Below are 243,793 nucleotides of genomic sequence, written 5' to 3' on the forward strand. Positions count from 1 at the left end.
AAGAAACCAAGTCTTTTCCATTCAATTAACCCTAGCGGGCTTACTGTGTTTAGTTTACTTTAACAACAAAAGGAATCCAAATTTCTAATTCCAAACAACTGTATGACAGCCATGCTGACACCTTAGGAATCCTTACACAGCTACTTCAATTATGATGAGATAGCCTTGGTGCTTATTTCCCATTGCAGTTGCTGTAATTTGGGAACAGGTGGTTTAAATCTTAAAGGCTGAGCCAATTACATGATCTGCACTGGAACCTATACCTAAAGCATAAAAAGTAGAGCACCGTGACTCAAATGGGGTTTTCAAAATAAAATTCAGCACGGTATCACCTTTGCTTCTAGGTTAAAATAGTGCAGATTTTACACAGCATTTATTGCTCCTTATAAAATTATTGTTTTATATAAAAGTACTGTTTTCTATCAGATGCTGTGCTGTGTACTCTCTAGCATGTTTAATTAGTGGCTGGTCGTATTCTCTGAATTGCTCACCTCCTAATGTCAGCTTTTTTCAGTTCCTGTTTCCTGTTGAATTCAAAACTAATAGAGGCTTTGCCCTGAATGAGTTTATCATGTATCTAATATTAGTTGTAATTTTACCCTATACCTGTTCATATTAGGATTGCTTATCAATCAAGTCTAGTATCTTACATTAAAATCTTGTGGATAGAGAAGAAAAAGGACAAACTGGGAGTTGGGAGATCGGAGTTCTGAATCTATTTTTACCACTGATTCACTCTTTGTCACTTGGGTGTCACTTATTTCTATGGGCCTATGTTTCTTATTAACTAGAGGATGCAAATTACTGAGCCTAACAATACAGTCTACCTGGGACAACTGAACACGACCTTGGCTTGTTGAATTCTAACCCACTGGAATAGCCACAATGACTAGCCTGAACTAGTATGTACTGCCAGTAAGTCTTATTTCTATCATAGCTGTATTGGACTGGATGTGTTAATGTGTCTTTTAAGTAGATTGAGAATGAAATTTTGTGTTCACTGCACACTTACCATTTGATGGAGGAAAACAATCAAAAATATCAGAACACCAAGGTTGTTTGTTTTTCAAAGACTAGTGTGAATTCACTTAGCTCTTTCCTCCTACTGCCTGGAGGGGTCTCTTTAAAAAAGCCAGGTGAAGAGAGAGACCTTTGTGAACTCTTCCAATGTTTGATGTGTAACAAGTACCTTACAGAAGAGAGGAATGTTTGATTATCCGTGTTGCAGCACCGTCTCACTTCCAGTGCAGAGACCTAACAATCACATTCCATTGGATTTGTGCATTTATCTTTGATGCCTTGGGATAATGCAGTGGCGGTGTTACAAATCTAGCTACACAGAATAGTCCCCTTCCATTACAACCACCAGCATCTGCCACGCCCGGCCTGACTCTTGGTGCTGCTGCAGTAGGGTGAGTGTGGTGGGGTGCTAGGTCCTGGGCTCCTGGTTCAAACTCCTGTCCAAGCCTGTTTCATCACACTCAGATTAAACTGCAAACTTGGATCCATATTTGCCTGTGTGCTTGGACTCTGCTTCCACCCGACCTTACCACTCCCACACCAACCTAACGTGAACCTCTGAGATGACTTCCACTGCCAAGTGAGACATTGAACCTTGCATAGTCTTTAAGCACACATGCTACACAATCGGATCCAAACTAGTTTACGACTGTGTTCTACTTACCAGCCTTGTATAGGTTATTCAGTTGCTCTGGTTTTGCTCATTTGTAAAATAGGGCTATGACACCTTATTCATGCAGCTGTTGTAAGAATTAAATGAGATACTCACACAAAGCCTTTTAGCATAATTCCTGGTATTTTAAAAATTAACACTACTTGGCTCCTGTTTGAATTACTGCCATTGTCTCCCAAATTGCATTGAAACTCTGACCATGACTTTGTTTTCAGTATTGCATGCCCTTATCTAAGTATCTTCATTCTGGCCTTGACCTACAATGGCTTCCTGTTCTAGCCATAGTGCTCATCAGCTCTGCCCAACTCCTGGCTCCAATTTTTGGTCCTTCCTGCAGCCCATCCCCTTGCCTGAAGTGCTTCAGCCGAGGCAGCTCTCAGATCCCTAAAGACTTCATTGCCTTACCCCCACCCCAAACAAGCATCTTCATTTGGGATCCGAAAGCCTGGGATTCAGCTTGTACTCCTTGCTCTGAAAACCCACATCCAATCCTTCAGTGAATCCTGTGGCAATATCCAGAATCTGGCCACTTCTTACCATCTTTCCCACTGCTGCATGATCTAACCCACCACTATATATATGCTGAACTATGGCAATAGCTTCCTAACTGGCACCCTGGCCATATTCTCCATATGGCAGCCAGAGTGATTCTTTTAAATCAAGTCAGGTATCACTCCTCTAGTTACTCAAAATCTGAATGACTTCCTTACAGTAAATGTTAAAGTCCTTACTGAGGCCTATAGGGTATCCCTCCTCCACTCTTTACCAAGCTCACATGGCTCCAGCCGCCAGTGTGGCTTTCACCTCAGGGCACTTACTAGCTCCTCCATCTGGCTGGAAAGCCCTTGGCTTTCTGAGAGAGTCTGAGAAGTCTGTTCAAATGTCATCACAGAGGCTGTGCCTGACCAGTGTATATAAAATAACATACATCTATCACTCCTACACACCTGCCCTGCTTGACTTTTCTTTCCATCACATACACTGACATGTTATATCCTTATTTTATATTGTCCCTCTCCCTCCACGTGGAATATAAGGTCCTCGAGGTAGGGACTTCATCAGCTTTGTTCACTGCTGTATCCTCAGCCCCTAACACACTGCTTGGCACATAGTGAGTCCTCAATATTTGTTGAGGAGGGCATGAAGGAAGCTAATAATAACTGCCTTTTAAAAAATTCCTTCTGGATTGATGGGGCTCATGAGCAGTGAGGCTTTATGGATAGTTCTGGGGTTTGGCTATTAGTTTTGAGTTTAAGTTATAGTCTTCATAGTTCTCCAACTTTCTATGATTTGCAGCAGGAGTCTATAAATTTTGGATTCCTTAGGTGTGACTCTCCCAAACCGGCAAGCTCTAAGTTGAGGTCCCAAGAGCAGTTAGAAATTCTCACAAAATGTAGTCTGGTCTGGCAGGTTTATTATCCTGAATCGTGTTGTGAATTGTGGGTGCAGTTTAGGATAATGACTGTATTGCTCCTGACTCAGCTGCTTGCCTGTGTTCCTGTTCTCTTTGTTGGAATGACTATACCTGTCCGGCTTGCACAATATGTTCATGACCCAGTTAAGATAGTCCAAGGTGGTTTGTTTCTTAACTGCCTCTGTACTATTCCTGTTCATCGTAACCCTTCTAAATGAGCCAGGCCTAGATTATATATTAAGGATCTTTGGCAACAGAAGCCTTCTCATGCTAGTCTTTGAAAAAAGGGGAAATTTATCAGAATCCAAAGGTGATTCAGGGAACCCAAGAACTAGGCCTTAGGAAGAACCAGAACCAGGCCACAAGGCACCAGCAGTCTAAAGAAGGTTGGGTTGTTTCTCATCTCCACCACATTCTGGACCAACTGGGCTTCCTCATCCAAAGATGGCTGCTCATAACTCCAAATTCAAGTGCAACTGTTCTGGCTGTATAGAATTCTTCTGTCTGACTGTCTATCCCTCTATTTCTCTCTTCTTGTTCAGAGTTTTTCCAGAAGGAAATCATATCGGCCCACCCCTAATCCAGTCAACCATGGGCAGGTAATAGAGTGGTACTGAGGAAACATTACTGCCAGAATCAACTTTTTGATGGAGAATGGGAGGCAGGGAGGAGAGTTGTATTTAGATGGCTGTCCCCAAATGCCTCTGAAATACATGGTAATCAACTATCTCATTCTTCGCATTTTTTATTCACCTTTCAACCATTCTGAAGGGTGCTGCTTGTCCAACTGGACCCACTGGGGTCCTCCAGGCATAAGTTCCACCAGCTTGTCTCTTGTTGAGCTCATCAAGACAATCTATATGTCTACTCCATCATCACAATTCTCTGACTTGTGTATAGTATTTACTGATTTTTAGAACATACTTCTATAGCTTGTGAGTTTCATAACAACTGTATAAAGTCAAGTAGAGTAGATTTATTATCCCCATCCTCAAATGAAGGATACCTAAGGAGAGAAAATAAGTAACTTGCCCAAATTTCAGCAGTGTTTTGCAGATCACTCCTGGATACCAAATTGCCTTCCAAAAGGCCTCACCAATGTTCACTCACTGTGAAATTTCTCCATACAAGTGCCCCTTTCCCCTCACTCTGTCCAGTGCTGCATATTATTGGGAGGTTCATCATTTTCATAATGATTTTAAAGACCATTCTCTAAATATATTATACATGTTGCAAAAGTTTTTCCTGGTTTATATACATTTATATCGTATATATATATATTTAAAATTTATAGTCTCTTTTTTCATTGAAGGTTGTTTTTCAATGTATTCAATCTGTTAACATTGTCCTTTATTTATTTAAAACAAAGATTTGGGGGGCGCCTGGGTGGCTCAGTAGGTTAAGCATCCAACTCTTGACTTCGGCTCAGGTCATGACCTCATGGTTCGTGGGTTCTGGCCCCTATATCAGGCTCTGCGCTGACAATACGGAGACTGTGATTCTCTGTCTCTCCCCCTCTCTTTGCCCTGCTACCACGCTCTCCCTCTCAAAACAAAACAAAACAAAAATGGGGAAAAAAACCCCAACATTTTAAGTCTTCTATATTTAAGTAATCTCTATGCCCAATGTGGGGCTCAAACTCATGACCCCGAGATCAAGAGTCGCATGTTCCACATGCTCCACTGACTGAGCCAGCAGGCGCTGCAACATTGTCCTTTATATATTCTGAGTTTTGTATCAGACTTGAAATGGCCTTCCTTGCACCAAGATTATTGAACCGGTCTTCTTTATTTTCTTTAATTTTTAAGGCTTATTTTACATTTGTATATTTGACCTACCTCAGATTTATTTATCTGTTCAGTAGCTTAATAGAATTTACATACCATACAATTCACCCTTTTTAAAATATACCATGAAATGCTTTTTACTGTATTCACAGGGTTTGCAACCATCGCCACCCTCTTAATTCCAGAACATTTCATTTCCCCTAAAGAAACCAGGTTCCTGTTAGCAGTCACTCCCCAGTGTCCACCCCTTCTCCATTCCCCTGCAAACACTAATCTATGCCTGTCTGTCTAGATTTGCCTATTTGGCACATTTCATATAATGGATTCACGCAATATGTCATCTTTTGTGAATGATTTCTTTCATTTAGCATAATGTTTTACGTTATGTTTCATTTAACAACATGGTTTTTTTTTTTTAAGCTTATTTATATATTTTGAGAGAGACAGTGAGGGAGGGTCAGAGAGAGAATCCTAGGCAGGCTCCCCACTGTCAGCACAGAGCCCCACGGTGGGACTTGAACCCACAAAGCATGAGGTCATGACCTGGGCAGAAATCAAGAATCAGATGCTTAACCAACAGAAACACTTAGGTACCCCTCATTTAACAAAATGTTTTAACATGGTGTAGCAGGTAGAGTACCTCATTTTCTTCTTTTCTTGAATAAGAAGATATACTACAATTTGTTTATCCTTTGATCACTTGGTAGGCATTTGGTTTGTTTTCACTTTTGGCTATTTGGAATGATGCTGCATACTGTTTTGGTGTGGAAGTATGTTTTCAGTTCTCTTGGATATCTACAGAGGAGTAGAACTTCTGGATCATATGGTAACTCTCTGTGTAACTTTTTGAGGAACTGCTAAATTCTTTTCCACAGTGGCTCCACCATTTTGCACTACCACCAACAATGTATGATGGTTCCAATTTCTCCACATCCTTGATGATACTTAGTATTGCCTGTTTTTAAAAATAATTATTATAACCATCCTAGTAAGTATGAAGTGGTATCTCCTTGTGATTTTGATTTTTAATTTTCTAACAAGTAATGATATTGAGAAATTTTCGTGTCTATCTTGGCTATTTGTACATCTTCACTGGACAAATGTCTACCTAAATCCTTTGCCTTTTTTTTTTTTTTTGAGAGAGAGAGAGAGAGAGAGAGAGATAGGGGACAAGTGAGTGAAGGGCAAAGAGAGAGAAAGAGAGAGTGAATCCCATGAGGGGCAGAGAAAGAGAGAGGAAGAGGGAGAGAGACAGAGAAAGAGAGAGAGAAAGAGAGAGAAGCGAGGCTCACCCAAAGCAGGGCTCAAGCTCACCTGATGTGGGACTCAAACTCATGAACTGTGAGATCATGACCTGAGCCAAAGTTAAATGCTTAACTGACTGAGCCACCCACACGCCCAATCCTTGGCCTATTTTTAAGTTGTGTTTATTATTATTATTATTATTATTATTATTATTATTGAGTTGTAAAAGTTCTTTACATATTCTAGATACAACTCCCTTAAGATAGATTATTTGCAAATAATTTCTCCCATTTTGTGGATTGTCTTTTCGTAAATTTACTTGGAAAATATTCTTTCCTCTTCTATTTTTTGGAAGAGTTTGGAAAGGATTGGTATTTGTTCTTTGAGTGTTTGGTGGAGTCTATGGCCATACCACCTTGAACGTGCCTGATCTTGTCTGAATGTTTGGTAGAATTAATCAGTTAAGTCATTTGGGCCTAAGCTTTTTGTTGTGGAAAGTTTTAAAATAAATGACTGGGGCACCTGGGTGACTCAGTTGGTTGAGAGTCAGACTCTAGATTTTGGCTCAGGTCACGATCTCACAGTTCATGGGACCGAGCCCCGGGACCTAGCCCTGTGTCAGGCTCTGCAGTGATCACAGAGCCTGCTTAGGATTCTCTCTCTCCTTCTTTCTCTGTCCCTCCCTCCCCCCCAAATAAATAAATACACTTTAAAATTAATTATTAATTATCAGATTTATTTTTGTGTGTGATGTTAAGGTGGGACTCTGACTTAATTTTTTCTAAATAGAAAGCCAATTGCTCTAACACCATTTACTGAATATTCTACCCAATTGTAAATGCCACAAAAACTTCTTTAGAACATTTTGGATCTCAATTGCAACTTTAGTCTTGATGAAGCATGAAACAAATTTACTTTATCAGTGGCTGTAATGTCGGAGCTTTGAGAAATTCTCTGTCCTATGGGCATGTGAGGTTGGAAAACAGAAGGGACCAGGAATAGCTTATGACTTCCCTGCCTCACCATGAATGTGTCACTGTGGTCTGGAATGCACACAGGGCCCACCAACACCCTTGAGCCTTTGTCCCCAAGGCTGAGAGCACGCCCTTGGATGCCTGCCTGCCCACAAGGCAGCAGCGATCCATGCTAGGCCAGAGGCCACCACTTAATATGATAGTCTTGCTCTTGTGGCCTAGATCCCAGTCTCCAGTGACTTCCTGGACTTTGGAGTCAGCTAGCCCTGTTGGGCCTACGCATCTTTGCTGCATCTCCCTGCATTCACATTCTTCTCAGAACCCCTACTTGGTCTTTTATTGCACATCAGTGTCCACCACTCCCTCAACACTTGGGATAGTGAGAGCCCTGTTCTCTGCTTTCTTTCAGATCCAGGACACTGCCTATACGAATCAGCACCTCTCCTTCTCTACTACATGCCTCTGCTTATTCCCGAACTCCCCATTCTGACCTCTCCGCCCTGACTCATCCCACAATTGCTCATGACTCAGCAGGAACATGCTCACTGAGCTAGGACAGCAGGGGCTATGACCCTGGACTCTGGATCCTCCCCTCTCTCCTGATAGTATCATGTAGGTGTATGTGATGCCATGGGAATAATGGGGTGGCTGAAAGCAAGAGCGGATGGGGAGAAGGAAGTAAGCAGGGCCTTGAAGAACACCTCTCAGAGGCCCGGCAGGGGAGAAACAGCCAGCCTGGGAGCTGGAAAAAGTGACTAGAGAGGCAAATGGAAAAATCAGGAGAACTTGGTGACTGAGAAGACATGAGATTGCTCCAGGGTGGAGGGAGAAGGCAGCGGTACCCAATACTAGCGGGAGAGTGTTCTCCTAAGGTGTGGGCTGAAATGCGCACAGGGGACTTGGCAACACAAAGCACATCAGTGACTTCTGCCAACTGTCGATGATCAGGTAGCTCCACGGTTTAAAGCCCTCAAGGCTTCCCAGCGCCCTCCAAATAAAGCAGCCTCTGCTCCAGCATTGCCTCTCACCAGTTTCACCTGTTCGTGCCCAGCTGCTCCCACGGACACAGGCCACGTGCTCTCTCATCCCTGCAGTTCCCTCGGCCTGCAACCCTTTCCTCCTCTCAAACTCCCCTATGTCCTTCCCCACTCGTTCTAGTATCATCTCAGCCAGAAAGCCTTCCCTGACCCCCAGGTTGGGCTGCGTGGGCCTCTTTTTTTTCCCATCCCATCACATGCTGGGATGAGTAAGGCATATTTCCTCTTTGTCTGCTTCTGGCCGGACGTGCAGCGCTATGTTTCTGAGCAAGCTGGAAAGGAAGCCTTGGTGATGGAAGCGGGGGCGCATCCAGCTTCTCCCCTGACCAGGTAAGTAAACAGCTGCAAGCCAAACTGGCAGGCAGCAACAGACCCAGTGCGTCAGCGCCTTGAGCTACAGATGATCTCTTTGCTCTTTGGTTTCATGGAGGTCAGGTTTGCTAAGAGATTGAGGTCAGGAATACACTTTCTGATAACTCAGGGGTCATTAGGTTGCAAAATCCCCAGCACCCTCCAGGTCAGAGGCTTTTCACAGCGTTACCCGTGCCTCTGCCTCTCTTGCCCTCTCCACCTTTTGGGGGGGGGGGGGGGCTTCTTCCTCCCTGGGGACCTTTCCCGTCTCTCTCTGCACTTCTATTTCCAGCATGGGAGAGCACCCCGCTGATTCACATTTGCTTCTGCGTTGATTGATCTCAGCCACATTCTCCCTTGCTCTCCAGTCAGTCCTCCTTTTCTCTCCCAGCGATTACTCCCGTGAAAATGTGACGGAGTTCGTTCTCTGGGGTTTGGTGTCAGAAGGCGGAGGAGGTCAGTAAAGTACCCTCAACTGAGAAGACACTTTGAGACTGAAAAACAATACAAGCCACTCCATGCCATTTACACAGAGTTTTAGGGTAATTTACTGACAATGGCAGGCGCAGGATCCAGGACACGATGCAGCTATTCTTTCCCCGCTAATCCCTCAACGGACCTTAATCCCCAGTTGTTACGGAGTGAGGGGCAGGGTGGTGCGGTTACTGGGTAGTTATCTAAAGTGGCACCATCTGTGCGCCAGCCGTCTCTACTGGTTATCTAAAGTGGAGCCTTCTGTGGGCCACTCGGCCAGAGCAGAGCAAGCCTTTCCTCACTCGGATCAGGGCATACGTTAACCTCCCCCCGGCCGGAACATGTAGCCCCCGAGGTAGGTCACTGTGCGGGCCGGGAGAGCCACTGATGGAGTCAGAGACGTCAGCACTCTAAGGTTTGGTTAGTAACACCCCCAGGGCAAGGAGCGTGCTCTTCCGACTTGCACTTGCACGAGCCCGGGTCTTGCGAACCTGTATGTACTGATTTCGGGGAAAGCAGACTTTAAGTTATTAGTGACCAAGGAGGCAGGCCTTAGAGTGCCAGAAGCTTTTGAGGCACTCTGTGCGTGGTTCCTAGGCGTGGAGGTGGATATATGCAAGATTTACGCTTTCCGTTTGCCTTCCTTAAAATCCGACCCCAAACTCAGGACTCCGCTTGCTCCTTCCTTGAAGGTCCGGCGCCCTCTTGTGGAAGAACGCTGTGTCTTCAGAAAGGTCAGACCCCTCAACACCTTTAAACCTTGCTCCCTTCAGAAAACCCTTCTTGGGGTGAATGGGTAGAGGAGCTGTGCTTTTTAAAACATGTAATATCGGGGCGCCTGGGTGGCTCAGTCGGTTAAGCAGCCGACTTCGGCTCAGGTCATGATCTCGCGGTCCGTGAGTTCGAGCCCCGCGTTGGGCTCTGTGCTGACAGCTCAGAGCCTGGAGCCTGTTTCAGATTCTGTGTCTCCCTCTCTCTGACCCTCCCCCATTCATGCTCTGTCTCTCTCTGTCTCAAAAATAAATAAAAACGTAAAAAAAAAAAAAAAATTAAAAAAAAAAAAAAAACATGTAATATCATGTATTGTTTTATTCCTGATGATGAAACTGGGCCTACTCATGTTAGCAAATACAGGAAACTATAAAAAGAGATAATATAAAAAACTATCACCACAATCCCATCCTCCACAGATAGCCCCTGTTGACGTTTTCTTTGTTTTTTTCTTTTTGATATATGAGCTATGTAAAGAATCTACATAAGGATAGATATATCATATGGGTGTTAGAATATAAATTTAACAGGTGAGATCATAGATATACTCCTGTCTTTTGTACATAGATGTATTATTCCTCTTGCTATCAGTGTGGCTAAACCCTAGGCCTTCTTTGTGTCTCTCTTAGCCTGCTCTTATTTTGTTTTTCAACACATCCCCTTTAACCTCTTAAGAAATTTTATTATTTCTTTTTTTAAGTTTATTTTTGATAGAGAGAGAGAGAGCGAGCGCAAGCAGGGGAGGGGCAGAGAGGTGGCGGGGGGGAGATAAGCAATCTAAAGCAGGGTCAGTGGTATCAGCACAGAGCCTGATGCCGGGCTCAAACTCACGAACTGTGAAATCATGACCTGAGCCAAAGTCCTCGAAGCTCAACCGACTGAGCCACCCAGGTGCTCAGGGATTTGGTTTTTTATTGAACCATATGAGCACTTTGTATTTAATATTGATGATAATATTTATGTCTTTAGGTATCACTCTTTATTATATTTGTCACTCATAATTTGCCCAGATTGTTGTTTTACTTTTAATTACAGCTTTAAAAAAATCTAGGAGTTAAAAAGTTCTTTTTGTACTTAGATCTATCAGCACTTTTCTTTGGTATGTATTGCACTGCTTTTATGCTCAGAAAGTTGTAAATGAAGAGAAAGGTTTTTTTTGTGATCACAGTTTAAAAATTCTTAAATTGATCTTAGTGTATAATATAAGGTGGATACCTCAGCTGATTCCCCCCCACAAAGATTAAGTTTCCAATAACATTTCTCAAAAAATTAATGCCTTTCTAATTGATTAATTTCATTATCATTTATAAAGTATTTAAGTATATTAGGATTTATTCTTGGGGTAGCCATTGGTTTGTTAGTTTGTTACAGCATTAGTACTATACTGTTTTGATTATTGTCGCCTTAAAATACTTTTAATCTTTGTTTTTTCAAATTTCTTTTTATCTTTCAAAAAAATGGTATCTACTCTCTATATCCCAATTTTAATGAGATACCACAGAGGTGATTCAGTTCAATTATTTTAACACACACTTTAGAACTGTTCAGGCTTGATGACACTTCCCATGTGCATTGCCCTTTGTAGATTACAGCTCAGTGCCACTGTCATTGACTTTATTCTCTCCTTTGTAAAAATGAGAAAGCAAAGTAAAGTCGCATCAGGCTGTAGCTCCAGGAGTGTCCTCTTAAGCTATTGAAGACTGAATGGTGGGTAGGCAGGTGGGAGAATCCGCCTTCCTAAGCCACTGGTGTGCTTCTGGTTGTGGGAGGGGCCATGAACTTGGACACACCCTCATGGGTTTGCTGAGTCAAATCCTCAGTTGGGTCAGTTCCCTTAATTTTCTGTTTTTACAGAGAGGTTTGGATACAACATCCAAACATATTTGTAAAGCTTGGGAACAAATCAGAAAATTTCATATAAAAATCTCGATTTCCAACTTTTCTTGAAAACAACAACAGAGGATATAGGTGTTCCCACCTGGCAAAAATGGGGGGCGGAGGGACTGCCCCTTTTAAATAAAGTTTTTTTTAATGTTTATTTATTTTTGAGACAGAGAGAGACAGAGCATGAACAGGGGAGGGGCAGAGAGAGAGGGAGAAACAATCTGAAACAGGCTCCAGGCTCTGAGCAGTTGGCACAGAGCCCGACGCGGGGCTCGAACTCGCAGACCTGCCCCTTTTAAATAATTCATGCATTTCCTGGCTCACATCACTTACTTAATTTCTTGCCTGGCCTTGTCAGCATCTGAGGGGACAATCCCAGAGTCTTGGGGATCAGGGAGAGAGCTACAGGCCAGCCCCCTCTTGATTGACTCTATCATCAAGGGAATGTGCTAGGCTGTCACATCACTGGCTCTCCTTCCCTGGGTGATGCTCATTCTGTTTTTTTCCGGGCGTCTTACCCTGCCTTTGCCATGTCTGCTAGACAACAGTGAGCTTGCCTTTCCTGGGCTCAGTGGGTGCCAGTGCCAGAAAACACCCACTTTCGAGGTCGGGGCTCTGTCTAAAGGAAAGCAGTGGGGATTGCCACCAATATTCCACAGACCTTTGGATATTTGCACAAAAGCAAGTATCTGCTCCTCAGGGGAAGGAGTGAAGGTGTGACAACTGTCCCTGACCTTAAACTCATGGGATTCCTTAGCATAAAAATGCTCCCATTGATTCTGTGGAAATAAATAAAGACTCCCCAAATGAGAACAAATGAAGGTTATATAGTCAGAGCTTGCCATAGAAAGGAGTCACCATTAAGGCCCCCAGAACCCCAAAGAATGCTAATGTCATTCTTCCTGGATCAGAGATCTTTGAAGCTCAAAGGCTCCTTAACAGCTACTGAGGTCAACCCATTTATTGTCATTGTATAGGTGAGGAAACTTGAGGACTTAGCAAGGCATAAATCAGCTTTCTGTTGCCCCCCAGAGAGATGTAAGCATGAAAGATTTTTGCACTACTATTTATAAAAGAGTAGAAACAAAAAAAAAGAGAAGAACCATATGATCCTGTCAATCGATGCAGAAAAGGCCTTTGACAAAATCCAGCACCCTTTCTTAATAAAAACTCTTGAGAAAGTCGGGATAGAAGGAACATACTTAAAGATCATAAAAGCCATTTATGAAAAGCCCACAGCTAACATCATCCTCAACGGGGAAAAACTGAGAGCTTTTTCCCTGAGATCAGGAACACGACAGGGATGCCCACTCTCACCGCTGTTGTTTAACATAGTGCTGGAAGTTCTAGCATCAGCAATCAGACAACAGAAGGAAATCAAAGGCGTCAAAATTGGCAAAGATGAAGTCAAGCTTTCGCTCTTTGCAGATGACATGATATTATACATGGAAAATCCGATAGACTCCACCAAAAGTCTGCTAGAACTGATACATGAATTCAGCAAAGTTGCAGGATACAAAATCAATGTACAGAAATCAGTTGCATTCTTATACACTAACAATGAAGCAACAGAAAGACAAATAAAGAAACTGATCCCATTCACAATTGCACCAAGAAGCATAAAATACCTAGGAATCAATCTAACCAAAGATGTAAAGGATCTGTATGCTGAAAACTATAGAAAGCTTATGAAGGTAATTGAAGAAGATTTAAAGAAATGGAAAGACATTCCCTGCTCATGGATTGGAAGAATAAATATTGTCAAAATGTCAATACTACCCAAAGCTATCTACACATTCAATGCAATCCCAATCAAAATTGCACCAGCATTCTTCTCGAAACTAGAACAAGCAATCCTAAAATTCATATGGAACCACAAAAGGCCCCGAATAGCCAAAGTAATTTTGAAGAAGAAGACCAAAGCAGGAGGCATCACAATCCCAGACTTTAGCCTCTACTACAAAGCTGTCATCATCAAGACAGCATGGTATTGGCACCAAAACAGACACATAGACCAATGGAATAGAATAGAAACCCCAGAACTAGACCCACAAACGTACGGCCAACTCATCTTTGACAAAGCAGGAAAGAACATCCAATGGAAAAAAGACAGTCTCTTTAACAAATGGTGCTGGGAGAACTGGACAGCAACATGCAGAAGGTTGAAACTAGACCACTTTCTCACACCATTCACAAAAATAAACTCAAAATGGATAAAGGACCTGAATGTGAGACAGGAAACCATCAAAACCTTAGAGGAGAAAGCAGGAAAAGACCTCTCTGACCTCAGCCGTAGCAATGTCTTACTCGACACATCCCCAAAGGCAAGGGAATTAAAAGCAAAAGTGAATTCCTGGGACCTTATGAAGATAAAAAGCTTCTGCACAGCAAAGGAAACAACCAACAAAACTAAAAGGCAACCAACGGAATGGGAAAAGATATTTGCAAATGACATATCGGACAAAGGGCTAGTATCCAAAATCTATAAAGAGCTCACCAAACTCCACACCCGAAAAGCAAATAACCCAGTGAAGAAATGGGCAGAAAACATGAATAGACACTTCTCTAAAGAAGACATCCGGATGGCCAACAGGCACATGAAAAGATGTTCAGCGTCGCTCCTTATCAGGGAAATACAAATCAAAACCACACTCAGATATCACCTCACGCCAGTCAGAGTGGCCAAAATGAACAAATCAGGAGACTATAGATGCTGGAGAGGATGTGGAGAAACGGGAACCCTCTTGCACTGTTGGTGGGAATGCAAATTGGTGCAGCCGCTCTGGAAAGCAGTGTGGAGGTTCCTCAGAAAATTAAAAATAGACCTACCCTATGACCCAGCAATAGCACTGCTAGGAATTTATCCAAGGGACACAGGAGTACTGATGCATAGGGGCACTTGTACCCCAATGTTCATAGCAGCACTCTCAACAATAGCCAAATTATGGAAAGAGCCTAAATGTCCATCAACTGATGAATGGATAAAGAAATTGTGGTTTATATACACAATGGAGTACTACGTGGCAATGAGAAAAAATGAAATATGGCCTTTTGTAGCAACGTGGATGGAACTGGAGAGTGTGATGCTAAGTGAAATAAGCCATACAGAGAAAGACAGATACCATATGGTTTCACTCTTATGTGGATCCTGAGAAACTTAAGAGAAACCCATGGGGGAGGGGAACAAAAAAAAAAAAAAAAAAAAAAAAAAAGAGGTTAGAGTGGGAGAGAGCCAAAGCATAAGAGACTGTTGAGAACTGAGAACAAACTAAGGGTTGATGGGGGGTGGGAGGGAGGAGAGGGTGGGTGATGGGTACTGAGGAGGGCACCTTTTGGGATGAGCACTGGGTGTTGTATGGAAACCAATTTGACAATAAATTTCATATATAAATAAAAAAAAAAAAAAAAAAAAAAAAAAAATAAAAGAGTAGAGACAACTCACATATCCATCAATAGAGGACTTACTGAATAAACTATGGCAATTCTGCACCAAGAGTGTGCTAATGATAAATAAATAACTTGGTTTAATACCATAGAGCGATCTCCAGAATATATTAAATGGAAAAAGCAAGGTAAAGGGGATAAAGTGTGGTATATTCCTATAATGGAGTATTACTCAGCAACAAAAAGAAATGAAATACTCATATATGCTACATTATGGATAAACCTTGAAAATATTATGCTAGGTAAAAGAGGCCAGACACAAAAGGTCACATACTGTATGACTTCATTTATACGAAATATCTACAGCGGACAATTTCAAAGAGAGAGGAAGTAGATTAGTGGTTGTTTAGAGCTGGGGTTGAGAAGTTGGGGAAAATGGAGAGTGACAGCTAATGAATACATGGTTTCTTTTTGGAGGAATGAAAATGTTCTAAAATTAATTGTGGTTGTACAACTCTCTGAATATACTAAATAATAATTGAGTTGTACACTTGAAATGGGTGAATGGTGAACTATATCTCAATAAAGCTGTAATACTAGAAATCAAATTTGAAAAAAAAAAAACGAAGTAGAGAATTCTATAATATACCACTCTTTTCCTAAGAGGGGGACCAAAACTATAGTAAACAATCACAAGGTAAACTGTTAAGTAAAAGTAAATGTTTACCTATGGGAAAAGAAAGAGATAGGGCCAAAGGGTCAGGGATAGAAGCTAGAATTCTCTGAACAAACTTTGTAGATTTTTTTTTTTTTTAATTTTTTTTTCAACGTTTATTTATTTTTGGGACAGAGAGAGACAGAGCATGAATGGGGGAGGGGCAGAGAGAGAGGGAGACACAGAATCGGAAACAGGCTCCAGGCTCTGAGCCATGAGCCCAGAGCCTGACGCGGGGCTCGAACTCACGGACCGCGAGATCGTGACCTGGCTGAAGTCGGACGCTTAACCGACTGCGCCACCCAGGCGCCCCCAAACTTTGTAGATTTGACTTGAGAGTGATGGAAATGTTTATATATGTATAGAACACTAAAAAAAAAAATCCTTAAATAAATAAAAACAACATGAACTTTGTATCAGTCATAGTTCTTATAACCATATAAAGAAGATCTCTTTCTAGTGACTTAAAACAGTTATTTGAGGGGCTCCTGGGTGGCTCAATTCGTTGAGCGTCCAACTTCAGCTCAGATCATGATGTCACAGTTCGTGAGTTTGAGCCCTGGGTCAGGCTCTGTGCTGATAGGTCAAAGTCTGGAGCCTGCTTCTGATGCTGTTTCCCTCTCTGCCCCTCCCATGCTTGTGCTCTGGCACTCTCTCTCTCTCAAAAATAAATAAACAATAAAAAAATAAATAGTTATTTGATTGTATATCTCTAAGAACAAAAAGAACTGCAAGAAAATCCTACACTGTTTTCAGTAATCATATTGGTAGTAATAGCATTGGTACTCTTATCTCAAGACTGTTGGGTATATATTGTGTGAAAGAGTAAAATGAATATTTGTGTGTTGAGAACTGGGGTTTTTAGCATGAGAGAAAGGCAGAAGTAAAGAATATAGTTAAATAACCGCCTTATAATCCTGTATTGGAGTTGGAAGTATCAATATGAACCCATAATGTGTTTTATTTATCCATATTTATTCATATCAATCTCTATTTACAAATTCTCTCTCTCTCTCTCTCTCTCTCTCTCTCTCTCTCTCTCTGCTATTGTGATTTATAAGAAATATCTGTTTGGTCTTCATCCCCATTTCTGTCAAAGAGCTCCTTGAGCCCTTGAGATTTCCTAAATGGTAAGAGGGATAAAGGTGTCTTTTAATGTTGTGTTAGGTTAATGTAGTGACTTTTGGACTCCACCAAAGGATGGGGCCCAGGGTAACCAACTGTGATAAGGGGGTTGGAACTTTTAGGCCCACTCCCCTGACTTTAGGAGAGGGGAGAGGAGCTGGGGGTCGAATTAATCACAATGACCAATGATTTAATCAATGATGCCTGTGCAAGGAAGCCTCCATAAAACCCCAAAAGAATGGGGATCTCCACCATGTGGAGAGGTGGGGCGATGGAGCATTCCAAGAGGACACAGAAACTCCCCACCCCTTCCCCATTACAGCATTAGTATCTCTTCCATCTGGCTGTGCCCGAGTTATATCCTTTCATAATAAACTGGTGATCTAGCAAGTAAAATGTTTCTCTGAGATGCTGTAGCACATTAACTGAATCTAAGGAGGAGGTCATTGGAACCTATAATCTATAGCTTATTGAAACCAACCCTGACGTTGGTCAGGAGGTGATAACCAACCTGGGCTTGTGACTGGCATTAAAGTGTGTGTGCATATGTGTATGGGGTGGGAAGACAATCTTATGGGACTGAGCCCTTAACCTGTAGGATCTGACACTATCATCAGGTAGATAGTGTCAGAATTGAGTTGAATTGTGTGACACCCAGTTGGTGTTGCAAAGAATTGCATGGTATGGGGAAATGGCAGGAGTGAAGTGTTTTGTATGAGTAATAAAGAAGACTTAAGGAGAGAAAGATATAGTAAGGAAGAACTGGGCTTTCTCTCCACAGGGGGAAAACTGAGTCTTTCCTTTACACTATCATCCATCATCTATTACCTGTCTATCTGTACATTGTCCTAGCTCTGTATATATAAAGGGCTAAAAAAAAAAAATTATTTCTTGGGGCGCCTGGCTGGCTGAGTCGATACAGCATGCAACTCTTGATCTTGGGGGTTGTAAGTTCAAGAACCACATTAGGTGTAGAGATTACTTTATAAAATCTTTAAAAAATTTATTTCCAATTCTCCATGGAGTTTATTTTCTATAGCTCTGTTCTCCTGGGAATCTGCTAAGGGTGAGATGTCAGCTGTGTTAGGCAACATTGCTTGTGGTAAAACTGGCCCAATGTATCTGGATAGTGAGGACAGTGAGTGAATTAGAAAGACCTGGTGAGAAGCTATGGTTTGGTAGTTTCCTGAGAATTATGACTTGGAGCCGGACAAGTCCACTGTGGGGACGTGGAAGCAAGCTAGTCCCATAACATTGTTACTAGAGATATTGGCTCTCGATTGGAATAGGAGGTTTTATTCATTGTTTATCTGAAATTGAGGCTTAACTGGGCCTCCTGCATTTTAGCTGTCAACCCCACGGTGGGAATGGGGATGGGGATGGGGGTGTTGGTTTGCAATCTGGACCCTGTACATGGAGGGCAAGGAGAGACTGAAGAAAGAGGCAAATCACTCCAGGTCAGTAGGCGGCAAGTTTAATAAGCAAGGGAACTTACTTAACGAGGCCTGTCTTGTGTGGCTGCAAGATGAGCACATCCCTGCCAGCCAGAATCTTAAAAGTTTGTACAGTGGCCTTAATTGGGTTCAGTTACATGCACAGTCCAGATGGTCTCCATAACACCTTGCTCTCTCAAGGGTACATCCTTGGAATCACTCCCATTGTGGGAAAGGTAGGCAGAGTGTACATTCCAAGGACTGGGGTGAGGTGGGGGAATGGGGGAGGTGGATGAAGGGGATGGGTGGTGGTGAGGAACGTCTGATTTCCCCAGTCTAGCTCATGGGTCAGCCAGCAGTCCACACCCTCTCGATGACCTCCTCCAATGGGGGCAGAGAGTGTAGTGCCTAGAGAGATTGCTGCCACTGCCTGGCTGGTATGCTGGGTTTCCTGTGCTTCAATTCTTATTCTAGGTGAAGTCAATGCCAAGTGCGGGCTAGTGTACTTATGTGAGTCCACATATTTAAAAGAGCCTGCAAAGAACGCCAAAGTAGGCATTGTAATCTAGAAACAGTGACCAGCTCAGGAGCAATAGCAACCTGAGAGCCCAGATTGGGGTCTCTAAATACTATCTATGTATTTAAAAGTTTTAATGTGTATTTATTTTTGAGAGAGAGAGAGAATGAGAATGAGCGGGGGAGGGGCAGAAAGATAGGGAGACAAGAATCCAAAACAGGCTCCAGGCTCTGAGCTGTCAGCACACAGCCTGACGTGGGGCTCAAACTTATGGACTGTGAGATCAGGACCTGACCTGAAGTCGGATGCTCAACTGACTGAGCCAGCCAGGTGCCCCTAAATACTATTTATTTAAAGGAAATGGCTGATTCCATTGGGACAGCAAAAGTACAGGACGAACCTGGGACCTTTTGTCATACAAGAAAGCAAGACCATGTAAAGACCACTATGGCATATTCGTGTCAAAGAACTGAGGAGCTTGTATGGAGAGGCTGGGATTTACTTATGTGAAGAGATAGGATATAAGGGTATTGGGTATGTGACGATTTATTATGTCATTTCCTCTAAATTTGTATTTTTGGAATTGTCCATAAGAAAAATCTAAAAATAATAAAAAGTGACTGTGCCAGTTTCTATCCAGGAGTTGTAGAATCATAATTATAATGTGAAACGGCTACACAGAGCTGCAGTAGTATAAACTACTCACATATCCTTCTATTATTGTAAATATATTTTAAAGACAAGTTGTTATTTAGGGTGGGAGTTTGAAAACTTTGAGTATAAAAAGGACCAAGTTGTAAAAAAATTGCAGAGACCTGGGGCGCCTGGGTGGCGCAGTCGGTTAAGCGTCCGACTTCAGCCAGGTCACGATCTTGCGGTCCGTGAGTTCGAGCCCCGCGTCAGGCTCTGGGCTGATGGCTCAGAGCCTGGAGCCTGTTTCCGACTCTCTGTCTCCCTCTCTCTCTGACCCTCCCCCATTCATGCTCTGTCTCTCCCTGTCCCAAAAATAAACAAACGTTGAAAAAAAAAAATTAAAAAAAAAAATTGCAGACACCTAATTGTACGTAGAGTTAAATGCATAAATAGTCGAAAAACTAGCTTTAACAAGTTAAAGAGCAACGATTGAGAGAGAACGGTTCAACAGAAAAAGCCAGAGGAACCATACTGGCAATCGTGGGACATGTGCACCTCTGAACTCCCTATTCTCTCCTCTGGGAGCAGACGCGGGGTAAACCGACCACCTTGGGCCCCAGAAGACCAATTCTGTGAGTCTAGAGGTAAGGCAATCTTCCTGCCTCTGCATATACAGGGATCCTAGGGCAGGTCATTACCCTGCCTCACCGCAAGGGGGCCCTCGGAAACAGCAGCCTAGGGGAGCTAAGTGACCCGGATGAAGGAGGGTACTTCTTCATCCAAGGAGCCAGGGCTACTAAGAGTTACTGTTCTCCAAACTCATCTGTTCAGTGCCCGTGAGGGAGGTGTGCTGGGACACAGGTGGAGAGCAGCATTTTATCAGAGTGCCCGCAGCAGGCAGTGTAGATGTTGGCAAGCCCCATGCTGTGTCTCAGCCGGCTCCAGGTCACCTGGCTGCCCTGAGCTCACGAGGAACCCACCCTCTCCCTCCCTACAATGTTATTTGCCATCCTTTGTCCCCCTCTTTTATCCATCCCACCCTCCACCTTCCATCTCCTTGTGGAGCAGGCCCTGGGCCTCAGCGGAAGGGACTCTGGTCGAAAACCTCCTAGACAGCTGCCAGCTTTGAGGTCTACTCACAGTTACTGGAAAGCAGCTTTAAAAATAAAAATAGCTGTGGTAAAAACTGTGGTCAGAGCTGTCAAACCACAGTAAAGCCAACTTCTTTCTCCTGAAGACTCATTTCTGAGAAATGGTCTGTCTCCAGTGGGGGAAACACTCCAGTTCTTAAAGGTACAGGAGAATCCTGTGGCAGATGACGGCCCTGCTCTCTCTGACCCCTGACTGACTTGTCAGCAGGAAACAATTTCATAGCCAAACTGGGCCTTTTCTGGGCCCATACATATCTTTTAAATCAAATTTACTCTTGCTTTAGCTCTTTGATATCTTGGGTAATGGAAACATACAATCATGCTGAAAAACATTTGTTTCTAGAATACTTTAATGTCTGGTTTTTAGAATGAAATAAGGTTTATTTTTTTCTGCCATTCTTTTTCTCTCTGCTAAAACACTGGATGGCATACCTTGGGAGCACAGATTACAGACTAATTATTTTGGTTCAACACATATAACAGGCAAAAAGCACAAATGGATAGGACTGCATTTTAGATAAAGTGTTCCTCTGGAAGACCTTTTAGGTCTTTTTCCTCCTTGCTGCTTAACAAATGCCATCCCTATTATCCAAATACTGTGACTCTCTAAGTCTGTGAAGAGAAAATATGGTTTTGGGTGCGGTGGGGTTTTACATGCTCTTTCCCTGCCATGACATTGATCTCTTGTCATTGTTCCCAAACTCCTCTGGTATCTTTCTCTGCTCCTTTTTAAAAATTTTTTGAGAGGGAGAGGGCATAAGTGAGCAAGGGGCAGAGAGAGAGAGAGAGAGAGAGAGAGAGAGAGCGCACGCGAGAGCAAGGGAGAAGCAGGGTCACTGCAAGTGCGGCTCCAGCTCACCTGAAGCAGGGCTCGAACTTACATATGTGAGATTATGACCTGAGCCGAACTCACATGCTTAACCGAATGAGCCACCCAGATGCCCCTCTCTGCCTACTTTGAGGAAAAGTTCTTCCTGGTTCTCCTAACCTTTTTCTATAGATGTTCTGAAGACATTGAGACCTGGATGCTTTCCTTTTTTTTGTTTTGTTTTGTTTTTTTTTTTTTTTTTTTTTTTTTTTTTTTTTTAGTTTTGTCCATTGGAGAGGAGAGAATTTTACATCTGACATCCACAGGCTCAAATCTCTCATACTTTCTATAAAATTGATCCAGACAAATATTTATCAAGCATCTACAGTGAGCAGGAATCTATCAGGAATAAATTTGTCTGCAAGTAACAGAAAAACTAACTTCTAGAAGCTTAAAAAGTAGAGATTAATTTTTCTCATGTAACAAAAATTCATGAGACATACATCTGGAATTGGTTCAGTGACAACATAAAAATATTATGGATAACATCTATAATTGTTTTGCCATTTTGTCATGAGTTCTAGATAACTATTTACAGCTCCATATTCATCCATATGAACTCATATTCAAGTCAGGGAGAAGGAAGAAAGGGCCATGTTAGCATTGTATGTGCCTTAATAGGAATGCACAGGGGGCGCCTGGGTGGCTCAGTCCGTTGAGCGTCCGACTTTGGCTCGGGTCATGATCTCGTGGTCTGTGAGTTGGAGCCCCATGTCAGGCTCTGTGCCGACAGCTCGGAGCCTGGAGCCTGTTTCGGATTCTGTGTCTCCCTCTCTCTCTGACCCTTCCCCGTTCATGCTCTGTCTCTGTCTCAAAAAAATAAACATTTAAAAAAAAAAAAAAAAAGGAATGCACAAGATTTTCCAGACCATCCTACAGACTTTTGGTAACATCCCATTGGCCAGAACTCTGTCACATGGCCACTTCCAGCTGTAAGGGTACCTGGGAAAGCAACTATTTAGCTTCTCTAATTCCAAATGTGGAGTCCAGGGAAGAAGGAATTTGGGAGCGGGCATTGGGTTAGTCATACTGCAGTGTCTACAATCAATATCTGTCCTTACATGTAACTATGAATCTAGAGGGGACATGGGGCAGGGGAGGTGGGGGATTTCAGTAGTAAGGATCATCTGTCCTCTGGGTGAAGGAGTCAAGGACTTCTTGCATATATCTGGACAATAGGAAAAAAGTGAAAGAACACATTGGATTATTACAATGAAAATAAAAGCGATGAGAAGACCCTTTAGCGTAGACCATAGTCCACCCCTGCCCAGAACTGTAACCAATCATTGACAATGTAGGCTCTGTAAGAGCACCAATTTGATTATTCATATCAGTAAGTAGCCCTGTTTTACATATATATATTTTAAAGTATATTTATTTTGAGAGAGAATACACGTGCATGTATGTGTGGGAGGGGCAGAGAAAAGGAGAGTGAGAATCCAAAACAGGTTCCATGTCATTAGCCTGGAGCCCAGTGCCCAATGCAGAGCTTGATCTCACAAACTGAGAGATCATGACCTGTGCCAAAATCAAGAGTCGGATGCTTAACCAACTGAGCCACTCAGTCATCCCACCCTATTATATTTTTGTTATAACCTGGAATGTAGACACAGCATTGTTTTAATAATGGCACATGTTCCTCCTTGTGCTACTATTAACACATTCTTGGGGTGCCTGCGTGGCTCAGTTGGTTGAGTGTCCAACTCTTGATTTCAGCTCAAGTGATGATCCCAGGGTAGTAGGATCCAGGCTGCAAAGGCCTCAGTGCTGGGCATGGAGTCTGCTTAATATTCTCTCTCTCTTCCTCTGCCCCTCTTCCCCACTCATGTTCTCTCTCAAGAAAAAAAAAAACCACACCTAATGCCATTCTATTTTGTAGAACTACTTTATGCATATGGGTCATTTCAGTGTTTGATACTGTACTGCTTAGACAGTCATTTAAGGCCTTAACTGTGTATTTATCAAGGACTTCCATGTGCCATGGCATTTTGTAAACCTACTGATGGAAGAAAAATAGATGTTAGATGCTCACACTAATGGAACACGGATCTTGTCTGTGATTGCTGTGAGCCCAAGTGTGGCTTGGCATATTCAGTTAAAATTTTGATAGTTTGAGGATAAGACAAAGGCCTTTTACAGCCTGGGGAGTCCCATCTAACATTTTCCATTACACCAGCAAGAAAATATCCCTGTATGTGCTGGTATTGGGTGATGTATTATATCAGTTATGTACTGATACTAATAATGCTAGTCTGTATCTTGTAATGGAGAAACCCACCAAGGGAGGCCTGAAATGCTTGATGTGGACAGTAAGCCACAAATTCATCATGAAGGTTGGTTTTGTAGCTCAGTGTAATGTGCCTATTGTAAAAAACAGTTACCATTTAGGTATGGTGTGCATATATGCTAAAACATTAGCAGAGTTATCTGGGATATATATGCAACATTTAGTCTCAACTTTAGCACAATAATTTCCTCTGTCACTTGCAGTCAGGATATCAATGGCCATTAGATTTTGGAGGATCACTTATCAAATTTGTGCATCACTTCATGTTGGGTGTGGTTGGAAGTGGCCCCAGTATGTTTGGCTAAAGTCTCTACCTGTAATTTTACGTCGATAGAGGTAGCTCCTAGGATAAATATGGGTAAGGGATAAAACCATCAAGAAGCCCTCTTTGCCTTATGTCTAGCCTTAAGAATATCCTAATAATGAGGATTGCTGGCAAGTGGGAGAGGACTTGTCTAGGGAGAGAAGGGCATCCTTTCGCATGGATTCTCCACTCCAGTTATATGGAAAGTGTGACCATCCATCATCTCCACAATTTCATAGTTCGCCCCGTGGATTAGGGTACACTCTGACTTCTGAGTGATTTTGTTTTCCTAGCCATATAGAATTAATCAAGGTGAGAGTGGAGTTACACTACTGTTGAGGAGTCCATCCGATTGTCCAACTATTTAAATAATCATATGCCAATAGGGTCCTTTTTATTACCCCCACAGAGTAACAAGCAGAGCTATTGTGGCAATCTCTCTGAAGTTTACCTCAAGTTGTACAGCTTAAGCCAGCAACAAAAATTTAAGGATAATCAAAACTAGAATCTAACACCCATGAGGATGTGTTATTGAAACATAATTTTTCTCTCTAAATTCACCCTTATTTCCAGAAATAGCAAGCCAAATCAAAACGAATTTGTTTGTAAAAAAGTCCAATTTTAACAAACTTGGTCTAATTGTTTACATAAGCTTAGCAAGAATGGTGATTGATCATATAGATCCTTTAAAATCTGCTTTGTTGTAACTTTTAATAAGGAATCTCTAGATTGAACTTTTAATAGCCTCTTGAGGTTGAAAGCCAAGTCAAATTCTTGTCATCAGACTTACCTGAATTACTGTTGATTTGGGTAAATTACTCTTCTCTGGATCCCCCAAATATCCTGAGGTTCCTGTACCTTCTGAAGTGATATTATTTTTTTTTTATTCTTATTTATTTTTAAATTTACATCCAAGTTAGTTAGCATAGTGCTATAATGATTTCAGTAGATTCCACTGATTCATCCCCTATGTATAACACCTAGTGCTCATCCCAACAAGTGTCCTCCCTTATGCCCCTTACGCATTTAGCCCATCCCCCCACCCACAACCCCCTCCAGCAACCCTCAGTTCTCAGTATTTAAGAGTCTCTTATTTTTATCCCTTTCCTTGTTTTTATATTATTTTTGCTTCCCTTCCCTTATGTTCATCTGTTTTGTATCTTATACTCCTCATTTGAGTGGAGTCATATGATATTTGTCTTTCTCTAATTTCGCTTAGCATAATACCCTCAGGTTCCATCCACGTAGTTGCAAATGGCAAGCTTTCATTCTTTGTGATTGCCGAGTAATACTCCATTGTATATATATACCACATTTTCTTTATCCATTCATCTATCGATGGGCATTTGGGCTGTTTCCATACTTTGGCTATTGTTGATAGTGCTGCTATAAACATTGGGCTGCACGTGCCCCTTTGAAACAGCACAGCTGTATCCCTTGGATAAATACCTAGTAGTGCAGTTGCTGGGTCATAGGGTAGTTCTATTTTTTTTTTTTTTTTTTTTTTTTTTTTTTTTTTTTTTTTGAGGAACCTCCATACTGTTTTCCAGAGTGGCTGTACCAGTTTGCATTCCCACCAGCAGTGCAAAAGAGCTCCTCTTTCTCTGCATCCTCGCTAACATCTGTTTTTGCCTGAGTTATTTATTTTAGCCATTCAGACAGGTATGAGGTGGTATCTCATTGTGGTTTTGATTTGTATTTCCCTGATGGTGAGTGATGTGGAGCATTTTTTCATGTGTCAGTTGGCCATCTGGATGCCTTCTTTGGAGAAGTGTCTATTCATGTCTTTTGCCCATTTCTTCAATGGATTATTTGGTTTTTGGGTGTTGAGTTTGATAAGTTCTTTATAGATCTTTGGATACTAACCCTTTATCTGATATGTCATTTGCAAATATCTTCTGCCATTCCATCGGTTACCTGTTTTGTTGATTGTTTGCTTCACTGTGCAGAAGCTTTTTATTTTGATGAAGTCCCAATAGTTCATTTTTGCTTTTGCTTCCCTTGCCTCTGGAGACGTGTTGAGTAAGAAGTTGCTGTGGCCAAAGTTGAAGGGGTTTTTGCCTGCTTTCTCTAGGATTTTGATGGCTTCCTGTCTTACATTGAGGTCTTTGATCCATTTTGAGTTTATTTTTGTGTATGGTGTAAGAGAGTAGGCCAGGTTCATTTTTCTGCATGTCACTGTCCAGTTTTCCCAGCACCACTTGCTGAAGAGATTGCGTTTATTCCATTGGATATTCTTTCCTGCTTTGTCAAAGATTAGTTGGCCATACGTTTGTGGGTCCATTTCTGGGTTGTCTATTCTGTTCCATTGATCTAAGTGTCTGTTTTTGTGCCAGTACCATACTGTCTTGGTGATTATAGCTTTGTAATACATCTTGAAGTCTGGGATTGTGATGGCTCCAGCTTTGGTTTTCTTTTTCAGGATTGCTTTGGCTATTCAGGGTCTTTTCTAATTCCATACACATTTTAGGATTGTTTGTTCTGGCTCTGTGGAGAATGCTGGTGTTATTTTGATAGGCATTGCATTGGATATGTAGATTGCTTTGGGTAGTGTTGACATTTTAACAATATTTGTTCTTCCTATCCATGAGCATGGAATATTTTTCCTTTTTTGTGTGTCTTCTTCAGTTTCTTTGATAAACTTTCTATAGTTTTCAGTGTATAGATTTTTCACCTCTTTGGTTAGGTTTATTCCTAGGTATTTTATGGTTTTTGATACATAATAATGGGATTTTCCTTGATTTTTCTTTCTGTTGCTTTATTATTGGTGTAAAGGAATGCAACCAATTTCTGTGCATTGATATTATATCCTGTGACTTTGTTGAATTCATGGAACAGTTCTAGCAGTTGTTGGTGGCATCTTTTGGGTTTTCCATATAAAGTATCACGTAGTCTGAGAAGAGTTAAAGTATGACTTCCTCCTTGCCAATTTGTATGCCTTTTATTCCTTTGTGTTGTCAGATTGCTGAGGCTAGGATTTCCAATACTATGTTGAATAACAGTGGCTAGAGTGGACATGCCTGTCATGTTCCTGGTCTTAGGGGGAAAGCTCTCAGTTTTTCCCCATTGAGGATGATATTAGCAGTGGATCTTTTATATATGGCTTTTATGATCTTGAGGTATGATCCTTCTATCCCTACTTTCTTGAGGGTTTTTGTCATGAAAGGATGCTGTATTTTGTCAAATGCTTTTTCTGCAGCTATTGAGAGGATCATGTGGTTCTTGTCTTTTATTGATGTGATATATCACTTTGATGGTTTTGTGGATATTGAACCAACCCTGTATCTGAGGTATAAATCCCACTTGGTCTTGGTGAATAATTCTTTTAATGTATTGTTGAATCCAGTTGGCTAATACCTTGTTGAGGATTTTTACATCCATGTTCATGAGGGAAATTGGTCTGTAGTTCTCCTTTTTAGTGGGGTCTGTGTCTGGTTTTGGAATCAAAGTGATGCTGGCTTCATACAATGAGTTTGAAAGTTTTCCTTCCATTTCTATTTTTTAGAAAAGCTTCAAAAGAATAGATGTTAACTTTTCTTTAAATGTTTGGTAGAATTCCCCCGGAAAGCCATCTGGCCCTGGGCTCTTGTTTTTGGGAGATTTTTGATTACTAATTTGATTTCTTTACTGGTTATGGGTCTGTTCAAATTTTTTATTTCTTCTTAGTTGAGTTTTGGTAGTTTATATGTTTCTAGGAATTTGTCCATTTGTTCCAGATTGCCCATTTTACTGGTGAATAATTGCTCATACTATTCTCTTATTGTTTTATTTCTGCAGTGTTGTCTGTGATCTCTCCTCTTTCATTCTTGATTTTATGTATTTGGTCCTTTCCTTTTTCTTTTTAATCAAACTGGCTAGTGGTTTATCAATTTTGCTAATTCTTTCAAAGAACCAGCTCCTGGTTTCATTGATCTGTTTTTTTGGTTACGATACCATGGATTTCTGCTCTTATCTTTGTTATTTCCTGTCTTCTGATGTTTTGGATTTTATTTGCTGTTCTTTTTCCAGTTCTTTAAGGTGTAAGGTTAGGTTGCCTTTCTTCCTTCTTTAGGAAGGCCTGAATTGCTATATACTTTCCTGCTTTTGCTGTATCCCAGAGGTTTCAGGCTGTGGTGTTATTTTCACTGGCTTACATGTACTTTTTAATTTCCTCTAACTTCTTGGTTTGCCCATTTATTCTTTAGTAGGATGTTCTTTAGTCTCTGAGTATTTGTTACCTTTCCAAATTTCTTGTGGTTGATTTCGAGTTTCATAGTGTTGTGGTCTGAAAATATGCATGGTATGATCTCGATCTTTTTGTACTTGTTGAGGGCTGTTTGTGTCCCAGTACATGATTTATTCTGAAGAACGTTCCATGTGCCCTGGAGAAGAAGATATATTCTGCTGCTTTAGGATGAAATGTTCTGAATATATCTCTTAAGTCCATCTGGTCCAGTGTGTCATTCAAAGCCATTGTTTCCTTGTTGATTTTCTGATTAGATGATCTGTCCATTGCTTTAAGTGGGGTTTGATGTCCCCTACTATGATGGTATTGTTATCAATGAGTTTATGTTTGTGGTTAACTGACTTATATATTTGTTTGCTCCACATTTGGAGCATAAATGTTTACAATTGTTAGGGTTTCTTGGTGGATAGACCCCTTATTTATGGTATAATGCCCTTCATCTCTTGTTACAGTATTTTAAAATCTAGATTGTCTGATATAAGTATGGCTACTCTGGCTTTCTTTTGTTGACCATTACCATGATATATGGATCTCCATCTCCTTACTTTCAATCTGAAGGTGTCTTTAGGTCTAAAGTCTGTCTCTTGTAAACAGCATATAGATAGATGTTGTTTTCTTATCCATTCTGTTACCCTGTATTTTTTGATTGGAGCATTTAGTCCATTGACATTTAGAGTGAGTACTGAACGATACGAATTTACTGCCATTATGTTGCTTGTAGAGTTGGAGTTTCTGGTGGTGTTCTCTGGTCCTTTCTAGTCGTTGTTGCTTTTGGTATTCATTTATTGATTGACTGATTGTCTTTTCTCCCCTCAGAGGGTCCCTCTTAAAATTTCTTGCAGGGTTGGTTTAGTGGTCACAAACTCATTTAGTTTTTGTCTGGGAAAATTTTAAATCTCTCCTATTTTGTTTTTTTACTTTGCTTTTTTTTTAAATATGAAATTTATTGTCTTTTAAAAATTTATTTTTTAATGTGAAATTTATTGTCAAATTGGTTTCCATACAACACCCAGTGCTCATCCCAACAGGTGCCCTCCTCAATGCCCATCACCCACCCTCCCCTTCCTCCCACCCCCCCATCAACCCTCAGTTTATTCTCAGTTTTTAAGAGTCTCTTATGGTTTGGCTCCCTCCCTTTTTTTTTTTTCCCTTCCCCTCTCCCATGGTCTTCTGTTAAGTTTCTTAGGATCCACATAAGAGTGAAAACATATGGTATCTGTCTTTCGCTGCATGACTTACTTCACTTAGCATAACACTCTCCACTTCCATCCACATTGCTACAAAAGGCCATATTTCATTCTTTCTCATTGCCAAGTAGTATTCCATTGTATATATAAACCACAACTTCTTTATCCATTCATCAGTTGATGGACATTTAGGCTGTTTCCATAATTTGGCTATTGTTGAAAGTGCTGCTATAAACATTGGGGTACAAATGGCCCTATGCACCAGCATTCCTGTATCCCTTGGGTAAATTCCTAGCAGTGCTATTGCTGGGTCATAGGGTAGGTCTATTTTTAATTTTTTGAGGAACCTCCACACTGTTTTCCAGAGTGGCTGCACCAGTTTGCATTCCCACCAGCAGTGCAAGAGGGTTCCCATTTCTCCACATCCTGTCTAGCATCTATAGTCTCATTTGTTCATTTTAGCCACTCTGACTGGCGTGAGGTGACATCTCAGTGTGGTTTTGATGTGTATTTCCCTGATGAGGAGTGATGTTGAGCATCTTTTCATGTGCCTGTTGGCCACCTGGATATCTTCTTTAGTGAAGTGTCTATTCATGTCTTCTGCCTATTTCTTCACTGGATTGTTTTTTGGGTATGGAGTTTGGTGAGTTCTTTATAAGTTTTGGATACTAGCCCTTTGTCTGATATGCCATTTGCAAATATCTTTTCCCATTCCATTGGTTGCCTTTTAGTTTTGTTGATTGTTTCTTTTGCAGTGCAGAAGGTTTTTATCTTGATGAGGTCCCAATAGTTCATTTTTGCTTTTAATTCCCTTGTCTTTGGAGATATGTCAAGTAAGAAATTGCTGCTGCTGAAGTCAGAGAGGTTTTTTCCCCTCTCTTTCTCCCCTAGGGTTTTGATGGTTTCCTGTCTCACATTAGGTCCTTCATCCATTTTGACTTTATTTTTGTGAATGGTGTAAGAAAGTGGTCTAGCTTCATCCTTCTTCATCTTGCTGTCCGGTTCTCTCGGCACAATTTGTTGAAGAGACTGTCTTTTTTTCCACTGGATATTCTTTCCTGCTTTGTCAAAGATTAGTTGGCCATACATTTGTGGGTCCAATTCTGGAGTCTCTATTCTATTCCATTGGGCTATGTGTCTGTTTTTGTGCCAATACCATGCTGTCTTGATGATTACAGATTTTTAGTAGAGGCTCAAGTCTGGGATTGTGATGCCTCCTGCTTTGGTTTTTTTCTTCAATATTACTTTGGCTATTTGAGGTCTTTTGTGGTTCCATACAAATGTTCTATTTTGAATCACAGCCTTACTGGATAAAGAATTCTTGCCTGCATATTTTTCTGATTCAGCACATGGAATATATCCTGCCACTCCTTTCTGGCCTGCCAAGTTTCTGTGGATAGGTCTGCTGCAAACCTGATCTGTCTTCCCTTGTAGGTTAAGGATTTCCCCCCATTTTCCTGATTCTTTCCTTGCCTATTTTGTGAATTTGATTATGATATGCCTTGTTGATGGTCAGCTTTTGTTGAATCTAATGGGATTTCTCTGTGCTTCCTGGATTTTGATGTCTATGTCTTTCCCCAGGTTAGTAAAGTTTTCTGCTATGATTTGCTCACATAACCCTTCTACCCCCTTTTCTCTCTATCCATCTTCTGGGACCCCTATGATTCATGATTCAGATGTTATTCCTTTTTAATGAGTCACTGAGTTCTCTAATTCTTAAATTGTGCTCTTTTGCCTTAGTTTCCCTCTTTTTTCTGCTTCATTATTCTCCATTGGTTTGTTGTCTATATCACTCATTCACTGCTCTGCTTCATCCATCCTTGCCACCAAAGCATCCTTGAGATCGCAACTCAGTTATAGCATTTTTAATTTTGTCCTGACTTGTACTTCTTTTATCTCCTCAGAAAGGGATTCTGTGCTTTTTTCAACTCCATCTAGTATCGTTATTATCACGATTCTAAATTCTGGTTCAGACATCTTGGTTATATTTGTGTTAAGTCCCTGGCTGTCATTTCTTCCTGTTCTTTATTTTGGGGTGAATTCCTTCATTTTGTCATTTTAGAAGGAAGAAAAAGAGTAAATATAAAAAAAATTTAAAAACCAAAAACAACACAAAAAGTCAAATGAAGGATGCCAGCTCCTCGGTGCATTTTGGTCTGGTTTTTAAAGAAGCTTGATAGAGAAAAAAAGGGCAAGAAAAAAAAAATGAAAATTTAAAAAAATGAATGCAATAACAAAATAGTTTACTTTCATTATTTCATTTTAGAGTTTTAAAAATTTATAAGTAAAAAATGTAGAAAAAGTCAAAGCTTTTTATAAAAATGGAAAATAAATTTTTTCTTTAAGAAAAAAAATTGAATAGATGAACCAGCAAACAGAATGAAATACGATTGAAATTACATCCACTTTCCCCTAGAAGTCAGACTAAGAAGCAGTTTATAGTCCGTAAACAGACACACAGATTTGTGGTGTTCCTCTAGATCAAGGTGGCCCAACTGGGTGGGGCTTGGTGTAGCATCTGTTCTCCACTAGATGGCGCTTAGTTTATTGGGGTGGATCCTTGCAGTGCATGTAGGTGTGTATGCACATGTGGGGAAAGGGTCAAAGTGGCCCCACCCACCTACCCAGTCTCAAGTATCAGAACTCTGTGCTCTCGCCAATTGGCAATTAAGCACCACTCTTCTGTCTCTAGCTTCTGCCCACTCCCAGCTTCTACACTGTCTATAACCAAGCCGTCAGCTTGCCAGGTGGCACCTTCCTCCCGAGTTTTATCTAAGATGGGCCTGTGTTTCCAAACCCCTCACTTCTGAGGGCACTGCAGCTTTGATCTGTTCAGACCCTCTGGGGGGAGGGTCTCCCTGAACAATGCCCTGGTGCCAGCCTGCCCCCTGGAACGTTTGTAAGACTGTGTTGCTGCAGATGCCCAGAGACTGCAGCTGGGTGCCAGCCTACCCCAGAAAAAGTTCATGTGATCATGTAGCAGCAGTGTTTCAGGGACTATGGTAAATCACAACACACATCTGGCAGCAGGCTTCATCCTTAAAACCCTTGTTCCAACACCAGCGAATGTGGCTGTTCTCCAGGGTCCACTAGGACCTTTGCCTGTGAGGAGGCTGCACAGCCTCTACTCAGTGTACTGGAAGCAGGGAAGCCACCTCTCCTCATGTGGCCTAAGGACTTCTTGTACCTTGCTGTTTCTGGGGATTCACCCTTCCCACCGGAGCTATGCCCGGTATCAAGGTGCAGAGTTTCAGACTCTGAGCTCCCCTATCTATAGCATCTTAAGGGAAATTAAACCCTGTCTTTTCTCCTTACTCCCTTTTTTGTTCAGTCCACTCTTTCTCTGTCTTCAGCCGCTTTCAGCAGGGGACGGGAGGAGTGCTTTTCCTGTATTCTCCCCCTTGTCTCCTTCCTCTCTCTGCAAGCAAAAACAGCTCCCAACCCTCCGTGGCTTCTCTCTCCCTCAGTTCACCTTTCCCCACTGAGTACTTGCCAAGTTCTGTGGTTCAAGTTGTGCAGATTTTTCTGTCAATCCTCAAAGCAGTTTTCTAGGTTTGCAAGATTGTTTGGTGTTGATCTGTTTTTCAGGGATGAGAGAGGCAAAAAATGTTTCATGCTGTTCTGCCCTCTTGGTCCCTCCAGGAGATGCCTGTGATGTAACATTCTTAAATCACCCGGTAAGGCTGCTGGGAACTCTGTAAGCAAGGTATCAAGCCAACATTTCCAAGAGGCTCCATTGGCTCCATAAAGTCAACCTTAATTCCTTAAAACTGTCGGTCATATCTAAGTCTTTGCATCTCTCTCTCAAATATGACATTCCCATCAAAGCCTCGGTAATATAACCAAGGTTTCCAAATGGTGTCCCTTATGAGAACAGATTCTTATTGAACTTAAAGCAATAACTGTGGTTGCCATGGAAGAAAGAATACTCACTGAGAGCTTCTAGATTCTGAAGGGTTCAGGTAGAGAAGAAAGTTAAATGTTTCAATTTGTTCACAAAGGAATATTTTATCCTCTTCATTCAGTCCTATGCTATTAATTTGTTCTGTTTGTGTCTTTCCCATTATTTCTGGAAATTCTTACCTAGTTTAGTTTTGATTTTAAACATACCAAAAACCTTTATTTGTCAGAAGTCCTTTTTACGAAACTTCTTGAAGATCAAACACATTTTGCATGAGTATCAGAACAGTAACTATAAAGGACAAAAAACTCAGAAATGGACATGGTTAGGGGAGCCTGGGTGGCTCAGTCGGTTGAGCGACCAACTTTGGCTCAGGTCATGATCTCACAACTTGTGGGTTCAAGCCCCGCTTCAGGCTCTGTGCTGACAGCTCGGAGCCTGGAGCCTGCTTCAGATTCTGTGTCTCCCTCTCTCTCTGCCCCTAACCCACTTGCATTCTGTGTCTGTCCTCTCAAAAATAAATAAACATAAAAAAATTAAAAGAAATGGACATGGTTAAAGATCTGAGAATTCATTATAATGTAATTGTCAAGGAAATCTGGTTATTTATGGTATATTTCAATACTTTAATGGCCATATGCTAGGATGTATTAAAACTTCAGGAATTTCATTTATTTTTCTCCAATAGTTATAGCATTTACCCATAAAATACAACCTAAGGCTTACGGTTGGTTTGACAGTGCTTTCCAAGTAACTTAATACACAAAATAAGCCTAATTAGTCACAAAGATGTCATTTATCATTTGAAATCTCAAGGGAGTCTGTTAAACACCTCAGCAAGTTTTAAAGCTCATGCCTAAATAGGATTATAGATTATAAATTTAATAATTATCTACTTACCCACTTGGCAGTAACAGATTCTACACAAGGTTATATATACAATTGTTAGCAAAACTTACCTCCTTTAATAGAGAATTTCAGTTCTCTTGTCTTTATCAGGTCTTTGAGTACATAAAACATAGAAACGTTTTGTGGTTTTTTTTTTTTTTTGGCACATAAACTTTGTTTGGATTTTTAAAAAGTTTATTTACTTTTGTGAGAGAGAGCGAGTGAGCGAGTGAGCGAGAGAGCGCAAGCACACGCACAGAGGAGGGGCACAGAGAGAAGAAGACAAAGAATCCCAAGCAGGCTCCATGCTGCCAGTACATAGCCTGTTGTGGGACTCAGTTTCACAAACCGTGAGATCATGACCTGAGCTGAAACCAAGAGTCTGACACTTAACCACCTGAGCCACCCAGGCCCCTATATTTTCTTATTAAGAGCAGACCAGCAATCCAAGAAAACTTTGTCTTCTAAAGAGTGAGAGAGCAGAATTTCAATCTTATACCAGTGTGCTTTAAAAAAAAATTTTTTTTTAATGTTTACTTTTGAGAGAGAGAGAGGGAGAGAAAGAGAGCAATTGAGATCAAGTGCAAGTTGGGGAGGGGCAGAGAGAGAGGGAGAAAGAAAATCCGAAGCAGGCTCCAGGCTCTGAGCTGTCAGAGCAGAGCCTGACACCATACTCAAACTCACAAACTGCTAGATCATGACCTGAGCTGAAGTTGGGCACTTAATCGACTGAGCCACCTACGTACCCCTATACCAGTGTACTTTTAATTTTTTAACAAACTTTTGTATTTAATTTATTATATTTTGAGAGAGAGAGAAAGCATGTGAGCAGAGAAGGGACAGAGAGAAGTGGGGAGAGAGGATCCAAAGCAGCTTCTGTACTGACCACAGAGAACCCAATGTGGGGCTCTAACTCACAGCAGAGAGCTGACGCAGGGCTTGAACTCATGAACCATGAGATCATGATCTGGACCAAAAATGGATGCTTAACCAACTGAGCCACCCAGGGGCCCCTACCAGTGTACTTTTAAGATCCATCCATTTCAATCTTTACCTGTCCTGACCACACATAAAATTTTCTAAAACTTTCCCTTCACAAACCTACAAATTTCCTCTGCATTCAGATTTTGTCCTAAGGCTTTTTTCCCCAAACAACCAGCCTCATTTCAGGACAAAATTATCTTTTTTTTCCTCAAGAAACTACAGTCTTACTTACATTTATTGGAATTTTAACTCTTAGAAACCTTAGTCTCTAATGAAAATTGTTAACCCTTTTACATCAGAATTCTTTAGATCAGCAAATTTACAAATACATTTCACAACTTCTAAAAATGTTTTTCCATGCCACTATATTTCAGTCATCTGACTTAGCAAAGCCTCAAAGTTTCAGGTTACCAAAGATCTTGAAAGCTAGCTTAACAATTACCCATGAGAATGTTGAGACAGAATTAGCTATCATTTTAAGCCATCTTTTTGCTGACTAATTGCAACAGAGATAATATGAGCTTATTTGATTTTTAGTAAAACTTGGCAGAATAAAAGTATGTATTAAAATTTTAATATTTATTTCTGGGAGAGTGCAAACAGGGGAGGGGCAGAGAGGGGGACAGAGGATGTGAATGAGGCTCTGTGCTGGCAGGCTGACAGCAAGCCTGATGTGTGGCTTGAACTCAGGAACCGTGAGATTATGACCTGAGCTGAAGTCGGGCATTCAACCAACTGGGCCACTCTGGTGCCCAGAATAAAAGTATATTTAATGCTAATAACTCTAAAGACAGGTTATTTAAGCTAACTTAAATTAGCTTAAATGCCAATTATGTTGCACCTTGGTCCCTCCTCCTAATAGAGGCAGGTTACTCTTGTTGTATGTGGGGACTTCTCCCTCATTCATTTCTTGTTCCCCATTGTCAATTTTTACTTGGGGCATCAGTAGGGAAATCTGAAATGGATGGTTCCAGGCCAGGGAGGGGTGCTCTTTGATAGCTAGGGTAGGAGCAGGAGGACCAGAGGATGGTGCTGATGGTGCTGGAGGCCCAGAGAATGGTATAGGAGCTGGTGATGCAGGCTGCACCCATCGTGGTGCAGAAACGGGAGGAGGGGAAGGTGCCACCACCAAGGCTGGAGGATGATAAAAGTCCAGAGGGCAGAGAAAGGGGGCTCCCTGCCTGAAAAAACAGACACATTTGTTTTTTGCCACCAACCAGAAGTGAAACTAGGCAGTCCACGTCATGCCAGAAAAGACTGGGAACTTCCCGGAAACAAAAGGAGTTTCAGCAGCTGCTTTGGAATAACCTTAAGGTCCCTGTCCAGAGGTAGACTAACCACATACGATTAGCTCTAATTATCATAGCTATTAACCCAAGAAATGAATGAGGGAGACGTCCCCACATACAACAAGAATAACCTGAGTCTATTAGAAGGAGGGACAGTGAGAGAGCCAGCATCCCCTCCATTGAATAATCATCATCCAGTATGTCAGGAGAGGGTTTATCGAACATGTTCTTCAAGAGTCCCTGAGGTCAGGGTCCTGATTTAAGGCCATGAAGGCCTCAGTCCATTTGCCCTATTTCTGCAGAAGAGATCTGATAGATTGTATTCAAATTTAATGTCCCATTAATGGGTCATTTTTCCTCATCTCTTAAGGAGTACTGAGGCCATGTCATGTTAGAGAAGATCAGTCTTTTCTTTATTAAATCTTACAATCTGAATTGTTGCCACTGGATTAGAGGGCATTCCAAGGGAGAGTCCATGGGGACTGAGAGAAGGCTCATTACCAAGGAAATCTCTCCCATGACATGGGTGGTCTCCCATGCTGGGTATGTCAGAGGTTCCTTGTGTCTAAGTGACTGAAGGCATCCCTCAACTGAAAAGGACTGTGGACACAGCCTTACCCTGTAGGAGGGATGCTGGTGTCCCCCCCACTTCCCCGTTGCATCCTAGGCTACAAATGGGTGCTGGTGAAGTTACCAAAATTGCATGCCATGAAGAACCCACTATTTTTAACCCATGGAAAACCCTAGAAAAATTTTACATGGGGAAATTACCCAATGTTGTAATTTTAGTTGGGAGGGGACACTGATGAAAAAACAGTAAAGATAGAAATCCATCATGATCTAAGTGACATTCCAATACATAGAGTCTTTAAAGCTGACTTCTCTAGAAAATGGTCCCAGTTTTTTTTAAAAATATGTTAGAGAGAGAGAACAAGTGGGGGAGGGGCAGAGAGAGAAGGGGACAGAATCCAGACAGAATCCAGCCCTGTGCTGACAGAAGAGAGCCCAATGCAGGGCTCGAACTCAGCAACAGTGAGATCATGACCTGAGTTGGTCGAACACTTAACTGACTGAACCACCCAGGTGCCTCCTCCCTGCTACTCGCCCCCCAATCCCCACCCTTTCAATTTGGTATTGATTGCTGCTGACTCCAAGCAGGGCCATGGCCAGAAGTGGCTAGACTAGGGATGTGGAAGGGATCACATTAGAACAATGAGGAGGAACTCTAACACGGAACTCTTAATATTTGCAGCTGTCCCAGTGACTTAAGTGGCTGTCCTGTGTGTAAGACAGTTTTGTGTAAGGATAGGAATAAAGAGAGGGTATCCAGTTTCTAGGTCTCATCATCATTCTGGCCGGGGTACTAGCTTCCAGTCAAAAGGTAGGCTTTCTCTTCCCCATAGAGCAGCCACAGGCTAGAGGATTACAGCCTGAGCAACTGACATGAAAGTAAGTGTTCCAGTAAGACCTTATTCCTTGAAAAACCCCTGAAATGAAAGGAAAAGAAGAGGAAGTACTCACCAACTTTACACCAAAGCTCTGAGTCCAGATGAGAAGACAGGCCCCACATTGGGCGCCAAAATAACGTGGGGTCAGGAACAAATGGTAAGAAAGAATTCTTGAGACATTCTCAGTGGAGTAAGGTACTTGTATTTTAGCACAGGGATAAGACCCATGGGCAGAAAAAGCTCTACTTTTGCTGTGTTAAACTGGTCGTTTTATGCTTAGTTGCTCAAGAGGGAGGAGACATGCAGGGAGTATTAGATCATAAATGTCTTTTTCAAATTTCTACTCATAAAAATACTTTTCAAAACGTGTGTTTTTGAGAGAGAGGGAGAGAGAAAGAAGCAGGGGGGAGGGGCAGAGACAGGGGGACTGAGGATCTGAAGCAGGCTGTATGCTGACAGACAGCCTGATGTGGGGCCCAAACTCACAAACCGTGAGATCATGACCTGGACCGAAATAAGTTGGATGCTTAACTGACTGAGTCATCCAGGCACCCCTCGTAAAACTACTTTTGCAAGATTTCTTTGGTGCCTATCATTCAGCTCGATATTAACTGTTGGTGAGATGTAAAGGCAGTCATGAGACCCTTTAAGAATGTAGCAGCCAGCATCTATTTGATCCTTATGGGAACTATGGAGGCTATAGGTCAGCCTTTGGGGCTAAAGGCGAGTATTTTTTTTTGCTTCTGTCCCTCATCAGCAAGGACACAGAAGATGGCCATCAGCTGCCAGCCAAGAAGAGAGGTCTTGGGAGAAATCATGCTGCTGACACCTTGACCCTCCAGCACTGTCAGAAAGAAATACCTGTTGTTTACACCCCTGCGCTTTACTCCCTGGTTTGTGGTATTTTGTTATGGCAGCCCTGGCAGTGTTGAAATGCAACACTTTTGATTCCGAGTTTTAGACGTTGTGGACAGTGATCCTGGACATAGGTTGCAGGTCACGAAGGCTGAGCCCACTAAGCAGGTCAATGTTAGGTAACTGACATATTGAAAAATGTGCACAATCATCTGCTGCATTAGCATTATGTAGGGACTGTCAGAAGCCAACTTAGATGTAATAGTCAAATCTATTTATACCTTTTTATTTTGTAGTTTTCCGTAGCTATCTGCATGGAGTCTTGTTGGTTGTAAGATGCTTCATCTTCACCTACCACTTTGTGTGTGTATGTATGTATATATACATACACACACATACACACATACATATACATACATACATATGCACACACACGCATACATATACATACACACATACATATACATACACACATATATACACACACACATACATACACACATACACACACACATACATATATGCACACATACATATATACATACACACACATAGACACACATATACACACATACATACATACATATACATACGCACACACACATACATACACACGTACACATACATACACACACATATACATACACACAGATACACACATACACATATACATACATACACACACATACACACACATAGATACATACACACATAGATACATACACACACATACATAGATACATACATACATAGATACAGACACACACATATATACATAGACATACACACACATACACACATATATACACACACATACACACACATACACACATACATACGCACACACCTAAACATATGCACACACACATACACACACACATACATACACACACATACACACATACATATACACACATACACATATACGTACATACATATACATATATACATACATATACATACACATACACACATACATACATACACACATACATATACATACACATATACATACACACACATACATATATACATACATACACATACACACACACACATATATACATACACACACATACATAGACACACATATACACACATACACATACATACGCACACACATACATACACACGTACACATACATACACACACATATACATACACACAGATACACACATACACATATACATACATACACACACATACACACACATAGATACATACACACATAGATACATACACACACATACATAGATACATACATACATAGATACATAGACACACACATATATACATAGACATACACACACATACACACATATATACACACACATACACACACATACATACGCACACACCTAAACATATGCACACACACATACACACACACATACATACACACACATACACACATACGTACATACATATACATATATACATACATATACATACACATACACGCATACATACATACACATACATATACATACACACACATACACACACATACACACACACATACACACACATATACACATACATACACACACACATATATACATACACACACATATACACACATACATACACATATACATACATACACATACATACGCACACACATACATACACACGTACACATACATACACACACATATACATACACACAGATACACACATACACATATACATAAATACACATACATATACACACACATACACACACATTCACACACATAGATACATACACACATAGATACATACACACACATACATAGATACATAGACACACACATAGATACATAGACACACACACATACATACATACACACATATACACACATATACACACACATACACACATATACATACGCACACACCTATACATATGCACACACACACATACATACACACATACATACACACACACATACACACATAGATACACACACATGTACACACATATACAGATACATACACACATAGATACACATACATAGATACATACACACATACATACATACACATAGATACATACACACACATAGACACACACACACATATATACATAGACACACACATACACATACATACACACATACATATATACATACATACACACACACACACATATATGTGTAATAAATAAATCACTGGGCCCACTAAGGGCTCCTTTCTCCTGCCCATCACCTCCCCACCCACCTGAAGTCTAGTATATTGGTTAAGATTCTTTCAGTTGCAAATAGAGACACATCTGCTATATTGGAAGGGACGAAATCTTCTTGGTAAAATCCTGGCGTGACTCAGTGACTCTACAGTAGTGCCAATAACTAAACCTTGGGAGAGGTTCTGGCACTAGGCAAGAACACATCTTATTTGTTCTTGGCAGGCACATCATGCCACAGAGTTTCTATTCGGTACTGCCACCTGCAACAATTGACGGTTCTGCAGTACACCATGCCCCATTAAATCCAAACTGTCACACTCACTCCTGATGCCATGTGTCCATCAAAAGCAATTCAGCTCTAAATTATGCCTGCAGTTTCTGTCACATTGATGGTAAGGAGTTCTGACTTTTTTTTTAAAGTAGACTTCACACCCAGTGTGGAGCCCAATGCAGGGCTTGTACCCAGAACCCTGAGATCAAGACCTGAGCTGAGGGGCACCTGGGTGGCTCATTCAGTTAAGCATCTGACTCTTGATGTTGGCTCAGGTCATGGTGTCACGGTTCAAGGGTTTGAGCCCTGCATAGGGCTCTCCACAGATAGCATGGGGTCTGCTTGGGATGCTCTCTCTCAGCCAGTCTTCCACTCACACAAACACACTCTCTCAAAATAAATAAACATTAACAAGAAAAAGACCTGGGGCACCTGGGGGGTTCAGTCGGTTAAGTGTCAGACTCTTGGTTTTGGCTTAGGTAATGATCTCACAGTTCATGAATTCGAGTCCCCCATCAGGCTCTGCCCTGATAGTGCAAAGCCTGCGTGGGATTCTCTGTCTCCCTCTCTCTCTCTGCCTCTCCCCTGCTTGCTTGTGCATGCTCTGAAAAAAAAAAAAAAAAAAAAAAAAAAAACCTGAGCTGAGATCAAGAGTCAGATACTTACCCAACTGAGCCACCCAGGTTCTCCTTTGGAATTCTGTCACACTCCTGGTTTTCTCTTCTTCACTCAGGTTTCTACATTCCTCCTAGGACTCAAACATCACCTCCACATGAAGACCCTCTTGGAGTCTAAAGTCTAGGATAGTCCAGATGGTCACACTCTCCAAGCATAGCACTACATTTTGTAGAATTGCTCAAAGAAGGAAAGAAAAGCTAGGTATGTTTTCTTCAAGGTCCCAGCTTTTATACTGTGTGGTGGGTTCAGGGTTCTTATTTCAATGTTTCATTAAAAGTATGTCAATGTAGGCATAGATCAATGATGAGTCAGTAACTAATGATTATGACTTAAGTGATTCTGTGCACCTAAGGGCTGTTAAAAGGCTAATGAAAAAGAAAGCTTAAATAAATAAAATCAGAAATGAAAGACTTTACAACTGATACCATAGGAATAAAGAATCCTAAGAGTAAACTATGAACAATTACATCCAACAAATTGGACAACCTAGAGGAAATGGGTAATTCCTATGAACAGATAAACTTCTGATATTGTATCAAGAAGAAATAAAATGTCAGAACAGACTGATTACTGATTCAATCTCCTTCCTAGTAAACTCTCTACTAGCAAAAGTCTCTTCCCAGATGGCTTCACTAATGAATGCTACCAAACATTCAAAGAAGGGTTAATATCAATCTTTCTCAAACTTTTCCCAAAAACATAGAGGAGGGAACAATTCCCAACTTATTTTAACAAGTCCAGCATTACCACAATACCAAAACTAGGTAAGATATTGTACGACAAAAAAATCACAGGCCAGTATCCCTGATGAACACTGATGCAAAAATCCTCAATAACATATTAGCAAACCATATTCAACAATACATTAGAAGGATCATACACCATGATCCAGTGGGATTTACTTCAGGGATGCAGAGATAACTCCATATCTGCTGATCAATGTGATATACCACACTAACAAAATGAAAATAAAAATCATGATTATCTCATTAGATACAGAAAAAGAATTTGACACATTCCCTCTAGACCTATGTTGAGAGTTTATTAAATGGATGTTGAATTGTACCTCAACATAATAAAGGCCGTATATGGCATGGCCACAGCTAACATCACACTCAATGGTGAAAAGCTAAAAGCTTTTCTTCTATGATCAGGACAAGACAAAGATGCCCACTCTTGAGACTTTTATTCAACATAATATTACAAGTTCTAGCCAGAGCAATTAGGCAAGAAATAAAAGCCTTCCCCAATGGGAAAATAATAAGTAAAATGGTCACTATTTGCAGGTAACACGATACTATACATAGGAAATCCTAAAGACTCCACCAAAAAAGTACTAGAACTGATAAATGAAGTAAAGTCGTAGGATACAAAATCAATGTACACAAATCGGTTGCATTTCTATATACTAATAATGAAGCAGCAGAAAGTGAAATTTAGAAAACAATCCCCTTTACAATTCCAGCAAAACAATAAAATATCTAGGAATAAACTTAAGCAAAGAGGTGAATGCCTGTACTCTGAAAACTATAGAACACTGAAGAAAGAAGTTTAAGACAATGCCAAGAAATGTAAAGACATACTATGCTCATCGATTAGAACAAATACAGTTTATACTTCCCAAAGCAATCTACAGATTTAATGCACTTCCTATTAAAATGCCAACAGCGTTTTTAAATGTTTTTTAAAAAAATTTTTAATGTTTCGTTTATTTTTGAGGGAGTGGGGGAAAGACAGAATATCAATGAGTGGGGGAGGTGCAGAGAGAAAAGGAGACAGAATCTGAAGCAGGCTCCAGGCTCTGAGCTGTCAGCACAAAACCTGACACAGGGCTTGAACTCATGAACCACGAAATCATGACCTGAGCTGAAGTGGACCCTTAACCAACTGAGCCACTGAGATGCCCCATCAGCAGTGTTTTTTTCACAGAACTAGAACAAGCCTAAAATTTGTATGAGACCACAAAAGACCTCGAATACTCAAAGCAGACTTGAAAAACAAAACTAGAGGTATCACAATTCCAAACTTCGAGTTATATTACAAAGTGGTAGTAATTAAAACAGCATGACATTGGCATAAAAAAAGACATGTGGATCAGGGTGCCTGGGTGACTCAGTTGGTTAAGTGTCTGACTTTGGCTCAGGTTGTGATCTTGCAGTTCATGGGATCAAGCCCTGCAATCAGGCTCTGTGCTGATGGTGTGGAGCTTGCTTGGGATTCTCTCTCCCTCTCTGTCCCTTCCTGACTCATGCCTTCTGTCTCTCAAAATAAATGGATAACCTAAAAAAAAAAAAAAAAAAAAAAAAAGACACATGGATCAATGGCATAGAATAGACAGCCCAAAAATAAACCCACGATTATATAGTCATTTAATCTTTGACAGAGGAGGAATGAATATACAATAGGAAAAAGACAGTCCTTTCAACAAATGGCGTTGGGAAAACTGGACGGCTACATGCAAAAGAATAAAACTGGACCATTTTCTATCACCATACACAAAAGTAAACTAAAACTATATTAAAGATGTAAATGTGAGATCTGAAACCATAAAACTCCTAGAAGAGAGCACAGTCATTTCTCTGACATTGGCAATAGCAATATTTTTCTAGATAGGTCTCCTGAGGCAAGGGAAACAAAATCAAAAATAGACTATTCAGACTACATCAAAGGAAAAGTTTCCACACAGCAAAGCAAAGCAATCAACAAAACTAAAAGGCAGCCAACTGAATGGCAGAAGATATTTGCAAATGACATCCAATAAAGGGTTAGTATCTGAAATATATGAAGAACTGATACAGGGGCATCTGGGTGGCTCAGTTGGTTAAGTATCTGACTCTTGATTTTGGCTCAGGTCATGATCCCATGTTTCCTGAGTTCGAACCCCATGTCGGGCTCTGTGCTGACAGTGCTGAGCCTGCTTGGGATTCTCTCTCTCCCCATCTCTCTCTGCCCCTCCCCAGCTTCTGCATGCACTCTTATAAACAAACTTAAAAAAAAAAAAAAAAAAGAACTGATACAACTCAACACCCAAAAACAAATTATTAAAAAATGGGCAGAATACATGGACATTTTCCAAAAAAGATATACAGCTGGCCAACAGACACATAAAAAGATGCTCCAAAACACTCAAGGAGATATAAATCAAAAACTACTATGAGTTGTCACCTTATACCTGGTAGAATGGCTAAAATCAAAAACACAAGAAACAAGTGTTGGTGAGGATATGGAGAAAAAGAAACCCTCTTGTACTGTTGGTGGGAATGCCAACTGGTGCAGCCACTGTGGAAAACAGTATGGAGGTTCCTCAAAAAATAAAAAACACAACTATCCTATGATCCACTAATTGCACTATTGGTATTTACCCAAAGAATACAAAAACACAAATTCAAAGGGATACATGTACCTCTGTGTTTACTGCAGCATCATTTACTATAGCCAAACTATGGAAGCAGCTCAAGCATCCATCGATAGATGAATGGATCAAGAAGATGTGGTATATATGTACAATGGAATATTATCTAGCCATAAAAAATTCAATCTTGACATTTGCAAAAACATGGATAGAGCTATAGAATATAATGCTAAAAGATGTCAGCCAGAGAAAGACAAATACCATGTGATTTCACTCATGTGGAATTTAAGAAACAAATGAGCAAAGGGAAAACAGCAAAACTGACACACCTTTGCCAGATTCATCAACAAAAAAAAAAGACAAAGGATCCAGATAAAATTGGAAAAGACAGAACTCACCCTAGAGATATACAAGCAATTATGCAAAATTGTATGCCAACAATTGGACAGCCTATAAGAGATGGATAAATTCCTAGAAAAATACAATCTTCCAAAAATGAACTAGGAAGAAATAGACAATCTGAATAAATCAGTTACTGGTAGTGAAATTTAATTGGTAATAAAAAAAACTACCAAAAAATAAAAGTCACAGGCCAAATAGATTCACAGGTGAATTTTACTACTCATTTAATCAAGAATACCTATTATCTTCAAACTATTGAAAAAAGAGAAAGGAATGCTTCCAAATTCATTCCATGAAGCCAGCATTACTCGGATATCAAAACCAAACACCTCACAAAAGAAAAATACAGTCCAATATCCCTGAAGAACATAGATGGAAAAATCATTCACCATGATCATGTGGGATTTATTCCAGGGATGCATAAATGGTTCACTATTTGCAAAAAAACCCGATCAATGTTATATACCACACCAGTAAAACAAGGATTAAAATCTTATGATCATCTCAATAGATGCAGAAAAAAGTATTTGACAAGATTCAACATCAACTCATGGTAAAACTCTGAACAAAGTGGGATTAGAACATACATCAACATAATAAAGGCCATGTATGAAGAACCCAAGCTAACATCATACTCGATGAAAAACTGAGAGCTCTCTCTGTAAGGTGAGAGAAAGGCAAGAATGTTCACTCTCATCACTTTTATTCAGCATAATACTGGAAGCCCTAGCCACAGAAATCAGACAAGAGATAAGGTGCATCCATATTTGTAAAGAAGTTAAAATGTCACTACGTGCAGACTATAGGATAATATACATAGAAAATCCTAAAGATTCCATCAAAAAGTTATGAGAAGTGATAAATGAATTTAGTAAAGGGACAGGAAATAAAGTTAATATCCAGAAATTAGTAGCATTTCTATACACTATTAAAAAAATAGCAGAAAGAGAAATTTAAAAAATATCATTTACAATTGTACCAGAAAGATAAAACACCTTGGAATAAAATTAACTCAAGATGGCACAAAAACAGACACATAGACCAATGGAATAGAATAGAAACCCCAGAACTAGACCCACAGAAGGATGGCCAACTAATCTTTGACAAAGCAGGAAAGAACATCCAATGGAAAAAAGACAGTCTCTTTAACAAATGGTGCTGGGAGAACTGGACAGCAACATGCAGAAGGTTGAAACTAGACCACTTTCTCACACCAGTCACAAAAATAAACTCAAAATGGATAAAGGACCTGAATGTGAGACAGGAAACCATCAAAACCTTAGAGGAGAAAGCAGGAAAAGACCTCTCTGACCTCAGCCGTAGCAATCTCTTACTCGACACGTCCCCAAAGGCAAGGGAATTAAAAGCAAAAGTGAATTACTGGGACCTTATGAAGATAAAAAGCTTCTGCACAGCAAAGGAAACAACCAACAAAACTAAAAGGCAACCAACGGAATGGGAAAAGATATTTGCAAATGACATATCGGACAAAGGGCTAGTATCCAAAATCTATAAAGAGCTCACCAAACTCCACACCCGAAAAGCAAATAACCCAGTGAAGAAATGGGCAGAAAACATGAATAGACACTTCTCTAAAGAAGACATCCGGATGGCCAACAGGCACATGAAAAGATGTTCAGCGTCGCTCCTCATCAGGGAAATACAAATCAAAACCACACTCAGATATCACCTCACGCCAGTCAGAGTGGCCAAAATGAACAAATCAGGAGACTATAGATGCTGGAGAGGATGTGGAGAAACGGGAACCCTCTTGCACTGTTGGTGGGAATGCAAATTGGTGCAGCCGCTCTGGAAAGCAGTGTGGAGGTTCCTCAGAAAATTAAAAATAGACCTACCCTATGACCCAGCAATAGCACTGCTGGGAATTTATCCAAGGGACACAGGAGTACTGATGCATAGGGGCACTTGTACCCCAATGTTCATAGCAGCACTCTCAACAATAGCCAAATTATGGAAAGAGCCTAAATGTCCATCAACTGATGAATGGATAAAGAAATTGTGGTTTATATACACAATGGAGTACTACGTGGCAATGAGAAAAAATGAAATATGGCCTTTTGTAGCAACGTGGATGGAACTGGAGAGTGTGATGCTAAGTGAAATAAGCCATACAGAGAAAGACAGATACCATATGGTTTCACTCTTATGTGGATCCTGAGAAACTTAACAGGAACCCATGGGGGAGGGGAAGGAAAAAAAAAAAAAAAAAAGAGGTTAGAGTGGGAGAGAGCCAAAGCATAAGAGACTGTTGAGAACTGAGAACAAACTAAGGGTTGATGGGGGGTGGGAGGGAGGAGAGGGTGGGTGATGGGTACTGAGGAGGGCACCTTTTGGGATGAGCACTGGGTGTTGTATGGAAACCAATTTGACAATAAATTTCATATATAAATAAAAAAAAAATTAAAAAAAAAATTAACTCAAGAGGTGAAAGACCTATACTCTGAAAATGAAAACACTGATGAAAAAAACTGAAAATGCCACAAATGGACAGATATTCTATACTCATGGATTGAAAGAATATTGTTAAAATTTCCATTATACCCAAAACAAGCTACAGATTCAATGCAGTCCCTATCAAAATAATCAACAGCATTTTTCACAAAACCAGAATAATACTGAAGTTTGCATGGAATTACAGAAGACCCCAAATAGCCAAAGCCATTTTGAGAAATAAGAACAAAGCTGGACACATCACAATCCTGGATTTCAAGATACACCAGAAAGCTATAGTACTCAAAACAGTATGGTACTGGCACAAAAACACACATGGATCAACGAAACAGAAATAAACTCATTATTATGTGGTCAATTTATGATAAAAGAGGCAAAAATATACAACGAAATGATGGCCTTTGAACAAATGATGCTGGGAAAATTGGATAGCCACATGCAAAAGAATGAACCTGTACCACTTTCTTACACCACACACAAAAATAAACTCAGAATGGAATGAAGACCTAAATGTGAGCCCTGAAACCATAAACACCCTAGAGGAGAACACAGACAGTAGTTTCTCTGACATTGGCCATAACAACATTTTTCTAGATAGGTCTCCTAAGGCAAGGGAAACAAAAGCAAAAATCAACTATTGGGCCTACATCAAAAGCTTTGCCAGAGCAAAGCAAACTATCTAGAAAAAAAGGCACCCTACTGAATAGAAGGAGATATTTGCCAATGATATATCTAATAAGGGCTTAGTATCCAAAATACAGAAAGAACTTACACAACACCGGAAAAAAAAACCCCAAAAATCTAATTATAAAATGGGCAGAGAACATGAACAGACATTTTCCCAAAGAAGCCATACAGATGGCCAACAGACACATGCAAAGATGTTCAACATCCCTCATTGGGGAGATGCAAATCAAAACTACAATGAGATATCCTTTCACACCTGTCAGAATGGTTAAAATAAAAAACAAGAAACAAGTATTGGCAAGTAGGTGGAGAAAAAGGACCACTTGTACATTGTTGGTGGGAATGTAAACTGGTACAGCCAGTGTAGACAACTGTGTGAAAGCTCTTCAAAAAGTTAAAAATACCATATCAGGCAGTAATTGCACTACTGGGTATTTACCAAAAGTAAACGAAAAACACTAATTGGAAAAGATAATATGCGTCTCTATGTTGACTGCAGCATTATTTATAATACCCAAATTATAAAAGCAGCCCAAATGTCCATTAATAGGCAAATGGAGGAAGAGAATGTAGTATGTGTATTTACATGTATATACATAAGTGTGTATTCATATATATATGTACATATGTATATATACACGCACATATACACATACTGGAATATTATGCATCCATAAAAAGGGTGAGATCATTCCATTTGAGACAACATGAATGGACCTAGGAGGCATTATAAGTGAAATAAGTTAGAAAAAGACACACAGTAGATGATTCCACTTCTAAGCAGAATCTGAAAAAGATGAATAGATCAAAAAGCAAAATCAGACCTATAAATACAGAGGAACAGACTAATGGTTGCCAAGGTGAAGGAAGTGGGCTAAATGGGTGAAGGAGAGAGGGAGATACAGGCTTCCAGTTCGGAAATGAGTAAGTCATGGGAATAAAAGGCACAGCATAAGGAATACAGTCAATGTGGTGGGACAGATGGTAGCTCTACTTGTAGTGAACATAGCATAATGTATAAACTTGCCAAATCACTAAGTTGTACATGTGAAACTAATGTGATTCTATCAACTATACTCCAAAAAAAAAAAAAACCCATGAAAAAATGTAGTATATATGTAATGGAATATTCAATGTTCAATATTATTAATAGTATATTGTTCTTTTTTATAAGAAAGAATAAAAACTTGCCATTTGTGACCAACATGGGTGGAACTTTAGGGTATTATGCTAAGTGAAATAAATCAGAAAAAGACAAATACCCTATGATCCCACTTATATGTGAAATCTAAAGCAAAACAAAAACCCAAATTCACAAATACGAAGAACAGATTGTTGCCACAGACTGGGCACAGGAGGGGTGGAGAGGGGTGTGTGTGGACAAAATGGGTCAAGGTTGTTAGCAAATACAAAGTTCCAATTATAAAATAAGTCATGGGGATGTTATGTACATCATGGCAACTATAGTTAATACAGGCATTCATTGGATAAAGTGCAGGTTCAGTTCCAGATCACTACAATAAAATGAGTCAAATAAATTTGTTTTCCAGTGCATATAAAAGTTATGTTTGCACCATAGTCTATTAAGCATGAAACAGCATATCTAAAAAACAAAGTACATATCTTAATTAAAAATACCTTATTGCTAAAAAAATGCTAGCCATCATTTGACCTCATGAGTCCTCATCACTGATCATAGATCATTCTAACAAATAATAATAATAATAATGAATAAGTTTGAAATATTTTGAGAGTTACCAAAATGTGACACAGACATGAAGTGAGCAAATGCTGTCGGGAAAATGGTGCTGATAGACTTGTTCAGTGCAGGGCTCCTACACACCTTCATTTTTTAAAGAAATGTGTTATCTATGAAGTGCAATCAAGTTAAGCACAATAAAACAAGTTATGCCTATACTGTATTGCATATTTGTAAATTGCTAGGAGGGTAAATCTTCACATTAAAAAAAAAATTGTACCTATATATGGTGATGGATGTTGACTAGGCTTTGTGTGATGATCATTTGCAATATATACAAATACAGCATCATTTTGTGCAACTCAAAGTTATATAATACTGTGTCAGTTATTACCCTGTGTCTCATTATTAAGTATTCTGAACACTTTATATGCTTGCCTTTGTGTTGATAATGAATTGGGAAGGGTAGCAATCATCAGGAATTGGTGCTTATTTTAATAATTTACAGCCCATTTGATGGAGATGAAAGCACAGAATGGGTAGTAAGTAAGAAAGTGCAAAGAAGCAATTTAAGTGAACTGTGGAGTACAAAGAGTGCTTATAATCAAGAAGGAAAGTGGTCTCTTGCAAATTCACTGAAGAGAAAATTTAATTTGGGTATTGAAATATTTTGACAAGTGATTATGGCAGATGAGAAGAGTGGTATTGTTGGGGAAATGGCATGAACAATAATTGGTGCAGAGAAAGGATAACATCAATTGGTAGGAATATCACGGAAGAATAGGGAAAACCCTCCAGGGGATTTAGACTGGTTCCATTGTATGCCATAAGATCCCATAAAGATTCTTCAAGAAGGATATATCCTTTTTTTTTTTTTTTTAGGCATTTTTTGAGGTTTATTTATTTATGAGATACAGAGCAAGCAGGGGAGGGGCAGAGAGTGGGAGACAGAGAATCAATTCCAAGTAGGCTCTGTTCTGTAAGTGCAAAGTGCTATAAGGGGCTTGAACTCAAGAGCCACGAGATCATGACCTGAGCTGGTCAGACGCTTAACCAACGTAGCAAAGTTGCAGATGGGTTTGCTATGTAAGGATGAAATGTGGTAAGAGAATGGAAGGTGGTTTTAAGGTCATAAAGGAATGTGGGGGCAGGGAACAGCTTGTAGAGGAAGAATAAATGGAGGACATTTTTATCAACAGAAACGGTAGACTTCTGGGAAAGATGGTGGAGCAGGAGCATCTTAAGCTCACCTTGTCCCACTACATACCTAGACAATACCCACATCAGTGTAAATAGCCCAGAACATGACCTGAAGACTGGCAGAACAGACTCTCCAGAGCTAATTGTAGAGAAGAGGCCACATGGAAAAATGGTAGGGTGAAGGTGTAGCCAAGAACCAAGCAGACGCAGAGGACTGTCTGTGGGAAGAAGGGACACTGCAAGCACAGAGAAGGCAAAGGAAAAGACCCCACACCAGGCACCCCAGACATGGGGGACCTGCACTGAGAAGACAAATCCCCATAACATTTGCCTTTGAAAACCAGAGGGGCTTAACAATCAGTGGGGCTTAACACCTGGAACTTAAAAAAAAAAAAATCAGTGGCTTGGCTTTGGGAGAGGTGGAGGGTCAGAGGAAACCATCTCCACCCTTAAAGAGACAGCAAAACAACCCTGCTGAGAGCACAGAAATAGCAGTTTGAAAAATGCCTGGGGTATACAGAAGATAGATTTATTTACTAATCTCAGAGAAGTCACTGGAAGGAAAAGGATCCTCAGGAGACTTCTCTAAGAACAAAAGAGGTAGTAGGCACTATTTAGCTCCCCTGCTTCCAAGCCTAGATACATGAACAGCTGTGGGAACCAGTGCAGCACAAACCTCTCCCTCTAGCTTGCTAACAGTATGTCCCACCCCTGAACTCTACTGCATACTCATCCCCTCCTTCTCCAAGCACCCCCCTCACCTCTCCACACGTCCCCCCACAATGCTGCCCCATTCTCCAAAGCAGCTCCAGGTCTCCTCCCATAGCAAACTTGCACAAAACTGGCTAACAGTGTGCCCCACTCCCATGCTCTCCTGTGCTCCCTTACTATCCAACCCACCCTCCACAGAAGTTCTCTAAAGTAGTGAGACAAACATGGCATTGTGCAAGCAGCCCTGACAGTGGCTCAAGTGACTCCTGCCCTGGGGAGAGGGGAAGAAAACCACACACACCAGCTCCACTGTAGCACCAGCAGTGGGCTGAAGGTGGTCATCTCTTCTGACTGCAGTCCCCTCACAACAATGAAAGCCTCAAGGGAAAACACAGAGCACTCTGCAGTTCGATACAACTGCAGCTCTGGCAACTGTCTGGTCTGACCCAACTCAAGCCCATGGTGGCCCAGACTGGTCAATTAACAACACAAGGGCCAAACCCTGCCCCCAACAGACAGAGAGAGCCACTAAGGATGACTGGAGTAAAGGCAAGAACAGCTCAACCACAACAGTAGGGCACATAGGAGACAGCCTTGAGGAGCCAGGTTCTGGAAACAGGGGGCATTGCCCTACAGGATCTCTCTTTTTTTTTTTTTTAAAGTTTATTTATTTTGAAGCAGAGTGTTCATGGGCAAGAGGGGCTGAGAGAGGGAGAGAAAGAATCCCAAGTGGGCCCCATGGTCAGCATGGCTGAGTGTGGGGCTCAATCCATGATTGTGAGATCACAGCCTGAGCCAAAATCAATTGCTTAACCGACTGAGCCAGCCAGGTGCCCCAAGACCTCTTCTTCATAAAGCCACTACTTCCAAGAGCAGGAGACATAGCTGACTTCTATAACACATAGAAACAGACACAGAGAATTAGACAAAATGAGGAGACAGAGGAAGATGTCCCAAATGAAAGGACAGGACAAAATCACAGCAAGAGACATAAATGAAATGGAGATAAGCAATATGCCCAATAAAGAATTTAAAGTAATAATCATAAAAATACTCACTGGACTTAAGAAAAGAGAGGAGGATCTCAGGAAGACCCTCAACAAATAAAAATATAAAAAAAGAACCAATTAGATATTAAGAACCTAATAACTGAAATGAAAAATACACTATAGAGAATAACTAGACTACAAATCATAAAAAAAACAAAACAGAAGAACAAATCAGCAATTTGGAAGACAGAGTAATGGAAAACAATCCAGCTGAACAAGAGAAAGAAAAAAATAATAAAAAATGAGAATAGATGAAGGGAACTCTGCAACACCATCAAGCATAGGAACATTTGTATTATATAGATTCCAGAAAGAGAAGAGGGAGAAAATGGGGTAGAAAATGTTTTTGAAGAATTAATAGCTGAAAAGTCACCTAATCTGGGAAGGAAATAGAAATCGAGATGCAGGACACATAGAGAGCCCCCAACAAAATCAACCCAAGGAGGTCCACACCAAGACACATGATAAGTAAAATGGCAAAAAGTAGTGCTTAAGAAAGAATTTTAACATCAATAAGAGAAAAAGAAAACTGTTGCCTCCAAGAGAAACCCATAAGCTATTATCTGATTTTTCAGCAGAAACTTTGTAGGTCAGAAGGGTTGCAAAAATGCAACCAAGAATAGCCTACCCAGGAGGCTCCCATCCAGAACAGATGGACAGATAAAAACTTTCCTAGACCAACAAAAGTTGAAAGAATTAATCACCCTAAACCAGTCCTGTAAGAAATATTAAAGGTGACTCTTTGAGTGGAAAGGAAACATGATAAGCAGGAGTAAGAAAAGTGGGAAATACAAAAGCAGTCAAATCATGTACATCTATAAAAATCAGTCAAGGTATTCACAAAAAAAAAGGACATAGAGTCTGAAACCATATACTTAAAACATGGGGGAAGGAGTAAAAATTTAGTGCTTTTAGAATGGGTTCAAACTTAAACAACCATCAACTTAATATAGACTATTACATACACAAGATGTTATATATACACCTAACGGTAACCACAAATAAAAACCTGGTAGTAGATATGCAAAAAACAGAGAAAGGAATTCAAGGAGATCAGTAAAGAAAGCTAGCCAACCAAGAGAGAAGAGAACAAAAAGGAACAGAGAAGAACTAGAAAAATAACCATAAACAAGTAACAAAAAGGCAGTAAGTACACACCTATCAATAATTACTTAGAATGTAAATGGACTAAACTCTCCCATCAAAAGACATAGAGTGACAGAATGGATAAAAAAGCAAGACCTATGCTGCCTACAAAGAGGCTCATTTCAGACCTAATGACATTCAGATTGAAAGTGAAGGGATGTTATATCATTTATTAGGCAAATGGAAGTGAAAAGAAAGCTGGGGTGGGAGTACTTTTATTGGACAAATAGACTTTAAAACAAAGACTAACAAGAAACAAAAAAGGACATTATATAATCATGAAGGGAATGATCCAATAAGATATAATAATTATAAATATTTATGCACCCAACATGGAAGTACCCAAATATATAATGCAGCTATTAACAAACAAAACAAGCAATCAAAAGTAACACAATAATAGTAGGGCACTTTAACACTCCACTTACATCAATGGATAGATCGTCCAAACAGAAAGTCAACAAGGAAATAGCTTTTAATGACACAAAGACCAGACGGATCTAACATATATTCAGAACATTCCATCCTAAAACAGGAGAATACACATTCTTTTCAAGTGCACATAAAACATTCCCCAGAATAGATCACATGTTAGGCCACCAAACAAGTCTCAACAAATTCAAAAAGATAAGTCATATCAGTCATCTTTTCCAAGCACAAAAGTCTGAAAGTAGTAATCAACCACAAGAAAAAAATCTAGAAACAACATGAAAATATGGAAGTAACATGCAACTAAACAATGGTTTAACCAGGAAATTGAAGAATTCAAAAAAACATATGGAGACAAACGGAAATGACAATAATGGTCCAAAATCTTTGGGATACAGCAAAAACTATTGGAAGAGTGAAGTTTATTACAGGCCTACATCAAGGAGAAAAATCTCAAATCAGCAACCTAACCTTATTTACCTAAAGGAGATAGAAAAAGAAGAACAAAACCCCAAACCAGCAGAAGGAAGGAAAAAAGATTAGAGCAGAAATAAATGGCATAGAAACTAAAAAAAATATAACAGATCAATGAAACCAGGAGCTGGTTCTCTGAAAAGATCAACAAAAAGCCAGACAGAGAGAGAGTACACACATGAGCAAGTGCACACTCAAAATAAAAAATGGAAGAAAAATAACACCACCACAGAATACCAAGGATTATAAGAATATTATGAAAAATTATATGCCAACATATTGGACAACCTAGAAGAAATGGACAAATTACTAGAAACATGTAACCTCCCAAAACTGCATCAGGAAGAAATAGAAAATTTGAGCAGATTGAAACTGAATCACTAATTGAAAAACTCTCAAACAGAAGTCCAGGAGCAACCACATGGCTTCACAGGTGAATTCCACCAAACACTTAAAGAAGAGTTAATACAGGGGCATCTGGGTGGCTCAGTTGGTTGAGCATCCGACTTCAGCTCAGGTAGTGATCTCGCGGTTTGTGGGTTTGAGCCTACATTGGGCTCTGTGCTGACAGCTCAGAGACTGGAGCCTGCTTTGGATTCTGTGTCTCCCTGTCTCTGCTCCTCTCCTACTTGTGTGCATTTGCTCGTGCTCACTCTCTCTCTCTCAAAAATAAATAAACACTAAAAAAAAGAGAAGAGTTAATACCTATTCTTCTCCAACTGTTATTACAAAAAAAAAATAGAGGAAAAAAAATTTCCAAATTTATTCTTGGAGGCCAGTATCACCCTAATACCAAACCCAGATAAAGACACGAGAAAACTACAGGTCACTATCTCTGATGAACATAGAAATAAAAATCCTTAACCAAGTATTAGCAAACCAACTCCAACAATACATTAAAAACAACCATTCACCAAGATCAAGTGGGATTTATTCCTGGGATGCAAGGTGGTTCAATATTTGCAAATCAATGTGATACTTCACATTAACAAGGATAAAAGCCATAGGATCACTTCAATAGATGCAGAAAAAGCATTTGACTAAGTGCAACAACCACTCATGAAAAAAACCCTCAACAAAGTAGGTTTAGCCAGAATAATAAAGGCCATATATGAAAAACCCACAGCTAACATCATCAAAAACTTAGAGTTTTTCCCAACTAAGATTGGGAACAAGACAAGGATGTCCAATCTTACCACTTTTATTCAACATAACACTGGAAGTCCTAGCCACCACAATCAGGTAAGAAATAAAAGGCATCTGCATCCCCTGGGTGGCTCAGTTAGGGGTCTGACTTCAGCTCAAGTCATGATCTTGCAGTGAATTCGAGCCCCACGTTGGGCTCTGTGCTGACCTTGTGGATGGAGTCTGCTTGGGATTCTCTCTCTCTCCCCTTCTCTCTGTGCTGACAGAGCAGAACCTGGAGCCTGCTTCAGATTCAGGGTCTCCCTCTCTCTCTGCCCCTCCCCTGCTCATGCTAGATCGATCTCTCTCTCTCTCTCTCCCTCTCCCTCTCTCTCTTGTTCTCTCAAAATAAACATAAAATAAAAAAAATAAAAGGCATCCAAATTGGTAAAGAAGTAGTATAACTCTTACTATTTGCAGATGACATGACAGTATATATAGAAAACCCTAAAGAATCCACCAAAAAAAAGTACTGGAACTGATAAATGAAATCAGTAAAGTTGCAGGATACAAAAATCAATACACAGAAATGCACTATATTTCTATACACTAATAATAAAGTAGCAGAAAGAGAAATTAAGACAACAGTACCATTTATAATTGCATCAAAAATAAAATACCTAGGAATAAACTTAACCAGAGAGGTGAAAAACTTGTACTCTGAAAACTATAAAACACTGATGAAAGAAACTGAAGAGGACACAAATGCAAAGATATTTCATGCTCATGGATTGGAAGTATATTGTGAAGATGTCCGTACTACTCAAATCAATCTACAGATTTAATGTAATCCCTGTCAAAATACCAACAGCATTTTTCACAGAACTAGAACAAATAATTCTAAGATTTGTGTGGAACCATAAAAGAGCCAAAGCAATCTTGAGGAAGAAGAACAAAAGTGGAGCGATCACAATCCAAGATTTCAAGATATACTGTAAGGGCACTTGGGTAGCTCAATTGGTTAAGCATCCAACCTCATCTCAGGTCATGATGTTGTGTTACATGGGTTCGAGCCCTGCATCAGGCTCTGTGCTGACAGCTCAGAGAGTCTGAAGCCTGCTTCAGATTCAGTGTCTTCCTCTCTCTCTCTCTGCTCCTACCTGACTTGTACTCTCTGTCTTTTCAAAGTAAATAATCGTTAAAAAAAAAAAAAAAAAAAGGAAAGAAAGAAAAAGATATACTGCAAAGCTTAGTAATCAAAACAGTATGGTACTGGCACAAAAACAGATACATAGATCAGTGGAACAGAATAGAGAGCCCAGAAATAAACCCATGATTATATGGTCAATGAATCTATGACAAAGGAGGCAGGAATATGCAATGAGGAAAAAGACAGGCTTTTCAACAAACAGTGTTGGGAAAACTGGACAGCTACATGCAAAAGAATGAAACACAACCACTTTTTTACACCACACATAAAAATAAACTAAAAATGGATTGAAGACCTAAATGTGAGACCTGAAGCCATAAAAATCCTAGAAGAGCACAGGTAGTAATTGCTCTGACATTGGCAGTACTAACTTTTTCTAGATATGTCATCTGAAGCAAGGGAAACAAAACTATTGGGACTACATCAAAATAAAAAGCTTTTTCATAGCAGAGGAAACAACGAAACAAAGACAACCTACTGAATGGGAGAAGATATTTGCAAATGAAATCTATAATGGTTTAGTATTTAAAATATTCAAAAACATATGCAACCCAACACCAAAAAAAGCAAATAAGCCAATTAAAAATGGGCAGAAGACAACAGACATTTCTCCAAAGAAGACATCCAGATAGCCAACAGACACGTGAAAAGATGCTCATCATCACTAATCATCAGAGAAATGCAAATGTAAACCACAATGAAAAATCACCTCATACCTGTCAGGATAGTTGAAATAAAAAACCAAGAAACAACAGTGTTGGTGAGGATGTGGAGAAAAAGATACTCTTCTGCATTGTTGGTGGGAATGCAAACTGGGTTAAGCACTGTTGAAGACAGTAGGGAAGTTCCTGAAAAAATTAAAAATAGAAATACCATATAATGTAGTAATTCCACTACTATTTACCCAAAATATACAAAAACACTAATTAGAAAAGACAGATGCACCCCAATGTTTACTTGTAATACTCAAGATACGGAAACAACCCAAGTGTTTAGATGAATGAATAAAGATGTGGTGTGTGTATATGTATGTACACATACACACACACACACACACACACAACAGATTACTCAGCCATAAAAAAGAGTGAAAACCTGCTACTGGCAACAACATGGATGGATCTAGAAAGTATAATGCTAAGTGAATGAAGTCAGACAAAGACAAATACCATATGATTTCACTCATGTGGAATTTAAGAAACACAACAAATGAACAAAGAAAAAAAGAGGCAAAAGACAGAATCTTATATACAGATTACAAACTGATGGTTACAGAGGGGAAGTTATGGAAGGATGGGTGAAATAGGTGAAGGGAATTAAAAGTACATTTACCATGATGAGCACTGAGTAACATAGAATTGTTGAATCACTATGTTGTACACCTGAAACATTGTATGTTAATTATGCTGAAATTAAGCAATAATATATTTTTTTTAAAAACCTAAAATAACCCTTGGGGCTCCTGGGTGGCTCATTCAGTTAAGCGTCTGACTTCAGCTCAGGTCATGATCTCACAGTTCGTGGGTTCGAGCCCTGCTGTGCTGACAGCTCAGAACCTTGAGCCTGCTTCAGATTCAGATCTCCCTCTCTCTCTGCCCTGCACCCACTCACACTCTGTCTCTCTCGGTCTGTCTCTCTCAAATATAAACATTAAGAAAAAAATTTTTTAAAAAATTATAAAACAACCCCCAAAAAAGAAAAAAAATACAAAAAAATACATCCTGGAATTGATAGCTGTGTAGCTGGGAAAACAAGCAAGAAGATGATAGAGGCAAATAGCGTCCTAAAAAACTTCAAGTTTACAGGGAAGGTAAAACTGGAAGAAAATGGAGTTTGAAGCAAACAACATTTACCCAGAAGTGCCCCCCTAGATTCTAAAAATGCAGGAAGAACTTGAGAGAAGATAGTAACATATTATTCTTCCATAACAAACATATCATTCTTCCGAGTAGGCAACAGACTAAGCAAAAATTTAAGGGTCCCAATGCTTTACTGGCTTATGGGAAAGATCATCACTTGAAAATGCACTTTAACTCAGCACTCCAAAAGTGCCTTGAATGGTCACATTCATCAGTAGCACATCATGATAATCCTCTTCCTCTTAGGAGCCCAAACTACTTAGTTTATGGAATAAAGCAGCCACATGCTAAAAACAATGAGAAGATGATTTGTCTTGAAGTTAGATACTGTAGTAAAAACACATTATCCCAGTGTGCCTGCATGGCTCAGTTGGATAAATGTCCAACTCTTGGTTTCATCTCGGGTCATGATCTCATTGTGAGTTCAAGCCCTGCGTCAGGCTCTGCACCATTAGTGCAGAGCCTCCTTTGGATTCTCTCTCTCTCCCAAAATAAACAAACTTAAAACAACAACAACAACACTCTCCCAAAGTGGAATGCCTCATAACTCAGCAATGTCAGTGATGCTCACCTTTAGGATATTGTTTCTTACTACAGATAAGTAACACGTGTGTGTAATCCTTAATTTACTCAAAAACCTGACAGGTCCTAGATTAAATTATCGTTTGAGCAATGGCTCCATGACTCCACCCTCCTAAAATGCTGTGAAAAGTGAAAAAAAGGGCTGGAAGAAAGGAAGGCCATCAACCAAAATCAAGGGAATTTTCTAGTACATAGAAAACAACTATCACACACATTCACTAACCTATACAACTAACCAAGACAAGAGTGAGAAATATTAGGAAAGAAACATTAGCTAGAACTATTGAGTGTTCATAATAGCCGGATTTAGAATCTAATTCAATTTCTTACTGTTTCTCCACATTCCACCCTACCCCAAATCTCTGACTTCTGTCCTGTGAGATCTTCTCTTCCAGGCAGGCTCTCTCCATGCACTGAACACACCCCAGATGAGAAAAAGTCTCATTTAATAGTGTCCACAGAAATCTTTTTTTTTTTTTTAATTTTTTTTTTCAACGTTTATTTATTTTTGGGACAGGGAGAGACAGAACATGAATGGGGGAGGGTCAGAGAGAGAGGGAGACAGAGAGTCGGAAACAGGCTCCAGGCTCTGAGCCATCAGCCCAGAGCCTAACGCGGGGCTCGAACTCACGGACCGCAAGATCGTGACCTGGCTGAAGTCGGACGCTTAACCGACTGCGCCACCCAGGCGCCCCATATCCACAGAAATCTTAAAATTGAGTCCTGTTACTTTCACTCTTAGGTCAGGTCTGGGTCATTCTTCTGAACTTAAAATAGGGTCACGTAGGGAGGAGTCAATCTCACTAGAACCACAAGGTCTAAGAACAAAGCAGAGGTAGTTTCCCCTAAGAAAACTGAGGGTGTTAGGGGAAATGGGGAAGACAAAATACCCTCTCTAAATTCTATTCGCAATAGCCATGGAACGCAAAGTGTTGGAAGACACCTAAGAACACAGAACCTGGAAGGTTCTTGAAGGAAATCCTAAGAGACCAAAAAAAAAAAAAAAAAAAAAAAAAAAAAAAAAAAAAAAAAAAAATGAAGCAAGAGTTTATGTTCTTAGAAGGAAAGACAAAATGTTGTAAAGATACTTATTTCCAAATTAATCTCTAATCCATTCCCATTCTAATAAAAATTCTAAAGCAGTGTCTGAATGGATTCTTTATAAAGGGTTTTTCAGAACTCACTTTAAACAATTCACAAAAATTGCCAAGGATATTTTTAATGTTTATTTTTGAGGGGGGTGCAGCAGAGAGAGAGAGAGAGACAGAGACAGAGACAGGATCTGAAGTGGGCTGTGTGCTGACGCCTGGGACAGAACAGCAAGGCAGAGCCAAATGTTCTGAAGACAAAGGGTTCACAAGACTAGTCACAAGAGCAGGTCCAGTTTTAGTAATAGCCAGGAAGGCCTGGAGGGATACCATACTATTTTTTAAAACCACGTATTTAGTATTTTTGTTAGGTTGTGTAAATACCATTTCAAGCAAATGCCAAATGGAAGAACAAGGAACACCAAGTCTGTCTCCTACTCCAGCCACACTATCAGTGGCCATGACGATGCCAGTCAGCCAGTGTTACCCAGATTACTGTTAGCCACATCATCAATTTGTACAATGTTCCAGACAGTTTTGGTTGCTAGAATCAGTGCACTGACTGAAACCAGCAAAGGCTGGACAACAAAGTTCTTCCAAAATAATTGCAAATACCACCCTTTTGGACATTAGTGCCTGTAGTTTTTCTCCTTGGGCATGCCAGTTTCTTAGTTCTAATACTGCAGAAATGGGATTCAGGCCAGCAGCTTCAGTTAGTGTAGATGGAATGACTTCCATTACAGCTGCATTAGAACACAGGATTCCATACCACTCAATGTTCATGGATATTCTGTTAACCATAGTGCCAACTCTGTTTCTGGAGTACCACCTCTCATAAAAGCTTTCGCCTCACTGAACAGCAAATAACACATAGGGCATCATGAATGGAGCACTCAGCTTCTTCAGTCACCATTTTTTAGGACCATGCACAGTTAGAACTTTTTCCCAGTGATCTTGAACAGTTTTATCCCCTCAGCCAGCTCAGCAAAATCTACCATGTTACTGGTGAATTGGTCAATATGAGCTACTGGCTTGGATCCAGTTGTCTAACAGATGACATCAGTGTCTTCTCTTCCAATATCCCTAGCCACCATGATCGTCATTTGTTCAGGAAATGTAATGCAAGATCACAGAGAGCATCTCTTAAGAATAGACTTCTTTAGGAGAACGTTACAACCAGTTTTAAAAATTTGCTTCACTGAATTTAGAATACAGGCTCTCTCTTCTTAGCACTGGGCCCATCTGCGCATATCAGAAACTACTATGTGATTATCTTTATCCGTTTTGGGAGCAAATAAGGAAAACTGAATAAGCCCAATCTTAGCCTTTTCAAATCTGGTTAGCTCATCTTTTGGGTGAGAACCAGCCCTTCCACCAACTTGCAGTCATCATTTGTCCCACCCAGTTTCTTTATATATTTAAGCTATATATAGTTTATATATAAACTATAAACTATACATACAGCATATCTATACATACATAAAAACATTTATTTAAACTAAAACAAAACTGATCACCCATTCCCTGCCCCTGGTAACTACCAACCTGGTATCAATGATGTTGGTTTTTTTCAATTTTTCAGTTTTTTTTTTTTATTATACCTATAAGAGATCATCAGTATTTGTCTTTCTTCATCAGACTATATTTTACTTGGCACAATGCCCTCAAGGTTTAACTACTTTGGTATCTGTAAGATCTACACCAGTAGTAGTGGCTGAGTCATTCACTTCCTTCACTGCATTTCCACTTACTGGAGAAAGCAGACTTAAACACAGAAAACCTTTCAGATCAATGAAGTGGCTGCAATATCTAAGTTTCTCTGTCACCTAGTTCCATGGGTCAAGACGTGTTAAGATTTCAATATACCCTCCTTTTCCAATTCCTTCTGGAATGCCTTGGAAAGGATGGTTGGGTGAATCCTTTTCTGAAAAAGCTTGATACTCAAGTCTAAGAAAACCAGCAGTGATGACCACCAATGTGGTGCCACCTCATGCTTCTTTATCTTGAGTCTCAGACAGCTTCCTCAGCCTTCTGGCTGCCAGATGCAACGCTTACATTTGTGTCAGAATGGTGGTGCCATCAGTCGTAATGGTCAAATCACCTTTCCCATCTTTAATCATTTTATCCTTTTGGTCCCAGGCTTGTTCTGATAGCATCAGCAACAACTTTCGCCATGGAGAAGTTCAAGTAGATTTGGGTTAGCTTGCTGTGGTCCTCATAGGTGCTTTTCTTGGGGCTGCTGGCAGCCCTGGTAAGCACTGGCTCCAGAGTATCCCTGTTTGGATATGGCAAGCTTAGCGGGTCTGGGTGGGCTCAGAAAGGACAGATGGATGTGGATTCCGGATCGCTACAGAATAATGGTGAGTCCTGTGAACCACTGAAGTGGATTAGAACAGGTCACTCCAAAATATAAAACTTTGGCATATTATTTTGAACTGAAGGCAACCGAGAAATAGCACATACAGGAAGGGCTCTCTGCCCTCCACTTTTCTGCCTAAAAGTATGGCATAAATTTTCTGTGAGAAAGGTGCCCTTTTTGTAAAGATTTTTTGAAGTAATCTCTATCCCTAATGTGGGGCTCAAATGCAAAACCCTGAGATCAAGAGTTGCACGTTCTACTGACTGAGCCAGCCAGGTGGCCTGAGAAGCATGCCCTCTTATACCAGGAAGGGGAGAAAACTCATCCTTGGAGAAGGTAATCCACACCAAGAACCATCTGTGTGAACTTGACTAAAATAACCCTTATCTTCCACTGGTTTTCCCCCATCTATTTCCTAGTCACTTTCCCCAGAATATACTACCTCTAGAAGTCCAACCCCTTTCCTTTGCCTACTTGTTTCACAATTTATCACTCTTTGTTAAAATGGTAAGTCCTGAATCTACACACTTCTTTGAGGTTTTCACTTTTCTATAAAGTCTCCTGTAAAAACAGCAAAGAAGACCCATATATTTTTCACTTGTTCATCAGTCTTGTGTCTGCTAAATTCACCGTCCTCAGGTGGAGAACCTAAGAGGGTAAAGTTTTCCTCTCCATCACCTTGCAGGTGGTGGATTAACTGCAGAGTAGAAGGTGGAAGAAAAGAACGTCTTATGAGCTTGTGTATTGATTAAACATTTAAAATACAGAATTATATGTATATTTTAAAAGACAGTAAAAGAAAATTTTCATCCATTCAAGTTACTCCTAAGAATAATGTCTTATTGAATTCCAAAGAAAACAAACATTTTTAAAAAGATATATAAATTTATTAAAAATCTAAAGATAGTTAACAATTTATTGAAGTCAGAAAAATATATAAAATCTAGAAAGGTAGAATTAGTAATTAGGTTTCAAAGGATTTAGAAAGACTTCCTTATAAAAGTTTTAAATATTACATTCCTTGTCAAACTGGGACTTGGAGGGCTTTTGGTATTTCACCCCTGACAGACTGCCTTGATGAATCAGTCAGCAGAAGCACATGAAATTGTGGACACATATTCACTCTTATCCAAATGTAGCAAAAAGCACCATGTTCCCTACTAAACAAAATTTGTAGTTTCTTCCGCAATTCTTTAGAGCAATGAGCCTTGAGAATCCATTTCCCCCAAAGAAGAGCCATTTGTACCTTTGTCCTAATACCTCTGATACTTGCCAGGAGTTAAAACTCTGAGTCATCACCACAGGACTCCTCAGATAAATGCAGGTGAAAATGTCTCAGAGCATGGTTTACTCTGTTCTATTCTCTCACATCTCAAATTCAGTTGGCTGGTCACAGTTAGGCAGGTAGAAATGGGCTAAAAATGTTAGAACTCACAATAATCTTCTCCAGAAGTAGATTAAGATCATTACTGTAAAGCATGACAGAAGAGCCTGGACCAGCAGTCTTCTCCAAGAAGATGGCAGCATGGGTGAGAAGAAGAGACAAAAGCCATCCTACAAGGGGGAGAGAGAAGGGGAATTAGATGGCTTCATAATGCCCCACATCTGAACTCAATAAAACACACTGGAGCTTCGGGTTCAATAGTAAGATAACTCCCGAATTTAAAAAGTAGAAAAAAGTAAATACTGACCAGGAGGCAACTTGTACTTAGGAACTTTTGAGTTAGGATTTGTAAGAAATAGTCCAACATAGAACAAAGAAGGAAATAGGAGACACTTAACTATGTCACAGAACGAATACTCCTCTTTTGACTTGTTTTCAAAAGCTAAGAGGATACCAATCTTTTTTCCCACCAAATAATCTAATGAAAAATGGGTGGAGGACCTGAACAGATATTTCTCCAAAGACATCCAGATGGCCAACAGACACAGGAAAAGATGCTCAACACCACTAATTATTAGGGAAAATGCGAATCAAAATCATGAGAGGTCACTTCACCACAGTCAGAGTGTCTAGTATCAAAAACATAAAACAAAAGTTGCTGAGGGTGTATAGAAAAGACAACTGTTGGTGGGAATGTAAATTGGTGCAGCACTATAGAAAACAGTGTGGCAGTTCCTCCAGAAATTCCAAAATTGAAATGTCATAGGACCCTGAAGTTCCACTTCTGAGTATTTACCTGAAGAAAAAAAAACATTAATTCAAAAAGAGATATGCACCCCTATGTTCATTACAGCAGTATTTACAATAGCCAAACTACAGAATGACTCCAGTATCCATCGATGAATGAATGGATAAAGGCAATGTGGTATGTATACATAATGCAATATTACTTAGCCATAAGAGAGAATGAGATCGTGCCATTTGCAACAACATAGATAGGCCTAGAGGGCATTATGCTAGGTGAAATAAGTCAGAGAAAAGACAAAAAACATGATTTCATTTATATGTGCAATCTAAAGAACAAAAGAACTCAACAAACGACACAGAAATAGACTTATAAACACAGAACACAAAGTGGTGGTTGTGAGAGGGGAGCAGCGTGGGGAAATAGGCAAAATAGGTCAAGGGGATTAATAGTTATAAAATTAAACAAAACAGGAATGAAAGAGCACAGAGAATACAGTCAATATTTAATAGCTTTGTATGGTGACAGACTTATGTTGAGAATTCCATAATGTAATTGCTGAATCACACTGTCATATACCTTTAAACTAATATAATATTGTATGCCAACTATACTTCAATTTTTTAAAAAAGTGCTTGCTTTGGCAACACTTATATTAAAACTGGAAGATTAGCACGGCCTCTGGGCAAGGATGACACGTAAATTCATGAAGCATTCCGTATTTTAATCACTATAGTATAATCTGAGTTAATGTGTATCTAACACCGTATGTTAATTACACTGGAATTTTAAATGAAAAAGATAAAAATAAAAAAAATTCAAAGAAAAAAAAAAAAACCTAAGAGGAAGGTAGACTATCACACTCTTTCCTGAGCAAAGGGCAGATGCCATTTGGGCAACTGGCAAATCACTAGGTTGAAAACTATCACCTAAGACAATAAAGCAAGCAGCTCCATTCAGAGAAAGAGAGAGGAAAGGAATGGAAGTCCAGATAGTGGCATTTTAACTGTAGGGGAGAGGTGTGGGCATGTCCCATTTACACAGTTGGGGGAATAGGAGCTTCTTGATGTTAAAGGATTATTCCTTAGTCAATGTTGTTTAGCCAAAATGAAAATAATGACCTCCTCCCAGTTTCCTCTTTAAGGGCAGAGGGCCCTCAGGGGCCAAATGCCTTCTTAAGACAAATGGCTCAGGTGGGCTTCTTAGGGATCATAGTCCTGGATGGTTGAAGACCAGCACACACACCAGTAAGAATGCAGGAACTAATGCTAACACCTCAAGTTGTTCATCTAAGGTCAAGGTTCTGATTCAGATACTACCTCTCCTCCACAGATGGAATCCAATTCACCACCACAGGTGATGCCAACTGCCAACAGGAGGCTAAATTTCCTGCAGGGTCTTCCTTAACTCTTCGGATTTTTTTAATGTTTATTTTTGAGCGCCTGCACGCGTGTGCGTACACATACACACACACACACACACACACACACACACACACACACACACACACACAGTGGGGGGAGGGGCAAAGAGAGAGGGAAAGAGAGGATCTGAAGGGGCTATGCACAGACAGCAGAAAGACTGATGCCAGGCCTGAACTCACTTGATGCAAGGCCCAAACTCACTAGCCGTGAGATGATTACCTGAGGAGAAGTCAGCCTCTTAACCGACTGAGCAACCCAGGCGCTCCTCTTGGATTTTGTTTTAATTGTTGGTTTTAATAGTTTGGTTATATTTATTCTGTAACCTGGGTCACTGCAGTCCTTGATTCAACTTCAGTAGAAAGAGAGGAAAGGAACAGTTTAGCTCAGAAATCGAGAGGCATGCTACCCTCTTACTGAAGGGTGGTGGGCTTTCCTTGATCATTAAATCGATTTAGGAGCTGCAAGGCAATGTCCTGCCCCTCTAGCTCACGCCACAGATCAATGACGTACAGCTGAAAGCCAAAGCACCTGGTTATCACCCAATTAAGGGCTGGGTGCAGTGGATTAGAGTTAAGGAATCCAGAGACAATACCACCATTGGGTGCCTGCACACACTTCAACACCCCTGGCCTCAGCTCCTCCGGAGTGGTGTTGGGAGCTCAGCCACAGGATGCCTTTTCATTCTTAACGTTTTAGGCTGGTGCTCTCTAACCTGCAGCGCTGTGGGGCCTGTCTCTCCAAAGGTTTAATAGGCAGAGGAGAAAGAATCCACCTGGCCCAGGGTCACTCCACTGCTGACTCTACCAGTTTGGGGATCTCTATATGAGCAAAGCATCCAGACCCAACGTGGGCGCATCCTAAAACTCCTAGGACCCTGCAAGGGTAAGGCCCAAGTGTGCAAACCAGCTCATGCACCGCTGCTTCATAATTAGCTAATAAGACAGCCGGCTAGCAAGGGCGGTTTCTGCCCATCTGTCATCACCAAGAGAGGAGAAAGCAGGACTTTACACAAAATGTCCTCGTCGTGCTGAAAGGAACCCATCAGGCTGACGCCGTGCGGTCCCTCCCGGTGCCGGCCACGTGGGCGCGTCTCTGGCTGCCTGCCCGGTCCCCACACCCCAGGTACCCCCCCTCCCCCTGCCTCACCCAGCCGTCGTGAGCCTCCAGCCAGGCGCGATGCCGTCCGGTGAGCCGATTGCAGAGCAAAGCCACCAGGTGCTGGCAGTCCTGGCCAACGTTGGTCTCCCACTCCAGCTCCTGTTGCTGGCCCGGCGTCAGGTTCAAGTAGGTCCCCGGCGGCGGTCTCTCCAGCAGCGTCCCCGCGAAGGTCAAGAGCGCTACCACATGGCCCCAACTGAGGGTTTGGGGGTTGGAGAGTAAATCCTGCTCCAACCGCGCCACCAGTTCCACGCGGTTTCCGCGGTAGCCGCGGTAAGCCGACAAGAAACGCTGGTGGCGCTGCCGTATCTGGGCGGCCAGGTAGCGCAGCACCGCGGCCTCGGGCGTGGACGGCATCCGCGCGGGGCTGCCGGGCTCCCGGGCGCAGTACTCCAGGTAGTCAGTCAGTAGCTGCGCCGTGCGCTCCCTCAACGCGTCAGCCATGACCTAACCCCTGCCGGGGGCCCGACCCGACGCTGTTTTCTAGGCCTGGCTGCGCCTCCGCCCAGGGAGGGGCCGGCACGCCCCTCCCGGATTCCGCCGGGCAGTTGTTTTTCTAGGTCTGGAGAGGAGGCTTTGATGGGAATCCCGTGTGCACCTGTTCTGGTCCCAAAGGCCAGGCCCAGTGGTGTGCACGCGTTCGCAGAGCGATCAGAAACAGAGTGAGGCTTCTTTGGGCTTACTGTTTAGCTCTGGGCCTGGGGACTAAGAACCCGGAGGGGACAGTCTGGGAAGTTGGGCTAGATTTTTGCCTCCTCATTTTAAGAAGAAACTGACGAAGGCTACACATAGCGCTCCACTGACGACTCCCTTGCAAGGATTATCAGCATCTCCCGATTGGACAGAAGCACCCAGGTGTATGTTGGAGATACCTTTCTTTGGATCTGGCATATGCGGCAGGAAAAAGGATAAGTCTCCTGCAGGCTGCTGGAGTGCCAATGCTGGCTGTATTTGTTCATTCAGAGCCTGTTAGCACAGGAGATGTAATGGAGAACAAAGCACGTGGTCCCTGTTCTCAAGAACCCTAGTGATGAAACAAAGAAAGAAGCCATCACAGTAGGGTTTAATTATCACTATAGTGGGATTGGTTCAGTACTCAGCTCCAGGATAGTGGCTGCTTCTGGTACCTACCGTTCTTATATTGCATAGAATTCTCTTTACTTTTTATTGGTCAATTCCTCATTATTCCGATCCCATATTTTAGTTAATACTTCTTATATTAACCTTTCTCTGTTCATGATACTGTATGGCTTCTTTCTCCGGATTGAACCCAGACTGATCCAGAATTGGTATCCTCATTGAAAATTCTGGGGGTTCAGTGGTCTGGAGTATGTTGAAATATCCCGTTCAGGGTGAAAGATGAGTTTCCTGCATCTTGTATCACTTACAAGAAAAAAGAGGTACGACACCTGGTAGGTCCTTTTGGATTTTGGAGGCAACATACACCACATATGAGTGTGACTTCAACCCATCTATACAGCCTAGTGGATTGGGGAGGACAAGAGAAGGTTCTGTAGCATATGCAGGCTATAGTACAAGCTGGTCTACCACGTGGGTCTTATGATCCAATAGATCCCATGATACTTAATGTGTCAAATAGGGATGCTGTATGTAGCCTCCAGCAAACACCAATAGGAGAATTACAGCATAGACCTCTAGGTTTTCAAAGCAAATCTATGTCCTTTTCTGCAGGTAGCTACTCTTTCAAGAAGCAGGTTCTGGCTTGCTACTGGACCTTGGTAGAAGTTGAATGGCTAACCACAGTACTGACCATGTAGCTTGAGCTCTCATGTGAATGTTGTCTGACCTACCTAGACATACATTGGACATACACAGCAGCAATCTGTCATCATGTGTAAATATATATATGCCTGAACTCAGGGTGGTCCATAAAGTACAAGTAAATTGCATGAGCAGGTGGCTCAGAGTCCTACAACACCAACTCCTGTTGCTTTGCCCCCTCCCTCATTCCATGCCTGTGGCCTCCAAGGGATTGCTTAGGATCAGTTGGCTGAGGGACCCATTACAGATGGGTCTATATGATATGCTGGTACCACATGAGAGTGGACAGCTGTAGCATCACAACCCCACTCAGGGGTGACTATGAAGACAGTGGTAAAGGAAAATCCTCCCAGTGGACAGGGATTCAAGCCAGGTATTTGATTGTCCACTAGGTCTGGAGTGAGAGATGGCCAGAGTACAGATCTACATTGATTCTTGGGCAGTTGCTGAATGATTTGGCTGGATTATCAGGGCCTTGAAAAGAACAGGATTGGAAGATTGGTGACAAGGAAATCTTGGAAAGAGATAATGTGGCCGAATCCCTCTGGATGGGTACAGACTGAAGATATTCATGTCTCATATGAACGCCCCAAAAGGGCAGCCACTGCAGAGCAGACTCAATAATCAGGTAGACAAAATTCTGTGGTCTGTGGATGTCAGAGAGCTTCTTTACCTAGCCATGACAGTGCTTGCTCTAGGGTCTGTGAACAAAGAGGCTATGGGAACAGGAAGAGAGTATGGCAACAATAGAATTCTCCCTACAAAGGTTCAGCTGGCCAGCAGTATTGCTGGGTGCCTGGTGTACCAACGTCAGTGATTTATTTATAGTGAGCCAAATGAATTTTGTGAGAAGGGAGTATAAATCTCTGTACATCAAGCTCTGATTCAAACTGTTTTTGACATCTTAGGGGTTCCCTCATTGAGTTAAATAAATGTTTTGATGTGTGATCATATTTGATCTGCCAGAGATCCATGATTTTACCTTTTTGAACATTATATTTTAGCAGCAAGCACAGTTTTTTCTTAGATTAGGAGTAGCTTGGGGGTGAGTGGTAAATCTTCTGGCCCTGCCTTGGTTAACTCCTAATAATTATCAGTTGAACCAAACAGAAAATGAACGAATTAACCTCTACACAGAATTTCTGATCCACAGGATGCAAGGAGGCAGTTTGCAGTCAGATTTGGTTAAAATTCGGGCTCTGCCACTTAGAAGCTATGCAGCCATGAGCAACTTATTCAACTCTCCTACGCTCAATTTCCCCATCTAAAAAATGCAAATAATAACCTACCTGCACCATATGGCTGTTACAAGGATTACATGAGTTGGTGCATGCAAGGTGCTTAGCACAGTGCCTGGCACATGGGAAAAGTTCTTTACAGAGAAATTTTTATTGTTAATACGAATTAACCAGGGTTTCCCATGCTTACTCGTCCAACCACTTTTAATTTTTTTTAACGTTTATTCATTTTTTGATAGAAACAGAGCATGAGTGGGGGAGGGGCAGAGAGAGAAGGAGACACAGAATCCGAAGCAAGCTCCAGGCTCTGAACTGACAGCACAGAACCCAACGTGGGGCTCGAACTCATGGACCTTGAGATCATGACCTGAACTGAAGTCGGACACCCAACCAAGCCACCCAGATGCCCCTCGTCCAACCACTTTGAACCAAAAATCAAAATGTGACATGTTGGTGAGCCTTACCGATCTGGTTTCTTTGTTTTGTTTTGTTTTGTAAATATTGAAAATAGCTACAGACTACCTATTTTTTCCATATATTTTTTAACGGCTTAACTGTGATATAATTCACATACCATGAAGTCCACCCTTTTCAAAGTATATAATTCAGTGGTTTTTAGTATATTCCCAGAGTTGTGCAGACATCACTATCTAATTCCCTTACCTCAAAGGAAATCCTATACCCATTGGCAGTCCCTACCCATTCATCCCAACCCGAGCCCTAAGTGACCACCAATCTATTTTCTGTCTCTGTGTATTTATCTATTCTGAATATTTCACATAAATGGACTCATATACGGCATGGTCCTTTATGTCTGGCTTCTTTTGCTTAGCATAATGTTTTCAAGGTTTATCCATGTTGTGGCATGAGTCAGCCCTTCATTCCTTTTTATGGCCGAGTAATATCCCATCATATTGATATGCCGCAGTTTGTTCATCCATACCTCAGTTGTTGAACATTTGAGATGTTCCACTTTGGGCTACTGTGCACATTTGTGTTCAAGTTTCTGTGTGGGCAGGTCTTCATTTCTCTTGGGTACAGACCTAGGGGTGTGAAGATGCCTGTTACTGGGGAGCACAGATGGGTTGACCTCTGGTTCCTTGTTCCTGGTTTACAATAACATTAAGTATTCACCAGTGATGTATTTGGTTCAAAGATAGGCATTTTCGGTTGTCACAACCTTTGCATAAATGTTCATACCATACTTATATTTAGTTGTTTGTATTTATTTATGCAGTTAAATTAACTAGAGCATCATTCCTGAGCCCATCTCCTCACGAGAGGGTCTGCATCCTTTATACAATGACACAAACATACTAATTTCATTTTTTTCACCAGAAATGGCTGTGAGTCAGCCTACTCTGGAGACTGATCAGTCCTGAAGGCCAGCCTAGCTCCAGCCACGTCCCATCTAGAGAATGAAGGGTCTGTGCTACGCTTTAAAGAGTGACTTGATTTTCTCCTATCACGGGTGAAAGGGTGAATGGTTTAGCCTCATGTTCTTGGAAAGGATCCACAGAGACAAAAAGATTCACTGAGAGCTTTCCCCCAACTTGCCTCATCAGAATCCCTGGCCCTCTGCAGTCCTTCCCAGTCCAGATCTCCAGAAACTATATCTATAGTTTTAGGACCCATATTTTTAACCTGCTATTGACCTGCGTGGTTTTTCTCAGCAGGCAGATTTGGGAAATGCAGATCTACACCTCCCTGCTCAGTCAGCTCTATAGGGCTTGGGAGGAAGTCAGCTGGCAGCAATACGGCCCCAACTCCAACCCCAGTTAATTTAACCTATCTACTGGGATTACCCCAGGATCCCAAGTGGCCCTCATCTGAAAAGATTTTTAGGGGGCGCCTGGGTGGCGCAGTCGGTTAAGCGTCCGACTTCAGCCAGGTCATGATCTCGCGGTCCATGAGTTCGAGCCCCGCGTCAGGCTCTGGGCTGATGGCTCGGAGCCTGGAGCCTGTTTCCGATTCTGTGTCTCCCTCTCTCTCTGCCCCTCCCCCGTTCGTGCTCTGTCTCTCTCTGTCCCAAAAATAAATAAATGTTGAAAATTAAAAAAAAAAAAAAAGATTTTTAGCATTCCACAGGCCCCAGTTGGCCTCTAGCCTTTCCCAACTGCCTCTCTGTGCCCCTTTGGAACCTCCTTTGAGGACCTCTCCTCCAGTTCCTTTCAATGATCCTCATCCTCACCCTCCTTTTTTCCCAAGGTCCTGTGAGGGCCTTACTGCCCTCAGGGGGGGTTCTCACACAGTGGTTCTTGAGAAGGGATCGTTAGCCCCATCAGCTGTTTCAAAGTATAGGCCCAATCCTGAGACCCTTTCAGGAGGCCCCCCAAGGTCCAAACTATTTTCAGAATTATACTCTTTTTTTGTATTTGTGTCTTTTAAGACTCCCATTCTCTGGGGAGTTATCCAGAGGCTGTTATCTGGTAAAAGCATCACCAATGGAATATGGCTTCTGTATTCTTGTGTTTTACAATTTTCTCAGTTTTAATTTCTAATATGATAATAGATACAATAGATATAACCCACATAACCAAAACTCAATAATTTTTAAAAATGTAGAGGGATCATTAAGACCAAATACCTTAAGAACCACTGGCCCAGATGAATCTCTACTGGATGATAATTACTACTTTGATACATGATTGGGGGCTGCTTAAGGAGGGGGAGGAAATGGGGGGAGGGCTGAAGTGAAGAAAAAGCAAGGGAAGGGAAAGAGCGAGGACCAGAGGAGATGGAGGCAGGGGGTAGGCATGGGAAAAAGAGAAGAGAGAGAGGGGATAGGAAGGGGTGGTGGGGCAGGAAGGATGGTGGACAGATGGAGGAAACAGGGAACTGTTGTTGAAGATGTGCCAAAGGCTGAGGTAGGTGCTTTACATATTTTAGTGTTCGCCCATTCTACACATGAGGAAACTGAGGCTGAGAAATTCAGGTATCATGTATCCTATGATAGAGGTACAGCTGGGTCTGAACCTAGGTGCACACCCTTTGTCACCATGCTGTCCCCATCTAACTTACAGATGGGTCCTGGTGTCAGTGGTGTCACCTTCCAGTCAGCTGGCCAAGTAACCGTGAGAGTCCAGGGCACAAACACCTTTATGACCTTTTGCTGCCTTTAAGCCACTTGTAATCTAGGGAAGGTGTGGAGGAGGTCAAGGGGTGAAAGAGGGAAGTAGATAGGGAGCGCCTGCCTCTGGTCTCTGGCTCATTCCAGAAGAGGGCTGGCAGCTGGGCCCCACTTCTGCGAGGCCAGCAGCCCACGCCAAAGCAGCTGCCTTGATTTCAGTTCACAGGTATTTCCCATAAATGCCCATCACCACACCCCTCCTTACCTGACCCACCCTTCTTGCCTAACCATTCTCTAGCTGTGCACACCCAAGGGTACATCCATATGGACCCTTCACCACAACTGGTTTGGTAGTTTGCCCCCAAATCCTTTAAAAAAAAAAAAAAAGGAAAGAGAAGAAAAACTGATTAAAAAACTCCACTCAGCCTTATTTTCAATATGCAAAATACAATTTATTACCGGAGTTACCCTGGAGTCCCCACATGGTGTGGTATATTCCAAACCAAGTATTTCATTAATAAATACTAAACAACACCCACTGTGAAATCAAATACTTACGGTGGGTGGTGGTTTACTGCCAACGTGGGTAAGCGAGTGTTCTAGGGAATGCGTTCATCGTTTTTTGTCCCCCAAAGCTTTTTTAATTGGAAAGTTATGGGCCATTTTTGCACATATACTGAAGATGCTCTCTGCCTCTCCAAACATAACCTTGAATTTGCCTCCCCATAGTCTAGATGACTTTTCTTTTGTCCTGTATTCCTTCACTTCTAGGAGGTCCAGGTCAGAGTGCAGAGACACTAAAGGGTCTGTAGGAGAGAGGGAAGGGGGTGCTATAACTAGGAGACCAGGAGCAAACTCTGGGATGTTCTGGGAGTGCAGCTGGGGAATTCTGTGAGACACACTCAGGGGCCTGGCCCTTAATCAGCTGGCAGGAGCTGGCTAGGCCCATTTCCCTGAGCCCTTGCCCAGACTGCATTCCACTGGGCAAGGGGAGAGAAGGTGGCTCATTCTGGGCTCTTTGGAGTCAAGCAGGGGCCTTGTACATTTCTCTCTCTACCCCAAGGCCTGCTGTGTAGTAAAACCCTCAGTAAAATGTTTGCTTGGCAAATGGCTCAATCTAACCATTATATTTACTTGAAAATAATTAATGGAAAAGCTAGCCTAGCTGATTTTTGACTGGCCCATTATGATACCTGAACCAGTAGCTTTGAGGGCGGGCCTGGTGCACGCCCTGATGTTTGCAGGAGGCCCAGGGCCAGACCTGTCTGATGGCCATGCCCTGTTCCAGCTCTGGGAGGGCCTCTCTGAACAGCAGGGCCAGAACTACTACTAGGAGAAGGGCCAGGCTGGAGCAGGGCCAAGATAGGAGACTGGATGACCCAGGGCCCTCAGCACACAAGCCCAAGGGCACCACAGGACCCCAGACCACCCCCAGGGCAGGCCTCCACTGGGAATGATTTTTGGTGTGTGAGGTGACCTTCTGTTTGATTAAGTAATGCATGCCATGTTTATGAATGAAAGAAGAGCCCTCAACACCTTAAAAAAGGACAAAGGGATCCCGTAACAAAAATTCTTGGTGTCTTCCAGAAGGAAACGCTGAATTTCAAATAAAGACAAGGTATTTTTTTGTGTTCTTTTTTCTCAATATAAGAGCAGCAAAGACATTATTACTCAAGACCTATCAGTTAATTTGCATATGTAATTACTTTTTCAATGCAATAAATATGAATATACTTTATATGGATATGATCTACTTTAGCCTGAGTGGATGCTATTAATTCTAGAACATCTACTATTACTAACAGGTTTTTAAATAAGTTTGCGGTCTTGTGTTCCTGCACAGAAAGGTTCTGGTTGCTCTGAGAAGCATTTGTGTCACAAACAGCATTCAGCTTTACTCTTCAATGACAGGAAATATCCTGTCCAAGTGATTGCATCATCACAGAATTCATAAATCAAACATCCTGTCCACTCAATGCCTATCTCTCCTTCATTTAGAACTGTTCACAGAGATGGAAATGTTTGATCTGAAAAAGACACTACCAGACTGAAAAATTTTTACAATAAAAAAATTTTTAAAAAGTGATTATGTCCAGGGGCACCTGGGTAGCTCAGTAGGTTAAGCATCCAACTCTTGATTTCGGCTCAGGTCACGATCTCACAGGTTCATGAGATCGAGCCCTGCATTGGGGTCTGTGCTGACAGCACAGAGTCTGCTTGGGATTCTCTCTCTCTCCCTCTCTCTCTGCCTTTCCCCCACGCATGCACATATACTCTCTCTCAAAATAAATAAATAAACTTAAAAAAGTGATTATTTTCCAATTACATTTGGAATTGGAATCTTCTATCACAGACTAGTCAGTACAGTCTGCCTCATGTAGTGCATTAAGATCAGCACTTCTAGAGGAAGGTTCCAAAGACAGTGCACACTGAGAGGAATCAGATTTTAAAGTGCTCTGAAAACAAATTTCATTTAAGGAAGTACTACAGGATATGTTAAATGCTGAATCCTGTTGGTAATAGAATGAGATGAGACTATATAACTAGAATAACCTTAAAAATGGATAAATTTTAAAAAGTGTTCAAAATGCAAGACACTGTACTTGAAGGTGTCCTAGTGCTGGAGGCTCACACCAGTATCTTTCCAAGGGTGGTAGTTTTAATGGTAATACTGGGGACGCTGAGTGAACTTCAGCCATAGAGTTGCTCCTTTAAGCTAAGTTGCAGTAGCCCTCAGATCCTCTAGAAGAAAGATCTGTTTACATGTGATGATTTCAAATTCTACTCTCAGGTGTGCATTGTGAAGAGACGATTAAGCCCAGACCTGCAAAGACACAAACACAAACAGATAATTTGTAGTCCCTTAGTAGTTATTGACTTGCAAAACTGGAGTTTAAAGAGAGAAAATCAACATTAAACACACACACACACACACACTCACACCCCACATCCAAAATAAAGCACTCACATGTCTTGGATGGATTACACCTTACTCCTGGTAACTCAAAGGTACTTCTTTGGGCCTATTCCCCCAGCCCCACTTAGTTAATCATCTGAAGGGCATCTGTGCTTTCTTATTAGGGACTAGTAACTCTTAGGCTAAGTACCAAAACCATCTGTACCCACACTGAGTACATTAACATGACTACTAATTTAGGAAACTTGCCCAGGAAGATAAAGTCACAGAAAACTTTGTTGTTTTAGGAACTTCACAAAAATCCTTTAATGTACTTATCCTAAGAGTAGATGACTCAACTACTCTCTTTAGAGAAGACCTCTCTCAGGCCAACACAGAGCATCAAAAATGATTGGTTACTTTTCAAGACTGTCTTCAAAATCCTCTTCCTCCCCCAACACTGTGTCCAGCAATCTTTAAACTATTATGCCACAAATTTGTCCAATCCTAATTAAATCCCTGCATCTGGTCTTAAACCAGACTCCCCAGCCCCGCAACTCATAAACATCTGTCTTTGTATCCCCTTCTAAGACTGCCACTAAGATTGTCACGTTTGTGCTTTGTCCCTTAAATTTAGCTTTGCATTATGAATAGGCCTATTTTGGAGATATTTCTGGGGAGCCAACATCCAACAAAATCATAGAGCTCTTTGAGAATCTGATGAAAGCCAAGAGGACACTTTTACCAGAAAAACAGGCACACATGAAATATGACATATAATTTCAAGAGCTTCATGGGTCCCCTAAAGCCCCCCTGTGGGTCTCACAGGGCTATGTCACCGTGGGATAAGAACCCTGAACTATTGGGGGCATTCTGTGGTTTGCCAAAGGCTAGAATCAGAAGAATCCTACTTGTAGGATCAAAGGGAATCTTTTGGATCACCTACCCCAATTATTACCTCAGTTACATGCCGATACACAGTTTAATCTATGCCTGAACACTTACACTGAGGGGGAATTCACTATCTCCCCAGGCAACTCATCCTTTCTGTGGCTATAGAGCTGAAATTAGAGCTCTTTCTGGCTGACACAGCCCAGCCTACATGACCCTCAGTCTCTGCTTTAAGAAGGCCAATCACTTCTCCTCTCACACACACACAGTAAAATAGAAGAGCTGCTCTCTTACTCTTAGGGTATGATCCCATGACCCTGAGCAGAAAGCAGTCCCGTCGGGGGAAACTCGTAGAGTGCTAACGCGGTTTTCATGTCCAAACAGGATGGAGACTCTGGACCCCTTGAGAACATCCCAGACATTGATGGTATAATCATTGTATCCAGCAAACAGCAGGCGACCTCAAAGTAGAAGGACATGATGGTTACTGAACCAGTTCCTCCCTTTGTTTTTCTTTTCATGACTTTCACTGACTCACTCATGCAGTCACTTGCCCATTCATTCATTCAACAGTGATTTAGTGCCCGCTATGTGCCAGGCAATGTGCTTTGCCCTGGGGATTCAGAGAAGCTGCTGCCCCTTGTGGATGGTGGTGGTGGTGGTAGGCAGGCAGGCAGGCAGGCAGACAAACACCTAAATTAACACATGGTAGCACTAGATGATAAGGGCTGTAATGGAAGTGCTTAGCTGTGTGTGAAGTGCTGTGTGACCATGGAGGAAGGGGGATCAAGGAGGGCACTGCAGAGGAAGGACATGAGTTGGCTCATGAGGGCTGAGTAGGAGTTCACCAGGCAGAGAAGGGAGGCAAAAGATACCGTAGGCAGCATAGCAGCATGCACACATAAAAGCACGGATGCAGAATGGGGGCTGTGTCTGGGGAAACTGAATGGTCCTATCAGTGCTGCTCTTTCACTAGCAGCCTCCCCAGCAGTGAGGTCAGAGGAGCCATGAGCTTTGGGGCATTGAGAAAGGGACTGCTGCTTCACCCCCTCCACCTCTGAAGGTATGAAGGGGAGAATGGAAGGCGGAGGAGGAAATGACTAATTAAAGGCACTACAAATAGGAAGTTTCATACAGCATTGTCTCAAAGAACAGCATTAGGTGGGCATAGCCTTCATCTCCCTTAAAATGAACAGGATAGGGGAGGCCACTTCAGGTAGGGTGAGGTGGGGTGGGGGGTCGTGGAAGAAAACTGGTGCAGATGTAGATTGCTTAACATACTGGTTCATAGGAAGTTCAGCTGAAAGCTGGATCGAGAGCTGGGTTTCATTTAGGTCCTGTCTTACAGTCCCAGGAATGTTTCTGAAATAAAATCTTACCACTGAGGGAGAAGTCCACACTGGATGCTCCAAATATGATACTCTCTTTGGAATAGATGGCGACCTCCCTGTCTGCCCGGAGGTCGTAGAGGCGACACTGGTGTGACAAAGAAGATAAAGAAGCACTTATTTCTGGCTCTGGGTTGGTGAAGAGATGACCACAGGGCTATATGCAGGTGCTGGTGGCTTGTGTAGTTTGAGGGATAAGGGAAATATCTCCAGTTTTCTCCCCTAGTAGTTTCTCCCTAAATTCTGATTCCTAATAATCTGCATGGATCAGTACAGATTCAAAGAAACAGCAAATACAGAAGACTTTTGGGGTACAAAAGCAAAAATGAAACCCTTCTTTTTTTCTGATAAAGGATACATATTCATTGTAGAAAATACAGAAAAATGCAGAAATGCCTAAAGAAGGAAATAAAAACCACCCCAAATCCTGGAAGTATTTACTAACATCTAGGCTATTTCCTTCAGTCTTATTTCCATTTTGTGTATTTAAATGGAATGGATATCTCATAATTCTATTAACATTAGGTTATGAGTTTTTTTCTCATATCATTAAATAATCTTCAAAACCACATGACTAACATGGTTGTTGCATATTCCTCATGTGGATATATCAGAATATGTTTAATCATGCCTTTTGATTGTTATCTAATTTTTCTCTTTTATAAATAAAAGGTTAATGGCCATTCTTTTTTTTTAAGTTTCTTTATTTTTGATAGAGAGAGAGAGAGAGAGAGAGAGAGAGAGAGAGAGAGAGAGAGAGGCGGAGAGAGAATGCACGAGCAGGGGAGAGGCAGGGAGAATCCCAAGCAGGCTCTGCACTGTTAACAAGGAGCCCCATGTGGGGTTCAAACTCACAAACTGTGAGATCATGACCTGAGCAGAAATCAAGAGTTGGATGCTTAACCAACTGAGCTACCCAGGTGCCCCTTGATGATCATTCTTCTGTAAAAATCTTTATGCACATCTCTGATGTTTCCCTTATAATAGTTAAGGAATAGAGTCCTTAGAATAAAACTGTTTCCAAGAAATAGTATGACCAGATCAAAGGGTAGAGATGTTACAAAAGCTCTTGATTTGTATGGCAAAACTGTCCTCTGTAAGGGTGGTACCAATGGTCCTAACTCCAGGCTCCTTTACCACATCACCTCCACGATTCAGCATTTCACTGCTAATCCAAATGAGCAATGATCACTTAAACTTGCATGTATTGGGTTACACGTGGTCTGAAAACGTTTTCAGGTGCTTGCCATGTCGGATTTACTGCTTTGTAAACAGTCTGCATTGTATCCTCTTTTTTTAAAATTAGGGTATTGTCTTACTGATTATGCAACCCCATTTATATCTAATAGATTTCAATTTGGTCTGTCATATAGGTGGCAAGAATTTTTCCTAGATGTATGCCCTTATAATTTGTTACACATTTTTTGGCATACGGAAGTTTTAAATCTTTATTATTGTTAAAACATTCAATCTACCCCTTTGTACTTTCTTCCATAGGACCAAATTAAGATGAAACTCACTATAATATAATAAGATATTACATATTTTGAGGGCACCAAAGGCAACTTTTTTCTCTAGAAAAATAGGTCAACATAACTTGACAGTATCAAAAGCCTTAAAAGTAGGTCTATTTTTGACTTAGCAAGTTCATGTCTGGGAATTAATTCTAAGGAAATAATAAGTACCAAAAATATTTACTTATAGCAGCGTTTTTTAACAGAAAACAAAATCCCTGAAAGACCTAAATGTCCAAAAATTGACTAAAGTACATAACATGTCCATAAAGTACATAGCATGTCCATAACATGGAATACTATTCAATCACTAAGAAAATATAATTTAGAAAAGTTAATTACTGACACACGAAAGTGTTCACAGTCTATTGCTAAATGAAAAAAAGCAAATTATAAAGCACTTTGTTAAAAAATAAGAAAGACAGAAAGGAATTCACCCAACTGTGATTTTTCTTGGGTTAGGAGATTAAGATATTTGAATCCCCCTTCCAACTTTTCCTCAATGAATTCACATTACTGTAATAAAAAAGTTTTTTTTGAAAAATAAAATTAAACCACTGCATCTCTCTCTCAAATAGGAAAAGCTCTCTAACTTGGAAACATACCGTAGCATCATCTGATCCTGAAGCAAAGGCATCTCCACTTGGGTAGTATCTGTAGAGACAAAGTTTGAGTAGAAAGCACTTTATTTAGAGTGGTGATTCCCAATTCTTTTTTTTTTTTTTTTATCTTATTTTTAGAGAGGGAGAGACAGCGTGCGAGCGGGGGAGGTCTAGAGAGAGAGAGGGAGACACAGAATCCAAAGCAGGCTCCAGGCTCCGAGCTGTCAGCACAGAGCTGGATGCGGGACTCAAACTCATGGACAGTGAGATCATGGCCTGAGCCAAAGTTGGATGCCCAACCGACTGAGCCACCCAGCCACCCCTGGTGATTCCCAATTCTGAATGTCCATCAGAATCATCTGGAAATCATCTGAAAGGTTGTTCCATGTGAAGCCCATGGAATTGGAATCAGAATCTCCACTTCTAGGGACACAAGGACCACTCTTTACAGAGGCCAGAAAGGGAAGCTCATCTGGCTGGCCTACTGACCTCTAGTTTTCTTCCCTATAAGTAGGGGACAGTGACAATGGCCTTGCACAGTGTGGGTGAGGAGTAACTGAGATAATACGTGTGTCTGCACCAGGCAGTGAACACAGAACAGACCCCCTGTAACCGTAGTTTCTGTTGATCACACACCTCATTCCTGGGACTTGGGTCAGCTCAGAGATAAGAAAGTGATTATCCACACAGATGCTGGAATCAGATACCCAGAGCCTTGCTCAGATCTATGCAATGATCCCTTGCTACATGTGATACCTCTGGCAAAGGACTTCATCTCACCCAGCCTCAGTTTCCTCATTTGAAAAGTGAGGATGATAATGCATTTTCCCTGTTGTGGAGATTCAATAAGATAGTATAGGCAAAGAACTGAGCATGGTGCCAAATAAAAAGCATTCAGCAAATGATGGTTATTAATGTTACACTCATTGCCTTCTCAGTAATCAGGCTTCCTGGGGAGAAGGAAGTTTAAATTGAAACCTAATGGATATTAGAGGAAGAGATGTCAGGGTAGGGGGAACAGCATGGGTGAGAGAATGTGCATTTTAAAGCTTTATTTTGTGAGTATGTAACGATTCAATTTATTTTGTGGCTTTATATTCTATCCTGCATCTTACCAACTTCATTTACCATCTGTATTAGTTTTCTATGATTTTCTAGGTAATTACTGCACATTTGCCAAAAGTAAGTGTCTTTCCCCTTTATCTCTATCCTATAGTTGAAGGCAAAGAGCTAGAAAATTCTTGCAAACATTTCTATTTCTCACGTAAATAAGCACTGTTATCTTGTTCTTGCTTTTTAGGAGAACAAGTCTAGTGCTTTCTCACTAACTATAATGAAGATTCTTGGGTGATTATATTTCAAATACCGTCTTGACAGTGCCATCTTCCAAATTTACATGTCAAGTCCTCACCTCTCTCTTGGGACCAGTTCATAGATCCCTACCTACTCAATGTCTCCACTTCATTGTATACAGGCATCTCAAATGTAAATATCCCCAAACAGAGCTCCATCATCCATGTGCAATGACTGACTCATACCTGCACTTCCTCCAGTCTTCCCTGTCTTAGTAAATGGATCACTGCTTACTGACCCTTATAAAAGGTTTGGGTTCCCAAGCTCAGGGTTCTTCTCCTGTAATGCAACCCCTGGCCTGTGCAGGTGTCATCTGGCCCTCTCCATTTCACCCTGTGGAACTGGGGCTCAGGAAACCAGCATCAAAAAAGCTGATACCCTGGCTGATGCCATTGCTAGGAGTAATAATAAACTGTCCTTAATCTTGCACTCAGGAGTCTCATGTCTTCTACCAGCATGCTTGAAACTGTGGCAGCCTAAATTGATAGCTTGCAGCTAGGGTAAAATCTCAGAAATGTCACAATTCTGGACCTTTCTGTCTCCACAATGTCTTCTTTACTTCCAGCCACCATCACCTCTTTCTTGGACTCACACAACAACTTTCTAATGGGCCGTAGTACTTCCATTCTTGCTTCCCTACACTCTCTTCTCCAAACAGCAGCTGGAGTGATCTCTTACAGGCAAAACAGAGGCAATGTCAGCCACCCCCTGCCTGGCCTGTGGTTAAGTCCTCCACATCTCATCTTACCACCCCAGCTCAAGCCTTGGCTCTTTCAAACATCACTTTCTCAGAGAGGTCTTCCCTGATCATCCTAAGTAATAACCCATCCCATCCCATCTGCCTATTTTACTTTTCTCATAACACACTTATCACTACCTTAAATTAAGTTGTACATTTGTTTATTTGTATTTGTCTTGCCTCCTGCAGGGAAGTAGAGACCTTGTCTCTGGAACAATGTCTAGCATGTAAGTCTCAATAAATATTTGCTGAATAAATGAATGGGAAATACTGACTGTTTAGGGAGGATAATATCAATCGCTCCTACTGCCATTAAATTAAAAATATCCAAGCGATCTGGCACGCTGTTCAGTGCCACCACAAATCAGCCATTCTTGCTGGAGAGACCTCTCTCAGCCAGGTAAACTGAGTCTGGAGGTGGTTCCTGGGCTGAGCAGGAACCCCAGGCCAGGGATTACCAGCAGAACAGAGAAGTTATGTGAACATTCTACTCACTGACCGGACACTGTTGATGTCGGATTCGTGTGTTTCAAAGGCCTGCACGCACTGGCCAGAGCGCATGTCCCACACCATGGCTTTCTTGTCACATCCCTACAAATGCAAAGTTATCCAGAGTTATGGCCACTGCAAGGACTGTCTACAGATGGGCATGAGTTCCTGTTATGTAACAGAGCCATTTCCTTTCCATTGGTAAATGGCTGACAACATGCTTTTCTGAGACTAGCTTTCCTCAACTGATAAGCCCTTAGAAAGCCAGAACCAGGTCTTGAGAGTGTGGGGGGAGCAACGGAAGGCACCCAGATTTCTCTTTCAGCATGTTTTCTTCTTTTGCACCTTCCCAAGTTGGTGTAAACCCTCCAGAGCCTCCTTCTTGCTTTCCTCCTGGGCATTTCTCTCTTTGTTCTGTTTTCCCCTTCCTCCTTCTTCTTTATCTCTGCCTCTCAACCCAGGGGGAGGGCAGGCATACAGTGGGTGCACAGTGGGACCGCCCAGCTTCATCTCAGGTGTATGGGGCAGCCCTGAGCAAAGGTGGAGCTGGGCCGTCTATACCTCTGCAGCATGCTGCTGGAGTCATGACCTTGCCAGCAGTTAGTTGGGTATCTCTAGCAACTCACCATCCTGGGCTTCTGCCTCAATACCTGTAAACACTCTCTCTGGGTTGCCAACATGACCCAGAGATTCATAAACATGAGGTTTTCACATTATACTATCATGGTTCTAGGAGCATTTGACAAATTCCTGCAGAGCAACCCTGTTATCAAGCTTGGGTAGTACAATGTAGACTGTCAATGGCCAAATAATAAGTAATGGCTTAAAGCTGGTATTTAAGTTGCTGGTTTCAACTCAGAGAAAAGAGTGCGATGAAGTACCAGAACTGGCATCTCAGGAATACCCACTGTGGGGGTTCAGCACTCTGATTATCTTTAATGAGAATGTGGGCAAAGCAATCAGGAGTGTCTTCCAATCTTTTGAGGACACTAAACCAGAGGGAGTTTACTGCCCTGAGACAATATAATCTACAGTGATACAACAATTTGAAAAGACAGTGTAGTTGAGGAGGGATAAATATAGTTATTTAAAGGCACAGAAATGAAACATACACAGTTGGGGCCAAATACCCAAAAAGAAAATGGGGTCCCTGCCGATTACAGGCCTCACAGCCCTTACCTGATGCCCCGCGCTAACACACGGGCAGCTTGGAGCAAAGGGCCCTTATGTCTTCCAGCTACAAACACCATGCAGTGGTGTGTCCAGCACTGTCCTCTCTCACCAGTGTCCTGACTAAAGTGAGACAGGACCTGAGGCAGGTTGGCCTGCTCAGTTCTCTGTTCTTATTCGCCCCTGACATATGTATAACACATGGTCAACTCTTCCACCTACTGCTCATCTAGGAGAACATTCCAGATCCCTCTGTAGACTGAATGTCAGCAGCAGGAGACCCTCACAGCCCAGCACTGTCACTGCCCCCCAAGCAGTGCCAGTGCTGTGGGAGACAGGGGTGTGGAAGTGAGCTGAGGACAATTCCTGCAGCCCTTTCTAGAGAAGTGTCTGATCCAGTCCCCAAAATTGCCAGCATAAGCCTCCCGTGGAGAAAAGGGCCCCTAGGGATTTTCCTTGGGTGTTTACCCCAGACACGAAGGTGTTGCCTGTTTCTGAGGGGGCCAGGTCCAAGCAGAGCACATCAGCCCCGTGCCCATGGAAACTCTGCAGCAGCTGTCCGCTCTCCACGTCCCACAGGGCACATGTGCCATCGCCGCTCGCCGTCAGGATCTGTCCAAAGAAAAGGACAGGAAGAGCGTTAGTTATTATGACTTCTGTCAGGGGAAGTCAATCAGATGCTTACAGCTGGATGGGGGGTGGGTGGAGGGGGGAAGGAGCCTCCTTGAACACACACGGACACATGCCTCGCTATATGTGGATTCAAGCATAGAAATATTTCTCCTATACTGAGGGGAAAAAAGGTCATTTTTGACAGTCTCAGTGTCCTTGAGATGTGTGTTTATGCACCCTCCAGAGCAGGAAATTCGGAAGGCCTCCGCGCTGTATCTGCAGGGCTGTGTGCCTGCTGGCATGCAGGAAGTGCTCCGTGAGTAGCTGTAGAACAGCACTTGGAGCGCCTCCCACAAGCAGGCCGGATGCTCCAACTGCTTCTCAGACACCAACTGCTCCCCAGCCACCGTGATGCAGGTTAATTTGCACTGAGGGGGGTGTTGAGAACCACAGTTCTCACAAAATCTGAGGTCATACCAATGCTAATCACTGGACCCCACCCGGAGCAGCCAGGGTCAGGCAGCATTTTCTTAGACACATTCTCCTGTGGCTGCTTCTTTCCAGAGCAGGGTGCTGCCCAAGAAGGTCCTAGGGCCACTGATGAGGCCACACTCATGCACTCATGGATTCAACAAGCATTAGCTGTGTGCTTATGACGTCCAGGTGCTGTGTTAACAGGCATTGATCAGGGTTTGCACAAAGATTATATTTTGGTCTCTGCTCTCCTGGAGCTCAGTTCAACAGACTTGGCCATAAGAACTGACACCAAACTAATTCCCTACCCCTGTGGTAAACAATTCTGAGACCAGGAAGACTTTCCCCGGGCTATGTTCGACAATACTGACACCAAGTAAAAACAACCTAGCTGCTTGCTTCAGGAAATACCTGCTCCTGCAAGATAAGACTGTAAACCAACTCAACAACTTATTTATCAAGACTAACAGCTTGCTCAACAAGACTCACTTCAAGACTCTTACTTTGTGGGGCTCACCAACCCAAAGCTATCAATGTTATAACCAGTCTCCTACGTGGAGAGACCCACCTTAAAATCACCCCGCTTGGACCCCAAAACTCTCCAAGTGTCCTTCCCTGATTTCTTCATTTTGAGATGCTATGGAGATTTTGTCAACTTGGGGTTCTCCCTTGCTGCACTAGGTCTAATAAGCTTGGATAGCTGGATAGCAAGTTTTTCCGAGGATCTCGGCAGACAAGACGATGAGGACTCACAGTGGAGTGAGAAGTGCTGAGGTACAGGCAGGCCCATGGGAGGGGCAATCAACCCATTCTGGCAACATCTGAGCTGATCTTCAAGGATGAGTGAGAGCTGACCAGGTGAAGGGGTGGGGACGGAGGGCATGCAGGTGAAAGCCTATCTCTGCACCAAAGGAGAGGTATGCCTGGTATAGAGTGAGGACTTCAGCCTGTAGGCCAGACCGAGCTGTGGGAAGCAAGAGGGTAAGATCAAAGGCATATTTTAGGGAAATCTAAGACCAGTGCAGCACCCCTCAAGCAGCGTCTGATAAGTGTACTTACAAGTACACAGGCCGGCCTATACTGCGAGAGGAACCCTGCAGTACCTGGGGTGAGGGGTGTTAGGGTTTTAACTTTCGTCACAGCCAGTGTGTGTGAGGCTTGGGCTCTAGCTGAGCATAGCCTCGTGTGGCTGGGAGAAAGGCAGCAGAGATCCCAGGATCACAGCCTCTCAGACCCAGCTGCCCATACTGCAGGGCCCGGGGAAGCTTGTCCTGAGCAGCCAAAGGTTGGGGGATCCACAAGGGCTAAGCTCTGGCTAGCACAGCCTCCTAAGCCCTCCCTTCCTGCTGCTCCCAGGGCCTGAATGAGGTGACAAGACAACACAGGAAGTGGCTCTTGCAGTGAAAGTGCCCACATAGAGAGCCCTCTGTGGGTGGAAATTACTGATGGCTGAGGAAAGCAAATGGGCTCCAGGCTTTAGGAACTGCCAGCATACAGTGCACCCACTGACCGCACTGCACCCCCAAATTCCTTCTGCTGGTGGTGTTCCCGCCTCCTCTCCTTGCTTCCTGTTCTCTTCCCTTTTCTCTTATACCCTGGGCCTAGCACTTAAAAAGAAATTGTGGTTTATATACACAATGGAATACTACTTGGCAATGAGAAAGAATGAAATGTGGCCTTTTGTAGCAATGTGGACGGAACTGGAGAGTGTTATGCCAAGTGAAATAAGTCATACAGAGAAAGACAGATACCATGTGTTCTCACTCTTATGTGGATCCTGAGAAACTTGACAGAAGACCATGGGGGAGGGGAAGAAAAAAAAAGAGAGAGGGAGGGAGCCAAATCATAAGATACTCTTAAAAACTGAGAATAAACTGAGGGTTGATGGGGTGGTGGGAGGGAGGGGAGGGTAGATGAGGGGAGGGTGAGCATTGAGGAGGGCACCTGTCAGGATGAGCACTGGGTGTTGTATGGAAACCAATTTGACAATAAATTTTGTTAAAAAAAAAAAAAAGAATATCTTTTCTCTGCAATTAGGAGAGGAGTGGAATCTATTCCCACCCTAGCCTTGCACCCTCCAGCTGTACTATCTCGGAGCGCGTTTCCTGCCAGGCGGTGTGGGGAGGCCTAGAATCTCCTTGCAGCCAGAAGTCACTTCGGAGCTCTTCCCGGGAGCAAGAGCTGGGTGGGTTCTGAGAGTTCAAGTTTCTTGGGTGTGGCCTCCAAGGCCCTCATCAGAACTCCCACTCAGGGGCAGCTCTCACATTTGGGGAATCTCCGGGGCGCCTGGGTGGCGCAGTCAGTTAAGCGTCCGACTTCAGCCAGGTCACGATCTCGCGGTCCGTGAGTTCGAGCCCCGCGTCGGGCTCTGGGCTGATGGCTCAGAGCCTGGAGCCTGTTTCCGATTCTGTGTCTCCCTCTCTCTCTGTCCCTCGCCCGTTCATGCTCTGTCTCTCTCTGTCCCAAAAATAAATAAACGTTGAAAAAAAAATTTAAAAAAAAAAAAATGGGGAATCTCCAAGGCTGCCAAGCCCCTGCAGCTGTCCATGGGACTCAATCCTCCTTGGCTTCCTTTACGAGGCCCAGGTACACCCGACAAGATGACATAGGCTCGTAAAAGTAACTTATGAGCACACAAGACTTGTGGTCTTAAGACTGGGTCTAAGACCCAGGGTCTTAATTTGGGTACTTACATGTACAATATGCTACAATTCCCTTTCATCCCTCCTGGCCCACATCCATTCCTGTCCTATAGGAAAGGGCCAATAACCTTCATCTTCTTTGGGGCATCCAAACAATCTGCTTTAAACAATTACCTCACTCTAGCTCTTTAATTTGGGAATTTTCGATACCATATTCTTCAATCAAAGAAATGAATAGTTTTTTAAAAGTTAGGAGTAAATCCTTAATAGTAAAAAAAAAAAATATTTAAAAATACTTTTACTATGTTTGTGATCTTCATTATAAGTAAAAATAGAATTTAAAAGCCCAATGGTCATCACGACAAACGCACTAAACAGAACCTCTAACTTGCTGTCAGTCATTTATTCTGGAATGTAGAGATTTTGTAGGTTTAACACCATAGTCTTATACCAGCTCCTTGAGTTTTTCTTTTTCCATCCTTGATCCCCAAAATATAAGGAAGCTTAAGGTTCATTAAGGTACCCCAACCAGGCCATGCATCCGAGTCACCCAGGAAGCTTTGTGTAAATATTAATAATAATAAATAATAAAGTGATAAAACCTAAAATTTATTGATATTTACCAGGGGCCATACTAAGTATTTTATACCAATCACCTCATTTAACCCTCAGAAACCCTTATGAGGGAGGAATTCACTACCATTCTCACTTGCAGGTAAGAAAAACAAAACAGAATAAAACCTTGTTAGGACTGGCCGGTTAGAATACAGTGAAGCCAGGATTTGATCTCAGCTGTCTGACTCTGAGCCAAGACCTTACGTTGCTCTGTCTTCCAGATTGCATCCCCACAGGAATAGCCAGCAGGACCTTCTCTACCTGCTGCTAGCTGCTTGTTAGGAGGAAAGCACTTTCTACCTTACAGATGCCCCATTTAATCCCCACTTCCAGCACCCGTGGCCACACAAAGCGAGGGTGATGGGACACAACCCGAGGGACTTCAGATGCCCGAAGACTCACTGTTCTTGCCTCCCTCTGAGCTCTCCTTCATCCAGACTCAACATCCTGTGTGGCTTTAAGTGGCTTGCTCCTCAGGCCCAAAGACCTCTGGTTCTGGCCACTGCAGCCAGCCCAGGCCACAGCACCCCCTACCGTACAGCTCCTTGAGAATCCTGGTGGTAAGCAACAGGTGCAAACGCTGCATCCTCTGGTCAGCAATGAAAGTTACCTAGTCACCTGGTCTCCCTGCTACAAGCCTCGCATCCCCTGCTGACCTCAGTCAGCTGAAGCTATGGTGGGCCATGGAAGGCTTTAATCTGACTCAGAGGCTCTCCTCATTAAAAGAAACCCAAATCAGGGCTCCTGGATGGCTCCATTGGTTAAGTGTCTGACCCTTGATTTTGGCTCAGGCCATTACCTCACAATTCGTGAGATCGAGCCCCCACCCCGTGTGGGGCTCTGTGCTGACAGAGCAGAGCCTGCTTGGGATTCTCTTTCTCCCCCTCCGTCCCCACTCATGCTCTCTAAAAATAAACAAACATTAAAAAAAAAAAAAAAAAAGAAACCCAAATCTGATGCAGCCCTTGCAAAGGCTCTCTGCCCTTCTCTGGGTCAGCCCATTCAGGGGGTCCTGTGATCTGGCCCTGCCCACCTGTCAGCTGCCTGCCTCCCACTGGGCTGCCCTCACACTTCACTGGCAACACCCTCCCCCTCCAAGGCTGACTCAGGCAACCCTTTGCAGCAAGTTTGTGACCACCCCTCCTGCTCTGAGCTCTCAGCTTCCCCCGCTGTTCAATCACAGATGGTTTCCATGAAGGGCCTGAGAACATAGGACGGTGTCAGCAAGTCCACCCCCAGAACCGGTGGTATCTGGCAATGTGGGTGGTGGGCACCTACTAAGGTTTGCTAAATAGATATGAATGAATAAACTAAGGATCCTTTTATGACTTGTTAAGAAACCTTAGTCAAAGTATTGAAGTTGTATTGTTTTCACCTTGTGGTTTATTCAAAGTAGGAAACATTTACTACTGAAAGCTTTTTCTTTTGGCATCTGTTAAAACAGGAGTGTGAAGTAGGTACAGTGAGGTGTGTAAAGCTCACAGCTATGAGGCTCAGCTGCTCACTGAAGTTCTACTCATGTACAGCAGCTCATGCAAGCACCACTGAGACTGAAAAGATAGGAATTTCTACCCATTCAGAAGGTTCTCTGTTCCACTCCCATGACCACCAAGTCAATTAGAAGAGGATGTTTAATATGATATGCAGTTTATCTCAACTCTGTCATTAATTAGTATCCCTGACTTTCCTCATTGCTGATTAAAAATAAAAATGATAACCAATAAGAAATAACAGGAGCTTCCTCTTAGAGCCAACTGTTGGAGTACACCCATCCAGTTAAGAAAGACATCAGACTAGCAATACTTACATTGCACAAAATAGACTTTAAAACAAAGAGGGGCACCTGGGTGGTTCAGCTGGTTAAGTGTCCAACTCCTGATCTCAGCTCAGGTCATGATCTCACGGTTTGTGAGTTCGAGCCCTGCATCGGGTTCTGCGTTCTCCCCCCTCTCTCTGCCTGTATCCCTCGCACTCTCTTTCTCTCAAAATAAATAAATAAACTTAAAAAATTTTTAAAAATAAAACAAAGACTAATGAAACAAAGAAGGACTTTACATAATGACAAAGGAAAAAAAACAACAAGAAGATATAACAATTGTAAATATCTATGCACCTACATAGGAGCACCTCAATAAATAAAGCAACTATTAACAGACATAAAGGAAGAAATTGACAGTAATATAATAATAATATGGGACTTTTAACACCCCACTTAAATCAATGGATAGATCATCCAGGCAGAAAATGAACCGACAATGGCTTTGAATAACACATCGGACGAGATAGACCTAACATATATATTCAGAATATTCCATTCAAAAACAGTGGAATATACATTGTTTTCAAGTGCACAAAGAACATTCTCCAGAACAAATCACATGCTGGCCACTAAACAAGTCTCAGTAAATTCAGAAAGACTGAAATAATATCATTCATCTTTTCCAAGCACAATGGTATGAAGCTAGAAATCAATCATAAGAAAAAAATCTGGAAAGAACACATGGAGACTAAAAAAAAGGCTACTATATTTAATGGATGGGTCAACTAAGGAATCAAAGAGGAAATTAAAAAATACATGGAAACAAATGAAAATAGAACACAACAGGCCAAAATTGTTGGGATACAGCAAAAACTATTCTAAGAGGGAAAATTATAGCAATCCAGGCATACCTCAAGAATGAAGAAATAGCTCAAATAAACAACTTAATCTTATACCTAAAGGAACTAGAAAAAGAACAAAGTCCAAAGCCAGTAGAAGGAAGGAAATAATAAAAATTAGAGAAGAAGTAAATGACATAGAGACTAAAAAAACAATAGAACACATTGATGAAACCAGGAGCTCGTTCTCTGAAAAGATCAACAAAATTGATAAACCTTTAGCCTCACTCATAAAAAAAAAAAAAGAAAGACAAAATTCAAATAAAATCAGAAATGAAGGAGAAGAAATAAAAACTGACACCAGAAAAACACAAAGGATTTTAAGAGGATGTTATGAAAAATTATATGCTAATGAATTGGATAATCTAGAAGAAATGGATAAATTCTTAGAAACATATAACTTTCCAAAACAGAGTCAGGAAGAAGTAGAAAATTTGAACAAGGGTGCCTGGGTAGTTCAGTCGGTTAAGCGTCTGACTTCAGCTCGGGTCATGATGTCATAGTCCATGGGTTGGGTTCTGTGCTGACAGTTCAGAACCTGGAGACTGCTTCAGATTCTGTGTCTCCCTCTCTCTCTGCCCCTCCCCCACTTGCACTCTGTCTCTGTCTCTCAAAAATAAACATAAAAAAAAACTATTAATAAAGAAATTAAGAAAAAAGAAAATTTGAACAGACTGGTTACTAGTAATGAAATTGAGTTAGTAATAATAATAATAAACAAAAAATCCCAAAAAACAAAAATCCAGGGCCAGATGGATTCACAGGAGAATTTTACCAACTATTTAAAGAAGAGTTAATACCTATTCTTCTCCAACTGTTCCAAAAAATAGAAGAGGAAGGAAAGCTCCAAATTCATTCTACAAAACTAGCATTATCCTGATACCAAAACTAGATAAAGGCACTACAAAAAAAGAAAACCACAGGCCAATATCTCTGATAAACATAGATGCAAAAATCCTCAACAAAATATTAGCAAACTGAAACTGAATCCAACAATATATTTAAAAAAAATCATGATCAAGTAGGATTTATTCCAGAGATCAGGGTGGTTCAATATTCACAAGCCAATCAATATGATACCTGACATTAACAAGAGAGAGGAGGAAAAGCTTATGATCATCTCAGTAGATGAAGAAAAAGCATTTGACAGTCTTCAACATCTATTCATGATACAAACTCTCAACAAAGTAGGCTTAGAGGGAACATACCACAACATAATTAAGGTCATAAGTGAAAAACGCACAGCTAACATCATATTCAAAGGTGTAAAACTGAGAGTTTTTCCTCTAAGATCAGGAACAAGACAGGATGTCCACTCTCAACCTTTTTACTCAACATAGTACTGGAAGTCCCAGCTACAGCAATCAGACAAGAAAAAGAAGGAAAAGGCATCCAAGTTGGTAAGAAAGAAGTTAAACTGTCACTATTTACAGATGACATGAGAGTATATATAGAAAACCCTAAAGACTCTAGCAAAAAAACTAGAACTGATAAATGAATTCAGTAAAGTTGCAGGATACAAACTTAATATACAGAAATCTATTGCATTTCTATACACTAATAGTGAAGCAGCAGAAAGAGAAATTAAGAAAACAATTCCATTCTTAGTCAGTTAAGAATCCAACTCTGCATCCGGCTCAGGTCACGATTTCACAGTTGATGAGTTCGAGCCCCGCATCGGGCTCGGCACTGTCAGTGCAGAGAAAGAAATTACTGCCTATGTTTTCTTCTAGGAATTTTATGTTTTCAGTTCTCCTGTTTAACTCTTTAATCCATTTTGAGTTTATTTTTGTGTATGGTATAAGAAAGTGGTACAGTTTCATTCTTTAACATGTTGCTGTCCAGTTTTCCTAGCACCGTTTTTTTTTTTCCAATATATGAAATTTATTGTCAAATTGGTTTCCATACAACACCCAGTGCTCATCCCAAAAGGTGCCCTCCTCAATACCCATCATCCACCCTCCCCTCCCTCCCACCCCCCATCAACCCTCAGTTTGTTCTCAGTTTTTAGGAGTCTCTTATGCTTTGGCTCTCTCCCACTCTAATCTCTTTTTTTTTTCCCCTTCCCCTCCCCCATGGGTTTCTGTTAAGTTTCTCAGGATCCACATAAAAGTGAAACCATATGGTATCTGTCTTTCTCTGTATGGCTTATTTCATTTAGCATAACACTCTCCAGTTCCATCCACGTTGCTACAAAGGGCCATATTTCATTCTTTCTCATTGCCACGTAGTACTCCATTGTGTATATAAACCACAATTTCTTTATCCATTCATCAGTTGATGGACATTTAGGCTCTTTCCATAATTTGGCTATTGTTGAGAATGCTGCTATAAACATTGGGGTACAAGTGCCCCTGTGCATCAGCACTCCTGTATCCCTTGGGTAAATTCCTAGCAGTGCTATTGCTGGGTCATAAGGTAGGTCTATTTTTAATTTTTTGAGGAACCTCCACACTGTTTTCCAGAGTGGCTGCACCAATTTGCATTCCCACCAACAGTGCAAGAGGGTTCCCGTTTCTCCACATCCTCTCCAGCATCTATAGTCTCCTGATGTGTTCATTTTGGCCACTCTGACTGGCGTGAGGTGATACCTGAGTGTGGTTTTGATGTGTATTTCCCTGATGAGGGGCGACGTTGAGCATCTTTTCATGTGCCTGTTGGCCATCCGGATGTCTTCTTTAGAGAAGTGTCTATTCATGTTTTCTGCCCATTTCTTCACTGGGTTATTTGTTTTTCGGGTGTGGAGTTTGGTGAGCTCTTTATAGACTTTGGATACTAGCCCTTTGTCTGATATGTCATTTGCAAATATCTTTTCCCATTCTGTTGGTTGCCTTTTAGTTTCGTTGGTTGTTTCCTTTGCTGTGCAGAAGCCTTTTATCTTCATAAGGTCCCAGTAATTCATTTTTGCTTTTAATTCCCTTGCCTCTGGGGATGTGTCAAGTAAGAGATTGCTACAGCTGAGGTCAGAGAGGTCTTTTCCTGCTTTCTCCTCTAGGGTTTTGATGGATTCCTGTCTCACAATCAGATCCTTTATCCATTTTGAGTTTATTTTTGTGAATGGTGTGAGAAAGTGGTCTAGTTTCAACCTTCTGCATGTTGCTGTCCAGTTCTCCCAGCACCATTTGTTAAAGAGACTGTCTTTTTTCCACTGGATGTTCTTTCCTGCTTTGTCAAAGATTAGTTGGCCATACGTTTGTGGGTCTAGATCTGGGGTTTCTATTCTATTCCATTGGTCTATGTGTCTGTTTTTGTGCCAATACCATGCTGTCTTGATGATTACAGCTTTGTAGTAGAGGCTAAAGTCTGGGATTGTGATGCCTCCTGCTTTGGTCTTCTTCAAAATTACTTTGGCTATTCGGGGACTTTTGTGGTTCCATATGAATTTTAGGATTGCTTGTTCTAGTTTCGAGAAGAATGCTGGTGCAATTTTGATTGGGATTGTATTGAATGTGTAGATAGCTTTGGGTAGTATTGACATTTTGACAATATTTATTCTTCCAATCCATGAGCACGGAATGTTTTTCCATTTCTTTATATCTTTTCAATTTCCTTCATAAGCTTTCTATAGTTTTCAGAATACAGATCTTTTACAACTTTGGTTAGATTTATCCCTAGGTATTTTATGCTTCTTGGTGCAATTGTGAATGGGATCAGTTTCTTTATTTGTCTTTCTGTTGCTTCATTATTAGTGTATAAGAATGCAACTGATTTCTGTACATTGATTTTGTATCCTGCAACTTTGTTAAATTCATGTATCAGTTCTAGCAGACTTTTGGTGGAGTCTATCGGATTTTCCATGTATAATGTCATGTCATCTGCGAAAAGTGAAAGCTTAACTTCATCTTTGCCAATTTTGATGCCTTTGATTTCCTTTTGTTGTCTGATTGCTGATGCTAGAACTTCCAACACTATGTTAGACAACAGCGGTGAGAGTGGACATCCCTGTCGTGTTCCTGATCTCAGGGAAAAAGCTCTCAGTTTTTCCCCATTGAGGATGATGTTAGCTGTGGGCTTTTCATAAATGGCTTTTATGATGTTTAAGTATGATCCTTCTATCCTGACTTTCTCGAGGGTTTTTATTAAGAAAGATTGCTGAATTTTGTGAAATGTCTTTTCTGCATCGATTGACAGGATCATATGGTTCTTATCTTTTCTTTTATTAATGTGATGTATCACGTTGATTGATTTGCGAATGTTGAACCAGCCCTGAAGCCCAGGAATGAATCCCACTTGATCATGGTGAATAATTCTTTTTATATGCTGTTGAGTTCGATTTGCTAGTATCTTATTGAGAATTTTTGCATCCATATTCATCAGGGATATTGGCCTGTAGTTCTCTTTTTTTACTGGGTCTCTGTCTGGTTTAGGAATCAAAGTAATACTGGCTTCATTCAATGAGTCTGGAAGTTTTCCTTCCCTTTCTATTTCTTGGAATAGCTTGAGAAGGATACATATTATCTCTGCTTTCAACGTCTGGTAGAACTCCCCTGGGAAGCCATCTGGTCCTGGACTCTTATTTGTTGGGAGATTTTTGATGATTCAATTTCTTCGCTGGTTATGGGTCTGTTCAAGCTTTCTATTTCCTCCTGATTGAGTTTTGGAAGTGTGTGGGTGTTTAGGAATTTGTCCATTTCTTCCAAGTTGTCCAGACTGTTGGCATAGAATTTTTCATAGTATTCCCTGATAGTTGTTTGTATCTCTGAGGGATTGGTTGTAATAATTCCATTTTCATTCATGATTTTATCTATTTGGATCATCTCCCTTTTCTTTTTGAGAAGCCTGGCTAGAGGTTTATCAATTTTGTTTATTTTTTCAAAAAACCACCTCTTGGTTTCGTTGATCTGCTCTACAGTTTTTTTAGATTCTATATTGTTTATTTCTGCTCTGATCTTTATTATTTCTCTTCTTCTGCTGGGTTTAGGCTGCCTTTGCTGTTCTGTTTCTATTTCCTTTAGGTGTGCTGTTAGATTTTGTATTTGGGGTTTTTCTTGTTTCTTGAGATAGGCCTGGATTGCAATGTATTTTCCTCTCAGGACTGCCTTTGCTGCATCCCAAAGCATTTGGATTGTTGTATTTTCATTTTCGTTTGTTTCTATATATTTTTTAATTTCTTCTCTAATTGCCTGGTTGACCCACTTATTCTTTAGTAGGGTGTTCTTTAACCTCCATGCTTTTGGAGGTTTTCCAGACTTTTTCCTGTGGTTGATTTTTAAGCTTCATAGCATTGTGGTCTGAAAGTATGCATGGTATGATTTCAATTCTTATAAACTTATGAAGGGCTGTTTTGTGACCCAGTATGTGATCTATCTTGGAGAATGTTCCATGTGCACTCGAGAAGAAAGTATATTCTGTTGCTTGGGATGCAGAGTTCTAAATATATCTGTCAAGTCCATCTGATCCAATGTACCATTTGGGGCCCTTGTTTCTTTATTGACCGTGTGTCTAGATGATCTATCCATTTCTGTAAGTGGAGTGTTAAAGTCCCCTGCAATTACCACATTCTTATCAATAAGGTTGCTTATGTTTGTGAGTAATTGTTTTATATATTTGGGGGCTCCCGTATTCGGCGCATAGACATTTATAATTGTTAGCTCTTCCTGATGGATAGACCCTGTAATTATTCTATAATGCCCTTCTTCATCTCTTGTTACAGCCTTTAAAGTCTAGTTTGTCTGATATAAGTATGGCTACACCAGCTTTCTTTTGACTTACAGTAGCATGATACATAGTTCTCCATCCCCTCACTCTCAATCTGAAGGTGTCCTAAGGTCTAAAATGAGTCTCTTGTAGACAGCAAATAGATAGGTCTTGTTTTTTCATCCATTCTGATACCCTATGTCTTTTGGTTGGTGCATTTAGTCTATTTACATTCAGTGTTATTATAGAAAGATATGGGTTTAGAGTCATTGTGATGTCTGTAGGTTTCATGTTTGTAGCAATATCGCTGGTACTTTGTCTCACAGGATCCCCCTTAGGATCTCTTGTAGGGCTGGTTTAGTGGTGACGAATTCCTTCAGTTTTTGTTTGTTTGGGAAGATCTTTATCTCTCCTTCTATTCTAAATGACAGATTTGCTGGATAAAGGATTCTTGGGTGCATATTTTTTCGGTTCATCACATGGAAGATTTCCTGCCATTCCTTTCTGGCCTGCCAAGTTTCAGTAGAGAGATCGGTCACAAGTCTTATAGGTCTCCCTTTATATGTTAGAGCACGTTTATCTCTAGCTGCTTTCAAAATTTTCTCTTTATCCTTGTATTTTGCCAGTTTCACTATGATATGTCGGGCAGAAGATCGATTCAAGTTATGTCTGAAGGGAGTTCTCTGTGCCTCTTGGATTTCAATGCCTTTTTCCTTCCCCAGATCAGGGAAGTTCTCAGCTATTATTTCTTCAAGTACACCTTCAGCACCTTTCTCTCTCTCTTCCTCCTCTGGAATACCAATTATGCATAGATTATTTCTCTTTAGTGCATCACTTAGTTCTCTAATTTTCCCCTTATACCTCTGGATTTTTTTAATCTTTTTCTCAGCTTCCTCTTTTTCCATAATTTTATCTTCTAGTTCACCTATTCTCTCCTCTGCCTCTTCAATCTGAGCCATGGTCATTTCCATTTTATTCTGCAGCTCGTTTATAGCATTTTTTAGCTCCTCCTGACTGTTTCTTAGTCCCTTGATCTCTGTAGCAATAGATTCTCTGCTGTCCTCTATACTGTTTTCAAGCCCAGGGATTAATTTTATGACTATTATTCTAAATTCACTTTCTGTTATATTGTTTAAATCGTTTTTGATCAGTTCGTTAGCTGTTGTTATTTCCTGGAGATTCTTTTGAGAGAAATTCTTCTGTTTCATCATTTTGGATAGTCCCTAGAGTGGTGCAGAACTGCAGGGCACTTCCCCTGTGCTGTCTTGAATAACTTGCGTTGGTGGGCAGGGCCACAGTCAGACCTGATGTCTGCCCCCAGCCCACCGCTGGGGCCACAGTTGGTGGCCCTTCTCTTCCCCTCTCCTAGGGGCGGGATTCACTGTGGGGTGGCGTGGCCCATCTGGGCTACTTGCACACTGCCAGGCTTGTGATGCTGGGGATCTGGCCTATTAGCTGGGGTGGATCTGCAAGGTGCACAGGGGTGGGAGCGGCAGGCTCAGCTTGCTTATCCTTCAGAGGTCCGCTTCGGGAGGGGCCCTGTGGCACCAGGAGGGAGTCGCCAGAGGGATGGATTCGCAAAAGCACAGCGTTGGGTGTTTGTGCGGTGCAAGCAAGTTCTGTGTCGGGAACTGGTTCCTTTTGGGATTTTGGCTGGGGGGTGGGCGAGGGAGATACCATGTCGAGCGCCTTTGTTCATTGCCAAGGTGAGCTCTGTCGTCCGGGGCTCAACAACTCTCCCTCCCGTTGTCCTCCAGCCCTCCCGTTCTCCGAGCAGAGTTGTTAGCTTATAACCTTCCAGACGTCAAGTCCTGCTTGCTGTCAGAACACACTCCGCCCGGCCCCTCCGCTTTTGCAAACCAGACTCAGGGGCTCTGCTTGGCCGGCGAGCCGCCCCTCCGCCCCGGCTCCCTCTGGCCAGTCCGTGTAGCACGCACCGCCTCACCGCCCTTCCTACCCTCTTCCGTGGGCCTCTCATCTGCGCTTGGCTCTGGAGACTCGGTTCTGCTAGTCTTCTGGCGGTTTTCTGGGTTATTTAGGCAGGTGTAGGTGGAATCTAAGTGATCAGCAGGATGCGGTGAGCCCAGCGTCCTCCTACGCCGCCATCTTCCCAACCGCCAAATCTCCCTAGCACCATTTGTTAAAGACACTGTCTTTTCCCCCATTGTATATTCTTACCTGCTTTGCTGTAGATTGACCATACAAGTGTGGATGGATTTTTGGACTCTATTCTGTTCCATCGACCTATGCATCTATTTTCGTGCCAGGACCATACTGTTTTGATTACTACAGTTTGTAGTATATCTTGAAATCTAGGATTGTGATACCTCCAGTTTTGTTCTTCTTTCTCAAGATTTCTTTGGCTATTTGGGGTCTTTTGTGGTTCCATATAAGTTTTAGGATTGTTCTAGTTCTCTCAAAAATGTTGTTGGTATTTTAATAGAAATTGTATTAAATCTGTAGATTGCTTTTGGTAGAATGGATATTTTAACAATATTGGGTCTAGAGAATGGAATGTGTTTCCATTTGTTTGTGTCATCTTCAGTTTTTTCATCAATGTTTTATAGTTTTCAGAGTATAGAGCTTTCACCTCCTTGGTTAAGTTATTCCTAGGTATTTTATTCTTTTTGATGTAATTGTAAATGAAATGGTTTTATTTTTAAGTTTATTTATGTATTTTGAGAGAGTGTGCATGAGTGAGGGAGGGGGCAGAGGGGGAGAGAAAGACAGAATCCCAAACAGTCTCCACACTCGGTGCCGAGACCTATGCAGGGCTCAATCCCACAACCCTGGGATCACAACCTGAGCCGAAATCAAGAGTTGGACGCTCAACTGACTGAGCCACCCAGGCGTCCTTCAAAAAACAGACTCTTAATGCAGAGAACAAACTGGCGGTTGCCAGAGGGGAGGGAGGTGGTGAGGGATGGGGTGAAATAAAGGGGATTAAGAGCACACTTATCATAATGAGCAATGGGAAATGCATAGAACTGATGAATCGCTATATGTACATCTGAAATATAACACTGTATGTTAATTATACTTGAACAAGATGATAATAAAAATAACAGTAACAATAACAGTAATAATGATAGAGGACACTGGAAAGCTTCCTCTCCTCTCCTTCTTAGTCCTCTGCCACTTCCCCTGCTCTCCACTAGGCTGCCCCACCACATGGCCGTTTACTTACTTGCATGTCTGAGTTGGTGAAGCTGCAGGCAGACAGGTAGTTGGTATGCATAGCGACTGACTTCTTTTTGGCAGCCATGTTTTCATTTTTGTCAAATGTCAGTGGATACACAGAACACTTATTATCCAAACCACTAGCATGGAAAGAAAGAAGTGTCAAATGCTAATATAGGGCAATAGAATACATATATACATTCTCATGCACATGCGCTTTTTCAAAATGTTTCCCTTTGGCAGCATCATATATTGTAAACTTTCCCCCAACTTTTACTTGGAAGATTTTCAGATGTACAGTAAAATTGAAAGAAAAATATGACAATGAACACCCAGATCCCCTGACTTATGTTTAGTAACTTTGGTTTTGCCATATTTGTAGGAGCAAATTCTGAACCATTTGAAGGGAAGTGCAGACGTGACATGTTACATCTAAATACTTCAATTTGCAAATATACATCTTCTATAAAACATTCTCCTAGGTGGCCACTAAATCATTATCACGTTTAGAAAACTAACACAAATTCCCTAACACCGTGCAAGAGGCCATCTGTATTCAATCTTCCCCAATTGCCCCCAAGATCCAGGGCCCAAGCAAGGTTCAGATATTGCACTGTTTTTTCTATCTTTTTAAGATCCTTTAATTTAATTTTTTAAACGTTTATTTTTGAGAGAGAGAGAGGGAGAGAGGCAGAGACAGACAGAGATAGAATTGGAAGCAGGCTCAGGCTCTGAGCTGTCAGCACAGAGCCCAATGTGGGATTCAAACTCACGAGCTGTGAGATCATGACCTGAGCCAAAGTTGGACGTTTAACCTAATGAGCCACCCAGGCACCCCTAAGATCTTTTAATTTAGAACAGACCCTCTACCTCTTTTTTGTTGTTGTTCATGACAAGAGATCTTAGGCCAAGTGTTTTATAGAATGTCACATACAATCTGGACTTGTCACATTGTTTCTTTGCTTTTTTCAAAATTTATTGAGCGAGACAGCTTAAGCGGGGGGAAGGGCAGAGAGAGGGGGACAGAGTATCCGAAGTGGGCTCTGTGCCGACAGGCTGACAGCAGTGAGCCTGATGTGGGGCTCCAACTCACGAACTGCGAGATCATGACCTGAGCTGAAGGTGGATGCTCAACTGACTGAGCCACCCAGGTGCTCCACATTGTTTCTTAATGGCTATTTTCAAGTATAACTTTTTTTGGCAATAATAGTATAAAGGTGACATTGTGTTCTTATTTCTTACTGCTTCACTTCAGAGGTTTGTGATGCCTCTTGTCTTAAAATTGGTGATGCCAACTTTGATGACTTGGTCAAAGCATTATATCTTTCCGTGGTAAATGTGACTTGTTTATAATTAGTAATAGTTTGGGTTTGACACTTCAAGACCATGTGAATATCCTGCTTTCCAACAACCTTTCATGCAATGGCTTCAGCAAGACTATGCTTGTTTGAATCAAATATTACTTTAGGGGTACAAAAGGGTGACCTTCTGATTTGATCATTCCTAAGAAATGGATTCCTTTTTCTCTTCAACTCTGTTATAATCCATTACTATCACTATTCCATGTGATGCTCAAATTGTCCCAAATTTGGACAGTGGGGGCCCCTTCAAGCAGCTCCTGTTTCCTTTTGATAGGACTCCAATGGTCCTTGAATATTTTCTTGCTTTCTGGAACAAGAAAATCCCCGAGGCTCTAAAGAGGCCTTCCTTTCCTGTCCCAGACCTAAATCAGCCTTACTCCAAGGAGCCCTGCTTCCTTTTAGTGGGGAATGATGTTTAGTAGCTCTCTTCTAAGGCCCTGGGGATGCTAGGGTGTCCCTTAGCCTTTCCAGCTGCTCAAAGCGGCAGGTGTGGACTTGGGAAGTCTATTACCAGTAATTCATAAGCTTGTGGGTAAGAATGATTTGCAGTTAGGCTGTGCCATTGAACCAACATGCTGTGGACCATGGGCTTCCCCAGACCTCAGGGTGGAAGGCTTTCTCCCATGCTGAGGCTTCAGAGTAGTTTCTGTAGCTCTGTTGGGATACTTATTATTTAGAGTTATTTGCACTATGAGAAGCAGAGAAGCTTGCAGTGTGATGCATCTGGTGTTGAATCTCTGGTTTAGTATCTAACTCATTTTGTAATCTTGCTTATGTTTGTTAAGGTTCTCTGAGCCTTAGTTTCCTCAACTATAAAATGGAGTGGATGCCACCCACCTTTTACAAGGGGCTGTTGTGAAGAAGCATAAAGAGTTCAGAATGGCTCTAGACATATGATAGAGGCTCAGTAAGTGGTCATAATTGTTATCTTTATATTCTACTTGGTTGGAGGCAGGCACTATGTTTGTTTATTTATTTATTTTGAGAGAGAGAGAGAGAGAGAGAGAGAGCACATGTGGGCAGAGAGACGGAGAATCCCAAGCAGGCTCTGCATTGTCAGCACAGAACCCGAGGTCCGGCTCGATCCCAAGAACCGCGAGATCATGACCTCAGCTGAAATCAAGAGTGGGACGTTTAACTGAGCCACCCAGGTGCCCCTATCCTATTCATCTTTAAATTCCTCAGGACACTCAGTCCAGTGCCTTGTGAACAGTTGTTCATATCAAGTGTACAATTCCTGAGTGAAGTCTTCTTGGGGATCTGGCTTTCAAATAAAAAAAAAAACTTATATATAAATAAAATCAATTAACACATTTTTTTTTGAGAAGAGGATTGTGTCAATACTGTTAGAGTTTAGCTTTTAAGTTTGGAAGCAACTAAGAAATAGACCCACAAGTAAGGCAGATGGAGATAAAAATATCCCCATTATTCCCTAAAAAAAAATTGAGAATGTGGCAGAGATGTGGGTCTGTGTGATCACGGAGTTACAGGGGTGTCACAAAGCCACAGTCGAGAAACATCTCATTAGATCATCACTAGAAAGGCAAGTTAATTGCGGTGGCTCTTGGCAGTTCTAAGGAAGGTCTGAGCAAGGGAGATGGTGCTTTTGTCTACGATGGGGATTCAGTCTCTCAGTTTCATTTTTAATGCTCTCTCCTCATCCAGTGGACCCCATATTTTACATATTTGTTAATATTTCACCAAAAGTTACACCTTGAACTACCTCCACTTCTGTTTCATAACAAGGTGCGAGGCAGCCAGTGCAGGTGCTGACCAGCTACCATATGCCAGGGCTGGGAAACAGATGTGACTGAGATTAAGGCACCAGCCATCCCTCCTCTCTGAGCTTTTTCTCTCTGCCAGGCTGTCACCACAAATGTGTCCACCTGGGCCTTGTAAAATTGTTCTCTTCCCTGCCTGGCCCTCATCCTCATGGACATGTTCCCACTGGGTTCCATTTAGTGAGGGTTCAAATAAGACATATCGGAGAGAATCATTTTCTAAACTACTGTGAAAGACCTTGTTCACTATGTTATTATATCCATTGCATATTGCAGAAGGATCTACCCAACATATTCTTTTTGTAATGTAGAACCAGCTAGTAGCTCAGTGTCAAATACTGAGAAATCATGTAACTCACCCAACTCTATGTATCTGCTAACATCAATGCCCAGTTAGAAACATATTACTCCAGGGTTTTTTAAAATGCAGAATATTTATTATTCCTAATGAGAAAGAACTGATCTTACCTAATGAGAGGTTGGCTTTTGCCTTCAGCTACTGGGAGGTCATCTCTGAGTCCCAGGAATGGCCTGTCTGATGGGAGCAGTTCTGGCCAATAGTCTTAACAGTGTGATTTCTGGTGGGGGCTTTAGGAGATGCACTGTGACTTCCAATCTCTGTCAGTTCTGACCTCCTCTGGAGGAACTAGAAACTGAAGGTATTAGTCTAAACCTCGAGGACACACTGGAGACTGAGGGTCAGCCACATGGGGAGTATGTGATTGAGCCCCAGTAAAAACTCTGGACACCAGAGGCTCAGAGGAGTTTCCCTGGTTGATAATACTCTGCGTATCATCACACATGGTGGCCAGGAGGAGGTGATGCCATCTGTGACTCCACAGGGAGGGGACACCTGGAAGTTCCAGGTTTGGACCCCTCCTGGACTCTGCCCTATGCACCTCTTTCTTTGGCTCTAATTTGTATCCTTTCACTGTGAGCCTAAGTATAGCACTTCCCAGAGTTCTGTGATTGTTCTAGAAAATTTTCAAACCTGAGAATGGTTGTGGGGACTCTCAAATTTGTGGCTGGTATCTGAAGGGACAGAAGTCTTATGGGGACTGTGCCTTCTAACTGTCCAGCTGGCTGAACTCCTTTGTACTTACCTGAAAGTGTGTGTGTGTGTGTGTGTGTGTGTGTGTGTGTGTGTATGCATACACATATATAAAGTTTTATATATATAGCATATAGATAAATGTTTTATATATATGACATATATAAATAGCTACACACACACACACACACACATATATATATAAATCACATATGTATGTGTCTTTTATTGTGCTTACCTCAAACCATTTCAAGAAGTAAATGGAAATGAATTTTATATAAATATTACCATTCAGTTATAAGATGGAAATACAACTTACTTTTGAATTATTTAAATAATTAGAAAATATGAAATACGTGTGTGTGACCATGGGTTCCAAAGGCACACAGGGTCTTGGCAAATGGAGAGTTAATGGAAAGATGCCCCCAAACAGCCACCCAAAGGGAGGGACATTGGGGATGAGCACTGGTGTGACCCTGGCTGGAGAACGCTCCAAACTTTTTGTTTCAAGGCCAAGGATTTTCACTTTTGAAATAAAACTATTTTCTCCTGATTATAAAAATAACATACACTTATTTTTAAAACTTGAAAATAGAGAAAACTATTTTAAAAAACCCATAGTCCTATCATCCACAAAGAACTGCTACTGGACTTTCTGGTATAGTTCATCACAGACATGTGATTGCCTCTTTCCTAACATGGCTGGACTCCTACTGTAGAAATACTTTGAATGGTTCCAGAACCGTTTAAGACAGGGAAAGGGAATTGGGTTGGTTGCAGTCCTCAGTGCCAACTCTGTTAAACTGAGCTCCAGGAGAATAGGGAATAAAACAGTCTTCCTAGCCACCTGGATGCTCTTTTTTTTTTTTTTAAGTTTATTTATTTATTTTGAGAGAAAACCAGTGGGGAAGAGGCAGAGAGAGAGGGGGACAGAGGATCTGAAGCGGGCTCTGTGCTGACAGCAGTGAGCCCAATGTAGGGCTCAAACTCATGAGCCATGAGATCATGACCTGAGCTGAAGTTGAACGCTCAACCAACTAAGCCACCCAGGCTTCCTGGATGCTCTTTTCACTTACTATAATTAAGAAGTTTTCTTTTTGATGGTTGTATAAAATATTTCCTTCAATTCATGTACCGCAATTCACTTAACAATTTCCTTTTTTGGACATACTGTTCTTCCCTACTTGACCCTATTTTTGCTTTATTTTAAATAACACTACAATAAATATTATCACTCATGTGGCTTTTCTATATTATGGATCATTCCTTTCGAACAAAGTTCTTAGATGTGGCATCATTAGGATCAAAGGTTACAAATTTTTGTTTTTTGGTTTTAAAAATTTTTTTTAATGTTTATTTATTTTTGAGAGAGAGACAGAGTGCAAGCAGGGGAGGGGCAGAGAAAGAGGGAGACATAGAGTCCAAAGCAGGCTCCAGGCTCTGAGCTGTCAGCACGGAGCCCAATGCGGGGCTCCAACTCGCGAACTGTGAGATCATGACCTAAGCTGAAGTCGGACGGTCAACCAACTGAGCCACCCAGGTGCCCCAAAGGTTATAAATTTTTCAAGGCTTCTTTCATATTACCAATAAGTTTTCCAAAATGTCTACACCAATTTCCAGTCCCTACCAACAGCATTTGAGAGTAGAGGCGGGCAGGTTTGAAACTGAAATGACTGTCAGTCTGTAGTGAAAATAATTATGAAAGAGATTTTTATAGTTTCTTTTTTGATAAAGTTCAGGGAGGAAGTTAACACATTACTTAACCAGTAAATAACAAAAACAAGTTTTTGTGTGTTTGTTTTTGCCCATCGAACGGTGTTTTATGGCTAACAGGACATCTGAAAAGCTGCTGTGGCCCCTACTCACCCGCATGCAATGGCGCATCCTGATGGGGCATACGCACAAGCCATCACCCACGTGCAGGGCATAGTGACCGCGTGCTCCTGAAACACAGTACGCCAGGTTCATAGAAGGAACGAGAAGCGTTTCTACACACATGTATTAACCTTTAGTTTTCACAAAATGAAACAATTCAGGTTCCTGCTCAATTCCATTACAGCTTCAAAGAGCAGTGATGTGAGGTGACGATCAGCTGGAGACTGACGAAGAGACTCAGCTCCCCCATAATCAGCTGAACAGTATGTCGTATATTCGGAAAGCTAAAAATCTCAACCAGCAAAACAATATTCTTAATGTTTTACTTACTTCTTAATGGTGTACTCCCCTCGTTCTTGTGAATGAATATTGGAGCTCATTTTCTTTGAAAGGTCAGTCTGAATTTCACTGCAGTTATATTCTTCAACCTATTTACTCAAATTCCCCCATTTTCAAAATCTATTCTTAAATGATTCAACATGTATGTCATATGTGTCTCCTTGTGAGTGTACGACAGCCGCTGGGCCCTGTGGGGCCTGAAACCATTCCTGGGAAGGTGTGAGTGGGGGCAGGTGTGCACAGGGTGATGCTGAGTTGTGCTCACAGATAACACAGAACCCGTAACATGGAAGCTATGAGAACAAGACGTAGCAGTTCCTGCTCCTGGCTCCTGCATTCTCCTGCATGTAGACAGGCAAACAAGAAAGCCACGATTCAAAACTTTCTAAATTTGTGGTCTTATTTCCATGACAGGCCCTGGTCCTGGTTCCAACACCAGCAAGACGTGCGGCCTCATGTAGCCCTGCCATTTGTCCTCCCTCAGTCTCTCCCCATCTGTGAAGGGAGAGGATGGGACTAGATGATTCCTAAAGTACATGTGAGTGCTGGTCTTCTTTCCTGTTTGATTCTGTGCGATTTTGTGGGGGAAACATGGGCCCTGACACTGCCCATGAAAATTCTGTCACTTGAAATCTATAGCCTTAAAAAAATTTTTTTAATGTTTATTTTTGAGAAAGAGAGAGAGAGAGAGAGAGACAGAGCAAAGCAGAAGGGTAGAGAGAGAGGGAAATGCAGAATCCAAAGCAGGCTCCAGGCTCCAGCCGTCAGCACAGAGCCTGACGCAGGGCTTGAACCCATGAACTGTGAGATTGTGACCTGAACTGAAGTCATATGCTTAACCAACTGAGCCAGCCAGGTGCCCCAGAATCTACAGCCTTTTAAACACCAAGAATAATCTGTGCAAATGGTCGCTTTAGGCACAAGGCACCCCAGGCCCCCTTCTTTACAAGTAATAACTATGGTCTCTGACGGGGGGGCCACAGAGGCAACACCATGCCCCTTAGAAACCAGGCAGTGTGTGCTCAATGACATTCTAAGGCTTAAACAGAAATAACAAAAACCCACACACTCCTGAAGATGCTAAGGCATGCTGGGAGAAATAGAAGCTTCCGTGGAGGGAGGTGCTGGACAGGAAAGCCCTTTGCAAACTCTTAAGTTGCCATTTTTACTATTTCCCAGGGGCCTGACCATTAGGGACTCTGCTCCAAAAGATGGTTCTGGGCCCCCCTTTGATCAGGTTGTACAGCAACTGCCTACCACAACAGCTACTAAACACATTCAATAGTGCAGAATTCGGATGCTGTTCAGTTTTAGGCAGATCTAGATCTCTGTGTCTTATATAGTGAAAAAGAAGACTTTCTTTATAAGTAAATAACAGAATCAATAGTCATTACCATAAATGGCAACATGATGCAGGCTTGTAAGCACACCGACACATTGATTTTGGCCTTTCTCTTAAGAGTCTAAATTCAGAGCCGAGCATGCCCAGGCCAGACAGAGGATAGTCAGTTCAACCCCCTGCAGCCACAGCTTCCCTGCCCACTGCCTGCTCATGTCCACAGTGGTACAGTCTGGTCAAAGACACAGAGAGGAGAGAAACCTGGGGATTTGGGAACCTCCTACCATCCCTCAGAAGAAAAACAATACATGTCTGTGTGAATGTGATAAGTTTTCCAAGCCAGGCCCTTTCCCGTTTTAGTGCTAGCACCCCGTCTGGTGGCTCTCCATGCTCCAGCCTCAATGAGGGGTGTTAGCTCTCCAGAGGAATGATTTTGCTGTGGGTTGCTGAGCTGTCTGAACACAGATGGGCTTTTGTGGGGTTTCCATCCCCAGAAAGGCACCCGAGAAGAAGGATGACTGTGACTGGGGGTGTCTGGAGGGGATGAGGACCCAGGGCTGTGGTTCTGAGGTGCTGCTCAACATGCCAGCGACAACACCTTACCTTGTTAGTAGTGAAGGAATCCCACACGATCACCTTCCCATCCTGGAAGGAAAAGAGTAAATAGCTCAGGAGTTGTCAGCCAGTCCTTACAGGGAAGTACTGAGAATTGTTCAAAAAAGCTGTGTCTGGCGGGACAGTGTGCAGGAGAAAGCCAGAGTGAGTATCTGGGTAATCAAGATCTATCCTTGAACAAAAGGGGAGCGAATATGGGGCTCAACTGTCCAGCCTGATTAAAGGCTCAGTTCTCAACGTTCTACTCCTTGTACAGATACAAAGACAAAAGCATTGCTCGGAGACTTCTGTTATACTATTTAGAAACCAAGCACAAACTGTTGGTACACGGCCATCACACACCATACCCTGTCAGAAAGCGATACAGGCGTAAGACAAACCTGAAATGACCTCTAGGTACCTGACAGGCAATGAGTGGACTCTTGCTTTCTCCCTCACCACCTCCACTAGCCATCCTGGCTCCTGTGTGCTGTGCTCCCTGTAGGGATGGGTCAGAGCCCCACCCTCATTCCTGGCCCACTTCTCAGAGCTGCGCTGGCCTGAGATCAGTGTAACGTTGCCACCCTAACATGTTGCACCTATGCTGAGAACAAGTCCATCATGGTGGGGATCCCCTGTGGGCAGCTGTTCTGCCAAGAGAGCACTCCCTGTCAGGGTGTGTTCTGGGCTGGGGCCAAGTTCACTGTCACCACTGCTGCAGCCCACACTGGGGCTGTGGGGAGTCACCACTAGGTCATCTATTTGTCATACAAACCCACTGGGGATAGACCACATAAGCCCTGGTCCCTACAATGCAGTCACCGGCCCAGCATCTGGTGTGCAGGTCCTCTGGGCCCCCAGGCTCTGCCCAACAGCGGAAGAGGACGGCTGAGCTGACTCCTTCAGTACATGGGTCCCCCACACACCCTCCGGGATGGCGAGTCTGCAGCATCCACGGCAGGCTTGGTTTTTGTAATCATTCAAGCCATTTGGAGCCAAATCTGACGAATGAGGCAAGGGCAGGGGAAGAGATGCTGCTTAGGGGCACAGGTAAGGTCTGATTATCCAAAGTGACACTGCTTTGGATTCTGTGTCTCCTTCTCTCTCTCTGCCTGTCCCCCACTCACACTCTGTGTGTCTCTCTCAAAAATAAAGAAAAACATTAAAAACATATACATGTTCTAAATAATCCACACACTCTAACATCTATGTCAGGTTGTATTTGATAAGAAAAGGTCGTAATTAATCTCCTATATTACCTACAGGTCTAGTATGTCATGTACTTGCTTTCTTTTACGTTCATAAAAAAAAGTTATCCCGTAAGTTTTCTACCACATTTTAAAAAACGCTGAAAAAGAGAACAAAGAAATTGTTTTACTTCCACCATTCAGTCCCAGCCATTACTATTTTGGAGCATTCTTTCTTGACTTTTTTTTTTTCTTTCTTTTTTTTTTTTTTTTTACAAAGTGCTTATCAAGATATATATGTTGCTACCTAGCCTTTTTGATGCTTTGTATGATCTACTGGAAGATTTCCATATTCCTGCTGCGTGTGGCCAAAGTGCCCAGAAACAAGGTCAAAGTAGGCATTTTGGGACCTTTCAAAACTCCTAAGCACATTGGTTCTTCTAGTCTGACTTCTCTAAATCCCTGAGCACAACGTATGGGGTAGATTAGGTAACAGAGCAGAGAAGAGATAAGGGGCTCCAGGCCTTGGGGTCCTCCACACCTGTAGCTCCACATGCTGCATGGGGCTGGCAGGGGTGGGGGGCAGTGTTTGGACAGACTCAGTGTATTGTCCAAATTGGCGTTCCCTTCGGTGGCTTCCTCCACCTCACTGCCTGCCTGCCTGTCCCCACCACTCACCTACTATGTGCTCTGGAGAGAAAAAGGAACCCAAGAGGCTAAAATCAGTCATAAAACCAAATGTGGGCTGCTCCACAAGCACGGATTTATACACCAGGGGCCCACATACCTAGAGAGACAGCCTCCACCCTAAACCCGAACCCACGCAGTCAGGCTGATTAATCTCCTGCCTTCAAGGGAACAGGGCTGCTCTGAGTCACTCTGTCTGCTCCAGAACATTCCTGCTGTTTCCAGCTTCCTCCCACACCCACCCGGCTTCTAGTTTCTCTGCAGCAGAGGTGGATGGATGGAGCACGTCAGCAGTGTACCTCCTCCCTAAGGACAGTATTTGAGTGACAGAGAATCCAACATATATTACACTTCTAGGGGTAAAAAAAAAGTCAAAAAGGCTAGGTAGCAACATGTATATCTTGATAACCACTTTGTGAAAAAAAGTTGAGAAAGAAATGCTCTAAAATAGTAATAATGGCTGGGACTGGGTGGTGGAAGTAAAACCTTTTCTTTGTTCTCTTTTTCAGCGTTTTTTAAAATGTGGTAGAATACTTGAGGGATAACTTTTTTTATGAACGTAAAAGAAAGCAAGTACGTGACATACTAGACCTGTAGGTAATATAGATTAATTACGACCTGTTCTTATCAAATACAACCTGACATAGATGTTAGAGTGTGTGGATTATTTAGAACATGTATATGTTTTTAATATTTTATTTATTTTTGAGAGACACAGACAGAGTGTGAGCGGGGAGGGGCAGAGAGAGAGAGAGAGGAAGACACAGAATCCAAGGCAGGTTCCAGGCTCTGAGCTATCAGCACAGCCTCCCAAAGCCGGGCTTGAAATCACGGATGGCAAGATTGTGACCTGAGCCGAAGTTGGACACTTAACCGACTGAGCCACCCAGGCACCCCTAGAAGATGTATAGTTTTTATACTTAAAAGGGCAATTAAAAAAAACCCCAAATTGTCCTTTGGAAAAGCTGGGCTGAAGGCAGGGATAGGGAGAAGCCCAAACTGGCCATAAAAATAAATGACTTCAGTTTACAGTTTTATATTCAACGCGTGTTACATCAAAATAGACATAAAAAGTACCAGGCAGTGATAAGCAGCCTCCTGATAGTCATACTTTTGTATAGGTCCCTCCCGCATTATATTAGGGTTGGTCCGTGTGACCAGTGGAATATAGCAGAAGTGATGGAAAGTCACTTTTGAGGCCAGCTCATAAAAGACAGCATGGCTTCTGCCCCATCTCCCTCTAGCACTCTGGGGAACACCAGCTACTGTGTTGTACGCAGCCCTATGGAAAGTTCCATATGGTGAGGAACTAGGGCGTCCAGCCAATGAGCCATTTTGGAAGGGAATTTCTGCCTCAGTGGAGCTGTGCCATGATCACAGCCCTGACAAGCATCTTGACTGTGACCTCATCAGAGATCCTGAGCCAGAACCACCCAGATAAGCTGCTCCAGATTCCTGACTCTCAGAAACCATAATAAATATTTGTTGTTTTAAGTTGCTAAATTTGGGGGTAACTTGTTATACAGCACTAGATAACAATAATACATAAGATATAAAATAAACTATGTCAATGAGATAGAATGAATGAAAAAAATATCCTTTCCAAAAATGTATCTTAAATTTGTTCTTTAGGGGTGCCTGGGTGGCTCGGTTGGTTAAGCGTCCAACTTCGGCTCAGGTCATCATCTCATGGTTCATGAGTTCAAGCCCCGCATCGGGCTCTGTGCTGACAGCTCAGAGCCTAGAGCCTGCTTCAGATTCTGTGTCTCCCTCTCTCTCTGCCCCTCCCCGACTCGTTCTCTCTCTCTCTCTTTCTCTCTCTCAGATGAAGAAACATTAAAAAAAAATTGTTCTTTAGGGCATAGAAATTGCTGAACTCTTAAAGTGAAAGAACCCATAAGCACTTATGTTCCCAACTTGAGGGGAAAAAAACCCTCTATCTAAAAAAGGGTTTCATTTACAAATGAGACCCTGAAATATGCTCAGGAAGAAATAATTTTGAGTGGTTTGTCAAATACAGTTCATGTCTCAGTTATTACCAATTCCAAATCTACCCAAATGAATGGCGTTCTACAGTATGCAAGAGAATTCTTAACTATGCTAACTCATGTCCTGTGGAGAATAAATGGAGTCCTAGAGATCAGGAAGGGTTTCTTGAAAAGGAAAGCTCTCTTCTTTTGCTATAAAGTCAGACGCATGCTCAACATCAAATAGCAGGTGCCACGTACCTGGGATGAGCTCACGATCCTTCTCTTATCTTTGCACCAGTCCATGCAGAGAACTTTGTTCCCATGGCCTTTGAGGGTCCTTCTGGTCTTCATGACAAACTGCCCCAGGGCCTCCACCCGCTCTGCAACCTGGTGTACTAGAAGGACAGGCAACACTCAGTTCTGTTACCCAGGACCAGATTCTGAGCCATATGCTGGCAAAGGGATGACACTGGTCTTTCTCTGTGGCCACAGCTTGATTCTCCTGTTCTTTACTATAATGCCTTCACAACGCTCTCTTTTGAGCTCAGTGGAGGGTAGAGACAACACTGTCGTTCTGTCTTTGTGTTTAATACCCTACATTTTTCAAAGCATTTCCATCTCTGTGTGCTGAGGGATCAACAAGACTGCCTCATATCTACAGACTATATACCTTCTACTATACACAATTCTCCCACTGAAGGGTGACAGCTCTGCGAGGTAGGCAGGGCAGCATCAGAATGAGATCACTGTCCCCCTTTAACAGGTGAGGAGACTGAGGCTTACAAGGGTTCTTTGGCTAAGTTCATACAACTAACTGGGAGTGACTCTGGGGTTTCCGGTTCTTTCACCTACCTTTCCAGTCACAAGGAAAAGTGACTTTACAAAAACTGTCCTATGAGGTGCCAGCAGGCACCGTGACTCCTAAATGACCACCCCCCTCCCCCTCTTGCCTAGCAAAGGCCTTGGATGTGTGGGTGCTCCATTCATGTGCTGCAGGCAAGAATGAATAAGGGAGCCACCGGTACAGCCATGGGTTTACTGAAAACTTGCGGTGTCAGTAGAGAGCAATATTCTAGAAGTCTGAACACATGACCTAGAGAAGGAACCAACACAAGGGAGGAGCTTCAAAAAGGAATCTCTCAGGTGCTGGGACCGTGGCCTCTTTCTCGAAGCAAATAGAGCTTTCAAGGGGCTTATCTCAGAGGCTTTCACTGTGGGGTGTCACTAGGAGCCAAGTTCCCACAAAGGTACCATCTAGTCCAGACCCTGCATCCAGAGGTGAGGAAACTGAGGATGGGGGATCCCATGGCTTCTCCCCCTTGTGCAGTGCCACTGCGCTTGTGGTTGGAGGCTGTGCCAGAAGGAAAACTGGGGCTCCTGACCCCCTCTCCACTTCTCCTTCCTCCAAACCTCCCAGCAGGGCATTTCCTCAGGCAGGTGAGAAGCAGGGAAGGGGGCATTTGAGGCAAGGGATGGCCCGAGGAAAGGTGTGGTGTCTTCGCATAGCAGAGTGACGTGGGTGATGTGAGGCCAGGGGGCTGGCCCTCTTCCTTCCCAGGAGCTGCTAGAACTTGAGGGGGAAATGCCACCTCCTTGTGGGAAACCCGGGCAGGGAGGGCCAGACTGGACTGTAGTTCAAGCAGTGACAACAGAGCCCTTCTCAGAAACCCACCCTCCCTGGCTGGCTCTCCCTTCCTTCTCTCTAAACACTGCACTGTGTATCTCCTAAAAACAAGGCACTCTCTTACATAACCACAGTATATTATCAAAGTCAGAAAAGTAACACTGAAACAATACTACATCTGATGTATGGACCTTACTGAGAGACTCTCCATTGTCTCAATAATAACTTTACTGCAAAAGAAAACCCAAGATCATGTGCTGTACTCAGATGTCATGTTTCTTTAGTCTCCTGACTTACTTTCCCAGTTTGGGCTTGTCTCCTGCTTCCTCAAGATTAGATTCAGGTAATATTTGTCTGGCAGGAACACCAGAGACTGAGGAGCTCCTGCCAGTGTGCCTGGTCAGGAGGCACCTGTTGTCCATTAGTTCACCATCACCAGCACTGTTCACGCTGACCATCTGGTTAAGATGGTGTCTGCCAGTTTCTTCACTGGACAGTTACCATTTTGCCTTTTATCATGAAGAAGCATCCTGTGGGGATGTACTTTGAGACTATATAAATACCCAGTCACTCTTCAAACTCTAGTTTTAACATCTGTTAATGATTCTTGCCTGAATGGTTTATTACGATAGTTCGCAAGGTTTTCCTAATTCCCTCATTCCTTCTGTTTTTTGTTTTTTTTAGTTGGCTTTCTAATAAAAGGAGTTTTCCCTCCCCTCCAATGTATTTATTCACCCATGTATATTAGATGGACTCATGGATTCTTACTGTAAGAATTATTTATTTTGATGCTCATCCAGTGCCTGATTTGCTCAGAGGGGGCCCCATCAAGCAAGCTCCCATGACCTTCCAACACGTCCTTATTGTCAAATTGGTTTCCATACAACACCGAGTGCTCATCCCAACAGGTGCCCTCCTCAATGCCCATCACCCACCCTCCCTTTCCTCCCACCCCCATCAGCCCTCAGTTTGTTCTCAGTTTTTAAAAGTCTCTTATGCTTTGGCTCTCTCCTACTCTAACCTCCTTTTTTTTTTTTTTTTTTTTTTTCCCCTGAGCACTTCTTATTACAGACTCACGTTCTTTCCCTGCTCTGGCCTTGGAATCAGCCACTTCTCCAAGAAGTCTTGGTTTCATGTAGTTGCCCCATTTCTTTGTGATAAAAGAACAAACGTGTGAACAGGTTAAAACTCTCTGTGAAAACTCAGACTATAAAAAATACTGGTTTAACTATAAAACTACATGAGAAGCACCTGGCTGCCTCAGTCAGTGGAGCGGGCCACTCTTGATGTAAGCTAGAGCCCTACATTAGGTGGAGAGAAAAAAAAGTATACCTGAATATGCAATTATTATGCTATTACTTCTGCTGAGACACTGCATTCTTTATTGCCACAAACAGCACATTAGTTTTTTACTGATGCGTTCTTTAAGACATATTGTTTAATATGTTTAAAAACAGAGTGAATTTTCTAAATTCTTACTGGCCTTTGACATGTCTGTACCAGCTCAGAGTTGTGAGCATAGATTATTTAGTGTTTTACTTTGACACTTCACATCGATATTCTTGCTGTTTTCCTCACTTGTGCATTAGGAAGACCACAGCTATTTAATGTCCTTCTCACAAAAATAAAAAAAAAAATTAATTAAAAAGATGGCTCACCCCACCCATATAGGGCCCTCCTTACATAATGGGAATCTGACCACATCCCAACTATTAATTATTTTTTCTCATTGCATTTTTCCATCCCATACCCACTCATCCTGTTTCTATCTGGCAAATCTCACATCTATTAAAGAGTTACAGCTTTTCAAATGACGTCTCCAGAACCCCTACTGTGTGCCAAGAACTATGCCGGATGCATGGGTACAGAAAAGAATAAGACAGTCCCTGCTCTTATGGAGCTCACAGTGTGCAGGGGGAAGACAGGCCTGCACACATATCACCAAGGCAGTGTGGTCACAGAGGTGTCGGGGAGCCGAGGGTAACACGGCTGACTGCTGGCAGGTGTGCCATCAGAAGGAGATGTCACAGGTACCTGGTTTTGAAGGATCCATAGGAGTTGGGGTAAGGAAAGGGAAGGGAGGAAGCTAGCTTCTTTATATCTCTGTTTCTCGTTCAGTAAAATGGAAGACAGTGAACTAATCCACGGGGGTGTTCTGAGTTTTAATGGGGGAAGTGAATTAAAGTGCCTAACAGGTGTCTGGCAGGCCAGAAACCAAAGATGGAGAGTCAGGGTACTAGGGGCTGGGGACTTGAAAACTGGAAACAACATAACCTGGAGGAGGTGGGGGGGGGGGGGCTTCTGAAACGGAAGGGCCACAGAGACTTTCACGTTTGGGATAAGAAAGAATGAGAGAGTGAAAAGAGGTTAGGGATAGGGAGAAGGTTTTTTCTTGATTTATTTTAATATAATTATAGAAGAGAATGCACACCCATTGAAAGTAACCAGAAAATAGAAACACGATCGCTTACAGTCCTGCCTAGCCTGACCATTCTAAACATGTGGTCTATATCCTTCCAAGCCTTTTCTCTGCACGTGCGTGTGTATATACACACACAAGCAGACTACACTTCACATAGAATTTTGGGGACGAGTTTTTTCATTTATGGTTGTCTATGTCAAATATAATTATCTGTCACTTTAAATGACTATATGACATTCATTGAATATACCACAACGCTAAAATTCCCTACTGCAAGATACTTTGTTCTAGGGCTGCCTGGATACCTTTGCATTGCATTACCTCCTTAGATAAATGCCAATTCATGGCATTGCTGAGTCAAAGGTATAACACATTTTTAGAGGATTTCAATGCATATTGCCAATATCTACCATTTTGTGCACATTTCCTGGGGAACAGGCACTGGGCTGAGGGCCTTACACACAGCCTGAGGACCCAGGCTAACCCTTATTTCTACAAAGAAGGAAGGGGAAACTCAGAGAGGCTAAGGACGTCATGTACAAGCATTCAGACCCCTATGAACAGAAAACACCTCCTGTAGTGGCATAAGTTCTGGGCACATGGCTCTATTACTGTAGAAAATCAAGGCCAAAGTGAGGTGGTGACAATGGCTTCTTAGTCTAGGAGACACCCCCAACTTGGATCCCTCTACTTCCTGATGTAACTAGAGCAACGGATCCACGTTAGGGACTCTAGTCCGGAATCAAGAAGTGCATCCTCATCCTGGCTCTGGGAGACCGATGCAAATTTAGAAACAGAAGAGAACTTAGGAACTCAACAAGTCAGGCTGAGCACCAATCCCGGGCACCCTGAGGTTTGGCAAGTGTATGAAGCAGGGGTTTTCAGTTGCCATCAGCTCCTCCTCCCGTCAGCCTCTACCTTCCCCCACAGACAAAAACCTTACTAGAAGCCCAAGGCAGAAAGTAGCCAGAGCTGAGCTGAGCTGGTGAATGGGGGAGGGAGGATGCCAGGCTCAGGAACATTTGTACTCAGCACACTTCTCGCCCACTGGCCCCCAAGGTAAGTGAGTTGCCCTGATCCACTCACTTCTCAGAAAAGGAAAGTGAGGCCTGAGGGAAAGGCACAACTTATAAATTAGTGGAAACAAATGTCTCCTCTGAGCCTGTGCCCTCTTCTGTAAAACGAGGGTGTTAAGAGTTTATCTGGATGGGGCCCTGGAAATAATCTGTAATTCTGGTTTCACGCAAAGATGAATTTTTCATGAAGATGTGGCTTCCTGTCAACTTTCAGGGAATATTTTGCTATTTATTTTATAATCTGTCGCACATGTGAACCAAAAGTAAAATGTATAGTGTGCAAGTCTGTTCATGAAAATCCAAACAACATAAATTCGTAAAGTGAAAACATGCATCAGGGTCCTTTTCATCATTCCAAAAGGCCATGAAAAAAGTGACCCAAGCACAGACAGATCTAAAGTTTTCCTGAACATGAACATTGTGGAAATGACTGGTAACACATTAGATAAGTTCAAAGACAAGTGAGACATCTTCAGTAGAAAAACAGAACCATTTAAAAAATGATCTTGAACCACTTTCCAAATTTGGCACCAATATACAGTCTTTTGATGGCCACGATTTGGTAGAAGATCTAAGGAATCAAAGATGAAAAATTATCTGGGGTGCCTGGGTGGCTCAGTCAGTTAAGTGTCTGACTTCAGCTCTGGTCCTGATCTTGCGGTTCATGGGTTCAGCTCAGCGTCAGGCTCTGTGCTGACAGCTTAGAGCCTGGGGCCTGCTTTGGATTCTGTGTCTTCCCCTCTCTCTCTCTGCCTCTCCCCTGCTCACACTCTGTCTCTCTGTCTCTCAAAAATGAATAAATAAAAAAAAATTTTTTTTTAAAATGAAAAATTATCCAAAGCTAATTCTAAAAAACTCATTATGCAACCCAAGTGTCCATCGATAGATGAATGGATAAATACGTGGTGTATCTATACACCCACACACAATGAAACACTTCTCATAAAAAAGGGTGGTATCATTTACAACATGGATGGACCTAGAGAGTGTTATGCTAAGTGAGGTAAGTCAGAGACATAAAGACAAATACCATATGATTTCAGTTATATGTGGAATTTAAGAAACAAAACAAACAAATGAAAAGCAGAAGTAGACCCATAAATACAGAGAACAGACTGATGGTTGCCAGAGGGGAGGTGAGTGGGGGGATGGGCAAAGTGGGTGAAGAGGAGTGGGAAGCACAGGCTTCCAGGTATGGAATGAGTAAGTCATGGGGATAAAAGGGGATAAGAGCATAGGGAATATAGTCGATGATATCGTAATACCATTGTATGGTGACAGATGGTCACACAATTGTGGTGAGCACAGCATAACCTATGGAGTTGTAGAATCACTATGTTGTACACCTGAAACCAATGTAACACTGTGTGTCAACTATATTTCAATTAAAACACAATACAGGTAAAACAATTTAAAAAAGCATTCCACCCGAATTTACCTCAGGATCGAATGAGGTGGGATATAAACAAAATCCTTAAACACTGGGATGGTAGGAAAATATCTGCAATCACATTTCCTCACTTGTGCTTGAGATTTTGGAATTGCTCCAAAACATCCATTAGCTACACACAGAAAAAAACCTCCCCAGAATTCCCTAATTAGAAAGTGGAAAGACTAAGCTATGGTACCATCTTTCAGATGGAGTCCTACATGGTTCCGTACAAGTATTTCAAAATATTGACATTAAAAAGAACAGTAAAATGACATGGGGGGCATTTTAATCCATTGTGTTAGATTAAAACTAGGCTCAAACTCTAAATCTAGTACAATCCCAAATATGCTCACAAATATATAGGCAAGCATAAAATCATAAGCTATGAAATACACCAAAATGTTATAAGTGGCTGTCTCTGGGTGGTGGGGTTATAAATGGCTTGTTGTCTTCTATATTTCTAAATATGTGGCAGTGGGCATTCGTTTATTACGATGGTACCCTGGAGACACTTATGTTAGCTAGCTTGTGTGCAATTAGGAACGCAGAGCCAAAGCAAAGGGAGACGCAATGAAAGCCTCTCACGGCTGCGGGCAGCAGGTGGAAGAGCAGCAGGGAGAGGATTAGCTTGAAACGAAACTCACTTCTAGCCTCAGGACACAGTAGTTTTCCTTTAGAACGTGGAAAAAGTCAGCCAACACATTTGTTTCAGACTAATCCAGAAATTCAGTTTTCCTAGATTTCTCCCTACACCATAAAATCAGAAGAGTCCAACGCTCCAGCCATAATAATAATAATCTTTGACAGTAAAGCCTTTCACAAAGTTACATTTAGAACAGAAAGTAGCATCTGATGATAAGTCCTATGATTTGCCCAAATGTCATCTGGATTTGTACTCAAAGAAATTACAGAAATCTTTGAGTTGTTCGTTCCTAGACTAGATGAGAATCTGCCACCAAGGAAGCTGGGAATCTGGAAGAAGCCCCCCTCAGCCCCAGGAGGCTGCCGGTACACGGTAGCTGAAATAAACACAGCATGCCTCCTGCTCTGCTGGCAGCCTGTTTTCCAGATCATTCTTCAGTTTAATTTCAAGTTAAGGACTCTTTAAAGTTGAACTCTTTTTTTTTTCTTGATGTTGACTCCTGTTCCAGTACTCATTTTTTATTATACACGCAGTAAATGCACAGATGGGTATAAAGTGAAAAATACCTCTACTTCCCTTCCTCCCCTGGCCTTCTCTAGAGATAACAGTTTCTTTTTTTTTTTTTTTTTTTTTTTTTAAATTTTTTTTTTTCAACGTTTATTTATTTTTTGGGACAGAGAGAGACAGAGCATGAACAGAGGAGGGGCAGAGAGAGAGGGAGACACAGAATCGGAAACAGGCTCCAGGCTCTGAGCCGTCAGCCCAGAGCCCGACGCGGGGCTCGAACTCACGGACCGCGAGATCGTGACCTGGTTGAAGTCGGACGCTTAACCGACTGCGCCACCCAGGCGCCCCTAGAGATAACAGTTTCTTGTGTAACCTGCCACAAAGTCAACGCATAACACAAGCATCTCTTGTTTAAGCTAATGAGATCATGTTATATATACTGTTTACGACTTTTTAAAATTTAATACTGAAACCTTTTCATACACGCATATTTTTTCCTCAAAAAAATTTTTTTTAATGTTTATTTATTTTTGAGAGAGAGAGACAGAGTTGTAAGCAGGGGAGGGGCAGAGAGAGAGGGACACACAGAATCCAAGGCAGGCACCAGGCTCTGAGCTGTCAGCACAGAGCCAGATACAGGGCTTGAACCCACGGACTGCAAGATCATGACCTGAGCCAAAGTCAGATGCTTAACAGACTGAGCCATCTAGGTGCCTGCCCCGCCCCCACCACTTTTTTTTTTTTTGTCTTTTTAATATAAATCACAACTGTCTGAGTGATGGCCTAGCAGGGTGAGGAGGAGAGCTATTCCTAGGAGCCTGAACCCTGGCGTCTGCTCCCCATTCTCCCTTAGAGTAGCTGCAGAACCTTAGGGCAGCTAAAGAAATATAATCCTTCCCTGGATCTCAGTGGTCTCATCCATACAGGTGGCAGGGAGGAGAAGAAAACTTTTTGTGCCTTTAAGACTGAGGCTGAAGCAGGTGACCCTTCTAGTTTTGAGAGTTGTGTGATAAGACCTCCAAAGATGTCTATGTCCTAATCCGTGGAACCTGTGACTATGTTACCTTACATGGCAGAAGGGGCTCTGAGATGTGATTAACTTAAGCATCTTGAGAGAGGATGATTATCCCAGTTTATACAGGTGGGCCCAATGTAATCACAAGGGTCCTTGTAAGAGGGAGGCAGGGAGATCAGAGTCAAGATGTGATGAGAGAAAGGAGGTTAGAGGATGTGGGGTCACAAGCCAAGGATTGCAGGTGGCCTCTAGAAGCTGGACAAGGCCAGGAAGGGACTCTTCCCTAAAGCTTCCAGAAGGAATAAAGCCCTGCTAACCCAGTTAGACTTCTGACTTCCAGAACTGTAAAAGAATAAATTATGTTGCTTTAAGTACCTATATTTGTGGAAATTTGTACAACATCAATAGGAAACTAATACAAGCTATATATTATATCTCATGATTCTAAAATGTCTTATAATCAAGCAAGGGAGCACTTACCCATGGCAGAAGGTAAGCTGACGGTAATAAGGGGAAAACACGTACGGAGAAGGAGGAAGCTCTGGAGGAATATGGGGAAAGGCAAGGTCGCTGGGCCTGGGGCTATGGAGTTTGATGCAGGCAGGCTTCCCCTTGGGCCACCCGTATCAGCCACTTCCTCTATTTAATGTTAGCCAAGGGTCTGACTCAGGGAAGAGGGCTCAACAGTATGGATGCTGGTCTGAGGGTCAAAGGGAGGGGAGCTGAAGAAGTGAGGGTCTGGAGTTGGGTCGAGTTTGCTTTTCCTCCAAGTTCATGCTCTATTATTTTGTTGTGTTTTTAGGCAAGAATTTGGGCAAGTCAGAGCTAACAGAAGGCTGATCAACTGTCCCAGTTTGCCCAGGACTAAAGGGTTTTCCAGAATGCAGGACCTTCCATTTTAAAACTGAGAGTCCCAGGCAAACCGGGACGACTTGGCCATCTTAGCTTGTGGCCTGAAAAGCTGGGGTAGGGGCTACAGGACCATCTATATAACAACACCAAAATGTAAGAATGACAGGCTCAGTAAGAGGTTGAGAGATTGGAAGAGAGAAAAGCCCAGTGATCCTAGATCATGAAGATCTCTGAGGGGAGGGGAGACTGGTCAGAAGAGGAGGAGTAGCTCTGAGCACCAAAGGGATCCAGGAGACTGTGATGGAGAGAGAGGCCAGTGGGTTAGGACAGTCACCCTTGGGAACCCCGAAGATATCAGGGATGGGGCAGGGCTGAGGTCAAAAAGAAGGTTCAAGCCATGTGCCAAATTTCCCTAAGAAATGAGGCAGCCTGGCTGGGAAGTCAGGAGACAGCAGCATGGAGAAGGGGAAAACAGATGTCAGTTGAATGACAGGAGCTTCAAAGGAGCAAAGGTTCTATACAGGAGTAGAGGAGAAATGGTCTGGAGGCTGCAGGGGGAATAAAGGGGAACATGGCCATATGACTTCTGGTCTTTTCAACTCCAAAATTCTGACTTACATGCAGGTGGGGATAGATCTTTCCACTGTGGGTCCAAAAGTTGGTGGCTTCTGAGGGTACTGCATCCTTGGCAGGACAGGGGACTATGCTGAAAAACTACCTTGACTATCTCTCTGCCTTAAGGTCATTTCCCAAGTCACAGAAAAGGCTAACAGGTTCCCAGTGGGATGTCTTCACTGTTGGCCAAGAGAGTTTCTGGAGAATCTTTGCACAGAGCCCAAAGTAGTTGGGCAAAAAGCTGAAGCGAGGTTGGGCTGGAGTTCTGACTGTCTGGGCTGGAATCCTGGTCCCACCACCGACTGACTGCAGTCCTCTGGCAAGTCCTTTCACCCTGCCGTGCCTCAGTTTGCTCCTCTGTAAAATGCAGAAGTCAGACGACCTACCTCAGGGGCACTAACACCACACATACAGCATCATCGATAGCACCTGCAGAATGTAGGAATTTGCAGAGTGAAATGAGGCAGACTTTGTCCAATGCCTCCCAATTTCCATTCCCTACTGCTTCCTGATAACAGAAACCCAACGCTGTTTGGGGATGACAATGTGTCCAGCTCAGTTCTCTCTTTCCCAGGGTCCCTTGTAGTAGCAATGTAACCTACTTCTGGCCAATAAAGTACAAAATCTGTTGGAAGAAGGGAGATTTGGGGGAAAACTTTTGCTTTCCTGGTAAGAAGGAGAAACAGAGGCTGGTGACCACTTTCTCCCTTCTTCTGGCCCTGGATACAGAGGTGATGTTTGGAGCTGTGGTGGTCATACTGTAATAATGCGGCAAATGCCAGTGTTCTCAGGGTGGTGGAGAAGAAAGACTGGAGGGTGGGTCCCTGATGGCACCCTGAGCTGCTAAACCAAAGTCGGCGATCACCTACCCTTGTTCCTGTTACACGAGGAAAACAGCTCCCAATTTGTTTCGCTACTTTATTTGGGGTCTATAGTTAACTGTAGCTGGACACATCCCTAAATGATATAGAGGTTTAGCATGTCTCCGAAGGAGGCCCTTACAAAAGCACAGCACGCTCTCGATTCAGGTCATCTGCTTCTATCAAGAAAGGAATCAGGTGCTAACAACCCAGCATGAACCCCATGTTTCTTTTCCAAAAAATATTAAAGGGGTGGCCCCAAATAGGAAGTGTAGGAGCAGGATGTATAGGTGTGCCTGAGGGTACCATAGGGAGGCTGGGCTCAGCAAAGGGGAGCTGCCATCCTCAGAGCTGAAAAATAAGCAGATAATGCCACTTCCCCAAGCCTGGCCCTCAGCCCAAACTCTGCCGAGGACAAACCATCTGACAGAGTAAAGGGAAGCGGATCCCGCCAAGAGCCATTTAACCTGGCTACTTAATTACTCACTCATAAAAATCACAGAGCCGGTTCTGAATTATGGTAGTGGTCAAGAAGTATGTTGTTTACCTACGACTGCTGTTGCTCGTTTATGCCAAACACACCGCATCCCTTCAAAAGCTTCTTAAACAGCCTCAAGTGAACTAACTAAATGGTAGGATTTGGTAAGCTCCTCTGCTTTCCTTCCCCCACCCGGTTCTCCGGGATTGGAAAAAATGAGGTTTTAACTCAAGAGTCTGGTTCCTCGGAAAAGCCAAACTGAGAAAAGATACAACAATGATGGAGAAAGCCAAATGATTAAAAAACAAAACAGGAGTTTACCCTAGGCCGCGCCCACAGGGCTCGCTGCGCTGGCTACCGCTGACACCCCACCCCCTCCTCCACCTTGCTTGGCTCGGGCAGGACTGCGATCAGTTCGCATCTCTCAGGAAGGCGATGGAGGGAACTCATCTCAAGACCCTACCGGGGTAGAGCAGCGACCAGGGGCGGCTTCCACCAGGCGCCCCCGCCCAGAGGCGGAACCGCCTCCGCTAAGCGGGCGGGGGCTCTACAAGGTGTCCGGCGCCTCCGAGGTCCGCCCGGCTCGGGCCCCACAGCCGCGCAACCCGGGGGCTCCGGGCCGCAAGCCACGCCTCACCGGCGCCCGGGAACCACGGAGCCCATCCCAGGCGCGAGGCCTGGCTCCGGCCCCCGGCCCTGCACCCCCAACCCCGCTCCCCCGGGGGGCCGGTCTGGTTTCTTCGGCCCGCCTCCCGGCGCGCAGCCCCCGCCCCGGCCCGCACTCACGCTCCACGTCGTGCAGCTTGGCCCGCTCCTCCTCCAGTTTGCCCTTGAGGCTCTCGGCCTCGCTCTTCAGCGACGCCAGCGTCTGGTTCTCGTGCAGCCCATCGGTTGCCATCTTCGCGCCGGGACGCGGCGGGGAGCGAAGCGGAGAGCGGGGCGGCGGGTGAGCGGGCGGCGGAGGCCAGGCCGGCGAGCGGGCGGGAGCGGCCCCCGGCGCAGCTCCAGCCGCCTTCTCCCCGAGCGCGGCCCCGCCCTCCGGCGCTGACGCGGGCGGCTGCGAGCCTGGCTGCCGCTGTCGACTCCCCCCTCTCCGCCCGCCTCGCCCGCGGACACCCGCGCCCCCTCCGCGCCCACCCCCGCCCTGGCACCTGCGGCGCGCGCCTGGCGCTGTGCCCGGGGCGATGCCCGCGGTGGCGCTGCAGCGCACAACACCCGGAGAAGCAGGGAGTGTCGTGCCCCTTTTACCGGTGGGAAAACCGAGGCTCAGAGTCGATAACGTGACTTGCCCGAGGACCCGCTCGTAGTGAAGGACCAAACTGGGATTCCAATCCAGGACTGCCGGCTCCTGGGACCTGGTGAAGTCCCAGTGACACGGCCTTCCTACCTGCCCCTTCCCTGGCACCGATCAGCTCTCAGTGGGACTTGATAGGCTGCGCAGTGGCTGCTACTTGCAGAGTAGGTGAGCAAGGAGAGGGCAACGAGGCCCGGTCCACACCCACCACTGATTCCCACCTCATCCTGGGTAGCCCTGGTTCCCCACCCGCCCCCACAACGAACCGGAAACTTTCCTCCTTCGTTGACTCAAATATACAAAAATAAAACTCGTTTTGGCTTCTGAGAAGCTGTAGTGTACGCCATTAAGACCGCACACTCTGGGTTTTGCTTTTCTTTTTTTCACGCAGAGAATTAAGTGCCTGGCCTGGGGTCAGCAAAAGGAGGTGGTGGCAGGGGTGGGGTTAGTATTCAGGGGCCCAGACCCAGCGTTTTTGAACATACGCTCAGTGATCTCAGCTGTGTCATTTCTGAGGCAGCTTCCTCCACCTTAGAATGGAAGGTTCCTAGGAGTCTCTCAAAGATGCAGATTTAGTGACTTTAAGGCAGGCTCAAGCATCTCTTTTTCCCAGTCCTCTGCAATGCGAGGCGCTGTTCCAAGTACTTTACGTTAATAAACCACAACAATCACCCTGAATGGATACTATTCTCCCCATTTTACAAATGAGGAAGTTGAGGGACGGAAAGTTTAAATGATTTGCTTGAGTCACACTCCCAGAAAGAGGCAAAGGCAGGATTTGGACCTAGGCAGTCTGGCTCTATTCAGCTACATGCCTCCAGACTTCAGTGTGGAGGACCCAACCCATGGCTTCTCCCTTTTACCCCTCCATGACCTTGCGTGTGTGTGTGTGTGTGTGTGTGTGTGTGTTTATACATGCAAAATGGGAAGGCAGATCGAGGTTACAAATTCTAGAGCAAACATTCCCAAACAGGATTTTGGTGTCTGTGCTCACCCTTCCCTCCTTCCACTTCTTGTCCTGGGTGGCTCTTCATCAAAGGAAAGTTGGAAGTAGCCTGGGTGGCTCAGTCGGTTGAGCATCTGACTTCAGATCAGATCATGACCTCACGGTTCGTGAGTTCGAGCCCCGCATTGGGATCTGTGCTGACAGCTCGGAGCCTGGAGCCTGCTTCAGATTCTGTGTCTCCCTCTCTCTGCTCCTCCCCCACTCACACTGTATCTTTCTCTCAAAAATGAATAAACATTAAAAAAAAGTTGGAAGTAATCTATATTAATCTAAGCATGGTTGTCTAGGAGGTTAGATTCTGGGCTCTTTGGTTTCCTTATCTGGGACATCTACTTCGGCTGTTGTGAGAATTGAATACGAGAATTTGAGTGAACCTCTTAGCAGACACCGCCATCATAGCAGGTGTGTTTTAACTACCAGCTCCCCATTGATACAGGTTTCTTCATCACTTATCCTCAGTATTTAGCATAATAGATGGTATGTGGTAGGTGCTCAGTTAATGTTAGCTTATCAAGTGGATATATAAAATAGAATATATAAACTGTATAATTAAAAACAAAACAAATACACAAAATATCAATGTGTTAATAGATATATACAACTATTTATGAAAGTGAAACTATTATATCTGCTTCAGAGTTTGTAGAGCAGAAGCGTAAAAGCATGGGTGCCATCAAGATCATACTGCCTGAGGATAACTCCTGGCTGTGCTGTGTGGCCTTGGGTGATTTACTTAACTTCTCTGGGTCTCAGGCTCCTCCTCTATAAATGGAAAACACCTCCTCAAAAAGCCTCATCCTGGGTAACCCTGTAGAGCATCCCATGACACATAGTACTTGCTCAAAATTAAGGCTCCCTGATACACTTGAGCAATTCATATGAAGTAATTTGAATGAGACACTAGGCCATGGGAGACACTTCTCACCAGGATCACCTCAGAAGGCCTGGCCAGATAGCATCCTCCCATCACTTCCTCAGGCTGGTGCCTCGTGGCCCCTCGTGGGCTGTGTGTGCCTGCTCAAGGTCTGCCTGTGTGTGATCTGGAGTGAGCAGAGCTTCACGCTGGAGCGTGTCCTCCTCTGGACATTCTCTCTGTAAACTAAACCCCACGTATCTCCCAATCTGGAGGGTCTGCCACCTAGAGATGAGGACATGCAACTTTTTAATAGCTGGGAAAGTTTACAAAGTGCCTTCCTGTACTTTGGTTTCCACTCCTGTTTCTAGGTAAGGAGTCTGGAGAGCAGAAAAGTTGAGTTCTGCTACCTTTCAGTAGTAGTGGAGTTACAGGGTTGCCTCATTTGTGAAAAGGGAAACTGGGGGCTCACAATCCCAAACACCCAGATAAAAATCAGCTGTCGGTCACGTGGATGTCTCATCAGCCACAGGAGTGTGTCTGAATAATTGGGAACCTGCAAGTGCTTATGGTGGAGATAGCCTGTGACCGTTTCCTGAAAAGTGCCTCCGACCTGGGAGAATCTATGATGCTACAGGATGTGATGACAGGGATTCTGGGCTCCTTGTGTCCAGAGAAGAAGGTGTTTAAAAAACAAAAGAGCTAGATTCACAAATAGCACTGTACCAGGATGGTAGGGCCGCCGGAAAGCAGGCCTCTTTTAAGAACTGAATGTCCTCGGTTTGACGATTTGCAGAGCTAAGTTTAGAACACAAGGTGCTTCAGGTAGAAGCCTGTTATACTAAGCCTGAATCTTGTGACATCAGGATTGTTACGCCTGTGTGTCACTCTGGGCTGTTTACTTGCCATTTGCTTTATGAGAACATAAATGGAACCAAGAAGATCAATACTGTCTTTTCCTCTTCAGGTGGATAAAATGTAAAATTCCCCTCTCCTCTCTTTGATACATGGTGTTTAAAATGTGCTGATAATTGGGGGGTTTCCTATTGGGCTTCTGGAGAAGAGTGCTCTACCACCTTTGACCAGGTGGGGGCTCTGCTCAGCCACATTACTGAGCCCAGCTTTGCAAATCCTCTGAGATAGGATTAATTTCAAGGGCTTCAGCCATGCTATGGGCATTATGCTGCAAGATCTGAACAAAGCTGACTCATAGTCACCTCTAGTGAGGATTGATTTGTGTTCTTTGAAAAATGTCAGGATTTATATTCAGTCCCCAGCCCTCACTGAAGTCTCAGGCCTAAGGAACACTTTTCCCTGAACTTAATATTGTTTACTACTGAGGCCTTATAGGGTTCAGTCTTCAATAGAGTTAGTTGTTCCTAGGGAGAGCTGGACCAAGGTCTTTGGAGAGGTACTTCCAGGCTGTTTATTTGCCAGAGTCCCTTTTATCTTAGTTGCTTGCCTAGCAGACTAGTAGAAAGCAGAAGCAAAAAACATTAGTCCTAAAAAATAATAATAGCCAAAACATTCATTGAGCACATCCTGTGCCAGGTACTACTGTTTTAAACACTTTATCAGGGGCACCTGGGTGGCTCAGTCGGTTAAGCATCTGACTTCGGTTCAGGTCATGATCTCACGGTTCGTGGGTTCGAGCCCTGCTTTGGGCTCCACACTGACGCTGCAGAGCCTGCTTGGGATTCCCTTCCTCTTCCTCTCTCTCAAAATAAACAAACTTAAAAAACATAAATACTTAATAAAATGAACTAATTTGATTCTTACAAATCCTTATGAGATAGTGCTATTATTCCTATTTTACATATAGGAAAACCTACCTCCTAAGAGAGTAGAGATCTGCTGGCACACCACCACCAAAGAACACAACTTGGATCTGAACTCAGGAGGTCAGAGACCAGCGTCCACACCCTGAACTCCCATGCTGTACTGCCTCACTGAGCCCATGTGTGCTGTACATGTGTGTGTGTGTGTGTGTGTGTGTGTGTAAATTCCTCTGTCACAGGACCCAAACATTAGACATCATTTTAAAAACAGGTAACTACTTAAATTTCTAAAAGGTGGCACTTACAATTTCTGCACACATTGAACAGTAGCTGAGCTGTTGAGATTTCTTGAAAACTGGCCTCAGAGCTCGTTGTTTGAAACATTTGTCACAGGAGCCAAATACGTTAACTAGAAAGGTCTGATCACACATTTTTTTTTTTTTTTTGCCCAAAATGAAGCTGAAAAAGAGAGAGAAAGAGAGAAAGGGACATATGTGCATGAGAAAAGCCAACAGAAACAGCTTTTTAAAACCTCATCTTCCTTTTATCATGATGGTTGCTCAGACTTCTACATGTGGGATGAAGTATATGCAGTTAATGTATAACCTTTGATTTATTACAACATGCTGGGTCAACACCAACTCGTTTATTTAATCAGGAAGAAAGCATTAGACAATAGGTTTTCTGGGGTTACCATTTAACTGGCTCTTTTGGCAGCTTCAGACATGGATGCAATTAATCTTTGCAGCACAATATTAATCCTGTGGGGCTTTGCAGTGGAAAGCATTGTTGTAATGGATACTATAATTTAAAACTTAAAAAAATTCTGCCTCTAAGGTACACTTTTGGAATAAAGAATCAGAAAATGGTAGAGCCTGATCTCAACCAATACTGTAAGGCTGAGTAAACGCAGTATTGGTTCTCTGCTAGGGACACATCCCACTTATTAAATATTTGACAGCCACAGACCCAGGGTCCCTGTCTGTCCATCAAGAGGTCAACAGACAGGCCCAGGCCACTGAAGGGAGAGCAAATTTACGGAAGCAAAACCATCTGGTGGCTAAGGGTGCTGGCTCTGGCTGACCAGATCCTGGCCCCACTACTTAGGCAAGTTACTTTGAGCTCTCTGGATCTTTGCTAATCGATCACACGGGGATCTTAACATGTATTGTCACAGGGTCATCAGGGGAATTAGAAGAGACAGTTCATGAAGCTTAGCTCAAGGCTGGAATACCGTGAATGCTGCGTAGATGTTAAGTTGCCCTGTGAGTGCCTACAGTAGCAGCAAAAGCAGCATAGCAGTGGGAAGGGGGTGGGGGGGGGAGGCTAGAGATGTGGAAGAAGCAGAGGTGAGCCTAAGGCCACATTTCAGGCAGAACACAATGAAGGCCTTACTTGAAACAATGGTGTGGGATGTATGTGGACCACACTTAGGAAGAAGGAGCCAGACTTGGCGACATGTGGGGACAAGGAGGGGGAGATGTCTACAATGCCTCTTAGGTTTCTGTTGGGGAAGCTAGGTGTTGCAGTGCCACTGCTGGAAATGAGGACAAGAGGGTAAGAGGGGGAGGGAGCAGCCATCACGGTGCAGCCGATTTAATAGGTGTTCCAAAGAGTGGGACACATCAAGATTCAAAGAAATAACCCCCTGAATATAAAGATATTTGGGGGGTACTGGTCTGAACATTTCAAAGAGCCAAATTTGAGAAGAATGTATTTATGGGGCAGGTGGCAGCGGGGACACTTCTAAGGCGGGATGTCTATCATGCAGAGGTCACCATGGGGCTGGAGAAATTGGGTTGAACTCTCCCACAGCAAAGGGGCAGCTGATAGTAGTTCTGGAGATCTCTAGGTAACAGAGTAGAGGACAGTCCTTTAAGGATGAAAGATCAGAAGGGAACCAGCTACTGACCACCATGGAGTGCTTGGCCCTGACTGCTCACAGCCACCCCAGGAAGGAAGCAGACATCTGTGTTACAGCTGAGGAAGTGCCGGGGGATTAACCATGTTCAAGGTCAGTGGTGGAGCCTGAATCTGTGTGCAGTGGGACTCCGCAACACTTACCGTGGAACCGGCACAATCAGTCTGCTCCGCCTTTTCATAAAATACTCAAGGGCCTGCCCACTGAAGCCTGGCCTTTGGCGAGGACCCGGTAATGTTGCCTTCCACTGCCCACACCCGCCAGTCACTAGATCATGCTGAGGACTCCAAGTAATAGCATTAGGAAGGTGAGCCACGGGTTTTTCAGCAAGGAGGCAACGTCATTCAAGTGGATTATTCCAGCATTTGTGCTTCCAGAAGTAGGTCAGAGAGAGAATGTACAACAGCGGAATCCACTAGGTTAGGAAACTGTTATTGTGTTCTGGGAAAGAGGAAACAAGCTCTGGATGGAGTAGCAACTGTGGAAATGGAAGGAGAGAAGAAACCTGAGGGACCAAGTGGAGAAGGAATACAAGCATGGCTAGGCGTTATGGGAAGGCAAGAGAAAGGGAAGGAGGAAAAAAATGCCACTATTCCAAATCTGGAAGGAGACACTGAATTTTAAACTTTATCAAATGATAAGAGCTGTACATGTTTGTTAGAAATAATTGGAAACAGAAGGACATGAAGAGGGACAATCACCTGCATGCCCTATACTAATGAAGTGACTGCTGTTAACATTTTGTGTCTTCTTCTAATGTCTTCATAAGCATACATTTATACTCTAAAAAAATTGGAAGTGTATGCCATGTATAATTTTGAACTGTAGTTTTTTTGCTTCATAGTGCTATTGCATATTCTTGGAAAAACACCATTTTCTAATGGAGACCACCAGTTTTGAGACATACCAACCTTAAATCGCTTCACACAGCTAGCATTTTAGATCTGGTTATTAAGCAGGCAAGCAACAAACTAAATTAGAAATATTACAGTATTTAAAACTATAAATATTATACATGGGCATTGTAGTGTCAGGAAAAATCAAAAAGGTATAAGGAGGAAAATAATCATCTACAATCCCACTGCCCAGAGAGACTCCTGTCCACATTTTGGCATATACAAGAATAGATTTTATAGTTTTAATATTTTTATACACTGGTGTTTTTCACTTAGCATCTATATCATGACTAAATTTATTCTCAGTGCATTCTACCATACTTATGGTCAATAATCCTTTTTATGGTGAGGGAACTTTTCCCATCTAGGACAAGTGTCTCAGTGAACATTTTGACAAGAAAAATATAAAAATGTCCCATTTTAACAAGCCTTGGGCACCTGGGTGGCTCAGTCGGTTGAACGTCCGACTTCGGCTCAGGTCATGATCTCGTAGTTCACAAGTTCAAGCCTCGCATTGGACTCTGTGCTGACAACTCAGAGCCTGGAGCCTGCTTCAGATTCTGTGTTTCCATCTCTCTCTGCCCCTCCCCTGCTCATGCTCTGTCTCTCTCTCAAAAATAAATAAATGAATAAATAAGTAAAAACATTAAAAAAATAAAGAAACAAAAAAACAAGAAAACAAGCCTTGACATGAAGTTGTTCTGCGGTTGTCCATAGAACTCAAACCTTTCCCTAATCCCACGCCAAGCACAAAATGTCCTTCCAATCTTTCACCTAAATATGTAATTTGAAAATTACTGAACAACCCATCACCCTATATTTATTTTTAAGAGTACAGGCCAAAGATAGAAAGTCAGAAGTGAAAGTCCCTATAACCTGCTCTGCGTTTTTTCCCCCTTATTTAGATTTGGTGCATATTCTTCCAGACTCTTCTGACACCATAGGTAAAGCTTTGTGAGTTATACAAATAAGGCTGTTAGCTATTTGCCTTCTTCACCTCATTTATTGTCAGTACTTACAGATCTGTTTTGTGATAACAGCTTTGGTATTACTCTATACTATGTCCTGACATAATTTATTAAACCAACCTATTATTGCATATGTAGGATATCTCCAGTTTTTACTTATAAAAGTAAAATGGGCAAAACAACTCCCCCTCCACCCCACCCTGCTTTGCTGGTGGAATGTAAACTAGTGCAGCTGCTGTGGAAAACGGTTTGGCAGTGCCTCTGAAAGCTGAACAGAGTTGTCACCATATGACCCAGCAAATCCACTCCCAGGTATATGCCCCTGAAAACTGAAAACACATGTTCACATAAAAACTCATACATGAATGTTTGTAGTAGCATTTAAGCCCAAAGTGTCAACAACTCAAACCCATCAACAAATGGGTTTGTTGATCAACAAGCAAACAATATATGGTATACCCATATAGTAGAATGTTATTTGGCAATAAAAAAGAATGAAATCAGGGGCGCGTGGGTGGCTCAGTTGGTTGTGTGACTGACTTCGGCTCAGGTCATGATCTTACAGTTTGAGTTTGGGCCCCACATCGGGCTCTGTGCTGACTGCTCAGAGCCTGGAGGCTGCTTCAGATTCTGTGTCTCCCTGTCTCTCTGCTCTTGCCTCTGCTCAGGCTCTGTCTCTGTCTCTCTCAAAAATAAACATTAAAAAATTAAAGAATGAAATTCTGTTACAGGCTGCAACATGGATGAACCTTGAAAACATGCTAAGTGAAATAAGCCAGACACAAAAGGCCACTTACTGTGACTCCAATTATATGAAATGTCCAGGATAGGCAAATCCATACAGATGGGGAAGGTAGATTAAAGGTTACCAGTAAGTGGGAGGAGGGGAGAATTGGGAGTGACTGCTTAATGTGTAAGGGGTTTCTTGTCTGGGGTGATGGAAATGCTCTGGAATTAGATAATGCACATCCTTGTATATATACTGAGAACCACTGAAATGGATGCTTCACAATGCTCATTTTTGTGTGCGTTATCTCATTAAAATTATTAAAATATTTTTTTTTAATTTTTTTTTTAACGTTTATTTATTTTTGGGACAGAGAGAGACAGAGCATGAACGGGGGAGGGGCAGAGAGAGAGGGAGACACAGAATTGGAAACAGGCTCCAGGCTCTGAGCCATCAGCCCAGAGCCCGACGCGGGGCTCGAACTCCCGGACCGCGAGATCGTGACCTGGCTGAAGTCGGACGCTTAACCGACTGCGCCACCCAGGTGCCCCTATTAAAATATTTTTAACGTTTATTCATTTTTGAGAGACAGAGGGAACAGAACCTGAGTGGGGGAAGGGCAGAGAGAGAGGGAGACAGAATCCGAAGCAGGCTCCAGGCTCTGAACTCTCAGCACAGAGCCCACGCAGGGCTCAAACTCACTGACCACAAGATCATGACCTGAACCAAAGTTGGACACTCAACAGACTGAGCCACCCAGGGGGCCCCAAGATTATTATTTTTAATACAAGACTTTGAACGGACCCTTCACAAATGCAGACATTCATATGGTCCATAAACATATAAGAGGCGCTCAATATCATTAGTCATCAAAGAAATGCAAATGAAAACCACCCTGCTATACCAGTACTTACCCACTGGAATACCTAAAATTTAAAAGACTGACAATTCAAAGCGTGGCCAAGGGTGTGGAGAACTGGACCCTTTTCCTTGTTGGTGGGAGTATAAACTGGTACAACCTCTTTGGAAAACTGGTTGGCAGGACCTACTAAAGCTATTCATAATCTGTGAGCTGGCAATTCTACTCCTGGATACACACTCATCAGAAACAAATACTTATATCCTCAAAAAAATGAATAAGGATGTCATAGCAGCTTTATCCAGAATAGCCCCATGGAAAAACCCAAATGTTCATCGACAGACCGGATAAACTGTGATATGCAATAAAGAAGAAGAAAGCTCTGATGCACATGACAGTGTGGATATAGCTCACAGATGTGACTATATAACATTTGTATTAAAACCTTCCTATTCCATAAGCTGTGTTCTGAGGCTTATGTTCACATGCAAAGTGTTACTTGGATCCATTTTTAAAACAGATTATATGACTTTACAGATGCCTAACTTTTTCCCCCTGGATGCCAGCACGAAATATATTTTTAAAACAAAACACCTTCCTAGTATTTCAAAAGAAACACATGCAGGTTGTAGAACAATTAGAACAGGGAGATTAACCCCCCAACCCCCCCTTACCTGTGCTCCTACCTCCCAGAAATCCCACCTAACACCTTGGTGTGTGCACGTAGGAACACTTTCGGAGCGTGTGGGAGAGCCTGCATATATGTGAGTACATACATACCTTCCAGAGAGTCAACACTTGGAGCGACCAGCTGAGGGGTCAGTCAGACCTGCAGCTCCAAGGGGAAGGTGCCGAAGCAGAAGCCTCACCTCTAATCTCCTTATCTGGGTGTTGAGACTCAGCAGCTTTGTCCCTTCCCACGGGCGCGCACTGTCGATGGCATCCTTCTGCTCATCCGCACCAGATGCCCTCAGAACCTCCGCTGACCTGTGTCTCGGGCTCAGTTCTCTGCCCTCCGCAGGAGGCAGATGTGGCAGCTTTGCCCCTCACGAATCCATTTCCCGCTCCACTGAGCAACCCTAACATTCCCCTGTGACTGTTACCAGCGCCTCCTGCCTTCTCAGTCCTCAGCCCACCAGCACGTCTTCATTTTGGCTATCCTTCCCACCTTCAGCTTTGTGGGACTGAGCAGGATGTGGGATGAGTGCCCCTCTCCCGTCTCCATGCATAAAGTTTTCAGCCTCTGAAGGTCCACTTGTCTTGTTCCCAAACAAGATCTACTCCTGCTCAAGGCTGACCAGCCTCTCCCCTCTAATCCTGCTGCCTCTAATAGGACCTTGCTCCTGCAGCCCTGTCCCATCTCACCAGCATCAAGATGAGCAGTGGAACGAGTAAGATGTGGACAAGCTCTCCAGGAGCTCACAGGGTAGCAAAGGAGATGGGCAATGTTACTGGCTTCTATAGCCCAGGGCGAGTGGTGTAAAGCAGGCAAGAACCCTGACTTGTGGGAACCGAAAAGGAAGGGTGATGGGCTCCTGTGGCCTAGGGAAGATGGGGAGAGGAGAAGGGGCATGGAGAAGGTCACAAGTGCACATCAGAAACCCACTCACGTCTCTGCCAAGTGGCCCCTCCTCTCACTGTCTGGGAGCCCACAGAGGCACAGCCTGAGGCAGGACTTATGGCATATTTACTTCCCTTCTAAAAACATTTATATACTTTTTAAAAAAGTTATTTTGAGAGAGAGACAGAGAGAGAGAGAGAAACCCAAGCAGGCTCCACCTTGTCACCAAGTCCTACATGGGGCTCCAACCCACAAACTGTGAGATCATGACCTGAGCCTAAACCAAGAGTCGGACACTTAACTGACTGAGCCACCTGGGTATCCCAACTGTTTATACACATTTTATGAAAAATTATGAATCTATAAAGATCCCAGCATCTTTAAGTATACAACCCTTGAAGAAAAGCATAAACCTCGTGCACGTAAGACAAATGTAGTCTCCCAGCAATTAAAAAAAACCTGACCCAACTCATTTGGTAATTTATTTTATTGATTAAAATATTTAAAAGTTCTACTTTTTCATTTCTTCATATACAACGTATCTAAAAGAACTAAATCATTTATAATATGAAAAGGCATTGTTACATATTAATAGGGTGATGTTGCTTCATAATCATGTATTATCACTCCTAAGACATAGATCTGTGGGACAGAACCACAGCTCGTGCCTGTGAGTCTGTCAGAGACAGGAGGGATGGTTGGATTCTTGGAATGGGCCACACACCACAGGCTAGCAATGCAACATCACATGCTCTGAAGGAAGGAATGAGAACGTCTGGGGGGACAAGGGATGGTTGGTTTTCATGAAACTTGGGAAATACTGGTTTCTCAACAGGAAGAACTGACATAATTCTTCAGGTTTTTTTTATGGGAAAATTTAAAAACATTTGAATGCTGAAAAGAGAGAGAAAACCAATTAGGTTGCCTTTTAAACTTAGTTTTAGAGAAGCTGTTGCACGAACAATATTGAACAATGAAAAACATATGGCCAATATGTTGGCAGATAAAACATGAAGAAATGTTCTTTCAGAAGAGGTGGTAAATGCCCTGGCAATTAATTTTAATAATATATTCGTTTTAGGTAGATATATATATAACACTTCACGTGATTCATTTCAGACTGAATATGTGCCTAAAAACTAGAGGGCTCTTAAATAATAAATATTTTTTCATGCAGGAGCATTTTTAGTGACAGTGAACCCCACCCCTCCCACCCTGGGCAGGAGGCATGGGGTGAGAGGAATTTCGACAGGGCATTGTGGCCAAATGGGATTATTTCCTGGAAGACTCAGCCCTGGAACCCACTCACGGCTTCATAAATGTACCTGGGCTTCACATGAACATTAGTAAACTTAGGGGGCACTGTGTCCCCAGATCATACTCCCTTTGAGGGGAGCCCTGTCACAAAACAGATCTAGACAAGAGGCACCTGGAAGAAAACATGGGCCTTCGAGGAATTCCAGTAAAAGCTGGCTGTGATTCAGAAGGTAGACATGGCCTTTCCAACCGCAGCTGGTGTGTGTTAACTCTTACAAAATGACAGTGGCAGCACCATCACGGGGAACAAGAGAAGATGTGGCCCATCTTGAAGAATTCTTCTTTGCTTCTTTACATCACATTCCAAAGCATTTCCAGTTCCAATTAACAACCACATCCCTCATATTTGACCTTCATTTGGCTTCTGAGGGAAACATACATTTCCTCTCCTTTCTCCTGCTATAATCTATTGAGAAAACCTAGCTTAAAACTGCTGGGGATCTGGATCATTTCCAGAGCATGTGGAGAGGGGGTAAAAGGAAAGGTAACTTGAAAGAGATATTTTGTATCCAACATCAGCTGTGATGAATCCTCCCGGCTATTTAGGAGAGCCTGAAATAAGAACCAGAAGAAAAATGAATAAGGAAACCAGTGCATTCTGCTTTATGACTATTTAGAAGTCTAGAGTAAGGAAAACACAACTCCAGCTTCACTGAAAAGCTCCTTTCAAAATCATGTGAGAGAATACACAAAAGACTATTTTAACAACACAATACCATGGTGACATGGTCTATGCAGGATTTCCAGTCGCTCTCATGAATATTTACTTAAGTGCTCTGTTTCACCTCAGAAGTTAATTTCCCACAGGATGGAATGACTGTAAATGGATCTGTTTTCTATTATCCACCCTTGTGGCATAATTCTAAGCCCAAACATGAATAGATCTCACAGATTAAGTCTTATAGCACTTACCCTTCTTTTTAGTTCAGTAGTTTGTGAACTTTTTGCCTAAAGACCCCTTTAAATTCTTTTTATTTTTAAGTTTACTTTTGGGGCATCTGGGTGGCTCAGTTGGTTAAGCAGCCGACTTTGGCTCAGGTCATGATCTCGCAGTTCATGGGTTTGAGCCCTGCATCGGGCTCTGTGCTGACAGCTCAGAGCCTGGAGCCTGCTTCGGATTCTGTATCTCCCTCTCTTTCTGCCCCTCCCTGCCCTGCTCTCTCTCAAAATTAAATAAACATTATAAATTAAAAAAAAAAAATAAAGTGTACTTTTATTATTATTATTATTATTTTAAGTAGCCTACATGGCCAGCATGGAGCCCAATATGGGGCTTGAACTCATGACCCTGAGATCAAGACATGAACTGAGATCAAGAGTCGAACACTTAACTGACTGTGCCACCCAGGTGCCCCAAGACCCCTTATACCCTTTAAAGATTATTGAGGACCCTAAAGAGCTTTGGGTATGTAGGTATAGCTATTGATATTTACCATATTAGTAATTAAAATACTTCAAAATATTAAATCATTAAAATAAAAAGAACAAACCCAATGCATGTAAACATGTATTGAAAAATAACTATTTTTGAAAACAAAAAAATTTAGTAGGAGGCAGTATTGTTTTATATTTTTGTAAATCTTTTTAATGCCTGACATAATATGACAGGTGGAAACTTGTATCCACTTCTACCTTAAATCCATAGTGACATGTTATTTTGGTTGAAGTCTATAAGGAAAAGTGTGCCCCACACACACATATTTAGAAAAAAGAAGACTTTGCAGACTCACTGAAAGGGTCTCCAGAATGCCCAGAATCCTTGAACTAAACTTTGAGAACTGATGTGCTAGTTGATTGGGGAAGAAACTTTAGGGATTTAAATAAGAAAAAAAATGGGTATACAAGACTCTGTTTCCATTCAGGCTCTGCTCTCTTGCACAGACTGATAAGAAGACTGATAATAAACAAGACACCCTGAAGGAACATAGCAGCTGAGTGGTGATTTTGGTGTTTTCATTCCCTTCCCACTGAGGCTAAAATGGGTTCTGAAAGCGGGGGTATTTGACAGAGAAAATTCCTGCTGCTTTTGCTAAGTGCCTTTCATTTGCATGTTTGGTAAATGTGCTTTAATCTTAGATTGCTATAACCGTAATTCAATATCAATTTCTTTTTTTTTTTTTATTTTAGAGAAAGAAAGAGTGCAAGTAGGGGAGAGGGGTGTAGGGAGAGAGAGAGGGATAATCTTAAGCAGACCCCACTCAGTGCAGAGCCCAAAGCGGGGCTCCATGCCATGACCCAGGTATCATGACCAGAGCCGAAATCAAGAGTCAGATGCCCAACCGACTGAGCCACCCAGGCACTCCTCAATATCAATTTCTTATACTGAAAATTAAAAGGCACATCCCTTGGAGAAACGGGAACCCTCTTACACTGTTGGTGGGAATGCAAACTGGTTGCAGCCACTCTGGAAGACAGTGTGGAGGTTCCTCAAAAAATTAAAAATAGATCTACCCTATGACCCAGCAATAGCACTGCTAGGAATTTACCCAAGGGATACAGGAGTGCTGATGCATAGGGGCACTTGTACCCCAATGTTCATAGCAGCACTTTCAACAATAGCCAAATTATGGAAAGGGCCTAAATGTCCATCAACTGATGAATGGATAAAGAAATTGTGAAAAGAGAGGTTAGAGTGGGAGAGAGCCAAAGCATAAGAGACTGTTAAAAACTGAGAACAAACTGAGGGCTGATGGGGGGTGGGAGGGAGGGGAGGGTGGTGATGGGTATTGAAGAGGGCATCTTTTGGGATGAGCACTGTGTGTTGTATGGTAACCAATTTGACAATAAATTTTATATATTAAAAAAAAAGAAAAAATAAACCAAAAAAAAAAAAAAAAAGAAATTGCAGTTTATATACACAATGGAATACTATGTGGCAATGAGAAAGAATGAAATATGGCCTTTTGCAGCAATGTGGATGGAACTGGAGAGTGTTATGCTAAGTGAAATAAGTCATACAGAGAAAGACAGATACCATAGGTTTTCACTCTTATGTGGATCTTGAGAAACTTAACAGAAGACCATGGGGGAGGGGAAAGAAAGAAAAAGTTAGGGAGGGAGCCAAACCATAAGAGACTCTTAAAAACTGGGAATAAACTGAGGGTTGATGCGGGGTGGGAGGGATGGAAGGGTGGGTGATGGGTATTGAGGAGGGCACCTGTTGGGATGAGCACTGGGTGTTGTATGGAAACCAATTTGACAATAAATTTCATATTAAAAAAAATAAAAATATGAACCAAAAAAAAAAAAAAGAAGAAGAAGATGTGGTCTATATATACAATGGGATACCACATGGCAATGAGAAAGAATGAAATCTGGCCATTTGTAGCAACGTGGATGGAACTGGAGAGTATTGTGCTAAGTGAAATAAGTCAGACAGAGAAAGACAGATACCATATGTTTTCACTCTTATGTGGATCCTGAGAAACTCAATAGAAGACCAGTGGGGAGGGGAAGGGGGAAAAAAGTTACAGAGAGGGAAAGAGGCAAACCATAAGAGACTTCTTAAATACTGAGAACAAACTGAGGGTTGATGGGGGGTGGGGAAAGTGGGTGATGGGCATTAAGGAGGGCACCTGTTGGGATGAGCACTGGGTGTTGTAGGGAAACCAATTTGACAATCAATTATAGTTAATATAAAAAATAAGGAAATAAAAAATAAAAGGCACGTGCTTAAGGATCATACCTGTACTTTGCGAACAAAGGATGGAGTCACTCTTTTCTCGAAGTCATCTATAGGTGTGTATGAATTAAGGATCTTTATGATCTGTGAACAGCACATAAGATGGTGTTAGACCGTGAAAAAGGACAAGTCTGTCCATGAAATAATGATTCAATGGTTTGGGAACTGTTGGGAACCACACATAGTTCTTTAACATTGTAACTTGGCTCTAGGAACCATGTGCTCCAGCCTCCTTCCTTACTGCCCCCTGCTCTCCATACATACACATCTGTGTTTTGTGGGCAGGGAATGCACTTTTGTGTTTTAAAGTTCTAAGTTAGTATTAAATAAATGCTTTTTAGATAAGATGGTGGCCCATGGAAGATACATCTCCTCAAAGAGCACACAGAGCCTCAGATACATCCTATCGCTGGCTAAGCCAGAAAGGGGGACATCAATGACATGATTTGGTAGTGAAGATCAGGGACACACTCTGTAAATGTGGTCACCTGCACAGCAGACAGTGAGGTACAGCGTTCATAGATCTCCTTGGCATCGCTGTCTGTGGTCTTCTTGACCTGAAGCAACCAGGCTGCCTGAGAGAGAGGCTCCAAAGTTTCCTTAGCCAAGCTGTTCTGCAAATTCTTATCTTTAAGCCATTCTTCTAAGTAGCTGATGTTGCACCTGGAGTAAAAGCCAGAGAAACAGACAAGAGTGGGTGATCCATTGAGAACACTTCAGAGTAGGGTGCTGAATCCCCCAGTGTGTACTGAGAGGGTCCCCAAGTTCACTGAGAGCCTTAGGACCACAGTCCAGCAGTTTCTTCATTTGTAACATGAGGGGGTTGGACCAGATGATCAGCTCTCATGACCCATGGTTCTAAGGATCTTGATGGTCTGGGGTGAGGGGCCATACCAGTTATAAACTTTGGGGAAAATCTGAGCAAAAAGCAGCAACTGTAATAATTTATAAAGTAATCTATTAAAATACCCTTAATAATGGATTTGAAAATCTACTAAAGGAAAAAACCGTAGTGATATTTGAAGATTTACATTGGTATAAAAAACTCATTTCTTTTCCTAAGTTGGCAGAAAATTTCCAGTTGGTAGAAGGCTTTAATTCAGTCCACTGGGGTTTTTATTCTTGTTTCTATGAGTAATTATCATAAGTTTATGAATTAAGAGGCATGGGTTTTAGTCCCACCAATCTACTGTGTGAACTTGGAAAGTTACTCAACCTCTCTGGGTAAATGAGAATGTTGAGAGCCCTCATATACTGTTGGTAGGAATGTAAAATGGCATAGCTGCTAAGAAAAATAGTTTGGCAGTTCCTCAAAATGTTAAACATAGAACTGCCATATGACCCAGCAACTCTACTTCTAATACTCAAGAGAACTTAAAGCACGTCCATATAAAACACTGTGCACAAATGTTCACTGCAGCATTATTTATAATAGCTAAAAAATGAAAACAACCCAAATGTCCACCAACTGATGGATACACAAATTGTACGTCCATACAATGGAATAGTATTCAGCAATAAAAAGGAATGAGGTAGTGATACATGTGGTCACATGGATGAGTGGTGAAAACTTTACGCTAAGTGCAAGAAGCCAGTTACAAAAGACATCACATTTGGGGCACATGGGTGGCTCACTTGGTTAAGCATCTGCTCTTGGTATCGGCTAAGGTCATGATTTCACAGTCTGTGAGTTCGAGCCCCATGTCAGGCTCTGTGCTGACAGCGAAAAGCCTGCTTGATATTCTCTCTCTCTCTCTCTCTCTCTCTCTCTCTCTCTCTCTCTCTGCTCATCCCTCACTTGCACTGTCTCTGTATCTCTCAAAATAAATAAATGCCCTTAAAAATATCTAAATGAAAAGATATCACATTTTATGATTCCATTTACAAAAGTGTCCAGAACAGGCAAACCTATAGGGAAAGAAAATATATTTGTGGCTGCCTAGGCTGAGGGAGAGGGGACTGGGGAGGTGGGATGGGGTAGGGGATAAGAGTGGCTGCTAAGAGGTATAAGGTTTCTTTATAGAGTGATGGAAATATTTTTAAATCACATTACGGTGATGTTTGCACAACTCTGTAAATACACCAAAAACCATTGAACTATATGAGTATGGTTTACAGAACAGATAAACTTCACAGCGTGTAAATTATCTGCCAATGAAGCTGTTTTAAAAAATCGACTGGGGACACCTAGCTGGCTCAGTTGGAGGAATATGTGACTCTTGATCTCAAGACCATGGGTTCATGCCCCACATTTGGTGGAGAGATTACTTAAATAAATAAACTTTAAAAAATTGAGTTTTGAACTAGGTGATATCTAAGGTCATTTCTACCACTGACCTTTTAAATTAGCAACTCCCTATGTGGGTCTTTGGTTATAACACTGGGACAACAATGCTGAATTGAAGTATTCCATAGGGATGTAATGAGTATGAGATACCATCTCTTACACTGGTTTCCCCCTTTTTTGCACTGTCAATTTTGTCCCACTAGTTTGAGTCCTTATTACAATACATTCCTATTGGGCCTCTCATCTTGTCCCTTCTAATCCATTCTATTTGGTCCTGCTACAGTACTTCCTTAATCTGGATGTTGAGCATGTTAATTCTCTCACTTAAAAATCAGTGGTGGAGGGGCACCTGGGTGGTTCAGGGGGTTAAGTGTCCGACTTTGGCTCAGGTCATGATCTCACTGTTCGTGAGTTCAAGCCCTGTGTTGGGCTCTGTGCTGACAGCTCAGAGCCTGAAACCTGCTTCGGATTCTGTGTCTCCCTTTCTCCCTGCCACTCCTCTTCTCCCTCTCTCTTTCTCTCAAAAATAAACAAACATTAAAAAATTTAAAAAAATCAGTGGTGGAATATGATACAGTAATTCCACTACTGGGTATTTACCCAAAGAAAATAAAAACACTAATTCAAAAAGATATATGCACCCCTATGTTTATTATAGAATTATTTAAAATAGTCAAGATATGGAAGCAACCCAGGTGTATATCTGGTCCATAGATGAATGAATAAAGAAGGTGTGGTATATATGTACAATCAAATATTACTCGGCCATAAAAAATAATGAGATCTTGCCATTTGCAACAACATGGATGAACCTAGAGCTTATAATGCTAAGTGAAATAAGTCAAAGAAATACAAATACCATATGATTTCACTCACATGTGGAGTTTAAGAAACAAAACAAAGGAAAAAAGAAGCAAAGAAAAAAAACCTCAGATTCTTAAATACAGAGAACAAACTGGTGGTTATCAGAGGGGAGGTGGGTGGGAGGATGGGCGAAACAGATAAAAGGAATTAATAGTAGACTTATCCTGATGAGTACTGAGTAATATATAGAGTTGTTGAATCATTATATTGTATACCTGAAACTAATATAACACTCTATGTTAATTATACCTCAATTAAAAAAAAAAAGTGGGAGTGGGGGAGGGAATCAGTGGTGGAGTTCTGGTTCTTGGTAAGAGCACGCTCCATTTTGCCCCTCCCAATGAATGCAGCTATAAAAGCTTGATTGAATGTCTTGAAGCAGCTATTTGATGACTCTGAAAGGTAAATAGTACCAGATAGATTGGGGAAGAAGACCAGTATTTGAGGTATTGCTAAATGGATAATCAGTTTACCAGTTTATTCCATCTGCTATTCATTAGCTTGACCTCAAAGAAGCCTGAAGCTCAGCAGTTGGTACTGATGACAACAAAGAGCTCCAGAAGGAGCCCTCTAGGTCTGGCTTGAGGGGCTGAAAAGAGGTGTGTTAAAGCTCCTGAGAGGGTGGAAATCCTCTCCTTTTACCTTCTTCTTTCATGTTTAAGCCCCAATTTCATTGTGGTAGCAATGGTGGCAATGGAGTCCAGGAAGAAGCTAAAATTCTCAGGGAGAAACATCTTCTCCAAATGGAGCAACTGTGGTTCATGAGAAGGGGGTGAACCCCCATTGTTCTATTCTGCCACCACTGAGCCTCAGATGAAGACATTTGCAGGAAGTACACCACACAGTGAGGTAAGTAAAGCCCCAGTTTTCTGTCTGGAGGACCAAAGAGGGATTTCCAGCAATCTGGAAAGTATCAGGGGTGATTTGGAGGAGGAGGAACTTGGGAAAGCAATCCCTTGAAATTGTTTATGAACTCCTTGGTACACTCCTCTGGGCTCATGCATGGATCTGATCCTCAACAGCACACATAGTTTGAAGACTAAACTATGAGACAGAGCACCATGCAAGTTTCAGACTGACCACTGTGTGTCACACATGAGACAGAACCAAACAGCATTACAAAGGCTTTGAAAACTGACGTGGGAAACATGAGCCACCAAGGATGGTCAGAACTTGCAAGTGAACTCAAATGGTGTGATTATCTGATAAAAATACCAACATTCTCCATAACAATGAAAGATTCAAAATCTCATAGTGTAATATTAAAAGTGTCCAGAATACAATTCAAAATTACTTGACATATGAAGAACCAGGAAAACCTCAATTTGCATCAAATAAGACAATCAGCAGGTGTCAACTCTGAGATGATGCACACTTGGAATTATCTCACAAAGACTTTAAAGAAGCTATCGCAAAAATGCTCCAAAAAGTGAAGATGAACTATCTTGAAATAACTGGAAAGATAGAAAGTCTCAGAAAAGAAATAGAATGATATAAAGAAAAACCAAATGAAAATTTTAGAAGTGAAAAATCCAGTAACAAAAATAATTCTCTTAATAGGCTCAATAGCAAAATAGACATGGCAGAGGAAAGAATCTGTGAACTTGAAGGGGTCAATAGAGATTATTTAATCTAAAGAATATAAAGGGAAAAAAACTGAAAAAATAAACAGAACCTTATGGACTCATGGGATAATAATGAAAGGTTTAACATTTGTGTTATTGAAGTTCCAGAGGAAAGGAGAAATTAAGATGCAGACAAAATATTTGAAGAAATGGCTTAAAATGTCTCAGATTTAGTGAGATATACAAGCCTACAGATTCAAAAAGCTCAGGGAATCTCAAAGAGATTCTTGGGAACCCCAAGAAATCCACACCTAGACACATCCTAAGTCTTTAAGTCCTAAGACACATACTTTAGGAAAGAAGGTGAAATGAAGGCATTTTCACGTGAAAGAAAACTAAGTATTGCCAGTGAACCTGCTGTACAAGGACCTACTGACAGAATTTCTTCAGACAGAAAGGAAATGATATTAACATGACATTTGGGGGAAAAAATAAGACTTGAAACATTAGGAATGAAGGGGTAACAGAAATGGTAAATATGTGAGTAAATATAATAGGCAATTCTTCTACTGAGTTCCTTAAAATATTTTAGATGGTTTAAAATAAAAATTATAACATTATCCAGAACAGTTTTTGATTATGTATATATAATACATAAAACAACTATAACATAAAGTGGAAAGGGGAAAGGGGACTATGTGATGGTTAGCTTCCTACATTCCACTTGACATGGTTAAGATAATGATTCTCAATAGACTGAAGAAGTTAAGTATACATACTGTAATCCCTAGAACAACCACTAAAAAACACAAAAAACATAAAAACACAAAAAACAACCACTAAGAACACAGTAGATAAATTTAAAACGGGTATTAAGGGGCGCCTGGGTGGCTCAGTCAATTAAGCGTCCAACTTCGGTTCAGGTCATGATCTCACAGCTTGTGAGTTCAAGCCCCGCACTGGGCTCTGTGCTAACAGCTCGGAGCCTGGAGCCTGCTTCAATTCTGTGTCTCCCTCTCCCTCTGCTCCTACCCTGCTTGTGCTCTCTGCCTCTCATAAATGAATAAATGTTAAAAATATTAAAAAAAAAATAAAAGGAGTATCAAAAATATTCAAAGAACCCAAGAGAAGGCAGAGAAAGGAAGTCAGAGAAATAAAAACCAAAGGAACAAATAGAAAATAATAAAATGGTAGATTTAAATCTAAACATATTAATAATTACATTAAATTGAAATGGCCTAAACACTCCAATTAAGAAGCACAGATTGTCAGACTTGCCTTAAAAAATCCAAAACTAAACCAAACAAGATCCAAATGTACACTGCCTATAAGAAAGTCACTTTAGGGGCACCTGGGTGGCTCAGTTGGTTGAGCGTCTGACTCTTGATTTCAGCTCAGGTCATGATCTCAGGGTCATGGGATCAGGCCCTGGGTCGGGCTCTGTGCTGAACGTGGAGCCTGCTTAGGATTCTCTCTCTCTCTCTCTCTCTCTCTCTCTTTCTCTCCCTCCCTCTGCCCCATTCCCCACTTTCACGCGTGCGCGCACACACACACACTCTCTCTCTCTCTCTCTGTCTCAAATGAAAAAAGAAGTAAAGTAAGTCATTTCAAATATGACACAGGTAGGTTAAAAGTAAAAGGATGAAAAAAGATACACTATGAGAACACTAATCAAAAGAAAAAGTAGGCTTTCAGACAAAGTAGATTTCAGAGCAGAGAAGATTACCATTAGAGGGCTAAAGAAGGACCCTACATAATGTTAGGATGGTCAACTCACTAAGAAGACATTAAATACATGAAGCAAAAACTGACAAACTGAAGGAACATACAGATTCATAATTACAGATGGACTTCAACACTCCTCTCAGTAATCAACAGAAATAATACACAGAAAATCGGCAAGGATATAGAACTGAAAAACACCATCAACAAACTGGGTCTAATTGACATTTGTAGGACGTTCCACCCAAACACAGTAGAATATACATTCTTTTCAACTGTATGTGGAACATTCACAAAAACAGATCATTTTCTAGGCATAAAAGCCAATCGTCACAAATTTAAAAAGAATTGAAATCATACAAAGTTTTTTTAATGTAAAAATATTTAAAAGTTTTTATTTAAAAAATAAACCTGGGCAATTCTCAAAGTGGGATGGTTAGTGACTCTGGTGTCTTAATCTATGATATATTTCAACCTGTGTGCATCTTGAGATTATTTTTCTATTATGATAAAAGACATATAATTTACCACCTTAACTTTAAAATTTTTTTAATGTTTATTTATTTTTGAGAGAGAGAGAGAGCGAGCGATAACAAGCAGAGGAGAGGCAGTGAGAGAGAAGGAGACAGAATCCCAGGCAAGCGCCACGGTGTCAGCACAGAGCCCAATGTGGGACTCGAACTCATGAACCATGAGATCATGATCTGAGCTGAAACCAAGAGGCAGATGCTTAACCAACTGAGCCACCCAGGCACCCCACCATCTTAACCATTTTTAAAAACCAAAAAAATTTTGTTAATGTTTATTTATTTTTAAGACAGATACAGAGCATGAATGGGAGAGGGTCAGAGAGAGGGAGACATAGAATCTGAAGCAGGCTCCAGGCTTCGGGCTGTCAGCACAGAGCCTGTGCTGAAAGCAGGGCTCAAACTCAGGGACTGTGAGATCATGACCTGAGCCGAAGTCGGATGCCTAACCAACTGAGCCAGCCACCCATGCACCCGGCATCTTAACCATTTTTAAGTGTAGAGTATAGTAGTGTTAACGGTGTGCAACAACAGATCCCTAGAACTCTTTCATCTTTCAGACCTGAAACTCTTTATCCACTGAACAACACCTCCCCTTTTCCCGCTCTCCTCAGCCTCTGGCAGCCACCATTCTCCTTTCTGTTTCCAAGAGTGTGCCTGACAGAATATGTTCTTTGATCATATGGAATCAAACTAAATATTAGTAATAGACAAGTAGCAAGAAAGTCTCTGAACAGTTGAAAAAGAAGCAACATACTTCTAAATAATCCACAGGGCAAAGAGTAAGACTCCAGGGAAATCAGAAACTATTTTTCAACTCAGCAAAGGTGGAAATACAACATTTCCAAATTTGTGGGATAAAGTTGGCACTTGGAGAGAAATTCATAGCATTAAATGCTTATGTTAGAAAAGAGAGGTCTCAAAGTCAATAACCAGTGCTTCTCCCCTAAGAAACTAGAAAAAAAGAGAGCAAAATAAATCCAAAGTAAGAATGAAATAATAAAGACAGTAATAGAAATCAATTAAATTTTTTAAAATAGAGAAAAATCAATGGAAGTAAAAACTGGTTACTTGAAAAGATCAGTAAAATTGATAAACCTCTAGCAAGACGGATCACGAGAAAAAGATAAGACACAGATCACCAATATAGGAATCAAAGGGGCCAGATACCACTACAAATTCTACAGAAACTAAAATAATAAGAAAATATTGTCAATAGTCTATGCACATAAACTCAACAACTTTGAGTGGACCAATTCCTTTAAAAAACTCACCAAAGATGAAATATATAATCTGAATATTCCAATAACTATTAACGGAATTGAATTCATAGTTTATCTAAAAAAAGTTTTTATTGTTTTTATTTATGTTTGAAGGAGAGAGAGACAGAGCATGAGCGGGGGAAGGGGGGGCGCAGAGAGAGAGGGAGGCACAGAATCTGAAGCAGGCTCCAGGCTCTGAGCTGTCAGCACAAAGCCTGACATGGGGCTCGAATCCATGAGCCATGAGATCATGATCTGAGCCAAAGCCGGATGCTTAACTGACTGAGCCACCCAGGTGCCCCATGAATTCGTAGTTTAAAGCCTTCTGGAAAAAAACAAAAAAAAAAAAAAAAAAAAAAAAAACAAAAAAACTTATGGTGGCTGCCACTGCTGAGGGACTAAAGCATGCACTGCTCACCCTGGAAAATGGCATTCTACTTATCTCTGTAACCAATCTGGCACTCCATTCAAAGGGAGCTATTAATACCTACCATCAGTTATCCTTTACTGAGGCCTGTGTTCATTCTTCTAAGTCTTGGTCTGCTGAAATTCTGCCTGTCCTTTCAGGCCCCAATCAATCCTTTTCACGTTCTTTGCAAATTCCCTCAGTACAGCAAGAAATGTATGTGCTTGGGCCACGTTATTCTGGTTCCTAACAGAACTGTCTCCACATGCTGTATGTTGGCTTTTATCAAAGATCACTGGGCAAAGCAGCCACGATGAAATTTGCTGTAAAAATGCTATTGTGGAGATTGTGAGATAAAGTTCCACATGAAATAGTATTTTTATATTTCATGACTGGGAACAAAAAAATAGGTACTAGGAAAATCTTTAAATCTTCCCTGAGCACATCAGCCTCACCATGCTCAACGAGACCAAAGAGCCGATGACAACATTTGCTTTTTGTCCTGCCAGCCAGAAAGCCCCCATGGGCTAGAAACAGTGTTCTAGCTACTCTGTCCACAGTTTACTATTTTTTTTCCTTTGGGTCTTGATTTTTTACCTGAATTCATGTATTATTATTTTGTTGCTTGTGTTTTCATTGTAAAGCCACCTCACATCCTTATGGGCCTTGCTATGGCAGTGGCTTAATAAATACCTGAATGAATGAATCCCTGTCAAATGCATGTGCTATTCAGAGCAACCTGCTCTAAAGGAATTACTTCCTGGATGTCCACTTTTGATTGGTGAAAGGAAAAAGCACTGAGCACCCATGGGGACAGAAGTTGCCTCTCCTCTGAACAGTTGTTACTGGACCCAGAGTCACGTGTCTTGCTTATGACCATCTTCACTCATGGAGAACCCACAGAAGGAATGACAACTGCTTAGTCAAGACTCTAATGAAACATTCAGGTTTATGTGTTCATAAAGTATTCATACTTTAAATAGGGTTGAATCCTACCTCAGAGACCTACAGGGCTTCTTCTTGGAGCTCGTGAAATAAACAGAACCCTTTCCTTTCTCAATGAAAAGAAAAAGATCCACAAAGGCTAGTCTTTGGGAATATTCCTTCTTCTTTTTTTTAATGTTTATTTATTTACTTTGAGGGAGAGGGGGAAGGAGGGGCAGAGAGAGAGGGAGAGAGAATCCCAGGTAGGTTCTGTGCCATCAGTGTTGAGCCCGACATGGGGCTCAATCTTACAACCATGAGATTATGACCTCAACTGAAATCAAGAGTCAGATGTTCAACCGACTGAGCCACCCAGGTATCCCAGGAATACTCATTCTTATCTGAAAATCTCAACCTGGTATCATGGGAATTTGCCAGCTTGGTTTGAGGGGATGTCCAATTCCAAGTTTCATTAATGCTGAAAAGGTTTAATGGATGTCTCGTTTACTTCTTGGCTTAAGATACTATCAACACGATCTCAGGCTTTCATGTCACACACAGGTATCAAATCCCTGTACACATTATAAAAAATCCTAAATATCTACACTATTTTATGTGTTTTCTAATCATGTGACGGCATTAATTCAAACAGTAGCTCAGGGTTTGTGTTTCCTCAACTAAGAGATCAGTAAAGGTGGACACACCTCAAAAGTGATTACCATGTCCTCAGCCTGCTGGTCCGGCTGCTCCCAAAACAAACCTCTGCTAATCTAGACAGCGATACCTACCAAAGCCTGGGGACCGGTCCTCCTCAGTTCCAGCACTATGCCTTTGCCTGCCTCATTTCTCCTGCCTGGAATGTTCTTCTGCCTTTTTAAATCACTCAATGCACAGCTCTCAGGCTTAACTTTTCTGTCCTCAGTAATCTCTCTTCTCTGCAGCACTCATTTGTGACTTAATCAGACTTGCCTTGAATTGTTATCTGGCTATTTTGAGTTTCTAGAGGGCAGGGATCAAACTGCTCTTTCCTTTCTTTCCTGTGTCCTCCACCAGGCAGTGCTATTCACAGAGGTGATGGTCAGTAAACACTGGCTGAGTGTATGATAAGCACCCAGGGCCAGGATTTAAAATCTACAATTACTAGTTGCTAGTCTTTTTTTTTTTTTTTAATATTTTTAATGTTTATTTTTGAGAGAGAGAGACACACAGACAGAGTGCAGGAAGGGGCATAGAGAGAGGCAGACACAGAATCCAAAGCAGACTCCAGGCTCTGAGCTGTCAGCACAGAGCCCGATGTGGGGCTCGAACCCACAAACCGTGAGATCATGACCTGAGCTGAAGTCAGACGCTCAACCAACTGAGCCACTCAGGCGCCCCGACTGGTTGCTAGTCTTTAACCACTCAAGGCCCTGGGCCTGAGTGTCAAGCTAGCCTGGTGCAGAGTGGTGGGTGGAGGGGCCACCACCTGACCGCAGACATCCCCAAAGTTCCAAGAGTCCTCTTGCACAACCCACTCCTCCCCCCACCCCCGGCCCCACCAGGTAGTGCAGCTCACGGGAAGGGGGCAGCAATGTGTGGCTCTAGACATTAAAAGCATCCTTTCCAGCTGCCTCTCGGTGTAACTGATGAATCATGGGTTTTACCTGATCTGCATCCCTTTTCTGCAGGAGCACATGTCCTTGCGCAGGAAGAGGCTGTTCAGGGTGACCGCCCCGATCAAGAAGAAGACCTGCTTCACAGCCTGCCTCACCAGCTCAGGGTCCAGGCCGTTCTGGCACATGGTGCTGTAGAAGTAGCTCAGCTGCTGCAGGACAGAGGTCATGGTGTAGGCGTCCGTGTCATCTATGCTAGATGACCGCTTCCGGAAGCCCGTGGGCTTCAGGCCGGAGATGCCTTGCAGGCTCTCATACTCCAGCATGCCCGGCACTGCAGAGGAAAACACAGGCATTTCTTGCACATGCGGTGGGGACCACCAGAGAACATTTCCCACTGCTCTCTCGGGTCTGTTCCAGGACCCGGGACATTTTCTGCAAGAGTTAGCCGTGGATGCAGCTGTGATGGGGAAAGCAAGAGAATCAAGGAGTGGGGAGCACGGGGTGTAGGAGGTGGGCGGAGCACATGGCTGTGTACAACAGGGCGGCAGCTCCTCTTGCAGGCTTGGACTCCCTCTTCTTTCAGCTTCACAGGAAAGGGAGCGGGTCGACACAACTCATGGTCTGTACCATTTCAAGCCTGAAGTAATTAAATTTCAGAAAGTTGAAGAAAGTATACAAGAATCTGAGTGGGACTTTAAGATTTCAAAAGTGGTAATGACCTAGGAGTAGCTACACATGGAGTAGCAGGTCTCCCTGGTCTTTCCCTTTGGGGTGAATCACCCTTCCAGGCAGGAAATTACAAACCATGTACTTTTTAGAGAAGTAATCATTTCAAGCAATAGAAAAGAATTAAAAATGAGACATTTACATGGTTACATTTTTCTGGTTTTAAAATTATGTTCTTTGAAATCACTAGATCTCACCAACCATGAGATCATGACCTGAGCCAAGATCAAGAGTGGGATGCTTAACCAATTGAGACATCTAGGCACGCCCTACAGGATTTGTTTTTTTTTTTTTTAATTTTTTTTTTCAACGTTTATTTATTTTTGGGACAGAGAGACAGAGCATGAACGAGGGAGGGGCAGAGAGAGAGGGAGACACAGAATCGGAAACAGGCTCCAGGCTCTGAGCCATCAGCCCAGAACCCGACGCGGGGCTCGAACTCACGGACCGCGAGATCGTGACCTGGCTGAAGTTGGACGCTTAACCGACTGCGCCACCCAGGCGCCCCGGATTTGTTTTTTTAAGGTTTCAATGTTACCATAAATATTTTTTGGCCATCAATTCTTTTCTTACCTATTATTGGTTGAATGTTATTTTCCATTACAACAATGAACCGATGATATATTCGTATTGCCACATCGCTAAGAATCTGTCTGTATTCTGAAAGGTCAAAATTGTTCAAGCAGTTCTTATTCTGATGTGGACTATTAAGCTTCATGAATTCCTGAAAGTAATTTGAGCATATAAATACATATAAATATTGGAATGCTATAGGCATGTATGAAATTAAAATACTCTCTAATGGCATTATAATCAGCTCCTATACTTCAAAACTTAATGTCTTATTTGTATCAAATGAGCTCTACACGTGTGTGGTAGCCCTTATTTTCTATAACTGTCACTGTACTCACCCTACAAATATGTGCCTCCAGCACCAACAGAACACAGTGGAAAATAACCTCCATGGAAGCTCATAAAAAAAAACAAAACAAAACTGCAAAGCACCCAAGGAAACAAAGAGGTTTAAGGGGTCAGTAATACAATACATGAGATTCATGACTTAATGATTATAGAGCATAGATCAATGTGAAATATTTTAAGATGTGTGAAATGGACTAAATATTTGTGATGTTCCCAGATTCCTATGTTGGAGCCTTCACTTCTAGTATGCTTGTATTTGGAGATGGGGCCTGTAAAAAAGTAATTCAGATCAAATGAGGTCATAAGTGTGAGGCCCTCGTCTGATGAGATTAGTGTGCCTTTAATAAAAGACACTAGAAAGTTCAGTCTTTCTCTCTCTGCGCCCACACACCAAGGGAAGTCTGTGTGAGGGTATAACGAGAATACAGCCATCCACAAGCCAGAAAGAGAGCACTCACCAGGTACCAGCCATGCTGGCACCCTGGTCTCAGACTTCAGGTTTCTAGAACTGTGAGAAAATAAATTTCTGTGGTTTAAAAGCCTTCTAGTCTGTGGTATTTTGTCATAACAGCCCACCAGCCTAATACAGTATGTTCAATATGTTCAAAGAAATAAAGGAAAAAGAAAGCATTAAGACAAGAAGAGGATATAATGGTAACAGGCACAGGTGAAAAAGAACCATAGAAATAGAAATGAATATATAGCAACTGAAAAAAAAAAACACGTAGAACAGATAGAGCAAAGAACATTGTATATGTGGCTGATGGGGGCAAAGAAAAGGTAAAAAAGTAAATGGTGTTGCATAATATCCTCTTCCATTAATGTCTCACACATGCTTGTTTGTCTTAGATGGGCTGGTCTGTTCCCCCTGCTCCTTTTGGTATTCCTTTTAGTCAGAGGTTGAGTTTTCTCTACTTGTTTCTCCTTTTGTTCTGTAATACTAGTAGAATTACTTTTGTATTTTACTCTTCCTTCATTGGGACAATTTGCTATCCACATGGAAAAAGATATGAGGTCATTATCTCAACATCATGCGATAAATAATCACACCAATTCTGGATAGGTAAAAACATAATTGTGAGCTCCAATTTGAATTACAGAAATACAGAAGAAAGGAGGAGAATAAATTCACAATCTCAGGGCAGGGAAGAATTTCTTGACCGAGACACTAAAACACACCATAAAAGGATAGGATTGATACACCAAAATTCAGAAATTATGTATGATAGACTCCATAAAGAAACATATAAGACAAGCCATGGTTTATCCATGATAAAGATCTACAAATCAGTAAAAAAAAAAAAAAAAAAAAAAAAATCACCTCTAAACAAAATGGAGAACTGATGTCATAGGTAATTTGAAAAGAAACCTAAATGACCAGTGAGCACATGAAATGATTCTTGACCTCATTAGTGATCAAGTAAGTGCAATTTAAGTTGACAAGGTATCATTTTATACCTATGAGGTTGGTAAATAATTAAAATGTCTGTCAATATCAAGTGTTGGGGAAGGTATGACACTGGAAACTTCATACACTGCACGGGTGTGTGCAGGGACAAATGGTAGAAACATTGGGAGAGCAGTAAAACCCTAAAAGCCACTTTGTTATTTCAGGTCAATGAAATTTTGCTCTTTGAGTATTTGAAGGTGGAGAATGCCTTTATGATGTTAGCCCCTTGGGGGCAGAGTTGGAATGGCAAAAGATGTACAGATTATGGAGGAAGATGAGAATCCTGCAGATCCTCTCTGAAGAAACAGCCATGTTGATATAAAGGTTGTATTTTAGAGTTAGAATACTAAAATCTTCAGAATTTCACAACCAGAATCAAACTTAAAAATCATCTAATCTACTTCATTGATTTAAAACTCAAGGAAAATGGAGGCTTATTATCATGCCCAAGGTCCAGGCCTTTTTCTAGAAGTCTCTGGCTGTGAATCCTGTCCAACCAGTAATGTGAAGCTGGCCTCCTGGCTGAGGAGGAAGGTAGGAACCATTTGGAGCAGAGGCTGCCCCAGGAAGTGGGGACATGCCCAATCCCTGTGGTGGGCTCTGCCTCATAAGGAAGTTCTAGACCAGCAGTCAGCACGAACACAGAGCAGGCGAGTGCCCCTACCTCTTCACCACTGTACTGCTTTAGGCAGTTGAGGAAATGACATGTATTGGAAAGCCAAAAAGATAGCATCTCAAAGTCTTCTAAATGTTCCTAAAAAAAAAAAGAAAGAAAGACAAAGTTGGATTTGGTCACTACTGGTACCTTTGAGCCAAGAACAGATGTATCTCACCTGTTTACTTAGCTTGTTGGCTTTTGATCAAAATGAATTCTTCTTTTATTCACCCAAGATTTTATTAAATTTATATACTGTAATGATAGGCTTTTATGTTTATTTAGCAGGTTATGGTTTGCAAAGTATTTCTGTATAGGTCACTTAGTATGAAACTTGATACAGGCACTGCAGGAGTGCCTGATAAAGGTAAGACTGGGGTCTTGCTTTCTGGAGTTCTCATTCTGACTGGGAAGAATGTTGCATATAACATAATGTATGCAGGACACAATTAAATAGGGGGCTGAGCACCTGTAGGGTGGACATAGATGATGCCACAAAAGCTCAGAGGATGGAAAGATGCTGATGAAAGAGGGCAGCTGAGAAAGCCTCCTGAGAAGGGGAGAGAATGCTGCCTTGAAGGAAAGGGGTGGAGGGACCAGAGCTCAGAAGGGAGGACTCTCTTGGGAAGAACAGCCCCGCTTGTGGGGCAGCAAGAAGAGGAAGAAAGAAGGTAGAGGTGTGGTGGTCAGAGAGGTAAGAGGAAAACTGGGACAGTCCTGGGATTTGAAGGACAAAGTAGGATGGTTTCAAAGAGGTGGTCTGAAAGCTTCAGTCCCTTAGAGGAGGATAAAAATTAAGGAGAAGCCCCTGGATTTAGCAAGAGGAATTACTGGTGATCTTTTTGTGCAGTGACAGAGATGAAGCCAGATTGCAGGAACTAACCTGCTAATGTAAGCACCTTGGTGAATGGAGAGGCACAGAGATGCGGGGGCGCAGGGCCAAGTGAGGGCTGCTTTAATGCGCTGTGTGCTGGAGCTGGGGAGGGGCAGTCCTGGACACCAGCAGAGGCAGAGGCAGGGAGCCACTGGGGAAGCTGACCGGGAAAATGCTGGTGAGGAAGGATTTCTATTCCTCATGCCATGCATCTTCTAGTTTCTAAATATTTAAAGATTCCAGAGTGGCAAGAGGAGGCAAGTACCGTGTACCCATGGCCTGGGACACAATGCACGTCTGTCCTAAGGAAACCCAATTTATGAAATTATGGACAGGGAAAACATCAACTTATGGGGGTCTCTTCCCAGAACACCCTGGTGGCTCTTGTGAATATAGTGACTAGAAAGCACGCAAAGCACCAGACAAATGTTAATTTTCTATTCTAACTCCTGATGAATAATGAATCCTCATGGCCGGACATCTCATACCCTGAAGGGGTAGAAGTGCTGGGGGTGTTGGCTACCCGGCTGTAGTCTTGAAGGTAAGGTTTTGAGGTCTGTTGGCACATCTTTATCCTTGGGGATCCCTAACCTAACTTGTCTTTTCCAAACAGCTTGACTTCTTTCACAGAGTGGGCCTCTGACTAATTTAAGGAATCGCGTGATTCACTGAAGACTAGAGGTGAAGAATGGGCCAGGGATGAACCCTTAAGGTGTTCTTAAAGTAACTAAAATACCAAAGGCCAATGTCAAAGGCAGTTCCTACCTTAACCACCTGCTTGATGCCACTAATGGTGCTGTTCATGAGGGACTTGAGCATGTTGGCGTCGTTTAGAGAGTCTGCGTAGCGCACACACATGAACAGGATGTGAGCGGGCAGCCCTGGGATCATGTTCACCACCACACCACGAGGCTTCAAGTCTGGAACAGAAAGAGTCAATGAGGACTACAGCTGATCGATAGCCAGCTCTCCCCATAAGGAGCCTCTGACTATGGGACAAGGGTTATTTGCTTTTCTGTACTTGATACAATGCCTGAATGCACAGGCCCATCTTTTCTCTTTGAGGAATTCAGTCTGGTTCTTTTCCTGGCAAAAATATACAGGTACCGGGGCGCCTGGGTGGCGCAGTCGGTTAAGCGTCCGGCTTCAGCCAGGTCACGATCTCGCGGTCTGTGAGTTCGAGCCCCGCGTCAGGCTCTGGGCTGATGGCTCAGAGCCTGGAGCCTGTTTCCGATTCTATGTCTCCCTCTCTCTCTACCCCTCCCCCATTCATGCTCTGTCTCTCTCTGTCCCAAAAATAAATAAACGTTGAAAAAAAAAATTTAAAAAAAAAAATAAATAAATAAAAAAAATATATATACAGGTACCGCCTGTTCCTCTTACTTCCCATTTGCAAAGGACTTTCTCTCTTTTTTTTTTTTTTTTAAAAAGGCTGAATTTTAGATAGAATTTGTACTTCTTCCTGGCATGGAGACCCTGGATTTCAGCCCTCCAATGTAAGGGAAAAACCCCATGCCCATGCACCCGACTCCAGCCTGTGTGATGAGGATGGGATACGATCTCAGTGATCACATACATCTTCCCTGAATCAGGAAAACAGACACACTATAGTCCTGCAGAGGCGGGCCTCGCTGACCTTGAGAAGAAGAGAATGGCAGGAGGAGACATTGGGGATAAAGGGAAGAGAGAAACTTTATAGAATAAACTCAGGTAAGCAAACAAAGACCTCCCCATGGCTGCATTAAGACAGAGGAATGAAGAGGCCCCACGGCTGTGCACAAGTGAGGCTAGAAAGGAAAGGGTACAGGTGGCTCATGTGCTCTGGTGGGGGAGTCACCTAGAAGAAGAGGAAGTTAGGCTACACATCAGCTTTCTGCTTTATCTTGAGACCAGCTTATAAAAGGCAGCTTTTCTCTTTCCCACTGGAAAACCATGTGATTTTCAGGTGAGGACAGTTTAGTAAGATTGGTTCTAAGACCACCAACACTTGAGCATGCACATTGGAACATTCCTGTAACTGAAATGTGTTTGGGAAGCTCCCATCACATTGCCTGCAAATAAAATTCTCAGCAGAAGTCGAATGGGACATGGAACCACAGTTACTTCTGCCATTGCTCCTGTGCTGAGACACAAAGATGAGAGGATGTGTCTTCTATCTGGATCCTATGATTAGACTTTGGAAGGGGTGAGGGCAGTACTTCTTAACTGAGGGCAATTCTGGCTCCCAAGGGACATTTGGCAATGTCTGGAGATGTTTCTTATTGTCATGACTAGGGGTTGTTACTGGTTTCTAGAGAGTAGAAGTCAAGGATGCTACTTAATATCCTACAATACACAGCCCCCACACAACAACCAATTATCTGGTCACCAGTGCCGAGGTTAGGAGACTCTGGGCTAGGAGAAGCAGCAGTGGAGGAAGAGAAATGACTACTCCCACCCATGATGGTAGCAATGACTGACAGAGCAAACATTCAGACTTCCAGGTCTCACTACCGAGAATGAGGTTTTGAATGAGCTTGTCCTCATCTTCTGTCTTGTATTCCAGCATTCCAAGATACTCCTTGGGTCTTGAGGACAAGTGCACATCATTGCCTATAGGCAGAGGCAAACAATCAGCTAAATTCACAGAAACAACTCCCACAGGCTTTATAATGAGACTGCTCTCTTTCCACCCCATTCTGGCTGGCTTGCACACAAATGCCTGCGGCTTTCAGATAAATGGAAACTTGATTAATCCCAAAGAATTCCTCTGGTAGTGATTCTTATCTGCAACTATATCAATGAGTATAGCTGTCGCTGAAAAGGCAGAATGATCCTTGAAGGGCTCCTCATGAGTGCCTGGTATGAATCCAGCACAGTGCGGATAAGAAAGCAAGCCAAGATGTTGCTTCTGTCTTCAAGATGCTGATGTCACAGTCAAGGAAACAAGATTCATGAAACAGTAGGTGAGCAAAGTACCAAACTGCATGATCCTAAGGGGGCTGTATTAGCTTCCTATGTGCTGTAACAAGTTACCACAAACTTAGTGGTTTGACATACCACAAATTTTCCTATCTTACAGTGCTGGAGGTCAGAAGACTGAAATGGATCTTACATGTTGGACTACAATCAAAGTATCAGCAGAGCTAAGTTCTGGAAGCTCTAGTGGAGAATCCGCTTCTTGCCTTTTACAGCTTCTAGAGGCTGCCCACATCCCCTGGATTGTAGCCTCTGCTTCCTCTGACCTCTGCGTCCATCACCATGTCTGTCTGTCTGTCTCTTTGCTTCTGTTGTCACATCACCTTGTTTCACTCTGGCATTCCTGCCCCTCTCTTATGAGGTCTCTTGTGATTATACTGGGTCCACCTAGATTAATCCAAGGTAATCTCCCCATCTCAAGATCCTCAATTTAATCACATTGGCAAAAATCCCTTTTGTTGTGTAAATAACACACCCACAGGTTCTGAGGACTGTGATGTGGACATCTTTGGGTGAGCCAGAGTCTGCCTTCTGGTCACCAAAGATTCATGTCCATTCTGAGAGGAGATGTAATGCAGAAGCAGAGGTCAGAAAGATTTTTTTTAATGTAATTTATTGTCAAACTGGCTAACATAGAGTATGTACAGTGCGCTCTTGGTTTTGGGGGTAGATTCCCGTGGTTCATCACTTACATATAACACCCAGTCTCATCCCAACAAGTACCCTCCTCAATGCCCATCACCCCTTTTTCCCTCCCCTTCACCCCCCATCAACCCTCAGTTTGTTCTCTGTATTTAAGAGTCTCTTGTGGTTTGCCTCCCTGTTTGTAACTTATTTTTCCTTCTCTTTCCCCATGGTCTTCTGTTAAGTTTCTCAAGTTCCACATATGAGTGAAAACATATGATATCTGTCTTTCTCTGACTGACTTATTTCACTTAGCATCATTCCTTCCATTTCCATCCATGTTGCTGCAAATGGCATGATTTCATTCTTTCTCATTGCCAAATAGCATTCCATTGTATATATAAACCACATCTTCTTTATCCATTCATCAGTTGACGGATATTTAGGCTCTTTTCATAATTTGGCTATTGTTGAAAGCACTGCTATAAACACTGGGATACATGTGCCCCTATGAATCAGCAAGAGAAAGATTTTGAAGATGCTATGCTGCTGAATTTGAAGATGGAGGAAGGGACCCATAAGCCAAGAAATGTGGGTGGCCTCTAGAAGCTGGAGAGGCAAGGGACAGGATTCTCCACTAAAGCCTCCAGAAGGAACTCAGCTCTGCTAACATGTTGATTTTAACTCTGTGAAAAACATTTTGGACTTCTGACCTCCAGGACCGTAAGATAATAAATTTGTGTTCTACTAAGTCACTAACTTTTGCTGATTTGTTACAGCAGCTACAGGAAATTCACACAGGGGCCATGAGAATGTACACAGAAGTGGGTTGGAACTGTTAAAAAATGAAGGAGGTAGCACACCTGTTGGGCCAAGAAAGGTGACTAGGGTCTGGTGGGTGAAAAAGAAGGTGATGCAAGTACTGTTAACAAAACTTTCTTACTACTGCACGAAACTTTCTCCTGTTAATTTAATAAATTAGGTCTGTTCCCTTGGAAACTAATAAGGGTAGAACGCCAACTGTTTTAGTAAGCAATGCTGTTTATGATAAGAATGATACTGCAACCTGTTAAGCTTTCGGATGACCGTGTCCCTGCTGATGACTTGAAGGCAGCTCAGGGCCAGAACCACATAGCTAAACTGCTCCATCATTCTTGACTCTTGAAACGGTGTGTTGCTAAGTGTTTGTTGTTTTAAGTTGCTAAATTTGGGGATAGTTTGTTATATGACAATGGATAACTAACAGGAAGGGAAGCTGATGTATTCCACTTAGACACATTGAGTTGGAGGAGGTAATAGAAAGGCAAAGGAGGTAGTCTTGGAGACAAAAAGGGACCAGGACTCAAGAAAAAAACTGAGGAGTGGGAGGTGGAGTTTGGAAGTCCTTATGTTGAGATGGCAGTTCATTCACTCATTCCAAAAACAGGGACACAATGGGAGCTTTGAGAAGGCAGACCTGATTTATCATTATTGACGGAGAAATCCTCATGTTGCTGTTGGGCATTTTGAGTTTGAGGTGAGAGTTGAATAAAGAATAATAAAGGAGCTCTTCAAAAGTGTGAATACAGTAAAAGGAACAGAGAGTTCAAGGTACAGACTTAGTGATCCAGTTTGGGAGGAAGAGGAAGTGATACGAAACAAAAGTCAAGAACATTAGAAGAGAGAAGTCAGAAAAGTTCAGACTCAGAAGCAGGGGAAGGAAAGAAAAGCCTAGGGGCCTTTTCACAGGAGTTCATGAGGACATTCAAAATGTGAAGTTCATATTCAGGACTACTGTCTGGCTTCTTAGCTCTCTACTTCTTTCTTCTAATAGAAATGGAGATATTAATCCTCTGTAACTGGGAGAGGACGAGAATTTCAAAGAGGTTACGTTTGAAACTTGATTACAGTTTCATTTTTAAAAGGGGAGAGTTAATAGCAGAAGAGGTTAAAAGTATTCATTACAGGGTGTCCCTTGCAATTACATGAGTGCATCTGGAATTATCTGAGGGCTGGTGAGCTATCCTCGGCCCAAAGGATCTTTCCATTAGTCCATCACCGAGCCCCCAACCTCACCAGCTGACAATCATTCCTTTGAGTTTTAAAGACTTTGGACCACATCAGGAATCAAACGGTGCCTGTGGACCTTAGCTGACAGTTCCAAAAAGTAGGAAAGGGAATATTATTTTTCCTACCCTTTTCAATCGTCTTGCTTAGAGTTTTAACTTGATCTTGGAGCTTTTTAATCACTCTGTCCTTCATGTCTAACTCCTCTTCAAGATCCTACAGAAATCAAAAGAAACAAGGACATGAGCTTAGAAGCATCTTAATCTATTTTTTGGTAACAGTTTTATTGAACAATAATTCACATACCATATAATTCATTCAAAAAGTGTACACCAAATGGTTTTCTAAAGTCAGCTGTACAAACATCACCATTATCGATTTCTAGAACATTTTTATCACACCAAAAAGAAACCTGTAACTTTCAGCAGTCATCCTCTTGTTCCCCTATTCCCTTCTAGTCCTTGGTAATCACTAATCTGCTTTATGATTCTATATTATTTGCTTCTTGTGGACACTTAATATAAATGGAATCATATAATATGTGGCCTTTTGTGTCTGGCTTCTTTCACTTAGCATGTTTTTGAGGCTCATCCATGTTGTACTATGTGTCAGTATTTCATTCCTTTTTGTGGCTGAAAAACACCCTATTGTATGCATATGCCATATTTATCTTGATCTATTTTTTCTTAATAAAGTAGTGCCCCTTGTAGATAATTTAGAAATATGAATGTGTGAAAATAGGTTCTCTGGATATCAGAGTCTGGAGGCAGAGAAACTTCAGAGGTTTGGGTCCTGGCTTTGTGTTTCCTTCCTAATAATGGAGTGGCCTTGCTCATGCTGAATTTGGCTCAAAAACCAGCAGGGTCCTGGATGCCTACAAATATGTCTTAGAAAGGGCAAAATGTTGGGGCGCCTGGGTGGCTCTGTCGGTTAAGCGTCCGACTTCGGCTCAGGTCACGATCTCGCGGTATGTGAGTTCGAGCCCCGCGTCGGGCTCTGTGCTGACTGCCCAGAGCCTGGAGCCTGTTTCAGATTCTGTGTCTCCCTCTCTCTCTGACCCTCCCCCGTTCATGCTCTGTCTCTCTCTGTCTCAAAAATAAATAAACGTTAAAAAAAAAATTTAAAAAAAAAGGGGCAAAATGTTTAGGCTCTTCCTAAATCCCAAAGGTTTTGGCCCAGAAAAGATTCAGGCTTCTCAGATCCAGCAGTACCCACCATACAATCACTATAGCCATGTGCCCTCTGGGGACTCTGAGGGCCAATGGAAACTGTGCTGTTTCTACTCTGTGGCTACCTCTCCCTTCCAACAGTTCTCCCGGTGAACAAGGATTTTGTTCAGAGTGTTCATCATAGTGTTATTACTTGTAGCCAAAAAATCCAATGTCCAACAATAGTGGGTAGAATAAATTGTTGTGTATCCTATGACTTAGGTATTAAAATGACAGCTTGCATATATTATCAATGACAATGGGAAAGTATCTTCAATATAGTGTGAGAAAAAATATAGAATTTAAAACTTTATATGCAGTATGACCCCAATTTTATAAAATGTGTATTACCATGGTAGAAAAAAGAAGAAAGGAATAAAATAAATCAAAATGTGAACAGTGGTTTCCTCCAGGCTCTCATTGACTGGTGACTTTTTTTATTATTAGATGAATTTTAGGATGGGCTGAGATAGGAGGGAAGGAACTGTACCCACACCCCTACTTGTAAGAACAGATAAAGTTCTTAATGTGTTTCTCCAGAGACACAGAACCGAGACCCCAGGGACACACAGAGGCACTGCTGTGGAAGTCAGGACAGCCACCCACACGTGCTCAGTAGGAAGCTGCTTCTCTACAGTCTGAATACAGGCTATTCACTGAGAAAGTTCTATCTCCCTCAAAAAAAGTTGGACATCATCTAGGTGCCCCTGACTGGAACTTGTTACTTTCTATTAAATGTTAAACTCTTTGGATTTCTTTAGATATAATTCTTCATCAAAGTTAAATCCTGATATTGCAAAATAAGATTTTACCCCCTCATGGTTTTCTGTGAGATAATGGGGGGTCCTTATGGTACTGGCACAAAATAGGCACATAGATCAATATGACAGAATAGGAAACTCAGAAATGAACCCACAAGTATATGGGCAATTAATCTTTGACAAAGCAGGAAAGAATAACCAGAGGACAGTCACTTTAAGAAATGGTCTTGGTGGGGCACCTGGGTGGCGCAGTCGGTTAAGCGTCCGACTTCAGCCAGGTCACGATCTCGCGGTCCGTGAGTTCGAGCCCCGCGTCAGGCTCTGGGCTGATGGCTCGGAGCCTGGAGCCTGTTTCCGATTCTGTGTCTCCCTCTCTCTCTGCCCCTCCCCTGTTCATGCTCTGTCTCTCTCTGTCCCAAAGATAAATAAATGTTGAAAAAAAAAAATTAAAAAAAAAAAAAAAGAAATGGTCTTGGAAAAGATGGACAGTAACATGCAAAAGAATGACATAGAACTACTTTCTTATAACATACACAAAAATAAGCTCCAAATGGATGAATACCTAAATATGAGACAGGAAACCATCAAAATACTAGGAGAACAAAGGCAGTAGCCTCTTTGACATCGGCCATAGCAACTTCTTTATAGTTAGGTCTCCTGGGGCCAGGGAAAAAAACAAAAACAAACTATTGGGACATCATCAAGATAAAAATCTTCTGCAAAGTGAAGGAAACAATCAACAAAACTAAAAGGCAATCTACAGAAAGGGAGATGACATTTGCAAATGACATATCTGAGAAAGGGTTAGTATCCAAAATCTATAAAGAACTTATAGAACTCAACACCCAAAAAACAAATAACCCAGTTAAAAAATGGGCAGAAGACATGAACAGACATTTTTCCAAAGAAGACATCCAGATGGCTAACAGACACCTGAAAACATGCTTAACATCACTCATCACCTGGGAAATAAAAATCACAACTACAATAAGCTATTACTTTATTCCTATCAGAATGGCTAAAACCAACAACACAGGAAACCGCAGGTGTTGGTGAAGATGTGAATATAGGGGAACCCCCTTACATTGGGGGTCAGTGTAATAAGTCAGTCAGAAAAAGACAAATACCATATGATTTCACTCATATGCAAACTGGTGCAGCCACTCTGAAAAACAGTACGGAGTTTCCTTAAAAAGTTAGAACTAGAACTACCCTACAATTCAGCAATTGCACTATTAAGTATTCACCCAAAGGATACAAAAATACTGATTCAGAGTATTTAATGCTGTTGTAATATTTGATAATACTGCTATAAACAATGCACCCCAATGTTTATAGCAGCATTATCAACAATAGCCAAATTATGGAAATAGCCAAAGTGTCCATTGGCTGATGAATGGATAAACAAGATGTGGTATACACGCACAGACACACACACACACAGACACACACACACACACACACACACACACGCATGCATGCACACAATGGAATACTACTCAGCGATGAAAAAGAATGAAATCTTGCCATTTGCAATGATGTGGCTGGAACTAGAGAGTATTATGTTAAGTGAAATAAGTCAGTCAGAGAAAGATGAATACAATATGATTTCATTCCTGTGTGGAATTTAAGAAACAAAACAGATGAACATAGGGGGTAAAAAAGAGGCAAACCAGAAAACAGACTTTTAACTATGGAGAACAAACTGAGGGTTGCTGGAGGTGAGGTGGGTAGGGGGATGGGTTAAATGGGTTATGGGTATTAAGGAGGGCATTTGTTGTGATGAGGACTGGATGTTGTATGTAAATGATGAATCATTAGATTCTACACCTGAAACCAATGTTATTCTGTATGTTAACTAACTGGAATTTAAATAAAAACTTTGGGGGAAAAAAAAGAAATGGCGGGTCCTGACAATAGGATGCAGAGCCTGGGATGCAGCCTGTCCAGGGTGCTGACCACTGCCCAGGGAGTCCTCCGCTGGTCACAGACTTGGGAGGCTCAAAGGCCAGGAAGCGGCCCGAGCAGTCTGACTCCCAGGAAAGTGGCCCATGGGCCATGATGGTGCTTCTCAGGCTTGTGGGTTTCACACACCAATAAAATTTCAAAAGAATTGCTGGGGACTGACTTAGAGTAGCTGAATTTCTTTCTGACAAGGGCATTTAAAATGTCATGAAGATTTTAACAATTTAAGGTGTCTGTCATCTACCATCATGATCATTTCACAGAAGAACATTTTGACTTGAAAAACTGTAGGAAGGGCACACCTGCAAAGCAAGGAGGGCCCCTCACTGTGGAAAGTCTTGCTTAGGGAATTTCCCACATCAGCCTGTCATTCTCGGTGTGTTCTGGACCAGAACGGTTGAGACAGGTGCCATCTGTAGGACAGTGCTCATGTCTCCTCTCATCCTCCCTTTACTTTATCGGACACTTTGCTTGTGTGGCCCGTGCTAAGCCCCCAAGGCTCAGCAGCAGGCTGTAACCTCAGAGACCACCTGTCTCCCGAGAGCAGGAAACACACTGCTCTCACGGTGGCTGTTCATTGCATGCGTTAGGTGACATGTTCCCCCCTCCCCCCTTCAGTGACATCTGCACACAGTCATTTATCAAGTTGGGAAACTTCTCACCCTGTTTTCCATAGTGAGCCGAGATGCTTCCTGTCGGAAACTACTCTTGACTTCACTTTCACTTTCAAATTGCTTCTTCAAGAGCTCGCTGGCCTGCTGCATTTCTTGAATCTTACTGATCAGCTTCTCTTTCTCTTTGGTGTGTATTTCATTTTGGGCCTCTAAGGTCCTGACAAAGGGATAAAGGAAATTGTGTAACAGTTTGACTGTCATGGAGAAGTCACTCATTGTTATAGCAAAAACTGATTATTTCCAAAGGCAGAAAAATACTTCGGCCAATTTATGTATAAGGTGAATAGTACTCGAGTAGAAATGCCCTCGAAGTGGGGATGGGGGGGGGTGGGGGCAAAGATCAGGGCTGGCTGTGTATAAAATTGTCTATGACTGCCCTGGCTCCTTAACCTGATGGAGATTCTTGCCTCCACTCCGCCAGGGGCTGCTGAGGGCTCCCACGAGGCATCCATACCCACTCATGCCCTTAAGACAGAAAGCCCGATGATTATCTCCTTCGTGAAAGGCCTGGGGACCAGACTCTCAAAAAGCCAGGGATCAGAGAGAAGCAGCAGTCCATCAAGAGTTCCAAGACAGTGTCTCCCCACTTTCCTACTCTTTGGGGCCCTCATTTCATCCCTCTCCTACCAATGAAGTCACATGACTAAAAATGTTCTCTAGGACATATTGTGTCCATGTATTGCCCTGAGAATCAAGTATGTCAGTGAGCTGGCAGCAAAAATTTTCCTCACGAGGCTCCACCAGAGCGCCAGGCCCTCTGCTGGTCAGAATGCAAATTTGGGGCGATTAACAGTGAAGATTCTCTGTCAGCACAGATTTCAAGTCTTATTCTAAATGGTTTTGCTATAAGAAAATCTCTTCTCTCACACACAATCTTATTTCATCAGTTTTTTAAACAGATTATCTGTGTGTGTGGCATGACATTCTAACAGTATGAAAGAGTATGTGGTGAGAAGTAAGTCCTCTTCCCTCCCCTGTGTGCCAGCCATCCAGTTACCCTCCCTGGAAGCAGGCGATGTTTTGGTTCTTGTATGTTTTCCCAGGGTGTGTGTGTGTGTGTGTGTGTGTGTGTGTGTGTGTGTGTACATATGTGTTTCTTTCCTTCACATTTAAATGGTAATGCATCATATTACCTTAATCAGCACCTTGCTGTTTTGGCTTAATAACATATGTTGGTATCTCCCACAATTTCAGAAAAGAAAAGCATTTACGTGAGCATGAACATCACAAACATACACGTTAACACTTACTTTCTTTGTGTTCCCTCCTCTTCTTGATTGCGGTTCAACTGGTTAGACAATTCTTCCAGTTTTCCTGTAGTGAGAAGACCTGCCATTACTTTGGGGGCTATATGGCACCCTGATTCGGATTTGGTCGTGCTTTCAGTTATCAGGGGTCCTAAGCTGTTTCCTGGTAGAGGTTTTGTTTGGTCTGAACAATGTTTAAAAATTTTTAGGTGTGCCTGGGTGGCTCAGTTAAGCATCCGCCTTTGACTCAGGTCATGATCTCTCAGTTCATAAGTTTGAGCCCCACGTCGGGCTCTGTGCTGACAGCTCAGATCCTGGAGTCTGCTTCAGATTCTGTATTTCCCTCTCTCTCTGTCCCTTCCCCACTCATGCTGTGTCTCTTTCTCCAAAATAAAAAGACAAAAAATTAAAAAGTTTTAAAGCCATTATTCTAAAGTTGTCATATTTCACATAAAAATATGGATTTCTGGCTTTTCTTTAAAAATAGGATCGAGGGCACCTGGGTGGCTCAGTCGGTTAAGCGTCCAACTCCTGGTTCGGGTTCAGGTCATGATCTCACGGTTCCTGAGTTTGAGCCCCACATTGGGTACTGCGCTGACAGTGCAGAGCCTGCGTAGAATTCTCTCTCTCCCTCTCTCTCTCTGCCCCTCCCACATGCTTTCTCTCTCTCTCTCAATAAATTAATTAAAAAATTTTGAGTTAAAAAAGTAAGACTATCAAACAACACTGAGGCCAATTTGCCTACTTGGCAATAATCAATGGAGCTCGGAGGCTGGGGCACCTTACTGCCTCCTCCACTCAGCCCCCTTCTCACATTTGTCACTTGGCTGGGCCCCTGGAGAATCAGAGTCTGAGATCCCTGGGTACAATGACTTTTCTGTCATTTCCAGGACACAGGAAACCATCTTCTAAAAGCACTTCCGTGACAGTTGCAGGTACCTTTCATGCTTTCAGTTTGTTCATTCAGGCGGATTTCCAGATCTTGCTTCTGCTTCTCCAGCTCTGAAATTTGCTGTTTGAAGTCTGGGATCATCTTTAGAGAAGAATCAGAAATATTTGAATATAAAACGCTTTCATCTCTGAACTTTAAAATCTCAGAGCTACTCAGAAGCAAACTGACCCTCTAGGAGTCTAACCCCAAGGAGCGTACATCTAGCATAGTTGTGTGTGAGGGCCAGCTGAGGTGTTAGACTGGTTTGGCATTATGGTTTTATACCTCAGGATCTGTACAGTCACAAGCAATACCAGCATGTTCAGAGGGACTGGTTCTCACATGCTACAACCTTCTTTCCAGGGGGAGAAGGAAGTACACAGTCTGGAGGGCATCACGGGGAGGGGGGAGGGGCTCTGCTGAGATGAGGGCAATGTGAGCAAACAGAGGGCAGCCTTTTTGGCCAAGGCCCAGAGATGCCATCTCCTCATCCAGGAACAGGAAAATCATCTCAAAGAGGTCCCCCCGCGCCCTGTGAATTCCAGGCGGTGCACTGCTCTGTTAGTGGAGGTCTGGAATGGTCCAGTATGTCTCACAGTCCTCTGTCCTTGTCTTCTGTATTTCTTTAAATGTCATTCATTTGGGGCGCCTGGGTGGCGCAGTCGGTTAAGCGTCCGACTTCAGCCAGGTCACGATCTCGCGGTCCGTGAGTTCGAGCCCCGCGTCAGGCTCTGGGCTGATGGCTCAGAGCCTGGAGCCTGTTTCCGATTCTGTGTCTCCCTCTCTCTCTGCCCCTCCCCCGTTCATGCTCTGTCTCTCTCTGTCCCAAAAATAAATAAACGTTGAAAAAAAAAAAAAAAGAAATAAAATGTCATTCACCTCCACCCTCAGTTAGATAAATGGCTTTTCTGTCGTCCAAGTTTGTAAGAACAACTGTGCTTCTGAAGCAAATGAAGAAAACTTGTTTGTGCACGAAGATGTATGTTCCACATTATTCCTCACTAACATTTCATCCAAAGAATAAACAAAGACATGAAGGGCCTTAATCACCGTTCCACATGTTTGCTGTGCCCATGGTCACGTCTCCTCACCTGGGACGCAGCCTTGCAATTTCATAACACTCTCAGGTTAGGCAGGGGAGAAGGAAATGGTAAGAAAGGTGACAAGGTGCAGCCTCTAGAGAGGTGGCTTGAGAAACCCCAGGAAAGTGTGGTATCGTGGAAGGCGGCAGAACAAAAGCAGGCATGAAGAAGGAGTGATGATGTCACCAGATGTTGCTGAGAGACAAGATGAGGGTGAAAAAGAAGGTGGCTGTGGGGTAAATGGGGGATGAGTTGAGAAATCAGTTAGGTGGCCACTGAGAAGTCTGGCCAGCTCCCCCCAAAAAATGGGGTGGTGACTGCAGGTGATGTGGGGTTAAGAAAGGGATGTTCTTTGAGGAGATTCTTATAGCATTTCTCAGTGGCTAGAGGCTTGAGTTGGAAGAAAAGATGAGACAAACTCAGAAGGAAGGAATCCTGGAAGAGAGAAGCCCTTGAAAAAATGAGATAAGAGGCACATCACCTCTGCTCACAGCACAAGCAGAAGGATGGACCTGAACACATGTCCCACTCAAGAGTTACCCTTCTTACCTTAGGGTTTTTTTGTCACTTGCCAAGGGGTTAGGGCTAGACTTAAAATACATAGGTTTAAACACACACACACACACACACACACACACACACACACACACACACACACACACACCAGAATTTGGACCCATTCTATGGTAAACAAACCCCCTCTCACATCAAAGTGCTTTCCAGCCTAGGGTAATTTTATAGATTTATCTTCTTTGTAAAAAATAATTAATTAATTTTAAAAACAAAGTTCTTTTTTTTTTTTTAAGTTTATTTATTTTGAGAGAGAGAGCGAGGATGAGTCAGGGAGGGCCAGAGTGAAAGGGAGAGAGAATCCCAAGCAGACTCTTCACTGTCAGTACAGAGCCTGACATGGGGCTCAACTCAGGAACTGTGAGATCATGACCTGAGCCAAAATCAAGAGTTGGGCCCTTAACTGAATGAACCACACCCCCAGGTACCCCTATAGTTTTATCCTCTGACCCAGTTATTTCACTCCTAGAAAACATAATTCTGATCCATCATTTACTGCCAAGAAACTGAGTTTTATTTCACTAACAAATGACATCTCTAGAATAATGGCCACACCTGGGGCCCACAGATAAGACCATACCATGTTTTCTGATGTCAGCCTGGTAACTTCATGACGGATACTTTCATTGATGTCAGTCTCTTCTCTAAATAATTTCTGCAGGTGGTTGATTTCTTGACTTAGATGCACCACTTTGAAGTTCAAAGCTTCAATCTCCTTTTCATAGCAATCCTTCTGGGACTGGAAATGGCTTTCCAAAACACTGTCAGAGGACGGGTCAACAAATTAACCACTGGTTTTTATTCTGCCATGTTGTTGACTGTGAGTGTGTACATGTGCAGCAGTTATGAAAATTCACAATTAGAGCCATGCTAGGTATATAATTTTACTTATGTACACATAGTTACACGCTATGGAACTGGGTACACAGGATTATAAAATCCTTCTAGTTAGTTAGGAAGCATTATGTGCATTAACATGCAGTTAATAATAAGAAATTATAGACACTATTAAAATTGCATGTTAATAGTTTAAGAATATTTTCTGTATGATGCAACAATATACATTCATTATGCATTTGTCCAGCCTCATAGAATGTACAACACCGACAGTGAACCCTGAAGTAAACTACTGATTTTTGATGATAATGACAGATCAGTTTAACAGACATACCACTCTGGTGGGGGATTCTAATGCTGATTACATGGGGGCAGGGGAAGGGAAATATCAGGGAAATCTCTGTACTTTCTGCTAAATTTTGCTGTGGACCTAAAGTTGTCCTAAAAATAAAGGTTGTATGTAAAAAATTACAGCAAACTCTTTAAATTTAAACACAGTTACATCTCTATAACAACCCTGGCTAACTTATTTGTTATAATCTGTTTTTACTGTACAGGTTATGGGTTTTATTACTTGAAAGTTTATCCTTTAAAAAGATTGTTTTCCATTATTCAACTCATTATTTAATTCTCTAAATATTTCAAGTGATTACTAGATCATCCTACTGTAAGGAATTTCCTTGTGTGTCAAATCTGTGGAATATAAACTTTTGACTTTCCTCTATCTATCATCTCTGAAAATAAAAAAAGAACTCTGAGGGGGAATTTCTCACTGTGTTGCTTTCTTCAGTCCTTCATAAGCAAACCAAAGTTCTCCATCCTCATTTAAATGTTCCAAATCTTCCAAAGAGAGCCTGGAAAATAAGGAAGGGTAAGAAAAATCTATCATCTCTATCATGTGTTCCATGTTCCTAAATATTTGGTAATGCAAAAATGATTACCTGCTTCTTACATCTTCAATGTCATAGCTTTCAAGAAGTTGTTTGGTGATCTCGGACATCTTTTCTGAGAGGAAGAGGCAGAGCTGATATAAATTACATTTTTGAATGTGGTTCCAATTCTCTAGATCTCACACAGAGTCTCCAGCTAACCATACCATCAACTAACTTACTGGCCATTCAACCAAACAACTAACCAACCATCCAACTACGAAGGCAACCAACTATTCAACACACCACATATCCAACCAATCAGCAAACCAACCAGACTTGTGGGCTCAGTGACTCATATTTTTCTTACCTCTCATTTCCCGTTTTTGTGATTGCAAGTGTTTCTCCACATCTATCTTCTGTGTCTGAAGTAGCTCTATCTCCTTTTCAAATTCAGAGATTGTCTGTATCACAGCAGTGACCGTACCAGATGAAGAAAAAAACAGCTATTATGGTTTATGTCAGACAAAGAGAATACCCTTACTGTGTTGTGTATCTACCCAACACATCCTTACCCAGTTAAAATCTTGTTAAATCATCACTGCCTACACAGTATGGTCTTGAAGCATGCTTAACTGCTCAAAATATTGTTACCTATTCCCAGATGTAGTTGGTTGTAGCAACAGAATTAGTTTCCTTACCACATAAAGGGAAGAAATAGCTCCTTACTACAGGGGTGGGCTGCTGTGGGGAGGAAGAGGACCCAAGAGAAGTAAAACCTAAGAGGCTAAATTCCTTTTCACTGGATGGTGAACTCTAGGATGCAGGGATGTGGACAAGCCACTACCCTCATAATTGTGGGTTTGGGCTCCTGCCAGGTTTTAATGTGACACATGGCAGAGCCAGGGGTACCCAAGAGGTTAGGAGTTGGCTGTGGGGGTATGATGAGGGTCCACTGAGAGGCAGCACACGTTGTGGGGAAGAGGCTGTATTTTGCCTTTATTACCTTGTGAGGTCAGCCTGAGAAAGAATCACACGTGTGTGTTTTGTAGCTAGGGGAGACATGCAGAGGGAAATAACCCCTCCTTGATATTTTCTCAGTCTAAGTGTTTAAGGGCTAGAGTTCCAGTTTCTTCAGAGGGTGAGAAGGCGGATCCAACTGACATTTACTGATCACTTTACATACACAACCTAATCCTTACAACAGGTCCATGTGGCGATACAGTAATAGTTTAGACAGAAAGCTGAGGCTCCATAAGGTGAAATGGCACACTCAGGGTCACATGGCAAGCTGATGGGGCCCCAGGACCATCCAATCCCAAAGACCTTCTTTTGGTAACACTTCAATAAATTTTTCAAGTCATATATGATCATAATGTTATTCATTTTCTGTGAAAATCAGACTGTCTCCTTAATATATCACATCGAGAGTTTGGAACACAGTTTTAGCTACCAAAGCGGAAGTGCGTGACAAATAGTGATGCCTCACTCCAAGAGCAGCCATAGGACTTCCCAAGATGCAGACTAGCCAGATGACACGACTCCCACAGATTGACATGTCTTATGTGAGCTCCATTCTTATGGAGCAGGCAGAGCGATACGTGATCCTCTCTGATCCCACAGTCCAAAATCCTCCTTTTAAACAATAGGAAACTGGGGTCCAGAAAATACAGACAGTTCTGCCAGGAAGTCAAGAGAAGACTGTGATTCCTAAAGCTCTTCAAAACCATGCATGGCTATTCCGTGACAGTTACAGAGAATATTTGCATAATCTTAACAATATTCTACTAACATGCATTTCACTTATTTCATGGAAGCTTAAAAGCTTTCTAAACTTACACTGAAATGTTTTGCATTGAAGAACACAGAGACATGCAGTTTTGTGTTTTCTGGTAGGGAAGGAATTCAGTTACGCCTTGACTGTGCAAACATGGATCATTGCTTTTGTGGATTTTCTGATAACAATTTAAAATATATGATGCTGATAATAAGGTAGTTTAATTTTAATACAGGTATTTATAGAAATACAACAATGGGATGGGTTGTATAATATGGGTTCACATCAACTTTTAATTTAATTTGAACATATTCTCTAGGTCAACATATTTGAATAGCTTCATATAATTACAAAATAGTTAGAAAGCTGAGTTTTAAAATAGGAAAACCAATTATTGGTAAGTTAAAGGCAGCTTGGGGGTACATCCTCGGAAGAACTGAAGGGATCAGGGTCCTTTTGACTTTGGTCGTTATACAGATGCTGTTGGATGTCTGATCCTGTGGGAGTCTGAAACTGCTCCCTCTGTGCAGGTCAGATAACTTAGCCCAAGAGCTCATCTGGCAGTGAGAAGCCCCTTCTACCTTTGCCTGCTTGCTCAGTTGGGCCACCTCCCCCTTTAAGGCATCGGAGGTGACACGTTCTTCCTCCAGTTGGTGCTGCAGGTGCATTTTCTCATCCTTGAGAGCTTGAATGTCTTTTTTCAAAGAGCAGATCTGCTTCTCATAGTCTTGTGTTTTCCGTTCGAAACTTTTTTCAAGAAGTCTAGGTGCAAAAGAAAAAAATAATTAACTCAGAATTTCTCTAAATTTCTTGAACCTGAATTAGAACAATACATCATTTTGAAAATAGTAAGAGGAGACTTGGAAAGGAGACAAGTTAATTAGGATCTACTGTGACAGTTCCAATAGACAATGGCCTTATTTTTACCTGTTTCCTGTCCCCTTAGGTTAGGGAAGTTTCTTATACCTTCTGATCTGATAAATGTGGCTCTACTATGGTCACACGCAAGAAACACAGGGTCGGGAGGCTGAACTAAAAGACTCAGTGGTGGCTGGGATACTGTATTTCTGAATCCATCCTAGTTCTGTGTGGTTCCCTGTGGTCTCTTGGAGGGGTCTCTTCCCTTAGCAGAGACCTTGGCACATTCTGCCAAGTACTAGCCCCTGCCAAGTTCCAAGGATCCTAGAATGGTTTGGCTAGTTCCTAAATAAGTTAATACAGCCATTTAACATGTCAAAGGGGCCAGCCACTCAAACATTCTAAAATAAACTACAGCAAATCCGGGTACGCCAAAGTCCCTGGAAACTCAATTCCTTGTGAGATGGTTGCTCAATTAAATATGGGACAATTGACCAAGACAATAAATAACCAAAGAGAGATGTGACCTAGCCCAGCCTGACACAGCCCGGGGCTGGGGGAGGGGGTGTAGTCAGAATTGAAGCAGTCCTAGGGCTCCAGGAGTTTATTAAATCACCATTCTACTTGCTAGGCTGTCATCTCAGTCCATTTTATGACTTGCTTTCACAGCCCAAAGGGAAAATCCCAAGGAAGAGAGTCACATTCCCAATAGGTTTTTGTTTCATTTACTTTTAGAGATACTAACAAACTTCTTAACCTTGTTTTTACATTTTTCAAAAATCCACAGAGCTCCTAATAGGCCAGTAAAGTACCTTGAAAAGAAGAAAACTGCAACCAAGAATCTATGTTGAAAGAATCTCAGACTTGTACCTAAGCTGGTTGGGAGTGCCCCCCGCCCTCCCAGACTGCTGGCATCTGTACGCTCCTTGAGGGTTGTGACAGGGGCCAAAATGTCCCCTGTCAGCTGATCAAGGGCCAGATCAAGCTACAGGTGAGTGCTTATGAGGACTACAATAAGTTTAAAGTCACCTGGCCCTGGCCTGCCTCTCCAAACCCCTTCTTGAAATGATTGCTCCCAAGCAACCCCAGTGCACCATGAGATGCCAAGAACCAAGCTCCTCTCTTAAAGTTAAGAGTTCATTGGAAAATAAAAATTTCAAGGTGAAGAGCCAAATATCCCTATTTTAAAACTCATATAGGATCATGAAACACTTTGTCTATCTGTTAACTCTTGGAGCTCCTTGGTGACATTTCCTCCCCTAACGTTGTGGCATCCATCCTGCTCCTTACGCAGACCCAGGCTCTTCTGCCAACTAAATGCACAGGAAGTTATATATATATATATCCTATCACCCCAGGCAGCCTGAGCCTTGTAGCCCTGAAGAGAAAGATGCCAGGAATATTTTGTTTCTCCCCAGCACCCTGCCACGCATCCCTACTTTGAACTCTAAAACCTTTGAGTTGACTCTAAGAGAAGGGAGCGCAGACTGCAGTCTTTAGAAATGAACAAAGGGTTTGGTATTGAGATAGGGAAGGTGGGACTGGTACCGTACAAGGTCATGGGGACCTGCCTTAACTGTTGTGAGGTGCGTTCCATCCCTTATCATCTGGGACGAGAGTCAAGTTAACAGACACAACAGACAGGGGAGGGAGGACGGTTGGTTTCCTGGGCAGTAATTTTGCTTCTTGGACTTAATGGAAGTTGAAAGGGGTGGCAGTCTCTGAACTCCTGTCTTAGCAATGATGGGAAAGCGAGAACTTCACGGTGGTCCACTGCCCACAGCTGCAGACCCTGGGCAGTGTCTGAAAGGTGCACACTGTGGGATGTGGCTCTCACACGTCTGACTCTCTCACTTCCTAAAAGATTCACCGCCCCCCATCCTGTATCTGTGACCTGCTAGCTGCAAGCCGAGAAGCAAAGTATAAAACAGTAGAGAGAGAGAGAAGGAGGCAGTAACTTTAAGGCAAACTAGGTTTCATACATTCTTTGTCGCTCTTCTTTTTGCACATCATCAAAGAGCTGCTTGGTGAGGTTGTCCATTTTTTCTGTGAAAAGAGAATGCTCTTTGAAATATATCTGCAAACCAACGCTTCCATTGTTTCATGTCATGTTTAAGAAAGTGAGAATGTGAGAACAGTCATGGGATATTTATGACTAGTAGGACTTGAGAGGGTAACTGTCACTTTTATAATTTATAAATCAGAAATACAGACAAGGGCGGGGGATAATCATTCTGACAAATTGGTTCTGTTGGAATGTGTGAATAGTTTCATTTATAGCACTTTTTTTGGTCTGAGGATCATTTGTTTGATTTGAAAAGGCATATTGGCTTTGAGACAATATACATTATGAAAACTACATGGAAACACTTTTGGGTTTCTTCCTTTGGGAAGAAAATTCTAAATTGACCAATTTAGAAGCCAGCGGCACCTCTGCTCCAGTTGTGACAACCAAAACTGTCAGACAGGGCCATATGTCCCCTGATGGGGAGAGGGGAACCATAGTGGTTCTCTTGGCTCAGAACCACTCATTCATGACAACCAAGAGAATAATGAAGCGTCTGTCTTTATCTGGGGAAGAGGAAGTATAACAAATCTCCTGTTGCATTCAGTACAAGAGTCTCTAACAACAAAGCATAGGTTGAGGGGACACTGGAAAGCCAGGCTATCATCACTGGGGTTCTGGATATTCTGAAGCTGTGACAGGCCTGTATTCCCAGCATATCCACACCAAACAGGTGCCCTTCAAAACGGGAGGAGTCCATTAAGCCTGATATCTCTATTTGTATATAGCTGACACCTCATCCTTGAATTCCACCCCATTTCTGAATTCTGCCCCAGAGGGGAGCCCAGGGATGAGGTGATGATAACTACCCTGAATTACTGGTTTAAAAAAAAAGCCAATAGTTTAATAGTTTGTTAAATGAGGTATCAAATGTCCCTGAATCAAAATAACTGCTACAGAATGTCACGAGTCAGCCAGAAAATACTAGAAAAATGCTTAAGCTTTAATTTAGAAGCCAGCATATTTGATATAATTTTAATTTTCGTTCACTCACAGAATTGGTTTCAGTTCTGGTGCTTACATCTTAGGCCATTTGCAAGGGGGTGAAAGAGCTGCCCAAATGTGATTTTCTCCCCGGGAGCAAGGGGCTGATGTCCACATTGGAATCTCAAAAAGGGGAAACATTCGATAACAACCCTTAGTAATAAATAGGTCACAGGGTAATCGAAGGCTGGTGCTTTTCACAAAACATTGTTTGCCATGTTTAGGGACACTCAGAGCATAAGCGGTTTATAAACACTGGGACTGAAAGTTTTCAAGCACTTTTTAGAAGGATATATAAAATTACGGACCCAAACAGGTCAACGTTATCAACTATGTAACTTTCAGGATGCATTTGTGGGAATTTAAATTTTCTTGTGGGAAAATCCACCTAACGTTAGAAGAAAGAGCAAATATACCCTGGAGCAGTGTACTGTGATAAAGGAGGTGGAGGTGGACAAGCTCTTCCCTAATTCAGGTCCAAGGTTTCCTCAGAGAACTCTGACCTCGTGCGTTGGTCAACACCCATATCATCAGTCCTCAGAGGCAGGGTGGAGGATGTGCAGTACCTGTAGCAGGAGGTCACTCCCATCCTGGGCGTCATCTGAACAGCCCTTCCTGCTCTGCTGGCCAGGACTCAGGATGTTTATTTCCTCCTCCTGACATCTGTCTCTCCCACACTCTGACCTGAACCCCCAGGGCACCTGTGCTCCTCCGGCCTGGTGTATCCACGGCCTGCTGGGCCTGAGGTGTGTGCTGGGCCCCCAGGCCTGAACTCCCACTCCCCTGCTGCCCTGTCAGAGCTTACAGAAACAATCCTCTTAAATGGGTGTGGTCATTTAAACCATCTGGTCAGGAGCCCCCAGGTTCCTGTTCCTATCGGGATTTAGCAAGGGCTTGCAATCAGATTTTGAGTTGGAAAGCTATGGATGGACAGAGCTAGCTGCTCCACATCCCTGAATGAAAGTCATACCGCTGGTTCCAAGGGTCTGACTCTGACAGCCTGGGGGTGATGTGGCTCAAGTGCTTAGCAGGGGCCTTCACTCAGAGCCGGGGCAGTAAGCAGAGGAGGGGGTGCCACTGAGACCAAGTCATTTGGACAGATTTGAAATCTGACTACAGATCCTCGGCCAGCAACAACACTGCTCCGGCATCACCCCGACTGTGCATCTGGATCACCACAAAGGTTTTTAAAAATATAGACAGATGCCTGAACTACCCCGGCCACCACCACTCACAGACACACCCATGCACACACACAGATACCGCCCCCCCCCCATCTTCTGATGGAAAAGCTCCAGGCTTATGGCCCAGCCATCTGTATTTTGCAAATGGCCCAGACGGTTCTGAGACAGGGATTATCGTGCTGTCTGACAAAAGATGGAAATAAAACAGATGCCTCTGTAGGGTAAAGTTACCACAACTTAAATATAGTTATTCCCTGTGAGGCAAAAAATACGCTCATTTCCCTGGGTATACATTGCAGATTCCTGGTTCTGCCTAAAACTCCGTTCATACCCAGTAGTTATTTCCCTAATGACTAGACAGGTGAGCACATGAATGTTCGCATCGAGCCGCCTTGGGCTTTACCTTTCAACTCTTCAGTCTTCTCTCGAAGCTGCAGCTCTGTTTGCCCTTTTTGTATTTCCAGTTCTGAATTATGCTTCTGAAGCTTTGCCAATTTCTAGCGAAGAGAAGAAAAAAAGCTTTTTTGAAAACCTCACTTCCAGTTTTGTCACCACAGCCTTTCTTGGTGAAAAAGCTGTATTTTTATTTATTTATCCATCCATCTATCCAGCTCAGCTCCTATCCGTAGAGAACAGCCAGCACCAGCCCAATGCAAGATGCTGTCTGTACTCCACTCACGTGCAAGAGCTCCATGTGACTTCAGGCACTGGCTCTCAACCTGACCCAGCAATGGCTGAAATCAAGGAAAAAGAGCCAAATCCAAGGTCTCCTCAAAGTCAAGAAAGCACCTCCATCCTTTTCTTGAAGCTTCTCGATAGCCAAGGTATTTATGTATTTAATATGATAGAAATAATTTATATATAAAGTGAATCCACACTTTGAGAGTGTTATTACGCAGTAAGGATGTGTGATCATGACAGGAACTCTATTATTTTAGCTTCTCCTGGTAAAATATCTGCTGGGCTGACAGCTGGGGCCACTTGGTGCTGAAGGTTGGTGACCGGCAGCGTGGGCAACGGCATCAGCTGGGCGCTGGACCACGGGGAAGGTGCCCTGGGGCTCCAGGCTGCCACAAACCTGGACGCTGTAGAACTTGACAAAGTATGAGAATGGAGGGTAATAAATACTACCTCTTTAGAAAACAGTAGCTCACACTTGCGCAGGGCTCTATGGTAGGCACTTGGCTAAATTATTTCATCTGGCAATTGTATCATTTCAACAACTCTGGCAGTCCCTTGTTGTTATTCCCATTTTACATATGAGGGAACTAAAGTTCAGAGAGGGTGTAAGGGACTTGCCCAAGGATGCTCAGCCAGATGGCAGCGAAGACAAGATTTGAACCTGGGACGTCCGACTTCTAGCTACTGCTCGTTTTATTGCACTACAGACACGAAAACCTGCTCCAAGCTTTTCATTGCTATTTTGGGGAAGGCATATGCCAGGACACATACCAGATGGGAAAGCGACAGGGACCGACATCATCCTGGAAGAGAGGGAAGCATCTAGCCAGGGCTCCTTCTCTTTAAAGGGGCTTTCATCACTTCATAATAGTTGAAAAAAAGAGGAAACTTTATGTTTTGCTTCTTGAAGTGGGAACCTCCTCATCTTCCCCCAGACTCTAGGACTCTGATCTCCCTTCTCCTAAAAGCTAGGCATCCTTTGGTAGTGGAAGCCAACAGGAAATCTGATCTGCTCTGCAGAAATCTGCTTTGTTGGAAAATGCTGCACTGTGACCTTTTGCACGGAAAGACTCGCATATATTTCCATAATCGCACCCGGCACAGACCTCTTCCATGGCAGCCTTGTATTTCCTCCCCTTCTCCTCATAATTGTGCCTGTGGGTAGCTGCTCTGTCCAGTTCTGATTCCAGTTTCTGAATCTTCTCCATGTCACCGGCTCGAAGAGCAGCCAGGCTGGTCACTTTCTCCACCAGCCCATGGTTCTCTTTGTTCTAGAGGAAAAAAACAGGAGATGTTTAGGGATTTATCCAAAATGAAGAAGCTGTTCCATTCGTTTCTCACAATCTCTGATGTGGCATCTAACTGCATGATATGTATCACTATGATGGCATGTGTGACCATCTTCACCCCAGTGAAAACAGCAAGGCCGATCTTCTCAGGTAAACTTCCTGAGCTGATGGTGCATTTAGTGTGGGACCAGCCCATTCCTGGAGCTCCAAGACAACCCTAATGCTGTAGGATGAATTGTGTCCCCTGCTGCCCGCTCGCCCCACAACTGTTCACACATTGCAGCCTAGTACTCAGCACTTCAGAACGTGACTATATTTAGAGATAGGGTCTTTAAAGACAAAATTAAGGTAAAATGAGGTCATATGGGTGGGCCTGATTCTAGCATGACTGGTGTCCTTTTAGGAAGAGATTAGGACACAGACACACAGAGGGGAGCCGGTGTGAAGACAAAGGGAGAAGGATGCTATCTGCAAGCCAAGGAGAGACAACTCAGCAGAAACCAACTATACCAATACCCTGACCTTGGACTTCTAGCCTCTGTGATGGCAGTCCTAGCAAACGAATACACCTAGAATGGAGTCCGGGCAGCATGGGGACTCGCAGGGGCCCTGCTCCTAGCTGTCACAGCAGCATTTTGCTGTTCTGCATGACCCATGTAACATGCAGGCCTGTCACCCCACAGCACAACGATGAAAGCCACATCAAAACCTCAAACTGTTTACACATTCATCCCTTCACTAAGGACCCCTATAGCATCGTTTGTGGCTAAGTTTCAAGTTTACCTTAGGAGAATCTCGGGATTATTTGAGACGGGCAGACCAAGGGGTGAGTTTTATAGATCTGGACACTGCATATTCCACAGTCCTTCTCCACTGGCTAAGAACATGGGGATTTTGTTTCCTACCAGTGAGAATGGTATGAGGAATCTCCCCAAACGAGGCAGGGCTGCAGTTAGACCATATAGACCTTTGAGCAAATTAGAAAGTGCCAACTCCCGTGAGCCAACACAGCCCTGAGGGAGCATGGCTTGGCATGCAAACAGCATCTTTGTGCAGATGAAAAAAAGGCACCCCTGCCTCGAGGCAGCACAGCTTTGTACCAGGACACATGGGTTGGCAAAATCAAAGTAAGGCTGGATTTCAGCTGCACTTGCACTGTTGGGCAGCGGCCCTTGTGCAGTGTACAACCTATACAACCACATGTAGCAGCCCTTTACAGTGTACTTCTGTTTTCTAGAGCAGGTGGTCCACATAAACTATTTGAACCTCCTACCACAGGCATAAATCTTAACAGCATTAGCTGAGGAATTGGCCCAGGATAAAAGAAATTTGTTAGAAAAAGTACGTATGAAAGATACATTTACAAACACCTACCTGATCTTCTAACTTTTTCTGCAAACGCTGGACCCTGTAAGTAAGCTGAATGTTGAGCACAAATCGTCGGATACTCTGGAATCTGCGCCTGGCCAGCCACGCCCGTGCATATTTCTGAAGGATCACAGCCTTGTGCTCCTCCAGCATCTTTGAAACAAGATATTAGGAAACATAAGTTGGCTCTCCAGTGTTTCTCTCACAACTCCTCCAATGTTGAGTGATGCAACTACCAAAATATTTTCACAATGCAAAAGACAAATTTCCTGTAATCAACCCACAGAACCCTATTATACCTAGACCACTGAAACAATAACCAAACCCCACCTATAGCAGACATATGTGAACAGACACTCATATACCAGAACTCCCTGCTCTCTATGAAGGTCTTCACGCAGAAAAAAAGATCTCACTATGATTGGTGAAAAATAACCTGAGCCCTGGGAAATTCATGCCCTAAGAAAGCACGGGGTCTCAGCTGCACCTTCCGATACTTCCTCCTCGCCAAGAGTCCTCGGGTGTAGGCCTGGATGGTGATGGTGGCCACACGAATCAGCTGGTAGAGACTGCGGACAAGATATCCACGACAGTACTTCTGAATGATTATGGCTGCCCATGCTTCTTTTAAGGCTGTTGCGGTAACAGCTTTCCTTGGTTAAAAAGAATGCAGAGTATATCTGTTATCCACAGAGCACTGACTTCTACTGTAGAGCAACATGCTTGCATAGCATTTAAAAAAAATAATCTATTTTGAGAGAGAGCGAGGGAGAAAGCAGGGGGAGGGGCAGAGAGAGAGGGAGAGACAGAATCCTAAGCAGGCTCTGCACTATGCACAGAGCCCGATGTGGGGATTGAACTCACGTCATGAGCTCATGATCTAAGCCGAAATGAACAAACACTTAATCCACTGAGCTACCCATGTGCTCCAGCAGTTTGGTTTTTGTTTTTTTTACTGAAGAATATTCGAATGTCTTGCAAATCTACCCATTAAACTCTACAACTCATTTACTCTAATACCCACTGGAAATCAGTCTCATTACGTCTCCTTTTCACCCTGATCTGAGTGTGGACCTGCTCTAGGCCAGAGGAACGACGTGGCAACTGTCACATTCTTCACATGCAGGTGGATCCATCCGTCATCACTCACATATGTGGAAACAAAACCGGGCTTTCGCACTGCTTATCCATCCTTGTGGGAAATCACGCTAGAGGCTCTAGATCAGGGCAAATTATAGCCTGGGGACCAACTCTGCAGCCTTCCACCTGCTGCTATTGCCAAGTGTTATGGCAATGCAACCACACCTATTATTTGTATATCATTTATGGCTAGTAACGGCAGACTTGAATAGTTGAGAGAAACTGCAAGGACCCTAAAGCCTGAAGTAGTTGTGACTTTAACAGAAAAAGTTTGTCAACTCCTGTCTAAAGGACTAGAAGTGAAGAACAAAGTTCTTACCTTCATAGTTTACAACCTCATGTAGCAGACAGACTTACAAATGGCCAAGTGGGACAAGAGGAAACATAAAATAACTACTAAAAGATCTGTAAAAGAGATTGTACAGAACTATCATTCTGCTTGTGAGTCTGCCCTTGATGAAGAGGTGGGATTTCTGTAGACAGTGAAGGTTGGAAAAGGCATTTCAGGCTAAGGATCAGTGAACACATGGAGGCCTAGCTATGCCTGAAATATTCAGAAAAAGAGAATCTCTCCGAAATTGCTAGAAAATAAGATACATGAAGAAAATTAGCCAGTGAGGTTAGAAAAATAGAAACCATTTGCTATTTAAGCTTATTTATTTATTTTGAGAGAGAGAATGAGCAGGAGAGGGGCAGAGAGTGAGAGAGAGACAGAGAACCCCAAGCAGGCTCCTTGCTGTCAGGACAGAGCCTGACATGGGGCTTGAACCCACAACTGTGAGATCATGACCTGACCGAAATCAAGAGTTGGATGCTTAACCAACTGAGCCACTGAGGCATCCCGTTATTTAAAAATATATTTACTGAATACCTACTCTGGTGTGCAAAAGTATGACCCTGGTTCTCCCAGAGCTTCCATTCTTATGAATGTATCTAGGCCATGGGGGGCCTTGAACACTCATGTCAGAGGCTGAATGTAGGAAATAGGGGTCACAGGAGGCATTAAAGGCAAGAGGAGGACAGTGGCTCCATCAGGCCCTGCTTCAGGAAGACACACAGCAGGTAGAGGCTGTGTTGTAGGACCATAAAGCAAGTGGTGGTGAAGGTCAAATCTAGGGCCAGGGTGTGGGAATGGAATGATAGGACAGACACAAGAGGTAAGCAGGGGTAGAGCTGTCAGGCTTTGGTGATTCCTAAACAGAAAGGGAGCATGAGTTGGGGAAGAAGAGAACCCTGGGCTTTCCTGCACTGGAGACTGCTTCTATTGACTGACCCAGGGCAGGGGAGGGAAAGCCTGGCTGTGTATGTAAGATGGTCACCTGAGGTGGGATGGTGAGTCTAGTTTGGAGTGTGTCGAGGCCGTGGTGCTGAGGCCCTGGTGTGCCAATCACGTAAACAGGCCCAGATGCTGCTGGAGGTCAGGCCTCAAGCTCAGGAAGAGGTGAGGTTCAGTGACACGGTCTGACTCTTAAATACTTGCCTTCTCAACTATCCTCACAGTGTGCCAAGGAAGGAGGCAGCACAGACACCGGCAAGCAAACACTGTTGTCTGGGAAGAATGCCATCTCACAGGCCAGCCCGGCACAGCCTCATGGGAGCACTCAGTGAGGGCTGTGATTGGTGGACCTGCCCTCCACTCAGCCATCCCTTGGGAGAGGGCTCTGGGTTTGCTGGCAGAGCCTTGCCATGGATCCCCTAAGGCACGGCCTGCCCACTCCCCATCTGCAGGGAGGCTGGTCAGTGGTTACTCATGGCATTTACTTAGGGACTTCCCTAGGGCCCTGTCTTAGGCATTTTCAATTCCCACAGAAAAAGGGCCCAGTCCCTCTTCCTGGTCTCACTGGGGATTCCGATTCGCTTCAGCAAAACCCTGATTGAAGCTTCCTCTCTTCAGGGTCCTAGTTGTCACCGCTGCCATGGGAACAGTAGGCGGAGTCAGGACTACTTGCCCTAAGGTAGGTAGACTCACGGCTAGCCCCAGGAGGACACCCACACACATCTGCACCCCCCCAGGAGAAAGGCCATTTGTCCTTGACAGGTCCCTCCCCCAGCGATGAGCAGTTAGGAGAGTGGGCCACACAATTCCACACCTCTTCCTTGGCTCTGGCCATACCTCACAGTTTGCTGACCCCGGAAGTACTGCTGGATTGTCAGGACAGCTTGTCTTTCTCGGAGAAACTTTTTTCTCTGGAGCCAGCCACGGATGTGCTTTTGTATCACAACACAACTCTGCCTGAGCTTATCCAATCGGAGTTTCTCTAAATAAGCCACTTGTCCTGCTCTGAAGAAAATTTTGGTTTTACCAAACTGGTACTGATTAGAATCCTGGAAGAGAAAAATGATAGAATCACAAATAAATCCTTCAGAGTTTATAGTATTTGGAAAAGATGTTTAAGAGATTCCAAGGTGCCAAAATATTGTTATTTTTGACACACCTGTTCCTTGACATAAAGCAAAAAGATTCTTTTTGTTAAAAAAATTTTTTAACATATATTTATTTTTGAGAGAGAGAGAAAGAGAGAGAGAGAGAGAGAGAGGTGGGAGGAGGGGCAGAGAAAGGAGACACAGAATCCGAAGCAGGTTCCAGGCTCTGAGCTGTCAGCACAGAGCCCAACATGGGGCTCGAACTTGTGAACTGTGAGATCATGACCTGAGCCAAAGTTGGATGCTCAACTGACTGAGCCACCCAGGTGCCCTAAGGCAGAAAACTTCTGATTATGACCTAGAAATTTATACTGTGACTTGTTTAAAGCCACTGGGTGAAGAAACGAACTTGAGGTTCAGGGGTCTGCGTCTGTCTGTGGGGTAGGAGGGCTGTGTGCATGCTTGGTGATTCTTAGGCCATTGGGGAGCTTCGGCTTCTCATATGTGGTTTCTACAATAGAGCAGAGCCTGGAAAGGTCTGGTTTCTGTCTTTATTTTGGTTTGTCTTCACCACCTCCTTTCCTGGCCATAGTAACTCTGTCCCCACTTCTTTTCTATCAAACTCACTGCCAGAGCAATGACCTAAGTCCACACGGACTGCCATGTTTGGGAACCTCCTGGTGTAGTGGCAGGCTCAGTTGACTGTGTAATATAAGCCAGGCCCACCGAAGTTCCTTAAATTGTGGGAGGTCAGAGTATGATAGGAGGACTCTGGGGGAGGTCAGGGTTCAAGCCTGGGTCTGTAATGGTGACTCCTACTCTCAGGAGATGATGCCCCTGTGAGTGTGTCTGCTCTGATCTCCTTAGCACTCAAATGCTTGGGCATATTTTCTTTCATGACAACACAGTCATGGGACAGGTGGGTAGGGAAACACATTTGGGAGATGGGCATCTGGGTAAGAGCCCATGATTCCAGGAGCTGAGCAAGACTGACCTGGATGAGCCTGTGTAAAACCACCTTGCACACCTCCTTTTTATCACTGAACGAAAGCTCCTGCTTGGTCATGAGCACACCATAGCGACTGTAGAACTCAATGTATGTCCACCTGCAAAGTCAAAGAAGATCTGAGGAGGTGTGGCTGTGAGGAAACATGGCATGTCTGTGGATCCCACTGCTGCTGGGGTGGCAGTGGGGGTAGATGGGAGTCTGTTCTGAACTTTGACCTTTGACCTCACCCTGAACACAGCGGACCAGGAGTGGTTTTTTTGCCAATACTCTACTCTGATGATTATGCTCTCCTCCCCCTCCATCTCCTCCTCTCAGGAGCAATGGGGAGGCAGGAGGTGATGTTCACTAGCAGTGAAAACAGGTGATGGGATGATGGTGGCCCCTGACCAGTACATGGCTGCCAGGGGCCCCCTCTGGCCTTCCCAGGGAAGAGTGGGAATATCTTGGGGCATCTTATGCAAGTACCTGACAAAAAACATGGCAGCCTCTCCCTCGGTTCTCAGCAGACCTGAAGGTTGGCATTTCCCCCCCCAAAAAAGGAGAGAGAACCCACCTGGAAGGGTAGCTCTGCGCACTAATGCGAATTGTTTCTAAAACACCACAGGCTCGCAGCTGCTGAACAATCCGTTTAGAGTCGAATCTTAAAGAAGAAGATTTCAATATGTGTTAAGCTGTCATGATGGACAAATATGCCCATGAGCAGTTCAGCAGACCTGCCTGGACTGTGAGCCCTGAGGAGCGGGGTCTGCCTCTGTGATCCCCACGCAGGGCACCCAGCAGCTACTTAATGGACACCTGCCAGAGGACAAATGAAAACAGCAACTCTGTGAGAGTTCAGGAAGCTGTACTGAGGTCACAGAGAAAGGAGTGCTGGATTATGATGGTGGAAATGGAAAAGGTCTCATGGGGGAAGTGGCCTTTGGTTCAGCTTTGAATGACAGCCAGTGTGGAAGAAATATTTCCACTCACCGCATTCAAATGCCCATTTGCTGTTTGAATTCCCTTTACAGGGTACCCTCTGGCTGAGGTTGGACCCTTTGGTGGCCCACGGACACACACACCACCTCCATGGACAGTGCATGCCCCTCAGACACATCTTAGGTCTAGTCAGTTGAAAGAGACTCTACAATGTTCACTCCTAGGTCTGGGGTTTTCCTGGGGGGGCCCCAGAGAACAAGTCTAATATCTCATGCCATATTTGAGGAAGAAACCTCTGTTCCTCTACAGAATTTCTTTCAAAAAACAAATTCTTTTCTTTCTTATTGAGGTATAACTGACATGCAGCATTCTAGTAGTGTCAGGTGCACAGCATAATGACTCGGCATTTGTAATATATTGTGAAACAATCAAAAGAAGTCTAGATCACATTCATCATGGCACATAGTTACAGCAGTTTTTTTTTCTTGTGACAAGGACTCTTAAGATCTATTCTCTTAGCAACTTTCAAACATGCAGCACAATATTATTAACTGTAGTCACCATGCCATATACAAATTCTTCTTGTAATCAAGGAGACATTCTGGCTTTCTCTGCTGCATCAACTTCAGTTGTAGACTATTCTTTCAAATCTATCCCCTTTGCTTCACCCTGGAGACAAGGTGGTTTAGCCATAACAGAGAGCTTGTGCTAGTTAACAGTATATGTAAAGGATGGGACTGCTCTGAATCATTAAAAAAACAGCAACAGGCTCTCTGCTCCTCCTCATTCAAAAGACAGCAGCATCTTCTGCTGAACTTCCAGCTGTGTCCCTGAGACATGATGGTGAAGGTTGGAGTAAATGGATTTGGCAGTATTGGACACCTGGTCACCAGGGCTGCTTTTAACCCTGGCAAAGTGGATATGGTTGTCATCAATGACCTCTTCACTGACCTCAACTACATGGTCTACATGTTCCAGTATGATTCCACCCACAGCAAATCTCACGGCACAGTCAAGGCTGAGAATGGGAAAGTTGTCATCAATGGAAAGCCCATCTCCATCTTGTAGTAGCAAGATTCCACCAAAGTCAAATGGGGCAATGCTGGTGCTGAGTATGTTGTGGAGTCCATTGGGGTCTTCATTACTATGGAGAAGACTGGGGCTCACGTGAAGGGTGGGGCCAAGAGGGTCATCATCTCTGCCCCTCCTGCTGATGCCCATGTTTGTGATGGGCATGAACCACAAAAAGTATGACAACTCCCTCAAGATTGTCAGCAATGCCTCCTGCACCACCAACTGCTTGGCCCCTCTGGCCAAGGTTATCCATGACAACTTTGGCATCATGGAGGGACTCATGACCACAGTCCATGACACCCAGAAGATGGTGGATGTCCCCTTCGGGAAGCTGTGGCATGATCACCAAGGGGCTGCCCAGAATATCATTTCTGCTTCTACTGGTGCTGCCAAAGCTGTGGGCAAGGTCATCACTGAGCTGAGTGGGCAGCTCACTGGCACAGCCTTCCATGCTCCAACTCCATTGTGTCTGTTGTGGATATGACCTGCTGCCTGGAGAAAGGTGCCAAATATGCTGACACCAAAAAGGTGGTGAAACAGGCATCAGAGGGCCCCCTCAAGGGCATCCTGGACTTCATTGACGACCAGGTTGTCTCTGCAACTTTAACAGTTACACCCACCCATTCACCTTTGATGCTGGGGTTGACATTGTTCTCAATGACCACTTTGTCAAGCTCATTTTCTGATATGACAATGAAGTTGGCTATAGCACTTGGGTGGAAGACCTTATGGTGCACGTCACTTCCAAGGAGTAAGAGCCCTCTGGATCGACAGCCCCAGAAAATGCAGAAAGAAGAGAAAGACCTTCAGCTGGTGGGGAGTCATTGCCTCAACTCATCCCCAAACACACTGAGAATCTCCCAACCTACACAGTTTCCATCCCAGAGCCCCCAGAGGAAGGGAGGGGCTTGGGAAACCCTACCTTATCATGTCCCATCACTAAAGTATACTGTACTTAGCCAAAAAACAAAACAAAACAAAACAAAAAACCAGAAACAGTAAAGTTCAAGAGAATTATAAGCAAATTCTCCAACATTGTGACAGAAATGGCCTCAGTGTTTTCCCTCTCCTGCATAGAAGCACTTACTCGAAGGGTAATTTTTCATCATTTGGCTTGATGCATCGGACATAGTGGGGTGTGGTTGCATTGAGGGTTTCCATGAGCAAGTACAGAGAGCTGCGGAACTAGGAAACAAGGTCAGAGAACAAATATGCTGAAATTTGATACTCATATCAAGGAAAACAAAAGGGCCAACCTTAGTAAATTAAGAAGAAGAGTTAGCTTCATGCATTAACATCTATTATGAAAGGTTTTAATCTGTGACTGTGAGTATTAGCATGTCCTATGTTCTGGACAGAATTCTGCTCTAACCAATTCTCCCAAATAGCAAGAACTTAGTAAATCATGTTATTGGGCACGTGGTTTTCTCAGGCCTGTGCGGTCTTGGAGGCTGAGGGATGATGACAATGAGCTGTGACTTTTCTTTGCATTTACGTATATACTAGATGTGAACCAGGTCAGTGCCCATGTCCAGGCCTGGAATGTGGGCCCCACCACTGCCTGGCTCCCTGTGGGACCTGGCCCCATCCTCAGGTACTTTCTGTGTACCTTGCTCCCCACTGTGGTCCGGAACTGCTTGTTGTTTGGCTTGATGACTGGCTTTGCAGATTTAACTGTGATCGCTGAACCGAAAGGGGAAGGAGGAACTGGATTTTCTTGAAAAAAGCTGGCACAGAGATGAAACTGGAAGGAACAAAGGGGATTTCAATGTCCAAAGGTGTTCACTCATAGTCAGCAGGTGATACAAACCTCATAAATGGTCATAAGAACCCCATGTAAAATGAGGTTAGCGGTCTCCACCAATCTCTACAGCCTAATCTGAATCCCACAAGAGGACACTCCTCCCCCTGGATGATGCAAAACTTCTTTCCAGGAATCTAAGCAGAGAGGCAATCCGTGCAAATGTCTATATGTCATATTTATATTCCATATATATATTAGATATATATTAAATGTCTGTATGGACATTTACACAGTGGAGACATTTACTAGCCCTACCTCTGTGCCTTGGCTCATGCTGTTTCAACACCTGGACTCTCCTCCTTCCTACCTCATATTCTCATCCCTGTAAATCCAAACTCTACCCATTACTCAAGGTTCTATGAAAATATTTTCTAGCTCTACCCCATTCACTTGCTTCGATTAAGTTTAAAACAAAGGTAAAAAAAAAATTGTGCCCTGACTCAAATTAATTTCAATTTCTTCTACATAAAAAAAATCTTTCACTTATGAGTGTCTTCTAAGATATTCATTACTTTCTACTATGCATCAATGATTTCTTTAAATGTCTTATCTTCTTAGAGCAAAACTCATTTTTTTTTTCTTTTAAATCAAACACTGACAATCTCCTTTGGGGGAGAATCACTGCCTAATATATCCTTGTATGCTCCAGCTGCAAAACCCGTGGATCTGTACTTCCCACGCCTCTGAGAGCTTTCGTGCTCAGCAGAGAGTCCCATCTGTGCTTTGATGTGATCTGCATTCACCTTCCAGACAGGACCCCAGGGTATGCTTGGGGATGAGTAAGCAATTGGTGAATTAAATGAACTAATTTTGTACACAAGATGCAGGCCATTTCCATATTGAATTCTCTATCGTAAATCGGTTTTAATAACTGAAGTTGTCATGCCTGCGACTTCTATATGATTGTTAGTGGAAGTGCTCATGCTTATGTGGGAAACTGTCAAAATACTTGAATATGAACAAAGGCTTAGGGATCTTTCAAAAGAAGAAAAATAAATACGATCTAAACTGTTCACAAAATGAAGGCTTGTGTATGGAATATTCTTATTCTCAACTATTAATAAGGAAATGTTCAAAGGGGAAAAGGAAAACCCAGAAGTCATTCCTTTGGTGACCCTACTCCTCACATAGAACTGTGGATTTGAGGAGCCTGCACATCTTAGCCAGCATTCCCTTCCCAGGTCACCCTCTCTCTGTCTTGCCCTGGTTTCTTTCATGTGCTTAGCACTATGTGCCATTGCTACTTACGTGGTTAGGGTATGTCATTCCCTCTAGAATAGTGAGCTTCATGAGGGCATGCATCCTGGCTGCCTTGCTCACTGCTATAACCAGAATCTAGGGCCAGTGCTTGGCACATGGTAGGTGCTATATACATATTTGTGAAAGAATGAATAAAATGTAAACTGTGGTCTTTTAACTGGTTATAGTAGCTATCCTTCCTCTCTGGCATCTGCATATTTGATTTCTGATATTGCACCTAGTGGAGATTTGTCTGCAAGCTGTCAGAAGCTTGGTACATGTTTTAGTCCCAATTCCAAAATAGTTATTTTTTCTAAGCATGAGCTACAGTTTGCCACTGCAAGACAGTACACATAACCACATACTTCTTACTCTTTCCTGATACACATATAGATCCATTTCAAGTTATATAATGAATAACATTAATTACCATCGTAGGACCTTACAAACCTTGCTTGCTCTCAAGATTTCAACCAGCATATCATATACGGTATCTCTGTTCTTCTCAAGAAAACCTTCACATTTATATTCTACCTGTGCAGAGAAAGGATTTAATTATTGCCAAAGAAGCAAAAGCAGACAGCATCTAAGTCCAAGGAGTTTTTCTCTAAGAATGAATAATGAAGGCACTAAAAAAGCAATCTTCTAAAAACAGATTCTGTTTCTGTTTATCACAGGAACTCTATCATATAAAACTTCGGAAGCTGGGAATATGTCACTTGCTGGAAAGAGCCAGGCTCTCTCACTGCCTTGATTTCTAACTTGTCACTGATCATTCTGTATTCTTCTACCAGTTCTCTCTAGCCACAGGTGACCAGTCATTCCCTGCAATGTCTGAAGTTAATACACACACAGGTCTAAGAAGACCAGGCTTAAGGTTCACTCTGCCTTAGGAGGAAAAAAAAGCCATCAGGAGGAAAAAAGCTCAGTGTTGTCCTTTGGGTTCAAACAAAAATACTATCCTAAATCAGCATTAATATGGTAGAAAGTAAGATTTGTCTGACCACAAAACTTTCAAAGGCCACCAAAGCCCTTGGGGTCAGGTTAGAGTGGGTAAATGTTCACATTGCCTGAATTTGGCTTAGAAAAAGTCTCCACATGGCCCTTCCTGATCCTTAAGGCTTCCTGAATCTCTCAAACAATAACATATCCAGGGTGGGTGCTTAAAAATTCAAACTCCAATAGTTTATCCCTCTAGAGTACATAGTTTATAATGTAATATCTACTTGTCATAAATTTTCATAAATTAGAAAATATGTTTAAAAATCAACATATGAAAATCTGTGGGATTTCTATACACCAAAATGAAGCAGCAGAAAGAGAAATCAAGGAATCAATCCCATTTACAATTGCACCAAAACCCATAAAATACCTAGGAATAAACCTAACCAAGAGGTAAAACATCTATATGCTGAAGACTATAGAAAGCTTATGAAAGAAACTGAAGAAGACACAAAAAAATGGAAAAACATTCCATGCTCATGGATTGGAATAACAAGTATCGTTAAAATGTCGATACTACCCAAAGCAGTCTACATATTCAATGCAATCCCTATCAAAATAACACCAGCATTCTTCACAGAACAAACGATCCTAAAATTTGTATGGAACCAGAAAAGACATTGAATAGCCAAAGCTGGAGGCATCATAATTCTTGACTTCAAGCTGTATTACAAAGCTGTAATCATCGAGACAGTATGGTACTGGCACAAAAACAGGCACATAGATCAGTGGAACAGAGTAGAGAACCCAGAAATGGACCCACAAACATACGGCCAAGTAATCTTTGACAAAGCAGGAAGGAATATCCAATGGAAAAAAGACAGTCTCTTCAGCAAATGGTGCTAGGAAAACTGGACAGCGACATGTAGAAGAATGAACATGGACCACTTTCTTACACCACACACAAAAATAATCTCAAAATGGATGAAAGACCTAAATATAAGACAGGAAACCATCAAAATCCTCAAGGAGAAAGCAGGCAACAACCTCTTTGACCTCAGACACAGCAACTTCTTACTAGACATGTCTCCCAAGGCAAGGGAAACAAAAGAAAAAATGAATTACTGGGACCTCATCAAGATAAAAAGCTTCTGCACGGCAAAGGAAGCAATCAACAAAACTAAAAGGCAACCAGTGGAATGGGAGAAGACATTTTCAAATAACATATCGGATAAAGGGTTAGTATTCAAAATCTATAAAGAACTTATCAAACTCAACACCCAAAGAACAAATAATCTAGTGAAGAAACGGGCAAAAGACATGAATAGACACTTTTCCCAAGAAGACATCCAGATGGCTAGCAGACATATGAAAAGATGTTCAACATCACTCATCATCAGGGAAATACAAATCAAAACCACAATGAGATACCCCCTTACACCTGTCAGAGTGACTAAAATTAACAATTCAGGAAACACTAGATATAGAGAAAGGGGAACCCTTTTGCACTGCTGCTGGGAATGCAAACTGGTACAGCTATTCTGGAAAACAGTATGGAGGTTCCTCAAAAAATTAAAAACAGAAGTACCTTACAACCCAGCAACTGCACTACTAGGTATTTATCCAAAGGATATAAAAATGCTGATTGAAAGGGGGCACATACACCCCAATGTTTATAGCAGTATTAATGACAATAGTGAAAGTATGGAAAGAGCCTAAATGACCATCGATAGATGAATGTCTAAAGATGTGGTATGTATGCATATATATATACATAAACACTATAATATTACTCAGTGATCAAAAAGAATGAAATCTTAACCATTTGCAACAACATGGATGGAACTAGAGTGTATTATGCTAAGTGAAATATGTCAGCGAAAGATAAATATCATGTGACTTCACTCATATGTGGAATTTAAGAAATATGCTGTAAGTGGGATGTTGAAGTCCCCTACTATTATGGTATTATTATCAATGAGTTTCTTTATGTTTGTGATCAACTGGTTTATATATTTAGGTGCATCATGTTGGGGGCATAAATGTTTATAATTGTTACATCTTCTTGGTGGATAGACGCCTTAATTATGATATAATGCCCTTCTTCATCTCTTGTTACAGTCTTTATTTTAAAATGTAGATTGTGTGATATAAGTATGGCTACTCTGGCTTTCTTTTGGTGACTATTAGCATGATAGATGGTTCTCCATTCCCTTACTTTCAATCTGAAGGTATCTTTAGGTCTAAAATGGGTCTTGTTTAGGTCTAGATGGATCTTGTTTTCTTATCCATTCTATTTATGCTATGTTTTTTGATTGGAGAGTTTAACCCATTGACATTTAGAGTGAGTACTGAAAGATATGAATTTATTGCCATCGTGCTGCCTGTAGAGTTGGAGTTTCTGGTGGTGTTCTCTGGTCCTTTCTAGTTTTTGTTGCTTTTTTGGTTTTGTTTTGTCTTTTATCCCTTCAGAGAGTCCCCCTTAAAATTTCTTGCAGGCCAGGTTTAGTGGTCACAGACTCCTTTAGTTTTAGTTTGTCTGGGAAACTCTTTATCTCTCCTTCTATTTTGAATGACAGTCTTGCTGGATATATAATTCTTGGCTGCATATTTTTCTGATTCAGCACACTGAATATATCCTGCCACTTCTTTCTGGCCTGCCAAGTTTTTGTGGATAGGTCTGCTGTGAACCTCATCTGTCTTCCCTTATAGGTTAAGGACTTTTTTCCCTTGCTGCTTTCATAATTCTTTCCTTGTCAGTGTATTTTGTGAATTTGACTATATTATGCCTTGTTAATGTTGGTTTTTGTTGAATTTAGTGGGAGCTCTTTGTGCTTCCTGGATTTTGATGTCTGTGTCTTTCTCCAGATTAGGAAAGTTTTCCACTATGATTTGCTCAGATAAACCTTCTACCCCTTTTTTCTCTCTCTTCATCTTCTGGGACTCCTATGATTCGGATGTTTTTCTTTTTTAATGAGTCACTGAGTTCTCTAATATTTTTTAAATGTTTTTATTTTTGAGAGAGACAGAGTGTGAGCTGGGGAGGGGCAGAGAGAGAGGGAAACGCAGAATCTGAAGTGGACTCCAGGTTCTGAGCTGTCAGCACAGAGCCCAATGAGAGGCTTGAACTCGTGAACTGCAAGATCATGACCTGAGCTGAAGTCAGACGCTTAACTGAGCCACTCAGGCAACCCCCTAGCTGTAATTTCTTCCTGCTCTTTCTTTTGGGGTGAATTGCTTCGTTTTGTCATTTTGGAAGATGAAAAAGAGTTAATAAAATAAAAAATTAAAATTAAAAAATTAAAAACAACACAAAAAATCAAATAAAGGAATCTATATCCTAGGTGTATTTGGGTCTGGTTGTTGAAAGAAGTTGGATAGACTAGAGAGAAAAGGGAAAGAAAAAGAAGAGAAAAAAAGGATGAAAGTAAGAAAATGTTTAAAAAATTTTAAAAAGTCCCAATAAAACAGAATAAAATGAAATGAAGAAAATAAAATAGAATTTAAAATTTTACAAAAAAATAAAAAATATAGTAAAAAAGTTTTTAAATATTTTTTTAAAAAACAGAAAAGAAATTTTTTCTCTTTCTGTATCCAAGAATAAGAAAAGAAAGAAAAAAACTCAAATAGATGGACCAGCAAACATAATGAAATTACATCCAGTTTCCTCTAGAAGTCAAACTCTGAAGCATTTTATAGTGTGTACACTAAACAGGCAGAGAGACTTGAGGTCATCCTCTAGGGATTGGTTGGTGCAGTTGGATGGAGCTTGATGTAACAGCTCCGTTCTCTACTAGGTGGCACTGCTTAGTTTATCGGGGTGGATTGGTGTGGCACAGAGCACTTGTATGCAGATGCATGAGAGAGGTGAAAATGGCGTCACCCAGCTTCCCAGTCTCTGGCACCAGAACTCTGAGCTCTCACTGACCAGCAATCAAGCACCCCTCCTTTGTCTCTGGCTTCTGTCCACTCCCCACTTCTACACTGTGTCCAAGCTGTCAGCCTGCCAGATGGCACTTCCCTCATGAATTATATCTCAATGGGGCTGTGTTACCAAACCCCTCACTTCTAAGAGCCCTGTGGCTTCGACTTGCTCCAACCCTCTGGGGAAGGGTCTTGCTGGGCAATGACCAGGTGCTGGCTTGCCCCCCAGGAATGTTCATGCGGTCATGCTGTTGCACAGTTTCAGAGATTGTGGCCAGGTGTCTGCCTGCCCCAGAAAAAGTTCATGGGATAGCACAGCAGCTGAGGTTCAGAGATTATGGCAAAACACAACACACAACCAATGCCAGGTTTCACCTCACTCTGGTGTCTTTGTTCCAATACCAGCAAACATGGCTGTTCTCTGGGGTCTGCTGGGACCTTTGCCTGTGGGGACACTACAGCCTCTACCAAATGCCCTCCTAGCAGGGGAACACCTTCTCCCTGTGTGGTCCACGGAGCCCTTGGACCTCCCTGTCTGCTTCTGGGGATTCGCCCTTCCCATCAGAGCACCACCACATATTGACTCTGCTCTACCTTGTTTCCAGAGTACTAATGGTATTGAAACGCTCTCCTTTCCCTTTCTCCCTTTCTGATTCAGTCACTTGTGGGTGTTTCCACTCTTTTTCTTTCTCTCCAGCTACTTTCGGGGGAGTGCTTTTCCTGGACTCTTCCCCATTTTCTCAGTCCTCTCTCTGCAAAAACAGCTCCCTACCCTCCACGGCTTCTCTCTTCCCAACTGAACTCTCCGTGCTGTGTACCCGCCAAGTTCTGTGGCTCAAGTTATACAGATTGTTGGGTTAATCCTCACATCAATTTTCTAGGTGTACAAAATGGTTTGGTGCTGATCTAGCAGCATTTCAGTGACGAGAGAAGCCAAGAGCTTCCATGCTGCTCTGCCATCTTGGCCCCTCTCCCACTATATCAATTTTGTCTTTTTATTAAGGTACATTTGTTTCATAAAACATAGATCTATAAAGAAGAAAATAAAGACCACCCAGAAAACACAACATCTTCAGCCAACCTATGTTACCACTGTAATAAATATAACTGAATAACAAAGGAAAACCTCAAAAAAATATATAGCTTTCATTATAGAAAACAATTATGCTGCCTTGATTTTGACAACTTTATAGAGGAAATAAACTGATAAGAGACTAATGAATTCACAGTAAATCCAAAATCAGAAATGAGGTCCACTAGCACCACATTCATGTTTAAGGCAGTACCGTTGAAACTCATATTTTGCGATAAAAACAAATAAAGACTGTTAAACACACACGCATGTATTCTTCATCACAGCTATATGCCGTGTGACTTGAATCTGATCAGAAAAGTTTCTGGCCTGCCTGCTGCCACCAGGGAACAGCTCCAGCACAGACAGCATTGCTCCAGACTTTCATTGTACCTTATCAGCAAAGTGCTGGATGATAAAGGATGTATTTGACATTCTGGGCTTTTCAAACAAAGCGTTCTTGTTGACAAAATTATTGTATAGCTTTTGAAGCCAGTTTTCATCAGTTCCATGTGGTAACTGCAAGACAAAAGCAAACCAAATAGTAAGTAAGACAACTGGAGATGAAAGGTTAAGAAGCACAAAAAAGCACTAATTCTGACAAATCAAGTGAGCTGGAACCCCAGAGTGAGATGCTTAGATCTGCACCTGATTTTTATTATTTTTATTATTTTTATTGTTTATTTATTTATTTGGGGGAGAGAGACAGACAGTGTGTGTGTGTGTGTGTGTGTGTGTGTGTGTGTGTGTGTGTGTGTGTGTGTGTGTAGGGATGGGCAAAGAGAGAGAGGAAGATACAGAATCCAAAGCTGGTTCCAGGCTCTGAGCTGTCAGCACAGAGCCTGATGCGGGGCTCAAACTCACCAACTGTGAGACCATGACCTGAGTCAAAATCAGATACTTAACCGACTGAGCCACCCAGTTGCCCCTCCTTTTTTTTTATTTTTTAAAATTATTTTATTATTTATTTATTTTTTATTTTATTTATTTTTTAAATGCTTATTTATTTACTTTGAGTGAGAGAGAAAGAGAGGGAAGGAGAACATGAGTGGGGGAGGGGAAGAGAGAGGAGAGAGAGAATCCCAAGCAGGCCCCACACTGTCAACAGAGCCAGATGTGGGGCACGATGCCATGAACCATGAGAGGAACATGAGCCAAAATCAAGAGTCAGACGCCTAACTGACTGAGCCACCCCAGGTGCCCCTATGGTTCTTTTTTATAAAGCAACTCTAGGCATACATCTGTCCTTGATCTTAACAATCTTTAGGGTGCCATTTAAACAGATATATCCATGTCCCTTTAGACAAACAAAATGTTATAAATTAGAAGGAAATGGACCTATAATGACTCAAGAATGAAGAAATTTATTTTTGCAAATTTGGCAGTATTCCTATTACTTCTTCTCAGAGAAGTCTAAAGGTTCAGGGGACAAATAGCATGGGTTCCATTACATGAATGTGACTTTTATTCTCCATTGAATGGGGAAAGACTGGCACCTAAATATAGTCCTCCCCACTTTGCCCAATCTCAGAAAAATAGATTTTCTTTTTGTTTTACTGCTTAACTAATAACTACCTACTGAAACAAAGCTTAGTTGCAAAACTTGTTCTTGATGCTGGTGATTTGCAAGTGATCAATTATATTCAATCCAAACTTAGTGAAGTTAATATCCCATTGTGCCCAAACGACTCCTGCATGCTTCTTTGTGACATTGGTCACCTAGGGAATGTCTGTGTAGAGTAGGTACAAGTATTTCCTGGAGGCTACCTTGGCCTATGCACCCTACCCTCATTAGATCATTCCGGAATGCTTTGACCTGATGCCAGCCCTTTAATCTTCTGTCACTGTGGTACCAGATAGGATAATTCATGAGTAAAACCATGGAATCAACAATTCTGGGGAGAAAATGCCAGTAACTCTTCAACAGTATGTTTTTTTTATTTGGTAGAAATAAATCTCTGGAGAGGAAACTAAATCTATGTTTAAGCATCATAATACAATCTTTAAACCAAAAACAAAATACGGCCCTGGGGATTATTTGTCCCTGAGGTCCCATGAGGAACATTGCTAGGCTGCCCCACTGTTAAGTTGCTCCTCCCAGAAGGACATAACAACAGTAGAACGCTTCTTTCAAATTATATGATGTTGATTTTTCAGCTACACCTCCAAATGGATGACTCACAAGAATGAGGAAACAAAAGAAAACTCAATTCTTGTTAGTCATTAACAAGTGGCATGAAGTCACCTGCCATTTTCCGGTCCATTCTACATACCCCTAGGTGCTCAAAGGGCTCCCCCTTGCTGGACATGGCCTGAGAGGTTGTGCGTGTTACCCAATGGTGAGCTACACATGCTGAGGGAGAGGCTCACCCGGCCCTCTGCTGTTCCTGCTACAGACTCCTGTCCCAGCATTAATACTCAACCAAATGGGTAACACATCTGAAATTTAAATGTACATTTAAAAATCCATTTTGTAATATTCTCATTTGTTACCACTTGGAAGTTGAAAAAAAAATTTAAGTTACCAAGCATTCTTCATCCAGTAGCTCCAAAATGCCCATTTTTGCTTCAATCAAGTCAATAACTGGTTGGTTGTCATAAAAATCTATCAGAGTCCAAGGGATATCTTCCTTCATATATTCTTCTTGTTCAAGTTTAAAGACATGCTGGAAATCCAGAAGTTAATAGAGAAAATAAAACAAAACATTAAAGTGTGCTTCCAAAGTCTAGGACATAAGCATCTGGAAAATACAGACACCCGACTGGTTTGCAGTATTTAAGGAAGACCCTGAGGTACAGGCAGCCCTCCTTATCCATGATCAATGTTGTCAAGTTCCTAACGTGAGTCTAGCTGTCATCCTCCCACCTGGTCTGAGTGGAACCCCACATGCTGTTTACCCAACACCCAGCATACTCAGGGTGGTCCTGCAACCCCTCCCTGCTCATAGCATTGCTGGTATCCAAGAAAGAGGCAGCCTCTCTGGCCGGTGGGAGCCAGCCTGCTCGCAAATGCTGGCTGTGGGAGCAGTGTGAGAAGCCAACAACATGGAGAGCTTTGTTCACTCCTTGTTCAGGCCCTAAAGGTATCAGGGAGGCTTCCCAGAGGACAGGCTCAGGCTCATCCTGGCTACAGGTGGGGGGAGTGGAGGGGCAGTGAGGAGAAGAAGCCCAATAGGAAGCTGAGAAACAAATGACTCTCAAACAGATCAGAGAGAGCACAGTAGTGAGGGGACTAAGGGGAATGCAAAGAATGGTGGGGTGACTTCAAGTGAGCTACGTAGCATATCTACCTGGAATAAACCTTACTTGTAGTTATTAAATGTTAAACTTCCAGGGAATCCTTGAGAAAATACAAATTTGCAAGGGGATGAAATTCAACAGTATACATGGATTTATTCCAAAGTGAGGAAATGGAAAGAAAAGAAACATTTAATAAGTATGAGTCAGTGTTAGGTCTTCTCCTTACAACATTACACAGGCAGAGACTACTGACCCAGTTTTAAAAAAGAGGAAACTGAGGCTCTGAGCCCAAGGTCCCAAAGGAAGAACGTGAGAGAGCTGAGATTCAAACCATCTCAGCTCTCAGGACAGGAGCAGGTGGGTTACAGCACCGAGAGGGCAGGTACAAGGATAAAGAGGCTTGCAGGGCCGTGGAAACTAACTAAATTATTCAGTCTAGCTGCACAGAGGGTCTGTGACCAAGCACGGGAGGCGATGAACTGAAGCTGAGCAGCTGGCCAGGGGCCTAGAAAAACAGGAAAAGGGATGGGCAAGTATGATTTCAAAATATGGCCACAAGGTGGTGCAGTGACCCAGCGTGTGGCTCCTTCACTACTCTGGAGATGTGAGGAGAGAGAGGCTCTTTGGCTCGCATGCAGGGTTGAGAAGTAGGCAGAAAAGAAAGAAGGCAGAAAAGTCACCTACCAGGTTAAACTGCTGTTGCAGCTTCTCATTAGCGTAATTGATGCAAAATTGTTCAAAGCTGTTCACATCAAAGGTTTCAAAACTGAAATATGGTTTAAACAAGTTAAAACATTTCTTGAAGGGCACACACATTTGTTTATAGCTCAGTATTTTTTGACGAACTTCACAGTTTAGAAGTTTGCTATGTTTTCTGCAAATTTTAAATATGCCTCACAGCTTTTGGTTTTAATATCCTGGCAGGTTACAAATCATCTTTTTCCAAGCTGCCTCTCCAAGGAATCTGGTGTGTACAAGGCACCAACCCTGAAGCAGGCCTTCCAGAAGGCTGGTCACAAGAGGATGCATCATTTGATTCACACAACAGCACTGACACCCAATTATCTTCTCTTTGTCGATGAGGAAATGGGACTCTGAGAGATTAAGAAAGGTGCCTGAGGTCACGCAGCGACTATGAGCCTGCCTGACTACAAGGCCCATGCTTTCAGGTCAAAGGCAATGCTGTTTCCTGTTCGCTCACTCTTTGTTGCACAGCTGCCTCCTCAAGGCCTGGCTTCATAGTTCTTGGAGGACAAGGGCGAGGTCATTCGATGGCCCACAGCCCAGCAGACCCCATCGGGTCTACTTTTAGACTTTAAATACTTATCTCTGGAGTTGCAAGCTCAAGACTGGAGAGGAGGCAGGCGGTGACAGAAACAGGGAGCGGGCTGGAGACAGCACTACAGCGAGCCTTACTGCAGGCTACCACAAGCAGGCTGTCCTGCGGCGGCAGCTGCAACTCCGTTCCATCTGCCGTGACCATGATTAACGCAGGTCTGAATGCCAGACGGCTCGACTCACAAGAGAAGCTGAAAATCTGGACTCACATGTGAATTCTCTCACCCTGTAAGCGGTGATGTGGGCTGGACAAAACACAGCACCGACTTTTGCCTCCCATCCAGGTGAACGCCAGGAGCGCTCCTGCACTGCAGGTATGAGGGTCAGGGCCTATGACCTCACTTAACCCTAACACTGCCCTATGTGCAGGACCAGCAAGACCCACCGTTACACCTGAGGGCCAGAGGCCAAAGCAGCGAGTAGTGCCAGACGTGCAATTTGACCCCAGCTCTTAGTGCCTCCAAAGCCTTGGTTCTTAATTGCTTTAATTCTGAGTGGTTCCTGCCAACTCCAACCACAGGTTCCCTGGGAACCTCACCTGACTGAGCTAGTTAGGCTCAGGTTAGAATTCCAGGGTAGGTTGAGGGCCTGGATTGCACTCTGGACAGCTTCAGGGTGATCAGAGCAGGAGCAGAACCCACACAGCTCTTGATGATCCCATTCCACATATACCCTCAGAAGCCCAGGGCCGGTCTGGACATGGTAGACAGACCAGTGCTAGGCCAGGGGGAGAGTTCAAAGGGCCTTGTTATGCTCCTCAGCCCAGAGCCAGGGCCAAAAGCAAGGCTTTCTAGAGCAGGGATGGAATATCAAATATTATTATTTTCCTGCCCTTTTGCCTACTCCCTCTCCCCAAAATGGGCCCTCAGATCTAAAGTTCAAAAGCATGGGAAGACCTAAATCTAAGACTTAAAATGCCAGAAGCACATCAGCTACAACATTTCACATTTAAATGATGCTTATGGTTCTTAAGGCCACTTCACAATTTCTTCCATTTGGCCTTCAGAATAACCCTATGAGAGAGGTCCCATCTTACAGATGCAGAAACTGAGGTTTAGAGAGGTCTTGGACTCTCTCAGGGCCACACAACTGGTTTGTTGCCATGCTTGTTCCCAGGGTTCTGCCTCCTAGCCCCAAGCCCTTCCCACTCTGGATCCAGAGCACATAGGCCAACCCCAGCATATAGCTCCAGACCCCAGCCCGACTGGCTGGGGAACCACAAGTCTTCATGTTGTTCTGAGCAGACACCTCCAGACTCACAGCTTTTCAGCGCTGCTAACTTTTACTTTGGGGCTGCTGTATTTCCAGGTGGAATTGAGCCCCGTTCCCTCAAAGGCTGCATGGTGTGCATGAGCAAGGGCTGATCCACATGAGCTTACCAGATGGAAAAAGTAGTGAAAGGATCCGCCCCAGGCGGCAGCACTGTTACTTAGAAAAGAGCTTATTCCTTTCTTTTTTTCTTTTTTTTTTTTTTTTTTTTAGAAGGCACCGTTAATTCATGGATGGCAGCAAGTATGCTACTTTTAGAATTTCTGAAGAGGAACTTAATTTTTAAATTTTAATTTAAAGTATACTCTAACAAGTTCTTACAAATTTATAGTTACTCCTGTCTCTGATTTGCTCACTGAACCAAAACTTCAAATTCCTTATGATAGTGGTCTTCGTGGATCTGACTGCTGCCTGCCAGCCATTCTCCTCCACACCGAGGTTCGTACTCAGCTGCCCTCCTCCCCCCACCCCCAAACCTCCAGCACATCCATCTGCTCATTTGCTTATTCCCATCACAAGAACCCTCTCAATCTCTAATAACCTGCCTGCCTCCTCCACTAAGATTAAATCCCAAGAGGACAAGGGCCATGTCCCTATTCCATTCACCAATCACACACGTGATTGTGTTGGATAAATGGAATAATATATCCTAAAGGACTATTTATTTTTAACACATTAAAAAACACAGAAGAGAGATTACTGTAACAATCATGTATTTACACCACAATGAAAGAGACCATTGTTAAATAAGACTATTAGTTTTTAAAAGCCTACTTAGGTTGAGGCACCTGGGTGGCTTAGACGGTGAAGCATCTGACTCTTGATTTTGGCTCAGGTCATGATCTTTCAGTTTGTGAGACTGAGCCTTAAGTTGGTCTCTGCCCTGACAGCACAGAGCCTGCTTGGGATTCTCTCCCTCCCTCTCTCTGCCCCTCCCCTACCCCTCTCCCTATCTCAAATAAAAAACATTAAAAAAAAAAAAACACTTTAAAAGTCTACTTAGATTTTTACTGGCTGCTCAAATCCTCTTTTTAGAACAAGACAAGGTAAATCATTTATTAGACCATCCCAGTGATGTATCAGTATTTTAGAACTGTTGACATATGCTATTAATTGGGAGTCACATGCATTAACTCAGAATCTAAATTAAACAAAGTAACTCCCTTGAGGCATTGTCTCACATTAAACTATGGGAAAGCGGTTTCTCTGTACCTGGGTAAAAGTTCAACAGCATCATGGCCCATCTGCTTCCTCCCTCCTCCAGCAGGCTGGGGTAGGGGTGCCTAGAGCTGGGCTCTCCTCTTTGTATGGGAAAGAGAGGTTGGGCTGCTTCTCACAGGGTGTGGGGGAACACTCCCCAAGCCAGGTGGGATACTCTGTGATGCCTCAAATGGAATAATCTGCCCCTTCCCACACGGAGAAACCAGGATTGGTCCTGGGAGGGGTGAAGCATTGGGTATTTAAGGCTAGGTGTTGACAAACAGAAGCCTGAGTTCCACCAACCCTCAGAGCCTGCTCCCACGCTGGTCTGTCCTCACTTACTCACACTCTGGGGACTCTGTGGGCATCTTGAGCATGTGTTCGGCCTGGGATTTAGAAAAGGAAGACTGGGCAAAGAGGAGGAAAAGCGCCTCCAGTGTGGTGGGAACTTGGTCCCCAACAGTATTAGAAGAGCTGGAGAAGGGCTGGGGTCCAACAACAGAAGAGGATTCTGGTGTGAGAAGCTGGCTGGTCAAAAGCCTGGGTTTGGGTCAACCTAGGACCCTGTGAACATGAGCAAGGTCCAGAACGTCTGGGAATGTCATTTTGCCCCTTTGAAATGGGAAAGGTGTGTCAGGGCTCCACATCTCAGACATGAGCAGGAATTTCACACAGCACTAGGCTCTCCCACCAACAGAGCAACCGCGAACACATTTCTGAGTCTAAGCCTTGGTTGTTTCCTTTCTGTTTGAAGAGTGAGAAAGCACATGAAAACCATCCAGCACAGTAGCTAGCATATGGTGAGCTCTTGATGTCAGCCATTATTAATTCAGCACTGATTTAATACATTCTACATAAAACACACTGGAGCCCAGGGGACCATACTTAACATTCATACATGCAAACAGAGAGAAGACCACCTTTCTGATCATGTGAAACACAAAAAAGGAACGAGAACAAAATGATCTTAAAAAAATGAGCATTTGACATTTAAATGACAAAAGACAGGCTCACAGAAGAGAATCTTACCCATAAATGTCCAAAACACCAATAAAAGTGTGCTGCTTGCCTGAAAACTGCAACGCTTGGTTAATTCTGTCCACAATGAAGTTGAACAGGTGAGCGTAGATCTTTTTGGCCAGTGCATCCCTGGCGTTGACAGCTTGGGGCCTGGTCATGGGTTTTACCACCGTCTCAGAGGTTGTAATGATTTTCCGATTGCATAGCCACTGAGCAAATTTGCTACTCTCCAGGCCAAGGAGCTCACAGAACACCTCCAGGTGAGTGTCATCCTCCTTCAAAAACAAGTACAAACCCCATCAGGGCCATCTGGCCATCCAACCCAGCTCCAGCCTACCCAGCAGGGGCCCCTCGGCCTCCATCTGGGCCTATGTGAGAGACGAGGATGAACTGGCGTGAGAATCACCAGGCCTCATGAGACAGAGGCAAGCCTGGGAGGAAGGCAGGAGAGGCCACAGCAGCATGGGGCCTGCACATGGCCTTGGCAGTCCTGGGCTGCATCCCACCTGGATTTTCATTCTGGCCAAAGAATGTCAGGGGTGAGTAAGGCCACGAAGGCAATCCTCCCCCTTCTATGCATGTAGACACAGCCTCAAGGTCCCTCTCTTTCCTTTGCAAGATGCCAGGGACACCTGCCGTTGCACGTTCACTCACTCTGTCCCTCCCTGTGTGCTCGGGTTTTGCATGGGAGGTCTTAGTCCTAAGGTACCTAGATGTCATCGTCAGAGCACCCAGTGGGGTCCCTTCACAGAGCTGGCTTCTCAGCTGACAGGGTGAATGTGTCAAAGACTTTTCCTGGACACACAAAGTAAATCTTGCTTCTCTCCCAGCTGGGGCATGAGAGCTGCCCCATTGGTCAGCAGACAAGGAAAGGTCTGTTTCTGTTTGTCCTCAACCAGCATGGACAAGGAGTCCTTGTCACTTGGCAAGGAGGTGTGAACCCTGTGACTGAGCAGTATCATTCCTCTCTGGCAAGGGAACTTCTGAGGCAGGCTAATCTGTAGAATCATCACAGGCAATCAGAAAACCATGTGGTTGTACTTAAAAAGCATCAGATTACAGTGGAGCATAGAACCTAAAAAGTCCCAGTACCTCCTTACTGTCCACCCACACCCCTTCTGACCAACATTCCAGGAACACAAAGCTTTTACTTGGGCACCTGACCTCTTCAGTGTGTAGCAGACTGCCAGAGTCATGGGTCTTCTTCCTTCCAAGAAGGAACTAAACCATCTGAGTCAAAAGCAGGAGCTACAGGTCCTGCCACAGGGGGAAGGAAAGGGGCAACAATTCTTAAAAACGTGACTTCATCTAGATTGTATTTGCCTGGTATTTCAAGTTTCTGATGCAAACAAATGGTATGTATGTTCCAAAGATAGGACCAGTAATTATAGAACTCTACTTTGCTATGAAGATTCTACATCTTGGGGCACCTGGGTGGCTCAGTCAGTTAAGCATCCAACTCTTGGTTTCAGCTCAGGTCATGATCTCACAGTTTTGTGAGTTTGAGCCCCACATCAGGCTCTGCACTGGCAGTGTGAAGCCTGCTTGGGATTCTCTCTCTTCCTCTCTCTCTGCCCCTCCCCTACTCATGCTGTTTCTGTCTCTCTCAAAATAAGTAAAATTTCAATAAAGGAGATTATACATCTTTTTCGAGGACTTTGTCTCCTTAGATTGATAAACAAAGGATTTTTAGTCTAGTGGTTTTAACTCTTCCTCCAAAATACTACCTTCATAACAAACTTCATGGGACAGAGTTCAATGCAAGGGCAATTGTTGGGTGGAAATCACACCTTTAGTCTAAGGAGTTTGAAAAGAAGGTGTGCAGAAGCCCATTCCACGGAGGTACATGGGAAGGTACAGAGGGAGAAAGAACACCCACCACATGCACAAGAGGCTCCTACCCAGGCCTACTATCCCCTCTCCCAGAAGCTCCCAGTCTCATGTGAACTGACTAACCCAATGAGGGCTGGACACTGGTGGGATGGGAGGGGCACTTAGTGTGAGAGCTTGAGGAGAGGGAGGAAAATTACTTCCTGGTCAAAGGACAACAGAACTGAGGCACTGAGCCAAAAACTACATGCTCCATCCACTCTGTTTGGTTCTCTTCTGCCCTAAACTTCAGGTACCAGAGAGCCAAGAAATTACCAGTGTACTGTCACCATGAGTCTTTCGGAGAACATGAAAATGGACATTGTTAGATCATGAACTGAATGCTTCCTCCAAAAATTCATATGTTGAAGCCCTAACCTCCAGTGTGACAGTATTTGGAGTAGGGCCCGTGGGAGGGGACTGTGTTTAGATGAGGTCATAAGGGTGGGACCCCATGATGGAATCAGTACCCTTCTAAGAAGAAGAAGAGACCAGAGTTCTCTCTCTCTCTCTCTCTCCCTCTTTCTGCTGTGAGGACACCGCAAACAGGAGGCTATCTGCAAGCCAGGAAGAGAGCCATCATCAGGAGCTCAACCATGCTGGCATCCCGATCTCAGACTTTCAGGACTATGAGAAAACCACTTCCTCTTGTTGAAGCCATCTAGCCTATGCTGTTTTGTTATGGTGATGGCAGCTGACAAGATAGGCGTGTATATATATGCCACTCTTTAAAGGTCAAGAGACTGCACATTTCATAGAAATATTTTTCACTATATGTGATTTTCTTCTTGATGTGGGTATTAATGAGCATAACCAAATACATGCCGCTACCAAGGATCACTTCTCATAATTTTGTCAAAGAGACACACATATAAACTAACTTTGTGTTTGGTAAGTAAAGAAACCTGTCACAAAACTTCTATGGAATATATTTCCAGAGAGAAAGCCAGCACCATTGGTGCTTAGTGCAGGCAAGTGTTGGGAGGCAGGAGGCATCCTTTCTGCTTAACATATCCAGCTCCCTCAGGGCCCTACGCGACTTGTACCCTCTCTTCCCACACACACATTTTCTGGCCTCATGTACCACCCCTTGTTTTACTCATTCCTCTTTGGATATATGGACTTGATCTTTTTTTTTTTTTTTTTTACTATTTTTCAAACACCTCCTGCCTGAGGGCCTCTGCGCCTGCTGTTCCCTCTACTTTTGAATGTTCTTCCTCCAATACAGGCACAACTCACCTTCTCAGCTTCAGGCTTCTGCCCACTGCCACCATATCAGCAAGGCTTTCTCTGAATGCTCTACACAAAGACGTACAGCCCCTCTGTACCCCCTACTCTGCTTCAGTTTCCTTTTTAATAGCCACCACCAGCTGCCAGAGCCCATAATTATTTATTGTGTCTCCTCCCCTCCACTTCCTTCCCCTAGAGCATAAGCCCCATGAAGGGCTTCCTGTCTTGCTTTGTTTGCTGCTGTTTCTCCAGAGCCTACAACAGGGCTTGGCATATAGAAGGAACTTGGTAAAAATTTACTGAATAAAGGAAAACACATAGAGAATGCCTTTCCCCCTCCTCTACTGTTGCAAGGGGAAGAAGTTTTACTCTTTAAAAGCCACCCCTGGAAATCCTTGCTTCCTTCTCTTGAAACCAGGTCTCCCCGGTGGGCCCAAGGTGCCCGGTGTTAAGATGCAGAAGCATGGTAACCACAAGACTCTCTACTCATGACTCTTTGAACACAGGAAGGTGAAACAAAGCAGCGGCTTACACTAACTGAGGATCTCTCGTTGCCCACCGCTGCGATCTGCACGTTGCCCAGATGGAGGATGGCTGCTAGGATCTTAAAAACATCCATCTGAAAATCTTCCTTGAAACCTGAAAAAAAATTTCCAAATTAGGGTTACTGCATTTCTTCTCTTACCTCACACTAGTAAGATAAGCACCTGAATTCTTTCAAGACACTCTAGTGCCATCAGTGCCAAGATCTGAACTTGAAATGACACAGATGTGAATTCTGCAGCCCTCTAGGGCTTTGGCATTGCTGCTAGAAGTTCAACACAAAAAGTAATATGCAAGTAACCACTTCATGTCAGTTTCCTGAGGGAATCAGCTCTCATTTATTCGACGTGATATGCTTCCTTTATTTTCATTGTGTTTCTTTTTTTTTTTTTTTTTTTGGTTCACAAGCTCCTTGAATTCTTCTTGTGGTGGGTGCTGGATGATTCCATCTGCCTCTGCAGCCCCAGGGGGCTGAACCATCTGGCTGAAGGCAATGGGGTCTCATGCCCTCTGGCCTCTGGTTGGGTGTGACCAGCGAGGACTGCTGGCAGGAGATCAGAGATCAGGAGGAGAGAGGTACTAGATAGGTCATCCCTGTTTCTCTCCCTGCAAAGTTGCCTCAGGCTCTCAGTGTTGCCAACTGACAGGTCATCGCTCCTGGTCTGGTGATGACTTCCCCCAACCCTACTTTCTGGCTCCAGTGACACTGCTGTGCCCAAATGGGAAAGAGCAGTGAACAGCTCTGCTCCTGACGCTGGCTACTTGCTGCCCCTTATAGCTCCCACAGATCTGTCCACATCTTTGTAGTTGGTCCCTTCATAGATAAATCCTCCTTCTTTTATCTTAATTTATGTGGACCCTGTATTTCCCACTGGGACCCTGACTGCTGTAGGTAGCATATAAATTACGAATATATAACATACTCAGTCACCTTAGGTCATTAGCACATTTCCTGGAGCCAAAAATAAACCTAGCCAGCTACTAGGGAGGATTTTGTGTCCAATGTCTGCAAATCACGATAGAGAACCTTCCAGTTGCGAGCAGGGCTTTGCTAGGTCAGGACTCCAGGACGGGAGTAGGGTGGGGGGTGGGGGTAGGCACCAGGTGGTGCATCAAGGAGCTCGGAGATACTCTAAGGGGGGGGGGGCAGGCTCATTCATGTCGATATCCATGCTCCCTGGTCTGCGTGGGAATGGCAGGTGTTGTCATCACCTGTGACTCCCCCCACTCCCTCCAAGCAAAAAACAGCAGGTCCTAAATGCTGAGTAAGAGTGGCCACAGCCACCCTTGCTTCTCCCTTGAGGACACCTGCACTATTTCAATAGCAGCTAGGTCATGTTCTTAAATAATTTCAGAACCTAGACAGTCTTCTCTACTTCAAAGATTAAACAAAACCAAAGGTGCAAAAGATTTCAAACCAAAAATATGTGGGAGGCTCCAGCTCAGCCTGAGTGTAGGCATTGTTGCTGCCTTCTGTTTGGACTTAATGCTTCCACTAGAAAGACAGATGCCTCTAACAGAAATAACCCCCACCCCCCGCCCCGCCCCAGGCCACTACCATGATAAGCGTCAGGTCAGTGAGGAGGAAAAGCAACTAAAAACACACCATCTGGGGATCTTCATTTTGGCATTCCCCACTCACTGTGTGACTGATCCATAACTAAATCATTTCACTATTCCACGTCTTCCAGAATCCACGAAAGTGAACTAACTCCAAAGCGAGGATGTGAAGGAGAGGACTTAAGACCTCAGTGAAGGAATTCTCTTTAGTGAGGCAAGGTCATGTGAAAGTGTGGCTGGCCTAAGTGAGACTTCAGTGAGAAGCACAACAGGCAAGGATCTTGAGCCTGAGGTCCAGGCCAAGTCTGACTCTTTCCAGGGTATTCATTCTGTCAGAGAGTAAACGGTCAGGCAAGGATAAAAGGGTTAATTGAGATCAGAAGAACAAAGGAAAGGAGCTTTTGGTCAAAGTACATCCCCTTCTGCTTCATCGGGGCATAAATCCATGACCAGCTAAGGTGTCTCAGGAGCAGAACTGGAAGGAACTCTGTGCCAGACCCTGTCTCCAGTACTTTCCATGTATCATCTCATCTAATGCTTACAACAACTATATGAAGTGAGCACCATCATGGTTCCCATTTTATAGAGGGGGAAACTAAGACAAAGAAGGGTTAGGACACACTGGGCATCCAAGCAGTTTAAGGCCAGCGACCACTGCAATATGTGAAAAGACCCGTGGAGTTCATGAAGCCATCCTAGCTACATCCCTTTGTGGACCCTAAACACAGAGGACCCTGACAACCCCGTGCCAAGCAAAGAAGTTTGAGCAGACTTCAGAGACCCATGTATGGGATGTGTTGTGAAATATATGCGCATTTTGAACTTAGATGACCTCACTGCTAATTTCTCCATACTAGCTTCATAACTAACACAGCAATGGACAAATCAACCAAGTACTTATTTAGCAATTACATTTTTAAAAAGGGTGGCCTGACCAAAGGTGCTATAAACCTACATACAATTCAGGTTAGGCGGTCTACCCTTGAGGAGATCTCCATCTAAAAAAGAGAACACTCGGGGCACCTGGGTGGCTCAGTCGGTTAAGCGTCTGACTTCGGCTCAGGTCACAATCTCACTGTCTGTGGGTTCGAGCCCCGCGTCGGGCTCTGTGCTGACTGCTCAGAGCCTGGAGCCTGTTTCAGATTCTCTGTCTCCCTCTCTCTCTGACTCTCCCCCGTTCATGCTCTGTCTCTCTTTGTCTCAAAAATAAATAAATGTTAAAAAAAATTTTTTTTTTTTAATTTTTTGTTTCAACGTTTATTTATTTTTGGGACAGAGAGAGACAGAGCATGAACGGGGGAGGGGCAGAGAGAGAGGGAGACACAGAATCAGAAACAGGCTCCAGGCTCTGAGCCATCCGCCCAGAGCCTGACGCGGGGCTCGAACTCACGGACTGCGAGATCGTGACCTGGCTGAAGTCGGACGCTTAACCGACTGCGCCACCCAGGCGCCTCCAAAAAAAATTTTTTTTTTAAATAAAAAAGAGAACACTGAGACCCAAACAAGAGAACACAGCAGTGAGACAAGCAGTATCAACAAGGCACGCACATTGTTAGAAGTACTGCTGTTTAGAACTTTCCGAGGTGATGGAAATGTTCTGTATTTGTGCTGTCCAATAGGGTAGCTATTAGTCACATGTGCTTAGGACCACTTGAAACATGCCTAATACAACTGAGAAACTGAACTTTTAAGGTTATTTCATTTCATATTTTTTTAATGTTTATTTATTTTCGAGAGAGAGAGAGAGAGACAGAGTGTGAGCAGGAGAAGGGCAGAGAGAGGGAGACACAGTATCTGAAGCTGGCTCCAGGCTTTGAATTGTCGGCACAGACAAGTCCAGACATGGGACTCGAACTCATGAACTATGAGATGATGACCCGAGCTGAAGTTGGATACTTAACAGACTGAGCCACCCAGGTGCCCCGAAGGTTATTTCATTTTAATGGAAATGAAATGAAAACAGTCACTTGTGGCTGATGGCTACTGTGTTGGATGGCAAAGGTTTAGAGACCCTGAAATCAACATGCAGAATGAGGTATTTGGTTGGGGTGGGGGGGCGGTCACAGGATGATGGCAAGCTCAAAGTTACAGTGAGGTCATCTGGTTCCACTCCACAACAGTGAATGGACCTCTGCCGTCTGCTCAAACTTCTTTGCCTGGCACGCAGTCATCAGGGAACTTCCTTGGTGAGACACACAGGGGTGAAGCTAAGATAGCTTCATGAAGTCCATCCATGAATCTTCATATACTGTAAGAAAACTCTAAGGAATCCATCAACTATGCTCACTCTACCATCTAGGACAAAGGGCAGCAAATGTTTTCTTGTTAGGCTTTGCAGGCTGTACAGTCTATCACAATTCTGCCACCACAGCATGGAAACAGCCATAGACCATATTTAAACAAATGAGTGTGTCTATGTTCCAATAAAACTTTATTTACAAAAACAGACAGCAATCTGCTGACCTCTGGTCTAGGACATTTTTTAGTGATTCATGCAGTGAAGTCATGCTTTCATTAAATATATACTGATCTTTCATACTGATATAGCATGCCATAGTTCATAAACCACTTTAGACATTATCTCTTAATCCTCACAGCATCCCTAACAGCTACTGGGAGGGGCGGTGGCTACTCTCCAAAGATGGCCCCCAGTGCATCATCTTCCCAGTGTTCATGTACGGTGCAGTTCTCTCACCATGAGTTATGAGTCTGAGCTGGCCCTGTGACTCACTTTTAACCATTAGCACATGGCATTAGTGATGCTGCTTTACTTCTGAGGCTGGTTCATAAAGTCTAACAGATTTCACCAAGCCTACTGTAACCAGCTCTGGGAGAAGCTAGCCACAACGTGCACAGTTCATTTACCCTGGGACCAGCGTGCCGTGAGGAAGTTCCTGTGGAGAGAGACAGATGCCTGCCCAGGCCCCAGTACTTCTAACCATTCCAGCTGATAGGAGAAAGAAGGCTTCAGAAGATCAGGCCCCTACCACCAGCACAGAATAGTCCCCAAATGAGAAGTATCCAGCTGAGCCCAGTCACCCCAGAATCACGAAACATAATAATAATGTGTCATATTAGGCCACTAAGATTTGGGGAAAAAGCAATTGGTAATTGGAACAACTGAATATTCTCAGTGCTATCTCAGTAATCAAATGGGGAAACTGATGCCCAGAAAAAAGTAAGTGATCTATGAAAGGCCACAGACCCATCTTATGACACGTGAAAAAAATCGGAGCAAATACATGATGATAGATAATTTACTACTAAATTATGAGGTCTAACGGCCAAGGCACAGCTGATCAAAGGAGACATTCACTGGGCTAGCATCTTTAAGTCACAGGCTTGGTAGAGAGTAAACAGGTGCAGAGTCCATCACATTCCTGGCATTCTGCCCACCACACCAGTCACAGGCTGAGAGGGCTCCCTGGAAGGTCAGGGGAAGACGGCCCCAACCTCCTTCCACCCCACCCACTTCTGACACCGGGCAGCCTACACCATTAACAGCCATGAGAGGCAGTAGATTGTTTTACTCTATCTCCCCACAAGACTTTGGGGGCTTTGTCAAGACACCCACGCCAGGTGTGTAAGGCTGGGTGGGACAAGGTGAGGCAAGCTGGGTGCCAGGGGCTGACCCGACATTTGTGTCACCCTGAGAATGAGTACCTGAGTGCCTCCTTCAACTCTGTGCTCTAGTCGCCTCTCCTGCCTCACCCTAGTCCTGGACCTGATAGTGTGGATATTTGTGAAAACCATCTGATTTGTGTGAGGCAGTGAAAAAAAAAAAATTGCTGCTGCTGGTCTCCAATGATCAGGGAAGGTTTCATGGAGAAAGGGGTATTTTGCTCAAAGGATGGCTAGGGCTTGGACAACAGCAAACAGAGATTGAGGGCAGGCTGTAATATTTAGCAAGCACTGGCTACATGCTCAGCCTGGTGTCAGGGACTTTCACGTACATTTCCTTACCAGTTATCATGAGAGCCCTGTGGGTAAGGAATATGGCCATTCTACAGATCAGGAAACTGAGTCTCAGGAAGGGCAACCCCTTTAGAGTCCTGCCAACTAGATTTCAAGTCATGTTTATTTGACCCCAAAGCCTACTCTATTTCTCTTGTATCATTTTGCTGTGAGGTGAAACATTATAGAGCTGGGAAGGAGTGTCGGAAGGGTAGAGGTGGGAAGGAGGACAGGGCATGTGGACCAAGGTCCCACAGGGGCCGTGCTGCCAGAGTGAGGCCACCTGATCCCTCCTCATACACGGTGTTCTCTCTCAATGGAGCACATTATAAAAAGATGAAATTATGACTATAATTATTTTAAGAAAATGTTTATCAGTACCCAAAGTGTTTATCTTATTATACAATACTTAAACTGCCCTTCTCCTTAATTCATTTGGAAGAGGCAAAATCAGATCGTTAATTGCGCTTAGGAAACCAACCAGTTTTCATTCACCATTATCCAAATCTTGCCTATTTTTCTGATACATTTAACCTGGAACTCTTTGCCTTTTACATTTAAATATAGTCAACCAAGCCACAATAATGAAAACAAACTGGTGAAACAAATACTCTCTGTGAGATGTAAAAATGGCCTGTCGTCTCAAACCACAGATCGGAAGCTTTGACTGGCAGGTAGGTGTTAAAGTCTACACTGATACACTATGGGAAAGTGAATGATAATTTTTATTATCAATGTCATTTGATAGACACTTTCCAAATGTGAGCTCCATGTGGGAAAGGCAAAGTGGAGAAAGACCAAGCAATCCAAGATCTTGTTTTCTATATAAAAATGTTATAAGACTTCTCCATTCCCCTGTGGTAAAATGGGGGAAATGCCCCATCCACCTCATAAAGTGCTTGTAAACTAAACAAGCTAATACAGGTAACAAAGTGCTTAGGATGGTGCGTGGCACTCGGTAAGTTCCATGTAAGCATCTGCTATTTTATCAGGCCAAACAGGGGCAGCATGACCCTCCAGACCTGATTTACCAGTCTTCTCTGAAGTCAGCCCAGAGGAACTTTGGGGCAGCCACGGGAGCACAGCCCATGTTTCTCACCTGCAAACCAGCGAGCCTGAGGGCTAACGAGTTGATTTCTAGATCTTTTAAGGTTAAAGCATAGTCTTGAATGCTTGGCCTCCAAATATATTCTGACTGGCTCATCCTAAGATTAGAATTTATTAGGACTCTTTAAACACATGCACCCTGGACATCCCCGTCTTTCCTTTTTTTTAAAAGAGAAAATGGCCACACCTTGTTCAGGACACTTCAACTTACCCAGCAGTGTGAAGGTCTTCTGAGTCTCTACCATGTCTGCTCTGTCATTCACACCCTCAATGACAGTACTGCCTCCCATTCTTGTGTAATTAAATTCCTCTGCACTCCCTGAAATCAAAAGATTGTTAATGTCTGTGACACATACATTTGTACATATGTGTTTATCAGAAGCAAGGCAGGAAGCTCACACACAATGCGCTGTGGTAAGCACCTAACACACAGGAATCCATTTATTCCTTAGAATTCTACGTTACGGACACAGAAGCCAAGGCTCCAAAAAGTGAGGCAGGGCAAGAATTTAAACACGGGCATGACTACAAAGCTCATGGTGTTTGTTCCTGTATCTAACCATTTTATACAGCTTTACTGGGGTTTATTGAACACAGAATAAACTCTACATGTTTAAGATGTGTAATTTGATGAGTTTTGATACAGTATACCTTGACAAAATCATCACCACAATCAAGAGGATAACCATATGCACACCTAATATTTGAATAGTAGGTGACTGTGACCCTTCAGAAGGCTCTTCCACATTCGCTACTCACATTCTGTGACAGGCATAGGTATTATCTTTATGTGAGATGTGAAGAAATTTACTGGACAATTCTATCTACCAATATAGCACAGACAACCAAGAGAGGAGAGCTGTGACAGCACAGGAGTCCACTGTTTGTGCTAAAGGACAAAGAGTTCTGCTGTCCCTGCAGCATAATTAGTCAGAACTATAAATAATAATGACCTTGAGTCATCAAGGAAGCTCAAATTATGACAGAGGTACTCCGTCTCAGAAGACAAGGAAATAGGTCTTACGTGTTGGAAAAACGGCTACCCCAGGAAGTTCAGGTAAAGAAAAGCATAGGGGTTTACAGTACCAAGTCCCAGTGGTCAGGAGGCCTTATTCAGGTAGTTCTGGCTGCATGATCATGAACACCCATGAGCTTTGAAAAAATCCCTGGAGTTGAAGGTCTCCACCCTGCCCCTCCATGTATCTCCTTAGTTAGATGCATCAGTTCCACCCCTAAACCCAAGGATTTATGTCTTGGAACAGAATATTTCTTTAAGTGATACTACTCTAAGAAGAAATCAAGCTAGAATTTAATCCCCTACATAAAAGGGACAGATACTTCCATACATCACCACCACGTACCCAATTTAAGATGTTTAAATTCCGACTGCTGCGCAGATGCACAGAGCTGGTAAAAAATGTGGTAATTTCGTTCATTTTCTGACTGTAAAATAAAGAAAAATCCTGAAGTTATGGCAACGCTTTACAGTAAAAACATGAGGTTTTCAGGGAATGGGTCTTAGATGGCTAACGTGGACTGACAATTCTGCTCTCACAGACACCAACACTTACATGGGTTTCTTCTCTGGTTGATAAGTCTGTGAGCAACTTGCTGCCCTCTGCTGGCTCACTGGCAGAGGGAGAGCTGCTGGCTCATGATTGCCTTCCAGACAAGGACCCCAGAGAAAATGCTAGTAAATGAAAACACTCTGCGAAGTGAGAATAATGTAATTTGTACTAGGTGAAATTTTTGTTTTGAGAGAGAGAGAGAGTGAGAGAAAGAGCTAGCAGCGGGCAGGGGCAGAGAGAGAGAGGGAGAGAGAGACAATCCCAAGCAGGCTCCATGCTCAGCCTGATGCAGGGCTCGATCCCATGACCCTGGGATTATGACCTGAGCTGAAATCAAGAGTCAGATGCCCAACAGACTGAGCCACCCAGGTGCCCCTGAACTAGTTGAAAATTTTAAGAAACATCCTGCGATATAAGGCTTACTGTTACTCTCCTGGGCCAAAACTAGGAGAATTTTCTCCACTTTACTGACAGAAGGCTCTTTCTCCTAACTCCCCACCCCCCACCCCACTAGCTGTAAGCCCATTCCCTTCCTGACAGAAAAGCCAGTCTAACATCTTTGTCTGTTTCAAGCAGTTTCTGTGTTCTAGAAAGAGAAACTTGATTGTTAAACACTAAGGATCTTTTAAATGCCCCAAAATTAAAAATCATAATTCTTCCCTTTGGTGGAGTCATATCATTCCACTGATATCGCATCTATCCATCAATTTTTTTGTTTTTAAGAAACAGAAAAAAAATAAGCCAAAATGCAAATGAAAGACAGGAAACTCTATTCTTCAAGTCACAAAGCAATGTAGGTTGTCTAATGAGTATGTAAGTGTAAACAGTACTTTAAGAGTTGGGAAAAAGGAAACTTAACTGATATTTTTATACTTACTTGAAAGACAACTCTGGATTTCTCCAGCAGGTAAGTTCTCATGTTGGCTCCTATAATCTGATTTCTCTCATCAAAACTGATTTCTGTGTATTTCCCAAACCGACTACTGTTATCATTGCGGGTGGTCTTGGCATTTCCAACAGCCTACAAAACAGAGAACCCTCAATAATGTTAAAAAGATCTTTGCGTAATAAAATCCAATCCTGTATGCTGGGAGAAGGTCTGTTTAGCAGAGGAAGGTTGGGGGGGGGGGGGCGGGTGAGGGAAGCAGCCCAAAGCTCAGAGGGGACATGACACATCCTCTACCTGCCATTCAAGGCTCTCCTCCATCTTGCTAGGAGACACTGAGCAGGATTAGAACGAGCACAGGTTCTGATGTTTCATGGTTCCTAGGCTCCTGTTTTTGCTGTCTGTGTAATACTAGAAAAATGATTTCATCTTTCCAAGTCTGGATTTCTTACCTGTAACACGGGAATAATACGCAGCTTGCGGAGTTGGGAGGATCACCACATCCATGCCCCAAATATTATAGATGCTCAATTAAAAGAACACATCATTCAAACTTTATTTCTTTCCCTATCTCTTACCACTTCTCTACCCAGACCTTCCACTCAACCAAAAAACTGCCCTCTCCCATTCTTTCCATATTCTAGGCATGACTTTTGCTTTTTATTTCTACTCTTGAATTCTGTCTCTTCTCTGCCCATCCCCTCCCCCTTCCTGAGCATTTTCCATCTGGAAGTACCCTTCTCATGCACACATACTGTACTTCCTGCCCAGGTCATCATGCTTTCTGACAACACATATTTACTGAGCACCTGCTATGCGCCACGTCCTTGGGTGACAAAGGTGAACCAAGAAGACATGGTCCTGCCTTCGTGGAGCTTATAATCTAGTGGGTGAGACCAACCTTAAACAAATAATCACACAAATTTACCCACTGGGCAGTACCTCTGGACAACTTTTCTACTGCTACCTTAGATTGTGGTTTATGTTTCCATTTATTTTTGTTAAGTTTATTTATTTTAAGAGAGACAGAGACAGCTTGAGTAGGGGAGGGGCAGAAAGAGGGAGAGAGAGAATCTGAAGCAGGCTCCATGCTGTCAGTGCAGCTGCCAACATAGGGCTCAAACTCATAAACTGTAAGATCATGACCTGAGCTGAAGTTGAACGTTTAACTGAGTGAGCCACCCAGGCGTCCCTCCATTTAACTTTAAATGTGTTTATGTTAGAGGAGTCTTTCAACTTGGGGACTGGGGCTTATTCTTTTCCATTACTTCCTATATTATCTCGTACAGGGGCTTAAACAAAATAGGCCTGATAAACACTGATGATTTTGATTTGAGAAAACAGGGAGAGAGGTCTAGGAATCTAATGATCTTAATTTTTTGCAATGCTTCCAAATAAATTTAAATCAGTCCTTTTCCCACTTTGCAAAGCAGTCAGAGCTGGCCTTTGATCATCTCCTGAGCCTTTGCGATGACCCTTCTTTCTTAAGGGCTGTCTCCTTGCTCCTGGGTGCCATGAGGACTGGTCTTGTTCACACTGCTCTCCCAGTCAGAGTTGGGCTGGTGGATCAGCTCTCAGAGAGGGAAGCAGAAGAGCCTTGATATGTGGCATTTGCCAATTTATAAAGTGTAAATATTCCCACCGTGACTGATGTTGAACTATCAAAATTTTAATAGTCAGCTTACCAAAAAATTTCTGAATATTTAACAATCAGCTCATGAAACTTGGTGTCATTGGCTGAAGAACACCAGTGGTCTCAGTGCACCAGTGGTGTCTGTAGTCAAGGACATTTCCTTTGGTATATAAATATAGACACAGGACTCCTGAAATCTGATTTCTAGCCCAGCAGGTTGAGGAGAGAGCCTTAGCAGGGTAGTCTCTTCTTCAAGCTCCTTCGAATCCTATCAGAGAACAGACTTTCTGGCCCTCACTTCTATGGTCTTTAAAGCTGAGGGATTCAGGTTAGCCAGGGAAACATATACACAACCAATCCACTTCTCCATTATTGCACATTGCTGCCTGTGACCCCACTCCCCACCTCCCGCAGGGTACACACCTCAGTTATGGGGTTCGATGCCAGAACCTTGTCCTCCACATGGGTGTTACTGCTGGACTTGCTGACGGTGGCGAAGTATCTCATGGCGTAGCGAGCAGACACTGTCTTTCCAGCACCTGACTCCCCACTTACAATTATTGACTGATTTTTATTGTTTCTAAAGCAAGTAAATTAAAGGATTTTTTAGATACTGTTTTTTTCCTATTAAAAAGGTAATATATACTCAGTAAGAAAAACACAGACAAGGGGAGAGAAGGTAAACTTTGTTTCATTACTCTAAGGTAACTACTTTTTAACATTCCAGTGAATTCCCTTCTAGTCTTTTTTTCTATGTGATCAAGCTAAACTTTGTTTCTTGCCCTGTCCCCCATGTTGAGGGTCCCCCAAGACCCTCTCAGGTCAGTGACCCACCAGGAGGACTCACAGGACTCAGCACACAGTCATGTTCATGGCTAAGATTCATCACACCAAAAGGCTAACTCTGCAAAGAAGAAAGGCACATGGGGCCAAGTCCAGAGGAAGCTGAGTGTGAATCCTTAATTACTACAGCAATGAATTATGACAAGACATGGGAAGTGCTGTCTACCACGAAGCTCTTTAGAGATTCAGTGGCCAGGGTTTGTATTGGGGGCTGGTCACATAGGCAGAACATGTACCAAAATTCCAGATGCCCTGAAGGAAGGCAGGTGCTCAGCATGAACCACATCATCTACACAGTCAAGGTACAATGAACCTCTCTCCTCAATTGGATAATGGTGGGGAACTTCCTAAAATCCAAGTTCCCAGAGGCTAGCCCTATACCAACCTTGCAAGCAGGCCTCTAAAGAAAGCCATCTTGGGCCCAGGTCAACTCCTCTGTATCCCCACATAAACATAAAACATTTTAAAGGCATTATTTGGAGAGCAATTATTCAAAATATGCTTGGGAACATAGGTGCTCAGTAAGCCCACATGCTGGAGATCTTTAAAAAGGTATTCAACTTGGGGGTGCCTGCGTGGCTCAGTCAGTTAAGTGTCCGACCTCAGCTCAAGTCATGATCTCATGGCTTGAGAGTTTGAGCCCTGCATTGGTTTCTGTGCTGATAGTTCAGAGCCTGAAGCCTGCTTCAGATTCTGTGTCTCCCTCTCTCTCTGCTCCTCCCACATTCATGCTCTCTCTCTCAAAAATAAATAAACATTAAAAAAATTTTTTTTAAATGTATTCAACTTCTCGCATCTTAAGGTGATAGCAGGACTGTACTATAAAGCTGTTCTATGTATCCAGCACTGCTTATAGATACAAGGCACTCCATGAATACTTTATAAGGATCCTCATTTAAGCCTCACAAAAATCCTATGCCACATGTATCTATTTTTATGGAATGGTGCAACAATGACTCAGAAAGGTAAGGTGACTTGACCCAGGGCAGAGCACCTCCCTGTGAATGCTGGGAGCACCTCAGAGATGGAGTTCCTGCCCAAAAGAGCAAGACCCTGAGGAGATCAGTGATGGACACCTACAGTCCCCCACTGGATAGAAATGGAGCCGGGCTTAGTAAAGCTGGGCTTTTCTGACTCCCAGGTTAGTATCAGCAAGTCGAGTACAAACCTACCTTATGTTCAGTTCTATCACATTTAGAAAGACAGGCCTCCAGAGAAAATGGACTTTTCAAGTTGAAACTGGCTCAGCCCGATAGCTCCAGTGAGCTCATACTGTTGACGTACAGGAGCAGCCCTGGCCCATCAGGCTATGAGCCATGGACCTTAATTGCAGAGTGCCTGGAAGACTTATAGGGAGCCAGGGCAAATCCTAGAACCACGGGTGTTTTTCAGTTTGGAGGAAATCTGCTGTAGCAGAGACCAAGGTAACTGGTTATTAACTGGTGAATCTCTATCCAACATTCCTCCTCCCCTCCTTCTTAGAGACTATGCCCCAATTTTCAGTGGGAACACTGCTGTGCATATGAAAGACTACCTATTCCAACCTTACTTGCCGCCAGGCATGGCCCTGTGAATAGGTCCTAGGCGAGCTGTGAGCAGAAGTCTTTGTGGGGCTTCTGGGAAGTCTCTTTAACCAGGAGGGGCACATACTTCCCCTCTGACACTCTGGTGCCAACAATATGGAGGAGATGGCTAAGTATTAGCTTGCCTTCAGGATGAGGGTCTCACTCCACGGACAGAAGATCTAAAAGGCATCCAGTCCCTGATGACTGGGAGAGGTGTCATGCGAGTTCTAAAATGCCCACCAGCCTTCTTGGTAGGAGAGAACCACACACACCACCATTATTTTTTCCTGATTATAAGCAGTGGAACGTAGAATGGGTACTCTCTGAGTGTCTGGCTCACAGATGGAAGACACTAAAGCTGAGGAAACTCAGATGGTTGCCTAGATTATGTAGGGTCCAGATTCTGTGCCTCAGGTTTCCATTTATGAAATGAGGGCAATGATGGTGGCTCAACTGACTTCACAGGGGTGTTGCAAGACTTAAAGGAGACCACTGTCTGGAGAGTTCTTTTCAAACTGTAAAAGGATCAGCAAAGATAAGATGGTGTTTCTATTCTTCATTCATACCTAAAAAATTTTTTTTTCATGTTTATTTATTTTTTGAGAGGGAGAGAAAGCAAGTGGAGTAGGGCCAGAGAGAGAGAGGGAGACACAGAAACGGAAGCAGGACCCGGGCTCCGAGCTGACCACACAGAGCCCGATGTGGGGCACAAACTCACGGACCACGAGATTATGACCTAAGACGAAGCTGGACCCTCAGCCGACTGAGCCACCCAGGTGCCCCTCTATTCTCCATACTTTACAGATGAGGACACTGAAGCTGAAAGAGGATAAAACTCCAAAGCTCTTACATCTAAAACCTGTGCTCATCCATCATAACTTTTTGCTAGGCTAGATGGGGAATAAAGCTTAAACATCTCACAGTGGAGAATAAATCAATATTCCTCCAACCAAACACAGTGCAAGAGAAGCATCTGCTTTTCCCAGATTGCTAGGTTTGACCTTTGACTACTTAGAAGGAAGAAAAGCCAGGAAACTCGGTCTAGACAGGTTCCACATACAATCATTTGTTACTCATTAGTCTGCTCTAACAAGTGCCCTCACTCTCTGGTCGCATGGTCACCTTTAATGAGACCACACCAGATGTCTCCCCTCCACTGTGAGGGCCCAACAAATGCAGGAGTGTTGGGAGAGTAAGAGGAAGTCCCACCCAGTAAGCGGCTACCTGGCCATCTGCTTGTACGCCTCTTCAGCCACAGCAAATATATGTGGGTCCATATCGCCCATGTTCTGCCCGCTGTAGGCATGGATGATGGCATCTCCGTAGATTGGCAACTGCTTGTAAGGATTCATAGCCACCAAAATGATTCCTGGGGAAAGATGCCAGATGCAACGCTGAGGTTCTGACCGTCACCCATTTCTCCAGGTTCTCTGGAGTAAGCCCAGCTCCACCAGTTATTAAACCTGCCACGTGACTTTGGGCAGATCACTGAATGCTCCGAATCTCAGTTGCCTACAGATGCCACCCACACTTCTGGGCTACTCTCAGAGTTGGATGAGATGACGGATGGGAATGCCCTAAAACTGAAAGGTTTTGTAATTCTCAGTGTAAATATATGATAACATCGTTGCCCCAAGTAAGTCATAAACGTATCAAATCCAATAAGAAACTCAAACACAAGCTTTACCCAGATATATTTTTCTGGGAAGTCTGATATCAATTCTTGATGAAGATTCTCCCCACCTGTAGACACTTCTGTTTACAACAGACTCTTGAAGATCAAACCTCTGTGCTTGTTAGATAGAAATCTGGGCAAAGGTGTAGCTGTGAGTACACATTTTGGCAGAAGTCAACATTTCTAACATAAACACGATATAAAATGTCCTCAGGACACCCTAGACAGCAAGCACTGTGTTTCCAGGTCATTCCTGCTCTCCTAGAATCACTCTCCTTACCACTGTAGGTGTAAATGAGTTTGGATTCTGCAAAGCGGATTCTGAGATTGTGAAGCACTGCAGGTTCGTGGAGATAGCTGAGGGCTGTGAGGTCATTCTCACCCACGAGGATGTCAGGATTCCGAAGTGGAGGCAGAGATTCTGGATCAATGGAATAATCCAGCTCCTATGAACAAAGATGAAATTAAAGTTCAAGAAGTAAAATATCCTTGGTGTTTCTATTGAACTCTAGTCCTCTGTCCTATCTACCATGTGTTTGGAGTGGTCCCTGACACTCTGAAAAACAAACCTATGTGTAGCAATGAGAAAATAATCTCCATGGCTGACTCTTGGAAAGTGGGAGCCAGGGGACGAGGGTATTGGACATGGGCCCTGGGGTAAGTCACTTGCTCTTTCTGGGCCCCTCTTCTCCCATCTGTGAGAAGACTGGCTGGACCAGACCAGGGGTCCTCAGAGCTATAGAACCTCACTGAAGCTTCCATGAGACGTACAGGAAAGCCATGTGGGCAGGGACCTGGGCACACCATCCTCATTGCTATCACAGGGCTCCACTTGTATGCAGTTTAGATGTTGAGAGCCACCCAAGTTTTTGTCTGAAAACAGCGTTCTGCTGGGTGGTGAGAAGTGTCTGAAGGAGCCCATGTGAGTGGTGGTGACTCTTTGAGAAGATCCATGTGCTTGTAACTCCTGTCTGAGGGCTCATGCCCCCCTTATAAGGCTGCCTGTTTCCATTACCCTCAGCCCTGGGCTGAGTAACTTGCTGGGGATGGTCTCTTGTCTGGTAGACTTCACCTAGCATTCCCAAAATAGGTGCCTGAGTAGAAGGGAGAGGTTAGCAAGCCTAGTGGTGCTGACACCACAGACGACTGGGCTCCAAATGGCAGAGAATCATGGGACCTTATGACCACCTATTCTAACTTCCTTTACGTTCATTTCACAGCTTGGGGAAGTGACTTGATCAAGGTTATCCAGCAAGCTTGTTTTCCTTCCACTTTCCCAGGCCGCCTTCTTTCTGATACCTGGTCTTGAACCAGCTCCACAAAGTGACCTGGCTGTCCCCTCGCAAGTGCCCACTATGCACACCCTATGCCATGTAGTCAGCACTCCTCAAAACTGCCTTCCAAGGAGGGCATGAGTACCCTAACTAACAGCTAAGGAGACAGCTTCAAAGAGTTTAAGCTCCTTGTCCAAGGTCACACAGTATGGATATGTTTGGCTCTGAAGCATGTGTCCTAATGCCTCCTATCAATGCTGAGAGGATTTGGTTTGTTGTTGGTTGGTCTGTTTGGAGAGCAGCTCAGGGCAACCTAGGCCAACTATATTGGATCATGACAGATGCCTGCTCCATTTTCAGTGCAAATATATTCATGGACCTGCCCCCAGCAGAATATTGTTTTTCCCTGTTTTATTGAGAAATAATTGACATATATCACTGTAAAATTTTAAGGTATAAACCATAATGGTTTGTTTTACATATACTATGAAATGATTACCACAGTAGGTTCTGCTCACATCCATTATTTCATAAAGATGTAATAATAAAGGGAGAAAAGAAAAAAATCTTCTCATTGTGATGAGAACTCTCAAGATTTAGTTTAATTTTCCTAGCAGTGTAGCCACAGTCATCATGTTGCACATTACACTCCTGGAACTTATCTTGTAACTGGATGTTTGTATCCTTTCTTTTTTTTTTTTTTTTTTATTCTGAGGTGGGGACGGGGGAGAGTGAGAGAGAGAGAAGAGAAGAGAAGAGGAGTGGGGAGACAGAGGGAGGGGGAGGGGGAGAGAGGGGGGAGAGAGAGAGAGAGAGAGAGAGAGAGAGAGAGAGAGAGAGAGAGAGAATCCCAAGCAGGCTCCGCGCTGTCAGTGCAGAGCCCAATGCAGGGCTTGAACTCACAAACTGTAGACCATGATTTGAGCTGAAACCAAGAGTCAGATGCTTAACTGACTGAGCCACTCAGGTGCTGCATATATACAATTTATTTATCCATTCATCTGTTGATGAACAATTAGGTTGTTTCCACATCTTGATTATTGTGAATAATGCTCTATAAACATGGGGGTGCAGCTATCTTTTTGAGTTAGTGTTTCTGTTTCCTTTAGATATATTCCCAGAAGTGGAATGGCTGGATCATATGGTAGCTCTGTTTAAAAATTTTTGAGGGTGACTGGGTAGTTCAGTGGGTTGAGCATCTGACTTGATTTCAGTTCAGGTCATGATCTCATGGTTCATGGGATCGAGCCCCATCTTGAGCTCAGAGACTTCTCGGGATTCTCTGTCTCTCCCCCTCCTCGACTCATGCTCTCTCTGTGTCTCAAAATAAATAAACTTAAAAAAAATTTTTTTGAGGGTTCTCCATACTGGTTTTCATAGTGACTGTTCAATTTACAATTCCACTAGCAGTACACAGGTCTCCCTTTTCTCCACATCCACACCGGCATTTGTTATTTTGTCCTTCTCTTAAATATTTGAGAGAGAGAGAGAGAGAGAGAGAATGGGGGAGGGGCAGAGAGAGGGATAAAGAGAGAATCCCAAGCAGGCTCCACACTGTCAGTGCAGAGCCTGATGCAGGGTTCGATCCCATGAATCGTGAAATCATTACCTGAGCTGAAATCAAGAGTCGGATGCTTAACCGACTGAGCCACCCAGGCGTCTTGGGACTTTCTGTCCTTTTGATGATGGCCATTCTAATAGGAGTGAGGTGATATTCATGGTGGTTTTGAATTGCATTTCCCTAAGAACTAGTGATGTCAAAAATCCTTCCAAGTGTCTGCTGGCCATCTGTAAAAATCTTTTTCAGAAAATTGTCTGTTCAGGTCCTTTGCCCCTCTTTTATGAGTATTGTTTTCATTTTTGATGTTGTTTGGTTCTGTTTTTGCTATTGAGTTGTAAGAATTATTTATATATTTTGGATATTACTCCCTTATCAGATATATGGTTTGCAAATACTTTTTCCCCTTCTGTAGTTGTCTTTTCACTTTGTGGACAACTTCTTTTGATGTGCAGAAGCCTTTTACTTTGATGTAGTCACATCTACTTATTTTTTATTTTGTTGCTTGTGCTCTGGGTGTCAAATCCAAAAAAAATCACAAAGTCCTATGGCAAGGAGCTTTATTCCTATGTTTTCTTTTAGGAGTGTTGTGGTTTAGGGGTCTTACATTTAAGTTGTTAATCCATGTTGAATTAATTTTTGTGACTGGTATAAGACAGGAGTTCAGTTAAGCAGAATATTCTTAATCTATAGACTTTTATTTTGAGAGCAAAATAAATTGTTGCTCATATATAACTTCTTTCCTTGAGTTCTTCTGTTATCTGTTTTAAATTAACAACCTCCTTTTCTAGTTCAGCCCGTGTGTGTGCGCACGTGCACGCACGCGTGCGTGTGTGTTATGTATGAGAGAGACAGAGAGAGAAAATCAAGAGAGTCATAGGGGGGAGGGGAGAAAACATAAAGAACATTAGATTAACAGTTGAAGGCAGAGGTGACATTTTCCTACACAAAGCAGGCTTTGTAAAGCTAAGGAGCTATCTGGCCACCTGCCCACTTACCTGCCTCTCGTGGGCTGGGGTTCAGAGCCAGGAATGTCACTACCTGAAGCCCTGCTGACTTCACTAAAGCTGCAAACTGCCACTGCAGCTGCAGTCTGAGATTTTTCTCCGCGGAGACACCTGATCCCTAATGAGAACCTAGAGTGCATGCAGGAAGTGCTCCACAAGGCTGCAAAGAGCTACTGGTGGGGAAGGGTTGGCTAAATGGAAGTAGCAGTGTCCTCTCTGTCTCTCTCTCCAGTGGTCTGCACACATGGATCATCTCGTTTGATCTTCAGCAACCCTGTGAGGTCCTGCTATTATTAACTCCAATTTGCATATGAGGAAAGCTAGAGGCTAAGGGTCATAAACCTAGCAAGTGGCCTTCACAGGTTTGAATCCAGATAGTATGTTTCTTGAGGAAGTGTCTTTAGTTGCTCTGCTCATCTTCCTACCTGGGATCTCAGGAGATGACTCCCAAATCCAGGACAGTCTGCTTGGAAATAGAGTGCCCTGTTTGTCTGTTGTTGTTTTTTTTATGTTTATTTATTTTTGAGAGAAAGAGAGCACAAGCGAGGGAGGGGAAGAAAGAGGGGGACTGAGGATCTGAAGCAGGCTCTGCGTGGACAGCAGTGAGCCTCATGCAGGGCTCAAACTCACGAACCAAGAGATCATGACCTGAGCCGAAGTTGGATGCTCAACTGACTGAGCCACCCAGATGCCCCAAGAGTGTCCTGTTTCTACAGAGACCATGTGCATGACTCAAAAATTCCAGCATTTTATTTTTTTTTTTTAATTTTTTTTTTCAACGTTTTATTTATTTTTGGGACAGAGAGAGACACAGCATGAACGGGGGAGGGGCAGAGAGAGAGGGAGACACAGAATCGGAAACAGGCTCCAGGCTCTGAGCCATCAGCCCAGAGCCCGACGCGGGGCTCGAACTCACGGACCGCGAGATCGTGACCTGGCTGAAGTCGGACGCTTAACCGACTGCGCCACCCAGGCGCCCCTCCAGCATTTTAATATTCATATGATATTCCCCGGACCAACTCTGACATCCAAATGGAACATGAATACTTTGTCTAGCTCTGCATCCAGAGAGTTGACTCATGCTAGCTATGGATCCAGTGGGATGTCATTATGTCTATGGGGGCAAAGGACAGCTCATGATACTTAAAGGAGTGGTAAAATCTGCAGAAGCTGTTAATCCAAAGACACATCCAGCCTTTGAGAGGGCCTGATCACAGGTACACTGCAGCACAGGAACCACCACTGACATGATCCTTTGCCACACCAGCACTGACAGGCTCTTCACAACGTCACACAAAGCTGGGCATTCCTATCCTCTTGTCCCTTCTCCCGTCAGTTCCCTAATCACCCTGCCACACGCCGTCCTGGAGCTCCCAATTCTTACCTGTTTCTATCCAACCACCTACAGATGGACTTTCCCTCCTTCTGTTCTCCTCTCACCCCTCCCTCTCCCTTCCTGATTTCTCTCTCCTTCCTCTACTTCTCTTCCTCTTCCCATCTTGAGGTTTTTCTCTACTGGTTGATGCCTTAGGCTCCAACCACTTTTCTTCAAGTTTCTCATCTTTGCCCAGTGTCTATGCTGAGACCCATGAAACCCAAATGGTGAATTACTGGGGTGCATGGGTGGCCCAGTTGATTGAGCGTCCGACTTCAGCTCAGGTCATGATCTCACGGTTCATGAGTTCCAGCCCCAATGGGGCTCTCTGCTGTCAGTGCAGAGCTCACTTCAGATCCTCTGTCCTCCTCTCTCTGCCCCTACCCTGCTTGTGCACATGCTCTTTCTCTCCCTCTCAAAAATAAAATAAACATTTAAACAAAACGGCAAATCACTTTCCAGTGTTCTCCCAGCCATGCTGGATGCCCAGGTATGCAGCACAGGGCACTTGATGCCTTCATTAGGGCAGTGTGTGGGGTGGGGGGGTGCGGTACAAATAGTGGACCCACAGCACCTGCCGGCCACTCTGGATGACCCCCCATGTGCCCTTTCCCAGGCTCCTCCCACAGGGGCTGTGCCCCCTCCACATACATTCCAGTTACCCTTCATACATTGTGGCAGCCACAGCCAACAAGGAACCTCACCGTTCCATCCTCCAGCAAAAGTCGCAGGACTTTGTCACCAACTTTATAGTCCTTTGCTATTTCAGCAGACTTCCAAACTTCTTCAGGATCAGGAATCCATACCCTGTTGTACTGACCAACAGAATGAAACAGGCTTAATTTCAGAACTTGGAAAACAAAAACACAGATCATTAGATAATTAGACTCAGGGATATTTCTGTCTACTCAGTTCCTTCATTAGGAGTATTTTACCTAATTTTTGTTTATGAAGTAATCTTTAGTATGTCTACAGTGCACCAGGCCTAGCTGCTTCCTTTCATAGGCAACAGAATTCCCAAAGCCTCCTAAATACTCCTGGGAAAGTAAAAGCCTGGGAATGGAAGGGAAATCACGAGTCCCTTAACGGGAAGCTCTGGGCACTATCTGTAAGAGTTGGAGCAGAGGGATTTGGTTCACCACGGATCGGCTGAGGGGCTGTGGGCCAGACACTTAACTTCTTATACTGCGTTCTTCTCATCCACAAAATGGGAACAGTCCCTACTTCACAGGTTTGCTGCCAGGTTAAGTTAGACTGTGTCGTTGAAAGCACTCTGCCAGATGCTATGAAGTGTGGTTACAGCAGTGTTATTTCAACACTGGTTGGTAGAAGCCAAGTATTCCCACTGCGGCAAGTGTAGAAATCCAGATGTAGCTGTGGGGGCACCTGGCTCAGTGCTGGTGGATAAGTCTTTAGGCAGAACCACACTGCTATGTACTGGATCACGTCCCCCCACCCCTGAGCTCACCACAAATTCTTATGTTGAAGCCCTAATCTCCAATGTGACTGAATTTGGAGACAGGGTCTGTAAGAGGGGGTGAAGGTTAAATGAGGTTATAAGGCACTCATCTGATGATGGGATAATTGTCCTTGTAAGAAGAGACACCAGAGAGCTCACATGCATGCTCTCTCTCCACCTGCATGCACCAAAAAAGGCCATGGGAGTACACGGTGAGAAGCAGCTGTCTGCACCCTTGGACTTCTCAGCCTCCAGAACTGTGAGAAAATGGGCATCTGTTGTTTAAGCGCCAAGTCCACGGCATACTGTTAGGCAGCCCTAGCAACTAACCCACGTGTCTAATATTCACACTGGCACACTGATGAGGGGCCGTGTCTCTCTCCAGAACTCACCAAGACACCTGAATGCTGCTCAAGATGAAGATGAGGTGGCTGCCATGTCTGTAGACTGCAGCTGTCATAGGTCCATGATTAATTCCTTTCTCTCTCCTCTGCAGTAATCACCCGGACCCCACATCTCACACTCTCCTGCAGTGGGCCGTTCCTCTGTTTGCTCGTCCATTCATTCACTCGTTCATTTACTAAACACTTGCTAAGCATCTATTATGTGTATGTGCTGGGTTACCCGGAAGGAAAGGCATTCCCTCTTAGTCAGCATGGTCTCCCTACTAACCCAGCCGATCTCTAACCTGGAGCTGCATGTGTGCATACGTGTATATTTGCATCTCTTTGCTCATCAGGCCCGTGGTCTACTGGTGCCTGGTGACCATGAGTAAATATTCCTTTCTGTTGAGAGATTGTACCTTCAGGAGTTTTCAGTCACAAAAAGATTCTGAGCAATAAAATTATGACATTTTAATTTTCCTTATTATAGTTCTATGTATTTTCTACAAGTTGCATGTATTACTCTTAGAATAAACAATCTTTAAAAGCAAATGTCAATATATATGTCCACAAAAAAGACTTGAACATAAATATTCATAGTAGCTTTATTCATAATAACCCAAAACTGGAAACAGACTAGATGTCCATTAATAGGAGAATGAGTTAAAAGACAAACAAAACTGTGGTACATTCATACAATGGAATACTACTTACCAATGAAAAGAACCAACTACTGATATAAGCAAGAATATGAATGAATCTCCAAAACATTAGGTTGAATCACAGAAACATTACACAAATGAGTATGCTATGTATGAATCCCCCCTCTTTTTTTTTTTTTTCAGAGAGAGTGAGCTTGAGCACGTTAGCACAAGTGGTGGAGGGGCAGAGGGAGAGAGAAAATCTTAAACAGGCTCTACGCCCAGCCTGGAGCCTGATGTGGGGCTCAATCTCACAACTGTGAGTGAGATCATGACCTGAGATGAAATCAAGAGTCGGATGCTTAACCCAATGAGTCACCCAGGCACCTCCATGTATGAATCCCTTTAAATCAAGTGCTAGAACAGGTAAAACTAATGTAAGGTGGGGAAAACATAGGAACAGCAGTTGCCTCTGGGAGTAGGTAGGGCTGGGGAGTGAGTGGGAAGGCTCTCATGGGAATGTTCTGGGGGTGATGGCAACATTCTATACCTTGAAAGGGTTTGGGTTACATGGGTGGTCAGCACTTTTCAAACACCACTGAACACAGACGTAAGACTGGTGTTTCACTATCTGAAAACTTTACACAAAGAACCGAACAAATATGAAACTCTTAACAATAGACATACTAAAATATTTAGGAGGACATGTAGCGATGTAAGCAGTTTACTCTAAGATGCTTTAAAAAATAAGATGGCCCAAGGGCTGGAGAGAAGCATAGACATGTAATACAACAAATATGGTAAAATGTTCATGGTAGAATCTAGGTGGTAGGACAGATGTCCGCTATAAAGTCCCTTTGACTTCACTGTATACTTAAAATTTTCATATGCTGTTGGAGGAAATAAAGAAAAGTATAAAACAAGTTTCAGAGTGCCAGTACTAGACTAGGACCGAGTTGATTAAGGAGCACAGGTGTTTATCTATTAGTTAATATGAATTGACTTACTTAAGCAAAGAAAAATATATATTTCATTGGCTGGGTATCAATCATGAGTCCCTAAGTCATTTGGGTTGTTTTAATTCTTGATAGGTAGCTGAGAGAGAAGTATGGGTAAGATTTCAGACACAGAGACAGAGAAAATGGAAGAACGACCTAAAGGGCAATGATACACAGTTAGGTATACATGTCCACGCAGGTAGGTGGATAGAAGCCTCATAAACACACTCACACCCACTCCACACATACTTGTTGCCATGGGCTACCATGTTCTACTTCAGTCTGCTATCAAAAACATTTATTGCTCAAAAAGAATGAAATCTTGCCATTTGCAACTACATGGATGGAACTAGAGGGTAGTAGGCTAAGCGAAATTAGTTAGAGGAAGACAAATATCATATGACTTCACTCATATGAGGATTTTAAGATGCAAAACAGATGAACATAAGGGAAGGGAAGAAAAATTATAGAAAAACAAGGAGGAGGACAAAACATAAGAGACTCAAATATGGAGAACAAACAAAGGGTTACTGGTGGGGTTGTGGGAGGGGGGATGGTCTAAATGGGTACGGGGCATTAAGGAATCTACTCCTGAAATCACTGTTGCACTATATGCTAACTTGGATGTAAATTTAAAAAATAAATTAAGTAAAAATTAAAAAAACATTTATTGCTAATCTCATAAAGCTGAAATCATTAATGGAATATCCCAATATATCATGAAGTGGCATGACAGAATTTTAGGTCCTAGATTTAGGGTCCTGGGAGATCGTCTGCTCCAGGTTGTCTGTCATAGTTCTTTTTAAAGCCAAAGAAAGCTGACTTTAAATGAAATGGTGGCGGCCTGCTCTGTGAAACAGGTGAAAGTAGAGGCATTCTGAGGAGGATCCCAGTTGGGGGCTACAGCTGAGATCCCTGAGATCCTCCCACAGAAGCCAGGAGTTCTGAGAAGTAATGTTAAGGTCACCAAAGCCAATCCAAGCCTTTTGTTTTACTGACCCCAAAGATGTCAGCAGCTCATCAAACACCAAAGTCTCAAAAGCCAGGATTCCATGGAGCCAGGGCCTGCAAATCCTACTTTGAACTGTTTGTTAATTAAATAAGTCTGGCTTTGAAAATAATCTTGAACTCTCAACACGCAACCATCTACTTGAGAGCACACAGGCTGGTTTGTTTCAGACCAAAGCAGAATTCAATGGTAGGCAGTATTAGGATATGTATGGAACTGAAAGCTGGCTTCTTTTGAGGGGTGGTGCATACAAACGGCCTCCTCAGCCCCGACTCTCCAGGCCACCCACACCTTCCAGGCCTGGTGCCTCTGCCAGCAATGCTGCCAGTCACCTAGGGCCCTGCAGCTGCAACCCAGCCTGGTAAGTAAACATGACAAAGTTTATCCAGTTGCATGTCAGTTACACCCATTGGGTCCCTCCCTCCTTCCTCACATTCCTCGACCCACAAGGCAGTGCTTCAACCGGGAGGAAGAGTTCGCTTTGCAGAATTTAGACAAACAAACGCAGTCTGTGCAAACAGTGTGACTAGCTCTCATGTGATTTCCCCGGTGTGACTTGTTCCTGTGGAGCAGGAGCCTCCGGACTCAGACTGCCTGCCAAGCCCTCAAGGGATGGGCCTGCAGGGGGGGCCACGGAGCAGAGGTGCCTGCCTCCCACACCCTTCCTGCGAATACCCTCCCACGAAGGGAAATCGTGCTGTACCTTTATTTCCAAGCCAAGGGAGGCTCAACAATGAGGCAAAGACTTAGGAGCGTGACCCTTAGGAAGTGATTTGTCTTCAGGAACATCCGAATACCCCACCCTACATGGTCAGATGAGAGAAGAGGGCATCTTCTCATGTTGCCTGCCTATTTGAAGGCATCAACTGATGTCAGCCACAGAAAGGGCTTGAGGACTTTATAGGAAATAGGGAATATCACACATTTCCTTCCTAGCAGCTCTCTGGACTGGGAGAGAGTCTCCACTTTCCCAGTCAGCCAGGCCAGGACAGTGATATTATGCTCCCTCCGCTGCCCCTCCCTCACCCCTCCAGGCCCTTCCCAGGCTCCCTAGCCTCCCCTCTGTCTCCCAGTGTCCTTCCTAGCCCCCCTTCCTGACAGGCTTTCTCTAGAGAGTGTCCTCCATTCCCATGATTTCGGGGACTGCCCTGGCACCTGTGCACGTGAGACCTCCAGCCCAGATCTCTCCACAGGTCTAGACCACATGTCCAGTGGTCTCCCCGACATCAGCCCCTAAATGTCCTTGGACACTCATAAATTCTAAGCTCTAATGACCATTAAGTCTATCCCAAACCCACTCCTCCTCAGTTCTCTTGTCCCTCAAATCAAAAACTTGGGACAGTGCTGGGTTCCCTTCCCACCCTCCACCCTCAACAACCAAATGGTTATCAGGTGCTGGAAAGCCTACATCTTAAACAAGTCTCACCTATCTGTCCCATTCATCCCACTGCCATGGCCGTCAATCAGCTCCCCCTCCCCCAATCCCACCCCACCAATCTTCTCTTGACAGATGTCACAGTCTGCTGAGTGCTTCCTCAACCAGGTAAAGCACCAGGTTTCTGTGGTCATACAGATTCCCTCACCTGCACCTGAATCAGAATTTCCATGGGTGGGCCCCGGCAAGATGAAAGCTTTAAAATTCCCGCCCCCAGTCCCTTATAGATTTTGATGAGCAGCCAGACCTTGGAAGTCACTGTCCTAGCCAGTTTTCCTCCTCAGGCTTCCTTGCCTCTTCAGTCCACCCTCTGCCAGCTGCCACCCAATCCACTAGCAGTTTCTAGAACATGCCAAGCTCTTCCTTGGCTCTGTTCCTTCCACTCCCGGTGCCACTCCTCCTCTCCTGGCCAGTGAGCAAACTAAGATTCAGCTCACAACTCCTCTCCTTGGTGGCACTTTCCCTATTGCGCTCCACCCCAGGCAGGATTGAATGCTTCCTCTTTAGAGTTCTCCCTGTCCCTTCCCAGAGGGACACAGAGGTTTTGAGGTAACTTTCCACCCCCCTCACTGGCATTTGAGCTTTAAGAGCCTTGTCTTTGTATCCTGGAACCCAACACAATAACTTCCCCATAGCCAGCATTCCATAAACATCTATTGAACAAAATATTCAAATTCCCAGTTTAGTTGCACCAATTAAAGACAAAACTTGGTATTTTAGTCTTTATATACTAAAGTATACTATATATACTTTAGTTGCACCAATTAAAGACAAAACTTGGTATTTTAGTCTTTATATACATATATAATACAATGGATACCTCTAATTTTCTAGAGTTATTAATGATACATAGAAGTCTAAAAGCTTCTTACATTGGCCAAATGGAAAGCCATTAAACTGAACTTTGACTTTATTTTAGACAGAGATCCTGAACTGCTAGTCAAGACACTTCTCACCTTGCACATTTGAGTTCTAGCAAAACTTCCTTGCAGATGTCTTGTGAGTTCCTTATTCACAAGCAAGAGTAGTAAGTGACTGAAGGGTAATATAATTTGTGAATCTGTGGCTAAAACCAGGTATAACCTGAGTCCCAATTAATGAGCCAGAACAATTTAAGAAATATCTCTAGAGGCATGCCATAGAGTTCTCTGCCTCACTGCCCACTTACCACTTTGCCCAATATCTTAGATGAAAAAACCATACTCACGTATAGCAAATATACAACTATAAAGTGGATGGACTTCCCATGAGTCCTCTGTGTCCTTCCTCCCTTGAAGAGGAGGAAGATGGTAAAGGTGGTTGAACCATAGTTGTGGTAGTGGGAGGTATTAGGAACAGAAGCTTTTGGGACGCCTGGGTGGCTCCGTCAGTTAAGCATTCAACTTTGGCTCGGGTCATGATCTCGCAGTCTGTGGGTTCGAGGCCGATGTCAGGCTCTGTGCTGAAAGTTCAGAGACTAGAGCATGCTTTGGATTCTGTGTCTTCCCCTCCCTCTCTGCCCCTCCCCTGCTCATGCACACTCTCTCTCTCTCTCAAAAATAAATAAACATTAAAAAAAAAAAAAAAAAGAACAGAGGCTTTTAATCCTGCCTCCTCCTCCACTTCTATGTGATCTTAGGCAATTTACCTAACCTGAGCCATTTGTAAAATTGGTATACCAACATCTACACATATCACTGCTTATTAAAATTAAACCATGAAAGATGGTATATAAAGTTCTGAGGATGGCATCTGGCACAGAAAAAGTGCTCCATGATTGCAAGATACAAGTAACCATCATTATCTTCTTCAGGCCCACAGCTCTCTCTGAAAGCAGAAAAACTCATTCATGCATGCGTGCACACATTAAATGTTGCTTAAGCCCCCACTGTTCCCTGTTCTCTGGAAACTCTTGGTCAATGGGGGAGACAGTTAATGAGTGTTGACAAATCAACATGCAAGGTGTCCAGAGGAGCTGGCTGTAAATATTTCTCAGAAAAGACACTGCTCAAATTGAATTTGGAAGGTGAGGCGCTGATGAACAAAGCAGTTATTTTAAGCACAGGGAGTCTTGCAAGCCAAGGCATAGAGTGCTGACCAGCAGCAGGAATGCACCAAGGGATGGCCGGAAATTTGCAGAGTGAGCTGAGGTAGGAGTGGGCAGGCAGTGGGGAGATGCAGAGGTGGAACCTTGTGGCTGGTCAGTGAGTCTGAAAGTGACAGGGGCCTCCAAAGAGGTTCCAACAGTGAATGGCCAAACCGGTTTTTCTCAGCGAGATTTTAAATCATGGAACTTCTGGGTCAAATGCTCTCAACATTTCCAGGGCATGTTGCCAATAGCTTTTGAAAGAGATGGGTCATTTTACACTTCATCCCGGCAGCTACTGCTACTCTTACCACACTTCCTCTCAGGAGTCCCCTCTTTCTCAGAACCTCTCTTCCTATGCTCCCCTACCAGCTCTCCCATCTCCTCCCTGTGATGGCTCCATCTTGGGCCCCTCTGAGCAGAAGACTCTTGGCCCAACCTCTCCACCAACCTCTAACCTCCCAGAGCACTGGCCCCTAGAAGCTCCTTCACCACCTCAATTGTTGCAGGGACAAATTCTGCCTCCTGACTTTCCTAAGATCTCCTCCTCCTGCTGTGCCTGTGTCAACGGCACCCCCTGCTCTCATCATCCAGACTCTGACCTCTACAGTCATCTTTGACCTCTCCCTCTCCCCAGTCCAGTCTTATCATCACCTACCTCCACAGGCTCCCTGGATTGTGTCTCCTTTTGCCCTGTCCAATACTGCAGCCTGAATTCTTTCCCGGACACTTAAGATGACCTGAGAATTCAGCTATCTGAGTGTCATGGGCATTGCCAGTGTACCCAAATTCCTAAAACACAGCCCCTGATCCTATCTTCTCCCACTCAAAATCTTCACCAGAGTATAAAGCCCCGATCTAATTCTTGGGCACAACCCTCCCCTTCTCAGCTCTATCACCCAGTAGGCTCCTCCATGCCTTTAGGGCTTCAGCAGATTGAATTATTTGACCTTTCTCATTTCTCACTAATTCGAAAACTCCTTGAGAGGAAAGACTATCCTTTAAAAAAAGTCTTTCTAACCTCCCCCAAGCACAATGTTTCATGTACAGAAAGTGCTAAATAAATGTTTTAGGGGAGATAATATGCCTGTCTTCAAGGCATAGCAGGAAGGGAGATTAGACAGGGGATAGGCAGGTAACAGCAGTGTATATAGTGACTGAATGAGGTAGCCTGGAGATCATGGATGGGTGTGGCTGTCACACAGGGGTTCCAGAAAGGACAGTCCACACATCACCCTGCTGCAGAGTCACTATTTGCTCCTGGGTGCAGAAATGGGTTTTAAGTTGTTTTAAAATGTTGTGTGGCTAAGATTATGCAGAGAAGCAGCACTTCTGGAGCTTAAAGGAGGCCAAGGGTCCCAGTCACAAACTTTGGCTTAAGCCAATCCTGTATGCTAGCATTCTAGGACAAATGGCTAAATCTGTGGACTTGGGAGGGTTGCAGGAAGCGGTAGGGAAGCAAGGGAGAGGGCTTAGATTTTATTTCAGTTTAAGAAAGAACTCCTTAACATGGGACACCTGGGTGGCTCAGTCAGTTAAATGTCCGACCCTTGATTTCAGCTCAGGTCAAGATCTCACGGTTCAGTAGCTTTGAACCCTGTGTGGGACTCTGTGCTGACAGATTGGAGCCTGCTTGGGATTCGCTGTCTCTTTCTCTTCCGCATGCCGCCCCCCACCCCCCCCAAATAAATAAATAAACTTAAAAAAAAATGAAAGAACTTCTTAGCACAGCAAGCTCTTTAAAACCTAAACAGGCAACTACACAAACAGGGAGCTTCCCACCTCTGGAACTGACAATATGGGGACTGACTGACCTGGAACAGAAGAGATACCCTCAGAACAAAGGTGTCTACTTGGACACCAAATGGGTAGGGTGGCCCATCAAGACTCCCTCTGCCTTGGGATTCTCAGATTCTCTGTCCTTCCAAGCTCTTCTCTAGAAAACTCTTCCATATCATTTTTCCTACATTATGCCTGCTACCTAGTTGCTATTTAAAAACACTTGTAGTGTAAGGTCTTGATGATCGGGAAGCTCACACCTGTGTATTTTAGCTTCTGGAGTAAAAATGTTACCTAAAAGAGGTTAATCATCAACAATTTTCTCTTCTCCAAAGTATCTTCCAAGAATTGCCTTGTGCCAAGATTTTCTTTCACCTCCAGTAAGTTGAAGACCTCAGAAGCACTGTCAGATATCTGATGGTTGACATTCTCACTGATAAACTATTCTAGAAGAGTCATGGTTCAAACATTGCCCATATAGAAGTCTAGTTAGTGGAAAGGTGTTGCAGGGCACAATGGCATTTGGATGGTTTGTACTTGTATTACTAATTCAGTAAAGTAGAAGAAAAAAGTTTGGTTAAACAGCTGTGAAACAATTATTTACAACTATTGTTTATATCTACAGGAAAGTGTCTTTTTAAATACAAAGCAAGGGCATGTTCAGGGGAAATGGACAGATTCTAGTGTCATCCATTTGAATATTGGGAAACATAGATTTTACTCCACTGGGGTGTGAGAGGATCTGCCTTCATAGCCTTTCAAATTTTTTTTTTTTTCAAAAGGGCCAACACTTTCAAATTATTTTTCATCCAGACAATTAGCCAAGCTCATCTCAGAAGGTTTTGGGTGTCAGAACGCTGTGGAGTCCTTGGCCCTGGGGAAGAGGTAGTTTCAGAGGAATGCTCTAGAGTGACTCCCAGAATCAGGGTGCATGTGAAGTGCTTTATAAATTGTGAAGCGACGTATAAGTGTTAGGTGAAGAGCCTGTGACCCCTGGATTCACAGAAGCTCTCAATTTCTAGCACCGGTGAAGCTTGCCCCACACGCGCAGGCAGCCGCACCTTTGGACATCAGATGAACTTAAATGCGCGCGCAGGCATTTCTGAAGACCCAGTAATTCTAGAAAGCATCCTGAATACCGCGGTCCTAAGCTTCTTGTTCAAGGGCTCTCTGAGGAGGACCAGGAGAATTATGGATACTATTATTTGCCAGTGACTGAGACTTCTATGTCCCTGTGAGCAACTCTGATTTCACTTGTGGCTCGGGAAGAGGGGACCGAGAGGCACGAGAGGTGGGGACGGACGCGCGACCCCGGGGCACCGAGAAGCTCGGGCCCGGGAAGGCAGCCCCTCGCACTCGGTCTTCCCATTCCGAGGGGATCCAGGCTCCCGGGGCGGGGCGGAGGCGCTTTCCCCCGCGGACAGGAGCCGGAGCCCTCCGGTGCCCCCGATCCCCAGGCCCTCCGCGACCTGTCCCTGCGGCGAGTGCGCCAGGTGCACAGGTGTGGGCTGGGTGCCAGGTACAGTCAGCATTAGCGCCGTGCCATCTTCCCTCCCGCGCACCCGCCCTTCGGTACCTGCGTGTAGAGCGCGGCCACCGCCATGGGCGAGACGGGCCAGAGCAGCTGGAGGGCCGCGAAAGTGCGAGGCTCCGGGACTAGGCGCGCGGCTTCGAGACCCGGGGGCAGGTAACTGCGGGACCGCCGCGTAAATCTGCGCGGGGCCACCTTGCGGGGTAAGTTTTCCTGCGACGACTACCTTCCCCGGGGCTAGCGGCCTCTGGAGGAGAGAAGTCGCGGATTGGTTCTTGGGCCCAGCCTGGCGGGTCGGCGCCGCGATTGGCTGGGGCGGGGGCTGCGGGCAGGGCTCGGGCCTCCTAGCGGCCAGGGCTCGGCGGTCAAGTGGGTCCACCTGGCGGGGGTGCGGAGCGGTCCGCCCAGGATTCGCTGGCCCTTGGAGGCAGGAAACAGGTGTGTCTTGAGACGCTCCCGTCCAAGTTTTAGTTTCCTTCGTCCGCAGCGTGTTTACTGGAAGGAGCAGCAGATATGACCATTGCCATAGAAAAGTCCAAGGGAACTTGAAAGACAGTTCAGCCGGGTGACCATGTTCAAAATCAAATGTAAAAATGAATCCTCTTCCTTTATGTGAGCAATAATCATTTAGAAAATGCTATAGAAAGATGGAAAATAAGATATTTACAACATCAGTGAACATATAAAGTGTCCAGAGATTACACTAAGAGAAATGCGCTCGGCCTTTGTGGAGAAAAATGTTTAAATTTCTCTTCAAGGACATAAAAGAAGGCCTGAATAAATTAAGGGTGGGGGCCGGGGACAGGGTAAGATGCCACTTTCATGGATGGCACTATTTAATACTGTACTGGTGTCAATTCTACCCAAATTAATAATATAATGTGTAAGTCTAATGTAGTTGGAATAAAAATCCTAGCAGAACTTTTGAAAAATTGTACAATTATTCTATATTTTATATGAAGTAAAATTCATGTATAACAAGACACTCTTCGAAACAAGGACCAAAGAAGTGAGATTTGCCCCACACGTATTAAGGGATATCACAAAGCCATCATCATTAAAACAGTGTGATACTGGCATGGGAATGGATAAATGAATAATGGAACAGAATGGAGTCCCCCAAGAGGGCCCCACATTATATGGTGGCTTTAAGGATCAGAGTGGGAAAGAAAAGAATATTTAATAGATGGGCCCATTGTGTGTGTGTGTAGGAGGGGAGAAGAAGCAAATCCTTGGCAAATGCTGTATCCAAAAATAAACTCCAGATGGATTCATGATGAAAACTTAAAAGTAAAACCATAATATTCTTAAGAAACAACTGAAGGGTAACACCTTTTAAATGTTGGGTTAGGAAAGAATGTCTTAAGATACAATCATAGAAAGAAAAAATGATGAATTTGCGGTCATCAAAAGGAAAGATTTCTTTTCAGTGGAAAACCACCATTCATAAAGAAAGGCAACAGACTGGGAAATACACTTGCAACTTAACAACCAACAAATGATTAATATGTATAATATTCA

At 43.0% G+C, this 243,793-nt stretch overlaps 3 protein-coding genes and 3 pseudogenes across 8 annotated transcripts; 2 read left to right on the forward strand and 4 right to left on the reverse strand.

Annotated features, from left to right (window-relative positions):
• Window positions 1–61,899: 61,899 nt before the first annotated feature.
• Window positions 61,900–65,081, reverse strand: LOC112855581 (T-complex protein 1 subunit delta-like; annotated as a pseudogene).
• On the reverse strand, window positions 64,957–69,010 carry BCL2L10 (BCL2 like 10). Its single transcript, XM_025920046.2, has 2 exons — window positions 68,485–69,010; window positions 64,957–65,339 (listed from the first exon to the last, which is right to left on the reverse strand). The coding sequence occupies exons 1-2, from the start codon at window positions 68,938–68,940 to the stop codon at window positions 65,217–65,219; spliced, it is 579 nt and encodes a 192-aa protein (XP_025775831.1). The 5' UTR covers window positions 68,941–69,010; the 3' UTR covers window positions 64,957–65,216.
• On the forward strand, window positions 66,546–66,640 carry LOC112856579 (U6 spliceosomal RNA; annotated as a pseudogene).
• Window positions 69,011–75,013: 6,003 nt separating the features above from the next.
• On the reverse strand, window positions 75,014–136,360 carry GNB5 (G protein subunit beta 5). Of its 4 annotated transcripts, XM_086710701.1 has the most exons (13): window positions 136,237–136,360; window positions 130,391–130,544; window positions 125,941–126,052; window positions 113,889–114,025; window positions 109,796–109,837; window positions 107,506–107,582; window positions 101,454–101,586; window positions 86,097–86,240; window positions 84,469–84,560; window positions 81,881–81,929; window positions 79,753–79,849; window positions 78,668–78,834; window positions 75,014–77,410 (listed from the first exon to the last, which is right to left on the reverse strand). In XM_086710701.1, the coding sequence occupies exons 2-13, from the start codon at window positions 130,514–130,516 to the stop codon at window positions 77,399–77,401; spliced, it is 1,188 nt and encodes a 395-aa protein (XP_086566827.1). In that variant the 5' UTR covers window positions 130,517–130,544; window positions 136,237–136,360; the 3' UTR covers window positions 75,014–77,398. The 4 variants fall into 4 exon arrangements, with proteins under 4 accessions (XP_086566827.1, XP_086566831.1, XP_086566829.1 ...); XM_086710705.1 differs by lacking the exon at window positions 125,941–126,052 and having other exon boundaries at window positions 136,237–136,358; XM_086710703.1 differs by lacking the exons at window positions 130,391–130,544; window positions 136,237–136,360 and adding an exon at window positions 126,306–126,585.
• A 1,126-nt stretch (window positions 136,361–137,486) lies between these two features.
• Window positions 137,487–242,933, reverse strand: MYO5C (myosin VC). 3 transcript variants are annotated; one of them, XM_086710698.1, is made up of 41 exons: window positions 242,318–242,933; window positions 231,677–231,787; window positions 226,039–226,204; window positions 225,308–225,452; window positions 222,099–222,255; window positions 220,034–220,177; window positions 218,950–219,031; window positions 217,800–217,907; window positions 210,957–211,063; window positions 207,335–207,600; window positions 203,183–203,264; window positions 201,784–201,924; window positions 199,652–199,777; window positions 193,771–193,854; window positions 191,887–192,021; window positions 191,365–191,462; window positions 188,839–188,925; window positions 188,271–188,382; window positions 187,026–187,237; window positions 184,260–184,425; window positions 183,779–183,925; window positions 182,222–182,386; window positions 180,838–180,931; window positions 178,184–178,247; window positions 175,925–176,105; window positions 173,937–174,030; window positions 173,639–173,702; window positions 173,471–173,551; window positions 172,441–172,621; window positions 170,217–170,310; window positions 169,281–169,344; window positions 168,019–168,187; window positions 163,551–163,638; window positions 160,288–160,386; window positions 158,560–158,714; window positions 156,930–157,019; window positions 154,468–154,618; window positions 153,217–153,499; window positions 142,505–142,679; window positions 142,020–142,100; window positions 137,487–138,886 (listed from the first exon to the last, which is right to left on the reverse strand). In XM_086710698.1, the coding sequence occupies exons 1-41, from the start codon at window positions 242,342–242,344 to the stop codon at window positions 138,734–138,736; spliced, it is 5,229 nt and encodes a 1,742-aa protein (XP_086566824.1). In that variant the 5' UTR covers window positions 242,345–242,933; the 3' UTR covers window positions 137,487–138,733. The 3 variants fall into 3 exon arrangements, with proteins under 3 accessions (XP_086566824.1, XP_086566825.1, XP_086566826.1); XM_086710699.1 differs by lacking the exons at window positions 222,099–222,255; window positions 225,308–225,452; window positions 226,039–226,204; window positions 231,677–231,787; window positions 242,318–242,933 and adding an exon at window positions 220,340–221,235; XM_086710700.1 differs by lacking the exons at window positions 220,034–220,177; window positions 222,099–222,255; window positions 225,308–225,452; ... (1 more) ...; window positions 231,677–231,787; window positions 242,318–242,933 and adding an exon at window positions 219,160–219,268.
• On the forward strand, window positions 190,026–191,032 carry LOC112856443 (glyceraldehyde-3-phosphate dehydrogenase pseudogene; annotated as a pseudogene).
• Window positions 242,934–243,793: the final 860 nt, after the last annotated feature.

This window comes from Puma concolor, chromosome B3 (assembly GCF_028749965.1).
Source record: "Puma concolor isolate L17-30 chromosome B3, mPumCon1.1.hap2, whole genome shotgun sequence".
Taxonomy (NCBI): Eukaryota; Metazoa; Chordata; class Mammalia; order Carnivora; family Felidae; genus Puma; species Puma concolor.

What these genes read in the sequence shown, in the direction of transcription:
- MYO5C (XM_086710698.1), bottom strand. Translation starts at nt 242,344, where the DNA reads ATGGCGGTGGCCGCGCTCTACACGCAG. An exon ending in ACTCATTTACACCTACAGTG is followed by an intron (nt 225,453 to 226,038) that starts GTAAGGAGAGTG and finishes ATCTTTCCCCAG; the next exon opens with GAATCATTTTGGTGGCTATG. An exon ending in GGCTGACATCAGAAAACATG is followed by an intron (nt 170,311 to 172,440) that starts GTATGGTCTTAT and finishes TCTTCTCTAAAG; the next exon opens with ATGATCCCAGACTTCAAACA.
- BCL2L10 (XM_025920046.2), bottom strand. Translation starts at nt 68,940, where the DNA reads ATGGCTGACGCGTTGAGGGAGCGCACGGCGCAGCTACTGACTGACTAC. An exon ending in TGGAGGCTCACGACGGCTGG is followed by an intron (nt 65,340 to 68,484) that starts GTGAGGCAGGGG and finishes TCCCCCTTGTAG; the next exon opens with GATGGCTTTTGTCTCTTCTT.
- GNB5 (XM_086710701.1), bottom strand. Translation starts at nt 130,516, where the DNA reads ATGTGTGATCAGACCTTTCTAGTTAACGTATTTGGCTCCTGTGACAAA. An exon ending in GCAACACCTTCGTGTCTGGG is followed by an intron (nt 84,561 to 86,096) that starts GTAAACACCCAA and finishes TTGCATTTGTAG; the next exon opens with GGATGTGACAAGAAAGCCAT. An exon ending in TCCGACATCAACAGTGTCCG is followed by an intron (nt 81,930 to 84,468) that starts GTCAGTGAGTAG and finishes TTGTCTCTACAG; the next exon opens with ATACTACCCAAGTGGAGATG.